Below are 241,032 nucleotides of genomic sequence, written 5' to 3' on the forward strand. Positions count from 1 at the left end.
TCCAACCCAGACAGGTTTATTAGTTAGCCATTTTAAAGGTAAGGCAGTTGGTACTTCTGAGAGTTCAACAGCAGTTGTGCTCTGTTTGTGTACAGCCTGAATGGTTGGTGACTGGTTTTTATAGCATTTTATGATATTATTCCTAGAAACATGCATTGGCCTGTATTCCTTTTCTGAGAGTGTAGGAATTTTAATGTGGGTATTCCACTGTTGTAACAGATCTCGGCCCCATAGATTTACTGCTACATTTGCTACATATGGCTTCAGCCTTCCTCTCTGTCCTTCTGGCCCTATGCATTCAACCCATCTCGAACTCTGTTTTATCTGAGATAGGGTGCCAATTCCTAAAAGTTGGACATCTACCTCTTGAAGAGGCCAATTTGGATGCCATGATTTTGGTGTAATTACAGTCACATCTGCACCTGTGTCTACCAGGCCCTCCAGAACCAAGCCATTAATTCGAATTCTAAGCTTTGGCCTTTGTTCATTTATGGAAGTCTGCCAAAATATTTGTTTTATTGTGTTCTTTGTAAACTGTGATTCATCTATCAGAGCTGTTTTATCATCCATTGCAGTATCAGTTTTTACATTAGACATTGGTTTATTCAGTTGTCCTGGAGAGGAATGTCTTCCACAGTGGCTGGGAATGTTCTTACCACATTTGATTTGGGGGCCTGCAAGAGGCCCCCTGAGCCGTTTCCCGCTACTAAAGGGTTGCCTCGTATATCTATTTTTGATCTGCACTCACTGGTCCAATGTCGGCCGTTGCCACTTCTTCTATATAATCCAGGAGGTGGTTGGGGTCTTCTGTTTAGGCTATTCCTAGAAGGAGTATTACTTCTAGGATTACCCCATGTACAGTTTTTACTTATATGACCTGGTGTACCACATTTAAAACATTTGATACCACGGGGCCTTCTTACACCTCTGGGATTTGTCTCTCCTATCCAAGCCTCATTACTGTAGTTAAGAGATTCAACACTATTAGTATACTGAATCCATTCTTCCAAAGGAGCTGATCTGATCTTTAATGGTGTAAGTATTCTTTTGCATTCTGCATTAGCACTGTCGAATGCCAAGGACTCAGTTAATACTTTTCTTAATTCTTTATCTGATACAGCTTTTGTTATAGCTGTGTTCAGCCTTTGTAAAAAATCAGTGAAGGGTTCATGTGGTCCCTGAAATATCTTTGTGTATACCTCAGTTGCTTTTCCAGGTTCTGGAATTTTTTCTCAAGCATTTAGAGCTGCTGTACAGCATAGGGATATTGTATGCTCATCATAAATGGCTTGTACATTCCTGTCAGTGAAACATCCCTCACCAAGTATTTGATCTTGGGAGATCTCAAAACCTCTGAGTTTACTTTGTTGTTCTAAATTTCTTGCCTCTTCTCTCAACCAACTTTTCCACTGTAACTGCTGGCTATATTCTAGAACAGCTGAAATTAACTGATGCCAGTCATCTGGAATGATTCTATGTGAGGTAGACCACGAATTTAACATCTGTTTTACGTATGTGGAGTGTATCCCATATGTAACTACTGCTTCCTTTATATTTTTAAAGTCCCTTGTTGAAATTGGTTGTAATGTATATGTCGAATATGGCTCAGGGTGTGTGTCATCTGCTGGCTTCTCATGGATGATAACAGGATAAGCCATTGTATGAGAGCCATTTGGAGATGTTACAACCTGTATGGTCTTGCCCTTCTGCTTATTAGGTCCCTTGCCATGTTTATTTAGAGTTTCCTCCAGGGCTTGTAAACGAGCACCTAGGGTCTGTTCCAGGGAGTAAACCTCCTCTCTTGTAAGGGATTCCAGATTTTTCATGAAATCATGGAAGTTTTTATGTTCTTCTGAAACACATGATTCCATGGACCTTATCTTATCAAGTAATGATAATTTTTCTTCCTTATATATTGTCTGAGTAGCTACAACTTCACTCTGGAGAGTTAGTGTTCTATCCATTAAATACTCATATTTATTATCAATAAAAGCAATTTTGGGTACAAGCTTGTTTTGTAAATTCTGGTTAGCAGATTCCAGAGAGAGAATCTTTTTATGTAAGTCCTGGCCAGCAGATTCCAGAGAAAGAATCTTTTTCTGTAAGCCTTCATTGCTATCTTTTAAAACCTGTAAATCCTGGTTAGCAGATTCCAGAGAGAGAATCTTTTTATATAAGCCTTCATTGCTATCTTTTAAATCCTGTAATTCCTGGTTAGCAGATTCCAGAAAGAGAATCTTTTTATGTAAGTCCTGGTCAGCAGATTCCATAGACAGAATCTTTTTCTGTAAGCCTTCATTGCTAACTTTTAAAGCCTGTAAATCCTGGTTAGCAGATTCCAGAAAGAGAATCTTTTTATGTAAGTCCTGGTCAGCAGATTCCATAGACAGAATCTTTTTCTGTAAGCCTTCATTGTTATCTTTTAAAGCCTGTATCAGTCCCAATAATGACTCATCTTTGTTCTTATTATTAAACCAGTGTTTGAACACTGTGTGAATTATTACAATGAATGTCAAAATGGTACAGGCTAGATATGTCTTAGGGAGGTCGTATATTTCCAGGAAAATGTCATTCATCATACAGGCAAAAAGGTTATTAAATTCTTGTGAGGTAATGTTGTCAGCCATATTACAAGAATTACTCAAAATTTGTTAGTCAGTTTTAAGGTGTAAAATTATCAAGTACTTTTACTTGAAAGAAGCTTACCTTTCCGTGGTTTTGGGGGGTGCAGTAGCACTTTTCAGCCAGCAGGAGGCGTTGGTATAGCTCCAAAGCAAGGCCTGCTGGCGACCTTGGCTGGCGGCAGCTGAAGGCAGGAGCCAAGATGGCGGGGAGCCGGCACTCAGGGAGGAGTGGGAATGCCTCACTCACAGCGGTTTTCGCTGGTCTGGGGGATAAGCTAGGGAACTGAGACCGGACTAGCTGCTCCCTTTTTCGGGAATGGAACCGTGTAGGCGTCCCCTGGTTAAATGGAACTTTGCAGGCGGGTTTAGGTACCCGCCAGCCGGGGAGGAGGCTGAGGGAGGGAGCCGCCTAGGCCTTTGGAATTTGCCCCACGTGAGCGCCAGATATTGGTGAAATTATTAAGGCCACTCCACGTAGTTAAAAGGGAGGTTTATTTTGTGGGGTACTTACAAATGAAGGGGTAGGTTACAGGGTCTGGCAAGGGTATAGTGCAGTCCGGCCGTGTTCTCTGGAGAACTCTGCTCGGTCTACCTCCAGCGTCCAGAGTCCGGGAACCAAGAGAGAGACCTCTTCCCGATCCTTGGTCTTCCGCTTCCTCCTCCACCCTGCCTTGTGGGCGTGACCATTACCAAAGCCTCAATGGGGGTTGGGACTTCCAGGCCAATGCTGGGATGGCTATCCACTACACACCCCTCTTGGTACCCACTAGCTATTTGTCTCTGACTCTAGTCCCTAGAAGATAATTTCCATGTAACCCTGACTCAGTGTGTCCCTACCCAAAAATATACAGCTTGTTATGATATGATGTTATGATATGACTAATTGTTCTTTTGGCTTCTGTAACTCTCTTATGCAGATACCCAAAGATTGTTTTGAGATGCCTTAACCACTCAAGTTGGCAGAACAGACCAGTTTCGACTTGTCTGTGTAGATATTGAAGGTCTTCTTGTGGTTTTCCCCTTTAAAGCCCTTCCCCATACCCCTCCTTCATGACATGCCTGAGATTTGGTTTTAAGGTGGTCATCCTGCTGGCAGCTAATCAATAAATCTTTTAATTATAATTGGATTGAGTCTATGGTCTTTTTTCAGGGGTTGTAAACTCTATAAAATAAGTGACAGCAAATGTCAGTTGCAGCTACTCCAGCCACTATAAGGTAGCAGTACTCATTCCTAAGTAGATGAGAATCAATAGACAGGAAAAGGAGCTTTCGTGCGTTGGAACTGCTTTCTTTGCTTACAAATGCACACACATCCCTTCAACACTTAGATGCTCATTTGTCTTGAGCATGTCAGTGGGGCCATGCCACAGATGTGTACCCAGAGCCAGTACAGCACTGTTATAAGTGACCGACTACAAATGACATTTTTTCCAGTGCTGGATACTTAACCCAGAGCCTCTTGCATAGTAACATATGCTCTCTTGAATTCTATCCCCTCCCCTACAAGTGATTTTATACATCCTAGGAAAATTTGTTGCCAAGATGTCCTTGGATACCTGAACCCACAGATACTGATGCCCTTTGTAGAGAATTCTTTGGTCTTTGATTTAACCTACAAACATTCTTTGATATACTTTAAATATTCTCTGGGTACTTATAGTGCCCAATGTAAATGCTATGGAAATAGTTATTATGCTGTTTTGTTTGAGAAACTGACATGTAGTCTGTAAATGTTCAATACAGCCATAGATGTTTACATTTAGTTTTAATTTTATTTAGTTTTTAAATTCTTTTAGATTTATATATTTTTATTTTTTGTCTATGAGTGTTTTTCTCAGATGTATGTTCATGTACCACATGCATGCTGTGCCCTTAAAGGTCGGAAGAGGGTGTCAAATCCCTTAGAACTGAAGTTGTGGGTAGTTTTGAGCCACCACATAAGTGCTAGAAATTGAACCCACATCCTCTGCGAGAACAACAAATGCTCTTAACCACTGAGCCATTTTTCCAGCCTCTACTTTTTGTGAATAAGTACAGGTAATGTACTTCAGTGGTAGACCTGCCTAGCATACGAGGGCCCTGGGTCTGGGTAAAAAGAAAATAAAAATTGGAGGACTACTATGAGTGCAAGGTCAGCCTGGGCTACAGGCCGCCTCAACAACAACAAACAAAACAAAGGATGGGCAGGATGCAACCCCAGTTGGTAGACTGTTGCTAATCATTCAGGAAATTGCCGTGCATTAGACCCCTAGCACCACATAAACAGATGTGAGAGCACATACCTGTAACCTTTGCAATCCAGAAGTAGAAGCAAGAGGATCGGAGAGTCGGTGCTGTTTTCAAAAGAGGATCAGAAATTTAAGGTCATCTCCAATACATATTGTGTTTGGGGTCAGCCTGGGAAAAAAGAAAAGGAAAATTTTGATTCTAGGTTGGTGAACTCTTCAGAGGTAGAGCCTTCAGAGAGAGGACTGACTGTGTGTCCAAAACATGTCTGGATTTCCAACAGTCATATTTTCTGTGTGTTTATTCTGTATGCACATCGTATTTAGGTAGTTTTCTTGTTGAAGTTTTTGATCTGCAAATGACCTTGGAAGGTCACCTACATGTGGAGTTGCAGGTGGGAATACTTACACCTAGCCATTCGAAGTCTGCCCTGTGAGGAAGAGGTACTTTGAGGGCAGAGCCTAGAGACCATTATACTGACTACCAGATGTGGTTTCATTCTAGTTGACCTGCTTCATCTCCACAGGACAAGACCAAATGGAAGGTGAAATCAAACTACATCCTTCCACATCTATGTCACTGCAAAAGACACACATAAAAAGCAAAGCCAAACTCCATAGGCCTGTTGTATATAGGTCGCTGGCCTGAAGTGCCTGGGTGTGATTCAGCTAAGGTCTCACAGGAAAACAATCATGAACATTTTAGAGTTGGAACAAACTTTTGTACTGTCTACCCTGTGAGCTCCCTATCATGGGAGGAAGTTGAGGTCAGAGAGGGCAAAGGAGTGGCCTACATCACCAACCTGACAATTAAGGTTGTTTTCTCTGGCCCATGCCTTCTCATTGAACTTAAACAAAGGCTCTCACATCAGTCCTAAAAAGCTGTTGGTAGCTCTGCAGTGGATTAGAAAAGCTATTTCACATGATCCCTTGGAACTGGGACTCATCAAATAGAATAAAGTACAGACAGCTCCCCATATCCACAGGCCCTATCTCCATGGGGTCAACCAGCCACAGAATAAAAGTATTCAGAAAAAGATTTCCAGGAATCAAAACAAATTTGAGTTTGCCAGGAAGAGTACTGAATTTGCAGGAATGAAGTGATGTACAGGAACCATGAATTAGTCATTATGAGTGTTAGGATCCTGTACATGCACAGCTCGGGGTCTTGCATCTTACATCATCAGCGAGCACAGGCAACTATGTGGTCATGCAATCTGTGCCTTAAAAAAGCTAGACTTGGACCTCCACCCTCTCTCTCTCTGTTCTCTCTCTGCTCCCTGCTCTCTGCTCTGCTTTCTTTCTCTCCAGGTCTGGCTCTCCTACCTCCTCTCCTCTCCTTCTTTCTAATAAAGCTCTTTGTAACTCTGGTAGTTGTGACTTTTCCACCCATAACCAGCGCTGCCACTAGTGCCACTTATCATAACCATCAATGAGTAACCTAGAGAACATTTACAACAGGGGAGGGCTTGAGATATAATTTAGTTGATAGATTGTCTAGTATGGTGGTTTGAAAGAAAATGGCCCCCTTGGGGAGTGGCACTATTAGGAGGTGTGGCTTTGTTGGAGTAGGTGTGGCCTTGTTGGAGGAAGTATGTCACTGTGGAGGTATGCTCAAGCTATGCTCAGTATAGAACACAGTTCACTTCTTGTTGGCTGCAGATCAAGATGTGGAACCCTCAACTCCTTCTCCAGCACCATGTCTGTCTGCATGTTGCCTTGTCCCACCATTTGACATGGACTAAACCTTTGAAACTGTAAGCTAGCCCCAATTAAATGCTTTCCTTTATAAGAGTCGTTGTGGTCATGGTGTCTCTTCACAGCAATAGAAACCCCAATAACACACCTAGATAGTGTGCACAAAACCCTCAGTTCAAATCCCAGAAAACACATGGATCTATTGGTCACAGTGGGGCACACTTGCCATGGCAGCACTCAGGAGAAAGAGGCAGGAAGATCATCATCCTGACTCCTCATGGTCCTTGACTACTATGGTGGTTTGAATGAGAAATGTGGAGTATTTGTGTCCTCTCTAGGCCATGCACACTTGGTCCCCAGCTGTTTGAGAAGGTTCTGAAACTTTTAGGAGCCTTGCTGGAGGGGATAAGTCACTGGGAGTGGGCTTTGCAAAGTTCAGTCCCTCTGCATCCTTCATGTGGTTGGAAGTATGAGCTCTCAACTTACTCTGGTCATCTGTGGCCATCCCTTCCTTGACATTATGGACTCCTACTCTGGAACTGTAAGCCAAAATGAACTCTTTCTTCTATAAGTTGCTTTTGGTCACAGTGTTTACTAAAACACTAGAAAAGTATCTTGTAAAACTATACATTTGCTATGTATCACCAGCCTGTCTAAATGAGACCCTGTCTCAAAAAATAAACAAACAAAACCCAGAGAGCTAAAAAGAAAAAGGAAGAAAGAGTGAATACAGGGAAGCAGGGTGTAACAGTTCACTCATATAATTCTAGCACTCAGGAGGATTACACGTTCAAGGCCAGATTGGTCTACACAGTAAGACTGTGTCACAAACCAACCAACAAACAAAAAATAGGAAGGACATGGGTCATCAAAGGTCACAGAAATCCTTGGAGCCACTCTTCTGCAGATATCCAGGTGTGACTTAGACATGGGCATCTGCACTTTATTTCTGAGATGATGGAAACCAAGCCCAGGATCTGTGCACACAGGGTGTTTCACCACTGAGCAAAGTCTTGCAGGGCCAGTATGAGGGAGGCTTCATGAAGCCATTCCTCAGCCCAGATATCTTGAGAGAGAGTAACCATTTCTCATGTGTCTCCCCCAACTTCATGCACGCACGTGTGTGCGTGTGTGTGTGTGTGTGTGTGTGTGTGTGTGTGTTTGTGGTTTATGCACATGTGTGCACATGTATGTTGGTGTCCTTGCCTCTGTGTGTGCTTGTGGACGTCAGAGGTAAACATCAAATATCCTTTATCTTTCTCCACCTATTTTTTAAGAGTGGGTGTCTTCCTGAGCCTGAACCTGACTGGCTGATCAATGAGTCCCCACAACCCTAAAATCTGCCTGTCTCTCTTCTCCCTTAACACCCCAGCTCTATTTACAGATAGAGCTTTTATGTGGGCACTGAGGACCTGGTCCTCATGTTTCTGCAGCAATCACTTTACACACTGAGCCATCTTGCAAGCCCCCTCAGATTCCTTTGAATCTTAGTCATCCTGCAGGTACTAAACCCAAGGATGCTTTCCACTTTCCTTATGTTACCCATTACTTCTTTTACATCCTTCTCTAACATTCTATCTGTTGCTGGGGAGGAAGTCATTTAAGAAAGTCATCCTTGAAAGAGTGGCTGAGCCTGTTTGCTCATCACCATCACTGTTTGATTGGTTTTGACTTTGAAATTCACTTAGAAATTTTGTTTTGTTTCTTCAGTCAGGGTTCTCACTCTGTAGCCCAAGCTGGCCTTAAACTCACCATGTAACCTAGGTTATTCCCAAGATAGCAGACTTCTTGTCTCTTGCCTTCATCTCTAGAATACAGGATTACAAGCATGTGTTTAAAACATATATGTAAAATTATATACATGTAACATGAATTTACTTTTTTTTTTTTTTTTTTGAGAAAGGGCCTAGATCTGTAGCCCAGGCTGGCCTCAAATTCACAATGATGCCCTCTGAGTACTGGGATTATAGGCCTGAATACCACATATGGCAAAATTGATCATCTTAACTTTTTGAAGCATGCAGTTCAGTGGTATCAAATTCATTCACAATCCCTACCATATATCATCATAATTCTTCTTGCTGTCAAATAGAGGCTCTGTGTTCATTAAACAACTCCCCTCCCCAACCCCAGGAAATTCCTTTTAGTCTTTATGAATTGAACTAAGTGTCTCATATAAATAAAATTGTTTGTCATTTTGCATCCCACTTTCATCATTTAGCATAATGCCATTAAGATCCATCCATGGCATAGCATGTGCCAGAATTCTTTCTTCTTAAGAATTAATAATATTCCACTATATGTATATACCAAATTTTGCTTATCCAGTCAGTCATCTATGGTTGTCTTAAATTTCAAAAGTAGTAAGGAAACTTTAAAGAAAAGCAATAGAAAAGATTAGAATATACCATGGAGGAACAGTGGGCCACTTGAGTGAAGATACTCAGAGGATTGTCCTACTTTTAAAATGTATTAATTATTATTGTGTGCATGCATGGTGTGTGTGTACACATACTATGTGTACACATATGTATGGTGTACTGCTTATAGGAGCCAGCTGTTTCCTTCAACCTTTATGTTGGTTTGAGGTATTTAACTTGGAGTTGCAGCTTAGTGGCAAGTGCTTCTACCCACTGTGCCATCTTACCAGCCTGGTTCTGTCTTTTGACTATTGCACATAAAGCTGCTATGAGAATGGGGTGCAGCTATCTGGGTTTCTGCTTTCAGTTCTTTTGGGGGAATAACCCAGAAGTAGAACTCCTGGAAGCCTATGATGATTTTGGCTTTTTACAAACTACTGTTTTTCACAGTGACTTAGCCTGCCTTCCCATTAGCAATGTACAGGGTTCTAATTTCTCTACATCCTCTTGATACTTTAAAAAATATGGGTAGACATCATATAGAGCTGTGTATTATTGAAGTTTTTATTTATATTTCTCTAGAAATTAGTGATGGTGAGCATCCTTTCTTGGTCAGTTGACCATTTGTGTGTGGGTATGTATGTATGTGCCAAGGTACTTATGTGGAAGCCAAGGACAACTTTCAGGAGTCAGACCTAGCCTTTCCACCTTGTCTTTGAGGCAGAATCTCTTGTTTGTATGGCTGCTTCTGCCAGGATAGCTGACCAACAAGCTTCCTGGTGATTCTATTTCCCATGGGCATGCTGGGATCACAGATTCTCACTGTGGCATCCAGCTTCTACACGGGTTTGGGTCAAACTCAGGTCATTAGGTGTGTTCATCAAGTGCTTTCACCGCTGTGCTATATCCCCAGTTTCCCAATTTACATACCTTCTTTGGAGACATCTATTCAAATCTTTTCAATCTCTTTGTTTACCTAGTATGAAGATTGAACCCAATACCTCACATATCATATTCTAGGGATAAACTCAGCTTCCATCCCCAGGCACTCACTTTAATTTTTTTTAAACATTTATTTTTATATTTTTGTGAGTCCTTGTCTATAAGTATACCATATGCATGCAGTTCCTGCGAAGACCGGAAGAATGACTTGTGAGTCACGAAAACCCAGTCTGGGTTCTCTCAGGAGCAGCCAGCTCTCCCCCCCCCCCTTTTTCCCCCACAACAGGGTTTCTCTGTGTAACAATTCTGTCTTGGAACTAGATTTGTAGACCAGGCTGGCCTTGAACTCACAGTTCATATATTGGTGAAATTATTAAGGCCACTCCGTGTAGTTAAAAGGGAGGTTTATTTTGTGGGGTAACTTACAAATGAAGAGGCATAGGTTGCAGGGTCTGGGAAAGGTGTGGCGGAGTCCCGCGGTGTTCTCTGGAGAACTCTGCTCGGTCTACCTCCAGCATCCAGGGTCCTGGAACCAAGAGATCCCTCCCATCTCTATCCGGAGTCTTCAGTGTCCTCTCTCAGCCCCGCCTTGTAGGCGTGACCATTACGAAGTCTCAATGGGGGTTGGAACTTCCAGGCCAAGGCTGGAATGGCTACCCACTACACCCCTACCTTCCAAGTGCTGGGATTAAAGGCGTATGCCACCATAGCCAGCTCTCTTAACCATTGGATCTTTCCGCCTTCCCTGTCTTTATTATTCTGAGACAGGTCACATCCAGCAGCTCAAGCTGGTCTGAACTCCCTCTGTTTGCTGGGACTTAAGGTGCTAACCACTAATTCAGCCTCATGTATTTATTTATTTATTTATTTATTTATTTATTTATTTATTTATTTATTTTTAGCTTTTGCTTTGAGACAGGGTCTCACTATATTGCTCAGGCTGGACTTGTGCTTGCAATCCTCCTGCCTTAGCCTCAGCCTCCAAAGCAATCAGGATTTCAGGCCTGTGCCTTCAGACCTGTTGAGAATTCTTTGTTGTTGTTGCTTTGCACATACTTTTTTTTTTCTTTTTTTTCTGAGACAGTGTCTCAGGCAGCCTTGAACTGGGTAGCTAAGATGACCATGAAGTTATGATCCTCCTGCCTCCACCTCTGTGAGTGCTGGTATTTCACCCAGCAAGCACTCCACTGGCTGAGCTACAACAGCTGGCCACCTCTGAACTATTGACTGCATCCTTTGGGGCACACAAGTTAACTTTTAAGTACAATTTACTGATTTTTCTCTTGTGTTACCTATGCTTTTTAGTGTTATGGTCATAACTTGAAATTTAAAAACAACTTAATTGGAAATAAATAATTGAAACCAGAGCCAAGAATCTCTTCATTTTACATCCGGAAATCAATTGAACAAAGAAGTTGATGGGCTTACCAGTCCAGCACTGGTTAGTAAACGCTAGATCAGTAGTTCTCAACCTGTTGGTAGAGATGCTTTTGGGGGTCCAACAACCCTTTCACAGGGGTTGTCTACTACCATTGGAAAACAGATACTTACAATTCATAATAGTAGCAAAATTATACTTATGAAAGTAGTAACGAAATAATTTGATGGTTGGGGGTCACTACAACATGAGGAACTGTGTATTAAAGGGTGGAAGCATCAGGAAGGTTGAGAACCGGTGCCTGACAACCCATGTCTACGGCTGCCTCCCAGATCTTCACTTGCCCTCAAGTAGACAAGGCAGATGAGATATGAGATATGGAGTGGCTTTGAGAACAGCCTTCAAAGTGTATGTGTGTTTTTTTGTTTCTTTAGTTTTTCGAGACAGGGTTTCTCTGTGTAGCTTTGCGCCTTTCCTGGAACTCGCTTTGTAGTCCAGGCTGGCCTCGAACTCACAGAAATCCTACTGGCTCTGCCTCCCGAGTGCTGGGATTAAAGGTGTGTGCCACCACCACCCGGCCAATGTGTTTCTTTTTCTTGCTTAAATGTCCAACTTTCTCCCTTATATTAAAAAAAAAAAAAAAGATTTTAGAGTGAAAAGTATGAGATATTTTGCACGTTATTTAATTTCTTGGTACCCTCTTTTACTAGAGTAAGTCTGCCCCTGCCTATAATGAACTAATCTAGAGCTACCAGGTCTAAGCAATCTAAGTCCCTTCAGTCCCTGCCCAATCAATGTTTTATTGCTTTTTAGTAAACTCGTGGATGAGAATGACAGTGTGTCATTTGAATGTCTGAGGACAGTTCCTCTGCCCCTCCCTCCCCACACACTAGGAGCTTATGTTGTTAGGTATTAAGGCAACTGTTGAAGGAACTTAGAAGTCTCTCATTCTAAGTCTCTTTTTGTGGTGCTCAAACAGGAGTAACCCCATAGTTGGGCGTGGGGACGTGGTAGGGTAACTTTTCCAGAAAAAAAAAAGCTGTTGTTTTTAGAAAAATTAAACAAAAAAAAATCCTGGAAGAGCCCATGGTTTTAATGTTGCAATCTTGTCCCGAGTTCAGTAGGGACAGTGTCTGTCTGGTAGTGATCTGGGGCTCTTAGTGAGACAGCGCTGTGGTACTTTGCAGCCAACTCCAACGTACACAGGCGTTTGCAAACTTGAATTTCTAGGACCTCGACGCTGTTTTGTCAAAGGATAGCCTTTCCCCGCTACCCCTATGGCCTCATTGCTCTCCAATTTTCCACTCAACAGATGGTCCACATTCTAGTAACAAGCCTAGCAAATAGCGTACACCACGAGGGTAAAGTGCAGGCCTCCTGGGAAAGGGGCTGTCCCAGTTTTTCCCTCGGGATGCAGTTCTGGCTAGAGGACGAGGGATCCGCCAGGGCACCGGGCAGTCCCCTATGGCTGGGAGCGCGGCCGAGGGCGGGGCAGAGGTTGCAGAGGGGCGTGGGCGCCGCCGGCCGGGCGGCCAGTGGGAGGGGCGCAAGGGGGAGCGGCGCCACCAGCCCCGGGTGAGCGGCGCACGGCGGCCTGGCGGCGGCAGAGTGAGGAGCTAAGCGCGAGGGCTGGAACGCGGACGGCTGCCATGGGCGTGCAGTGAGAGAAGTTGGTGCCACTTCTCCCGGCGGCGCATGTCCTGGGTCACCATGAAAGGTAAGGAGGCTGCGGACTTCCGGGCTCGTGGGAGGTTCCCGGAGGTGCACTTCAGGGGTGGGGGGTGGGGACGAGCGCCCTGGTTGCGCGCGGACTCGGGGGGCGCTGTGCGGCATAACCAGAGCCTTCAAGGCTGGGGTTGGGACTCGCCGCGGCGCTCGGTCTCCACAGAGTCGTTTGGAAGTCCGGAGTCCTTGTTTACGGATTTCAGTTTCCAACTTTGTAATTGAAAAAACATGCGGAGGAGAGCTAGGCATCATCATTCCTCCGGGTGGTTGGCCGCGCTTGCCACTCTCCTGGTGACTCTTCCGCGGCCACAGCAGTCGCAGTGCCACAGGCAGTTTTCCCGGGAGTCGGGATGTCCTCGGTGCGCGCGCCGCGCATCTGGCAATGATTAGGTGCCCGCGGAGTTCAGCTGGCACGGAAAGTGCGTTTGGCATCTTTCTCCATCGGATCCACTGACTGGAAAATAACTGCTCCCAGTTCCGCGTCCCTTCCCTGCGCCCGCCCTAGGGATAGTTGTCCCCGCGTGTGCCCAGTGGGTACCACAAATCTTGCTGGTATTAGTCCCTAGGTGGTATCCTCTAGGGGCGAGTTTATGGAAGTATCAGATGTTACTTTGCCTTTTAAAAGAATCTGGAGAGGACAGCCTTAGGGGGCAGCCTTCAGTGCACTGAAAACATGTGGATTTGTCAACAGAACCGTGATTTATGTGGGAGGTAAATAATTACAGTCTAGCCATCCGAGGGGGTCGTTAAAGAATGGTCGGGCGTGGTGTTTACGCAAGGCTGGGGTTCCGGGTTTGGGACTGGGGTAATACGTTTCTTTCCCAGCGTGGTTCTGGGCTGGGTGTGAAATGCCTTCGGAGTTTCCAGCTTCTCCAGGCCGCGCGCGTTGCGATCGATTGCTTTAGCTGAGGGGGGCGCTCCGGGAACCCCAGGAGCTTGGAAAGTAACTTTGCTCCGGAATGTTTCCCTGAGATGCAGTTGGTGCTGAACTACATGGAGATCCGGTCCTGTGACTTCAATCGCCTTCACTTGAGGGGACTCGGGACTCCCGCAAGGAACGGGACTGTATTCCAGGTGCTAAGAGACTTGTCCCAAGAATAGGATACTCAGAGCAGGCTACAGCTTTCTGCCTCGAGAACTTGAAAATACTGTGAACGTGCTTTCTCATCCCGCCTCCATTTTTTCTCGCCTTATTTACAACTTAGAAAATGTGCATGTTTCTTAGCTAGGGTTCCCCTACCCCCAAAAGCGGGAATTGAAATTAGATCCTCACCCACTGAATTACATCCGTTACTCCTCCCTGCTTTTTAGTTTAAGACAGGAAGACAGGATCTCACTAAATTGTTCAGACTGATCTAGAGCCGGCAAGGCAGTGAGTGAACTTGAGAACCTCCTGCCTCAGCCTCCAAGTAGCTGGGGTTACAGGTGTGCCATATGACTGACTTCCAAGACATTCTTTTTGCTCATTATTAAGTCTAGCAGTTTCTTAGCTCTTGGCAAGACAACACCCCCACCCCCCCCCCACCCCAGGCGCGCTCGGCTCGCTCTCATCAGTTCCAGCTTGGTGCAGTAATTGCAGTTTGGGTCTTAAGCAGGCTCAGCTCTGGAATGCAAAACACGACTACAGGTTTTAAACGCATTTTGGGTGAGACTTCGGAATCAGTGGAAGCCCCGGAGAAGGCACATGTTTTACCTCTTGTGGTCTGAGCCCATTAGCCCCCATCGCTTTCTGACTCTGTTAGGGAGACTGGATCCAGGGACTGGTGAATCTATATATATATATATATATATATATATATATATAGGCTAGCCATTTTGCAGGCCTGTTTTGCTTTAATTAATTGGTTAATTAATTAGGTCTAACTCTATAGCCCAAGCTGACTCTTGATCCTTTTATCTCAGCCCCTCCAGTGCTAAAATAACAGGTGTGTATGCCAGCATACCCAACTTGAAGACCTTATTTACTTAGTAGCAACAGGGTCTTATTATGTAGACCAGGCTGCTGTGGCTTCCAATCTGCCTCCCTTCACCTCCTGAATTCTGAGGTTACAGGTGCTGTGCCTGAGACACCAGGTCTGCTTAATTTTGATATTTTTCCTTACTGTATTTTTTGTCAATGCTGACGATTGAACTCAGCGCCCACGCACACCCCCCCCCCCAAATTATTCTGACACTTAGCCATAAGTAATTAACCTAACAATAGGATCCTTGGGATCTGATTATGCCATATGGTTAATTAATTTAACATCATTGGAATTTGATTTTTCTACTCGAGAGGTTGAGGAATGAGGATTGATATTAATTCCAGTGAGTACTTTGCTAGTCAGGACTGCTATTTTTTTTCTTAAATTTTCCTAAGTAATGAAAGTAGTAGGACTGTTGAATGCCTGCACTGTGATCAGTCTTCTGTAGTCACAGCTTCTACATCAGAAGTCTCAACTGAGGATTGAAAATAAATGAAAAAAATTGTGTCTGTGTTGAACATATACACACTTTTTATCTTCGTTGTTCCCTAAATGACACAGTGTAGCAACTATGTACAAAATATTGATTTTTTAAATTTTATTTTTTTATTCTTTATGTGCATTGGTGTTTGCCTGCATGTATGTCTGTGTGATGGTGTTAGATCTTGGAATTACAGACAGTTGTGAGCTGCCATGTGGATGCTGGAAACTGAACCCTGGTCCTCTGGAGGAGCTCTTAACTGCTGAGCCATCTCTCCAGCCCCACAAAATACTGATCTTGTATTAGGCATTGTAAGTCATTTAAAGTTAGTTTAAAGCATATGGAGGATGTATATTAGTTATAGAACAGTACTGTGCCTGTTTTGGTTTTTTTGTTGTTGTTTATTTGTTTTTGTTTTTTGTTTGTTTTGAGACAAGATCTCACTCTAGCACAAGTTGGCCTCATACTCAAATGATTCTCCTGCCTCAGGATTAAAGGTATGTCCCACCAATGCCTGGTGTATTTTTTTTTTTTTTTTTTATTGTGGTGTTAGGACCTGAACCCAGTACCTCCCACATTTTAAACCTGTCATTCAGCCACAACTCTGGCCTGGAGCCATTTTGTATTAGGATCATGAACACCCTGTAATTTGGTGCTCTTTGGGGTTTGATTCTTTGGAACCAGTCTCTGGCTACTGAGGAACTCATCTTTAGCATCCTTTAGTTAAAGCTGAAGCAAAGCTTTTTAGAAAATTCAGTTTTCTAATTCTGATGCTTAAACCTTGGTCATTATCTCTGCAGTAACCCCATTATGTATGGTCCCAATCTGCTAGGACCCAGAGTGCCACCTATCTGCTGCATTCAGCAAACATCTGTATCTGCTCTTGCCTCCATTCCTGAAGTAAAAGTACCAAAATAATGACATCATTCTGTATTTCCAGAAGAAAATCTCTTATTCCATGTCTGCCTTCTCCCAAGCTGAATAAAATATAGTTTGTTTTAGTTTATTTCCAATTTCATTTTCAATTATCTCATGACACCATAAATCTCATGACTTTGAATAGTCACATTCTTTAAGGAATGAATCTGACTCCTTTGGAGTTAGGTGTGTCATTACTAAATCACATTCCTGGTTCTGAATGTTCAGATATTGGTGAGTTTCAGAGCAGAATCACTGTTGCCTAAGAGACTAGTGAAAACAGCTAGCACCACATGGGACTACAGAGGTCCAAACCATGATTCTCATTTGTCAGAGGGAGGCAGTCAAAAGAGTGTTCAGGGTCTGGGATGTAGTCCAGCCAGTAAACTTTGCCTAGAATGCACAAAACTCTGGGTTTAATTTCCAGCAAAGCAAAACTGGGCATATGATGTCTCCCAAAGTAGAGGTAGAAGGATTTTTGAAAGTTCAAGGTCACCCTAAGTTACGCAGCCAGTTTGAGGCCAGCTTGGGCTACTGAAACCCTGTTGCAAAAAAAAAAAAAAAAAAGTTCAGTGGCAAATTTCTGTACATTTATTCATAAACATTTGTGAATAACTGTTTCTGCCACCCTCTGTTTTCTCCCACACCCAGTCAGCTTGCTTTCTCAGTGAATCTTGAAGGTTCTTGTACTGAGTGGGCTAAGCAAACCAGCTTGTAAGGGTAAACTTCGGGTGTTGCTACGCCAGTGACCCTGTTTTCTGCAGGGAAGTGGAAATGCATGGAAGCCTCTTTTCCTTAGCTGGTTTGGGCATCTGAGCTGCCATTCCTTTGCAGGGCTAATTTACAACTTAATTATGCATTTGACTTTTCATTAGTTTAGGGATACTTGGCATTCTTCAGCCTTGGTTTAATTATTGTTAAGTATAGATCTTCCCTGTGGTTTACCATACAATTTCCCAAGATTTCCACATTGTTCCCTGCACTAGCCCTTTATCATGGTGTGGCAGGAAAAGCTGCCACATGGTAGCTTTCCAGCTGGACTTTAACTGGGTGTCTAATTTTCTAAAAATGCTTATTCTCATTAAAATATTATTTCTAAACCTCTGATGCCAGGGTACACAGCCCTCAAAGTATTAGATTTCAGATGGGAAAACAGAGATTCAAATTTAATGACAGCTAAAGTAAGTTTAGGGCATCCCTCTTAGAGGCAGATCTGACACAAGGCTCGGGAGGAAGGGGTAAGGTCCCTGGAGAGGAAGCTTAGAGTGGTGGAAACCAGCCTTCCTGCCAGGCAGTGTGTTTCTTCACAAGACACAATCTGTCTCAGCTTCCAGAGACTTGGTGGTGGCTGTCATGTAGGAGAACAGGAAATAGGGTCTTGGGTTTGAAAATAAATGCCAAGGATAATGCCCTTTCTTATACATTTCTGGTGGGCCATGTAATATCTGCTATCCCCCAATTTTTGTTTTTGTTTTTGTTTTTTAAGTTTTTTGAGACAGAATTTCTCAGCCTTTGGCTGTCCTGGAACTTGCTCTGTAGACCAGACTGGCCTCAAACTCACACAGATCCACCTGCCTCTGTGCTGGGATTAAAGGCATTGGGCCACCAAATTTTGTTTAAACTAAATAAATAGTTTAAACAGGCTTTTCATTTTCCCTTTAGTAATACCTATCGTTTCTTGGACTCTTACCATGTCAGTAGTTGTTCTTTGTTGCTTTATTATTGTCAGGTAATTAATTATTCTCATTTATTATTTTCAGATAGGCAGACAGGCTCAGAGAGATGGCACATTGAGTCCAAGGGCCCCAGGTGGTCAGTGGAAATGAGGATTCATTCAAACTCACAGTCTGAATGCAGAATCCACACATCCTCTGTACACCTCTAGCCTAGAAATGCTATCGAAAGTATCCTCTTTCCCTTTCTGTTCACCCTCTCTTCCCCTTCAGCCTGCCTGCCTTCCTGCCTTCCTTCCTTCCTTCCTACTGCCTTCCTGCCTTTCTTCCTTTCTTCTTCTTCTTCTTTTTTTTTTTTTTAATATGGCACTGGGCATCAAACCTAGGGCTGCACATTTGTTAGCTAGTACTCTATACTCCTTTCTTCCTACTTTTTCTTTGGAGATAGAATCTTACTAAGTTGCTACACCTGTCCTTGTCCTCCTGCCTCAGCCTCCCAAGCAGCTGGGATTATAGGCCTGTGCAGTGCCAACACACCCAGCTCAAAAGTGTCCTTTTCACGGATGGATTTTAATTTTAATATTTTATTTCTTTCTTTTTTTCTTTTCTTTTTTGTTTTTTCAAGACAGGGTTTCTCTGTGTACCTCTGGCTCTCTTGAAACGTACGCTGTAGACCAACCAGGTTGGCCTTGAACTCACAGAGATCCCCCTGCCTCTGCCTCCCAAGTGCTGGGATTAAAGGCATTGGCCACCACTGCCTGGCCTTAACATTCTCTTTATTACATTTTTTATTTGTTGTGTGTGTGTCCATGTTGGAGACCACAATTCTATGTTTAAGAGTAGTGATTAAATATTTTTATGATAAATTCTTGAGCTATGAGAGTCTCCAGGACCCTGAGATCTTAAATGTGGAATTATTCATTTCTGCTTACCTTGGCTTTCAATGCTGTGTAATTAAGAATGTCCCTTAAGCAATCAGCAGAATTTTTACACGATTTTATATAGGTCAGCTCTTTGCTTCTACTTTATGGATCTTCAAGCACTGAACTCAGGTTGACAGGCTTAGTGGCCTTTACCCACTGAGCTGTCTCAGTGGCCCCTCAAAGGACAGATTTTAAAAGATTTGCAGGAGCTATGGACATTCTGTATAGAAACAGCTTCATTCTTTATTGCTGACAAAATAGTTTCACACCACACCATCTACCCAACACTTTCAATCAAGCAGTGATTTGATTTCTACTTAAACAGGTGTCATTTGAAGAGCCAAAACCAATATAGTACCCTGAAAAGACTCTTCTGATTGCTTAAGGGGCATTCATAATTACACAGCACTGAGCCAAGGTAAGTAGAAATGAGTAATTCCATATTTAAGGTCTTAGGGGTCCTAGAGACTATTGTAGCCCCAGAATTTATCATAAAAATATTTAATCACCACTCTTAAAAATAGAATTGTGGTATTCAACATGAAGGGAGGTTTTAATGAAGCACACTTACTAGAGTTGGTATTTTAATCATGACCTTTATGTTTCCTAAATGGCTTGACAGTATAACTAACTCAGTGTCTTAGGAAACAGCGCTCTTCACCTTAGAGGTTTGCCATTTGCCATCCTGTGTGAAAAGCAATTAGCACTTGGCTCTCCCTCAGTATGAGCATTTCTTTGAGCCTTCTTTCCTTAGGACAGTGCTGTTGGGAAACTGGCTTTTTATAAACAATTTATTATACAAGAGTTAAACCAACCTGTAGCTGGAGAGCTTCTCTCCAGGTCCCACCAAGCCCCTGAAGTCCCACAACCCACTGTAGATATGAGATCACTGAATCTACCCTGATAAAAAAGATAAAGAAATAATATGATAAATGGGTAGATCATTGAATCTACACTAAATAGAAAAAGGGAAAGATATAAAAATGACAAAAGGTAGATTACTGAAGCTGTTATGAAAAGAAAAAAGAGAATATGGATATGATCGGATAAAAAGGTCAATTATTGGATCTACATTTAAAAAGGAGCTACTTGTTTTACATAGGATAAGTAACAAAAATTTTTTTGCCTGAGTTTATCAAATGTTACTGGACTGGACATTGTTGTATATAATGGAGTTTTTCACCTGAATCTGTCAAATGTTAATGGACTAGGCATCATTAATGTAATCGTGACTGTATATTGTATATACTTATTGGATATGATTTTTCTTGTATTAGTTATAACCTTTTTTAAATTTTAGACAAAAAGGGGAAATGTGGTATTGTGTTCCCCACAATATTGTGCACCGAAATAAATTTATCTGGGGGGGGGGGTCAGAGAACAGACAGCCTCTAGAACAGAGCCAGAAATGGTGGCTAGAAAACGGGTCAGAGCAAGCCATAGCAGAAGTTGGGCAGTGGTGGTGCACGCCTTTAATCCCAGCACTTGGGAGGCAGAGCCAGGTGGATCTCTGTGTGTTCAAGGCCACTTTAGAAACAGCTAAGCATGGTGACCCACGCCTTTAATCCCAGGGAGTGATGCAGAAAGTAGAAAGATATATAAGGCGTGAAAACCAGGCACCAGAGTAAGTTAAGCATTTAGTTAGTTAAGCATTTGGCTGGTTTAGCATTCAGGTTTTGGAGCAGCATGGTTCAGCTGAGAACCATTGGGATGAGGACACAGAAGCTTGCAGTCTGAGGAAATAAGACCAGCTGAGGAACTGGCAAGGTGGCTTGTTCTGCTTCTCTGATCTTCCAGCATTCACCCCAATAACTGGCCTCGGGTTTGATTTCATTAATAAGAACCTTTAAGATTCATGCTACAACCCACTTATAATCACTCAGACGCTTATATTACTTATAAACTGTATGGCCATAGCAGGCTTCTTATTATCTACTTCTTCTATCTTAAATTAACCCATTTCTATTAATCTATAAGTTGCCAAGTGGCTCGTGGCTTACTGGTACCTTACATCTCGCTTGTCATGGCAGCGGCTGGCAGGTCTCTCTGCCTCAACCTTCCATTTCCCAGAATTCTCCTCTCCTTGTCCCACCTATACTTCCTATCTGGCTACTGGTCAATCAGCATTTTATTTATACAGAGCGATATCCACAGCACTAACCAACTTGAAAGTAGATAATACATGCTTTAAAAGGTTACCAGTTCACAAAATATAATTATGCTGAGTGAACCTAAGAGTTGAACCTGACAATTTTTGCATGGTCACAAGAGTGGGGACTCAGAAATCAGAGTGCCTGATGACCACAGGATAAATATTTAACCGTCTAGGGCCTCAATTTTCTTGTGAAATGAGATCAGTAATGACCGTCTGCCTGAAAGAGCTGTTTTGAAGATGAAGTGTGTCAATATAAATCAGTTGTTCAGAATAGTGTCTAGTGTTCAAAACTCAACTCTTGTAGTCACTATAATAATATAAGACTATATTATTATAATCTTCAGGCAGTTATTTAATTCCCAGTTATGAAATATTTATGTTAATTTAATCAAGTGATACAGCTAGGACCTTGAAGGCAGTCCTCAGTTTTTGCAATTAAAGTAATTTCAAATTACAAGTGTGGAAGCTGCCCTGGGGTGGGGTGAGTTGCCTGTCTTGGGGAGCTGTGTTTACTGGGCCCTGTCCGGCTGCAGCAGCTCTTTCCACTGTCATTCTGGGGTGGTGTCAGAATTGGCCCTGCCCAAATTCATGGTCACACAAGGATTTCCCTCCCTGCCAAAATAGTGGTAGGAAATACATTTAATTTACCCAAGAACCAAAGTTTTCCATGGGTCTGATGATGATGACAGAATATATTTTTTTTAAGTTTTAAATTTCCTTCCTCCCTCCCTCCCTCCCTCCCTCCCTCTCTCACTCTCTCACTCTGCCTCCCTCCCTCCCTCCCTCCCTCCCTCCCTCCCTCCCTCTCTCACTCTCTCACTCTGCCTCCCTCCCTCCCTTTCTCTCTCTCTGCCTCCCTCCCTCCCTCCCTTCCTTTGTGTGACATGCATGCCATGGCACACATGTGGAAATCAGGGCAACTTGTGGGATTCAGTTTTCTCTTTCTACAGAATGAGTAGTGCTTAGTGAACCCAAGAGTTGAACCTGACAGTTTTAGAACTCAGGTTGTCAGGCTCGGTGATAGGTGCCTTTATCCACTTAGTTGTCTCATTGGCCTGATGTCAGAATGTTTTTAAAGACATGTGTCTTAATCCAGTGTCCAGTTTTATCCCTTCTGTCTTTATTACTTTTCTACTGCAGTGACAAAGCACCATGGCAAAGGCAAATGATAAGCTTTTACTTGGGAGGTAGAGGCAGGTAGAGAGAGATCTCCGAGTTCAAGGCCAGGCTGGTCTACAGAGCTAGTGCTAGGACAGCCAAGGCTACACAGAGAAGCCTTTCTTACAAAAACCAAAAGCAAGCAAACAAACAAAAAACCCAAAAGACAAAACAAAAACAACAACAACAACAAACTCTATCTTGTTTCTGTTTATTATTTATAATGGAGCTACCATGTCTTAACTGGTTTTCAGTTTTTGTTGTTTGTTGTTGCTGGTGGTACTTGGGATCAAACTGAGGAGCTTGCAGCATGCTGGGAAAAGCTCTATCACTGAGCTACACTCCTAGTCCTCCCCCCCCCCTTTTTTTTTTTGCTTGAATATATATTTGGTGTGTGTTTTCAATGCAAGGCACAATAGAAACATCATATACTATGACTGACACTTATCTCCAAGGAACTTGCAGGCCAGTGGGCAAGATTAAGACAATGCATGAGCAACTGGAATTATGGGTAGGTAGCAGGTAGAACATGCTTAAGGTGAGGAAGAGGTAGTCAGGTTGGGGACAGGATATTTTCTTTTGAACTGATTTATTATTTTGGATTCTATTATATTTCAGGTTATTCTACTAGGGTATGTCTCTGTTGGTTGGTTTAGAACTTGACAGGATTTGGAATTATTTATAAGACATAGTTTTGGAAGAATTTGTGAGGAAGTTTCCCAAAAGGTTTAACTGAGTAGGGAGACCTACCCTGCATGTCCTGGTACTGTTGCATGGGCTAGGGAAATGAACTGAATAAAAAGAAGGAAAAAGATCTGGGCATAGTAACACACACCTTTAACCCCAGCACTGGAAGGTAGAGGCAGACAGATCTCTGTTAGTTCAAGGCCACTCTGGTTTACTAGTGAGTTCCAGGACAGCCAGGGCTACTTAGAGAGACCCAGTCTGGAAAAAACCAAACCAAACCAAAAAAATAAATAAAAAGGAGAAAGCACGCTGAGTGCCAGATTCCACCCTTTGGTGTTTCCTGCGGGTGTGTGACCAGCTGCCACAACTGGAGCAGTTCCCACTGCTGTACCTTCCCACCATGGTGGACTGCACCCTCAGACAGACCCACTGAAGTAAATGTCTGAAAAGAGAAACAGAGGGCATAACTGGACCACTGTGAAATCAAATGTGATTTCTAGGCAAAAGGAGATCAAATTCAAAGTTACCCGAGGTCCTGGTGACACAAGGATTGTGACCCCAATTCCTAGGCTGAGGGAGGAGGATCACAAGTTCAAGACCAACCTGGGCAACTTAGTCAAAAGGACTGAGCTACATCCCACTGGTAAAGTGATAATAAGAGGAATTGTGAACAGTTCCCCTCTGCCAAGAGTCTCTTTGGTCATTATTTAGAATATTGCTTTAATATAATTTTAAATAACCTAAACTTTAATTTCAAAACAAAAATAAGTACTTTTGGCAAGCAGTATTCTTTAAAAATATTTTTTGATAATTTGATACATAAATATTTATACAATTTCTACTTTACTCTTCCAGCTTCTCTCACATCCTCCTACCCCCTCTCAAATTCTTAGCATCTTCTTTAATTATTATTGTTACACACACACACACACACCATACACAATACTCCATGTAGTGCTGCTCATATGGAAATATGTGTAGGCCTGGGATAGCCTAACAGGTGACTCATCCCTGGAGAAATTGATTTTTCGTTTCTCAATAGCCATTGATTACCTGTAGCTCTTAAACTAGGGATGGGGCCCTGTGAAAATTTCCACATCTATGTCACCTGGTGTTGTCATTGTTCAGATCTTGTTTAAGCAGCCATGTTGCTGAGATTTCATGGGCGCAGCTTTCCTGCCTCGTCACAGCAGACATCCTGGTCCTCTCATCTTGCACTCTCTCCACCTCCTCTTCGGTGATGTTTCTAGTAGATGGAGGGCTGGGCCCCCAGAGTCACTTATTCTCTGTATTTTGACCAGTTGTGGATCTCTGTAATTGTACCTGTCACCATAAAAAGAAACTTCTTTGAGTGGCGAGAGCTACACTGACATGTGGGCGTAAGGATAAGTATTTAGAATATACTTAGACATTACATTGGTTTAGGAAAATGGCAGTAGTAGGTTCTCCTTCAGAGTCTTTGAACACTCCATCTATAGGTATTTGGTTAGGTTTATAGGACCAGGCATTAATTCCCTCCTACTGAGAAGACCCCAAGTCCAATTAGTCAACTGTTGGTTACCTCTGAGATAAAAATGCCAGCTTGTCACCACTGAGACTGTCTTACTGGGCCATTCTTCGTTGTGTATTGTAGGCTGCACAAGGGAGTGGGGCAACTGATTGCTTGTCTCTCTGGAATGCTTATGTAGCACCTTCAGATACTATACTAGTCAGAAATCCCTAGAGGAATAGAACTTTTAGAATATATATGGAATTTATTAGAATGGCTTATAGACTGTAAACTAGCTAGTTCAACAATGGCTGTCTACCAGGGGAAGGTCCAAGAATCCAGTAGTTCAGTGTATGAGACTAGATGTTTCAGTTGATCTTCAGTATATACCAGAATTCCAAACAAGTGGGAACTAATACCAATGAAAAAATGAACTTGCCAGCAAGAGCAAAAACAAGCAAAGAGAACAAGCTTCCTTCTCCCATGTCCTTTATATTATAGGCTGCCAGCAGAAAGTATGGCCCAGATTAGAGTGGATCTTCCTACTTCAAAAGATCAATATTAAAAGATCAATTATTAATAATAATAAAAATTATTAAAAATAATTAAAAGAAAAAAATCCTCACAGGTATACTCAGCTGCTTGTGTTTTAGTCAATTCCAGATGTAGTCAAGTTGACAACTAAGAATAGCCATCACAGATACTACTGGAGCTAGTCCTCAGGGAGGAAGCTTCCAGGTTAGTTCCAGCTCCATTCTCCCAAGTCCTGTGTCTGAAGTGTGTGGTGTCTTTAGCAATTGGGTCTTACCCCCGAGTTCTTAGACGCAACCAAAGGCAGTGGCAGTAATCTGTATTATTTTGGGAGTCTCCTGAACCTACCTGACTAACAAATCAAAGGAAGTTTCCCATGCAAAGCACTGGGGTTCTTGTCAGGTAGCCAATGGCCCCTGAGGGAAAGCATCGTCACCCTATGTAGTGTATATAACTCCCTGCATATATGGATGGATGGATGTATACACACATACACATGCACATACACAATACAGACATATATACACACATATATAAACCCATATATGTATTTCTAAGCAGAGGCTATAGCTCAGAGGTAAGAGTATTTGCTCTAGGCTCAATCCTCAGCACTGGGGGAAAAGACAGAAGCTAAGTCATGGACAGAAATTTCAGGACATAGTAATATAGCTTTTCAGTTTGTTTTTGGTGCTAAGAATCAAATCCAAGGCCTTATACATACAAAGCCTGTTTTCTAGCACTGAGCCACATCTATAGCCCATATACCTTTGATTATTGCCAACTACCTCTTTTGTTGTTGGGTTTTTTGGTGGGGGTTTTGTTTGTTTGTTTGTAGGCAGGGTCTCCTGTCACCTCTGGTGGCCTCTGACTCACTATGTTCCCAAAGATGACCTTGAATGCCCAATCCTCCTACCTCCACCTCCCAAGTTCCTTAACTATTGTCTGCCCTCAGAGCCTACTGATAAATTTTATCAGCTGCTTAGCTAGCAAATAGGGTCAAACTGGTGACTGGGTTAGGTATCTAGGAACTTTGGGAGGGGGAAGAAAATGCAAAGGCTGATGGAGCTTGTAACTGTTGGGACAAACAAGGCTAGAGTATAAAAGCCATAGGAAAGAGAATGAGTAGTTTGTACTTCTAGTAATGGGACATTCTAGAGGGCAAAAGTTAAGATGAGGTCCTAAATTACTTAAGTTTCAATTAAGATAAGTAGCCCAATTTGACCTGGTTGTACAGTCCTGTAATTCCATCTTCTTAGGACGCTGAGGCAAGAGAATCACATGTTCAAGGCCAACCTGGGCTACAGAATGAGTTCAAGGCCAGCCTGAGTACTAGTAACACCCTGTCTAAAAATAAAACGCAGAAAGCAGGAAGGGATATAGCTTAGTAGAAGAGCACTTACTTAGCACACACTGGGCTTTGGTTGGATCCCCAGGACCACAAACAGCTTATCTTATGTGCAGCATTATATTCTGTTCTCAGACCTCTCACTCACTCCTTTTGTCCTCAGTTGTCTTTGTAGTACAGAGCCCACAAAGGTGATACACAAAAGCTGGCTAATCTTTGCAGCCTAACCTCTGAAATCTTGCATGCTGTTCTCTGAAATCTACTTGTTTTATTCGCTCACTTTCTGTCCCTAGAGGAAGCAGTTTTGCATTCCCACAGACCCCACCTCCACCCCCATAACTGTGATGTGTTGCCTTGCTATCCAGGGTCAGTTAAGGACAGCCTAGAACCTATGAAACCTTGAGACCTCTGCAGCTCTGATCAGCTTGGAACTCTCTACATAGACCTGGCTGGCCTTGCATTTGCAGTGGCTTTTCTTCATTTGCTTCCTGGGTGTTGGGTACAAGTATATAGCCACATATAGCTCACCTTCTTTCTTTTTTGTTTTTAATTTATGTGTTTGTGCATCTGTGTGTGTGTTTGTGCACATGAATACAGTTCCTAATGAGGCCAGAAGAGGGCATAAGATTCTCCCACCCTGGAGTTACCAAACTCTGGTCCTCAAAAGCAAATACTTAACTTTAGCATTTGCTAAATATATTTTTTTGAGCTGGGGATCGAACCCAGGGCCTTGCGCTACTTAGCTAAATCCCCAACCCGCATTTGCTAAATATTAAAGGAGGAAAAAAGAATTCTAGAGTCAACTTTTAAAAACATGGAAGGAGACAAAGTTAAACAACCTCCTGTTTCCCAACCCCAGGCCCCAGCCTTGGGATCTAGCAAGTGCCATTTTCAAACCCCTTTCCCTCTCAAAAAACAAAAACAAACATGGAAAGACTGATTTAAGACACTTCTGTACAAAGACTTTTCTTGATAATTGCAGTTAGAAGTTATTACAGTACTTTATGGGACTTTTCATGTCTCATACTATTATTGTTAGTTATTTTGGCGCTCTTACCCTGCGAGAAAACGTCCCGAACATGACAAGACCACAGAAGAGTTTTTATTAAAAGAGGATAGAAGGCGTGACAGGCCTGTGGGAAACACGAACGTGGTCAAGAGAAAAGGAAGAGAGGAGAAGAGGAGACCGGTGAAAGAGTGGGCCACGCATATGTACAGGAACGCTTGTGGCTACTTCACGCATGCGTGAAGATTACAGGGCCGTGCGTGCTTTATGCAGCCATGCAAAGCCATGGAGTCCTAGTATGCGAGATGTTTTAACCCGGAAATGGCTATTTTGAACCGGAAATAACTAGGCGGTCCGCTGGGAAAGCCCAACCGTGTGGGCATGGTATGACTTCCTATCAATTATCTTTCAACTTTTGGAGTCGGATGAGGTAAACAGTTGTTGTAATGATAGTGAATCCTTTTAGGATGAGAGTTAAGACCAGAAGCAGAATGCCCTACTTGAGCTGAAATGTGGGTGGGTCTTTTGTTGCTTTTGTTTCCTCCAGCCCCTCACTGCATCGTGTAGCCTCTCAGTGATTCCTTTGGCCCCTCACTGGATCCTCCAGCCCCTCACCACTGCATCCCGCAACCCCTTAATTGTTCCTTCAGTCCCTGATCACGTGCTTCAGCCCCTCACTCTGTCCTTCAGCTTCTCACCATATCCTTTGGCCTCTTACTGTTCCCTTCAGCCTCTACTGCTTCTGTCAACCCCTTCATGGCTTCCTTTAGCCGCGCCTCCCCCCTCCCGCTGTGGATATCACTCTGTATAAATAAAATGCTGTTTGGCCAGTGGCCAGGCAGGAAGTATAGGCAGGACAAGAGAGAAGAGAAGTCTGGGAAGTGGAAGGCTGGGGCAGGAGAGACATTGCCAGCTGCCACCATGACAAGAAAGAGACAAGGTACTGGTAAACCACGAGCCACATGGCAAAGTATAGATTAATAGAAATGGGTTAATTTAAGATAAAAGAAGTAGATAACAAGAAGCCTGCTATGGCCATACAGTTTATAAGTAATATAAGTCTCTGTGTGCTTACTTGGTTGGGTCTGAGTGACTCTGGGACTGGCGGGTGAGAGAGATTTGTCCTGACTGTGGGCCAGGCAGGAAAACTCTAACCACACCCCCCTTCCTTCATCCCCCCACTGCTTCCTTCATCCCCTGACTGCTTCCTTCATCCCCCCACTGCTTCCTTCATCCCCCCCACTGCTTCCTTCATCCCCCGACTGGTTCCTTCATCCCCCGACTGGTTCCTTCATCCCCCCACTGCTTCCTTCATCCCCCGACTGCTTCCTTCATCCCCACCACTGCTTCCTTCATCCCCCCACTGCTTCCTTCATCCCCCGACTGCTTCCTTCATCCCCCCACTGCTACCTTCATCCCCCCACTGCTTCCTTCATCCCCCCACTGCTTCCTTCATCCCCACCACTGCTTCCTTCATCCCCACCACTGCTTCCTTCATCCCCACCACTGCTTCCTTCATCCCCTTACTGCTTCCTTCATCCCCCCACTGCTTCCTTCATCCCCCCACTGCTTCCTTCATCCCCACCACTGCTTCCTTCATCCCCACCACTGCTTTCTTCATCCTCTCCTCCCCGCTTCCTTTAGCCCCGGACTGCTTCCTTCAAGCCCTTTCTGTCTTTCAGTCCCTTACTACATTCTTTGGCCCTTCACTGTACCCAGTGTATTAACTTGAAGGAGAACTGAACACATTGATAACAAAAACTGTGAGAAATTGAGGTTCTCAGTGATATTTCAGGAAAGAGGAGTCTTGCTAAAACAGGACTGTTTCCCTGGAATGAGAAGTTTCCAACAAGGAACAGCAGACAGATAGCACGAGTAGACATGAGAAGCCGTGGTGAGAAACAAAAGGGTCCAACTGGAAGAGTGAAGCCCTTTACTGTTGGGGTAGGGGCAGTGTTAACCTGTAGTTGTGTTTTCACTGTGAAATCTTAGGTCATGTTTCTTTTTTTGTTTTTTTGTTTTGTTTTGTTTTGTTTTGTTTTTTGGTTTTTTGAGACAGGGTTTCTCTGTGTAGCTTTGCGCCTTTCCTGGAACTCACTTGGTAGACCAGGCTGGCCTCAAACTCACAGAGCTCCACCTGGCTCTGCCTCCCGAGTACTGGGATTAAAGGCATGCGCCACCACCATCCGGCTTAGTCATGTTTCTTTGCTCTACAGTGTCTGAGTGTTGATGCAGAGTGGACCTTGTGCCAGAAGGCCTGCAACTGGCTGTGGGAGCTGTGTGACATCATTACTACCTTTTTACCTAGTTGACTATGCTCTAGGCATGTGCAGTCAGCCTTTCATGGCCTTACATTCTGCATCGTTGGTTTCTACCAAGGATAGATTGAAATATCAGACAAAAGTTGCATCTGTTTGGAACAGATTCTGACCTCTCTCTTGTCACCTTTCCCTAAATTCTACAGGGAGGCAACTATGTACATAACATTTGTGTAGTATTAAGTATTAAAGTCATCTAGAGATGATTTGAAGTGTTTAAGGATGTGTGTAGGTTATATGCAAATTCTACACCATTTTATAGAATAGAGTCATATTTATAGATACCCACAGGATACCGAGAGACTTTATTTTATGATTTATTTTATTTGATGTGTATGAGTGTCTGTCTACATATATGTGCATATGTATACCATGTGTATGCCTGGTGCCTGCAAAAACCAGAAGAGAGTTCTGATTCCTTAGAACTGGAGTTGCAGATTTTTATGAGCCACCATGTGAGTGCTGACAACTGAACCAGGGTCTCTTAACTGCTGAACTATCTCTCTTCCCCTGTCCAACTGTTTGTCTGTCTTTGTTTTGAGACAGGCTATTGAGTAGTACAGGCTTTTCCCGAGTTACTAATTTTTCTGCTCCTGCCTCCCAGATTCTGGAATTACAGACATCTATCACTGCATCCAAGTACAACTTTATTGAATAAACAAATTAATGAATGGCTTTCTAAGTAGAAGCAATAGATACGGCTCCCTCTTTGAGAAGAAACCAGTGCTCAAAGGTTGATATACAAGATTACTGAGTCAAGATAGTCTTGGTCAATTAACCAGTCATGGCTCAGGGACAAAGACCCTGTACTGTTTGTTGACAGCCTGTGAGGAAAGAGCTAAAGTGATAAGCCTTGATGTAGGTAGACTCCTTTGGTTATAAATACTTGGCTCTTAGATTTCAAATAAAATTTCCTAGCCTAGGTAATAAGTGGACACAGTAACATGTTCAAATGCCATCTCACCTAGGTATCTATAAACACATCATAACAAAGCATTCCTCTGAGTTGATTCAGTGTGTTTGAATTGAGCTATATCTCAGTTCCCAGGAATTCTGCAGTACTCAGATACATTCTGGTTGTGTCCTGCTAGGGTTGAAGAAGGCTGTCATAGGAGCTTTCTCTCTTCCCTCATGAGACACCTTGAAAGCTAGTCACCATCTTGAATGAAGGACGCTGACTTATTTAGTAAGCTGGGCACTGCAACCTCTGCTGTATCAGTGCCTTGAGCTGAGCTGCCCATAGAAAATGCTCAGTGTGAGGTAATAATGTTGGCCAACTCGAGAACAAAGAGCCCCAGCTTCAGATTATTGGACTTGATAATGGTGAAAAAGAGATACGTATTCAACAGAAGCTATACTTTAAATTTATTTATTCATTTTGTGTGTACCTGCATATAAATGTGTGTGTGTGTGTGTGTGTGTGTGTGTGTGTGTATTTGGAAGCTAGAGGTCATCATGAATATTGTTCCTTGGCTTCTTTCTACCTTTTTGTGTGATGTCTCTCTCTATGCTGGAGCTCATTGAGTAGGTTGGCCAGTGAGCTCCCATCTCTTCTTCAGTAGTACTGGGATTGGGATTCCAAATATGTGTCCCCACACCTGGCTTTTTTTTGGGGGGAGGGGGGAAGGATTATTGAGACAGGGTTTCTCTGTGTAGTTTTGGTGCCTGTCCTGGATCTCATTCTATAGACCAGGCTGGCCTCGAACTCACAGAGATCTGCCTGGCTCTGCCTTGGCTTTTTTAAAATGTGAGTTCTGGGTCTTGAACTCAGATCTTCATGCTTAGGCAAGTATTTGACCAACTGAGCTATTTCTCCAGCCCCAGAAACTGCATTCTAATTTTGACTTTGGTTTTTTTTTTTTTTTTTTTTTTTTTTCTCCTAAGAAAATGTGCAGTATAGTCCTTTTGGTGATGCTGGGCATCACCATTAGCCCTATCATCACAAGGAAAACAGTCAATACAGTGTGCTGAATTATAGGACTTGTAAGCCACCAGTGTAGGTACTGGAAATTAAGCTTGGTCTTTGGTCTGATGATGTTGGGTTGTTTCCTCCTGACTATATCCAGCATAGGATATCTTTTTTTTTTTTTTTTTTTTTTAAGATTTTTTTTATTTGTTATGTATACAGCATGTATGACTGCAGGCCAGAAGAGGGCACCAGATCTCATTACAGATGGTTGTGAGCCACTATGTGGTTGCTGGGAATTGAACTCAGGCCCTCTTAACCTCTGAGCCATCTCTCCAGCTCCTAGCATAGGACATCTTAAACTTACAATAATTTTAACACATGATGAATTTAGGATATAGCCCCATTTGTTGTAAATAGAGGAGTGTGTATTTGATCAGGGCTTCTGGAAATGACCTGACCTGACACTGTCTGCACAGACCCATTGTGCATCTCTATGTGTGGTAGAAACACACAGTGAGCAGCGCTTAGTCCCTGAGTGAGAGCTCTTATCATGATTGAGTTTTCAGATGACTTGATGCCTCTTGGTACGAAGCCTGGCTGATATATTCTCTTGCCACCACTGTGATTCTGTATCTAGAAATTTCACAGACACACTGCCTATTGACAGACTGGAACCATCAGTTATCTCAGTTATCTTACAGAGAAGTGGGTTTCAAGAGCAATCCCCGGGATTCTTAGATGCTGGAGGAGCATCTAAAGTAGGAATATCTAAAGGGGACAGCTTGAACAGATAGCTTAGATTGTAGCTAGAGTTTTCCTGCCTGGCCCAGTCAGGACAAATCTCTCTTACCCACCAGTCCCACAGTCGCTCAGACCCAACCAAGAAAGCACACATAAACTTACATTGTTTACAAACTGTATGGCTGTGGCAGGCTTCTTGTTATCAACTTCTTCTATCTTAAATTAACCCATTTCTGTTAGTCTATACTTTGCCACATGGCTTGTGGCTTACCGGTGTCTTTACATGTTGCTTTTCATGGCGGCAGCTGGCGGTGTCTCTCCCCAGCCTTCTACTTCCCAGAATTCTCTTCTCTCTTGTCTCGCCTATACTTCCTGCCTGGCCACTGGCCAATCAGAACTTTATTTACACAGAGCGATATCCACAGTTGGTTAATTCTGCCATTCATTCACTAACATTAAGCCTCTGCTCTTCTACAAACCCCATTCTAAGCAATGGTGGCATATTTATGTCAGTCTAGATAGGAAGCACAATGACAACAGGGAACACACATGTGCACATATATGTACATATGTAAACAAATGAGGATGATATCAGAGAGTAATCTGAAATGAACGGGTGTGACAGAGAGAGGTTGAGTGGTCCAGGAATGCACCTTCAAGAGTCACAGTTAGCTAGGGCCTGGATTGGAAGGAATTATTAAGAAGGAAAAGCCCCTAAACAGTGCAGAGGGATAATGATCCTCCTCATAAGGCTGGGAGAAGTCCTGGAGCAGAAGGGAAGCCATTGTGATAAACATCTCAAGGGAAGGGAAGGGAACATATTGTTGGTTGGGGTCAGGTCAGTCACATCCTATCCCAACTGTGTATGCCTATGCTCCTGTCAGGGCTAACATTTTGTGTTTCCTTCTGCAGACGACTTCGCAGAGGAAGAGGAGGTGCAGTCCTTCGGTTACAAGAGGTTTGGTGAGTCCTGACAAAGCTCAGTTCCTTTTCCTCACTCAGTCTAGGACACAGTAACAGACTCTTAGTGTGCAGAAACAAAACTTTGACAAGTAAACATTTGGGACTTTGAAGTCCAATTGTGGTTCAAAATTGAGCTCCTATGTGACAGGTGGATGTAAAACTCTGAGGGTTTGTGGAACAAGAGCTGCATCCAAGCAAAGGGAAGCAATGTGACATTTATGTGTCTGCTGAATACAGACTGCAGACATCTCAGCTGCCAAATCCATTGGGAAAGGGAAATATGTGACCAGAAAGGAGCAGAGCACATGGAAAGTCCTTCTATGGTATTCACAAACCAGCTCTTCCTGTGTCTTGCCTGTTCCCAGGCCTTAGGCTCATAACTTAGTATTAGATGAATGGGAGGGGACTTCTTCCAGGGACCCAACTGTGTAAGTGTACTGTGGAAGTCGTGGCCCCCCAAGGTATCAGCATCTGCATCCCTGAAACCTGAATGGTTACATGGCAAAAAAAGACAAGCCATGATTGGACTGAAGTTTGGGATTGGGAGATTATCCTGGGTTACACACTGGCCTTAACTACCATGAAGTGTCCTTATGATAAGGAGACACATGATGAATTTGACCCTGGAGAGGTCTGTCCCACTGACTGAAGCAGGATTCTGGTAGCTTCTAGATGCTTAAGAAGGCAAGGAGGGGAATGGATTCTTCCTCCAGAGCTTCCAGAGTGAGAACAGTCTATTCGACCCCTTTATTTGAGCCAGCTGAAGCTGACTTCAGACTTTGACCCCCAGGACTGTAAGAGGGGAAATGTGTGGTGTTCAAGGCTCCCTGTTTGTAGGAATCTGTTACAGCAGCCACAGGGAATTAGCACTCACCCTCTGTCTCCCCACTGCTGCACTGTGATCTCTGCTGTGGTCACAGAGCTTGAGTTTGTGCCTCAAGCCAGGGCCAGCCACCTGTTCTCAATAAGCAATTAAGAAGAGTCAAAGCAAAAAGAGAAAGGAGTAAAGTGCAGCCACATTGAGGACAAAGAGATCTTAGAGAGCCTCCAACACCTTAAGTCCTCCTTCAGTGTCCTGAAATAGAAAGCCAAGGATATGCGCATCTAAGTAGTCCCAGCTAAAATGTGGTCCCGCCCACATTGACCTATCGTTAGGACCATATGAAATCTCTTCCTTTCCTCTGGCAGATGTCCTTTTCTTCTCCCAGCATGAGTGAGATTCCTGAGTGAATTCCCATTTCTTTGGGCTTCATTATTTTAATAGTCTGATAGATGGACAGAGAGAGACATAGACAGGGACAAGTGGATCTTTAGAATATCTTTATTTCTGCCAGGCCTGTTACAATCCCCCCACTCTTTATTTTAGCACTTCTATCTTAAGGTGGACTATGTCTGTCTGCAGCAATATAATAAACAAAATGCAAATAGAAACCAAGGTCAGAACACATTTAGTTAGTGCCAGGTGCCCATGCATAAGAACCAATTTTCATGACCTCTTGGCTTTTAGCTGCTCTGGGGAGGCTGACACAGGCATCTCCATCTTGTTTTGGGAGGGCTGACACAGGCATCTCCATCTTGTTTTGGGAGGCTGACACAGGCAACTCCATCTTGTTTTGGGAGGGCTGACACAGGCAACTCCATCTTGTTTTGGGAGGGCTGACACAGGCAACTCCATCTTGTTTTGGGAGGGCTGACACAGGCAACTCCATCTTGTTTTGGGAGGGCTGACACAGGCATCTCCATCTTGTTTTGGGAGGCTGACACAGGCAACTCCTTCTTGTTGCTGCTACGATACAGGATTTCTCCATGAAGCTTAGGCTGGCCTCAAACTTAAATCCTGCTTCTGCATCCGAAGTGCAGAGCTCCACACAGGCACTCCTGTGCCCAGCATGACCTCTTTCAGATCTGCCAGAATCTCAAGAAGAAACGTGTACTGTGTATGGTAAGCTGTTCAGCAGCCACAGGGAACGATTCCTCACCCCTCCACCTCCCCAGCTCCACTTGGACCCAGTTTCTCAGGCTCTCCAGTGTGGCTGAGAAACATCAGTAAAGCATTGCTGTTCCAACCACAGTTCAAGGGAATGAGGGGAACAGCTTGTTTTCGTGCCCTGGTCATAAGAAGTAGAGAAGGATGGGTGGGGTAGAGGCGGGGAATATGAATATAAAGAGCCTAAATCTACTTCTATTACTTGAAACATCCTGGCTGGACTTTGATTAAAGTTAACAGCCCCCAGCTGCTCTGGCTCCATAATTGTTGTAGCATTTTTTTCCATCTGGAACCAACATTCTTCTAGGTTTCTTTCTGGGGAAAGAAATAGGGCTTTAATGTGTGAATGCAGCCACATGAGGTCCATAATTCTCCATTCATGCCTTGTCAGAGCGACCTGGACTCCAGCCTTCCCCGCCTCCTCCACCTAGCAACAGATTTCTGGGTCCATTCTGTGTGCTCTGATTTCCCTTGGGGAAAGCCAAGAAAGATGGTAGTAAAATTGACAATGAAACCAAGAATTACAAAAGAACACAAACACATGGACTAGAAAACACTGGAAAATAAATATTGAGATAGCTGTATGTTTTGGAAATCAATAGACATGTGAAGAACTGAAAGAGGTTTTGAGATGTCTCCTGTAGCCCAGGCTGTCCTCATACTTGCTTAGTACATGCCTATAATTCTAATAGTCTCTGAGGGTGGACCAGGAGGATCACAAGTTCATGGCCTTCCTGGACAACTTAGTGAGACCTTGCCTCTGAGTATAAAATTTGAAAAAGGTGTAGGGATAGAGGTAAGTGTTAGAGCCCTTGACTAGTAGCGTGAAGACCTGTGTTCATTCCCTCATACTACGGAATAAATATAATAAGTAAACAAACAAAAAATTAAGGTTACAGAATTAAAAGGGTGAGGCAGAAAACATTCACTTGATTTCATGACCACATTATTAGTTCATTGGGTGGGGAGCTGGTGCAGAAATAAAAATTAGCACATTTTGAAAAGGATTTTAAGTTATGGGGTTAAAGTATACATGGGGATTGCCAACTGGTGACTCATAGTCTCCTCATGGAATGAACTGAGAAATGTCGAGAGAGCATAAACAGAGGAGGAAGAGAATGAATGGTACCAGGCATTGCAGACAGAAAATTAGGCTGACAAGAAGCTGAAAAACCTTAGGGTTCCTGAGCCTGGCATGGTGGCACACACATACTATCCCAGCACTTGGAAAGTGGAGTCAGGAGGACCAGGAGTTCAAAGGTTCATACTGAATTTTGGGCCAGCTCCATAAGACCCTGTCTCAAAACCAACCAACTAACAAAAGGAAAAGAAAGAAGAGATAATTCTGCTGTTGGGAGTTTTGGATTGTGTTTCTAAGCAAAGTGATACGGTCTTGACAGGGCCTTTACTTCTACAGCTGCAGGAAGTGAGTGTGAGTAGAATGAGTCATTGGTCAAGTGACTTAGCTGGATCTGGGGTTGGGAGATACTCTGAATTTTCTATCAGTCCAGTGTCTGGGATAGTACCTTACATTAGGGAGGTGACCTCTCAACTTTTGTGCCTGGGAAGGTCACCCTGTATCTCAGGAACACTAATGTGGGCCTAGCATCATAATCTAGGCCCTTTGAGGAGGCCTAGGCACTTTGATAGGGCTTAGAAGTCTGTCCAAATTCTTAAGAAGGTAATAGGTTTTCAGCCTGTCCCTGACTCCAACAAAGCCATAGAACCATAGGTGTGAGTAAGCTTGAACAGTCCATTTTCAGCCATTGATGGTAGTCTAAAAGGTGCAAAGTGTCTACTGGTGAAGTAACCTGATGGACTCTGCCCCTGGTGACTCTCATTACTGGGAACCAGTTGTCGATACTTGTGAGCCTTAATATCCACCTTTATCCCGTATGCTGTTAATACCAGTGAGGAAGAGTAAGTCTGATATGCTGGACTTTGGTGTCAAATAAGAGGGGTCCTAGGCAGAAAGGTGCTGGGTGGACACTGTACTGTAAAAACAGGAGCTGAATTATCACCCTCAAGAGATTTGGTGCTGCTAGCACTTGTACATTTTTGTACAGCTACTTCAGAACATCTGAGTGTGAAAAACCTCATTCCTAAGGAGTTGGAGAAGGTGTGACTTGCCTCTGAACATGGCTGTTGTGTTGGCTTTTATTTTTGCAAAAGGAAACTGAATACCATAGAGAGTTTTGTTATTGTCTAATTTTAGAGATGTCTTATTTATACAAATAGGATAGAAACAACTTGGATTTGACATACAGATGAGCCAGTGGTAATTATCCTCAGAACAAAGGGGCCATTGTTGGAGCAAACCATTACTGATTAGGCTTTTCCAAAGTTATTGATACATAGTTATTCAGAAACATTTGCTGTACAAGGTCAAGGTTATTTATATCATAATATTGGTCATTTTCCCGATTCAGCGCAATTTATAGTAAAGAAGAAAATGTCTGCTCTTTGGAAAAATAGTATATACTGTATTAATTTTTTTTTGGAACAGTCATTCCTTGGTCATTTAGAGATTCATTATTACATTTTAGTCTCAACCAGGTCGATTGTCCTTTATGTATGTCAAAGTTATTAACCCCATTCTGAAAGGTGTCTAAAAATGAGACAGGGTGAAGCCTGATGATTTTGCCACTAATTTGTTCCACAACAAAAAGCTTAAACAAGGGGAATCTTTGAAGAGTTAATTAAATGGATATTTTCAGGTTTTAATCAGGCTTTGTGGATCAGCATCTCTTGGCCTCAGTCTGCAGAGCTAATTGAGGTGTAACTCTGGTTACAGCTTGACAGAGGGCCTTTTCTGAGACATGAGGTACCAGTCTATTGTTGTGCATGTGTGCATGCATGTGTGTGTGCATGCGGTGTGTGTATGTAAACATGTATGCGTACAGAGTCTCTCTGTGTAGCCCATGTTTATTTCAAGTTTGTGGATCTTCCTGCCTTGGTCTATTAGTTGCTGGGATTACAGGAATACATTGTTACCTGTGGTTCTATTTGTATTCTCTTAGCATAGTATATGCTGTTTACTCTAATGATACCTTCCTATTTATTTCCCAGTCTCTATTTGATTAAAAAAAAAAAAAAGTCATATATGAAAGAGCTGGGGATGTAGTTCAGTGGTAGAGAACTTGCCTAAGTGTCGTTTGCCAAGTCCTAAGGTTCAGTCCCTAGTACAACCAAACAGTAATTATAGAAACAGAACTTGCCCATGGCTCTAGAATCCCTTATTATCCCACTTACTGTCACTGGATGTCATAGAGGCCTCACCCACCTACCCACTTGGCACCTGTCTGTATTAAGAGATCAATAGACCAAAGCAGTCTCATGGATTGCTTGTAGTGGGTTCATCATATTATTTTTGGATGGTGGCCTGATTTGGTAATTGGAATGGTGAAGGGGCAAGAGCTACATGGTTGGACCATGATGAGCAAGGGCAGATTTAAGGTTTATGGTGAGTAGCTGTGGACAGCTGGAAACATTTATTGTTTGTGTTTGACAACCAAACTGGTACAGAATTGCTTTTGTGGGGGAGGATGAGAGGAATGTTATTAATGACTATGAAAAAAATCTGGAAAATCACAAACTGAAATAGTAGTAAAAAAATTAAATAAATAATAGGTAGCTTGCTATGGAGAGCTAGAGGGTTTGGTGAAAATAGTCCAAAGGAACCAATGAAAATTACATAGGGGTTACAGGGATATAGTCTAAAAGAAGATAACATGAGGGATGGCCTTGAATCATTTTGCTTATCCACAATTTGATAGGTCTCTTACAGCTATAGTTTCAAAATAAGCCTGGCTTTTCCTTTCCCTTGAAAAATAATTATGAGCCAGGCAGTGATGGTGCACACTTTTAATCTTCGCACTCAGGAGGCAGAGGCAGAAGTGTGTGTGTGTGTGTGTGTGTGTGTGTGTGTGTGTGTGTGTGTGTGTATCTGTGAGTTCAAGGCCATCCTGGTCTACAGAGCTAGTTACAGAACAGCCAGGGCTATGCAGTGAAACTCTGTCCCCAAAACAAAAACAAAACAAAACAAAACAAAAATTTAAGAAGAAAAATAATTATAGATTGAACTGTTATTACTATTTTTTAATTATTATTTTAAGAGCTGAGGTCCTTGTTATATTGCTCAGGCTAACTTTTGAACTCTTAGGTTCAAGGGACCTTCCTGCCTCAGCCTCCTGGTGTAGCTAGGACTACAGATGTGTATCACCCACCACACTCCTCAGTAAGAGTCCTTTAATAGTTTAGCCCACAAAGTGAATAGCAGTTGAAGCTGCCTGAGAAGTAGGTGCTAAATTCAAATGCCCTCCTCACTTTCCTCATGGCTATCATCCCCTCCTTTGAGGGATAATATCCCCATCCTCCAAAGGGATAAACTTCAAGTTTGAGCTGCTTTTAGCTAAGAGGTTTATAGAAATGAAATGCCTTGTTTCATTTATTTCATCTCTTTATTTTTGGATAGAGTCCTACTGTGGCGCTCAAACTTATGATCCTCCTTTCCCAGCCTCCACAGTGCTGGAATCAGAGGTGCCCTTGGCTTCAGAAACTGAAGAAACATAGAGCAGGAGTTAGAAACAAGGCTCAACAGTTCAGAGTACTTGTTTCTTTTGCAGAGGACCAGGGTTTGGATCCCAGCACCCACTTAACGGCTCTCAGCCAAGCATCTAACAACCTCTTCTGGCCTTTCTGGGCATTGTATGTGTATGGTGTATAGACATGCACACAGGCAAAACACTGTTTCATAAAATAAAAATAAGTAACTTTAAAAATAAGTAGATAAAAGCATAGAAGGCCACTTAGACTTCTGGAAGATCACCACAAATTAATGCTTGGCTACATGCCTGTGTGCATGTGTGTGTGTTCCTGGGGATTGACTCTAAGGACTCTCTTGTACTAGGCCCTGTCATCAGCCACATTCTCAGTCTAGTGCAAAGAGCTCCTCTAGATTTTGCCAGGAGGACACTGAACTGTTTTTATAAAGTTGCTCAGAATGAACACTTGGGTGTCTCCACCTTTGACTGCTTGGGCTGGTTCTCCTTATCTGAGATTCTTCCTAGAAGCTTGGGTTCATTTTCGAATTTGTAGAGGGTGTTGTTTGTCATGTGCTCCCTTTACCCCACCCCCACTCCATTCCTGGGGCAGGGAGAGGGGTGGGCTGACACCAGAAGTGTTTAGCTGGGCAGTGATGGGAATGCCAGGAATCCAGGAATGTCCTCATTTCCTGTGGGGAGCATCTAAATGAGCCCAGCATGAGTTTGTCCTTTCAGCTGCACCTTTCCTAAACACACGGGGTGGAAAGCGGACAACAGGAGGAGAAAGGCTAATCCTGGGAGATGAGTAGAGGGCAAGGGAACAGGGTTTGACTTGGTGCCCTTTGAAGGGCTGCTTTGAAATGTTCAAAGCCTTTGGCAACACTTAGTGGGAGGGGGTTTTTGATTAATGTTTCTGATTTATAAGAATTTGGTATTGGATGGCTTGTGGAGAAATGAATGTCAAGTAGGTTCTTAGCCTCAATTGTCTGAAAGGAAAGGCTCTCGGGCTCCTTTTGCTCTTGGGCAGGCAGGTGGAGTTCCTAAAACTTAAGGGGCATTTTCTGACTGTTGCCTTTTTTCAAATAATTTGGGGAGATTCATAATTTTTGTACCATGAATGGTATTCACCTCATTTGCCAACAGATGTACTCCAGTACCCACTCCCCCACCCCACCCTTGCCCTCTTGCAGAGGATTCACTGGTCAGGCTAGATCCCTGCCTAGCCTTTTCTTTTTCAAGTAAATGCTGATCAATGCATTTTCATTTGATTAAGGCATAGATTCTTTTTCTTACTCTTTTTTTTTAAAGACCATTTTCACATGAAAGAAAATGGTTTTAAAAAGTCTTGCTTGACTATCTTTTTATGCTAGGCAATTTCAGCTCTTTCATTCATTGAATTCTCCCCAGTATCCTTCAAGAGAGGTTTAGGGTTTGTAAAGGAGGAATTGAAACTCATATGTTAAGTATGACAGCCGACATTTAAGTTAAAACTGATTTCAACGGGCCCAGGCTGTAGCTCGAACATAGAGTGTGTGCACTTAGCATGAAGCAGGCCCTGGGTTCAATTTCTAGTACAAAGAATCCCAAAAGGAAAGGGAACATTTGACTTCAGAACCCCATGTTCCTTCCACTGATACCTGGACTGAGAAACACTCAGACACGTCTATTCATAGAACACCTCAGGATTCTGGGGGTGAGTGATAATGGTATGTGTGTGTGGACTCAGCTACCCTTTAAACCTGGCTTTACAGGTTATGCCCACTGGCCCTGAGATTTCCAACCATTTTCAGCCTCATACCTGTACCCCTGTTTTTGTTCACTGATAAATCCCAAGGAGGGGAAGGAAAAGAAAGAGGAGGAATAATTATTTGTTTTTCCAACAATTAAGTTGAAGTTGAACATGGTTTGTTCTTATTTTTGGAAAAACTAGAGGGAAAACATCTTCTCAACTATTTTTCTACCAAGAGATCATGAAGATATTAGGTTGTTTCCAGTGTTTGGTTGTGTGTGGGGTAGGAAAGAGTTATTCTGTGGGTAGTGGCAAAGCAAATTAAAACAGAAAACTCTGAAACTTTCCTTAAAGGATTTGAGCTGATCTTTTGGAGGTCTCCTGAGCAAAGAGAGCTCTTGGCTGAAGTTTTAAGGGTAGACCATATAGCCTTCAGTGAAGTTATGAACTAGAGTGACTCTCTTTATTACTTGTCCCTGGTATCCTTGGGGTTAGGAAGCCAGGCTTTAGAGCAGAGCACCCTTCTCCACCTGCTGACTTTGCCCCTTACCAGCAGGTCATTATCTGCTCTCAGTCTTACTTTGCTCATCTGTGAAATGGGACCAATATGAGGCCTTCGTGTAGCCAGTGAGAAAACCTACCCATTATGCATGTGGTAGGTCTGCACTAACCTGCCACTGCTCTGGACACCCCTGCCTGCCTGCTGCTCTGACTATTTCTTCCTTCCATGAAAACCTCACTATCCAAACTCAGCATTCTCTACCCTGCATTGTGGCTGTGGATTGTTCACTGAGTATTAAAAATGTTTGTTTCATAGCAGTCTCTTTATTTTATTTTATTTGAACACTTGGTGGAGACATGAAGTACCGTGAAACTGCCCTCTTGTTCTGAGTCATCACTCCAACACTTTTGCAGGAAGGGGGTATGCCAACAGATTTGAACAGCTCCCTTGTTGCCTTGGAAGAGCATTCTGGCTAAGACTCAACACAGGATGGAACCCGACTGACTACCAGGAAGCAGCAAGATAGCCTTGGATGAATTAGCCCCTCTGTTGCACCATAGTGGTTGTGGTAACACTTAGAGCAGTGAGCAGTATCTGGTCTTATTGCGGGAATGGTCCCAAAGTCACTGTAACAGTTCTAGTGGGTGAGAAAGTCATTGTTTCTGTGTCTCCTTTTGGGAAAGGCCTGAGTATGCTTTCCTTTAGCTGTCTCACTGCTTTGCAGAATCATCATCCTGAATTAGGTATGAGCAAAGGTTGTACTTAGTTTGAGCTAATCTGTGGAGTGGAATACAAGGTGAGGGATTAAAGTCTCTGGCCACTATTAAAACTGTAACATGTAATATGATCATCATATTTAGAACTTAATACCACACCATACAGTGATCATTACAGAACAGTTTGATTCTAAGTGGGCACTTTACAATTTTTTTCTACTTGTAAAATTATCTTTGTTTGTTTTTAAGACAGGGTTTCGTGGAGCCCAGGCTAGCTTTAGACACTCTAAGTAGCTGAAGATGACCCTGAACTCATAATTCTCCTGTATGTATGTCCTTAGTCCTGGGGTCACAGGAGGATGTACCACTATGCCCAGCAAAAGATCATGTTTTATATAGTGCACTTAAAAATTTAGTTTATTCACAAAATAATTACAAATTGACTTGGAAATTGTAATTTTTCTAGAAATGATGCTAAAAGGTGTCCAACTCTCAAAACACAAGTGTTGTATGTAAGAAGAGAAACCTTAAAAACAAGGGCCAGGTAATGGAGGAACAAATCACTGAATGAACATTATTTTGTTTTCAGGAACTTAATATTGTCTGATGCTTTAAGTAGATATTTTTAAAGAACTTTTTTTTTTTTTTTTTCTGAAGAGGAACTTAAAAAAAAAGTCCTAAGTTGTATCAGTGCATACAACTCTTGCCACATGAAATATTGTGAAATTGTTCTTCTGAGTCATCACTTTCTGCCACTTCCAATGCTTTATTTTTATCCTTTATAGTTTTGAATACTGGTGTTTGGCCCTAGTTGATACAAGCTTCTCTTTTTTACTTGAATAGTTATTTTTTCATGAGTGCGAGTATTTTCATTGCTTTTGATTGAAACAGCAATTCTTTCCTGTGCTGTAGAGGGAGGAAGACTCTGGACTTGTCAAGAAAGTGGGAGAGACTCCCAAGTCTGTAAAAGGTCTGGCAGCAACCCCAGCTGCATTGGAGCCTGCAGAGCTTAGAGATGCCTTGCAGCCTCTGATATTGAAGATGATCTTTCTAAGCTGTCCTCTTTGTTCAACATGAAAGCAAGGTCATTGCTGCTGTTTTGTTTTTATTGACTTTTGTTTCTTTGGGCATGGAAGATGGGACCCAGGGTCTTGTGCACATTAGTATGTGCTCTGCCTCTGAACTGCACCCCAGCTGCTCATCGATGTCACTTGACGTCTTCAGTCTTCTACCTAAACTCAGAACTACAGCAGTGAAAGTGAGAGACAGACACATTCTTACTCACTGTTTGTCTTATTTTGTGCTTTTGTAATCTTGTACTTAGCTGTTTTATCTTTGTGTGTGTAGGTATGTGTATGCATGCTTATAAGTGTACAGTTGCACTTGTCTGGGGGAGTGTGTGTGTGTTTGGCCATAATATAACCACCATCTTTTCATTTTTAAGATATATTTAATTATATGTGTGTGTGTGTGTGTGTGTCTGAGTACAGATATATGCACATGCATGCAGGAGCCAGTGAAGCCCAAAGACATCTGATGCTCCTGGAGTTGGAGTTACAGCCAGGTGTGAGCTGGCCAAATCTGCAACTCAGGTTCTAGGAACCAGACTCCTGTCTTCTCTAAGAGCAGTATGTTTTCTTACCCACTGAGCCATCACTCCAGCCCCTCCCCCAGCCTCCTTTGTTTTCCAGACAGTCTTTCCCTGGCCTGGGATTCATAGATTTGGGCTAGGATTGCTGGCCAGGTAGCTGGGGGGTAGGGGGGGATATCTGTCTGTCTATCTCACTAACACTGGGACTCCACATATCTGTCGCTGTGCCTGGTTTTCTATACAAGTTCTGGAGATTGAACTCATGTCTTTGTGGCATGCATTTTACAGAGCCACCTTTCTAGATGCCAATATCTCTCATTTAGTACTTTCCCCACTTAATAAGGAATATTAGATGAAATGTATAGTGGTATTTGCTCCACCCATGACCTTGGGCTATAGGTCCCCGAAGGAGGTGGTTCTTCCTGCTGTTGTACAGGACCTCTTAAAAGGAGAGGGGGAAGGGTCACTTACCCTCCTCCCTGCTCTTACCAGTGGGGTGGAGCCTTCACTCCCAGTTAGATCAGAGGATGACTTCAGCTGTCTACTCCATTCTGTATTTGTGAATGTATTTTCTCAATTTATGTCTTAATAAAACCCTATTACCCATTAAATAGACTCACATGGATTAATCAAAATAGGAATGAGTATTATACTTGTGTTTAACAAACAAGTCATTTTGTTAACTTGTTTATGCAGATAACTGAAGAGAAGCATAAACACTTAGAATTCTGGTGCGTAGTCATTGAGCACTTTCCAAGTGCGAAAATATAGAAAACAAAGTTCTGGCTCGTTAACTGTCCAACACTGAGAGTTCCCCATGTCTAGCTGGAGGGATAGCTCAGTGGTTAAGAGCTCTGGCTGCTCTTCCGGAGGACCTGGGTTCAATTCCCAGCACACAATGGTGGTTCACAACTGTCTGTGACTCTAGGTCCATGGATCCAGTGCCACCTTCTGACTTCTAAGGGCACCACGTAGCATGTAGTACACAAACATACATGCAAGCAGAACACTCATATACATAAAATAAAAATATCCCCCTTGCCTCTATTTCTCAATACATAAAAGTTAGTTTAAAAAAAAGAAAGAAAAAAAATCTTCATAGAAACAAAACTTTTTCTTTCCTTTAGAAATAGTGTTTCACTAAATGGCACTAGCCAAGCTGGAACTTTCTTTGTAGGCCATGTTAGCCTTAAACTCACAGAGGTCTGCCTGTCTCTACCTGCCCAGTGCTGAGATTAAAGGCATGCTCCAGGGGCTGGAGAGATGGCTAAGAGCACTGGCTGTTCTTCCAGAGGACCCGAGTTTGGTTCCCAGCATCCACATGGTGCTCACAACTGTCTGTAATGCTAGTTCCAGGGGATCTGACACTCTCATACCAATGCACATAAAATAAAAATTCAAAAAACAAAACAAACAAACAAACAAACAAAAAAAAAAAAGAGGCATGCTCCACAGGGACAAAGCTTTTTGTTTTAATGTACACCCTCAGCTGAATCTGGTGCCCCATGCCTGTAATTGCAGCACCCAGGAGACAGAGACAGGAGGGTTGTGAGTTTCAGGTTAGCCTAGCTACATAGTGAGTCTGTCTCAAAAAATAAAACAAACAAAGTTGTCATAATAATGGGTCTTCAGAACCTTCCCCAGAAGGGATCTAATTATGTGGAGAGCTGGGTGCTGCCATTTCATATTAGAAATGGTAGGAACAGGAGTCAGAGGCTCACATACACATTCTACAATTGGGGTTTGAGGCAAAGTAAAATAAGAGAGGGTTGGAGGGAGTCCACTGGCTCAGGGAAGAAAGGACTGATATTTGTGGGCATGGGGAAGGGATAGGCAGGCGGGACTGGCCTTTGAAGGGTCCTTTTCTTGGGAAACATCTGCACTTACTGAAACATGAAAGCAGGCAAGATTCCTGGAGACAGTTAATTCTTAGTGAATGCAGTGTGGAAATGATGTGATGTTTATTAACCATCCGTGATGTATCAGGCATCAGGCACACGAAAGAAGGGAGACATGGCATTTTGCCTCTAGGAAAAAGAGGTTTGAAAATGTGGTGCATTTGTACAAAAGAAAAATATCAGTCACCCTACAAATTACTCCCCTCCCTCCCATAGAACCCCAGAAAGCACAATAGGAAGCGTCACATGCCAGATGAATCCCCCCTCCCTTCTGTCAGTGAGGCTTCATCTGTACAGGGAAAGAAAACATGGAGACCTGTCCTCTGCCCTATGGCTAAGGCTGGGGATAAGGTATGAGAATCTCTTTGGTGTAAGTCTGTGAAAGAAGGTTGAAAGGTAATTGGTCTCCCTATGCTGTACATGCTACAGCCACAACTTGTCACTAAATTGCTGCCATGTGGGTCCACAGCAGATGTGTTCATAAAGCAAGTCACAGTTGGATAGGAAAAGAACTTGGTTCAGAGACCCTTGCTATTTGTCAAACCTAAAAAATACTCCATTTATTTATTTATTGTGTGCATTGTGGAGAGGCAAGCCATGGTGCATGTGTAAAGGTAATAGAACAACATATATATGGGAGATGATTTGGCTCTTCCATCAAATGGGTCCTGGGGATTGACAGCAACCACCTTTACCTACTAAGCCATCTTGCCAACCTGAGGTAGACCAAAGTGTACCTCTGTAAACACTGAAGCCCACAAATAAGGGTTTCAGAATGCCTTAGGGACCTCAAGGAAGTAAAATAACAATAAGTCTTAGTGTTCTTGCTGTGGAGTGAGAGTTAGAAGGTCCAAGTAGCAGGGGCATTGTGAGGATTAATTAGTGCCTGAGGAGGATTTAGCTCAGTGCCTGGTCCTTAAAAGGGATTCCATCGATGCTCTTCATTGGTCAAGAGAGGAAAGAGAACTAGATTTTAAAAAACAACTAAAGCCTGCAGAAAAACTGAGTCTGATTCTTCGTCTTGTCAGTGCTCATCTCATGAGCACTGTGCCTTGTTTATGCAGTCCTGTGAGCTGAGTGAGCTTCCCCGTCTTAATGAGGATCTTCCCCAGCCTGCTGGAAGGAACTGTTCCATGAAATAACCTTCAGTAGGTATAAAAAATTATTTATCTTGTGCACAAGTCTTTGGCCTGATAAGAGATTGTGTTAGAAAATACACAGCAACTGCTGGGGTTGGTGGCACACGCCTTTAATCCCAGCATTTGGGAGGCAGAGCCAGGTGGATCTTTGTGAGTTTGAGGCCAGCCTGGTCTGCAGAGCAAGATCCAAGAAAGGAGCAAAGCTACACAGAGAAACCCTGTCTCGAAAAACCAAAAAAAAAAAAAAAAAAAAAGAAAAAAGAAAATACACAGCAGCATGTGCTATGCACCTGTGCATCCTGCAGATTCCTACATTGGATTTCTAAGGCATAAAACTATTCATTTTAATGTACCAATGAAATGTCTCAGTGGTAAAAGCACTTGCCAGCTAACCTAGTGGTCTGAGTTATCCCTAGGACCCAACAAGGTGGAAGGAGAGAACCCACATGCTGTCCTCTAGTTTCCACATGCATGCCATGTCATATACCCCCCACAAACACACATAAATCAATATTTAATTTTTTTAATTAAAAATTAATGGCTTTTAGGGGGACTGAGTGAGGGATTTGGGCACACCAGGCATACTCTGCCGCTGAGCTACACTAGCAACTTTCGTAGCAGCAGGGTTAACATAACTCTACTATGCTTTGAAGATTAGTGGAGACATTAGTGAAGACTTTCATTCCAAAATGAAGAGGTGGGGAGAAAGTATGAGAGGACTGTCTCAGGGAGGAGACATTAACTCTAGGACATCCCAGAGGTAGAAACAGAATGAAACTATGTGAATGGCATCAGTGACCAGTTAAGTATGCTGGGCCTCATATCTGTGAGTTATCCATCCTAATTTAACCAGTATGAATAGAAAACGTTAGAAAGAAATAGCATCTGTCCTGATCTTGTACAGATGGGCCTTTCTCCAAACCATAGAAGCATTTATCATATCAGTTATCACAAGCGATCCTAGAGATGTTTCATAGTGTGGGGAAGTGGGTGGCTAGGTTATAATGTAAACACATCCTAGTTTTGTATGAATGACTTGAGTATCTGTAGACTTTAGTATCTTCAGGGTGGCATGGAGCCCAGTCCCCATGATCACTGAGGGGCGCCCAACCTATCTTCATGGGGAATAGACTGGTGTCTGTATTTGGAAGGGAAATAATACACACCCATCTCCTGGCCAACATCATATGATAACATAGAACACCACACTTATTAGGCACCTACTCTATACTAGGTGCCATGCAGTTTAGAATAATAAATTTATTCTAAAAAATAAGCTGACGAAGTTCAGAAAACCCAGGTTACTCATATGAAACAATTTAATTTGTTGGTGGAAGTCTAAAGTGAAGATGAATTCAAACAAGAGGAAGTCAGGAAAGGTAAAGGAAGGGCTACAGCAGGCCAGCTGCTGGTTAAGCCCAAGAAGTCAGGAGTTAGCTTGGGCAGCATTCAGGGATGGAGCTGAAGGGGCCAGTGTGGGGATTGGGAAAATGGACAGAAGGATTTTGATTCCATTACATCCAGTTAAGATGATTTTAGTTGTTTGTTTTTGTTCTTTAGCTCTTTGCTCTTTGGGAGGCCCACCACACAGCTCCCAAATAAATCACACATGGAGGCTTATTTTTAATTATAAATGCCCAGTCTTAGCTTGGCTTATTTCTAGCGAGCTTTTTCTTAACTTAAATTACTATCCCATCTACCTTTTTCCTCTGGGCTTTTACCTTTTTCTTACTTCTGTATATCTTACTTTTACTCTTACTCCATTGCTGGTTGTGTGGCTGTGTGGCTAACCCCCTGTGTCCTCCTTTTCTTCTTCTATTTATTCTCTTTGCCTGCCAGCCCTGCCTATCCTTTCTCCTGCCTTGCTGTTGGCCGTTCAGCTCTTTGTTAAACCATCGGGTGTTTTAGACAGGCAAAGTAACACATCTTCACAGCATTAAACAAATGGAACATAAAAGAATACAACACATCTTTGTGTCATTAAAGGAAATATTCCACTGTAACATGAATCTTTTTTTTTTTTTTTTTTTTTTTTTAGTTTTTTGAGACAGGGTTTCTCTGTGTAGCTTTGCGCCTTTCCTAGATCTCGATCTGTAGACCAGGCTGGCCTTGAACTCAGAAAGATCCACCTGGCTCTGCCTCCCAAGTGCTGGGATTAAAGGTGTGCACCACCACCGCCCAGCTAACGAATCTTAAAAGATCTTATTAATAAAAACAAACCCGGAGCCATGTATTGGTGTGAATGCAGGAAGATCAGAGAAGCAGAATAAGCCACAGCCACCTCACCTCGCCAATTCTTCAGCTGTGATCTTGTTTCCTCAAACTAGAAGCCTCTGTGTCCTCATCTGAATGGATCTCGGCTGAACTGCTGCTAAAAGCCTAAAAGCTTAACAGGGCTTTAGTTCCTGGTCTTCACGCCTTATATACCTCTCAGCTTCCTGCCATCACTTCCTGGGATTAAAGGCGTGTGTCACCATGCCTGGCTGTTTCCAGTCTTGCTTTGAACTCACAGAGATCTGGATGGATCTCTGCCACTGGAATGCTAAGATTAGAGGGGTGTGTGTGTGTGTGTGTGTGTGTGTGTGTGTGTGTGTGTGTGTGTGTGTGGTGTATGACCATTTCCTGGCCTCTATGTCTATCTAGTGGCTCTTCTTTTCTCTGACCCCAGATAAGTTTATTAGGGTGCACAATATATTGGGGGCACAATATCACCACATTCCACAGCACAAATAAATGTAACACACCTTAAAATAATATTCTACAATTGACCTCTGAAAGGGTTTTTAGGGAATGATCTCTGTGGCATAGAAGTTTAGAGCAGCAGATATGGGGTGACTCTACCCACCAGAAGAAAGTAGAAATAGGAGCTAGTGGGAAGAGCACTGTAGCTGTCATCAGTAAACAAGCTGGTGATGAATGTGTGACAACAGAAACCAAGTGAGAGAGATGAAAGACACCTGCAGATCTGTGACTCTGTGCCTGCCTTCTCCCTGGTGACTGATAACATCTGTCCTCCAAGACCCTAGGTCCCTGCCCTGCAACGTGTGCTACATGCTACCTGTTGGTGACACACAATAGTGGACAGCATCCACCCTTCACTGAGGTGATTGTTCTCCCACATGTGGTTTATTTCTTGATTTTAATCTACATCTTTAATCTATGTCTTTTTGTTTGTTCAGTAGTTGCCAAATGTATCTTAAATGTAATAATTTACAGTTGGGTACATAAAAGAAATAGTTTTTATTTATTTTTTATGGTGCTGGAGACCTCAAACATACTGAACCAAGTATTGTACCATTGAGCGGCACCCCAAACTCTCACTTCCAACTAAGCTGCTGAAATAAATTGCTTAGCTGGCACTGAAGGCTGCTTTAAGTTGGAGACTCATTTTGGTACTCAAATCAGCTGAAGAGGATGTGGTGAAGGAGCCTTGCTGTCCAGTGAGGATGGCAGGAGCAAGGGAGTCTTAAGTTTTGAGTCTGGCTTCTGCAGGCCTTGGACCCTCTCCTCAGTGCCTAGGAGATTGGGTTTTTCATTGTTGCTTGGGTGGGGTTTCATCTGAGATAGACAGTATGGGCAGGGAGAAAATGATAGGGAGCTGTTGTGCTTTGCTCTGCATTCTAACATTAAAGAGCATGCAGGCTTCAAGATCCAAACAGTCATCTGTCATGGCCAATCTCATGGTACATAAGCCTGAGCACAGAAGGTATATGGGGGCCTCAGATGGCAGTGCAAGTCTTTGTCATTTTGTATATTTTACAGAGGAATCTAGACACCTTGCAATCCAGTCCCTTCTTGTATATTCAGATTTATGCAGTTCAGAATACTTTTTACTCTAACACCCCTCTCCCCCAATTTGGGAATCACTGAACTGGTTTCTGACTCAGTAAATTTGTCTGTCTGGGCATTGCATAGATATGCAATTGTATAATTTGTTGGCTTTGTGTCTGGTCCATTTCACCTACTTCATTATCTTTAAGGTCCACTCTTGCTGTAGTATGTATGAGAACTTCATTCTTTTTATTAATAAGTAATATTCTACTATGTGGATATACCACATTTCATTTATTATCATCTGAGAGATTTGTGGCTTGTTGCTAGGTTTTGTTTTTTTGTTTTGCTTTTTTGTTTTTTGTTTTTGGTCTTTTGGGGGTCTCTCCAACCAGCTCCCAAATAAATCACACACAAAGGCTTGTTATTACTTATAAATGCCCAGTCTTAGCTTGGCTTGTTTCTAGCTAGCTTCTCATAACTTAATTATCCCATCTGTCTTTTGCCTATGGGCTTTTCCCTCTTGCCTTTTTCCCATTCTCTTACTTCTGTAAATCTTACTCTTACTCTGTGGCTTGCTGTGTAGCTGGGTAGCTGGACCCTGAAGTCCTCCTCATTCTCTGGCTACTTCTTTTTTCTCCTCCCAGATTTCTCCTGCTATATATTCTCTCTGCCTGCCAGCCCCACCTAACCTTTCTCTTGCTGCACTATTGGCCATTTAATTTTTTCTTAGGCACAGTAACACAGCTTCACAGAGTTAAACAAATGCAACATGTACAAAGTAACACACCTTAAAATAATATTCCCCAGCACCTCTTGACTGTTATGAATAATACAGACATTTGCATATATGTTTTTGTGTGAATTTCATGTTTTTATTTCTCTTGGGTAGGTAGTACCTTAGAATCAAGTTTCGGTGTTGTATAATAACTGTGTGTTTACACTCCTGTGGAAATTCTAAAATATTTCAGAGCAGGCACAATGCTTTGTTTTTAAATTGTATGACCCATTCTCTTTACCCCAAAAGGGCTAGGGTGAGTTTAGCTTGTTATTTTGTTACAGTACAAAGATGTAAGTTAACTAAAACAGAGCCTCAGTAGAAGTTTTTGTTTGGTATTTTTTTTTTTTTTTTTTTTTTTTTTTGTGTGTGTGTGTGTGTACACCCACAGAAGCCAAAAGAGGGCATTGGAGCCCTTAGAGTTAGAGTTATACACAGTTGTAAGCCATCCAACATGGGTGCTGGCAATTGGAATCTGGTCTAATCGAGAAGAGTAGCAAGTGCGCTTTACTGAGCCATCTCTCGAGCCCCAACACTTCTATTTGAACTACGAAAAAAGAAAAAAAAATCAGTTAATATAAAATATTTTGGGGTGAAGCTCAAGATAATTGTCAGCTTTTTTTTTTTTTAATTAATCATTGAATAAAGGCCAAGAATCTGTTTGAACCCTGAGAGAGAATCCAAGGAATGCTACGTAGGGTGCTGGAGAGGTGGTAGTTAAGGGCACTGGCTGCTCTTCTAGTGGTCCTGAGTTCAACTCCTAGCACTTAATATGGTGGCTCACAACAGCTTATAATGGGATCTGATGTCCTTTTCTGGTGTGTAGACAAAGTACCTGTGCACATAAAATACAGAAATAAATTATTCTTGGAGAGAAAAAGTAACCTTTAAAAAAAAAAATAGAATGCTAGTTGGCCTTAGAGTGGCTCCCAAGCCCTTCATTCAGCCCATTCACCACCTGCTGTCATAGTCAGGTTTCTATTGCTGTGATAAATACCATAACTGTAAACAACTTAGGGAGGAAAGGATTTATTCTGGCTTACAACTCTCTACCATAGTAATCTTCAAAGGAGGCCAGGACAGAAACTCACGACAGGAACCTGGAGGCAGGAACTGATGCTGAGGCCATGGAGGGATGCTGCTTACTGGCTAGCCCCTCATGGATTGCTCAACTTGCTTTCTTATAGCACCCGGGACCACCAGTCTGGGGGTGGCACTACCACAGTGAGCTGAGTCTTCCCACATCAGTTGTCAATCAAGAAAATGTACCACAGGCTTGCCTTCAAGCCAGTCTTATGGCATCATTTTCTCAATTGAGGTTCCCTCTTCCAAAATGACTCTAGCTTTTGTCAAGATGACATAAACTAGCACACCTACCAAGCAGAATAAGAAGTTTCATCAAATAGAAATATGCCTAGCATGATGGCAAAGCAAAGTCCTGTAATGGTTGAATCCAGTTCTTCATGGGTTCTTTCCACCTAGTTGCCTATGTATCTGTTACTGTGAGAGCTGCTTGAGGCACCATCCCCTCTCTGTGGCATAACCCAGGAAGTAACAGTGGACCCAAAAGAAAACAGGACATGTCCTCATGTGGGCAGATACCAAGGAGATTGCAGGGAGTGTGTTCATTGTACCATTGTTCTGCTACTGTGTGAATACTGCTTGATTACAGGCAGCTTTGGCCCTAGGTCCCTTATCCTGCTTTTTGTTGAGGGTCCATAGTTGGCTTGTGAAAAATTAGGGTAACATCATCTATTTTCAGATTCACATTATGAGCTGGTGTATTTAATTCTAAATGTCTTGACATGCGGATTCCACTAGTGGTTGCTTGATTCAAAACAGAGCAGACACATTCTTTGTTGTTCTTTGGCAACATCCCTAGGTAAAATAATTTCGCTTGACTTAAGACCTTATAACAAGATACATCCTGAATTCTGTTCAGTTGGGAAGACTTCTTCTTGGCTGGGACTTTTTAACAAATACATAAATTGGAATTGGGATCAGGACATATGGGGGACTCTAAGGGTGAAATGGAGCTCATGAAACCCTAGGCATTATAGTAAACAAAGAATCTGCATCTCTTTCATGGCTGATCACAAGTGACCACAACCGAAAAAAATAAAAATGGAAATGAAGCTGCCAAGATTTTATTTATGGGTGACAGCAGAGGGACTCCACGCGCTTGTTAAATGACCCCTTGTCAAATGCACTCTTGCTGTGTCATTGGTGCTGGGGAGGTGTGAGACATCCCAGGCCAAATAGCAGTCTTTTTCTTCTTTGTCTAGGTGGGTTCTCGATACTTTGGCAAGCTAACCAGTCGTTGTATGTCATTTACTCATTTTAAAGGAGGAGCAAGGAAGTTCCCCTAGGGAGTCCCAAGAGGTCATCGCATGTTTAAAATGAGGTAATCAAGAGACACCACAATCTTAAACTAATGTGTGTGATAATGTTTTATTGAGTTCTCCAGGCCACCTGCAGGCCACCTTTAGGAGCAATAGTGCTTAGAGGTGAAGCAAGGAAAGTCAGGAAATTCTGTCTGGCCTTGACTCTGTGTCCATATAGAAGTTTCTGGAATATATAAAAGTGTTAGATAATAACACCCTAGCATTCAGAGGATATATTTGCTATCTTGGGTGTGCTGAGATATGATATAAACTAGGCCTTATGCAATTTGAGGTTGAGAAAATTGGCCTTGAATACATTACTGTAATCTGTCTTTCCTTCCTTCCTTCCTTCCTTCCTTCCTTCCTTCCTTCCTTCCTTCCTTCCTTTCCTATAATGAAAGACTTGAGGATGAGTGTCTTATAGAGAAAAGAGGTAGTTGGTGGTGTATAGTTATAGAAGTCTGAGGTTGAGTTATTTGTTACATGGGCAGACATGCATGCATATGTCTACTCCTCTGGTCTTTTGTAAACTTCCAGGATCCAATCCTACTCTGCCCCACCTCTGCTCCCTGCCACGAGAGTAATTAACTCTAACTATCTCCCTGCACCCTCTAACCACCAGTCAGTGTATCTCATCACAGGCAGTCTGTTTCTGTCCAAGAGTTTTAAGACAGATACTTTGACCACATAGAAACATTTTGCAAACTGTACCCCACTTGTGCTTTCCAGGCATAGAACCCTTTCCCTCCTTCAAGCTTTCCTAGTGAGGAAAGCTGTCTGGTTTTCCATATAAATTTTTCTATGAGAGTGCCAGGTTCTGTCCATGCTGACTCTCCAAAATTATCTTTGTGCACAAGTAGGACTTGCGATGGGTCAGTATTTAATTTCAAAGAACACAGGACAAATGTCTTGTACTGCTGGATGATTGACAGAGAAAGCCTGTTGGACCCTTCAGATATTTTTATTTGGTTGGTTTTGATATAGGGTCTTATATAGTACAAGCAGGCTTCAGCTTTACTGTGGAGCTCAGGTTGGGATTACAGGCTTACGCTACTACACACAGCTTGGTATTCTTCAAATTCTAAGACAAGGAGGGTTTTTCTATCCATACGTAAGAGCTATCTTGTCCTGAATCAATCAGAATACTTCCTCAGAATCTGGGAAGTCTGTTCTATCAGATGGTTACTCCATAGCAAGTAACATTTACCAGGTATGGTGGTGGGACAGTGTGGAGACCAGGAAAAAGTACTTCATCTAACAGAGAGAAGTCTTGGAGTGTGAGCAGAAGGACAGAATTGTGAGACAAAGGAGGTCCAAGATGAAGAGGCTTTAAGTGGGTAGACCTCTCCAGCAGAGGCAAAAGCTGTCTTTTGTCACCATTGCCTCATCAGGCCTGGACTGGTACTAATTCACCCAGTGAAGACCAGTCTTCAAAAAAGTGATATGCACTACCAGGAATAGCAGAGTCCCATGCCTGTGGCAAGAGAAGAGAAGGCTTTCCCATGATTCCAGGAAGCCACCCCACTTTTACCTCCCCAGCTCACCCAAGCTCAGTGGGGAAAGAATTCCTCACAATTACCAGAAACCTGTGTCTGTTCAAAGAGGTGTACTTCAGTAGCAGCAGACAAGATCATAGATTGATTCACAGGAGACATGGAACATCCTCATTGAACTGGGAAATTGCTGACAAAATTTAGTTCTTAGACTAGATTAGACTAAATCTTGCTGACACGAATTAGTAGGATCTTCCCAGAACATTCTTAAATTTAAGTGACTCAGTTGATAACAGAAACTGCAGTAAAACTACTGCAGATGGGAACAAAAACAGATCACCAACAAGCCTAATGGGTTTCTCTTTCTAACATTTGGGCTTGGGGTTACTCTAATATTCAGGGCCCTCCATTTGCCTGAATCTTTCTCTGCCAGGGCTCTCCAGTCTCTCCACCACAAAGAAAACACTATGCCTCTGGCAAACCATGGCTTTATGTAGAACTAGACATATTTATGTGAGTCAGTCAAAAGAATTTAAAAATATAAATTTTCCAGTTTTGTGAACTTAACTGTAACTAAAGAAAAAAGATCCATGTCCTGCCAACAAGATATGACATCTCCTTCATCGGAAGCAGTCAAGGATGCAGTTTTTGTTGGCAGTGATTTTCAGCAATGCTCAATGAAGAAGTCTTGGTGCTGTTCCAGGTAGAGGAGAGTACTGAGGCTATCATGAAGTAGGAGCCAGCTGAGTAGCTCGTTAATGGAGAGTCTAGGAGATGCCATTCATACCTCATTTTAAGTGAGCAAGAATAGGGCTTAGTAGAGATGTTTCTAGCCTGTTCCCTATAATGAACTCTTTTTTTTTTTTTTAAGATTTATGTATATTTTTCCGCAACTGTGTGTGTGTGTGTGTACACAAACATGAATGTGTACAAGAGACCATGGAGGCCAGAAGAGGGTATCAGATTCCTTGATCCTTTGGAGCTGGAGTTAGAGGTGGTTGTGAGCCACCTAGTGTGGGTGCTGGGAACTGAACCTAGTTCTCTGCAAGTACTGCAAGTGCTCCTAACCATTGAGACATCTCTCCTGCCCTTTCCATCCCTTTTCTTATAGAGAACTCTAACACAGTTGTGGTCCATTTTCTGAGTAAGTTTGCCTTGCTTAGATCCTGTACTTGACTTCATCCGCCCCAGCATGTGACAGGGACAGTCTTCAAGTCAGGGTTACAAACATCTGCATCCCAGGATTCAGCGAGTTCCCTGGGGAGGGTGTTAGATCCAGAGTCTGCTGATCTGTTTCCTGTCTTTGTTATGGTTTCTTCACCGTAACTGGATATCCTTCAACGTCCAGCTAGCGGGTACTGTGTGCAGCTGTGTCAGCAGGCCAAGGACTGATGGCTTTCCAGGCCACATTACCACTTACACAGACAGCTTCCAGAACTCACAGTTAGACCTGTTCATTTACAGGGTAAGCTGCTCCCTGTCTGCAGATCTGCAGGCCTCTCTGTGCCATCTACAAGGTTCTTTGTAATCTAATTAAGATGAATTAAGAGGGACAGTGGTTACCTAGCTGCACAGGGCTCTACCAAGACAAAATCTCCCAGGAATGCAAACAAATCACCATCCTAACAAATGACTATGAAAACACTGCGGGAAAGCAGCAAAAGCTCTAAGCCTTTGAAGCTGGGAAGCTCTGGTACTGAGCACTTGATCAGGGACAGGACATGTGAGTGCATGCTGTGCCTGTCAGGCTCTGTCCTAACACTTATATCAGAGATTTGCTTTGAGGGCAGATAGCTTATTGCCCTCCAAACAGCTTTTGATCCACATGTACTGTCTCCCCAGACTTAGAGCAGCAAGGAGTTCCTGTTGCCTGTAGTCCACAGCTTAGCACCCTGCTCTTTGTTGGAAGAGGAAATGCATTTTTTGGAACCTTGTAGATGACATAGTTTATTCACAAAACAGCATCAGCTGCCATTGCATTTCCTGTCAGCTTTGAGAGTGTTTAACCCAAAGTGTGAACTACTTCTTGCACAGAAGTGTTGAGGAGGCTCTATAGAGGACAGAGAGCATGCTGTTAGTAACTGAAGTAACTCTGTTGACCTGGCACAAAAGGGAGAGCCTACCAAATGTGTGATTCTCTAGAGGATGGTTCAGGGCTTTTCTCACTCCACATCAAGCTGTTCATCTGGATGTGCCTGATTTCTGATCTCAGTCAGGACCTTCTTCTGATTGGTTCAAACTCCTTCATGCTTTCTGGCACCCAACTCAGCAAGAAGTTTGGATTTTGTATGAAGTTGGAAGAATTGAGCAATATGCAGAATGGAAACTGCGTATTATATCATTTAGACTCATTTTGTTTTTTGTTTTTTCGAGACAGAATTTCTCTGCATAGCTTTGGCAGTCCTGGAACTTGCTCTGTGGACCAAACTGGCCTCAAAATCACAGTCATCTGCCTACCTTTGCCTCCAAATGCCAGGAATACAGGTGTGCACTTCTTGTTTAGATTCTTAAGAACAGCACAGTGCCAAAAACAGTTTCATTGAGAACTCCAGCATGGTGGGGAAGTACATGCCTGTGAGCCTAGCCCTTGGGAGGTAGAGGAAAGAACCAAGGAGTTCAAAGCAATTTTGAGGCTAGCTTGAACTATGTGAAACCATATCTCAAAAAAAAAAAAAAAAAAAACAGAGAGGGGAAGACCTCAGAGCAGGCTCTGCTACAGTGGGTGAGTCAGACTTTAATGCTGTCATTTGTGCCTTCCTGAGACGTCAGATGGTTCTCCTCAATTCCATGCCTATGTTCAATGCAGAAATGTAGTAAAAGGCTCCATATAATGAGTTGCAAGGCAGTCCTAAGCCAGCCAGGCCCCAACCATGTACCTGAGGACTGACATATGGTCTGATTTTACACCTGTCAGAGCTGTGCTTGATCTGCTTAAGTATTATGTCATTTAAAATGCACTGTGCTGTTTTTGTAATATTGTCACATCATGGTCCCTTTCAATTCTACTTATCTTCAGTGTGGCTTGCCAGTTAGCTATGCCACAGTCATAGAATGGGAACCAGTAATGTCTGGCTCACAAGTTCTGGCCAAAGGAAGATGTGTAGCCCATGCTTAATAAAATTATCCTCAGGGCTGGAGAGATGGCTCAGCAGTTAAGAACACTGGCTGATCTTCTAGAGGACTGGGGTTCAATTTCCATTACCCACATGGCAGCTCACAACTGTCTGTATCTCTGGCTCTGGAGGATCTGACACTCTCACACAGATAAACATGCAGAAAATACACCAATGTACATAAAAACAAATAAATCTTTTTTAAAAAAATGATCCTAATAGGGGACAGGAATGCTTGAGATAGCAATAAAGTTGGGCCTGGTTAGTACTTGGATGGGAGATAGCAATAAAGTCAGGACTATTAGTGATGGTCAATTGTGATTTACATACAATGTGCCCTTTTGTGGGGGTACTTCAAAGTGGAATTAAGGAAGCTCTTCCTGGCCTACCCCAGTAGCTCAACATTTTTTGTTCAGATACTTATTAAATAACTGTCACTTGTCAGACTGTCTAGGTTCTGGGGATATAATAAGACAGAAAGTACCTGCCATTGTGGCAAATGGGGAAGCAAGCAGTAAAATTATTTCAAAATGTAAGTCAGACTGTGATAAATACTATGGAGAGAACTCAAGACTGAGGACCAAAATGTGATAGAAAATAGCTTAGGTCTGGTTAGGAGAGGTCTCACCAAGATGGTGGTCTCAGAGAGGAAGATAGGATTGAGATGGAGCATGTCTCGATTGTCGGGGGGGGGGGGAGGAGGGAGTGATCTGCATTATAGCTTGGGATATGATCACTATAAAATCTTTGATGTGAAAACATAAAGGGGTGCTGAAGAATAGAGTGAAGCCCCATGTTGCTATAATAGAATGAAAGCAGGAATGGAAGAGGTAATATTAGGGAGTAGGAGGAGATAGAGTGCTTAGACCAAGGCATTCCTGCAGAAGACCTTGGGATCTATGAAAAGCCTTCATGGGGTCAAGTAGAGACATCACACATATGACAGGGTTAATGTATGTGAGTGACTCTACCTGCTTGTAGCTGGAAGGTTTCCTCCAGTCCTACAGCCGCTTATAAAATAATCACTCAGATTATTATTTACAAACTGTGTGGCTTATGGCTTAAGCTTCTTGCTAGCTAGCTTTTATAACTTAACCCATTTCTATTAATCTATAAGTTGCCACATAGCTGTGATGTTTCCTGTCTGCTGGCATCTTGCTGCTCCTTGGGCGGCGGCTGGCATCTCTTCTTACTCTCCTTATCTGTACTTGGATTTCCCACCAGTCTCTAAGCTGCCTTGCCATAGGCCAAAACAGCTTTATTTACTAGCCAATGGGAGCAACACATACTCATAGCATATAGAAGGACATCCCACAACACCTGCTCTGTAGAGAATGACCAGGGTGAGGAGGTTAGAGAAACAAGGAGTGAATTGTAGAACATTATACCACAAGAGTAGATGGGAAGTAATGATGTATTTGACTCAGAGAGGTCTGATGATGATGGAGAGAGATGGGATTTGGGATACATTATTTAAAGGCAGAGGTAACCCACTTGCCAATGTGAGTGTGAGGGAAAGTGGAGCAGGATCTGAACATCTTGTGAACAGTGATATGTGTGTCTACTGGTATTATGGAATCTACGTGAGTAGCAGAGTTTTAATTTTAAACACACCAGGCTTGAGATGCTTATATAATCTGTGGAATATATAGTTGAGGGTGTCTGCTGCTCAGGGAGAAGCACAATTGCTGATGACAACTGAGTCCATAGCATAGAACCCAGGGACCACTAAGACCACATAAGGGGAGAGTTTAGATGGAAAGATAAGGTCTAAGGAGTGAGCCCTGGGTCTCCTACTGTGACAGGTTCAGCCCTGATAAGCTGGAATCCTGCATGGCCATTCCCCTCACTTCTAGAACAGCCCTGTGCTGCTTTCTTTTGTTGTGGGACAAGGGAGGCAAAGGCTGGTGGCTTTTCCTTCCTCATCCTTTTACTTCCTCCATGTTTCTTCTTCCTCTTTCCTTTTCCAAAACCTTTCATGATTGATTATGAAATTCTAGAGACTCCCATGTTGGTGAAGATTGAGTCCTGTCTTGTATCTCATTTGTCCTTGCTGGTGTCTAAAGTGAGCTTAACAACATTGATCATATGGCAGCAATTCACAATTCTTGTTTCCTTTTACTAGAGGAAGTTGGGTTAGCTCAGAGTAAACCAGACCCCAGAAACCCCTTGTTGTATGGAAGTTCCATTTATCAGAAAACACATTTGACATCTAAGATGACATGATGTATTTCTTTCCCCTTCCTCTCCCCAAGGTACTTACAATTGAATGCAAGGCTTTATGCATGTCAAACAAGTGGTTGTTGTTGTTGTTGTTGTTGTTGTTGTTGTTGTTTGTACCACTGAGCTACATCTAACTCTAGGCTTCTGCCTTTGGCCACATTCTTTCATCTTGTTAACTATTAACTTGGCTTTTCCAAGTTAATGTTGTTGCCCTCAGCAGGGTATCATCACTTCTCTCTTCAGTTTCCTGAGCTCCTCTGGGACGTACATGTGGCCAAGGCTCTAGTTGCTTATGTCGAGTGGTGAACAGATGGAAAATGCAGCACCCACAGGTACTGGAACATAGAAGCTTACAAAAATAAACATACTAGTCCTAGACCAGTGGTGTTTGGGTTCTGGCTTTGACTGGAAACACTCTTGGTTCTGCTTGGATTGTATTGCTGATGTTTTATTATCAGAGTGCTACTGAAGCCAGGACCAGAAAGCAGCCCATCCAGGGTCCTCAGGAAACGTTTTTTCGATGGTGATTGTGAAGATGCTGCTGCTGCTAAGGAGGAGGCTCCCAGAAGCGAGCTGGAGTGCTGAAGGGAACGAAAACGTGATGATGACAGCCATGGTGACAGTGCGTGCCTGTACTCTGAGGACTTGGGGAATGAAGGCAGGAGGATCAGGAGTCAAGGGCAGCCTCATCTTCATAGAAAGTTTGAGGTCAACTGGGACTCCATGAGACCCCATCTTAAACAAACAAACAGTAACAAAAGGAGCTAGGGACATTGCTCAGTCAATAAAGTATTTACCACACAAATAAGAGGACCAGAATGCTGTTCTCCAGCACCCATATAGAAAGTACAGTGCTGTAGTGCATGTGAGTACCCCTGACTGGGGAAGCAGAAACAGGAGAAAAACTGAGAAAACTGAGGCAGAGAGCAATATAGACATCTGATACCGACTGTGTGTCTTCCACATACAGGTGCGCGCGCACACGCGCGCGCGCGCGCACACACACACACACACACACACACACACACACACACACACACACGATAGTGATGACAGTAGCCATTGGTTAGTGCAAGTTTAGGCATTTTGCAGTGCTCTGCCTGTTGTCTCACTGAATTCTTACTATAATCTTACAAGGGATGCTCTAATTGGGGACTGTTCCATTTGATTGATGAATAAACTGAGGTATAAAGACCTTTGTAAGTCCTCCACAGGCCAGCAGGAAGTAGAAACTAGAAAACAAAGTCTGTCTGACTTTAGAACTTAAGCTCTTATTTAATCCAAAACACAAGTATTCAACAGAACAGCAACAGTTCAAAGTTTCTTCTAACAGTTCATAAGTAACCATTGGTACTAGCAGTTATTTATTCACCACCTATTCTACTTACACTTGATCATGAAGAGCCAGGGCATTTAAAGAGACTTCAACTTTTTTTTCTCCCTCAAGCAGTTTATAATCTAGGTTGGAGATAATACCACCTTTAAAAAAAAAAAAAGTAGAGACAAGAATAAGTAAATATATAACAAAATAACTAATTGGGTGTAGTACAAATTACAAATGTTTAAATGAGGAAAAGACAACATGAGTCATAGGATCAAGGTGACACCTCTCTGTGATTTATGTAATTGTTCTTTAACTAAAGGCATGTAAAACAAAGTACCTTGTACCCAAAAGGCACTTTTGTTGCTAAAATCTAACTCTAAGAAATATTGTCAACTAGTAGACTAGGCCAGTGGGCCATTGCCTGCTTTTGCCTCCCTACCACTGCATTATGAGCCTGTACCTCCACATCTGGCTTTTTGTTCTGGGGTCACACTGAGCTCTTCATGTTCACAAGGAAAGTGCTTTATTGACTGAACTCTCACCCCAGTTATGTATGGAAAGAGAATCTTTGCATATGATGAGATTGGAATGAAGTCATGAATTTATAAAGGGGAAGATTTGGAGTGTGAGGAGATGAAGGCAGAGAGCTGGGTGGGGAAGGAAAAATCACCAAAGATTGCTACAAACCACCAGCAATCAGGGGAGGATCATGGAACAAGCTGTCTTCTTTAGGGCTCAGAAGGATCTAACCCTTGATCTTTCAGTTACAGCTACCAGAACTACAAGTAAATGGATTTCTGTTGTTTGTGGCGTTTTGTTACTGCTGTTCAAGGAAGTGAGTGCTGCACTGTATTATTTAATTGTGGCTTCTATTAAAATTCACCATAAATTCAGTAGTATAGTCTCAGTTCTGGAAACCAGAAGGACAAAATCAGTTTCATTGGGCCAAATTTATAGACAGCAGGGCTGATCTTTTGAGCATCTGGTGGCTGCTGATACCCTTAACTTCCGAGAGCCACCCACCAACAGTTCCCTTTCCACTATCATGTCCTTTCCTTTTATTATTATTTTTTTTTTGTAACCCACTGAGTCTAGTTACCTGCTGGAATGTTGATTGATCTTCTTGGCTTGATTTTATGTAGGTCTTTGTGCAGGTAGTTGGAGTGGGTTCATGAGTACAAGACTGTTATATCCAAAAGCTCCTTATCTTACATTCTTTCGGTCCTTCTGCAATGTTCCCTGAGCCTTGGGGGAATGTTGATATAGAAGTCCCACTTAGAGCTAAGCATTCAAGGGTCACTTATTCTCAGTACTTTGATCAGTTGTAATTATCTACATTAACTGCTGTCCACTAAAGAAGCATGTCTGACAAGAGTTGAGAACAGCAGTACCCTTAGATGTAAATACTTAGAAGACACTGACATTTCCATTTAGCAAAACTGCGATAGTAGGCTTCCCTCTAGAGCCTGTGACCTGAGCCATGGGGTTTTGACCAGGTTTGTAATACCAGGCATGAATTCCTTCCGGTAGAACAGCAGGCTCCAAATCCAATCAGAAAGTGGCTGGCTGCTACCATAACCTCATGTCACTGTTGCATCTGTGAGTATATTTTGCCTGGCAGGTTAGTATTGCAGCATGCAGGGCTGGCTGCCAGGATAATAATACTGATGTCTTTTCTCTTCCAGCAGCTTTCATAGCACATTCTAGCACTGTGAAAACTAGTCAACATGGAGGGAGTTTGAGTTTGATTTCTCTGTGTCCTGCAACCAAAGCATGTTGTGTCCTCAGCAGTATGGTCTTACACCATCTAACTTTGATAGGCACCCAATTACAATGGAAGTAGCCTGTGCTGTTTTTCTTTTGTGGGGGGTGGGGGTCAGTCTGGAACCTCCCTGACCAATAACTCATAGGAAGATAGCCTATGCCTATTACTGAGACATCCATGAAGGGTAACTATGTTCAAACTCCTTATTAATTATTGTTAGCTTATGAGGAGTAGGTTCTCATAAAGGTTTGTCATACATCCTTAGTTTGGGCTAGCCCACCTCCAACCCCTCCTCTCCTCTATCCCCCGGCCTAAACATTTAGCCTGCTTAAACCTTTAGCCTCTTAAACCTTTAGCCTCTTAAACCTTTAGCCTCTTAAACCTTTAGCCTGTGTATACTCTATACTCTGCTTTCACAGTCTATGTCTTCTCACCTTTTGAGGCCACTTCAGAAAATTCTTCTACTTGAATAATTTTGTTCAGTCACTGTTGTCCTTTTATGTAATCTATGTGTCTACAAATCAATGGAGAAAAGGCAGCAGCCTGTTTTTAATTGCTTTATTACTGTTCTATTACATAATTTTGTAGCATACAAAGAGAGGCACTAAAAAGGGATTCAATGAAATTATGAAATCTTTATTTCTTTTTTTTCTTTATTATTATGTGTTTTAATTTTATACATCAGCCATGGGTTCCCCTGTCCTCCCCCCTCCTGCCCCTACCCCCACCTTCCATTTGCCTGCAAGCCTCATGATGTCATTGTTTTTCTCTGCTGAGTAGTACTCCATTTTGTATATGTACCATATTGTCTTTATCCATTCTTCAGTTGAAGGGCATCTAGGTTGTTTCCTGGTTCTGGCTATTACAAACAATGCTGATATGAACATAGCTGAGCAAATGCCCTTGTGGTATGATTGAGCATTCCTTGGGTATATGATAGCTGGGTATTGGGGGAGATGGATTCCCAATTTTCTAAGAAAGTGCCATATTGATTTCCAAAGTGGCTGTACAAGCTTGAATTCCCACCAGCAGTGGAGGAGAGTTCCCCTTGTTCCACATCCTCTCCAGCATAAGCTGTCTTCTGTGCTTTTGATCTTAGCCACTCTGACAGGTGTAAGGTGGTACCTCAGGGTCATTTTGATTTGCATTTCCTGGATAATTAGGGATGTTGAGCAATTCCTTAAATGTCTTTCAGCCATTTGAACTTCCTCTGTGGAGAATTCTCTGTTTAGTTCTATAGTCCATTTCTTAATTGGACTGTTGGTCATTTTGATGTCTAATTTCTTGAGTTCTTTATATATTCTGGATATCAGCCCTCTGTCAGATGTGGGGTTGGTGAAGACCTTTTCCCATTCTGTAGGCTGTCGCTTTGTCTTCTTGACCATGCCCTTTGCTCTACAAAAGCTTCTCAGTTTCAACAGGTCCCATTGATTGATTGTTTCTCTAAGTGTCTGTGCTACTGGTGTTATATTTAGGAATGATCTCCTGTGCCAATGCATTCAAGAGTACTTCCTACTTTCTCTTCTATCAGGTTCAGAGTAGCTGGATTTATGTTGAGGTCTTTGATCCACTTGGACTTAAGTTTTGTGCATGGTGACAGATATGGATCTATTTGCAGCCTTCTACACATTGACATCCAGTTATGCCAGCACCATTTGTTGAAGATGCTTTCTTTTTTCCATTGTACATTTTTGGCTTCTTTGTCAAAAATTATATGTTCATAGGTGTGTGGGTTAATGTCTGGGTCTTCAATTCGATTCCATTGGTCCACATGCCAGTACCAAGCTGTTTTTATTATGGTAGCTCTGTAGTAGAGCTTGAGGTCAGGGATCGTGATGCCTCCAGAGGTTGTTTTATTGTACAGGATTCTTTTGGCTCTCCTGGTTTTTTGTTTTTCCATATGAAGTTGAGTATTATTCTTTCCAGATCTGTGAAGAATTGTGTTGGTAATTTGATGGGAATTGCGTTGAATCTGTAGATTGCTTTTGGTAAGATCACCATTTTTACTATGTTAATCCTGCCTATCCATGAGCATGCGAGAGCTTTCCATTTTCTGACATCTTCTTCATTTTCTTTTTTCAGAGACTTAAACTTCTTGTCATATAGGTTCTTCACATGCTTAGAGTTAACCCAAGGTATTTTATATCATTTGTGGCTATTGTAAAGGGTGATGTATCTCTGATTTCCTTCTCATCGTGTTTGTCTATTATATATAGGAGGGCTACTGATTATTTTTGAGTTGATCTTGTATCCTGCAATGTTGCTGAAGGTTTTTATTAGCTGTATCAGTTCCTTGGTTGAATTCTTGGGGTCACTCATGTATACTAACATGTCATCTGCAAATAGGGAGAGCTTGACTTTTTCCTTTCTGATTTGTATCCCCTTAATCTCCTTATGTTGTCTTATAGCTCTGGCTAGAACTTCAAGTACTATAATGAATTAAGTATGGTGAGAGGGGACAGCCTTGCCTTGTTCTTGATTTTAGTGGTATTGCTTTGAGTTTCTCTCCATTTAATTTGATGTTGGCTGTTGGCTTGCTGTAGATTGCCTTTATTACGTTTAGGTATGTTCTTGTATTCCTGATCGCTCCAAGACCTTTATAATGAAGGGGTGTTGGATTTTGTTAAATGCCTTTTCTGCATCTAGTGAGATGATCATGTGGTTTTTTTCTTTGAGTTTGTTTATATGGTGTATTACGTTGATGGATTTTCGTATGTTGAACCACCCTTGCATTCCTGGGATGAAGCCTACTTGATCATGGTGGATAATTGTTTTGATTTGTTCTTGGAGTCTGTTTGCCAGAATTTTATTGAGTATTTTTGCATCAATGTTCATGAGGGAGATCGGTCTGTAGTTCTCTTTCTTTGTTGCATCTTTGTTTGGTTTAGGAATCAGGGTAATTGTAGCCTCATAGAAGAAGTTTGGTAATATACCTTCTGCTTCTATTGTGTGGAACAATTTAAAGAGTATTGGTATTAAGTCTTCTTTGAAGGTCTGGTAGAATTCTGCAGTGAAACCATCAGGTCCAGGGCTTTTTTTGGTTGGGAGACTTTTAATGACTGATTCTATTTCCTTAGGGGTTATTGGACTATTTAAATGGTTTATCTGGTCTTGATTTAACTTAGGTATGTGGGACCTATCCAGAAAATTATCCATTTCTTTTAGATTTTCCAGTTTTGTGGAGTAGAGGTTTTTGAAGTATGACCTGATGAGTCTTTGGATTTCCTCATTGTCTGTTGTTATGTCCCCCTTTTCATTTCTGATTTTGTTAATTTGGATGCTCTCTCTCTCTGTCTTTTGGTTAGTTTGGATAAGGGCTTGTCTATCTTGTTGATCTTCTCAAAGAACCAACTCTTTGTTTCATTAATCCTTTGTATTGTTCTCTTTATTTCTATTTTATTGATTTCAGCTCTCAATTGGATAATTTCCTGGCGTCTGTTCATTCTGGGAGACTTTGCTTCTTTCTGTTCAAGGGCTTTCAGGTGTGCTGTCAAGTCACTAGCGTGAGATTTCTCAAGCTTCTTTATGTGGGCATTCAGTGCTATGAATTTCCCTCTTAGCACTGCTTTCATAGTATCCCATAAGTTTGGGTATGTGGTGTATTCATTTTCATTGATCTCTAGGAAGTCTTTCATTTCTTTCTTTTTTTCTTCCTTAACCCATTGGTGATTCAGTTGAGCATTATTCAGTTTCCATGAGATTGTAGGATTTCTGTAGTTTTTTCTGTTGTTGAAATCTAACTTTAAACCATGGTGGTCTGACAGAACACAGGAGGTTATTCCAATTGTTTTGTATCTGTTGAGATTTGCTTTGTGGCCAAGTATGTGGTCGATTTTAGAGAAGGTTCCATGGGGTGCTGAGAAGAAGGTATATTCTTTTTTGTTCGGGTGGAATGTTCTGTAGATATTGATTAAGTCCATTTGAGCCATAACATCAGTTAAGTCCATTATGTCTCTGTTAAGTTTCAATTTGGCCAATCTGTCCAGAGGTGAAAGTGGGGTGTTGAAGTCTCCCACTATTAAAGTGTGGGGTTTTATATGTGATTTAAGCTTTAGTAATGTTTCTTTTACATATGTGATTGCCCTTGTGTTTGGGGCATAAATGTTCAGCATTGAGACTTCATCTTGGTGGATCTTTCCTGCGATGAGTATGTAATGTCCTTCAGCATCTCTTTTGATTGATTTTAGTTTGAAGTCTATTTTGCTGGATATTAGGATGGCTACACCAGCTTGCTTCTTAAGACCATTTGATTGGAAAGTCTTTTCCCAGCCTTTTATTCTTAGGAGGTGTCTGTCTTTGAATCTGAGGTGTGTTTCTTGTATGCAGCAGAAAGATGGGACCTGTTTTCATATCCATTCTGTTAGTCTGTGTCTTTTTATAGGTGAATTAAGTCCATTGATATTAAGGGATATTAATGACCAGTGATTGTTCGTTCCTGTTGTTATTTTAATTTTTTGGTGGTAGTATGTGTGTACTTCTCTTCTTTGGGGTTTACTGCTGTGGTGTTATCGATTGCCTGTGTTTTCATGGGTGTATCTGCCTTCCTTAGGTTGGAATTTTCCTTCTAGTGCTTTCTTTAGGGCTGGGTTTATGGATAAGTATTGTTTACATCTGGTTTTGTCTTGGAAGGTCTTGTTCACTCCATTTATGGTGATTGAAAGTTTTGGTGGGTATTTTAGTCTAGGCTGCCATCCATGGTCTCTTAGTGTCTGCATTATATCTGTCCAGGTCCTTCTGGCTTTCAAAGTCTCCATCAAGAAATCGGGTGTTATTCTGATGGGTTTGCCTTTATAAGTCACTTGGCCTTTTTTCCTTTGCTGCCCTTAATATTCTTTCTTTATTCTGTACGTTTAGTTGTTTAATTATTATGTGGTGAGGGGACTTTTTTGGAGGGGGTCTAGTCTGTTTTGTGTTCTATAGGCTTCTTGTATCTTCATAGGCATTTCCTTCTTTAAGTTGGGAAAGTTTTCTTCTATGATCTTGTTAAATGTATTTTCTGTGCCTTCCTCTATCCCTATTATTCATAGGTTTGGTCTTTTCATGGTGTCCCAAATTTCTTGGACATTTTGGGTCATGATTTTGTTGGTTTTAGTGTTTTCTTTGACTGCTGAATCTATTTCTTCTACTGTATCTTCAACACCAGAGATCCTCTCTTCCATCTCTTGCATTCTGTTGGTTATACTTGCCTCTGAAGTTCCTGTTTGTGTACTCAGATTTTCTATTTCCAACATTCCTTCTGCTATTGTCTTCTTCATTTTTTCTATTTCCCTCTTCAGGTCTTGGATTGTCTCCCTTGCTTTTTCATGATTTTCTTTCAAGGATTTATTGTTTTCTTCTGCTTTAATTGTCCTTTCCTCTAGTTTTTTATAGCGTTCTTCCCATTTTTTGTTTGTCTGTTCCTCTACTTTATTTTTGATTTCTTCTATATAAGGCTCTAGCCTCTTCATGATGTTACTTATAAGGTTGTTTTCTTCTTCTTCCATTCCGTGATGTTCAGGTCTAACTGTTGGAGAAGGGCTAGGTTCTGGTGATGCTGTATTGCTCTTTATTTTGTTGTTTGTACTTCTGCCCATCTCCTCTTGTGTTTGTTCTTGGTCTTATCAGTGTACTTGGTCCAGAGAGAGCTGACAGATTTAGGAAGCCTCTCTCTGGGCCAGATGGAAGCTCTGGGCCAGATGGGAGCGCTGGTCCAGATGATAGTGCTGGCTGGATAGGAGCTGGGGGGCTGGACTCTGAGTCTAGGGAAGTCCCTGGGGTCTCCTTGTTTTGTCCAGATGGGAGCTCCTCTTGTCTAGATGGGAGTTCCAGGGCAGGATGGAAGCTTGGGGCTGGTCTCTGATTCTCAGGAAGTGGCTGGGGTCTCCAGCAGATGGGTGTGCGGGCAGGGTGTGGAGATTGCAGTGTCTGCCTGCAGTCTTGGAAAAGGGCAGCCTTCCTGCAGGGCCTGCCTCAGGTCCTCCCCGGGGTGGCCTGTGTCCAGAGGTGGAACCCAGGTGCAGTTGTCTCTCTAGCTATAACCCCAGGCACTCACCTCTGGTCCAGTGGGAGTTCCGGGGTGGACGGGAGCTGAGGGTTGGTCTCTGAGTCTCAGGAAGTGGCTGGGGTCTCAGGCAAATGGGTGTGGCGGCAGGGTGTGGAGACTGCAGTGTCTGCCTGCAGTCTTGGAAAAGGGGAGCCTTCCAGCAGGGCCTACAGATTGGCAGGAAACTGGGCCAAGTTTGTCAGGTCCTCCCGGGATGGCCTGTGTCCAGCGGTGGGACCCAGGCACAGTTGCCTCTCTGGCTCAAAATCTTTTTTAAATGTTAAGAACTATCTCAGGAGAAAAAATGTAAAGTAACATCATCATTAATAACAGTATTATTTCCAGAATTTTCTGTAGTATCTAAAGGTATACTTCTTCAAGAAAACTGCTTCCTGGCTAGAGATAAACCAGGGTTAGTGTCGAGGTCCTGCAACTTCTTTGCAACTGGTCAGAACAGGGGACCCAAATGGCTTTGCTAGAGTCCAGACAGTTTCATTTAAGACTTGTGAATATACTGAATGTATAATATTCCTTTCATGACAATAGCTTTTAAAATAAAGGTGTTAAATTCTCTTAGCCATGTACTTTAGTTAAAAATAATGTTGATTTTTTTTTTTTTTTTAATTGAGGCTTAGGGTACTGTAGTCAAGTAAGACATTAAAAAACATCTTTTTACCTACATAATGGAAAATCCTCCCTGCCCTTCCCAATTCCATAGCCATTTTCATTTACTCAGTTGCTTTAATTGGGGTTTATTTTGTCCACTGATTGTCTAATAGGCCCCACAGACATCTTATTCGGAGCCCACTGGTGTAGATCCTTTCAAATACCACCCTCCCTCTCTTTGGACTCCCAAGAAAGTGGACAATAACTGTGAAGTTTGTGGGGGCAGAGGTGAGCTGTCTATGTGTTATGGAAAGCATTAGGAGTTAGCAATCACTGCTGAGACTTTTACAAAGCAGACTGTCCAAGTACTTGCTCAGCACATAGAAAGGCAGTGTGCTCATACTGTCTATGTCAAGGGGCCTCCTGTGCACACAGTTTACCCCAGGAAGCCATGCTGCAGCTGTGCTCTGCCAGCACAGCAATTCGGGTTTCAGACCTGTGTATCTCTTTGCTCCCACCTCCCTAGCTTTTAGTTTGGAAACTCACACTTGTTTATTCCATGATGATGGTAAAGTGGTTAAAAAAGATTGCTACAGAAATATATATGAAGAAGGAAAGAAAATAAAGAAAAAAGCAGTCTTTTCAAGAGAGACACAGAGGCACTGACACTGACTGACTTGAGAGAAAGACAAACTTTGTGGCCACCATTTGGGTGTTGGAAAGCACCAGAATTGCAGTCTCAGGATCTCTGCATTTCTCCACAGGCCCTTTGGATGCATATTTTCATTGCCACTGTTCCCAGAATCAGACCCACTCGGCAATCAAATCAAATCACGTTACTGTTTTCTTTGATGGTTGGCTGCTTTTGAAGAGGGCTGAAAGTGTTTGACCACTACGAAAATGGCCATTGTAGTGTTTCTTTCCATATGATTACATGCTCAGTACATTTTGCTATAGGAGAAAAAAAATCCCATAGCTTCGTATTTAGTAAAATAAGAGAGGGCAGGACCTTTAGTTTAGCTTTGTCTTTATGTTTGTTGTGTAGTACTTAAAAGATCCCAACACCAAAACAGATGCTCCTTGTGATGTTGTCAAGTGTATATGAAGGAGAAGGGGGCATTTTCTATTCTGAGTTTTACAGTGCCTCACTACGAGCAGTCTAGGTTCTCTAAACATGGGTTTATGAACTGCTGTTTTTCTTGCAGTGTCTCACTGGTGGATCTGTTTTCCTTGGTCTGGCAAAGAAGTCAGATTCTATTCAATCAAGACACCCATGTGGGTGGTCTCTACTCAGCATTTCCAGAAGGGTAGATGTCTCTGCTTTCCCTCCAGCCCCTGAGAAACAGAGGAAGGCCACGATGTTGGGGGTAGTGGTGGTGGAAGGGCTGCCTGGTTGGCTCTGATGAGCTCATACCCACAGCAGAGTCTCTTCAGCATAAGCAACTCTTTGATGGTGCAACCACTTGACTTTAAATTACATATAGAAAAGGAAATTTACTAGACAGTTGAGTCCTTGTAGGTTAATGAAGGCCAAGGAGAGCATGGATGCTTGTGCCATCTGTGCAGCACAATCTTTTGCTGGAAGAGATTCAATTAATGAAATATTGTATGGAGCAGATCACAGTAGATTAAAAACAGTAATTCAGTGTGTGACTATCTCGTTTAATAGCCATATAATTTTTAGGGTGAAATCTCCAATGCTCAAACCAAAAGGAGCCTATTAGCAGAGAGGGAAAGCAATACAAATGGCCAGGAACAACCACTAAGGGGATACTAAATACCAAAAGTCATGTAAGACAGCCTTCTAGTAGTGTAACAAAATAAACTGCAACAATCAGCTTACAAAGAAGAAAGATGAGATTTCACTTCATGAGCAGTTGACCCTGTTATCTAGGGCCGGTGGTAAGACAATGCATGGCAAGGAGCACATGATTGGAGCCCTTCGTTCCCCTCATGGTAGTCTAGAAGCAGAGAGAAGTAGAGAGCAAGAAAGGGGAAAAGAGTGAAGAAGGGGAGAGAAAAAAGAAGAAAGTAAGAGGGGAGGGAGAGGAAGAAGAAATGGGGGACCAGGCTGGAGTCCCAATATTCTCTTCAAGGGAATGCACCAGTGACCTCTAGGCTCTGCCTCCTTAAGCTTCCACCACTTTGGATAGTGTCATTAGTTGGAGATCAAGCTTTTAACACACAAGCCTTCAAGAGGACATTCCACATCTAAATTATAATGCAGATAAACTGTCGAGACACAAGTGCATATGGTTTTTAAAAGCTTATTGATGGGTATATATGCCTTAGGATCCCTAAATTCCAAGGATAAATGGGAGAATTTGTGCTGATGAGGGAGAAATCATATGGAAATGTGGAAGAAATATGCCAGTCATTTCATTTTCAGGAGTGTGCAGTGTGTAAGTGAATGGCTGACAGAACATTGCAGGGCACATTAAAATCAACCATGTTTCTTCTAATGAAACAGAACCATTTATGATTTTCAAAGTATTTCATACAAATAGTGCTGGAACTTATGGAGAATGGAGTTGCTTTAGAAAACATCAGAATGGGGGCAGGGGCTGGAGAGATGGCTCAGAGGTTAAGAGCACTGACTGCTCTTCCAGAGGTCCTGAGTTCAATTTGCAGCACACACATGGCTCACAACCATCATCTGTAATGAGATCTGGTGCCCTCTTCTGTGTACATAATAAATAAATAAATCTTAAAAAAGAAAACATCAGAATATTATTTTCCCATTCTTGTTTACTTCATGAATTTGTTCACACACAAATTGTGTTTGCACAAATGGTAAGTCTCAAACTCTGATAACTGAGGTGCCCTCTACCCCCGCCCCAAACTTTCCAGCCCCCTTTCCCCAGAGGCTCTTCCCTATATAATCCAACCATTTTGGTTACCTGCCACCCCCTTTTAACCTCTTGCCCTCTTAGCTGCTGCACCTGGTTCCCCTCTCCCTCTCTCAGGGTCATGTCTACTCTGGACTCTCACAGATGTCTCTGCCTCTGGCTATATGTTCTCCCTTTTATCTACAGTAAACTCTCTCCTCCACCATGCCTAGGAGCAGTCTTGTCCTTCCTTTTTATTTCTTTTTTTCATTCAACAATTAAAAGATAAATGTCAGCGTAGTCTTGAAGTACCTTAAAGTTTAATGTAGAATTTTTGTGGTGCTGGAGATTGAATCCAGGGCCTTATATATTAGGCAAGGTGCTTTACAACTGAACCACATCCCCAACCCCTGAATACAGGATTTAGATATGACTTAGTGATTCTACTTAAAGGTGTATAAAGAGAGAAATGACAAGTTGTATTCACATAAAAAAACGTGCACATTATTCATAATAGCCCAAAGTATCAACCAACTACCCACTAACTGTAAGTGACAAATACAGTGTGTTAGAACCACACAGTGGAATTTTCCCTGGGCATAAAAAAGAATGAAGTGCTGGCATATGCTGCAGCAGTGGAAGTCTTAAAGGTATTATTGTGCTAGGGCTGGAATGTAGCCCAGTGGTGGAGTACCCGCCACTCTGGGAAAGGCCCCAGAGTTGATCCTCAGTGCCATAGAGGAAAAGACTAAGTATAAGGCTAAATGGCAAAGAACCCAGACACAAAACGTCATTTCAAATCTCTAGAAAGTAGGTTAGTGGTTGACTGAAGCACGACATCTGCTGGTGGGCACAGGATTCCACCTGGTAAGATGAGAATATTCGAAATCGATGACTGCATTAGCTGCACTACTGTGAAAATACACAGAACTTTTGTATGTAGTAAGGAGTTGTATGTTGTGTGAATTAGATATATTAAGTCAAAAGAAGATAAATTTCAGGTCTGCTACATGACTTTCATAATTCTGAATAACTGGGATCTTAAGTCATAATGTGGTTGGATTCCTCAGGCTGCTGGGAGATCAACCCAACCCTGGGGGGCACTCTGAGACCCACAATGCATGGATCATGCTGACATATGTGTTGTGCCACATGGAGAGAACAAATTATGTTATTACCCTCTTTGGAATACAGTTCGTCTCTCTCTATATGAAAACCATTGCGCTGGTCAGGTCTAATGATTTTCTGCCAAAGAGTGCTAAATGTCATACAGGAAAGCCATGTTCATAGAGTAAGTAATGAGCTATGAATGTCATAGACTGTGGAGTTAGATTTGAGCTCCATTTGAAAATAACACAAAAGAAAATATGCTTAATAAATATAAGTAGTTTAAGTTGACAGAATAAATGCAAAACTTAAAAAAAAAAAAAAAAAAAGCCTACAACGTCTGCTTCCTTCCTCCCCAGAAAAGCAGCATACAAACATGACTCCTTTTGCATGTCATACACCCTAAGAAAGCTGCAGTTCCGCCACAACTTTGAGACCTTGTGGGATGATTCAGAGATGGTGCTTCTCACAACCCTACATTTTCAGCTTTTAAGAAAATTTTGTGCCTATATGTATAGATAAAGTCCTCAAATAAAAATGTTTTCTTTTTAAGTTTTTTGTTTGTTTTTGGTTTTGTTTTGTTTTGAACTTTTGAAACAGGGTTTCTCTGTGTAGCCCTGAGGATCCTGGAACTTGCTCTGAACTAAGAGGCTCACCTGCCTCTACCTCCTGCTGGGATTAAAGGAGTATGCCATCATGCCTGGTTCCAAATTTATTTTTATATTTGAGAAAAATAGTTTCCTTTTCCTGCCCTTTTCCCTGCATCCTGTTATTCAACCAAACAGTTTGCCTCAGAAAGAGTTGAGACTCATATTATTGGAAACCATCTCTGGAAATATGTCACAAAATTAAATTTAATTTCATAAACACTTTTTAAAAGATTTTATTTTTATTTTTATCTCTGTATATGTGACTCTGAAATTACAGGCAGCATCAATGTGCATACTGGGAACCAAACACTGATCCTCTGTAAGAGCAGAAAGTGCTTTTAACTCCTAGACCATCTCTCTAGCCCCTTTACAAGGACTTCCTGTATTTTCCATTGGTGTTGTCGTGTCGACTTTTAAAACTTTATTTGCATAACTCCATTGACTCCACAGATGGCACATTATTTTTAGGTTTAACTTCAACTTTATCAGCATTTTTATCTCTGTGATTGGACCATCCTCTAGCTATGGATTCCAGATTGTGTGTCAGTGATCTTCCAAGTGCAATATAATATGTTTGTTTATCATCATCTCTGACACATTTAGTCATAATGCTGTTTACTGCACTGATCAACACAGTATTTGTGTACAACTTATAAAAATTAATACCCACACTCTGAAGGATGCCCAGTTGTTAGTTTGCTTCTTGAGAACAACCTTTGATCAAGGTTTGGAGAGCACTCTGCTTTGTTCGTTGGCTTCTTTTTCCTATTATAGCTCTATAATCTCTACATGTCTACACCGGCCCCTGTGTGGACCACCGGTTCTCCCTTTCTTCACCCTACTATTAGGCAAAGAGAATGCAGACATGCATCTGAAGCCAAGAGCACCTCAGAGCTCCTATGCAGTCACACATTCTCCTAACACAAGAGTACAACTACACATTCAGAACCTTCTTTTAACCACGATATAAATAAAAGACCCAAGAAAATATTTAAACAACAACAAAAAAGAGTGGTTTTAGTTTACTAATAAAAATATGTGAAGATGGGGACACAGGTTTGCTTTCTTTCATATTAGACCTTTTTTGTTTGTTTTTAGTTATCAGCAAATGAGTGTGTCCATCTTTCCAGATTTGAAGACTTTGATCAGTTGAACTCCAATAATGAAAGTCAGTTAGATACACAAGCACATACTTTGTTTTCACAGCAAAATAAATAAATTAAATTAAAAAAATCTGTACTTCAAGAACTTTCAAAGTATTCAGAAGAGACCATGCACAGAGTCATATACATGCACACATACAAGTATTTCCCATATTTTGGGAAGTTTGTCAACAATCAAGATTGTATGTTAGCTAACCATGTTTCATTAGTAAAAAGTGTGTACTATCAGTGGCTAGACTAAACAAACCCCTTGCAGGAACTTTTTCTTTTGAGGACTATCTCTCCAGGATTGTGTAGAGAAGCGGTTCTTAACCTGTGGGTTACAACCCCTTTCACAGGGGTCACATATCAAATAGCATGCATATTAGATATTTATGATTCATAACAGTACAAAATTATAGCTAGGAAGTAGCAGCAAAATAATTTTATGGTGGGGGGGGTCACCACAACATGAGGAACTATATTAATGGGTCACAGCATTAGCAAGGTTGAGAACCATTGTAGAGAAACTCATAGATAGGTTCCAGTCTATGAGTTTGTAGAAAGCAAAGGTCACTCTGAGCTGGAATGCTGCAAATTAACAAGCAAAATGAAACTTGAACTCAAATAGAATAGGGGTGTGTGCAAAGAGCAAAGGACAAACACAAGCTTTTAGCTCACTTCCCTTGTTGAGGGGTGAGCATGCAAATGGAGCTACATACACATGGGCATGAGGTTTCTTACTCACTTCTTCAGCAGTTCCATTAGGCCAAGCTTAGTCATTTGTCCAAGTCTCTAATGTTGGGATGGCTAGAAGGGTCACTGGAGATGGGAAACATTGGTCATTGGTCTACCCTGTCACCCAACACAGGCAAAACATCTCTAATCTAAAAATCTGGAACTCAAGATTCTTCAAAAATTGGAAACTTCTTGAGCACTGACATGTCACACATAGAAGATTCCATATGTGACCTTAAGTGAGGGGTCACCGTCCAAACACGGTGCTCTTAAACTCCCATGTATATTGCTCTTAGGCTACACATATAAGTGCATTTGAAGCATGAGTAAACTTTGTGTATGGGTTCCAACCCATCCTTAAGATAACTTGTTAAGTATCCACAAATATTCTAAAAATTTAAAAATAAATCTAATCCCAAACACTTGTTGTCCTATACATTTTAGATAGGGAGTATTCGAACTGTGTAGCTTCTGTCTGAGGAGCATTGACCCTGTTGCACTGTGAAAGGAAGAAAGGCCAGTTAGAACTGGCTGACCTGGTGACACAATTTTGCCTTGCATTGTATGGGAAACACCCATATCTGGAGCTCGTACATTTTATACAGATGCAAACAAACAAGGAAAAGCAGGTTACAAATCAGAAATTTTAAGTAAAGTGGTTCAAAGTCTGAATTTTGAACTTGGTTCAAAAATCCGAATTGTAAGCTATTCTGTTGGTATTAATGGATTTTTCAGAACCTCTCAACATAGTTACTGACTCTCAATATGCTGAAAGAGTGGTATTATATATTGAGACTGCAGAATTTATCCCTGATGAGTCAGAATTAACTATTAATTCAGTTATAAGATATAATTAGGAATAGGAAGCATCCCTTATATATAACTCACAAATATAGGATAGATGATAGAATGTTTTCTTTAATTTTGCAAAATACAAATAGACTAGATAAATGTAACTGTAATTCTTGCTTGATAACTGGTTTCCTATATTTAATTTTGCTATATTAAAATTAAAACCTTCCTTTTCAATTAGACAGAAAAGGGGAAGTGCTGTAGGATAATGCTCTTTTTACATTGGTTTAATAAAACACTGATTGGTCAGGAGTCGCCAGCCAGACACAGAGGAAGCAAGATGACAAGGCAGAACTGAGAAAAGGTATAAGCTATGTGGCTAAACATAAATAAGAATTATGGGATAAATTAAGTGTGTAAGAGCTAGTCAGTAATAAGCCTGAGCTAATGACCAAGCAGTTATAAATAATATTGAGGCTCTGAATGAATATTTTATAAGCAGGCCATGGGACTGCAGGGGCTTGGCAGGACCAGAGAAAACTTCTAGCTACAGCCTTGTGTGAGGGAAGCTAGTCAGACCTATTGCTAGGGAGGCTGAAGTGGCAACATCAGAAGGTGGGATGAGAGTTACCATGCAAACTGACTGTGAAAGGGAGAGAAAGAGGACAGAGAAAACTCTAGAAATGGATGTTTACCTTGGAACACATTTGTGGAGACAACAGTGGTACATTTTGAAAAGCAGGAGTCCATAGGGAGAAGCCTGCATTGGGAAGATGATGGACTTTTAGATGTTCAGAGGTATAGGCAAGTCATTGGTGTGGCTATCCACAAAGATTGGGTGCATCCAAGAAGAAATAAGGAGAGAAAGACTCAAATGTCCCCTACATAGATATCATAATTGCAGACTTGAAGATGACTAACTTGTAAGTAAATATTGAGAAGATGAGAAAAAGTCACAAAACCACAGTAGACAGTGGAGGAAAGAAATTGCCAACCTGTTTCAAACCTTTGTAAAATCTCTGTTTCTGACATTATATCTTGGCTCCATATCCTTAGTACAGAGGAATATAATACTAGATTCTGACTCAGAAATCTTTGTCCAAAATAGAATTCTTCTTAGTCCTCAGTGATGTTCATCAGACTCCCCTCCTCCTGCCTATTACTTTTTGAGATAGCATCTTACTATGTAGCCCAGGCTGGCTTCAAACTCACTGCTCTGCCCTCCTGCCTCCTTCTCTTGAGTGCTTTGATAGCAGGTGTGTCTGGCAGAAATGCTAGCGCATGCATGCGTACATGCTTGCATGTGTGCTTGCTTATGTGTTTGCGTGCTCTGTGTTTTCTCTTCCTTGTTCGTTCATCTTCTGATCAGTGTCAAGCACTGAAGATAATGGATCAGTTGGTACAGTTAATGGGTAATAACATGAAGGAGACAAAGAAACATTTAAGGCATTCACAGTTTTTAGGAAACACACAAGGGTCTCCATATATAGCTTAGGCTGACCTTAAACTCATGGTCTTGTTATGCCAACCTCCTGAGGTCTGGAATTACAGGTATGGTCCTTCACTTCTGGTAACACATACGATAAGGGCGGAAAGTGCTACTGTAAAAGTTTAGGCAGTGAATTCTGTGTTATGCTGTGAATGTTGTAACTTACCAACAGAGGGAAGGAGAGGCAGAAGGTGCATTTGGCTCCTCACACTATCTCCTCTAGATGAGGTAGACAAATAGCAGCCACTTTCTGCTCAGCATTAACCATTCCCAACTGCATTATGATTATTCCTTCCTTCTACTTGCAGCTTTATGGTCCTACCATTAAGGGCTTCATCCCCTGACTTCAGGTCTGGCTTGTGTTTTATCTGTGGCTCCTAAGACACTCTGAACATACATAGAAGGGGGTCATCAGGAATTTTGGAATGAGAATTTGGGAAACTCTTCTAGCTCTGTGGCCTTCTTTTAATAAAAGGAACTAAATATTTTATATATATATAGATAGATAGATAGATAGATAGATAGATAGATAGAGAGAGAGATTGAACTTAAAATGCAAATGTTCACTTTGGATTTGAGTATTTAAAAATCATGAATAGTTGGCAGAAATACAAACTGTATTAAAATTTGGAATGAATTGTAGCTCTATGATATAGTACCACTTATGTTTGAGTTCAACTCCCAACTTGGAAGAGGAGTTTTCAGAAAAGTGAATTATTAATTCATATATCAGCCTGGGCAGTAACATGATGAGTTTGTGCTGGCAATCTTACAACATCTGCAATCACTCAGGTCTGCTCTAAATAGATTTATACAATGACCAAATTTTTATTTTTATTTTTATTTTTTGAATGTGGATTTTTATGTGACAACCTAGCACATGTGTCATCTTGCCCCTTTCATAATTTTTTTTTTAAAAGGTTCAATTCAGGATATGAGCTGGAATTCAGAGCTGAATTGTAATTGACAATATACATTTAATGTGTATATACTGTAAATTTTTAAAGTTGTATTTCTTCAGAAATATGTGTGCTGTGTGTTGACAGGTCAGAGCTTTAAGCCCTGTTTCCTGAGTCTATTTTATTAGTTATTGGAGAATGTGAGAATGTTTCCCTCCCTTGGATTTGCAGCTCACAGAATCTACTAAATGAACTAATCGATGCAAAGTGTCTAGCATCTACCAAGAACGTAGTAAATGCATGTTGCTGTTGTTACTGTTATTTCTCCAAAGTCCATTCTTTTAATTCAGATGTTGCCACAGGGAGTATTAGCATTTGTGTTGACTCAAGCCACACCAGAATACAACTTTTTACCTCTGGGGTCCTTTCCTCTCCCTTTTAATCTACTTTGGAATAGTAGATACACTAAAGGGAGTTAACTCAACCAGCCACCCACAGAGCAGGTGACTACACTCACCCCATTTTCTGTGTATAGACACAAACCAGCACAGTGAAAACCAGCCTTCAAGTGAAGAAAGCAAAGAGACTACAGGAATAGACTTGGAAGAAAAAAAAACAAAAACCTAGTTTAAGTCTCAAGTTATGGGATAGGTCAGAATAGGCAGCAGACTTTCAGAGAAACGGAGGTGGTGTGCAGGTGGTCACCCTGAGGTTATAAGGGAGGTGGTGTGCAGGTGGTCACCCTGAGGCCATAAGGGAGGTGGTGTGCAGGTGGTCACCCTGAGGCTATAAGGGAGGTGGTGTGCAGGTGGTCACCCTGAGGCTATAAGGGAGGTGGTGTGCAGGTGGTCACCCTGAGGTTATAAGGGAGGTGGTGTGCAGGTGGTCACCCTGAGGCTATAAGGAAGGTGGTGTGCAGGTGGTCACCCTGAGGCTATAAGGGAGGTGGTGTGCAGGTGGTCACCCTGAGGCTATAAGGGAGGTGGTGTGCAGGTGGTCACCCTGAGTCTATAAGGAAGGTGGTGTGCAGGTGGTCACCCTGAGGCTATAAGGAAGGTGGTGTGCAGGTGGTCACCCTGAGTCTATAAGGGAGGTGGTGTGCAGGTAGTCACCCTGAGGCTATAAGGGCGGTGGTGTGCAGGTGGTCACCCTGAGGCTATAAGGGAGGTGGTGTGCAGGTGGTCACCCTGAGGCTATAAGGGAGGTGGTGTGCAGGTGGTCACCCTGAGGCTGTAAGGGAGGTGGTGTGCAGGTGGTCACTCTGAGGCTGTAAGGGAGGTGGTGTGCAGGTGGTCACCCTGAGGCTATAAGGGAGGTGGTGTGCAGGTGGTCACCCTGAGGCTATAAGGGAGGTGGTGTGCAGGTGGTCACTCTGAGGCTGTAAGGGAGGTGGTGTGCAGGTGGTCACCCTGAGGCTATAACGGCGGTGGTGTGCAGGTGGTCACCCTCAGGCTATTTTATCTTGGGTCATCTGTGATCCCTTCCAGCTTTGACTATGTCTGCTGTGGCTCAGATGAAGACTTTGATCTTTATGTTTCATAGCCTGTACAATGAATGCAGGATTAGAATTTAATCTGGCCCTTCCCTGTTTTAGCATCAATATTTAATGGAGCTGTTTCCTACAGATAGAGGGTTCTGGAAGAAGAGGCCCTGATTTGGGCCAAGGCATACTGCTTCCTCCCATGGTTTCTCCTCATGCTTGTTGCCTCTCCCTCCAGTCACTCCCACCTCTGAGTTTTGTTTTGTCAATTGCCTCTCCCTGTAGATGCTCCCATCTGGTGTGCTTTTTGTCCCGAATAATGTGCTAGAAATGTGTGAAAAACACAGATCTGTTGTCATTTATCTTTCTAATGGCAAAGTCAACTAATTGACAGGTACCTGTTGCACATGTGTTACCATAGTTCAACTGGTGACTCTCTGCCATGTGAGACACACAAAGGAAGTAGAAAACATAAACCTTCACCTCAAGACACTTCACCTGCTGTGGACAAGAGGACAATGCATACCACATCATCAGAGAGCAACACAATTATCCCCATGCTGTCTAAGGGAAGACAGCATGCATTCTTGGGATCCCCTTAAGAGTGACTTTTGGTTCACATGACTCCTAGGAAGGCTGGACATACAGCCTGCAAATACCAATTGAACAGAAATGTAATTATCTAGACCACATCTGCACTTATGTATTTAGTTTTCCTTTATTACCTACAAAATTATCAGATAACTACCTGAGGAAGCCTTCTTTCTAGTCCCCAGGCAGAGGATGGTCTATTTGAGCATACTTTTTAAAAGGGTTTTAATGTGCTTCTGTTGATTAGAATTATACATATTGTAATCCTTTCATTATATATGTAATATACAATAACATTCAAACCAAAATAATTTTCTTACAACTTCTAATATTGAACATATACTAATTCTAGTAACAATAAACACCCAAATTGCTGTTTACCTGGGATGGCTTAAATTTAGGCAATCTCGATTTGTTGATCTGAATTATCCAACTTTAAGATAACTCTCTCATTGTGGGAGTTTGCTTTGTCACTAATTTGGGACTTCCTGTTGCTTCAACTCCTTGTATATGTTGTACCTTAGAGACAAGACTTTGAATTGTCCTTAAGCTGTACTCTGGCTGATGTTCTGGAGTCAGCCTAGCTTTGTCCCTTCAGCCTAAACATACTTGCCAAAGTACATTAATTGCAGCTTTTCCAAATTTCATAATTTCCCACATCATGGTGTCCCATTCTGCTATGCTCAAACCCGCTTTATCCTCCCTGCAGTTCACCAGATCACATGGGTGATGTAGAACAGAATTTTAACCACTAAGCAGGGCTTTTTAATGGAGCCAAATAACCTGGCAAAGTAGTGTTAAGAATTGATGGCCAAGATGTTACTTGTTTTGTAGCTGACATACCATGTATATTAGTCATGGATTCTGACCCAAATTCTCTCCAGAGACAGTACAGACATATGGAAAAGGAAAGGGATGAGACGAACAGTTATTAAGAATATCTGGCTGCCAGAAATGCAGTCAGACTCTTGTGGACATTTGCTGCATACAAGATGAAGAGTCTAGATGTCACTCTAAATTTCTGTCATGTGTCTTCAGAAATGAGAATGCATTTCCAGGGCATTTTTTCGGCTGACCCATCAAAAAGAATAGTCATTATCTTTCAACACTTTTTGTGTTTTGACAAGACATAAACTTTATGCGTGGAAAGCTACTCAATGTAATGCTAAGATCCAGATGTTGAATATGCTGAGATTTTTTTTTTTAAGAAATGGGCAAAGTTCTGAATGTTTTGCTTACTTACCTCTTAATATCCAGAAAAACCCTATATATAAAAAATCTTCGTGTATGGTGTGTGTGTGTGTGAGAGAGAGGGGGGAAGGGAGGGAGGGAGGAGGAAGAGGAGGAGGAGGAGGGAGAGAGAGAAAGAGAGAGAGTGTGTGTTAGTTTTGCTTCTCATCTTTTTTCTAAATTCAATAGAATTTCATTTTAGTGGCCATTAATAGAACATGCATTATAGATAAGAGAGTGGACTTTAAATTTTTTATTTGTGTGTGTACATGTGTTTGTGTGCTTGCAGTTGTTCACAGAGGCTGGAAGGACACACTGGATCCCTTGGACCTAGAGTCACAAATGTTTGTTAACTACCCAGTATGAGTGCTGCCGCCAGAACTCCTCCTCTGACAATAGTCAGCACTTCTAACCATTGAGCCTCCTCTCCAAGAGAGTGGGCTTGGTGCTAACATCTCTAAGAAACTCAGATTCCTCAGTCAGTAAATGCTTACCTCAAAAACATGGGAACCTGAATTTAATCCCTAGAACCCATATATAAACATGCATGCACGCACAACACTCTCTCTCTCTCTCTCTCTCTCTCTCTCTCTCTCTCTCTCTCTCTCTCCTTGATGGCCCACTCATAATCACTAATCTGTGGATACAGAGACAGGAGAATCTTTGGGGCTGACTAGCCAAACAATCTAGTCTAACCTAGAAGTTCCAGGCCAATGAGAGGTCTTGTCTCAAATGAGTAAGTGCTTAGGGTTGGAGAGATGGCTCAGTGTATAAGACCACACACATATATACACATGAACTCCAACAAGGGAAGCATACGTGAAAAGAATTGTAATGTCAAGAGTAAGTACAAAATAAACATCCTAGTGCTGCTAGTCAAAATTGGAGAAGTTGTTGAGACAACAGGTAAGAATGAGAGGATTAACATCCAAGAGGAGTAAGAACATTGGTTGGCCTGGAGTAGGGCTAGGTAGGTGACTCATAGAACTTACAAGTAGATTAGCTTAAGTGGATATTCAGATAGTGATGGTGAGAAATAACAGGGGAAAAAATCCCTTACACAAAGTCATTGTATTGAAGTGGGGGCAGTGTGAGATCAGGGTAGCAGGTGTATGTTTAGCTGGTGAGAATGGGCTTCAAATATGTGCTTCGAAAGGCTGTTGTGATGGTGGTGTGGTCAGGAAAATGATTGGAGAGGGTTATTGTCTTAGGATTTCTATTACTGTGAAGAGACACTATGATCACAGCAACTATCATAAAGAAAACATTTGATTGGAGCTAGCTTACAGTTCAGAGTTAGTCCATTGTCATCATGGCAGGAAGCATGGTGGCATGCTGGCAGACATGGCACTGGAGAAGTAGCTGAGAGTTTTACATCTGGATCTGAAGGCAGCCAGGAGAGAGAGTGACATTGGACATGGCTTGAGCATCTGAAACCCCAAAGCCTACTGCCAGTAACACACTTCCTCCACAAGGCCACACCTTTTAATGGTGACACTCCCTATGGACCCAAGTGGGCCATTTTGTTTTCATACACAATAGGTATATAGAAGGGATTTGACATTAACTATTGTGTCACACCAGGCAGGGATTACATTAGGGATAGTGACAAAGGTCTTTCTTGAGGAAGTGGCTTGAAGAGAAAGAATGAACTAAACGTGGCTGCTGAGATGGTAAATGGGTAGTGTAAAATAGGCTCCAGGCTGGTTCATAGTAAATAGTTAATTATGAAAGCAAAATGTTAATCCCAGTTGTGGAGAGTTGCCATGAGAGAGTACTGCATTCATCTTTGGGATAATTATCAGCCAGCATTGAAGAGCCCTGAAATTTTGGACAGTATGTAGCTTTGTTTGCTTTTTGGGTCTTCAAATGATGCCGTGAAACACTTTTTAACCAGTAGAAAGTCTACATTTTAACAATCCCTTCTCCATTTTCACAGTGAAAATGGCTTAGTGGTTTTGGGGAGACATTTTAGTAGTGATGTATTATTAGGAACAGGAAGTCTGGCCTCATATAGTTGGATGTTTTGTTTGTTTGTTTTGTTTTGGTCTGTTGGTTTAGAAATTCCTTTTAGACTTTCACACATGAGTCTGTGTTTATATCATCTCTATCCTTACCCCCCACCCTAAAACTCCTCCTGTGTCCCCCCCACTCCCTTCAAATTCATGACCTCTTACTTTTAAATTTTTGTTACATATCTATCTGTCTGTCTGTTTATCTGTCTGTCTAGCTATCTATCATCTATCCATCCATCCACTCACACAGACGTATATAAATACAGCCTACCAAGTCCATTTATCATTGCTCGTATATTTATTTGTTTAGGCCTGACCCCTGGGCATTGGTTATCCTATCTGGGGTCTTGGCTTGTCCCTGAAAATTGACTTTCCATCTATCAACAGCCAATAATTTCCTGAAGCTCTTCATCCAGGGAAAAAGCCTTAAAAGATTTCCCCCATCCACACTGGCACGTCAACTGGTGGTATTGTTGTGCAGGTCTTGTATAGGTCACCATACTTTTGAGGCTTCATGGCTACAGCTTTCCTTTCATATATAGAAAACATTAGCTCACAGCATGTGTCCTGGTCTTGTGGCTCTTACAACCCTTCCACCTCTTCTTTCATGATGTTCCCCAAGCCTTAGGTGTAAGAGTTGTGTGTAGATTATCAATGGGATTTAGCATCCCTTGGTCAGTTAAAAATACAGAACACTTCATGAATTTTCATATCATATCATCACAAGGACTATGCTCAATTTGATTGTGTGGCTTGAATCTTTTTTTTTCCTTATAGGGAAAATAAACAAACAAAAAAAACCCTAAACTGAAATAAATACTACTTATTTTCAGCCTCCTATTGGTGTGGTTCAGTGTGTTAAATACCACTGAAAAGATACCAAAGGTAAACATTGAATCTAGGAACCGCATGTGAAGTGAGGCAGGTGAATGTTGATTGTAAATGATCTCAGAACTGTTGCAGATTCATGCGGTGAAAACCAGAGGCTAATTGGAAAAGCAGAGTAAGGGGAATAGCACTCCAAAACTTCACATTTGCCAGGTACTAAAAAAGAAAAAACTTAATTTAAAAAGTTATGGCAGGTGCTAGTGAGGTAACTCAGCGGGTGAAAGCACTCATCACCAGTCTGATGACCTGGACTCCATCCCTGAATCTCCTGCAGGCTGTCCTCTGAACTCCCTATGTGTACCATCTATCTATCATCTATCCATACATCCACCCACACAGATACATAAACACATCAATGTAATTTTTAAAAATAGCATGGTTTGCTAGGCATGGTGCCATACAGCTTTAATCCCAGCCCTTGGGAGGCAGAGCTAGGCAGATCTCTGTGAGTTTAAGGCCAGCCTGATCTACAAAGCAAGTTTTAGGACAGCTAGGGCTGTTACACAGAGAAACCCTGTCTCAAAAAAACCAAAAAAAGAAAGAAAGAAAACAGCATGGTTTTATGCAACTCAATGCTGGGGGGAAAAAAGAAAAGAAAAAGTATAAACATTACAGTAAACAGAGTACTTTAAAAACATTGTTTCCAAAGATGGGCACTAGAAGCCATGCAGCTTTTGAATTTACAGGGGTGGAGGAAGGGTTGCCTGAAGTCAGGTGGCTTGTTTAAACAGCAGATGTGGGTGGGCGTAGCTCTGACACTGCTGACCCTAGACAGCTGGTAGATGTTAAGATGCCTGTGTGTGCTTCTTGTGTTTTTCAGCCTGGCCAAGTTCAACAAGCTTCCTGTGGAAAAAAGGGCAAACTTCATACATACTTAAACTGTCTTTAATATATCAGTTGTGTTGGAACAAATTTGTGTTTTCAAAATAAGAGGTATAGCAGAACTGATTGTAATCTTATCCTTCAGTTTTAATGTGTGGATGTTGAGACTAAGCCACAGCACATGTGGCGTGGTGGCCAGGTTAGTGGCTGAGCTGATCATAATTCCTAAGCCTCAGCCTTTTTCCTCAGCAGCCTTGAATTCTACTCTGTTTCCCCTTTTAGCATATTGTATAAATATCTCTCACTGAAAACAAAATCCTGGCCCAGCATTGGCATGCACACCGAGCACTTGTGGTGCATGCCTTAAATCCTGGGACTTGGGAGGCAGAGGCAGGTGGATCTCCATGAGTTCAAGGCTAACCTAATCTACAGAGTGAGTTCCAGGACAGCCAGGGATACACAGAAAAAAAAAAAAGAAAGAGAGAGAGAGAGAGAGAGGGGGGGGGGGGGGGGGGACATTAACAAAAACAAATAACAGCAAATTTAGGATCAACTAGCCCTTTAATTAGATTCTAACTGCCATGTGCAGGCACAGATCTTATTGTTTGCGTTGTTATTAAATTTTATTTTTATTTTATCATTGTATGTACAATGTATATGTAGGAATGTGTCCTAAGGTGCATGTGGAGGTCGGGGGACAACTCTGTGGAGTCTCTTCTCAACTTGCGTTCTTATATGGGTCTTTAGGATCAAACTTAGGTCATAGAGGTTGCACCATTGGGTAGATGCACCTCTATCCACTGAGCCATCTCACTGGACCAGGTTAGTATTTTAATGCTTCTGCCATGATGATAATGGACTAACCTCTTGACCCAAATAAATACTTCCTTTTATAAGTGCTTCCTTGGTCATGGTGTCTCTTCACAGCAATAGACAAACTCCAAGGAAAAATAGTGATTGCCTCAGGCAGAGTGGAGAGAGAGGTGGTCCTTGGGTAAGACAAGACATTCTTACATTCTATCTTCTCATCTACAAAATGTCAGCGATAGCAGAACAAATGAAACACATGTAAACCTCTTGCAAGCCATTTATACTAGGTGTTCAATTAATGCTAGCTGTTATCAAAAGGTTACTTTCAAAAGATAAAATCATTGTTGTTATAGGAATATCATACAAGCTTATATCAAGGAATCCTATGCATTAATCAGTGAGGAGATCAGTAAGATACTGTAAGCAATTAAAGGAACATTCCAAAGCAGGTATATAGAAGCAGTGTCAGGAATGCTGAAATAAATTTGCTTAATAGATGCCAAAGAGAATAGAGCAGTCAGTACCACTGGCCTAAGTTCATTTGCATATGTAAGGCAGAGAATCATTGTTCTCAGTGAGCTAAGACTTAGAAAATTGTGAAGTCAGAAATGTCCAAAGTGCAAGACCCCAAAGAATAAGTACTTGGAAAGGTAGGTATAAAAGGGGACAGCTGCTTCCCTGTCCCTAACACTCCATAACCACCCTGGCCACACCATGTTAAAAATGTTTTCATAGCTATTCCTAGGCAATGTGTATTATTGCTAGTTCTTTAATTATATCCTAGAATATTTTGAGAGCCAATAAAATAATGGGCAGATGTGGCTCTTTTTCCAGTGCCATTCCATCTGGATAAGCCCATCATAAATTGAAGATGCAGCTGGACGGTGGTGGCACACACCTTTAATCACAACACTTGGGAGGCAGAGGTAGGCGGATCTCTGTGAGTTTGAGGACAGCCTAGTCTACAAAGTGAGTTCCAGGACAGGCTCCAAAGCTACACAGAGAAACCCTGTCTCAAAAAAACAAAAACATAAAAACAACCAATAAATAAATAAATAAAAATAAATTGAAGATGCATTTAATCCTCCTAACAAACAGCACACTTCACCCCACCCACTGCAAATGTGCACAGAATCTTATATTAGCCTACAGTTGAGTAAAACCATTTACCACAAAGCCCATTCTATAACAAAATGCTGAGGCTCATGTAACCTATTGGGTACTGGACCAAAAGTGTAAAACAAAATGGCTGGAAGGACACCATTATGAAGCTGACAAATCCTAGATTGAACTACTGGCAAGCCAGGGACTATCTGTGTATAAATCATACTATAGCAGCCAAGGTGTATTTCGCAAAGAGCAGTGACAGTATCCAAGGAAGAGGTGAGGCAGGCCACACTGGGTCCTCTTCTTTCTATGTGACGTTGGACAAGTGACCTGGTAGCTTTGTGCCTTTCTTTGCCTAATCACCAGCCTGGGTGTTAAAAGTTATGACAACTAGATGAGGAAATCTGTGGAGAAGTGCCCTGGAAAGTGAAATCTGCTGCTCCTGTAGTGACTGTGCTGTTTTCGGTTTGTGCTCATTTCTCTTTAAGAATAGGAACCTATAGAATAAGAAGTTAGGTAGTGATCTTCTGAATGCATACACAAGGCCATATAATTACAGTAAATTGTAAATCACATGAAAAAGTCTGTAAGTCTGTGATATATGGCCCCATTGTTAGTCCTGAAGTACATCTTCACTGCTCACCCACATGTCCTGATGGCCCCAGAGAGGTTAGTGGTCAGGAATGGGAATTTCACTGACTACGGAGGCCATGTGTCCCTAGTTAAATGTGTATAGACTGTATCTCACTCTCTACAACCTCTCCCAGCAGAGCTGCCACTCAGTGTCTCCTGCTTGTCTTGGAGGAGGTTCAAGATTCCTAAGAATTGGGGAGGAAAATCTTTGGACCACATACTCCTTGAGAGATAGAGGAAGAGGGAGGGAGAGAGGGAAGGGAAGGAAGAGGGAGGGAGAGAGGGAAGGGAGGAGAAGGAGGAGAGGGAAGGGAGGAGAGGGAAGGGAGGAAGAGGGAGGGAGAGAGGGGAAGGGAGGAAGAGGGAGGGAGAGAGGGAAGGGGAGGAAGAGGGAGGGAGAGAGGGAAGGGGAGGAAGAGGGAGGGAGAGAGGGAAGGGGAGGAAGAGGGAGGGAGAGAGAGAGGAGAGGAAGAAGGAGGGAGAGGGAGGGAGAGAGGGAGGGGAAGAAGAGGGAGGAGAGGGAGGGAGAGAGGGAGGGGAAGAAGAGGGAGGAGAGGAAGGGAGAGAGGGAAGGGAGGAGAGGGAGGGAGAGAGGGAAGGGAGAAGAAGGAGGACAGGGAAGGGGAGGAAGAGGGAGGGAGAGAGGGAAGGGAAGAAGAGGGAGGAGAGGGAGGGAGAGAGGGAAGGAGAGGAAGAGGGAGCACAAATGAGAGCAAGAACCCCAATTGGAGAGTGCCTAGGACTGCTATGGCTGGAAAGAAAAAGGTTTTGTGTCAGACATGATGGCCAGTTACCACCAAGACCTGCACCAGGGAACAGAATGTCTGCCTTGGCCGAAGGGTTTGGGCTGTGGAAACATCGGGTTTTCTGGGTTCACAGTACTCACCATACTTAAGGCTTCACTAAGGTCTTTGGAGATGTTGAAGAACAAGGGCAGTTCTCTCTTCACTTGAGTGAACGAGGGTGAGTCTCTCTTTACCTGAGAGATACAGACAAGCCTCTCCTGAGGCAGAAAAGGAAAACCTATACGCTGTCTAACCCCTGCCGTTCATTATGAGGAGGATATCATGTAGTGGAGGGAGTGAGGATGCTGGCCTGACTGCCTCTTCCTCCTCTTGCCCCAGTGAGGTGAGTCTCCGCACACCTTGTTCAGCTGTGGCATGACATTTCCCAGACTGCCCTCTGGCAGTTGGTAGACCCATTGCCTCTCTTTAACTGATCAACGGAAATCTCAATACCCAAGACACTAGGAGAAACCCCAGTCACAACAGTTTAGCAGGCCAACTCTGGGGCCTGACTCCGTCACACTGTTCACCATAAAATAGAGAGGCTTGAGCCCAAATTTCAGTGTTCATAGTGAGCCTATTTTCAGCTTTCTCAGAAACAGCATCTGTAAATAATCAGGCAGAAGCCTTTTATAAAACAACATAGGAAAAACCTCAAATCTATTCTAAGGCTGCAACATTTAAACAAGATTTTTAACCCATGGGGATGCCAAGATCAACATGGAGCTTCCTGCACATAAAAGCTGGAATTTCATAGCAGTGTGGGGCAAGAACTATGGTCACATTCCCCCCTTCCAAAATTATATACTGCTTAGTGTTAATATGAACAGAGGGCTGGATGGAGATGGCCCTGTGGCTGATGTAAGACCAATTACAAACTCTGCTCCTCTGTGATTCATTGTCTGTGGTGATGGGGGCTGGGAGAGCCATCAGGCTGGCTGGGCTGTATAAGGTAAAAAGGTCACTTGTGGGTCATGCCATGATTTAGGTCTTCCATGAATTTAGCATGGGACTTTCATTTTGCATAGAAAAATGATCAAGGACATTACATAATATGTTTTTATGAGAAGTTGGTATTCTGAACATTGGTTTAGTGGCAGCTATAAATGCCATTCCAAAGTCCCTTATTTTTTCATCCCCGATGGATGGAGAAAGAAGCAGTTTTCTATGAGATGGTGTGAAACTTGACTTTGAATACTCTTCTTGTCTGGGTATGTAGCTCGGTGCTGCTACCCACAGGTCCCTGTATTCCACCCCCGCCCCCCCACGCACACATGTATACACCACTGACAAAAGACAAGGGCAGCAGCAACAAAGCTTTTCATCTCTCCTAGCTGCATATATTTCTCCCAAGGAAGAGAGATTATGTATGTCTGGAAGACTGCAATGCTCTGTCCTCTTGGACTAGTAACATCAGTTGCAAATGAGTGCCAAAGCAATGACCCAAAGCTGACTTTACCTTTAGGGTCACCCTGGCCAGGGCAGAGCTGCCATGGGTGCCTTCTCTTCCCCTAAAGTCTCACCTGTGGGCTTCTTAAGTTACTTTGGATTTGTATTAGGAAAAGTCACTTCTTAAAGCTCTTCTAGAAAGACTTCTTCATGTGAGGAAGGCTAATTCCTGAACAGCAGTCATGACACTGAGCTATTTTAACTGGAATTTATTTTTGAGGGTATTTTAAAAGAAAAAGAGGGTGGGGGTGGCTTGGTGGGAAAGCTCTTGCTGTGCAGATATGAGGACAGAGTTCTAGTCCCCAGAAAACCATGGAAATGCCAGCTGGGGGTGATGGCTCAGATTGTGGAGACTTGATTTCCAGAGCAAGGTAGCTCAAAAACAAAAAACAAGCAAAACCACAAAACCTAGCCATATGGGCAAGCTCTGGGTTTGAGAGATTCTGCCTCGATGAAGAATCCAGGCAGAGCTATTGAGAATGAGTCTGACCATTAACTTCATGCCTCCACATGTATTTGCACACATGTGAACACTCACACAAAAACATGTACCCAGACATATGCAGAAACATGCATGTGCACATATACATGTATACCATACACATGATGGAAAAAGAAAAAGGTGAAAATCAGCAGATCTATCAGTTTTAACCCTGTGTATTCTGGATTTGAGGGGAAGGTCCATCTTCATTGTTACATTTATAGATAGTGTTGTGTGTGCCGTATGTTGTAGGCTCAGTAAATACTGTTTCAACAACTGAGCAACAGGAATATTTACAGGGCAGAGCTTTTGAGCTGGTTGGCTGTGGAGCTGGTAGTGCCTTCTTTATGCAAACTCCATGAAATTTATATAAATAAAACTGCATGAGAATTGAAAAAGAACATTAAATTCAATTCTAGTAATTCATACCTTTTGTTTCAAGGGTGAATGAGAATGAGGACATGACCTCTCCTAGTTACGGTTGAAGAGAAGATTTTTACTGTAGACATCAGAGGGTGAACAGCCAGAGTCCAGGGAAGAGTCCAGACTGAACATGGCTAGCCAACTAGACCAGGCCATGAGGTGGGGGAGGGGTATGAGAAAGGAGAAAAAGAAAGAGGGACAGGAGAGGGAGAAGAACCAAGAGAACATGGGGCCAAATGGCTGGGTTATATAGGAAAAGAGAAGCTGGGGCAAGGGAAGGGAAGCTCGTGGGCTGGAGAGGTTTACAGTAAGGGGCAGGAGTGAGAAGTGCTGAGAGGAGACAAGACTCTGTGACAGGACTTGGGATGCTGGGAGATGCGGGGAGACCTGGTGGCCAGCATCCACTTCGATGTGTTAATAGGCACCTCAGCCATTTGTAAATGAGCACACTTCACCTAGCTTTTTCATGTATGCGTATATAGAATGTAATGCAGAAAGTCTCTTCATGCATACATATATTTTGTTTAGCTGTATAAAATAGCTGTGTAGCCCCAGCTGGCCAGGAACTCACAGAGGTCAGCCTGCCTCGGCCTCCCAAGTGCTAGGATTAAACACTCTGTCTGGATAAATGAGATAGTTGATTGACTTGAACTGTTTGGGAGGCCCCCAGGCAGTGGGACCGGCACCTGGCCTAGGTGCATGGGCTGGCTTTTTGGAGCCTGGGGCCTATGCTGGGATACTTTGATCAGCCTTGGTGTAGGGAGGAGGGTACTGGACCTGCCTGGCTGAGTCTACCAGGCTGGACTGAATCCCCAGGGGAGACTTGCCTTGGAGGAGGAGGGAATGTGGGGTGGATGGGGGGGGAAGGCTGGGTGGTGGGAAGAGGGAGGTCGGGGGAATCTGTGGCTGATATGTGAAATTAAGTTAATTATGAAATAAAAATATTATTTAAAAAAAGAAAACAGATTTTTTTAAAATTATATTTGTGTTTTAATTTTATATATCAGCTATGGGTTCCCCTGTCCAACCCCCTCCTCCCCACCCCCCCGCTCTCTCCCCAGCCCCTCGCCTCCATTCCCATTACCCCAGGGCAAAAACTCCCCTGGGGATTCAGCTAAACCTAGTAGATTCAGTACAGGCAGGTCCAGTCCCCTCCTTCTAGCCTGAGCAAAGTGTTCCTGCATATGCCCCATGCTCCAAACAGCCAGCTAAGGACAGGTCCGGGTCCCACTGCCTGGGTGCCTCTCAAACAGTTCAAGCTATTCATTTGGCTCACTTATCCAGAGGGCCTGATCCAGTTGGGGGCCCCACAGCTTTTGGTTCGTAATTCATGTGTTTCCATTACTTTGGCTATTTGTCCCTGTGCTTTTCCAATCTTGGTCTCAACAATTCACACTCTTACAGTCCCTCCTCTTTCTCGACAACTGGACTCCTGGAGCTCCACCTGGGGTCTGGCCGAGGATCTCTACATCCACTTCCATCAGTTATTGGATGAGAGTTCCAGCACCACAGTTAGGGTGTTTGGCCATTAGGTCAGATCAGGCTTTCTCTCGACCATTGCCAGAAGTCTACAGAGGATGTATCATTGTGGATTTCTGAGGACCTCTCCAGCATTCTGCCTATTCCTGTTCTCATGTGGTCATCATTTATCATGGTCTGTTATTCCTTGTTCTCCTTTTCTGTTCTTGATCCAGCTGGGATCTCCTGCTGCCCTAAGCTTTCTTTCCCTCAAACATTGCCCTTCATTACTCCCACTGTCGTCTAGGTTGTTCATGTAGATCTCATCCATTTCTCTGTCATTGGGCGATCCTTGGGTCTTTCTTAGGGTCCTGTTTTCTAGGTAGCCTCCCTGGAGTTGTGTAGCAGTCTAGTCATCTTTGTTTTACATCTAGTATCCTACTATGCGTGAATACATACCATGTTTGTCATTCTGAGTCTGGGTTACCTCACTCAGGATGATTTTTTTCTAGATACATCCATTTGCCTGCAAACCTCATGATGTCATTGTTTTTCTCTGCTGAGTAGTACTCCATTGTGTATATGTACCATATTTTCTTTATCCATTCTTCAGTTGAAGGGCATCTAGGTTGTTTCCAGGTTCTGGCTATTACAAACAATGCTGAAATGAACATAGGTGAGCAAATGCCCTTGTGGTATGATTGAGCATTCCTTGGGTATATGACCAAGAGTGCTATAGCTGGGTCTTAGGGGAGATGGATTCCCAATTTTCTAAGGAAGCGCCATATTGATTTCCAAAGTGGCTGTACAAGTTCGCATTCCCACCAGCAGTGGAGGAGAGTTCCCCTTGTTCCACATCCTCTCCAGCATAAGCTGTCTTCTATGCTTTTGATCTTAGCCACTCTGACAGGTGTGAGGTGGTATCTCAGAGTCGTTTTTGATTTGCATTTCCTGGATAATTAGGGATGTTGAGCAATTCCTTAAATGTCTTTCAGCCATTTGAACTTCCTCTGTGGAGAATTCTCTGTTTAGTTCTATAGTCCATTTCTTAATTGGACTGTTGGTCATTTTGATGTCTAATTTCTTGAGTTCTTTATATATTCTGGATATCAGCCCTCTGTCAGATGTGGGGTTGGTGAAGACCTTTTCCCATTCTGTAGGCTGTCGCTTTGTCTTCTTGACCATGCCCTTTGCTCTACAAAAGCTTCTCAGTTTCAACAGGTCCCATTGATTGATTGTTTCTCTAAGTGTCTGTGCTACTGGTGTTATATTTAGGAATGAACTCCTGTGCCAATGCGTTCAAGAGTACTTCCTACTTTCTCTTCTACCAGGTTCAGAGTAGCTGGATTTATGTTGAGGTCTTTGATCCACTTGGATTTAAGTTTTGTGCATGGTGACAGATATGGATCTATTTGCAGCCTTCTACACATTGACATCCAGTTATGCCAGCACCATTTGTTGAAGATGCTTTCTTTTTTCCATTGTACATTTTTGGCTTCTTTGTCAAAAATTATATGTTCATAGGTGTGCGGGTTAATGTCTGGGTCTTCAATTCGATTCAATTGGTCCACATGTCGGTTTTTATGCCAGTACCAAGCTGTTTTTATTACTGTAGCTCTATGGTAGTGCTTGAGGTCGGGGATCGTGATGCCTCCAGAGGTTGTTTTATTGTACAGGATTCTTTTGGCTCTCCTGGTTTTTTTGTTTTTCCATATGAAGTTGAGTATTATTTTTTTCAGATCTGTGAAGAATTGTGTTGGTAATTTGATGGGAATTGCATTGAATCTGTAGATTGCTTTTGGTAAGATCACCATTTTTACTATGTTAATCCTGCCTATCCATGAGCATGCGAGATCTTTCCATTTTCTGACATCTTCTTCAATTTCTTTTTTCAGAGACTTAAACTTCTTGTCATATAGGTCCTTCACATGCTTAGTTAGAGTAAGCCCAAGGTAAAGGGTGATGTATCTCTGATTTCCTTCTCATCCTGTTTGTCTATTGCATATAGGAGGGCTACTGATTTTTTTGAGTTGATCTTGTATCCTGCTATGTTGCTGAAGGTGTTCATAAGCTATATCAGTCCCTTGGTTGAATTATTGGAGTCACTCATATATACTATCATGTCATCTACAAATAGGGAAAGCTTGATTCTTCCTTTCCAATTTGTATGCCCTTAATCTCCTTATGTTGTCTTATTGCTTTGGCTAGAACTTCAAGTACTATATTGAATAAGTAGGGGGAGAAGGGACAGCCTTGCCTTGTTCCTGATTTTGGTGGTATTGCTTTGAGTTTCTCTCCATTTAATTTGATGTTGACTGTTGGCATGCTGTAAATTGCCTTTATTATGTTTAGGTATGTTCCCTGCATTCCTGATTGCTCTAGGACCTTTATCATGAAGGGGTGTTGGATTTTGTCACATGCCTTTTCTGCATCTAGTGAGATGATCATGTGGTTTTTTTCTTTGAGTTTGTTTATATGGTGTATTACATTGACAGACTTTCGTATGTTGAACCACCCTTGCATCCCTGGGATGAAGCCTACTTGATCAAGGTGGATAATTGTTTTGATGTGTTCTTGGAGTCTGTTTGCCAGTATTTTATTGAGTATTTTTGCATCAGTGTTCATGAGGGAGATCGGTCTGAAGTTATCATTCTTTGTTGCATCTTCGTTTGGTTTAGGAATCAGGGTAGTTGTAGCCTTATAGAAGGAGTTTGGTAATATTCCTTCTGCTTCTATTGTGTGGAACAATTTAAAGAGTATTGGTATTAAGTCTTCTTTGAAGATCTGGTAGAATTCTGCACTGAAACCATCTGGTCCTGGGATTTTTTTGGTTGGAAGACTTTTAATGACTGATTCTATTTCCTTAGGGATTATTGGACTATTTAAATGGTTTATCTGGTCTTGATTTAACTTAGGTATGTGGGACCTATCCAGAAAATTATCCATTTCTTTTAGATTTTCCAGTTTTGTGGAGTAGAGGTTTTTGAAGTATGACCTGATGAGTCTTTGGATTTCCTCATTGTCTGTTGTTATGTCCCCCTTTTCATTTCTGATTTTGTTAATTTGGATGCTCTCTCTCTCTCTGTCTTTTGGTTAGTTTGGATAAGGGCTTGATTTTTCTCAAAGAACCAACCCTTTGTTTCATTAATCCTTTGTATTGTTCTCTTTATTTCTATTTTATTGATTTCAGCTCTCAATTTGATATTTTCCTGGCGTCTCTTCTTCCTGGGAGATTTTGCTTCTTCTTGTTTTAGAGCTTTCAGGTGTGCTGTCAAGTCACTAGCGTGAGATTTCTCCAGCTTCTTTATGTGGGCATTCAGTGCAATGAATTTCCCTCTTAGCACTGCTTTCATAGTATCCCATAAGTTTGGGTATATGGTGTATTCATTTTCATTGATCTCTAGGAAGTCTTTCATTTCTTTCTTTATTTCTTCCATATCCCATTGGTGGTTCAGTTGAGCATTATTCCGTTTCCATGAGATTGTAGGTTTTCCGTAGTTTTTTGTTGTTGTTGAAATCTAACTTTAAACCATGGTGGTCTGATAGAACACAGGAGGTTATTCCAATTGTTTTGTATCTGTTGAGATTTGCTTTGTGGCCAAGTATGTGGTCGATTTTAGAGAAGGTTCCATGGGATGCTGAGAAGAAGGTATATTCTTTTTTGTTCGGGTGGAATGTTCTGTAGATATCGATTAAGTCCATTTGAGCCATAACATCAGTTAAGTCCATTATGTCTCTGTTAAGTTTCAATTTGGCAGATTTGTACAGAGGTGAAAGTGGGGTGTTGAAGTCTCCCGCTATTAAAGTGTGGGGTTTTATATGTGATTTAAGCTTTAGTAATGTTTCTTTAACATATGTGATTGCCCTTGTGTTTGGGGCATAAATGTTCATAATTTAAACTTGGTGGATCTTTCCTGCAATGAGTATGTGATGTCCTTCATGATCTCTTTTGATTGATTTTAGTTTGAAGTCTATTTTGCTTGATATTAGGATGGCTACACCAGCTTGCTTCTTAAGACCATTTGATTGGAAAGTCTTTTCCCAGCCTTTTATTCTTAGGAGGTGTCTGTCTTTGAATTTGAGGTGTCTTTCTTGTATGCAGCAGAAAGATGGGTCCTGTTTTTGTAACCATTCTGTTAGTCTCTGTCTTTTTTATAGGTGAATTAAGTCCATTGATATTAAGGGATATTAATGACCAGTGATTGTTCGTTCCTGTTATTTTTATTTTTTGGTGGTAGTGTGTGTGTACTTCTCTTCTTTGAGGTTTACTGCTGTGGTATTATCTATAGCCTGTGTTTTCGAGGGTGTATCTGCCTTCCTTAGGTTGGAATTTTCCTTCTAGTGCTTTCTGTAGGGCTGAGTGTGTGGATAAATATTATTTAAATCTGGCTTTGACTTGGAATGTCTTGTTCATTCCATCTATGATGATTGAAAGTGTTGGTGGGTATATTAGTCTAGGCTGCCATAATGGTCTCTTAGTGTCTGCGTTATATCTGTCCAGGTCCTTTTGGCTTTCAATGTCTCCATTGAGAAATCGGGTGTTATTCTGATGGGTTTGGCCTTTTTCCTTTGGTGCTCTTAATATTCTTTCTTTATTCTGTACATTTAGTTGTTTAATTATTATGTGGCGAGGGGACTTTTTTGGGGGGTCTAGTCTGTTTGGTGTTCTATAGGCTTCTTGTATCTTCATAGGCATTTCCTTCTTTAAGTTTGGAAAGTTTTCTTCTATGATCTTGTTAAATATATTTTCTGTGCCTTTGAGTTGGTATTCTTCTCCTTCCTCTATCCCTATTATTTGTAGGTTTGGTCTTTTCATGGTATCCCAAATTTCTTGGACATTTTGGGTCATGATTTTGTTGGCTTCAGTGTTTGCTTTGACTGATGAATCTATTTCTTCTACCGTATCTTCAACACCAGAGATCCTCTCTTCCATCTCTTGCATTCTGTTGGTTATACTTGCATTTGAAGTTCCTGTTTGTTTACTCTGATTTTCTATTTCCAGCATTCCTTCTGCTAGTGTCTTCTTCATTTTTTCTATTTCCCTCTTTTGGTCTTGGACTATTTCCCTCATCTGTTTCATTGCTTTTTCATGATTTTCTTTTCATGTTTTCTTCTGCTTTATTTGTCCTTTCCTCTAGTTTTTTATAGTGTTCTTCCCATGTTTTTGTCTGTCTGTTCCTCCACTTCATTTTTGATTTCTTCTATATAAGGCTCTAGTCTCTTCATGATGTTTTTTATAAAGTTGTTTTCTTCTGCTTCTCCCATTCTGTGATTTTCAGGTCTAGCTGTTGGAGAAGGGCTAGGTTCTGGTGATGCTGTATTGATCTTTATTTTGTTGTATGTACTTCTGCTTTGACATCTGCCCATCTCCTCTTGGTTTCGTTCCTGGTCTTATCAGTGCACTTGGTCCAGACAGAGCTGACAGATTTAGGGAGCTTCTCTCTGGTCCAGATGGAAGCTCTGGGCCGGATGGGAACTCTGGTTCAGGGAGTGCTGGCTAGATGGGAGCTGGGGGATGGTCTCTTAGTCTCAGGAAGTCCCTGGGGTCTCCTTATCTTGTCCAGATGGGAGCTCCGGGACGGGATAGGAGCTGGGGGCTCCAGTACAGATGGGAGTTCTGGGGCAGGATGGAAGCTCAGGGCTGGTTTCTAAGTCTCAGGAAGTGGCTGGGGTCTCAGTATCTAGTCCAGATGGGAGCTCTGGGGCAAGATGGAAGCTCTGGTCCAGATGGGAGCTAGGGGCTGGTCTTTGAGTCTCAGGAAGTGGCTCGGATCTCCATATCTTGTCCAGATGGGAGCTCCGGGGCGGGATGGGAACTGGGGGCTGGTCTCTGAATCTCAGGAAGTAGCTGGGGTCTCGGGCAGATGGGTGTGGGGGCAGGATGTGGAGATGTGTCTGCCTGCAGTCTTGGAAAAGGGGAACCTTCTGGCAGGGCCCACTGAATGGCCAGAAACTGGGGCCAAGTTGGGCAGGTCTTCCCTGGATGGCTGGTGCCCAGAGATGAGACCTAGAGGCGGGGGCCTCTCTGACTATAACCCCAGGTACTCACCTCTGGTCCAGATGGGAGTTCCAGGGCAGGATGGAAGCTGGGGGCTGGTTTCTAAGTCTCTGGAAGTGGCTGGGGTCTCAGGCAGATATGTGTGGGGGCAGGGCATGGAGGTTGTAGGGTCCACCAGAGGGTCTTGGAGAGGGGGAACCTTCCCGGTGGGCCAAGTTGGGCAGGTCTTCCCTGGAATGGCTGGTGCCCAGGACTGGGACCTAGGTTCGGGCCTCTCTGGGTGTGAGGCCAGGCACTCACCTCGGGTACAGGTGGGAGTTCCAGGGCGGATGGGAGCTGGGGGCTGGTCTCTGAGTCTCAGGAAGTGGCTGGGGTCTCTGGTAGATGAGTGTAGGGACAGGGTGTGGAGATTACAGGGTCTGCTTGCAGTCTTGGAAAAGGGGAACCTTCCCGCAGGGCCTACTGAATGGCCAGAAACTGGGACCAAGTTGGGCAGGTCTTCCCCTGGATGGCTGGTGCCCAGGGGTGGTACCTAGATGTGGGGGTCTCTCTCACTATAATCCCAGGCACCCTCTGGTCCAGATGGGAGTTCCAGGACAGGATCAAGAAAACAGATTTTTAACAATAGTTATTTCCCAGGAAGAGAGTAAAATTGGAAAAAGTAAAGAGAAATTTTGTGTTTTCATCACTGATTTCTCCTTGTTTGAATTCCTCATAAAGAACATACAGTTGTTTATCTCTGATTCTTGGCACATGGCCTGGCAACTAATGAAGCAATTCATTGTTAAATTGGTGACTCCTCCCACAGAGGATCACACATCTGACTTTATGAGGGTTAAGAGATGGATGAGGAGGAGGAAATTGAACTAAGGCTTAGGAAGAAGAGTAGCAACTGTGTCTGTTGCTGAAAGAGGCCCTTGGAAATCAAGGAAGAGTTTTGGTTTCTGCTGTTAAGCTTAATATTTTGTCTTAGAAATTGTCCAAGGATCAGAGAGATGGTACAAAGGTGATTGCTGCCAAGCCAGCCCATCTGCAAGTTTCAATACCCAGGATCCACAAGGTGAAAGGAGAGGATACACTCTACATGTGTACCAGGCCATACATATCCCCCAAATGAATTAGTACATTAATACATAATAAAATTTTAAAATGACAACAAAAACCTGTCCCAAGGGCTATATGCATGACTGAATTGGTAAAGTGCTTCCCTATTCCCACCCCTTTAACCATGAGGACATGAGTTTGAATCACTGTACCCATGTGAAAGTCAGTTACAAAGGGGGGGCATGCATCTATAATCGCATTACTGGAGGTGAATACAGGGAGATCCTTGGAGCTCATTGGCCAGCCAGCCAGCTTAGTCAAATTGATAAGCTCCAGGTTCAGAGAGGCCTTGTCTTAAAAAAATAAGGTAGAGAGTGATCAAGGAAGACAGCAGCACCAGTGTTTGGTCTCTGCACACCCCCACCACACGTATTCCCACCTGCACACATGTATATACACTCACACCAAAGTGTGCAAATACTGTACTACACACACAACAAAACAAAACCTGCCCTAAAATTAGCTACCAAGCTACTGTTGACAAAGAGTATAGTCCTAGCAATAATCATCTCCATCCCCAGGGATTTGTCTGTGGACAACTTAGCAAAAAGTCTACTGAAACTGTTCACTTGCTTACCTGGTAGGGATAGATTAGCCCGTGTGTATCAGAAATTCATTGTGGGGCTGGAAAGATGGCTCAGCGGTTAAGAGCACTCACTGTTATTCCAGAGGACCCAGGTTTGAGTCTCAGCACCCACAAGGCAGCTCACAAGAGTATATATGTAATTCCAGCACCAAGGGATCTGACAACCCTCTTCTGGCCTCCAAGGGCACTGAATACATATGATGCACAGACTTATATGCAGGCCAAACATGCACACACATAAAAATAATAAGTAATAACCAAAAAAAGTGCCTTGTGTTCACAAGCCAAGTGCAGGGAACTGAATGGTTTTCTGGGCTGTGTTGGAATGGGGACAACTGTATCACCTGTAGTATGCCTGGGAAAGCTAGCTCAATCTGCCCTGTGGATTGCTTGCTAGAGTGCTGAGAACTCTGCCTCCACAAATTTGGCAAAACCCAAACATGGAACCCATTTTTGGCTCCTCATCTTGGCAAGGGGTTGGAGACATGTACACATGCTTTGTGGCAGCTGGGAGTTGATTTTTAGAGGGGCAGGAATGTCTATATGAGACTTCAGTCAGCAGTCAGTCATTGGAGTCACTTATGCTTCTGACCAAATGAAGACTTGCCTCGATCTGGGTGGCAGAGTCCATGGGACACAGATGTGTGTGTTATACTGGGAAGAAGCTGACTGAAGTCTCTGACTTTCTAAATTAAAGGCACAGAAGGCTCCCATGTAATTCTGCTAATTACACATCCCTTTTCTCCCTGCATTCCTTTGATTCCTTCACATTCACCTCTGTCTCATCAACTATAAGACCTTGTGCTGAAAACAGGCTATAGTGAAAAGATCTAAGAAGGACCCACTGGCCTCAAAGAAAAACAAAAGCACCTTGTTTGAAAATTCAAAAAGCTTCAATATCTAGTTTTCTGACAGTCATAGGAAATAGTAACACATTTCAGGAGAGCAACGAATACCTTTGATTGTGTTTCCCATCTACTCTCTACTAAGATGGGCTGTTAATAAAACATCCTTGGTTTTTATTACTAGGCAGAAAGAATATGTTTGTGGTCTTATGGTGGAGTTTTCATAATTCAGCTCTAGAGACAAGCTCCATTTTCACAATATACAGAGTCTAACACAACTCTGAGTTGTGGTTTTCACAGAAAGGAAGATATGCAAGGCAGAGCAAGCAATGGAGGATTAACTGTCTGAGTGATTGCTACAAAACCAAAATGTGGGTCTGGTGTGTGGTTGCCTGGTACCTGATGGTGGTGTGAGTAAAGACAGGATTATTACTTCCTGGGTCACAAGGGCCAGATAGAGGAGATCTGGCTCTTGGGTGGTTAGTTTGCCTATCAAAGGATTCCTGCCAGTGGTGACCTTTGCAATCTTTAAGAATTGATTATCCCCAGCTAGAAGGGTTAAACATGTCAAACATACAGAAGGTAAGAATTACATGCTGTACAAATGAGGGGAAGGTGCTTCACTCTTCTCTCTGTCACCTCTGAAGGAATTGCTATTTGCTAAATTATACCATCTACAAAGAATTATCTAATATATTTAACGTTTACCTCTGGAGGCAATCCAGAACTATTACTACTTCTCCTTTCACGCCTTCATTGCTCAAAGCTTTGTTTGGTTTGGGTCCCCACCTTGAGACACCTTCTTATTCTCTAGCTTAGGCTGGCCTGGAACTCACGATATAGCCTACATTGGCTGTGAAATCCAGGCAATCCTGCTTCTGCACCACACCTAACCCCCCACCCCACCCCCACACACGCCTTTCTTCTTAAAGACTTTTAAGGAGGTTTTAGAATGGTTTCTTCCTCTCCTCTGTATTTTTGTAGTTGATGTATAGCCTTCGTGTATTCTATTAATTTATACAACTTGGTGAGGCTTTTGTCCTTTATTGACCTTGGCAATACTGAGGAATATTATTGTCTTCGTGGCTCACATACCTACAAAGTCTTTTCACACCTACCATCTCCTATGTTCTGCATGCTGTGCAAGAGAGAGATAGTTGTCAACACTGTGTTTCAAGTGGGGAAACAGGTACAGAGAGGTTAAGCAAACCTGGGTCCTGTGGCAGGCAGAAACCCTGGGGCCAACCCAGGGTTTAATTGAACACTGGCATTTCTAACTCTGGTCTCCACCTCTCCCTTCCCTGCTGTCATGGCTTTGAGTAGCACAAACATGGTGCGGGACAGGGCCATCCTCCTCAGGGACAAAAATGGTAGGCTTCTGAAGACTGACTCACTTGGGTTGTTAAAGAAAGATAAAAGGATAGAGGTGCCCCAGCATCACTAGAGGAAGTTTTAATTTTTTCTGTCTCCATGGCAATCTAACACTGCTAGGTTTTCTCCTGATGCAAGAAAAATCAGTTGCTACAGCAATGACCAGTGTTTCTTGGAACTTGCTGATGACAGGGTGCCCCCAGAATAAAGTTGCTTCTCTGCTAACAATGTTTCTGGTGCTCCGCCCCCCCCCCCCAATTTTAGCATCTCTGCCATATCTACTTTTCACTCAAGTTACTAAATTGCCTAGTAATATGGGAATAGCAGTGATCTTTAGGATGTTGCACAGCTGTGGTCCATGAGGGCAGGAACCTTTCCATTGGTTAACAGTGTAACTTTTGAGTGATGTCTGGCTCAAGCTAGCATGTGTTCAGTATTTCCCTGGGCTTTTCTAGTTTTGTCTTTACTGTTTTCAGTTTGCTTTTATGTTTGATGAAATAATCCCTACAATTAAGCCTTTAGGGGAGGAAGACATGTGTGTAAAAGGCCAGTTTTTGCTTTTAAACCATAGGAATTCTATTTTTTCTGAGACAAAAAAGTAGTGACAGGAGATCTCAGAAAGAGACAGATCTGTGTATATGTGTGTGGAAGAATGGACGAGTCCTATTTTCTGAGTTCTTTATTTCTGCTGTGCTTCTCTGCACAGCCCTGTGTAAGCTGGACCCTCTGCATGGAAGGCCTTCCCTTTCTTGCTCTTTGTCTACCTCCTTTCGATAAGCCTGTCTTTGCCATCTAGAGTGTAAATCCCTTGGTTTAATTGACTTTTAAAGTACAGAAACCTATCAGAACTCAGTCTTCTCTAGAATTGGGCCAATGTTTTATGTCCATTGCTGGAACTAGGAGTCCACAGAACCACAGAGGACTGTCAGAACTTCAGTGTGACCAGAAACTTGAAGTTTTACATCCCTGTACCTAACAGAACATTTCTTTGTTAGATAAGGGCTGCTGAAGGCATTTTTAGTGAATTGTGGATTTCTTTTAAGATACAGGAACAAGACATTTAGTTAAAATGTAAAGAAAGCAGGTAGAGACTCCTACCTACACCCATATATTATATGTGATTGATGTGTGTATGTCAGTGTGGGAATTGTGTCATGGGACAAGTGGTGCTCAGAAACTAACACTTGGGAGTTGGTTCTCCACAGCATTTCCCCCTTTTTGTCTAATTTAAAGGAAGGCTTTAACCTTAATATAGTAGAACTATTTACAACAAAAACAAGTTGTTAAGTAAGAATTACATTAACAATAGCCAATCCATTTACATTTGGCAAAATTAGAGAAAATACTTAATTATCTATCTTATCTTGGTGAGTCTAAAGATTTGTATCTAATTTACTTTTTATTATAACTAAGGAAAACTATAATTATAACTATTTAATCTTCAACTCTATCAAAGACCCTAGAAGGATGAAATGTTACCTAATGACAGGGAGGCGGCTGACTGGACAGCCTCCCCTTCCTAAGTGTTGAATCACAGGCACGGCCACAACACTGGATTTTATGTGCTACTGGAAATCAAACCCAGGGCCTGTACACACTAGGCAAGTACTCTACCAGTTTAGCTACATTCTCAGCCCCTAGATTAAAGGTTATGTATTTATTTTAAACATTTTTAAAATATTTATTTTAAATATAATGCTGTATGGGTGCTAGGAACTGAACTCAGGTTGTCTGGACCAGCAACCAGTGCTCTTAACTGTTGGTCCATTTCTCCAGCACCCCCCCTTTTTTAATTAAAAACATTTTACTTGATCATTGTCTTACACTGTAGGTTAGTATAATGGCTAATAAAACATTTATTGAGATCTTATGGAAACATGCATACCATTTACTCATCTGTTTATATATATTTATATAAATTATATTTTATTTCCTTTCTCCCCTAGTTTCCATATATAAAGGGGAAATGTGCTACTCTGTGTGTGTGTGTGGGGGGGGGTGATTTCTATCACTTAACATAGTGATGCAGGTGGAAAGTCATAACATGTTTTTTCTATTTTAATTGGCTTATTTCACTTAGCGTAATGATTTCAAGATTCATCCATGTAATAGCATGTCAGAGTTTTGTTTTTTTTTTTAATAAAGGCTGAATAATATTCCATAATATGCACACAACTGCATTTTATATCAGTGGGTAGATTATTTCCTCTTTGGACAGTTTTTAAATGACAAATTTATCTTATTTCATAGTGAGTGAGCTGTAGTAGTTATGTTTTTGAGGAATTTGTTAATTTTGTTTAGGTTTTCAAAGTCTTCATATTGAGTTATTCTATTACCTCTTCCCTGTACTACTTACTGGGTGTAGAACCCAGTCCTTACAAATTCAAGGCCATCACTCTGCCCCTGAACCATACCCTCCAGCCTGTGGTAATCCTTTATGTAAACTGGTATAGTGACATCATGTCTTATTACTGATATTAGTAACTTGTGTCTTTTTTCCTTTAAAGAAAGTAAAAGTGTGTGTGTTGCCAGCAGTAGTGCATTGTATAGGCCACAAAACAACTTTCGGGAGTCAGTGCCCACGTTCACTGTTGAGGCAGTGTCTGTCTTGTTCTGTCACTGTGTAATATATTGGCCCATGAGCTTCTAGCTTGTCCTGTCTCTGCCCCTCATCTTGCCATAGGAACGCTGGGTTATAGGTGCACACAACCACACCAGACTGCTGAGCTTGTGTGGCCTTTTACCCCCACTTCCCTGTCCCCTCTTCTTCTCTCTTGTTGGTATTGCTGAAGGTTTGTCTGTCTCATTATCTTTGGAAAGGACCAAGTTCTCTAACTCTGTTTTCTTTGTTTTCACCATGTCTGCTCTTTGCTGTGTCCCCTCAAATGCTTGCTTTGGCTTTATTTGTTTCTTTTTTTCTTGGTTCTTGAGGTAAGAGCTTAGATTTGTGGTTTGTCTTTTCTATTGTATACACTTAGTACTTTCTGTAAACAGTGAGTTTATTGGGTTTATTTACAGAGCATGAGTGAGAAGGATGAGAGGTTACTTACAGGAATGTGGGTAGCCCCCAAGCACCTGTACCAGCATAAAGTCCTACACCATCATGGATGATAAGTTCATGGAAGCCACACTCCTCTTTTCTTTTTATTCAGTCTGTGACCTCAGTCCATGGGATGGTGCTACCAACACTCAGGGTGAGTCCTAACTCCTCAATTAAACCTTTTTTGAAAACACCATCACAGGCATATCCACAAGTGTGTCTCCTAGGTGATGCCACCAAGTAAACAGACCTTTACATCAGCCTTTTCTGTCATTTATTATATTTGGAAGTTCTAAATTTTCAGTTGGCTCTTCCTTAGGTCATTTATTCTCTGAGGTTTTTTGTTAAAGTATTCTACTTTTTGTATTTGTTGGAAACATTTATACCTGCTCATTAAAGGGATCTCTCATAGTTGCTTCAGTCTGTACAGGTAATCCCAAAAATCTCTGTGATATCTGATGGGCAGCTTTAGTGTCACTTTTCATTAAGTATGAGATCTTTCTGTTTCATCTATGATATCTTATTTAATTGAAACCTGAATTTATTTTATTTTGAGACAGGATCTCACTATGCAGCCCTGGCTAGTCTAGAATTCACTACATAGATCAGGTTGGCCTAGAATTTACAAAAATCTGCCTGCCTCTGCCTCCCAAGTTTTGGAATTAAGCGTGCACCACCATGCACAACCCTAAAATGGAATAATTTTGTATTATGATTTGAAATCTTCAATGTGGCATCCCTCTTTTCATGTGACTTCATTAGAGGAGAGAGAAGCAGAACTTCATTACTACATAGGTGGAGGTAAAGGGCTAGGGTCTCCTGGGTGTCCATTGGTACCTGCCTGAGGCCTATTTGTTGTGGGGTATTATTGATGAGCAGATGTGAAAGGTCTATCTCTCCCTAGTCTCCTTTGGCAGCAAGGTGGGCATGGTGTTGTTATGGCAGCACTGAAGATCCTGATTCTCTTCTGGCCTTTCTCTGCCACTCCTCAGTGGCCTCCTCATCATAGCACCTAGCTGAGCTCTGCTGACAGGGGTGAAGGTGAAGCCACAGTTTGTTCATGGTGTTTAGCTGATTGAGAGTATTTGTAGAGAGCAAGTGAGCAGCAAAAGGAATCTGGGAGGGAAGACAGAGGAGAGCACTGCAAGACTGTGCGTGCGTGCGTGTGTGTGTGTGTGTGTGTGTGTGTGTGTGTGTGTGTGTGTGTGTGTTTGTGTGCGTAAGTGTAACGAAACTCTGTCACTTTGAGTACTAATTAAATTAATAAAAGAAATACAGTAAACAGAATGGAGTGTCACTTTAGGGTGTTTGATATGATATCTATGAGGCATTTAAAAGCAAGTCAAATTTTCTTTACATCACTGCTAAGGAGTTAAATTCTGGATGAGTGGTGAATTAGTTCCCATCATCTCTGAAATGAAAGCATACTATATAAAAATGTATAATGTGGTCATCCTAAAAGTAATCCATTTACTTCTAAGTGTCAATATTTTTCCTTTAGTTGCTAGGCTGCCCCTAAAGAAAGCACACTTGTTGGTTGCTCTTTCTGTTCTTTCTTCCTGTGCTCCTTAGTGTTCCTAGCTTGCTAGTTCCTTCAGCTGCAAGTCTGGGATAGATGAGGCAGCAAACATGAGAACAATTCAGCAATGCATTGTTCTCAGAGTCTTGATGTCTCTGGCTGCCTTCTTTCCTCCTCTCTGTCTTCTTTTTTTTTTTTCTGTCTATACTTAGCAACTTTATTCACTTGTCTCCTTGTAATAGTTGAGTTTGCAGTCCTAATCAACTCAATTTTTCAAGTGTTTTAAGCACGCTGCTCCACTTAACAAACTGGAATAACCCAAGTTCAGAGAAATGAAAGAGCTTGCTCAGGCCACACAGCTAGCACCGGCAGAGCAGGACATGAAGCCCACACAAGAGCAGAGGTAATCACTCCTGGTGCTTCTGTGTGCCAGAGCCTGAGAAATGTGTGCAAATGCAAGGCAGCTTTTTAAGTAAGACATGATAGATGTGTGGTTATGTGTATATGTGCAGGCATAACTGCATAGTTACTAAGTCTCAGTAGGCAACTAATAAATATATGTCAAATTTGTGAATCACCATGCAATACATATTCTAGTATTGCTATGTAAGCTGTTCTAATAGTAGAGTACACTAATTCTATAAATGAGTAAATACACACAAAATTCTGAGCTGAGTATTTATTTTAGAGCCTGAAATATTTCATACAAATTATCCAGTTAATTTTCTCTGAGTTGTGAAAAACCACTGATTGTTTGAAATACATAAGATGATGTTCATTATATAATCATCCTTCCCCCCCCCCTTTTTTTTTGTGAGTAGTTTGCCTACATGTATGTATGCATACTATGTGTGTGCCTGGTTTGTAGTTGGACTTTCTTTGGACTGACAGTTTCCAAATAATGACACACAGACTTTTTATTAATCATTAATGTTTGGCTTCAGTTTAGACTTGTTTCCAACTAGCTCTTATAACTTAAATTAAGTTTATATTAACCTATGTTCTGCCACATAGATTGTTACCTCTCCTCCATACTGTACATTCGACTCCCTCTGTGGCTTAAATCCCTCAGATTCTTCCCCAGTTCCTCTCTTCCCAGAAGTCCCATCTATCCTCTCCTGCCTACCTATTGGCCATTCAACTCTTCATTAAACCAATCAGAAGGTGCCTTAGGCAGAGACAGATCTTCACAGTGTACAAAAAGACTATCCCACAACACTGGTGCCTGTAGAGTCAGCAGAGGAAGTGGAGCCCCTGGAACTAATTATGGGTGGTTGTAGCTATCATGTGGGTGATTTGAATGGAACCTAGGTCCTCTGGAAGAGTGACAAGTGATCTTAACAGTAGCTGGTTTTGTTGTTGTTGTTGTTTTGTTTTGTTTTATTTTAACTCTTTGGGGATTCACCACCCAGCTTCCAAATAAATATAAGGAGACCTATTCTTACTAATGACTGGCCTTAGCTTAGCTTGTTTCTAGCCAGCTTTTCTAACTTAAATTATGCCATTTATCTTTAACTATGTTTTGCCTCTGGGCTTTTTACTTTTCTTTTTTCTATGTTTCTTTATTTCCTTCTTACTCTATGGCTGTCTGTGTAGCTGGGTGGCTGGCCCCTGGCATCCTCCTCTCCTCCTTTTCTTGCTCCTCACTCTTCCCTAGATTTCTCTTCCTATTTATTCTCTTTGCATGCCAGCCCACCTATCCTTTCTCCTGCTGAGCTAATTGGCTGTTCAGTTCTTTGTTAGATCAATCAGGTCTAACAGGCTAAGTAACATAGCTTTATAGAGTTAAACAAATGTAACATAAAAGAATGCAATGCATTAATAGATATTAATTATTGCTTTAGATATTAAACAAATATTCTAAAGCATAATCGAATGTTACACATCTTAAACTAATATTCCATAACACTTAATAACTGAGCCATCTCTCCAGCCCCCCCCCCCTTTTTTTTGGACAGGGTCTCACTTTGGAATCCTGGCTAGTCTGGAACTTTGATCCATCTGCTTCTGCCTCCTGAGTGCTGGGATTAAAGGCATGCACCACCATGCCCAGCTTCTTTTATTTTAAGATAGCAGCCTCACTTTATAGTTCTGGCTAGTGTTGAACTATGTAGTGCTGCTGGGTCTCAAACTCAGAGCAACCCACCCAGCTCCACTTCCCAAGTGCTGGGATTGCAGGTGTGAGCCTCCACACTCAGCTGCGATCATTTCTGCATTGTGTATTTTAACACCTGTTTCAGTGTGAAGTATCTTATGCGTTAAAATTTCTTCCTCAAAGTCTCTATATACATTAATGAATATAGACCTATTTCCTTTCACTGAAATTTGACAACTCCAGGGAGGCTACCTAGAAAATGGGACCCTAAGAAAGACACAGGGATGGCCCAATGACAGAGAAATGGATGAGATCTACATGAACAACCTGGACGACAGTGGGAGTAATGAAGGGCAAGATTTGAGGGAAAGAGAGCTTAGGGGAGCAGGAGATCCCAGCTGGATCAAGAACAGAAAGGGAGAACAAGGAATAACAGACCATGATAAATGAGGACCACATGAGAACAGGAATAGGCAGAGTGCTGGAGATGTCCCCAGAAATCCACAATGACAGATCCTCTGTAGACTGCTGGCAATGGTCGAGAGGAAGCCTAAACTGACCTAGTCTGGTGATCAGATGGCCAAACACCCTAACTGTGGTGCTGGAACTCTCATCCAATAACTGATGGAAGTGGATGCAGAGATCCTCAGCCAGACCCCAGGTGGAGCTCCAGGAGTCCAATTGTCGAGAAAGAGGAGGGCACTGTAAGAGTGTGAATTGTTGAGACCAAGATTGGAAAAGCACAGGGACAAATAGCCAAAGTAATGGAAACACATGAATTATGAACCAAAGGCTGTGGAGCCCCCAGCTGGATCAGGACCTCTGGATAAGTGAGACAATTGAATAAGCTTGAACTGTCTGGGAGGCACCCAGGCTGTGGGACCCGGACCTGTCCTTAGTGCATGAGCTGGCTGTTTGGAACCTTGAGCTTACACAGGGACACTTTGCTCAGCCTGGAAGGAGGCGACTGGACCTGCCTGTACTGAATCCACCAGGTTTAAATGAATCCCCAGGGGAGTCTTGGCCCTGGAGGAGATGGGAATGGAGGGGAGGGGATGGGGGGAAGGTGGGGCTGGGGGCGGGAGGTGGGAGGACAGGGGATCCCATGGCTGATGTGTAAAATTAAAACACAAATATAATAAATAACAAAAAAAAGTAATCTTACATCTCTCCCTCTTTCCCCATCATCATCCTTTTCTTTCTTTTCTCAATATTTGTCAATACTTGAATTTCCTGGAGTGTTTCAATATTTTGGACAACTATGAATTAACTCAAACATAATCTTCCAAGTTCAAAGCATGACCTCCCCCGCACTGTGTGTGTGTGTGTGTGTGTGTGTGTGTGTGTGTGTGTGTGTGTAGAACCATAGGAGGTTTTGCTATAGGCTAACAATCACAAAGAATACTAAAGGAAAAGGAAAAGATGATGTATAATTTATGAAACTTGGTGGAATCCCAAGTGTGGTGAATGTTTCTGACCCAGGTTTTACTCATGCCTGGCTGCTGAGTCAGGAGGGAGAGACAGGCATTGCCAGTATCTTATCAAGAACCATGGTCTTTTAATAATATTTATAAGGCATCGATGTGCCAAGTTTCCTGACTAGGAAACTAGAGTTCATAGAGGCTAAGGAAGTATTATAATAAAGCTGCATTCTCCCCAGGATACTGCCTCACATCTTGTCAAAGGCCAAAGATGTTGATTTATCCATTGGCATTCTAAGCAAGAGTTACTAAAAGTTCATTTCTTATGTTAGTTCCATCTGAATTCCTTCTGTTCATGAGACAGTCATCATTCATCCAGCTATTAATTGTGTTCCTTACATTTAGAGTTTTACAATTCTGATTGCATATGAGAGTTACCCAGAGCCGTCAAAAAATGCAAAGAGAAATGTCAGGCCCCACCCCCCAGAGATGTGGTAATTGTCTTTAGGTAGGGCTGTAGCCAGATAATTTGGTCAACCATTATTCTGGAATTTGATAAAGGATTTATGTATGAGATTTGAATTTGAATGCAGTAAAGATGCAGTAAAGCAGACTGTCTTCCCTTGTATGGATGAACCCCCTGCAATCCATTGAAAACATTTTCTCCTTGCTAAGTAAGAATGACTCTACATGGGTAACAGTCCTCTCACCCCCGCCCCACCTACCAGCCTGGCTGACTGAAACATTGAACATTGGCTCTTTTAAGGTCTTGAGTCCATTGGCCTTTAGGCTGGACCTTGAACTAACAACTGTCCCAGTCTTCAACTTATCAAATGTAGATCTTGGGACTCTGTAAGTGCATGAGCCAATCCTCATAGTAAATGTCATTTTGTATAGATGTGTAGTCTATTGATTTTGTTTCATCAGATAATCCTGACATTGTTAAAAGTGTTCAAGACATCTTTGCTGTCCTTATGGATTTTTATACTTTATATCCTTTAGGGTATTATCATATAAAGCTCCTTTAAAACAGTTTGGATCGGCATCTCACTCAGGCTCCCATCTCAACTCTCAGACAGGGTAGGTATAGCTCAACCTCAAGGAGTTCAAGTCCCCATCCATGCTTCCATTTGTAAGTTTGAACCTGACTGAAATCACATCTTACTACAAAGTCACAGCCTTACTGCAGTGTTCCCAGCCCATGAGTATTAGCATAATTGGTATAGTTGACCAGTGTTCTCTCACCCTGTCCAGTCATCCCTCACAGTGCCTGGGGTTTATTCATTGTGCACGCCTAAAGAAGCTTTGGGGTCTGGGGCCCAGTAATGAGTAAGAAGCTAATTATGTACAAGACAAGAGAAAGAGGAACCAGAATGGGGGAGGGGCTCAGGTGCATTCCTGATGACAGTTCAGGGACAAGCATGCAACAAGAAAAGGGGCAAAGTCAAAGGACCAGAAGCCTCATGGACTTTTATAGAAGAAAACTGGATAGGCTGAGGTGAGATGGAGCTGAGGAGGCAAATCAGAACTTTCTACACTGCATATTTGTGACTCATTCTATGGATGCCAGCCCAGTGATCATAATAGAGCATCCTAGTTGGACAGCCGTGCACTTAAATGACTAATTTTTCATTTAACTGTTTTTAGCCCTACTTAAAATGCATGTGTGGCTCCATCTTTTGTTTTAAATATTTACATGGTACTATAGGCAAAAAAATGCTTTGTAGAAAAAGCCTTGCTTTATGATCTCCTGAACTAAATTGCTACCACATTGTTTATATCTTTAGTCATAGGAAACAGCCCTTGGGAATTTCGTACTGTGAATTTCAATTCCTTCTACTATCTTATACATAGACACAGGAACGATATTCCTGATTCACCATTTTGTTTGTGCTCCATCTTTCCAAAAGTGGTTTCTCCTAAACAAACAAAGCCACAGGAACCAGTTCACTTGAAGATATTTCAAGGGAATCAAAAGATGTTGTGGCAGTTTCTGAAGCAATCCTTTAATCACTGGATCACACTCACATGTTGATGGTATCGTGGTTGAAGATAAAAACATCAGGGATTCTATTTCATGCCTCACTTTCTGATGATTTTAGTGATCTTAATTTTGCCTAAAAAATTAGGTTAAACAAAACAGGAATACAGTTGAGAAAAAAAGGAAGATGTCTTGGCTTGGATGTAGGAGTTTGTCCAGTTCCCAAGCAGCCAAAGAAAATCTTTCCCAGCCTCTTTTCTAAATAACTCAATACATGAGAATGAGCAAACAGGCAGCCCCCATCCATATTCACTTGGCTGCAGGAGCTTCAGAGGCTGCCTAATGACCTGGCAAACTTGGCCGTGCACATAGTATTGACTTTATACAGTCAATACTGTAAAGGATAGTTTTGAGGAAGGATAATTTTTCTTTTACTTTTGCCTAAATAATTTCCTCAGTTTGGCTTGGTAATGAAGTTACAACTTCAATACTATTTTAATAATGCACAGCTCCATTCATTTATTTTTTTATTATTTATTTGCTTATTTCATTCATATGGAAATTCACTCAAAGAAATTAGATTGGATAAAATTTTAGTCAAAGCCGTTTTTTCAGAAAGCTGGATAGTAAGGAGTCACTGAAAGCAAATGCTCCCAACAGACACATTTTTGCTTCATGCACTGTTGTAAAGTTGTGTAAGGTTAACTTTTCTCTTCTGGGATCAATGTAGTCTGTGATGAGAGGGTTAATGGATGCTGCTCACCCCAGCTTTCCCACTTTTGCCATGAGAGTTTTGTTTGTCATAGTTGCCAGTGTTCACTAGAGATAAACCAAAGTGAGGTACAAGCAAGTCTTAGCACCATAGCTAGATGCTTGCCGTGATCAAGGGGGCAAAGTCAGAATCAGAGCCTATTGATATCCTAGAAGAGAGTAGGGGGTGGTGCTGGGGATTGTGCCTAGGATCTTGCACTTGCTAGGCAAGAGGTCTGATGCTGAGCTTATGTCCCAAGCCCTGTTTGTTTCACCATATAGTTCAAGCCGGGTACCAGGTTTTTACTGTGTAGCACAAGCTTGCCTTAAATTACCAATCCTCCTGTCCCAGCCTCCTGAGAGCTAGGGTTATAGGCATATGCCACAAGTATCTTAAACAGTTTGTATTCACAAGGACATACAGCAAGCCACAAAGCAGTTAACATGCTTCGGACGTTAGGTGCCATCTCCATCTAAGGACTTACTGAGTCCATTGTGAGTGCTGTCCATCATGAGTGCATCCCACTGGAAGTGGTTCACACTTCCCTCTTCAGGATCTTTAATAAGTTGACCATTCAAAGCTCCTCTTCTTCATTTCTTAACATCCTTTAGAACCAAGTGTGGAAAGGTCTTATCAGTGGGATTAGCAACCTTCTGAGTCCTGAGACTACACTGAAGAGTTAAACCTTCGTTTTTTGCAGGACATAGTGATTTAACTCCTGATTGAGAGGTTACTGTGGAAAATTCATTGCCAGAAACTTGTGGTGACTGCACTAAAGCATCAGAGAGGCCATGACTACTCACTTTTTTTTAGACCCTGTTTCCTACACCTCCTGTTCATCTGTGTACACCGAGCCCTCTGTCATGCTTCAGAGAACACACCTGAAGTCAGTGAATAAACACTCACTGCTGAGTGGGGCCAGGGATGCTGTACACTGCAGCAGGTGTAAGGGGGAGACTGGCCATGGAGACAGCTCCATTTCAGCTACTGCTAAGACATGCTGTTACATGAAGATCAAACACCTCACAAGCCAGGATGCCTTCACTTTTCGGATCTCCCAGGAGGAGACAATGGAAGGCACCTCTCCACATGGTTGGCATGTCTGTCAGGAGTACCTTCCTTCATACTGTTGGATGGTCGTTGTCCTCTGTCATGGTTCTTCTGGATATAATTTGGAGTAAAATAAACTTACGGGGATCAGGCACAAAAGAGCTGGGAGGGGTTTTGAAAGTTATTGACTATTTCCATTTCCCTTTACAGGTGAGGGAACATAAGCCATTGCTATGTCATAGTCACACCCAGAGCCCATCATTTCTGCCCCATCTTGGTCTTTCTTCTGTCTTAGAACAGTTTTTGCCAAGTATAAACTCCTCCATAAGCCATGTTCCTCTCAGGCTCTCAACAATCTTCATGTAACCCAGCTGTATTTTTAACTTTTCTGTTCCTACATCTTGAAGCAAAAGGGTGGAAGTGTGCTGCAAGCCATACTTAATATGGGTTCTTCAGTGCAATGTCATAAGACAAGCTTTTCAGCATATTCCCCTAAGGTATTGCTTCCAGTGTCTCTTAAGAGGCGGTAGCTCATCTTTGGAATCAAGAATGCTGAGAGGCTGGAAGGATGGATGGTAAACCTAAAGCTGTTGCTGCTGGCAGACTTTCACATAATACTGAGCACTAAATACTGTGATGCAAATAAAAGTCTTAGATTACACTCATGGATAATTAATTTTAGATACCTAAATCCCAAAAAGGTTGCAGTTTGCCTCTGGGAACAGATAGTATAAAACAAGAGCATATGGTGTTCTGAGGTAAGAATTAGTGGATCTTGATCAGGAGCTACTCAAGTGAAAGGCAAAGTCTACCTGTCCTATGGCTTTTGACTTTGATGCTGTAATGGGATTCCACTGAATGAGATGCATAAGGGAGACTGGTGTTCTTGTAGAGATGAGTCACAATTTTGGGAGAAGTAGACTGTCCATTAGTTAGTCTGGACTTGTTTTCACTAGGGATAAAGAATGCATCCTAACAAAATAAGGACAGACAGTTTATTGTTCAGGAAGCTGGACCATGTGTTCCCAGATGCTGCTTTCCCCCAAAACCCAGAGAAGAGGTTAGGCCACTTCTTGAAAAAAAGGAAAAACAAAATATACACTCAAATTGTTATTTCTTAAAACAGAAAAACCAAACCTCCAAAATAGTAAATGTTACCAGAACAATAATAAATAGTGGCAAACATTCCCATCTTAAAAAGCCACAGTCAGTCATTTTTTAATGTTGCATAACCTACAGCCATGTGCTTAGGCGTTTCTATGATGACTGAAGACAAATTCCAACTGTTGTAAGCATCCATCACAGATTCAAGTCTGCATTGCAGGGTTCAGCACCATAGGTTGCTAGTTGTTGACTGCTGGCAACACAGAAAGTATCCCTGAGAACTCTATTGTCCCCCAGGTTTGAATAATACAGCTGAAATAGTACTCTGGCTTAGAAACTACCTGGGGTGAAATAACCCTTCAGGAAACCTAATTTAAAAAGAAAGGAAATGTGCCATTTAAAGTTGAAATTTCCTGAAGCATAGTCAAATCATACATGAAATACAACAGCCTTTCCATGCCAAAGGAGTAATAGCTCATTTCCCCTGCATACCCCAGGACCTTTTGCCCTTACATTTTATTACATGTTTAAGTATATGTCGTTGGTTATTCTAGTGTATGAACTTCTGACAGCCTAGAAGGGCCTGTTCACCCTGTGCACTGTTGACTATGCCACTGGCAGCAATTGGGCTGTCCTGCTTCATTTTTTAGAGCACACTAGTGCTTTGTTACACAGTCCCCAGAGGTTATCCAGGTCAGAATTACCTAGCCCCTCACTTTCCTAGATACCTATTAACCCCTGGCATCTTGCTTCATTGCTCCCTTGCTATACTAGCTGGGTGGCACTGGGGACAGATGGAGAAAAAGGATCAATCATTTATATACTATATATTCTTTACTGCCTTCAGTCACCACCCACACCCCAGCTCCATCCTCTGGCCCAGGGTATCCTGAACACTGAGCCAAATACTAGGGCTGTTGTAGGTTGGGTTTTTGCCAAGCACTCTGAAGCAGATGAAATGGATTTCCAAATGTTCCATCATAGTCTTCACCCCTACATCTGTCCCAAGACCCCCGAACTTATTTATCCTAAGCATTCAACATTGACTCAGAATTAATAGCCCTGCTAAGTTAACAGCTAATAACACCACAAAGTACAGTTCTTCCCTCCACTATAGCCCAAATTAAAATTCTTGCAAACAACCTCCCAAGGGAGACTTGGATAGAAAGCTTCAAGAAATGGTGGAGACCACATATATTTCATTTCCCTGGTCTGACACTTAAAAGGAAGTCAATAAATATTCGCTAAATGGGTAAGTTAGTGAATGACATGATGTAGAAAGGCAAAGTATAGACTCATATTAGATTGATTTGACAAGCAAAGATGCCCACTAGCTAGAACAGTGGGGCTGCTTGGGAGAGATGAAGAGAGAGTATCCAATATGGTAGATTATCTGGTCTTCATGCAGCAAGCCTGCCATTAGGCACCTATGCCTTTTAGACTGGTAATCCATTTTGTCCTATATAGTAGTCAAGACCAATGAGATAAAAAGCTTCCCCCACCCCAGCCTCAGAAGCAACTGTGCCTTTTCCAGATAGTGCTTTAGGTTTGGGCTTTTTCATGTTGTCTTTTGGTAGATTTTGCTTTTTAAACAGTGATGTTAGCTGCTGATGGAGTAGCCTGGTATACTTGGGTGGCCCCAAAATGCTTTGGACCTTTGCTGCTGTATCAGATGGGTAACAAGATCAGAGAAACTTGCATGTGTTTAGATTAGGATTTGGGTCTGGATTGTGGCATATGGACCATTACTTCTTTTCTTTTTGTGCTGTTTAAGTCCATGGATGTTTAGAATCGATATATAAACATCTCCAGTAAGCTGAATCATCACGCTGACCTTTCTCTTCCTTTTGAAAACTGTTCTAAGTCCAGAATAGTGGTGGCACATACCTTTAATTACAGTACTTGGGAAGCAGAGACAAATGGATCTCTGTGAGTTCAAAGCCATCCTGTTCTACACAGAGTTCAGATCAGCCAGGGCTGTATAGTGAGACCCTGTGACCCCACAACCACCAAATTAATTCCAAAGCAGAAAAGATACGGGTATATATTTGCTATGATACTATTGTTTCCTGAAAACCCCGACACTGTGCTTTTTCCTGGTTGGTTGGAATGGTATTATTGCTGTTTGCATGGACAAATCTTCACTCATCTTTAACTTCTAAAGTTCCGGGGTATGAAGTATACTGTCTGGTTAAATGAATTGAATAACCTAAGCCGAAAAAGGGCATGTGACTTTAAAAGACTTCCATGAAGTCAGTGTGGTAGCATATGCCTGTAATCCCAGTATATGAGAGGTGGAGGCAGGAGGGTCATGAGTTTGAGGACAGTTTGGGCTGCATGGTGAGACGCTGTTTCACCCCACCCTGACCTTCAGGAAAAAAAAAAAAAAAAGGAGAAGGAAGGAAGGAAGGAAGGAAGGAAGGAAGGAAGGAAGGAAGGAAGGAAGGAAGGGGAGGAGGAGGAGGAGAAGAACAAGAACAAGAACAAGAACAAGAACAAGAAGAAGAAGAAGAAGAAGACTACTAAGTAGCAGGTGCTAGCAAATCAAACAGATAAAATGGCAGAGTTGGTACATCCACTACTCGCCCCAAACTCTGTGCCACCTATCATGGCAATACAGAAATAGCGCATTTTAATTTGTTGAACAACTGGCAAAACAAAAATAATCCAACCTTCAGAACTCTTAAAAATTATAGTTGGAAAGAAGGATGAGAATTTATATCTAAAACTGGTTAATAAATTCCACTCAGAAGTATTCTTTATGCAGTGATATTGGCTATACAGCTAATTTTTGTTTAAAAGTTAGTAAATAAAATAATTTAGAAATATGCAGTCAGACCTCCGTTTCCATAGTTTCTCAATTTGTGGATTCATCCAACCCTAGATTACAAAAACAAGAAGGCAGAAAATGTTCTGTTTTCTTAGTGGTGCACAGAATTAAGTAAGGCCCTAGTAGGGGTGATGGACACAACCTCACCACAGTCTGAAGTTCTGTTTCATAGATGGCATAGAGGCAGCTGAGCAGGGTAACCCTCCTCACATTCAGGGACCATGTTCTAAGAGCCACAGTGAACCTCAGAAACTGGACTTCACTGAATCCTATATATACTATATTTTTATATATGTACATAAAACTTTCATGTTTTCACTTAAAAGAGGTATATAGTTGCTTCTCTTTAGGTTGTAAGAATTGCCAGCTGTCCTTGTTTGTTTACTTTTTATTACCCAGATTAGCACTATGACCAAAAGCAAATTGGAGAAGAAAGGGTTTATTGCACCTTACAGTTTGCAATCCATCGTGAAGAGAATTCAGGAAAGAAGCTCAAGGCAGGAGACTGGAGTTAGAAACTTAAAACAGAATGATGGAGAAATGAAGGTTACCCACCTGCTTTCCGTGGTTTGCTCAGGTTGCTTTCTTATACAACTCAGGGCCACTTCCCTAGGGTGGCACCACATCTCAATCATTAATCAAGAAAATACTCACATACTTTATATATAAATATATATATATATATATATATATATATACTTTATCTGACAGTCTTACAGATATATTTTTTTCAATTGTGATTCCCTCTTCCCAGATGACCCAAGCTTCTGTCAAGTGGACAAAAACAAAGAACAAAAACCTGCCCACCAGCCTCTGTTCTTATACTTTGAGGCCATTATTAAATCATGAGGACAGCACCTGCCATGATGTGACAGATGATCAATAACAAAGTGATTATTAAATGACTGAGGAACCAATGGCATATCAGTGCAGACACAGAGAACAAAGGATAACCAGGTCTTAGGCACAACTAAGTAGGAAATGCAATGTTTATCTCATTGCTTAAAATAGTACATAATTTGAAACATTTATTTCTAGAATTTTCCATGTCATACTTTTGGACTGCAGGAAACTGAAATGCGGAACAAGAAACCTGTATCACACGCATGGCAGTAGAGTCCATGTGGCATAAGTCATTCTTCTACTCTCTGTGCTATCCAACATTCTAACTAAACTCTTGGCCTTACTCACTCAAGTGTGGCCCTGTCCAGTGAAGGTGTACCTTAGTGTTCCTGTCCCTCTGAAAAGTTATAAGAAAGGAAAGGCCTGTGGGTGTTGCTAGAATGGGTGCCTTTATTTGTGTATTTGTCTTGCCATGTGGAAAGGCTCTGTAATGGGCTAATACAACGGAAGGGTATACCTTTCCCTATCTACGCAGAGACATCTACTGTGACGGGCCTTGGCCTCAGTGAACTTGTCATAAATTTAGGCAGAGTAGAGTCAAAACAAACAAAATAGAAAGTTATGATTGATGACTTTTCTCCTTCCAACCTGGAACTTAGCTGTTTAGGCCTTAATAAACTAGCTTTGCATCATTAAATCAGTAGTCTACATCAGTAGGTCATGTAGGCCCAGGTTAGCACTGTTGTTAGAGGAGCCCAGTAAGGGGGGAAAAATTTAAGCCAGGCCCATACCTGAGACTGCAGGCACTGGAGAGAGGGACATGCTGGTTTGGTGGTATGACCAGGACTTGTTGAGTTGTTGCCCAGATGCCATTTGTTTCCAAAAGGCAATGAACTTGTGTTTCTTATTCTATACCTGTTGCCTTCCCCTCCCAAACACATGGGCTTTGTGACATCTCACTTTCCCAGACTCAGGTAGAGAGAGGTTTGGTTGTGATTTGGGTGGCAGGTGGCAAGAGACATCATTGGAGGCTGAAGAGATGCTTTCTCCTTTGACAACACTGATAGAAAAGTAATCCAACCCAGCCACACTGCCACAAACACTCCTTGGCGGCTCTCTGTAGTCACATCATGAGCTATGGAACTCAGAGGGCCTGTAAATTGCATAGTAATGGCTGGCTCCTCAGTGGGGATAACCATGTGCTTTGAGTTTTCCAAGTGAGCCAGACTCACGCTGCGAGATAAATGCTGATAGCAAGCAGATGTGACATGTGCTTTTCAAGAGTGACGGGAGGGGCAGGAGAGGAGCAACTGGGGGATTGGCATCTCCCACATGCTTTGAGGGTGCGGGCTGACACTGAAGGGGCCTGCTCCCTTAACAAGAAACATTGGGTGGTGGGTGATTCCCTCCCTCCCTTCTTTCTTTCCATAAGTGGAATCTACATTTTAAGTCTTAAATGTAAACGTGTTCTGGCTCCAGTTTGCCGGCCAACTCTAATCGCTCCAAAACTTAATATAAACTCAAGGTGAGTAATTTCCCCAAGTACAGTACCCTTTTGGAATGCATGTGCCATGAACTCAGATTAAACTTTTAACCTCACATTTTTCCGGGAAGGATTATTGCCTATGTTTTATTGTTCAAAAAGGCAATTATAAACCCAAGAATATTGAGTGCTCTCCAGTGACTGAGCCTGGTACACTGTCTCCTTGTGTTGTGCATGTCTGGGAACCATGGATATACTTGACTTCCTAAAGAAAAGAATGCTCAGGCCCAATGTTTGAGAACTAAAACTGCAGGGCACTGACACTCTTGTCTTCCTTATGACACTCCCAACTAGTGAACTGTTTGGAGGGCTTTGTACCTTCCCCAGTCAACTACAAAAATACGAGTGTCTCCCATTCAAGTACTAAGCAGCCATATACAAAACTCTGAATGTCTATTTGCTGATGCACACCACATGCCAGTTGCTAAATAATATATATTATTATTATATTCTTCCTCAGCAGAGTCTGAGTTCTGGCTCCAAGATTGCTTCTGTGTTGTTCTAGACTTGGCTTTCATTCACTCCATCCCCTTCCTCTAGGCACATGATAAAGGGGAGTTACGCTCTCCCGTCAGGTTGGGCAGAGCAAATACCAGATGCCATGCTTAAAGATGGAGATCCTCTTTGCAAGCCTGGTGACTTTCTCTCTGTCCCCATTACCTAGCTGCTTGGACCTTTGTGAAATTAGTTAGGCCTTTAGTATGTGGTATAGCTGGAGAGCTTTTCTCCAGGCCCCACTAAGCCCCAGCAGTCTGGTAACCCACTTATAAAATGAACACACAGATGCTTATATTATTTAAACTGCTTGGCCATTAGCTCAGGCCTACCATTGTCTAGCTCTTACTCTTATATTCAGCCCATTAATAAATCTATACTTTGCCACGTGGTTCCTGGCTTACCAGTACCTTACATCTCATTTGTCATGGCGGCGGCTGGCAGCTCTCTCTACCTCAGCCTTCCATTTCCCAGACTTCTCTTCTCTGCTTGTCCCGCCTATACTTCCTGCCTGGCTACTGGCCAATCAGTGTTTTATTTTAACCAATTAGAGCAACACATTTGACATACTTGAACATCCCACAGCACTCCCCCCCCCCTTTTCTTTCAAAAAGCAAGGTTATAACTTTTATATAGTACAATTACAGATAACAAAACAATTATCAAGCAAGAATTATAGTTACAATATTAAAGAAGATATCCTATCTATCTTATATTTGTGAGTCTAAGGTCTTATATCTAACTTATCTTTTATCAGAACTGAGGAAATTATAACTATCTAGTCTTCAACCACATCAAAGACCTCAGAAGGATATAATATTACCTGAGATCCAGAAGGACACAAGCAACTTAGGGGAGTCTTGCAGGGTAGACCGAGACAGCTGGCAGTCTGGATAGTCACCTAATGTTCCTTTATAAAGTTGGGGCATCTGTCTTCAGCCTACAGGGCTCGAGTCTCTCAGTCATTTTTCTCTGTGTCCTGTAGAATGTCTGGCAGTTTCCTCTGTGAAGCAGGAACCTGAAGGACCATTTTGCCAAGCAAAGTTCAGTGGTCACCTTTCTATGGGTCCTGCATGTCCAGTTGATCAAGCAATCCAGGCAAGAACAGTTTCTTGCCCAAATGGCTATTTTGCCAAGGTGAAGATAAACTCTATATGAAGTGTCTTTAATGCCCATCCTCCTCTCTGAAGTAAATCAGTGCTGCCAGGAGCAGACAAGTCTCACTGTCCAGAAAGTCTACATTTTTAAAATATTTTAAATGCCATATTCTGTAGGTCTTTGAAGTGTTTGAAGATTACCTATCTATCGGAAATATATCTATATATACCTAGAAGACTTAACTAACATAGCTACAAGTATGATTATCATAGATGACTAATTATTAATCTATTTTTTAATTATCCATTACAATTTTAAATGAGCTGTACAAACATAATACCTTAAACAAGAGTAGAAATATACACACAGTATAACAAAATTAACTTTAAGTTTGTATCAATAGACTAAAATCTATACCAATGTAAAACATTTTTCTTTTGTTTTGTTTTGTTTTTCGAGACAGGGTTTCTCTGTGCGCTTTGCGCCTTTCCTGGAACTCACTCTGTAGACCAGGCTGGCCTCAAACTCACAGAGATCCACCTGCCTCTGCCTCCCGAGTGCTGGGATTACAGGCATGCGCCACCACCGCCACCACCACCTGACCTGTAAAACATTTTGAACAAGTTGTTGCTCTTTAAAAGTAAGTTCAGGGGTTGGGGATTTAGCTCAGTGGTAGAGCGCTCACATAGCAAGCGCAAGGCCCTGGGTTCAATCCTCTGCTATAAATAAATAAATAAATAAATAAATAAATAAATAAATAAGTAAGTAAGTAAGTAAGTAAGTAAATAAATAAATAAATAATAGATTTTAAAAAAAACCAAAAACAAAACAAAACAAACAAAAAAAAAAACCACAAAGGAGTTGGAGATTTAGCTCAGTGGTAGAGCGCTTGCCTTGCAAGCACAAGGCCCTAGGTTTGGTCCTCGGCTCTGGCAAAAAAAAAAAAAAAAAGCAGAACAAAAACAAAATAATATTGTTTTTTTAGCCGGGCGGTAGTGGCACATGCCTTTAATCCCAGCACTCGGGAGGCAGAGCCAGGCGGATCTCTGTGAGTTCGAGGCCAGCCTGTTTACCAAGTGAGTTCCAAGAAAGGTGCAAAGCTATACAGAGAAACCCTGTCTTGAAAAACACCAAAAAAAAAAAAAAAAAGTAAGTTCACTAATCTCCCCTTTCATCCTATATCATATCCCCTTTTCTTCTTTAGAAAGAGATTACATTTATAATCAACCTGTTTTAAATAAAAATATTGGTTTTTCTCTGTCCCACACCAGAGAGCTCTTCTGATTTGGGACACAAGAATCTTTTAACCTTTTTTTAAATCGGTATGCCTGGGTTTAGAGATGGAGTGAGCCAATTCCATCTCCAAAGCCAGCTTGATATATTTGGGAATTTGGGTATAGTTTTTCTTACTACTTCCTACTGGAGGGGGGCGCTGTATCTTATGGGGACATAAAGAAAATTTTAGGATTATGGAGTAGTCCATGAGGGTGTATCGTTTGAGCCAGTTGCCTTGAAACTGTTTTGGATGTTGGATCATCTGGGCCATGGTGTCATCAGAGACCTTTCAAGTGGTCTTGGCTGGTCAAACCTGATGTATCTTAATCTGGAACAAATCCATTAGCCTCTGGCTTTCTGTGGAAACAAAAGCAGAGCCTCCTTTCCAAAGCAACATTTCCTTATTTCCAAATTTTGAAGTCAAGGTGTCTTTAAAATATACGGATTGGCTTAACTCCACTACCTTTACAATCAAATATCTTTCTTCAGTTAAAAATTCCAAAGACAACATTATCCAGACTCTCTGTGTAATATCCATCTTTAGGTGGTTTATTTTTCATACTACCTTTATTGTCTCTTTAAAGACTTTATTTTAAAAAACTATCTATTTAAAGACACTTATTGAGTACTTACCATGGACCTGGAACTGAAGACCTAAAAAGTAAACATAATTGGTATTTCCTAAAAGGAGTTCATTATCTAGGAAGGACATATGTATACATGAACTCTATAGAACAGGACAAAGGTGTGTGTGTGATGATATTGTGTTTCCCAAAATATATCTTGCACCCTAATAAATTTATCTGGGGTCAGAGAACAGAACAGCCACTAGACAGACATAGAAGCCAAAAAATGGTGGCACTCACAGCTTTAATCCTAGCATTCCAGAGGCAGAGATCCATCTGGATCTCTATGAGTTCAAAGCCACACTGGAAACAGCCAGGCATGGTGACTCCCAGAAAGTGAGCCTTTAATGCCAGGAAGTGACGGCAGAAAGGTGTGTAAGGCATGAAAACGAGGAACTAGGCTGGTTAAGCTTTTAGGCTTTTGAGCAGCACAGTTTAGCTGAGATCCATTTGGATGAGGATTTAGAAGCTTCCAGTCTGAGGAAACAGGATCAGCTGAGGAATTGGCAAGGTGAGGTGGCTGTGGCTTGTTCTGTTTCTCTGATCTTCTAGCATTTACCTCAATACCTGGCTTCAGGTTTGTTTTCTTAATAAGACCATTTAAGATTCATGCTAAAGGTATACATATAATGTAAGAACTGGGACACAGGCATGGATATAGTCTATAAGATTTAAGACACAGGTGTACATGTAGACTATAGAACAAGACACAGGCATGCATCTAGTCTATAGACTGGAACACATGCATGGATATAGTCTACAAAATATAGGACACAGGTGTGCATATAATCTATAGAACAGGACACTAGTCTATAGAAGAAGACATAGGCATACATATAGTCCATAGACTAGGACACAGGTACGTATATAATGTATAGACTGGGATAGAGAAGTTCATGTAGTCTATAGAAGAGGACATAGGTTACATATAGCATATAGATTAGGACACAGGTGTGCATATAGTCCATATAACAGAACATAGGTATGCACGTAGTCTGTAGACTAGGACATGTAGCATATAGACTAGGACACAGGTGTACATATAGCTTATAAACTGGGACACAGGTATACATATAGTCCATAGACTGAGACACAAGTGTGCATGTAGTCTATAGCATATAGTAAGTGTGACATTACATCAGTAGTACAGATACAAAGTAAGGCATAGACTCAGGCTCTCAGTCCTGCTATGATTTTCCTTGGCTAAAATGGCAGGTTAACCAGTATTGCAGGCAGAGAACATTTCATAGACAGTCACAGAACAGCATGAAAGTACTTGATGCATCCTTTTGATTTAGTCTAGGAATTGTGAAAGTCACTGTGATGGGATCACAGATCCATGAGACACAGTGGCAAAGACAGGGCTGGAAAAGCAGACTGAAGGATCTGCAAAAGCATTCTGCAAGCTCAACAATTAAATAAGTAAGTTTTCAAAAGATCCCAGGGCATTTATAGAAATACACACTACATGAAGAAATTTGTGTGTTGTATACCTAATGGCAGTTTTAAAAAGACATTTGAAGTATAGGAAACAGAGAGATGAAACATATGTAAAACCACGAATGCCTATTCATATATGATACACATTCAGTTGTTAGAAATGAGAAGACACTTAGGTCCTGAGCTTCCCGGACACCAAAACCAAAAGAGTAATAGGAAGTTCACTGCACTTCTGTGATGAAAGCCAATTGTTCCAGGAAAACTGGCTTCTTCTAGAAGGAAGAGTCGAGGGAGATTTCTCCTGGTTTTCATCAGTCTCCATGTGGGATACAGTGGAAATGTCTTCAACAGTATCCCCACACTAGCAATTTTTATAAGACTGCTCCCTGTAATGTCCTTTAGCACAAGCCAATGGCACTCTGCCAGAGTGTAATTCAGTAAAAACATCTCTGTTCAAGCCAGAGCAGTTCAGCCCATGCCTGCCACTTGGACTGGTTTGGCTTGATGTGGGATATGACTGAGGGTAGGAGAGGAAAAGGTGTCCTTCCCATCTCTCAGGCAGTGGTCGCTGAGTATTGCTCCTCACAACAGGACGCTTAAATGTATTAGCAGGAACTGACCTTAAGCCCTCTTTTCATTGGCAGAGATCTCAGGAATAAAGGGAATCTTGGGTTATATAACAAAGTATATTTTCCAAAGATGTTTAATCTTGGAAAAGAAGTAATTGACCAAGTTGAACTAGCAGTGTAACCCACAGCTGAGTACAGACTGGCCTGGCATTAGGGCCCAGCTGTTACTGAAAACTGACCTGGCAGTATGCATCTGGCTGTGAACTCTCAACAGAAGGTGGGCATACAAAAACTCCTCAGATTTTTTAAAGGAAAGCAGTGGGCTGATTATACTTTGTAATCTGGCCCTTTTTCTATGAGCTAAAGCATTATGTGAGCAGGAACTTAGATGCATGAAGCTGATGTGTGTATGTGTTACAGTGTTTTGCTTTGTTTTTATTCAAAAGCTATGGCAGTCACTGAAAAGATAAAGTACATTTGGCCAGGCACAAATAACATGTCCTATATATCGTATCAGATTATATTATAGTGCAGTTTATAAACTACATTCTGGTCACTTTTATCCAGGGTGTGTGTGCATGCGTGTGTGTGTTCATGCATGCCTGCCTGCCTGTCATACACACATATGCACTTGGGCAGGGGTGTGTGGTTATATGTATAGGTCTGAGGATGACTTTTGAGTGTTAGTTCCTTCCACTGTGGATTCTGAGAATTGAATTATGGTAGTCAGGCTTGTGCAGCAAGCATTCCTAACCTCTTACTGTCTTACTGGCACGCCAGTATGTCATGGAGATGGAAAACTGTAGCTTGAGCTAATTGTGGATATTTGAAAACCAGGATTGTCACATTTTGATTGTAGTACAACCCAATACAAAGATGGTGATTTTTGAAAGTCTTTATAAACATGCTCAGCAGCTGCTAGGCTGTTGAAAAATTCTGAGCATTGTAGGTAGGGATGCTCCCTGTAGCTGATTGACAAGAAACATCTACACCATAGGCAGCAATGCTCCAGCAGTGCTGTGCTCATGGGAAATCGAGTACATTCTGGTTCCTAGACCCCATGAAAGGCTCCAAATGTGTTCTGGCCAGAGGTGGCACTAAACTTTGTTCTTCACACCTTGCTTCTGTCAGGTGTTAGCAATTTTGTTTCCATATATGTCTGTGTATGTGGTCTCCTAATGATACAAAGTTAGCTTTACTCATATTGTATAAACAGTAAATGATCCTACCTGTTGATACACAGTTGCAGAATCTTGTCCCAAAGGACTTACTCAATAAAAACTCAAGGATAAGATTGGACTATTGATGAAATTATTAAGGCCACTCCACCTAGTTTATTTTGTGGGGTAACTTACAAATGAAGGGATAGGTTGCAGGGTCTGGGAAAGGTATGGCGCAGTCCAGCGGTGTTCTCTGGAGAACTCTGCTCGGTCTACCTCCAGCATCCAGGGTCCTGGAACCAAGAGAAGCCTCTCCCCTCCATCCTGGGTCTTCAGCCTCCTCCCTCAGACCCGCCTTGTGGGCATGACCATTACAGAAGCCTCAGTGGGGGTTGGAACTTCCAGGCCAAGGCTGGAATGGCTACACTACATTGAACTCTGCATGTTAAGACAGAGAATAAACCTGGCCATCTCCAAGTACCTACATTTTCATTACTTGGAAAGGTCTAAAACCTTTGTCTAGTTTCTTTGGCCAGTTGGGAAATTCATGGGACAGTGCAAAGATAGAGGTTAAACACAGGCATTCTTGCCTCTGACTTCACAGTGTGCTAATTTGTAAATGTCCCCAAAGACAGGCTGCTTCTTCCAGTCAACAGAGTACATGTCACTGGGGATCACCTGGTACTTAGTATGGTACATCCCACCCCTAATCCATATCTTGGAAAGGGGTCCAAAGCCTTTGTACAGTAGGCATACCTAGCAAGAAAACATATTGTGTGCTGGAGAGATGGGTCCACTGTTAAAAGTACTTGTTGCTCTTCCAGAGGACCTGCATTCAGTTCCCAGCACCCACATGGCAGCTCACAACCATCTATAACTACAGTTCCAGGGGGTCTAATGTCCTCTTCTGACTTCCACAAGTACCATGCACATATGGTACACATAATTATATACAGGCAAACACTCTTAAATATAAATAAATATTTTAAAAATGCATGTTGAATCTTCACTAAAGAAGTGGTCCAGCTACTTGGGAAGATGGGGCAGTTTATAGTAAATAAGACCATGTCTTTAAACAAAGTCAAAGTAAAATGAGCAGAGCTATTACCACTGTACACACAGCTGCCTACAGCTGTGTACTTCCTGGCAGACAGCCATTTTTTCTCCCACCAGTGTGTCCCAGTGCCTTCTGTGACCTGTTACTAGATAAGTGAGAACATTAGAAAAACAGGGTATAAACACGAATTTTAAAAGGTCTTATTAATAAAAAAAAAAAAAAGAGCCAGATATTGGTGTGAAAACTGAAAGATCAGAGAACAAGCCACAGCCAAACTCACCTCGCCAACTCCTCAGCTGATCTTATTTCCTCAGATTGAAAGCCTCTGAGTCCTCACCCCTGAGAGTCTCAGTTGAACTGCTGCTAAAAGCCTCTAGTTCCTGGTCTTTTCACCTTATATACCTTTCTGCTTCCTACCATCACTTCCTGAGACTAAAGGCATGTGTCCTTCCCAAGCAAAGGCATGAGATCTCAAGTGCTGGTATTAAAGGCCTGTGCCACCATGCCTGGCTCTGTTCCCATTGTGTCCTTGAACTCACAGAGATCCATATGGATCTCTGCCTCCAGAGTGATGGGATTAAAGGAGTGTGTGCCACCACTGTCTGGCCTCTATGTCTAATCTAGTGGCTGGCTCTGTCCTCTGATCCCCAGATAAGTTTTATTTGTTGGAACATGAGTAAAATATCACCACAACAGGGCAGTCCAAGTGTCATCAGAGGGATGTTATCCAGGAACTGATGGTAGCAAATACAGCCAAACACTAGGCAAAGCAGAGGAACCATGCAGAAGAAGGAAAGAAGGGTTGTAGAGGCTGGAGGGGTAAAGGAAAAGAACTAGGAGAACATGGATCACAGAGACTGAAGCCACAAACATGGACCACAAACCTCAGACTCATTTGAGCTAGGTCCACTGCATATATCTATGGTTGTATAGCTCGATGTTCTTGTGGGATTCTGTAGGGGTTGTCTCTGACTTTTTTGCCTACACTTGGAACCCTTTCCTCCCACTGGATTGCCTCATCCAGTCTTGATATGAGATGTACCAAGTCTTACTGTAACTTGTTGGGTCATGTTTGGTGGATACCACTGGGAGGCCTGCTCTGCTTTTTTTTTTTTCTTTTTCTTTTTCTTTTTTTTTTTTAAAGGGAAACAGAGGAGGAGTGGATCTGGGAGGGGGGAGGGACTGGGAGGACTGGAGAAAGGAGAAATGTGGACATACAGTGTATGAGAGAATAAAAGAAAAAAATGGAAAGCGAGTATAAGAAAATAACAGAAAAAGAAAGAAAACAGGGCAGTCACCACAGGAGTCACTTCAGCTATTACTCATTGCTGAATGATCATTGTGCATTGAAATGGTTAATGGAACATTATAAAAAAATAATCTGAGTCCCAACAATTAGTTTCTGCTTTGAAAGATTTAATTCAGGTTGAGCATTGCGCTTCCTTTTCAGAGGAGGAAGAGAGGTCCAGGCCCATGTTGTGCCAGAGTAAAGCAACTGTGGGCAGCAAGCAGAGAGCATCCAATGAGGAGATAAGTTCCTGGAAATAACCCAACAGTGTGTTTATTTAATGCTTTGCTCGGCTTACTTGTGATTTCTTAAAATTAGCATGATTTCTGATGTGATTTTTAGTATTAAAAATTCCCAGAAAGATCTTATGTGGGGCCCTAAATTGGGACAGAAATGAAAACAAAGTCCAGTCATTCAAAAGCTGTAGGTGAGGTTTTGGGGTTGGTGTTTGTGAGTCGATCTGGGAGTATGCTTTGACCATGGGTGAAAGGCCCATATTCACGGACCTTTTCAGAAGTCTTGTACTGAGTATCCAGCCCTCCTCCTTGGTTTTTAGTCTCTAGCTATCACTGGCCAGGCCTGATTCTCAGGGGTGGGGGTGGGGAAAACAGGAGGTGGGGAGTTGTTCTGAGTTAGTGGAAGACTAGGCATCACTTTTTGGATTTGTAAGTGGAGGATGCTATTACAGTACCTGAAGTTTCCATTTTTGTGTATTTAGCCCTTTTAACAATTCTTCATAGTATTCTATATCATGATGAATGAGTGTGTGTGTGTGAGAGAGAGAGAGATACATGGTTGCCCTTTGATATCCACAAGAGATTGTTTTCAAGACCCCCTCACAGGGTCCCAAATCTGACTGTTCAAGTCCCTTATATAGAATAACATAACCTTTGCATAAAACCTACACACGTCCCATGTATGATTCAAATTTCTGTAAAATGCTTATAATACCTACTGCAATGTAAAACAATCTAAATATTGTGTAGCGAATAATGACAGAGAAAGTCTGGATATGTTCAGGACAGGTGCTTTTTTTTTCAAATATTTTTCAGTCTGCAATTGATTGATTCATTGGATGCAAATCTAGCAAATATGGGGGCTGACTCTGTACTTTCTTCTGCTTTTTCCTCTAATTCTGCCTGAAAATCACACATTCTTTTCTGATCCTGCCTGAAATAACTTCTTTTTCAAAGTTACACTGGCTGAAAGTTTATTGTTATCGCACCCATAGTACTCATGAGCTCATCTTCCAGTCCTCTGGGAAACTTGTAGTGAGTGGTCACACCTTCAAGCTGAATTGTGAACAGTGCAACCAGATCGTTTCACTTCCTCTCCTGTCTTAGGTACTCTGGGTAGGAGTGTTGTTTAAAGAGGTGAGTTGGACCAAGAGCTATTTCAAGCATGAGTATAATGTGGAGTGCTTTAGTTGGCTGTCAGGAACATGAGCCCTCTCGGAACAGGAGAATTAGTCCAGGAAGTGAAGAACAGTGTAGAGATGGACACGGGACCACAGAGATAAACTCGTTCCCTTGTTGAAAATGTAACTAAGCTGACACTGGCTGGGGGAGGGCAGACATGTTCTCTGCTAGCTGTTCCTTGCCCTGAAATGAAGAGATGGTAGGTGAGAACTTAACATTGTTCTTGCTGTGTGTGTCCCTCTTGGTATGACAATTTTTGAGTAAAGTCTTCCTTAAGTGTCACATTCATTAGTTGGCATCTAGTCATTTCTACAGCATGAACTCTGTGTTACCTTTTCTGAGACAATTATTGGCTGAACTGAATCTTTCTTGATAGCATAAGAAGTAATGCCAGAAGCCAGCAGTGATACACAACACTTGTAACCCTGGCACTTAGGAGGCTGATGTGGAAGGACTATGACTTTAACACTAGCCTAAGTTGCATAGTGAAGTTGCCTCGAAAACAGACAGGAGCAGTTGTCCAGCACAAAATGAACTCAATGATATTTTTGTAGACTTTTTGTCTTATTTTGCTTTGTTTGGGTATTTTTTCTTTATTGGTCTTATTGAAGCATAATGTGTATGTTTCTTGTTTTTGTTTTTTAAAGGGAGAGAAAGAGAAAAGAGCGTAAAGTTGGGTAGGTAGGGATGTGGGGAGGATCTGGAAAGAACTGGAGGAGGTGAAAGCATGATAAGAATATATTATATAAACTTTTTTTTCAATAAGAAGCAAACCAAACAATATCATACAAAGGATTCTGCTTTAAGTGGTGTAGGTTTTGTCAGCGGTAAGGAAAGCCACTCTGATAAAACAAGTTACACTCAGGGTTTCAGAGATTATATTTATCAAAATTATTTTGACAGAGTCTCAATTCTATTGACAAGGTATATGGACTTTCTTGCAACATAATGTTTTTAATAGCTGTGAAAATAAGAGCCATACATGGTTTTATATCAGCCAACAGCATGTGAAAGATTGGTTGGTTCTCAAAATTGCATAGGAAGGAGAAAAGGGCTACACTGTCCACAGCATTGAAGCCTTGGGAAAATCACAGTATTTTACCGGCAGAAGGTTGATTGAGAGACTTAGCCTACAAGTAGATAATTCCCTTTTTTAAGAAAACTAATATCTTTGCCTCTAAGATGGATTTGGGAGGAGAGGAGGGAGGGGAATAGGGTGGTTACTGAACAAAGAAAAACAGCAGCCTCAGTGGAACGCTGCTGCTTTGGTGAGCCACTCCTTTAGTTACTGCTATGTGACGGATGCCTCAACAACTTTAGTTCCTCCCTGATGCGAGAGACATGTTGTGAAAAGCAGGTCACTCTTTAGCGCCTTTGGAAAAAAGAAATAACAAATAATTAAGGCCAAGATGCTTAAGGGGCTGAAATTTATTGGCAGTAAAAGGCAGCTAGGCTGACAGCTCTACCAGTTAACCTGCTCGGAATGAGCATGTCACTGTGTGAGCAAACAGGACTGTAAACACCCAGGGACCCATAAAAGCATAGACAATCCTGGAGAATGTGGGCAGCTGTGTGTTATCCCACCCTTCAGTGGATATGATTATGCCCTCTCTCCCCAGCTCACTGTGTAGAGAACTCTTCTGGCTCCATAAGGTATATACCTGGCCCCTCTGGAACCTATATGCACCTAGAAGTTACTATGTGGAATGTATAAAAATGTGGGAGATTAAATTTGGGGGACATTTCTGGCATTTTACATGCATGTTGAAATGGCACAATTATACTGTTGGGGAAATACAAGCATCCATATTTCCACACCTTATTTCCTGAAGAAATGGAGGGAATATCCAAATTTAATCTCCTTGGTTTCCATGTCTGTTGCTTTTCTATGACATGAAATGTCTGCTTCTGATGTGGCTGTTAAGAAATCAATGTAGCCGGGTGGTGGTGGTGCACACCTTTAATCCCAGCACTTAGGAGGCAGAGCCAGGCGGATCTCTGTGAGTTCGAGGCCAGCCTTGTCTACAGAGCAAGATCCAGGACAGGCACCAAAACTACACAGAGAAACCCTATCTCGGAAAAAAAAAAAAAAATCAGTGTTTGACTTCTCCAAGCCTCAATTTTGTATTTGAAAAATGAGAGGTTAGAGACTTGAAGGCCTCTTATCCTCCTGAATCTTTGGCATTCAGAGGTGGGTTTAGCTGAAGTAGAGATCCAGAAGCAGCAGGTCTCGGGAGGGACCTGAGTTTGAGCATCTCACCAGAGTCTAGTGACTACAGATGGTGCTGGTCTACAGACAGCCTGTAAGTAGTGAGACTGTACCAATCCCATTTTGGCTTCCAAGATGGCAGTGAGTGTATCTTAGTCTTCTGGTCATACCCTTATACCTGTATTTATTTAGGTGACTGACATGTTTAGCCCTCAGTAATGGTACACACCTTGGACCTAGTTCGCCTAGAGCAGTGGTTCTCAACCTGTGGATCGCAACCCCTTTGGGGTTGAACAGCCCTTTCTCAGGGTCTCCTAAGACTATTGGAAAACACAAATATTTACATTACAATTCACAACAATGGCAAAATTGCAGGTATGAAGTAGCAATCAAAATAATTTTATGGTTGGAAGTCAGCACTACATGAAGAACTGTGTTAAAGGGTTGCAGCATTAGGAAGGTTGACAATGCTAGGCTAGGGGGAGACAGCCTCAGGAAGGCATGTACTGCCCAGTGCTTGTGATCACACACTTTTGCATGAGTTCTATTTCTCAAGGGCCAAATCCTGACTTTTCCCTGTCTGGTTTCTTGTTAATTCTTCTCTCCTGTACCCTATCTCCAGCTCACTCAGACTGACTTGATCAAAATAAGATTGACTAGGAAGGACATCTGGAAAACGCTGTGAGGGTGTTCCTTACTGTCTGCAAGATTTTATTTTCCAGATGAAATCCCATCTGCCCTCTTCAGACACTGTTACTTATACCTTTCTCCCTCTACTCTGATAGCCCTCTGTGTGGTAGTAGCAGTAGTTGTTCCCTGCCGTTTTCCAGTGGTAGCCCTTCCTCTTTTTAGGAAGCCCTACCTCTTTCTGTGGGGAAAATTCCATATTCGAGAAAGAACACCATGAAACAAGAAATAGCCACTAAAATTTCTTCTCTTTTTCTGTGTCATAAAAATGCTATGTTAAACCATGTGTTTAGAGTTGGGTCTAATTAAAATGCTTTAGAAATAAAGGTGTATTACTATGCTGTGACTATAAAGAAGGGGGTACCATTTTTTAATGTGACCGTAGCTTATAGTGCCCCAAAGGACAACACTATATATTTTCATATGACTGTCAAGGGACAGAGTTAGCTCCAAGTATCTGACTTAGATATATAGAACACCGTGTCCTTCATCCAAGAAAGTATGGGGATAATTAACTCAGAGTCTCCTCACGAGTGCCAGCCTCTTAAATCAGCAGATAGCCTCCTGGGGAACCTCCACAGCCCAACTATTGACTGGAATCCCCTTTACCTCTCCATTTTGAATTTTTGTAATGAACTGGACAGTGCTGTGGAGGCAACAGACATTTCTGTTTTCTTGGTTTCTTCCTGTGGCCTAACCTATCATGTTCATCCATTTGGTAAGATTTATTGTGGATTTGTTTTTCTGAGTTAAACAGAGTCTCTCCCTTCACTCTACAAATTTGGTAATTAGCCTATTAGTAGCCGTTAAGACACTCTGGAATCAAAGACATCCAGAATCATAATTACATGGAACCCTAGAGGTCACTCTGCCTGATTACCTGTGTCCAGTGCCTGCGCTCTTACAGAATTTCTGCCCAGTGAGGCTTCTTTCTATTAATACTTGCAAAATTCAGTGATGAATTTCTGGTTCTCTCAACCCCACCTCGTGTCTCTGAATGATGATCTTCTAAGAAAGTTCTTCAGTAGGGGCAGGGTCTTTGCTAACCAAGGCAGGCAACTTAAAGGCTGCCCAGATCCTAACTAGCTGCTGCTCATTAGCCTGGTCCAGGCCATTTTCCATGGTGCTGCATAGCCCCTATCTACAAGTGCTACCTGAGGAATTCTGCCTTTTTCTAGGGAAGGTGAGGGGGCGGGGAGTTAAGAAATTTGTATTTGAATTGTTTAGGATTTGATGAGCTCAAAGTCAACTAAATCCTGGAGAAATTCTCAGAGGTCCAAAAAAGTATTAGAACATTGAAGCAACCAGACTTATTCAAGATATGTGGAAGAGGTTGGAGTTGCTGAAATAAAGGTGCCCATGACTCCTACTCACCTATACAAACATACATACATACATACATACATACATACATACATACATACATACATACTGAATACGTGTGTGTGTGTGTGTGTGTGTGTGTGTGTGTGTGTGTGTGTGTGTGTTGAACATGTATGGACCAAGCTGAAATCCAATCACCTCTAGTGTCTACCATGTGACACCAATAGAAAGAGAAGAAAGGAACTTTCTCACCAGGTGTAATGGCACCTGCATGGACTCCTGACACTGGAGGGACTGAGGCAGGAGTATCAAGTTTGAGGTCAGCCTAGGCAACAGCAAGACCCTGTGTCCTAAGAGCCAAAGGAAAACAGACACTTTTCTCCTACACAGACTGTAGGGAAGCAGCTACATGCCTCTAAACCTTTGTTGGTTACCCTTATGGCGGATAATCAGACATCTGGCTCTCTGGTCACCCAACTCTGGAGGACCTTCTCTCTCTCTCTCTCTCTCTCTCTCTCTCTCTCTCTCTCTCTCTCTCTCTCTCTCTCCCCCCCCCTCCCTCCCTCCCTCTCTCTCTCCCTCTCCCTTTCCCTCTCCCTCTCCCTTTCCCTCTCCCTCCAACCTTCCTCAAGTTTGGGTTCCAGATGTAAGCCTAGGGACCCAATCTTAGCTCTGCCAGGAGCATGACTCCAGTCTCACAACATGCAAAAAAGAGCATCTCGTGTGACCAGGGTGAAGAAGCACTGCCTGGATCCATTGCCACAGATGCTGGTGGCTGCACAAATGGAATGTGGACATGAGGGGTAGAGGTGACGTGACAGTGTCAGAGAAGCCACAGCCAGGCACTTTGGGTACATCTGTCTCTTGGTTTTTAGTTTCTGTCTTGACTTTCTTTAACATAGAATATAATATAACTTTAGTTACATGGCTGGGATAGCTGAGCCCATGTTTTTAGGTTTGCATTTCATCAAGGTTGGTTTTTTTGTATTTGTTCGTTTGTTTGTTTTTGAGACAGGATTTCATGTAGCCCAGGCTGATCTTGAACTCATGATCATCTCAAGTTTTTTGTTAGTTTATTTTGTTTTTTGGTTGTTTGATTGGATCTCATTCTGTGTCCCTGGCTGACCTCAAATTCTGGTAATCCTGACTCTCAGCCTTTCAAATGCTTAGATTACAGGCATGAGGCACTGCACTAGCTCACAGCTGTGTTAAGCACACCACTTCTCCAGCTGATACTGCTGTAGTATGGCTTCTTTCTCACTAACACTGCCCCCATCTTATATTGTGGCAGCTACTTGTTTATTTAAAATGTTAACTTTTAATACTGAGTAAATGTCAGGCTAACAGCTTAGGTGTGCTCTAACAATGAGCTTCCTGATCCTGGACTTGAGGACTAGCCAGGTTATAACCACAGTGTGAGGACTGCCTTCATGAAGCAGATAGACAGATCGGAATGTGTGTTCTGTTTGCAGGCACCCTCCCCACCAAAGGATCTGCCCTTAAAAGGAAAGTAGAGCAAACTGTTCTCCACTGGGCCAACAGAGGCCCCCTAGGGTAAACCTATCTACCCTATTTGATAATATTATCACAGGATTGTAATGGTATCTGCATCACAAGAGATCGGGGCTCAAAGGAGATGAAATGTGGGGTTGGAAACTGGAGCCACATTCTTTCTGCCGTGTCATTGTTCATGTTAAGGAGGGTGTCATCTCTGTTGGATCTCCTTATATGAAGGTTACTTGAGAGTTCCAGCCTTTCCACCTGTTCAAATCCTTCATCTGTGTGCTTCCATGCCTTCTATTTACTAGGTTAGAGAAAATTCCTCTGTGTGATGAGATGCAGAACACTTAGAATACAGTTGTTCCATCTTGAAATAATTTACTATATTAAGTAGCAGGTCAGACACACACACACACACACCAGAGGCCAGTTGATCCTGTGCCCCTGGTTTTATGCACTAGAAATGGAGAAAGTGGCTTCAGTGTATCTAACAAATATTCACTCATGTAGGAGAGACATAAGGGCAACTTTAAATTTAAAGATACATTTTCACTAGAAACAATATTTTTTTTTAACCTGATAACCAGATCTTCTGGTCATCTGTAATGCCAGCCTCAGCCACAGGGCCCGTGGTCTGTGATTATAAAGATACTGTTCTTACTTGATCTGGGACATTTTACAGGTGACCGTGGGTTCCTAAGTGTCGGTTTCTCCATAGTGGAAGAGTGTTTGTTTGGTTGGTTTTAGGCAATCACAGACCTGTAATGAGTCCTTGGCATTTGTAAATCAAGCCATTATTTTCATGAATGAAGATGAACTTTTTCAGTTCAATAGAGACTGTACAAACTGTTCAGAACCACAGAAAACTTGACATTTGGATATCCCTCTCCTCTCTGTGAGTTTTACTCCAGACTTTGGGAAGTTACATCTCAGTAAAAATTGTAATGAATACTCTCCCTCCCTTTTCCTGTACCTACTATGAAGGGAGTCCTTCATGCACTCACCGAGGACTTAACTTTGCTGACTTTGCTACTTACAAAAGGCTCCACTTCTTATGCCAGTACCTGAAGAATGCCTTTCTTTAGACAGAGCCACCTGGCAAAGCAGGGAGTTGGCAAGGACGTGGTGGGTGCTCCTCTCCTCCTACAGCCACTCACTGTTATCTCCTGCATTCTCTTGTGCCTACATATATTCCTGCCTGAATGGAAAGCTGATGTGACTATGAGTGAGGTCTGTAAGTACTTAAAGCCATTTCTGAGTTGTAAAATTTAATTCTGGACTAACGGTCACTCATTTTATTGCATTTACTCTGGTCATGTTGAGAAACTTTGTGGCAAGGGACCAAACTAGAACTTACAACCCGATAGTCTGCAAGTGTTGGTCATGGTGGTGGCAGCAGCAGGGGTGGTAATGTGTGTTGTTATGCATGTAAACATTTTATTTATTGATTGATTGATTATTTTTATTTACATGCATTGGTATTTTATCTACAAGTATGTCTGTGTGAGGGTGTTGGATTCCCTAGTACTGGAGTTACAGATAGCTGTGAGCTGCCATGTGGGTGCTGTTATGATATGTTACGAGGGGACCCCTGAGGGTGCAGGGTGCACGTGCAGGGAAACATGCCAGGCAGATGCAGCAGAGGCAGTGGCTCATGGAAAGTCATTCACATCCAGGTGTTGCATCCGTGTGGAAATGGTTTATTATAATAAGAGATAAAGAGACAGAAAAGACAGAAAGGAGAGAGAGAGAGAAATGTACGCACCTGATGGCAGGAAGGAAGACCGCAGAAGAAAGGGGGGAAGGGACAGAGTTTTTCCTTAAAATGAGGCTTTTACGTCAGGACACAAGGCGCTGCCAAGGGAGTGGAATTTCAAGGGGTGGGTCAGAATATTCATAGGTGCTAGGAATTGAACCTAGGTCCTTTGGAAGAACAGCCAGTGCTTCTTAACCACTGAGCCATCTCTCCAGCCTCAAAATTTTACTGAATGCTTATGAATGCTAGCATACATTTGGATCACTTCTGTTAGGTGCTAGTGACAAATGAAACTACACCTTTCAAGTTTCTATTTCCCATGAGAGATAAGTAGCTTGATGGGGAGGGTGTTCAGGTGTAGTGGATTATAGGAGAGGGAGACCTCACAGGGGAATAAGGGTTTTGAGAGAAGCTCTAGAGGATGGGTACAGTTTGTTTAAGCAATCAGGTATTGGAGACAACATTGACAGGACAGCACAAGGCAGCAGCATGTTCCCTGGCAGCCAAGAATCTCTAAGTTGACCTGAGGCACCTATGAAGAGAGTGAAGGTATACAGTTGGGGTGGGTGAGATTAGGAAGGCATCTGTGCCCTCTTTTCTTACCGTAAACACCCAGGAACTATCAGAAATATTCAGGCTGGAGAAGGACATGGCCAAATGTATCAGACATCAATTCTAAAGCATATTGCTAAAAATAACATAAATCAAAGGAAAGTAGGATTCCTTCTTCATTTTTTAAATACATCTCCGTAGGGAAAAGCAGAGATTTCTGCCCAAATCTGAGGCAAGAGTTTTATTAACAATATATTGTATGAAAAAAGAACCTATTTTCTGTGAGCCTGAATATTTAGGCTGGAGAAAGAGAGCCGGTTAGTCAGACAGACATATATATGTTCAGGTGCCTGAAGAGGCCATCATATTCCCCTGGAGCTGGAGTTTCAGGCCATTGTGAACTGTCTGACATGGGTCCTCGAAAATTATCTCTCAGGTCCTCTGCAAAAGTAGCAAGTGCTCCTAACTGCTGAGCCATCTCTCCAACTCCCCTTCCCTAGTTAGTATACCTTTTGACAGATTTTCTCTCTGGAAAGAGGTGCAAACTGTGCATAAGATTTGACTTCGGCTTATAATAATTGCTAGGAAATCAGTCGCAAAGACATTTTCAGCTGCCCAGAGGACAGGAACTGGGTGCTCCTTTGCTTCCTTCCTTCCCTCCTGCTCTGTGCCCTGTACGACTTTGGTCAGTTAACTAAAAGTCCAGTGGCAACTGCAAGCGACTCTGGTTTACCAAGTAAAATGCTTGGGCATTTTCTACCACCTCTAGGGAGTGGCAAGAGTGTTCTCTAAACTATTTTCCCTAAATAGTGGAACAACTTTAAATGGCTATGTATCTATCTACTTTTATTTACGACTTTTTTGTTTTTAATTAATTATTTGGCTTAAAGGCTATATTCTGATGAACCATCAATTTAGTGCAGCCTGGTCCAAATAGAGCAGGGTGCCCTCTGGAGAAATCACCAGTGAAAGCTCTGATCCCACCAACTGACAGTGGTGCTGTGTGTTTACTGTCTTTTGGGGCACACATGGCCTATACTCAGCTAGTGAGTGCTATGAGGTATCCCTTTGGATTAGCCAGTGTTATACAAGATCATTTTAGATTTGGGGGATAGTCCTTCCAGACCCAGAGCAGAAGACATACACAATTCCCTTTGGCTGAGTTGGCCTTTAGAATCTGGATTGTGTTAGACCTGAATTAAACCACAGCCCTCCCCATGGGGCAGTAGTACACCCATCTCCTACTCACCTATTCTACTCCTCCCCAGGCTCAGCCCAGGGGTGTTGCTGTTTACCAGTTGGCTGGTGGCTACCCTTTGAATCATGTCCTAGATTTCTTAGGCCACATGCCAGCTTCCTTGTCTCTGGTTGTAAGGCAAGTGCTCCAGACACCAGCTCTGAAGAAACAGAGAATTAAAAGCTTTTCAGACCGAAAAAAAGTCTTCAAAGCTGCCAGCAGTGGTTTGGGATTACCTCCACTTGGGTCCAAAACCCCAGCAGTGCTCCATGAAGTTCCTCTCCTCTGTGCTTCAGGCTCCTGCTGAGCTCAGACCTGGATACCAAGGAGCAAGAATAGCTGGACGGTCAGAGAGCAGCTTCTGGGACTCACATTCCTGCCATAACCCACTTCCTGCTATTAGGTCTAGTCAGGAGTGGGAGGGGGTTGGAAATTTGCAGGTGTTCCAGTTCGCATTCACAGGGGCTCTGAATTGGGGCAGTAGCCTGGCTGATGGCACCAGCCTTTTGGACTTGCACATGTCAGTTGTATCCTACACATCCTGTTCAGGTTGCTCTTCTGCCATCTGGAATCCATTAGCAATGAAATGGTTTCAAGTGCTTGCTGAGCCCTGGTTTTCCAGGAGGCTTAACCTGGCACTGCCAGGTCTCAGCAGCCAAGGGCCTTTCAGTTTTTATAGGATTTCCAGTTAAAGCCCAGCAAAGCTCTGTCCTCTGGACCCCAACCCAGTCCTCTTCTCTTATTGGACCCAAGAGCAATGACATGTGCATGAAGACACTGGCACCTGTCCTTGATCCATATCTTACCCACTTTATGGGTTTGAAGAGAAGTCACAACTTGAAAGCTACTCTATGGAGAGTACCCTTTGTGTCCTCTGCTGTGTGCATTTAGGACCGTGAATTAGCCTGTGAAAGTCAGAGAGGACTGATGCTTTTGGGATCTCTAAATTTATTGCAATGAGCATGTCATCACCTTGGCTACATGCTGTACCTGACATTGCTGTGTCCTTGCTGTGTGTCTTCCTCTGGTCCTTACGATAAGTAGCCCTGGAGATGCAGGCTCTGAGTTCTAACTGAGGTCTTTGTGATTCCAGACCTCTTTCTGCTCTCCAAACCCATGTCTGTACTGAAACCTGGATAAGGTAGACAACCCAGGAGAACAGAGGAGCAGCCGAGGAACCAGCATTTGCACACTAGGTAGCAAGCCTGCTTTTTTTTTTCTTTCTTTCTTTCTTTCCTTCCTTCCTCTCCTCTCCTCTCCTCTCCTCTCCTCTCCTCTCCTCTCCTCTCCTCTCCTCTCCTCTCCTCTCCTCTCCTCTCCTTTCTTCTTCTTCTTCTTCTTCTTCTTCTTCTTCTTCTTCTTCTTCTTCTTCTTCTTCTTCTTCTTCTCTCTCTCTCTCTCTCTCTCTCTCTCTCTCTCTCTCTCTGTTTTTGTTTTTAGAAGCAAAATGGTCATTTTAAAAGGAAACTCACGCAGTCTGTCAGCTTCTTGCCAACTCTTACTAAGTGCAACTGGCCAAAAACAGCCAAACCTTGTTTGGGGCATGAAAGCAGCTGTTAAAATAACCCCTACTCTGCTTCTTTCCTGTTATGATGGAATGACTGTTTCAAGTAAATGTCTCCAATCCACAGATTTTCTGGGGTGAAGAAAACACTTTTTTAATTGGCAGGCTTGATCAGATTTTTTTGAACAAGTTAGGAGGTAAACAGAATGCCTCCATCATTTCAGATTCATGCATGTCTATAAGTGCTGTCTCCATCCTGGGCACCTGAATTCCTACCTCCCTCTCCTTTGGCTGGACTTGGCTCTGTTCTGTTCCAGGACTTGCAGTGAAGAGTCAGGAGAATGAGAACACAGATCATGGAATCAGATCTGGGTTGGGATCCTGGCACTACCAACCTTGAATGTGGACTTTCAGACAACTTACTGGGGGCCTCAGTCTCCTAATCTATCAGATGGATGGAGTAATAACTACCCATTGGGCTTAACACAAAGTTTAAAACAAAATCAAAATAAGAAGAAACATTACAAGCAGGAAAGATGGATCAGTAGTTGAGAGAGCATGATGCTCTTCCAGAGGACCCCACTGAGTATCAGTACCCATGCTAGGCTGACCACAACCGCCTGTGTCCTCAGTTCCAGGAAATCTGAAGCCCTCTTTTTGCTTCCATGGGCACCCCAACCTCCAGCATACGCACATACAAATAAATACATTAATAAGTAAATGAAGAAGAAACATCCCACGGTGCTTAGGGATACCTTGTGTTTTGTTTTTGATTGGGATATATGTGTGTGTGTGTGTGTGTGTGTGTGTGTGTGTGTGTGTGTGTGTGTGTATATACTCTTTTAATCTTCTCAACAGCCCTGTGGAAACTTTCTAACCACACACTAAGTTCTCTCTAGTTGTATGTGAGTGAGCACACACCAAGAATTCCTGACTGTACAGACCTTCTGCTGTCAGGAAGACTAATAGATAAAATAGCCAGTATGTTAAACAGAGGTAAGAGCTATGGAGAAAACTAACATGGGAGCGGAAGATGGAAAACAGTCATAGGGTTGCTGCCTTCAAAAGAGTAACCAGGGAATGCCTGTCTGAGAAGTTGTCATTGGAAGAAAGCCTAAAAAAAAAAAAAAAAAAAAAAGCTGGGGCAGAACTGTATATAGTTCCAACCTAGGAAGTGTATAGGAACTAAAAGAGCATATAGATGCAAGGGTCCCATGGTCACTGGCCTGGTGTGTTCAAGGTGCAGCAAGGAAGCTGATATTGCTGGAATAGATGAGCTGAGCAGATGAGGTCAGGATTGTGGCAGACAGTTCAGAGCCTTCTAGACCTCAGCCTTTTCTCTCTGAGATGAAAAGGTCCTAGAAAGAGGGACACAATCCAGAGAATGCCAGATGTGAGAAGAGAGACTACTCAATTCTTCTGTTCCTGCTGTTGGTTCCCACAAGAATGGTTGTCAACTCTTTGAGATGATTTAAGTAGGACATCTCTTAAGGGGCCATCTGGGCCTCCATTAGCAAATTATACTTTCTGATTTTAACAATAGATGGACTTTCCCCAATTTCTGCTCTATATCTAGACTCTTCCCTTTCTTTGGCTAGTTCTATCCTTGACTGGTAGTTTCTGAGGTGCTCCTTAACTGGCATTGTAGGTAATATGGTGTACACCTGCCATGCCTAAGGTACTGCTGTTTTGATCTAGTTACTGGTACCAGGGACTCGCAGATATGTATTACTTAGCCCAGGCAATTGTGAGGAAGAAAGGAGGGAAGAAGAAATGCTTATGAATGGAATTACCCCTGACTGTGAGATGTCAAGAGTGTCAGTGCAACCATCCAATCTCCTAGGACCTATAAATATTGATGAGAAAAAATTTGGATATTCCCCCAACTTCCGTGAGAAGTCAGTTCTCACCCTTGAGTCTTGGGTGGCTTCTGGCACCTATGAATGTTCTGAAATTGAATCTAAATGTATATGTGTGGGTTTTTTTTTCTAAGATGAGGTCCTAGCTACCATGTGACTAGTGTTTTAGATCACTTTAGTAACAGTCAGTCACAGGCTGTACTTGTAATGTCAGACACACTAGCAAGTTAGCCTCTGTTCAAAGCTAGGGGAAGGTGCTAGTTTGAAAATGGAGTTTAAAGAGATCATTCAGTTGCCTAACATTGAGCAGTCATGATCTCCAAATATTGTGTATAGTATTCCCAAGATAGATACTTCTAAAGTTATGCAGTGTATGTTTGCAGATGCCAATGTGTGTACTGTCAGGCAAGGTCTGTGTAGCCTCTTTGATCAGTGGCTGTAAGTCACCAAGAATCCACCCTCTGTGTTACGGTCTTCATTGCCTTTAAAACACCTACCCCCAATTCCTGTGATTCACAGGAACACATATAAGCCAAGTGGTTTCAGACAATAACCTAGGCCTTAGGTATTTAGAATCCCCAACCCTCCCATGACCCCATGGCCCACATGCAAGAGGCAGTCCAAGTTCTAAGGAAGACCAGAGAAGAATTTAACAGGGACATCCAAAAACCTCATAGCAACACCATGAACAAAAATTTATGCCAAACACCTCTCTTCTAAAAACCTGAAATCCTAAATACTCCAAATTCTGAAACTTTGAGCACTGACATGATGTCACAAGTAGGACATTCCACATCTAACTTCATGTTGAGCCAAACACAGATGTGCTAAAAAATAGTGTAGGAAAGTATATAAATGAATTTTGTATTTAGATGGGACATATCCCTAATATATCTCATTAATTATATGCAGATAGTCCAAAATCTGAAAAGGAAAATTGAAATATTTCTGATTTCAAGCATTTCAGATAAGCAGTGATCAACCTGTGTGTTGGCACATGTTGGCATCTTGTGGTAGGAGTCATAATAACCATTCTACTGAGGTTCAGATAAGCCTCCAAGGGGCTACTCATCTGGAGTTACAGATATCAACAGAAGGATTTTCTGAGAATGACTGGTCCCATGCCCTGGAATGCAAACACACACAGTTGCAGTGCATAATTATATACAGTAAACTATAACAGATGCACAGTGGGCCTCTATATTAGGCTCCCCATTAAAGAACTAACTGGCAGAAACTCATCATTAGTGTAGCCAGGAACTGCCTCTGTCCCCATCCAGTCAGGTCCCTAGTACCTACACTAGTCTGCAGATGTCTGCTCTTCACATCAGAGGCAGAAGCAAGGATCAGGATGCCACATTATGTCCCTGACATTGAGAATCTGTCATCGAGTGGAGGTGAAGAATATGAACATCAGGAACATTAAACACAGCTTTCATTTGATAAGTAGCATGGGCTCGGATGACAAGTATGGCATAAGAATTTGTATTTATTCAACTGCACAAAAATTTCTCCTTTTTCATCAAAATGGAAACTTAAAGTGAGGGAAACTATGAGTGTTCTCCTCCCAGGAGAGCTACTGTGGCAGTTCCTCTCCAGTCCATGGGGAGGCATGGTACTGAAGCGTCACAACACTAAATATCCCCAAGCCAAAAAATTCTAGGTATGCCCTTGAATCAGCAAATGCTGTGTTTTGGATGGATTGTATTATCCAGTGTCAGTAAATAGCCTTTCAGGAACATCCTCCAACATGTTACCTCCACTTCACCAATTTAGAAGATTTAGATGATCTATTCCTAGCTTTGGCTAAATGAATTCCAGATGGTGGTGAGTGACACAATTAAAGTTATTGTACAATACAGTATACTACAACAGTAATTAGGGACATCAGGACTGGGAGTGTGGCTTAGTGGTTGAATTTTCACCTAGCATATCTGAAGCCCAGGGTGGAGGTGATCCCCTGTACTGCCAATAAGTAAATGAGTAAATGAATTGGTTGATGGCATCTGTTTGGTTTCTTCATTCATTGTTTTTTCCGGGTGTTTGTTTTTGAAGGCAAGTAAAGGGAGGGGAGTGACTGTAGGTGACTTGGGACATGCCTTTTTCATAAATGAATACTGTTGTGTCCAAACTCAGCTCCTGAATAGAAATACAAACAGAAGGGCACTATGTAAGGCTTCTAATGGGTAGTACCTGGCTGAGAGGACAGTGAGAGAGGAAAGCTACCCTGTTGGCCAACCAGGTGTAATAGATATAAAATCTTGGTGTTGAGCTGGGACTTCAGCTCAGTGGTAGAGTACTTGCCCAACATACACAAGGCAATTGGGTTCAATCCCCAGCAGATATGTTTGCACCTGCACTCATACACACACACACACACACACACACACACACACACACACACACACACACCCTTAGTATCAGGATTCTCCATGGGATACTTGGGCACATTTCTTTCCTTTCCTCTTTACTCTCTAAAACTGGCTTTAAAATTGCAGGCATCATTTCTAGGTACCAGTAAACAAAATATAAATCCTTATCTTCTTAGGATAAAAGTTACTGATAGAGACTAGGGAGAATGCTCAGTGGATAAAGTGCTTGTTACACAAGATGAGGACCTGAAGTCCAATCTCCAGAACCCATGTAAAAGCTGTGCATCAATGGCATGTGTCTGCACTGAAGGCGCCATGGTGAGGGAGACAGGAAGATCCTGGGGCTAGCTAACCAAGCAGTACAACCAAGTTGATAAGTGCCAAGTGAGAAGTCTGTCTCAAAAAAATGAAACAGGGTGGTGGTGGTGCATGCCTTTAATCCCAGCACTCGGGAGGCCGATGCAGATGGATCTCTGTGAGTTCAAGGCCAGCTTGGCCTACAGAGTGTGTTCCTGGACAGCCAGGACTACCCAGAGAAACCCTGTCTTGAAAAACCAAACAAATAATAATAAACAGGCAGTAAAGAGCACTTGCTGATCTTCCAAAGACCTAGAGTTGAGTTTCCAGTGGCTCACACCTGTAACTGTCTCCAGGATATCCAACACCCTCTTCTAGCCTCTGGGGGCACTGCTTATATGTGGTACACGCACAAGCAGGCACATATATATATATATATATATATACACATATATATATAAATAAAATATTTAAAGTATTAAAACTGAAGAATGACAGGGAGACACACAACATTGACCTCTGCATGTGTGTACCTATACACATGTGTAACACCAAAAAGTGAATAGATGTATGAATTGATGAATGACAGTGTGTTAACAGCTAGAGGAAATATTCCAAAGTTTCTGTGATCCTGTTTCTCTTTCTCGTTGTCACAGCTCTCCTTTACTCCTATTCTGTCTAGATAATCACAACACTGCTCTCTTCCCAAAGAAGAAACATTTTACTCTCCACTCTGTAGCCTCTTTCATCTTATTCTGGACCCTTATAGCAGAAGGAGCCCTCCCTAAACAAAGGGCCCCCTAGAGCCTGGCTTTCCCAGCAGTGCCTGGATAAACATTTCTCCTAAATGATTTGTGCCTAGCTGTGCTGTGTTCCTAGGAAGTAAGCAAGAGTGGAAGGAGGTCGTCCCCCAAGCTCACAGCCACAAAGTTCAACTTGTGTGTATTAGTCCTGCAGCTAAAATGTAGTAAATGTGTCATCACACAGGGCCAGTGGATCATAGTAAATTAGCACTTGAATTGTATAAGCACTGTCATAATAACAGTGGTGATAATGTATGGTTTTCACTAGGTGTTGTTTATTGGGTGCTGTCCTCCCCTCCCGTGTCTGTGTTGGAGGTGACAGACAGCTACAGGACAACCAGTGGTTTGTGTTTCTACATGCCGGTTGTCTTGACCAGCCTTCACTTCAACACAACTGCCTTGCAAAGGGAAGGAACATTGCATGGGAGCAAGAGCTGTAAAGTCCAGTCTTAACTTCAGCCCTTGCCTAGGAGTAGAAACGTTGGGAATTACTGAGCCCTTCTCTTTCAGTCCCTCTTCAGGGCTGGGTACAGAGTGTTGGTGCAGGAGGTTAAAATGTGCTGTCTTGACTTTGTTGACTACCATGGGAGGCCTCACACACTCTGAGGAGTGGATGGGGGCAGAGTGGGAGGGAGGTGAGGAGGCGGGAGAAGGAGAGGGAGGGGGAACTGGAATTGGTATGTAAAATAAAAAATATTTTAATAAATAAATATATTTTTTAAAATGTGCTGTCTTTGTATTTGTAAAAAGTATACTACTGGCCCAACATCAGTAGGACTTAAGCTTGAGTCACTTTTCCAACTAGGGTTGGGTGGCTGGGCTTCCCCAAAGTACTCTAGGCCACACCACATTTTAGAAGGTCTATCCATGATCTGCCAAGCCAAGCCCACCCCTGGGATCCTATTGTCAATGGCCCCTCAGAAAAAGTACTTCTTCAGAGGGACTCTGTGTGTGTGTGTGTGTGTGTGTGTGTGTGTGTGTGTGTGTGTACATACATGCATGTGGAGGCCAGAATCAGACTCAGGCATCATTAGGTAAGATTAGATGGTTCACACACTCTAGGGATCTGCCTCCCCCGCACTGAGATCACAAGCAGACACTATCACACTTCTTTATGTTGGTTCTGAGGATCAAGCTCAAGTCCTCATGCTCCTGTGGCAAGCACTTTACCAAATGTGCTGCCACCCAGTACCATTGGAGGGACTCTTCACTACACTGAGTAGTATGCTGACAAATGTTTATTGACCAGCTCTCCAGGAAGCAAAATCTCTGATATGAGTTGTAAGTCCATTTCTAAGGTAGAAACAGGTTCAGTGAGGCCAGTTTCAAGGTATGTATGTATAGTTCGGGACCATAGAGCTGTAAAAACATAAACGGTAGGTTCTCACCAGTTGGTATCATGTAGTTCTTGCCACACCCCTAAGAAGTCTATGGGAAATTGTACATTTAAATTGTATTTCTAGCTGAAGAAAGTCATTTGTGTATATACAAAAGTGTGTTTTTATTTATTTAATTTTTCAGTACATTTCTGAATTTTAGCTGTGTTAGGAAGGAATTCTTTGGTGTGGAAAATTTAGTAAGTCAAGATGTTCCCGCTTACTTGACATACAGTTGTAATTAGCTATGTGTCATCTAGTGTTTCTGTTGAGTGACTTTTTGTTTAATTTCAAGTTTCATTCTTTTGTCTTAGAAATCATAGTTGTCTGTCCATGGAAAGCTTCTTCCTGTAGATGTAACCATCTTGTTAAATAAGAAACACAGCCAATTGCAGAGTTAAATGTAGATGTAACCGGCTTGTTAAATAAGAAACACAGAACCGATTGCAGAGTTAAAAACCACAAGGTCAGAGCAAGAGCGGAAAACCTTACCCTTCACTGCTTCTGCTGTTCTTCCTCTCCGCAAGAGACCTACTTCTGTGCGTCCTGTCTATTTAAAGACTTTCTGTTCTGTTTTCTCATTGGTCGTAAACCCAGCCACATGACCTCCTTGTCACTGCCTGTTTGTACAGACCTCCAGGTCTTCTATGGTTGGTATTGAGATTAAAGGCGTGTGTCTGCCATGCTGGCTGTGTCCTTGAACACACAGTGATCCGCCTAGCTCTGCCTCCCAAGTGCTAGGATTAAAGGCGTGCCCCACTACTGCTCAGCTTCTGCTCTGGCTTGCTCTGACCTCAAGGCAACTTTATTGACATACAAATAAAATCACATTTCAATACAAATAAAATATCACTATAGTTAAAAGCCAAGAGGTCAGAGCAATAGCTGAGAGCTGAAAACCTTACCCTTCACTGCTTCTGCTGTCTTTCCTCTCTGCAAGAGAGCTACTTCTGTGTGTTTTTTTCTTTTTTATAGACTTTCTGTTCTGCTTTCTCATTTGTTGTAAACCCAGCCACATGACCTCCTTGTCACTGCCTGTCTGTACAGACCTCCAGGTCTTCTGTGGTTGGTATTGAGATTAAAGGAGTGTGTCGCCATGCTGGCTGTATCCTTGAACACACAGAGATCCGCCTAGCTCTTCCTCCCAAGTGCTGGGATTAAAGGCGTGCACCACCACCATCCAGCTTCTGCCATGGCTTGCCCTGACCCCAAGGCAACTTTATTGATATACAAATAAAATCACATTTTACAAATAAAGTATCACCACATCTTCCCTCTTTCTGCCCTTTGTTCAGCTTTAATAACAAGTATGTACCTGAACCCGACTGACATCTTCTGGGAATCATAGCTGGACTTTCCCCATTGTTTATTAGCCAACCTTGCCTCACTTAGATATTTTAAGTTGGCTAACTTGTTTCCCATTAAGGTTCTGGACCGAGAAATGTCTAGTGCAGGATAGAATGGACACCAGCTGTAGAGTCTGTCATTGTCTTGGCTCCTTTTCTCTGAATTCTAAGTGTCCTTTCTCTTGAAGAAAGAAAGAAAAACTTATTTATAGAATAATGAGAAATGTCTGTCAGGCTCATTGTTATTTTCATTCACTTTGAAGCCCCCCCCCCTTCATCAAATACTAATTTCCTTGATCTACAAAGAAAAAAGTGTAAGGCTGGAGAAATGGCTCAGTTGGGAAGAGTATTTGCTGTTCAAACAAAGACAGGCATGGCTGCCTGTACCAGTAACCCAACACTGTAGGGTGAAGACAGGTGGATTCCAGCAGCTCACTGGCCAGCTGAAGCTGAGCTCGAGGATCAGTGAGAAAACCCTGTCTTAAAGGTGTAAGGGAGAGATGGATTGAGGAAGATGCTCAGTGTCTTCCTGTGATCTCTTTGTGCATACACCTTCACACTTATAACACACACACACACACACACACACACACACACACACACACACGACAGAAAAGAAAGTAAGAGTACATGTGAGAGAGCAGGTTCAGGCTTTGATGTGAATACCTGTACCTACCTACCCATAATCTTCCCACCCAACACTGTTTCTACCACCAGCAGCAGACAACCTGTCATTAACTAAGATTGATCCTGCTCAGTTGTGTGCCCTGTCATCATTTTGTTAGTCCTTCAGCTGCCCAAAATGACACTTTTTAAAGTACCAACACTAGAAACAAGTGGGGGACCATGGTCTTCATGTTGCCCTCTCTGCTTGGTCAGGTTGAACTTTGTTAATGCCAAATGCTGAATGTAGAAAACTAACTCGCAGTGGGATGTTGCCATTGACACTGTCTGGAAAAGGTCTCAAGGCCTATTTCACATTCCTTCCCCCACCCCACCACCACTCTCCCTCCTCCACCACAGAGCCAACTTCTGGTGGAGCAGCTGAGCTGTGTGGGAAGCTTGTACACATGGGATGTCTTAATGTTGCCTTTCATACACCTCTCGGATGCAACACCCTGGCCTACAGTGAAGTCACCCTGTCACTCCTCACCTGGAAGGGCAGGCACAAAGATAGGACAGAAAATTATGAAATCCCCTGTACCTGAGAGCTGTTTCCAGTCAATGTGAAGGAGATTGACAAGGAACCATCTTTCTTTCCCTGCGTCCCTCTCTCCACTCCAGTCTTACTCAGTTCAGTAATTAAATCCCCATTCCTGTCAGAGGAGGTGTCCTGAAGATGGAATTTAAATCACTTGAGAGACACACATGAGTCTGGATGTGCACAGTGCAGCCTATGGTGAGGGATCAGGCACAGCTGGGCTGGATGCAAAGTGAGTTAGGAAGGGATTCATTGAGGAGGAAGTTGGCTAGTCAGAAGGAAATTATTTGACAGATAGAAAGGTACTTTAAGAAGACAAGGGTAAATATCAAAGTTCAGAGATTAAATGAACAGCCCATTGTTGAGGGAGGACACAGGCTTAGGGAACCCAAGCTCTTCCACTCTTATACCTGGTGCATGGTACATAGCATGTGCCCTGTTCTTATTTTTTCAAGTAGAACGTCTTCTATTTTCATCTCATCATAATGACCTTAGTGAGAAATAAGCACAATGACATGGTAGCATTTAGAGTCTGAAAAGCTCTGTGGGGAGTCAGGAAACTTGGACCCTAAAGCCAGCCCCAATAATCATGGAATCTTCTTACACTAGAGAAATAGATACATTAACTTTAGAATTTATTGGGATCATGGTGACTTTTATAGCCCCCCCCTCCCCAATCATTTGGCAATGTATTCCAGCTAGATTTTTGGTTTTTCGTTTTTCAGGAGATTAAGAGACTAGAGGCAGTTTGTCTTTTAATCACCATTGGTAAGCCCTCTCTTTACCTTTTTACTAACTGTACATGTTTTGTTCTTGCGAGCTTGAACCATTAGCATGTGTTCAGCACTATAGATAAAGGACTCTGGAGCTGGTCTTTGAGATTCCTATTTCAGTGTAGTATATCTTTAAAAGAAAACATGCTAGAGGCAATTGACTTGATCTGGTTTCTAGGCTAAATTTCTGGAGGCCCCTAGATGCCTCATAGTTTGCCTTGAAATTACAGTTACCTTCTCACCCCAGTCCACCCTTTTCCCAGAACACTACCTCCCTTGGAGGAGGCCTTGTTCTGTATGAGAAGTCAACAAGCCTTCTTGACCATAGACCTTTATAGCTGATCCTGACCTCTCGTGGAACAATGAGCATTGATTTAGGATGGAATCATCTTGCTTGCTGCTCAGGTATGTCGACATAGAAAGAATTACAGCCTGCAGAAGCCTGGGCCCTGTCATAGTTAATGGAGACTAAATTTTATTGCTCACGTCTGAGAAAGCTTCTCTCTCAACACATAAAATGTTCTATGCTGCCCTTTTTCTGACAGGATGCTTGTCATGCACGTTTAACCTGCCAGCTCCCTGCAATTTAGCTCCTTAGGTGTCCTTCTTCCTGCCCCCCCCCTTTTTTTCTAGACATAAATAAGCTTGAAGAATGTGTGAGAGAGCTGTGCCCATGTCCCAGCTCTGTGACATGTTTGGGAAACTCAACTTGTTTGCTGATCCAGTTTTCTAAAATCTGTAAAGTAAGGGTGGACCTCCTGCTCTGTGGGGTTATTAGAGGAACTGTAAGCAGCAAGGAGAGTTTGGCCCACCTCGGGTCCTGAGAAATAGCAATCATTCTTAGCAGTTCCTGTTTGTGTTTGTACCAGTCATGAACTCTGCACCAAGCAAGAAAATATCTGGCAGCCTCTTTCCAAGTATGTGCATGGTGTATGTCTGTCTTAATTGTGTGGCAGACTCTCAAGGCCCAAACTAGAGCCGAATCACCATGAGTTCTTTTCATGCAAAGATTCAGGGCTTAGTCACAGAAAGACACTGCATAGCAGTGCCAGATAATGAAGCTGTCAGGACTGCTGGAATCCATCGTCCATTCACTCTGTGCTGTAGAATGAAACAAGGAGGAATGCAGCTAAGAGGGAGGGCCAGCCAGGAGGAGTGTGTGGCAGAGATGATGTTTGACCTCTGCAGCCAACAGAGAGTCTTCTGCTCAGAATTGAAAACATTTGTGGACAGCTCATCTGATAAAGGATTCTTATATTAAAAAAAACACAAAGAGAAAAGAATGGTGGTGTTTTGAGACCCTGTACATTCTGGAAGACACTCCATATTCTGAGTGGGACCATTGCATCTGGCTTCTGCCTTTAGGACTTCTTTACAAAAAGGCAAGGTATAAATTATAAATCTTAAATAATACTTACTCTTAAACAATTAGAGTCAAACCAGAACCACTGCCTTTTTTATATATATGAAAAAATAGAAAGAAACTATTCTATTATTGGTAAATGCATAGGCTATTACAGTAAATTCACAATGAAAGTGAAAAGGTTTACTCATAAAATTATCTTCTAATCTTTTTTTTCTGATCTGGATACACTTTCATGAATAGAATTGCTGAAGGTTTGTACAGAAAGTGACTTCACTGCCACTTCTTGTCCCATTTTCGTGATTCCTCATGTCACTTAGGAAGCTTGGCATGCTAAGGTGTCCAACACTAGGATTTATATTTAGGATAGTAAATCACTTTGTAATAAAAATAAATTATACCAACAAAATCCATATTGTACCACATACTAAGTGGCCTGTGTGATGAGGACAAGTTACTTGTTTATGGGATGAAAGAGTTTGGGATGTAACCTTTTGTGATTTCATGACATTTGAGCAGCTAGCCGGACTGTTTTGTTGCTGTAGAAGACAATTATAATAGGTTAAGTTATATTTGACTCATCAGTTTTACTATTAAAACCAAGTTATTCTCCTAGACTTAGGGGAGCATATGCCACCAGGCAATAGATTAGTAACTATGGAAAACCACATCACTTCAAATCTTGGATCAAAACTGTGGTCTTTAAGATTTTGAAGTCTGCCAGCTTTGTGATACTCCTTTTTAGCCATGTGGTCTTAATGATAACACTATCCAGCAGTAGACAAGTGATGTGATTAAGATGACCCAGAGTGTTCCACTATACCCATGGTGCCAACCTCCATCTACTGAGGGAAAGACTCAATCAATATGTATCCCTCTTAATGAACAAACCCATCTTTGGTGATACACATGGCAGACAATAGTGAAAAGAATGTTTCTTTTCTTCCCTTCTAAAAAAAAAATTGGGCTGGGCGGTGGTGACACACGCCTGTAATCCCAGCACTCAGGAGGCAGAGCCAGGCGGATCTCTGTGAGTTCGAGGCCAGCCTGGTCTACAGAGTGAGTTTCAGGACAGGCACCAAAACTACACAGAGAAACCCTGTCTCGAAAAACCAAAAATAAAATAAAATAAAATAAATTTTAAAAATTGGAAAAACAGACTGGATTGGAGCCTGGACCACCACAACACTTGGGAGGGCTCTTTATGGAGAACCACAGCCGAAAGGAATTCTCTTACTGATGAATTCCTCTAGCCCTTTGTACTGGCATTCTTGGGGCATGTGAGTTATTCACCAGCTAACCACCCCCTGCTCGGTGGCCCCATCCCATCTCATTCTTACATGAAATGTGTTATTAGAAACAGGGCAACAGAGAGAACTTTTGAATGTGGACACTGGAGAGCAAATTGTCAGCCTATTCTTAACTTCAGTGGGCTATTCAAGTTCACCAGACTGATTCTGGCTTCATAGGGTCCCAAAGGTTTTTGAATAATAAAAACTTGAACACTGCAAAATGTATTCGAACCATTAGCCAAGAATGGACTAGTGTGGGAGGTAGTTCAAGAGGCTAGCCAATGGGAAAGCGTGGACCCTGAAGGCCCTTTTTTTCCTGTGGGCAGCTGCATTTCAAATGTGCTCTTTGGGCCAGGTTTTTCATGAAGCCAGATCACTTTGTGGTAAGGGGCAATGTTGCTCCACTTCCTGAACTGAAATCTCTAATGCACAGTATTCTGTAGATTGGTCCCCCTTGCTCTCCTCCAACCTCCCACAGTCCCCATGGGAACAAAATCCTGAGTTCTCTGGGAAGTAATGCTAAGAAAACAAACACTACAAAGGCTGGTAACAGGGGGATAACTCTCTCAAATGTTTGGGGTTTTTGTTTGTTTGTTTGTTTGTTTGTTTTGGACTATCTACGTTCAAGGAGGAAGGGGTCCCCCAGCTCCAGGAGTCAGCAGGGCCTCTTTGTAGTAGGCATCTATGTGTTTAGCCAGATGTCGTCCAAAGGGAAGGCAGAGAAGGAAAGATAAAACAGAATTCTTATTAAAAATAAGTCTCCTGAGGGAGAAAAAACAAGCCAAAGAAAGTGTGTCAAGTGGAAAGGGAGGCCAGGCAGTGCCATCTGATATTGATTAATGCTGATAGTCAGCAGTGAGAAATGCACACTGCCAGGAAGTGCCCCTGCTCTTTGGAATGTGGTCCTGTGGCAGCTGTCCCACATGCAAAGATCCCCAGTGACAACCCAGTGCTAGCATACAGAGGAGGACAGGAGGGACAAATGCCTGTAGAGTCACGACATGGGTCTTTTGATCTTGCTTCACCTCACTGGCCTTCATCTTCCTATCAATAACACAGTGAGTGACACTTGACCAGATGACCTCTGTACTACCTTCAGGCTCCCAGATTCCACTGTTCATCATACTCTCTCCAACCAAATCTCCCAAGGGTCTTCTTTAGAGGGTAAGAAATCATCCTAGTGAAGAGTGAAGAGCATTACACACCACAAGCCCCCAACCCAAAGGAATAGCACCCTAGCAGTCTCAGGAGCATCCAGTCCCTCTACAGGAGATTCGTCTGTGTCAGTCCTTGTGTTACACTTGCCACCAAACCAGTGTGTTCTTTCTCAACATGGAATGCATGCTCACTAGTGGGTCTCCTACCATGTGGCCCCTGAGAGGTCAAAGTCAGGTCCATCTGCAGTTACCTTTACCTACTGAGCCATCTCAATAGCCTGATTTTACTTAAACCACCAGATTATGGAGACTTTGAGCTAGACTTTGTATGTTTGTATGGGTCATTAAAAGTTGTTTTTATCTTTTACTTCTTGGCAAATGTCATGAAGACAGCAGTATTTTAGTAGAGGTGAGGCAGGATTCCATTGGGAATGGAAGACAAAGCTTCCATTGAGGGTGAAGATCTCACACTAAGACAGTCGCAGTGGAAATGGAAAGGATAAGCAGAGCATCCTAACTAGAATATCTAACTAGATATTCCTGGAAACTTGTCTCCAAGATGACTCCAGGTTCTGTCAAGTTGACAGCACTAACTAGGACAATGAGTTTGGATTTAAATAACTTAAGTAAGAGGAGTTTTATCATATGCCTTCCTATGCCATGAAAACATTTCAAAATTAAACTCTCCACTGCAGCAATACAAGCCCATCCAATATTATATTACATGGTCACAGTTACAACCAATACGATTTTAAAATAACATACAACTTCAAATCATATTCCACTATGATAATCAACCATTTTTCCTTTTTTCTTTTTATTTATTCTTCTCTCATACAACAGATCCAAACTGCAGCCCCTCCTCCCAGCTTTCTCTCCCCACCTCCTCTCTCCCCAGGATCCACTGCTCCTCCATTTCCCTTCAGAAAAGAGCAGATCTCCCAGTGATATCAACTGAACATGGCCTAACAAGTTAAATAAGACTAGGCACAAACCCTCATATCAAGGCTGGATGAGGTGACCCAGTAGGAGAAAAGGAGTCCCAAGAGCAGGCAAAAGAGCCAGAGATGTCTCTACTCCCACTGTTAAGGAGTCCCACAAACACCCCAAGCTAAACAATCACAGCATGTACGCAAAGGACCTGGTGCAGAACCATGCAGGCTCTGTGATTGCAGCTTCAGTCTCTGTGAGGCCCTAGGAGTCCTGCTTAGTTGATTCTGTAGGTTGTGTTCTCCTGGTGTCCTTGACCTCTCTGGCTCCTAAAATCCTTCCTTACCCTCTTCTGCAGGGTGCCCCAAGTTCCACCTTATGTTTGGGTGTGGGTCTCTGTATCTGCTGCCATCAGCTGCAGGGAGAAGCCTCTCTGATGATAATCAACCATTTTTAAAATTACTTTTGATTTACTTATTTGTGTGTGTATGGGCACACATGTGCCACTTCATGTGTGTAGAGGTCAGTAATCAACGACCTGTAGAAGTTGGTTCTCTCCTCCTGCCTGCCATGTGAGTTCTGAGGACTGCACTCAGGTTATCAGTAAGTGCCTTTACCTGCTGAGCCATTTAGCTGGCCTTATAGCTATGATTTTGATAAGCATCTCTATTATACAAAAAGACTTAAAACACCCACATCTTCTTGTTTCTGACATTATTTCAAATGACAGCTAGTCCTCAAACTTATGCCTCAGTACTCCTCTTGGTGGTGTGCTGGAACTCATTTCTACTTCTGAGAGTCAAATGTGAAACTGTACTCTTTATTTTTCAAAGGTTAAATTTGAATTTTGGCTGTTAAATGATATTAACATAACATAAAATCAGCCCTAAAGGAAGTGTTTACACCCTAGAAATGAGCATTCTACAAATTAGTTCCTTTACCACCTACTACAAAAACTCCTGGTTTACTCACCTCCCCTTGACTCACCTGCCCTTGACTATAACAAACTAGAATCTAATGATTCTATCATCAAATGTTCAATATAAAAATACTCTATGTATCACAGATATACAACAACAGATAATAAGCCTTATTTAAGTCACCACAGTATTCTGAAAAACCACTACAGAACAATTTTTTTATGAAAATAAAGTTTTCATAAATAATTTTAATGAAAAGAGGTAAATTTTTATTGCTTACAGTTCAACTCTTTTAAGAAACAGTCTAGTTTAAGTGGAAAAACCAGCATCCATGCTGCATGCAAGAGACTCCAGAAACTAACCCATGAAGAGGGAACTTGCCATCTGACTGATTAGAAATGCAGAAGACAAGACTGAGGGTGTTTTAATGTGAAATTCACATTGCACAGTCCTCCCTAGCTGGCCCCACTTCCCTGTGGGTTGTACTAATAGTGCCCCACCCCCCAAGTGACAGCACATAAAGCACTGATCTAGAACTGCACTCTTAAGTTTTGATGGGTCAGTCAAGAGGACTAAGCCATAGCTGAAATTTCTTTCCTTTGGTTTGTTTTTTGCACAGTGCCTCTCTCCAGTGAAAAGAGTTCTTCAGCTGTGTTTCATACAAAATGAGGATGAATGCAGCATGTTAACAATGGCTGAAGCTTAGGCCTCAGGGTTCATTTAGTCCCTTCAGCATTCTGTGGCATAGCCACAAGGGAGGGGGAACATGCTCTACCTTTCCACAGCTTACAGCAGGCTTCTCATACTTTGGCAGTGGTGGGGCACCACAATCACTTGAAAGGCTCATGACTTGGGAATCTGAGAAAGGCTTGAGGGTGTCAATGTCTAACATCTCAGGAGATCAATTTCTCAAACTTGAAAGGGCTTCCCATATCACATTTTCAAAATGCAGATTTCAATCAAGTAAGATTGAGGTAGGAGCCACATTCATCAAGGTCTAGGTGATACTTCACCTAAGGCCCACAGTTTGAGGGACAGGAATTTCATTCAGCTGATCATGACTGTAAGCTATCGATTTGTTGATGGCTTTTAGATGAAACTGTAACAACAAACTCAGAGACAGGGTCTCTCAGTAATCCAGAAGTTCACCATATAGCATGCCTGTGAGACATTATATTGAGTTCACTGAAATGGGAAGACCCATCCTCAAAGTGGATGGTGATTCCCTAGGCAGGGATCCTGGAGTGTGTTAAGAGGAGAAAATTAGCTGAATATGAGCATTCATTGTTTTCTGCTTCCTGACTGGATGCAGTGAGACCAACTACCTCTGTGACTCCATTGCCCTGAGCTGCAAGTCAAAATATACCTTTTCTTCTTTAGCTTTCTTTTTTTCAAGGTATAGACTCATAGCATCAAGAAAAATACCTAAAATGTGCTTTAGTGAAGATTCAGTTTGAAATGATGTTTTTGTTTACTAGTATTAATTTCTGACTTCTCTTACAGGTATTCAGGAAGGAACACAGTGTACCAAATGTAAAAATAACTGGGCACTGAAGTTTTCAATCATATTATTATACATTTTGTGTGCCTTGCTAACCATCACAGTAGCCATTTTGGCATATAAAGGTAAGCACTCTTTCTATTTTCTTTCCAAATAGCAAAGGGGGTTGAAATTTAAATGCAGAAAAATCGCCTTTGGAAGTATGAAGTACAGTTGATCCTAGTATACATAGAGAATTTATTTTAGGCTCTTTGACCCCTCCAAGGATCTCAAAATCTTTGGATACTATTATCCCTTAGTGCAGGGCTTGCATATGTCATTCTAGATGACTTACAATGCCTAATACAAGATAAATGCTGTGTAGATGGTTTCTATACAAATACATTTTTTCCCCAAGAATTTCCAAATGAGAGGTTGGTTGAATCCAAGGAGCTGGAGCCTGGGAAGGATAATTGAATTATACTTATGTGTAAAAATTATACTCTAGTGTAAAATTCGCTAACCTTATGAGCTCCATCTTTGTGTTCTGAGAGCTTAGCTGTGGATGGGACGGTTTTGATTCACTTAATAATCGTGGCAGCCCTTTATGGGTTGGGAAGATTTTTTTCCTTCTTTGTTGCTTTTTCCTGATTTCCCCCAGCCATTCCCTCTTCCTTGGCTTTTTTTTTTTTTTTTTTTTTTTCATCTTATCTGTCTCTAAGAGGCTCTGTGGAAGCCTGCAGTCATCACTCAGGAAAACACTGCTGACAGAGGAGAACAAGAAACACACAGGCAAAAACAAAGAAAAAGAAAAAGGGTTGGGGATTTAGATCAGTGGTAGAGCGCTCACCTAGCAAGCACAAGGCCCTGGGTTCAATCCTCAGCTCAAAAAAGAAAGAAAGAAAGAAAGAAAGAAAGAAAGAAAGAAAGAAAGAAGGAAGGAAGGAAGGAAGGAAGGAAGGAAGGAAGGAAGGAAGGAAGGAAGGAAAGAAACAAACAAACAAACAAACAAACAAACACACACACACAGGCTCTGCAGGGCCATGACTCACCCACCAGGGATTGACCAACTGATGAGATTTTTTTTTCTCTAAAGCAAGTTTAATTCAGTAAACAAAGCAAAACAGAACAAAAACAAAAACCTTCCCCTATAGAAATTAAACTTACAGGCAGCAGCACCACCTCCATCTGCTTAATAAAATGTTAGGCATGCCATGTCTGATTAAGGTAGAGGAGATTTTCCTCTGAATCCTCCAGACTTGCTAAACTTGGCCACACACACACACACACACACACACACACACACACACACGCACACACACACGCACACACACACACGCACGCACGCACACCACTGCCGCCAATCCCCTCTCAGAGACCATGGATAGAAGTTGTCATGAATCAGAACCACAAACTATACAAACCCTAGTACAGAAAGCAGACACAGAAGCATGCCCTGTCACAATCACATGAGACAGACATGGTATCTGGTTTTTGAACAGAGGCAGATGAGGGTTACATCTTCTAACCATTGTCTCAACAGTTACCTCAGCTGCTGTCGGACTGACAGATTACCAAGCAAAATTACTGAATCTTCACTGTCCTAGTCCATAACTTGTGGTGCCATTATAGGAAAATGAAAGTCTGAGAGTGACTTCCTTCCCACTGTGAATCCTCCAACCCCTTCCCAGTGGCTTCTGAGGGGGCAGGAATGAGTACAGTGCATCTGAATGAGAATTGACATAGGAAACAGTCCAAGTTCATCATGATCATACCTATTTTTTAATACAATTATAAAGCCCAGTAAGTGTCTGCCACTAAGTGTTATGTTAGCCCTATCCTCTTTAGTGCTACAACCTAGATGTGAATCATCACCTCCTGAGATTGTGTGATTTTGTAAAGCAATAACCATTGCGCCACCCTGGGATGAGCAAAGATGTTGGTCTGGAACCAAGCTACAGCATCTCTCTATTCATTCTTCCTTGGTTGCTTACTGTATTTGTTCATCTCTATAGAAAATAAAATGTATCATACAGAGTGCATTGATTGATGAGTTGGGGTGATGAGACTTTAGAAATTTGCCTAGTCATTGTATGATGAACTTATTTCAACTGTAGAGCCCTAAATTTATTCATGAAGGAACAAACAGACTGTGGTAAAGAAAGGCTATTGAATCATAATGAGGGATGGGCAGAAGAACAAGGTCAGAACCTAATGGTGTGTTTTATTCAAAGTGTCCCCTTCTTTCCTGGACCATGGTTTTTCCTACTGGGCTGAAAGATGACCAAAAAACAGTCATTCAATAAAGAATGTCAGGACTCAATATGGAGTAATAGCATGGAGTAATTTACTGCTTGAAGAGAGAATAGAGGGGACTAGTGGATACATTTTATGAAATTTTGGTTTTTTTGAGACAGGGTTTCTCTGTGTAGTTTTGGAGCCTGTCCTGGATCTCGCTCTATAGACCAGGCTGGCCTTGAACTCACAGAGATCCGCCTAGCTCTGCCTCCCCAAGTGCTGGGATTAAAGGCGTGTGCCACTACCGCCTGGCTCATTTTGTGAATTTTACCTCTGCTAGAAAGGCTAATATTTGTGGCTTCGGAGTTATACAGAAAGCCCAAGAATCCAGCTATCTTCTCCTCACTCTGCCTCCCCACCACACTGGAATAGCTCTAGCATATCCATGTGGTGGACCACTGGCCTGTGGTCCCTGTACTGGGTTGTACTTAAATGGCTTCTCCTTAGCTCTTACGCCTCTGATACATGTCTCACCTGAAGTCCCTGAATGGAGCCTCCTATTTGTTCCCACAGTGAGCTTTCTTCACTTTAGGCTCTTTTAAACTGTACCATTATGGCTAGTGTGTCTGGCTTATTTGGTTTAACACCCAAAGTACAGAATTCTACTAAAACTGTCTTTTATTTATGAACTCTCCTACTAGTACCTGCAACTCAGGGCTTATTTATTAGATACCCAGGGAATCTGGCTACATGAGTGGTTGGCTAGATGGAATGATGGATGGACAAATGGTAGATTGGAGCTGGTTTCTATGAAGATAAAGAAACTTCTGAGCCAATCTCTGTGTAGGGTTGTTGTTCTTCAAAGCACTACCCTAAAACCTAACATTCTGGAGACCAGCTTGGCCTGTTCTGTGGGTGAAGGGAGAAGAGGTCTGGGGAGAAAGATGACATCTTGCCGCTCTTTTCCCTCCTTTAGTGCGTCCATTCCTCTGGCTTCTGCTCACAAAAGAAGATAGTACAATATGTACTTCTGGTCACCAAAGCCAGCCTTAATGAACTCAAAGTTGACATTTTCCAGATCTACTTTCTCTTCACATAATGTGGCTCCTCTCTCTCTCTCACTGATAAGATTCTGGTGACCCCAGTGTTGTAGGAGGCAGAAAGATAAGCCCCACCCAGTCCTCCCTTCACAGACATCCCTTTGATGGCTAGAAAAGCACGTCTCCATTAAATAAAAGAAGAAATATGCAGTAAGAGTAGTCAGACACATCTCTCTTAAGACATGAAAGGAAGTGAAACTCCCTTATCAGGATTGACAAAGGCTGTGTCTGCACTGTTTTCCTCAAAATTGCTCTTCTGTTCCCCTTTTATGTTACTTCCATAGCTACGTGTTAGGATCTATTGAAGTTTCATCTAGAGAATTTGCTGAGCAAGCTGAACGATTGCTTAGTCACTCAGATATGGTCTGTACAGTGGCCGGGACCATGAAACACGTTGGTCATGTTGTGGAAACATGATTTTGAACAGTTGCAACTTGATACATCCTCTATCCTAGATTCTTTATTATTATTCATGGGCCTTCATGAAAGGCATCCTCCCCACACCCCTCTCTCTCTGGTTTTTCAAGACAAGGTTTCTCTGTGTAATAGCTCTGGCTGGCCTCAAACTCACAGAGATCTGAGTGCCACTGCCTCCTGAGTGCTAGGATTCAATCATCTCTTAAACTTTTCAGTTAGTCATATTCCTTCCAAAATATTCCCTTAGCATGAAAATACTATCCCATTGCCTGCCCAGCAGGCTCTTCTTAAGATGCTTAGAATGAAGAAAGGCACAAATCTGAATCAGCAAGTTTCCATTCCCTCAGAGTTCTTGACATTGGTTTGTCTGACACGTGGCTATTAAACTTCGCCAGCATAGAGAGGACAACAGGGGATGTACAAACACTTCAAACTATACTGCAGTGCCCCTTAGAACTTGGGGTGCTGCCCTCCAGACTTTGTATTTCTCAGTAATGAATCCCGAGGTAGTGTTAGTGGTACAAATGTCTTTGATGAGTTCCAAGGCTGTGTAAGTACTGACACTAGAATTCCTAGGCGTTTTCTAGCTGCAGGTGGGGAGCTCTGTGCTCTGTTCTTATTCCTGGCCCTCCAAAAGGGACCAAGACCTGACTCTTTATCTTTAATATTTAGCACCATGACAGATGCATAATAAATGTCTGTTGACAATAACTTTAAAGAAAGTAGAATGAAGCCATGATTGCTTCCCTCTTTAGGGGTTTTCCTTAATTAGAGGAAATCAGGCTGAATAAGAAAAATATTAAAGAAAAATCTGTGTGGAGTTGAAGAGGACATGGATTTTAGAGTTCCATCTCCTAGCCTGAAGTCTCATTTAGTCTCTCATTTAGCTGTGTGATTCTGGGATGTTCTTGAATATCTCTAAAACTCAATTTCCTCATCTGTAAAATAAGAATAATAGGAACTAACTACAATGATGGTACAGTATATATAGCACAAACTAGAAATTTTTCTTATTACTTCATATCATAAAAACGAAGAGGCTAATGTTATCGTCGTTCAAAGAGTCAGTTGATGTGTTCCAGACTCAAGTGAGAGACAAAGCTTAGTATCCTGTGGTAGACCTTAGGAAATGAGTGGAAACAAGACAGGCAAAAAGGTTGGTGTCCAGGCAAAGAGATGTACTAAAGCGCAGAGGTATTCCCATCCAACAGCTCCTAGGGGGATGTGCTATGAGCGCTTGCAGAGTGGTGGATCTTCAGGCATGTTAACTAAAACCCCACTAATTAAAATTAAAATTCCACACAGAAGACAGTTCCCGTGGAAGCTGGGGTGCTGGTAACCCTCTGTGATCCATCTTTCATTGTAGAATGATCTGTGTAGACTTGGAATTTCTAGGATGAGACAGGAAGCTCAGCCATTATGCTTCTGGTTGAAAATTTGTGCTGTAAATTAGGGGGAAAGCAGAGGAGATGTTGTGTGCTAGTGCAGTGTTAGTTGATTCCTGTCAGCCTGGGGTTTGTATACACACATGCTGCCAGCCTTGCAGCCCTACAGTGTACAGCTTTATACCAGGGTGCTATTTTTAAACACAGACCCACACACATTGGGATGGTTCATTAATACCTGTGGGCAGGACATATCATTTCCTTTCCTCACTGAAAGCAAAACTAACAGTTGCTTTGTTGTATACTTGAATTATCTGTCCCCAATAGTTCTGTATTTTTATAAACTAAAATGGAAGAAAAATTAAGGAGGGTAGAAAACAACTAGCTGTCAGCATAGTTCAGATTTCTTTGGCTTCCAGGAAAGAGGCAGGACTTGAGATCCTGTGTGTGGTTTGAGGACAGAATGAGGCATATGTTTTCATCTGAGAGTCAAAACTGAGTCTAAGCTTGTAAACATTTTTTTTTTAATTTAGCTTTGATAAAATGTATTTTGTTCTACAAAAGTTCCAAGGATTCAGAAGCACGTATGCCTATCACACAACCCCAGGGTCCCACATTAGAACTGGACCTCTGTGTCCACATAGTAGTTTTTGTTTTTGTTTTTGTTTTTTAATTATTTGTACATATGTGGGGGTGGGTGGCTATGTGCACATTTGTGCAGTTCCCATGGAGATCAGAAGAGGGTGTCAGATCCCCTGGAGCTGGAGCTACAGGCAGTTGTGTGTCACTTAACATGGGTACTGGGATCTGAATTCTGGTCCTCTGCAGGAGTACTCAGTCCTAACCACTGAACCATCTCTCCAGCTCCTCTGTGGCAATTTTAGAAACAATAATTCAACAAAATGTCATACTGAGCCAATACTGAGGCCTCTGTGGTTAGTTGATTTGTATGTTGGCCTCTATAATCTAATTCAGCTAAATTTCCTAGACCTTAGCAAATTCTTGCTTATTTAAATAAATGGCACAGTAACTATTAAGTACTACATGCTGAGCTAAGCGCTGGAGATATAGCTGCAGATGGTCCTCAATTTACCATAGTTTGTCAGTGTTATAATCGTGTGAGGCAATACACACTCAGTAGAAACCATGCTAGTGATGTGTGTTATGCTGGAATGGCTGGAGCCACAGCTCTGCCACTCATGAATATGAGGCTTAAATGATCGATACTCTGCCATGTTGGGTCACTCAACTAAGGTATTTTGGATATCTTCAACTTACAGTGGGTTTATCAGACATAATTCTGTAATAACAAGGACCTGTCAACAATCATAGTAAACAGTGTATGAGTCCTGAAGTAAGGAATGGACTAGAGAAGTCCATATGGTGCTGCTCAGCAGCGGTTTCCCAAAGAGCTAACAAGACTAAGTTAACAAAAAGAGACTCAGTTTAAAAACAAAAACAAAAAAACAGGAGAAAACTGTAGGTGGAAGAAGCGCTCAAATGTGAAACAACACCTAGCTAAGCCAGTTCTTTGTCAGTGGAGTTCCCACCAGCAGGGAACATCAGGGAGGCTTACAAGTCATAGAATAATTATAGTGTTGTATGTCTCCACATGTAGAAACTAACAGAAGTGTTACAATGGGAGATTCAGTGTATGACAGAGCACATCAAAAATTTAGAAACTAGTCCAAACATTTTATGCTTCCAAAGAACAGTTACAGATATGTGGTCTTTCCACCAGTAAGTTATTTCACTGGGTTTTGGGCTAATTATTTTTCTAAAGAACAGCCTGTCTTAGTTAGGATTTCTATTGCTGTGAAGACACCGTGACCATGGCAACTCTTATAAAAGAAGACATTTAATTGGGTAGCTTATAGTTTCAGAGGTTTAGTCCATTATGTTCATGGCAGAACATGGCAACATGTAGGCAAACATGGTGCCGGAAAAGGACCTAAGTTAATACATCTTGATCTGTAGACAACAGGAAGTGAACTGAAACACTGGTCATGGCTTGAGCACAGAACTCAAAGCCTAACCCCACAGTAACATACTTCCCCAACAAGGCCACACCCACTCCAACAAAGCCTCACCTCCTAATAGTGTCACCCCTATGAGCTTATGGGGACCATTTATTCAAACTACCACACAGTCTCTTCCATATTTGATTTCAGCTTCTTATTTCAAATCTGCTTTCTTCTATAATGAAAATGTCTTGTCTTAGAACTGAAAAAACAAACATAAGCAGATAAGTCAACTAATTGTTCTTTTTCCAAATCTTAGTTGTAGAGAAAATGGACAATGTTACAGGTGGCTTGGAGATATCCCGCCAGACTTACAACGACAAGCTCACTGCAGTGGAAAGTGACCTGAAAAAATTAGGTAAACTGCAGCAAGAGAGAGCCATTGAGAGGAGGGGGTCCTCTGTATGAGTGATGGCAGTTTTTAGAATGGTAATGCATTTACAGTTTTTGTTGCTGCATGCTGTGTCTTTCCTTGCCATTTAATTCTAATATTTCCATTTTTAAAGGTAAGGACTCCCATCTTGAAAATTTTATGAATCATATAAAATCTGTACCCTAATCTCGACTGAAAAGAACCATTAAGTAACCCCTACCAAAGGCTCTTTGGTCAACTGCTCAGTAAATACTAATTTGAATTATTTTAAACTATATTGTTGGGCATTAATTCCCTGTGTAGATCAGGCAAGCCTCAAACTCAGAGATTCTTCTGCCTCTGCTTCCAGAAAACTAGCAGAATTCATTTTTCATATAAAAGATTCTAACCTGTTTGGTCTCTTGATGTTTGTTTTCACTTATTAAAAAATGAATTTTGGTTCAAATGAGGTATAAAACTTTATGAATATGATTCTGCTTTTGAAAATTTAAACTCAGCAAAGTTCATCATTTTTATTGACAGTTAAAAAAAAAAGGAATTTGGTAAATTTTTAAGATTATTTTCTTATAAATACACCCTGCCTGCTATCCTAGTATCTGGTAAATCCCACTCTGTCTTTGAAAAAAAGTGTCCACTCAAGTTTGTAAGTCCTATGCTAAATACCTTTGCTGATTCTGTAGCACCCATTTTAAGTAGATACCAATTCTTAGTAATACAGCCTAGCCTACAGTACCACAAATTTCACATCTAAAATATAGTACTACCAGTTAAGTATATGGGATCTTTCTTAAAAATTGCATGTATTCATTTGTTTGTTTATTTGGTGGGGAGGCATACACATGCCACAGCATGTATGTAGTAGTCAAAAGACAAATTACTTGTAGGAATCTGTTCTCTTCCTCCACCATGCAGGCTCAGGGGTTGAACTTCGGTTGTCAGGTCTGGCAGTAAATGCCTTTACCCACTAAGCCATCTCTTTGGCCCATATCTGAGTCTCTAGCCTCAATTGAACATCCTTATACCACCAGGCTAAGTAACAAACCTCTCTTATTTCAGGGGACCAAACTGGGAAGAAAGCTATAAGCACCAACTCAGAACTTTCTACCTTCAGATCAGATATTCTGGATCTCCGTCAACAACTTCAGGAGATCACAGAAAAAACCAGCAAGAACAAAGATACACTGGAGAAGTTACAGGCAAGTGGAGATTCATTGGTGGACAGGCAGAGTCAACTGAAAGAAACTCTGCAGAATAATTCTTTCCTCATTACCACTGTCAACAAAACCCTCCAGGCATATAATGGCTATGTCACAAATCTGCAACAAGACACCAGTGTGCTCCAGGGCAATCTGCAGAACCAAATGTATTCTCAGAACGTGGTTATCATGAACCTCAACAACCTGAACTTGACCCAGGTACAGCAGAGGAACCTTATCACAAATCTGCAGCGATCTGTGGATGACACAAGCCAGGCCATCCAGCGAATTAAGAATGACTTCCAAAATCTGCAGCAAGTTTTCCTTCAAGCCAAGAAGGACACCGATTGGCTAAAGGAGAAAGTGCAGAGCTTGCAGACATTGGCTGCCAACAACTCTGCCCTGGCCAAAGCCAACAATGACACCCTGGAAGATATGAACAGCCAGCTTAGCTCATTCACGGGTCAGATGGACAACATCACCACTATCTCACAGGCCAATGAGCAGAGCCTGAAAGACCTTCAGGACTTACACAAGGGTGCAGAGAACAGGACAGCCATCAAGTTTAGTCAACTAGAGGAACGCTTCCAGGTCTTTGAGACAGATATTGTGAACATCATTAGCAACATCAGCTACACAGCCCATCACCTGCGGACGCTGACCAGCAACCTGAATGAAGTCAGGACCACTTGCACAGATACCTTAACCAGACACACTGATGACCTGACCTCTTTGAATAACACACTGGTCAATATCCGTTTGGATTCTGTTTCTCTCAGGATGCAGCAAGATTTGATGAGAGCAAGGTTAGACACTGAAGTGGCCAACTTATCAGTGATTATGGAAGAGATGAAGCTGGTTGACTCCAAGCATGGTCAGCTCATCAAGAATTTTACAATTCTACAAGGTAAGTGTTCTGTATTTGGATTTGTGTCAGTTATCTATTGCAGTAAAACAAATTATTCTAAAATATGGTCATTTAAAACAAATATGTGTTATATAATAGGTTTTATGGGTTGAGAATTCAGAAGCAGCTTTGTAGGTTGATCCTGATTGATAGCTTTGTTTTGGGGAGTGTGTGTGTGTGTGTGTGTGTGTGTGTGTGTGTGTGTGTGTTTTATTCAAAAGGGGAATAAAAGGTGGACTTTGCACACTGTATTTAGTGGGGGTTTTCTTTCAAGGCCGAGAAAAGTTTAAGAAGGAAATAGAGGAAGATAATTGGTGAGCTTTGGGAAAGTTATTGTCACAATGAGTTTACTAAAAAGGAGGCAGGTGAACTAATCTTACTCCCTTACACTAACAGAGCTCCTAGATTAGTTAAACTTGGAGAATGAAAATGACATGTCTGGATTTATCAAGGCATTTGGCATTGATACCATTAAGAACAACGTAGAAAAACAGGTGGACTGCAGAACCTGAGAGCTGGGAATAATAGCACGATGTCAGCCCAATGGAATAGAGCCTGTTCTGTTCAGATCCTGTTCAGTGGTAGACAAGACCCAGCAGATCCCCATTCTTTTGTGGGAAACAGGCTCTAACTCTATAGCTCAGGTAGGTCTCAAAGACTAACCCTCCTTTCTCAGCTTCTTGAATAACACTCACAAAACTAGCTATATTCAGTTGCCCTCCAGAACATCAGTCCCAAAAAGGTACTTCAAGATAATAAGAGGTTGAGAAAGCACCCCAATTCTGGATATACATGCTTCCTTCTACACATGCTAATCCCATCCTCTTCCTCTTTCCATAAACATGGAGAAGCTGATAAGTTGGTTTATGTGGTTTATGTGAGCCCTGCCTCTGGTACTTTCCAAGAAGGTCTTGTTAACATGCATTTAATGAGCCCATGTGCTGGCATCTCAGCCACCCGAGGCATCCTCATCAAGATGCAGAAACTAAAGTGGTATAAGTCTGTAATCCCAGCATTCAGGAGGCCAGGGTAGTAGGACTGCAAGCTCAAGGCCAGTTTAGGCCACATGGGAGACCCTGTGTCAAAAAATAACACAATAAAAGGGAACTAGATAGGTAGTCATATATTGGCCTCTGGGAACAGCTATCTGTTCACCCAGCAACCAAAACTGCTGTTAAGGAGCCTTTTCTTTTCTTTGGTTACAAATAACATGACGATTTTTAACCCAGGTTATGCACACAGAGGGCCTGCATGCACACTGTCATGCTGGAGGTTCCTGCTCTGTCCAGAGCTGCTCCTTGGCAAGCTGACTCCTGCCTATAGCCTTGTGCCCTGTACATAGTCTGATGTTTTCCTCTTAGTGATTCTGAGAAAATAGTAAGGTTTCATGAGAATGAAGTGAGACACATTTGAATGCCAAATTGTTCCTCTAGGAACATTCCCTCTCATCTGTGTTTACCTTTCAGACTTTTGAGGGCTCCGTTGAGGTAAGAGCAAATACAGAATGAGGTGCCTAGCGTGGGTTAGTGTTGTGAGATGGTCTTTCTGTAGGCTGTGAATATGTGTTGCTACCATTGGTTAATAAAGAAGCTGCTCTGGCCTATGGCAAGACAGGTTATAGCCAGGCGGGAAATCCAAGCAAAGACACGGGGATAAGAAAGGCAGAAGCTGGTGTGGGGAAGGGGGAACATTGTGGGCTGCCAGGGAAGCAAGATGTAATGGAACATAGGTAAAGCCACAAGACACGTGGTGATACATAGATTAATAGAAATGGGTTAATAAAAGAGCTAGTTAGCAATAAGCCTGAGTTATAAACCAAACTGTTTATAATTAATATGAGCCTCTATATGTTTATTTGGGGCCAAGCAGCTGTAAGACACAGGAAAACTTCTGGTTACAAGTTAGAATAGCACCTGTGTGATGGTGAATTCAGTTCCTAGAAAAGATTTCCCTTGTGCTCCTACAGCCAACATATTTCAGTGGCAACAAAACAGAGCATCTTTGTGCATAAGTAGTCTTACAGCACACAGGGTTAAGCTGCCTTTGAGTCCATGAGTCCTGCTGTCTTCTGGAGCCTTACCTGGAGGTACATCATGCTCAGGTACTGTCCACATCTATCAGTTTCAGCCCAGTCACAAATGTGTGACATGCTGGTCATGCTACTGAGCCCTCAAATAAATGGTCCAACATTCATCGTTTTATCTCCTTAAGGTAGGAAACATTAGCATTCTCCTTCTGCAGGGGAGAGATCTAAAACATAGATAGCCCAAGTAACTGTTGTAAGTTCAAACAGCTGTCAAGTGACAGCAGTGCTAGTTCCCAGGCCCAGGCTTCCCCCATGGTACCCTGGTACCTATGCTGACTTCAGAGAGCAGCACGTTTGGCAAGGTTGAAAAGACAATGAATTTACTTTTAGGAGTTGGTTCTTGGGTAAAGGATTGACCCTTGAACTAAGCTCTGCAGGATATGTAGCAAGGCTGGAAGAGTAGGGAACAATGCCAAGTACAGGGCAGATAAGCTATGAGGCCTTAGATTCTCTCATGGAGTTCCTGTTCTCTCCCTCATGCTACACTACCTCAAGACAGAACGTGTCTTTGGGCATCCTTGAGGGCAGCCAAGTCCATAAAGTCCATAAAGCAGATGTGGTCATTTGGTGAGAAACAGTGGGTTAAATATACCCTTCTCTATGAACAAGGAGTTAACATGAACTAGAAGTCAACTCTCAAGTTCAGGATCAAGAATGAAACTATTCTTCAAAATGATTGTCAAATACTATCTATTGCTTTTTTATTATTTTATTTTGGGGATTGTCATTTGTGGTAGTTTTGTTTTGTTTTGAGATAGGGCCTTGCTACATACTAGAACTTACTATGTAGACCAAGCTGGCCTTTAACTCACAGACACCTGCCTGCCTTTGCCTCCTAAGTGCAAGTGCTGGGATTAAAGACAGGTGCCACCATGCCAGAGTATCTGTTGTTTTGTTTTGTTTTTAATTTGCACTTTCCTTTTCACCTTGGTGAAGCAAAGTTAACAGTTGCTTATTACACATTACTGTAGTTTAGATCTGGAATGTTCCCCAATTACCTGTGTATTGAAGGCTTAGTCCTTAGCTTACTGTTACTGGAAAGTGGTAGAACATTGAAGAGATAGGGCCTGGCAGGAAGTATCTGGTTCACTGGAGACATACCCTTGATCTTGAAGGGGTTTTGTTGTAAGATGCCAGTTTCTTTTTTAATCTCAGCCATAAGGTAAATAGTTTGCTCCACCAGGTGCTCCCGACCTTGATGTGCTACCATGCCACAGGCCCAAAAGCAAGATACCCAGTCAATCATGGACCAAACCCTCTAAAACCATAAGCTAACATAAACATTTCCTCTTTTTAAGTTGATTATCTCAGGCATTTTGCTATCGTAACAGAAAGTTAACACATAGGTGATGAATAAGTTTAGTTATAGATTTTTTTTTAATGAGAAGAAAGCTGAATTATTTTGTATCTTTTTTATTTCTACCCAGTCTATCTTCCAGTCTTATACTAGGGTTGTTGTTGTTGTTTTTGTTGTTACAGAATTTTATACTGTATCCTAGGATGAAAGCCTAGGACTGCCTCAAATTCATGACAGGCCTCCTGCTTCAGCCCGCACAAAGTTCTTAACATCATGTCTCCAAGAATTTGGATAAATTTGAATTTGAATTTGGATGTCTCTACTTTATGTCACACAAAAGTTTTGTTAGAAATCATGTTTAAAACTGTCTAGAGTTGAATCCAGGAGGAGTTGCTGGCACTTCTCAAGTCTGTTGTTCATATGCCAAAGCAGAGAAGGGACAGTGATGAAAGTCTACCGCCTGAGGATTCAGTATCTTAAAGCCCCTAAGTCTCTGACATCTGGGAGCTACAAGGTGACAGAGCTAATGCAGGGTTTCTCAGAGCCCTGCTGTTAGTTTTCTGAATGCATTTGGGGAGCTTGTGACAGCTTTACCAGCCACATGGGTTCCCTGACAATTCAACATCTCCAGTCAGAGATCTACCCCCTCAGCCTTGTTATTTAATTACATTCCAGTCCATCTGAAAGCAAATTGCATTTCTGCTTGGCAATCCACACAATATGACTCTTGACTCGAAATCCCAAGTTGTTGAATACATACTCATAAATATTTTCCCATTTTATGTGGGGGGTAGGAATAGGTAACATTTAATTTTTATTTATTTATATGTGTATATGTGTGCCTGCATATAGGTGCATTTGTGGCACAGCTTACACAAGGAGTCTATTCTTGCTCTCCATCCTGTTGAGGAAGGTTCTCTTTTGTCTGCGACTGTGCCATGACTGACTAGTGTGATTGTGGGCCTCTGGGTGATGCGCCTACCTCTCTGCCACTGACCTCGCTACATGAAAGCTGTAACTACAGATGCAAGCCACTGCACCTGCCTCTTTACATGGGTTCCAGGGGTCAAACTCGGGTTGTCAGACTTGCACAGCTAGCCATTTTTAGCCATCTCCCCAGTCCTTTGTTTCATTTTATTTTTATTTCAACAGCCATCCAATAAAAGACTCAAGTAAAACCAGAAGCCCTGAGATTACCCAGACTTAACTACTAACGCTAGCCTCTCACAAAAGATCATTTCCTAGGCCAATGCTAGGCTTTAAAAATACCATTGGCTTTTTTTTTTTATCAATTTTTAAATAACAAGAAAATAAACATCTAATTTGTCTAGTGAGCAAAGTACATCATAAGAATCCCCTTATCCATGAAGCACACATCTTCTTGTAACACAGCATCTTGGGGGAGTACTTGCTTCTAGGCAGTTTTTGCAAGGTGAAGGCAGCTATGAGTGAGGACATCACTATTATGTGCCTTCCAGTTTATGAATAGTCATGGATATTAAGCTTAATCATATTGTAAAACTGTTTACAGTGGATAAGTGCAGTGCTTTACAAGGAAAGACTTGGTTTTATATTATCCTAGCTGGGAATCCCCATATCCACTCCTTTATATTGTGTGATTTTAGAAATTAGCATCTTCTAGTGTTTTGTGCTGACTCTGGAACCCATGTTTGATGCCTTCTGGAAAAAAGCCAGTGCCTATGTGTGCACTAGATGAGGACATTCAGCCATTTCCAGTTGGGGAATGGGGGTCATCTAAACCCTACAAATTACCCTACCCAGAAATAGTAATCAATAAAAAGCTGCTACCCCACATGAGGGAGATCTAGGTATGAGAAGGAGATCTGTGTGCCTTTGGGGCTGGGGAGGTCTGCAGAAAGAAGTCTAACTGAGCTGAGAGACAAGCCCCGAAGAGCCACTGTTCATCTTGCAGATATACTCATTTCCTAAAGCTTGCAGTTGAGCCATCAACCCCTAGTGTGAGGAGTTGAGAAACTCATCACTGGCTGAAAGTTTAGAAAGTAAGGATAAAGCATTACTAAAGTGACTGGATTTTCCAACAGATCTTCAGATTTCCTGAGGTTCAACATATAATCTGAATGAAAACACAGTTGAGAAGTTATATGATATTATGTGCCTATTACATTGGAACTTTGCATAATAATACTCATTTCAGGGAACTCTCTGGCACCTTCCCCAGTATGAGCCTCTATGACACCATTTTGCACTGACAGACACTAACTTACCTTAAGGAGATTACAGATGGCCTTCCCAGTCATCCCTCAGTTACATGACTTGGATAACATTCTCCCTCAAATTAATTAGAAGAAAACTCAGATTGCAGAAGACACCAATGGACCCATTCTTAAATGTCATTAGAGTCAGGAAGGACAGGTCTCTATGGCCATTCCAGGATGGACCCAGAATCCACATAACACACAAGTTGGGAAGGGAGCATTACGCAGAAGCCTCTTCCTTCTGATGTCTTCTGGCACAGAATGCAGATATTAGGATGCTGGGCTTCAACAGTGAAGTACATGCATCTGGTAAACAGTCCTAAATAAAGCTGCCAGACAAGGTAAGTTCTGGGTGGGCTCAGCAAGCCAAACAAAAACTAAATTCATAGGAATGAAGGGAAATGCATGACTTTTCTGTTGGTGACAAGCACTCTGGTGCTGGCACCAGCACGGATCTTATCAGTGAACACCATTGAGCTCCACCCTAAATGCTGTGGACAGGAAGGAGAGGCTTATTACAAAGAAAAATAAACCAGTACTTCATTGTATTGCTTTGCATAGACTTAAGCTGGCTGAAACAACAGATTGCTCTCCTCAAAGCTCTGGAGTTTAGAGGTCAAGGTGTTGGTGAGGTTGGTTTCTTCCAAGGCCTCTCCGCTTAGGTTACAGATGGCCATCTCCTCCTTGTGTCTTCACTTTGTTCTCCCTCTGTGTCTTAATCTTTTTGTTTTTGTAGGCATGTGGGTGGTGTGTGTGTGTTGTATTCACATGTTTGGGGGGGGGTGTATATGCACAGCCATGCACACACATGGAGGCCAGAGGAAAATGTTGGGTGAACTGCTTCTCAGTCTATCTTATTCTTTGAAGCTAACAATACATTATAAATAGTAAGTACTCCTGAATGTCTGTGTTTGTGTATTAGATTTTTTTTTAATTGTGGGCTATATAAGCAGATACACCCTCACAACAGACTTTATATATATGTTTTTATGTTTTAGGTCCTCCTGGACCCAGGGGTCCAAAAGGTGACAGAGGATCTCAGGGACCACCTGGTCCATCTGGCAACAAGGGACAGAAAGGAGAGAAGGGAGAGCCTGGTCCACCTGGCCCTGCGGGTGAGAGAGGCCCAATTGGACCAGTAGGCCCCCCTGGAGAGCGTGGAAGCAAAGGATCCAAAGGCTCACAGGGCCCCAAAGGATCCCGTGGGTCCCCAGGGAAGCCTGGCCCTCAAGGGCCTAATGGGGACCCAGGTCCACCAGGCCCACCAGGCAAGGATGGACTCCCTGGCCCCCAGGGCCCTCCTGGCTTCCAAGGACTACAGGGTACCGTGGGTGAGCCTGGCGTACCTGGACCTCGGGGGCTACCAGGCTTGCCAGGGGTGCCAGGCATGCCTGGGCCCAAGGGGCTACCTGGCCCCCCAGGCCCTTCAGGAGCAATGGAGCCCTTGGCTCTGCAGAACGAGCCATCAGAGACCAATGGTAAGTCCAAATGGCCCTTTTCAGCCAGACTTGGGGAGAAACAGGGCAATGTGTACACTTGGCTAAACGAACCTCCATGAGTACCCTAGTTATACTTAGCATCAGGGGCTCTGTGTGTCCCCCCTTGATGGCTCACTGCTATCACTTGGACCCCTGTGTTTCTGCCCAAACATATCAGGTCTCTAGTCATTTAGGTGAGCCAGGCCCTCAGAAGACACATGCACCCCAAACCCTTCCTTCCAGTATCCTGTACTAACTGCTCTCTGACCATCTTTCCTCATCTTTCTCCTTTCTCCCTAGAAACAGACTGTCCATTAGTTCACTCCCCCAGTGTGCACGATGTTTCTGTGACAATGTCTACAATCAGATTTGCTTAAGAAGGTGCTGTGGTGCCTTTGCATCTCTTTGACAATTAGTCTTTTGCAAAACTCTGCAGTAGTTAAGAACCATGCCATGTGGGTTACCCATGCTTGTCCCTGAGTCGAACTTTGGTTATGAACACTTGTGTGCACTAGTTTACAGGTTTCCACTGATCCAAGAGTGACAGTGACTATCAGGGCCCATTCCACTTCATTCTGTCCTTCTAAAGTCTGATCCAGGTACAGAAAAACAAAGACCCAGTCACTCTTTTCCAAGTTGTGTGGTTTTTACAACTGTGTACTCTATAGCCCACATTTGTGAACATCTACCCAGGTTCCACCCAGAGACACCAGGCTTCCATTGACATGCAGGTAGCATGACGCTGTCCCTTTGGAATTTTAAACACAGCTGAGGAAATGCAGAGTGCTTTGTGTTTTTTAAATCAACATTTGAAAACTTTGCATTCCTAGGCTGTCCACCTCACTGGAAGAACTTCACAGACAAATGCTACTATTTCTCAGTGGAGAAAGAAATTTTTGAGGATGCTAAGCTTTTCTGTGAAGATAAATCGTCACATCTCGTTTTCATAAACTCAAGAGAGGAACAGGTATGGTATGTCAGCTGCACACTTGGTTGGAGAAAACTATAATTTAGAGATCAGTTATACCTGGAAATTGCATGCTTCCCAGGGAGTCAAAGAGATCAAAAATTCATGGTCTCATAAACAAGGAAGGCTGCAGTTTGCAGGCATGGACTTTATCCAGGGACTAGAGCATGTGGATCATCATGATACTTAAACCTACAGATGTATAGCTCCTCCTGGTGGTTCTTTGGAGAATTGCAGCACAGCAAAGATGTGAGGAGGGAGGTTACCACTAGACACATGTAGAGAGAGAGGCATGAACACAGTAGGTTTGGGATGGGATGCCATATACCAGGTTTGTTTGTTCAAAAGGAGTTGGTAAGGGCCCATGTGTGACAATAATAGTGGCCCCTTATTAAGCCCCTGTTGTGTGTAAGGCCCTCTTTTAAAAACCTTATAACAACCCTGCAATATAAACTTTATAATTGTCATCCTCCCCCTTGGTTTTTTAAACAAAGCCTTGCTCTGTAATCCTAGCTGGTCTGGAATTTGCAGTGTAAGCAAGACTGGCCTAGAACCTATTGCTATCTCCCTGTATCTACTTCTCAGTGGCATGTGCCACTACTTTTGGTTCCCCCATTTCACAGGTAAGATACACTGAGGCCCCACAACGTTTAAATGATTTCTTCTCACAATGAAAAGGTAAAAGCAGAGCTGAGACCCAGCTGGCAACAATGTTCATTTGTTGCCACTCACTAACCATCTCCATCAGACACAACCCTGGAATCTGATCTTGTAGTAACTGAGGAAGCATATGAAAAGCAACAGTCAGAGGCCTGGGCCCAATGACTTGTCTTTGGTACCTCAGTTGTGGTAGAGGCTCATGGATGGGTAGTTGCTGGGAAACAGGACACAGAGCAGTTATCTTAGGGACTCCGAGGAAGAACATTACTGTCACTTGTTAACTTGGCCAAGAAGGTCAAAGACCCTGAAACAGTGCCCGTAACAAACTCAATACAAAATGGGTGGCAAGGGCCATTAAAAACTCTGAGAAATGTGTTTTGTCAATTTTACCAAACAAACAAGACCTCCTTTGTGTGGGCTAATAATTAGCAAACCTCCCTGGCTTCCTTTTCAGCAATGGATAAAAAAGCAGACAGTGGGAAGAGATAGCCACTGGATTGGTCTCACAGACTCTGAGCAAGAAAATGAGTGGAGATGGCTGGATGGGACGCCTGTTGACTACAAGTGAGTTCTCGAAATTTCTAGACCATGTTCATTCTTTCCTGATTTCCTACAACTTTAACCTTAATGACCTTATATCCTAGTTCATCCTCTCAAGGGCTAGGCTCCTGGGACTAGTTGCCTGTTTCCAGTAGGGAAGCATGGTGGGCGTCACTATGCTGTCAAGTAGGGCACTTCTGACCAAAGTGTTACTTTGAGTACTATGAGAAAGGATAACAAAGCCACCCAAACACATTTCTGAAGACTGGGACAGTCCTATCCTAGCCTTGATTAGGCTTCTGAACCAAATGTGATTATACACTCCAAGGTTGTAAATCTCTTCTATACAGGAAGACCAAGTGTGCCGCACAGAGGATCCAAGAGTAACCATCCTCTACAGATTCAAAGATGTCTAAGTTCTTCCAACTCAAATTTTACCTTTTTTCTTAAATCTTGCCTTACTTCTTCTGGAGAAAAAGTGGAAAACCTATGAATAGCCATCTCTGAGGGACCTTCAGTTTGCTGGAGACAAAGAAGATAAGCAAATAGCAGCATATCACAGGAAACTGCTGTGCCATGGGGGAGGGGTGCTTCCAGTCCGAGGTAGTCTCTAGGCCCTGAAGTAAGACTTTAGGTAGCTGAAGTTGCATGGGGGCTGAGGTGGTGGACAGAGAGTCTCAAATATGTACAGGAACAGCCAGGTCTGAGCAGGTTTTCGCTACATATATGATCCACACTGGCCTGGAACTTAAAATCTTCTGCCTTCAGCACCCAAGTGCTAGGTCAGACCTGCATCACTACACCTTACAGTTCTGTACTTTTAAACTCTCCACATGATGAGAGAAAGTAGGTAAAATCAGAAGGCCATTTCCAGAGGTGGGAAATGTGGACAAACTCTGAAGTGGAGCACTTAGGGATTTTAGGTGTGCCCCAAAGCTGAGTAGGTACACTTGCCTGCCAAGTACTCTATCTGCTCTCTTGTGCCTGCCTCTGGGAGACACTGGGACTCAGGGAAGCACCCAGCATGGCAGGGATACTCTCTGCAGGACTCCATACATCTGTGGGTGTTGATGTGTGTGTAAATCAGGAGCTGTGATGGCTTGAAGGAAGAATGAGAGGCAGAGGTTAATAAAGAAAAAGGCAAAGCTCTTTCTTTGGCAGTCAAGAGAGCCAGGATGTCTTTTTAAAGGAGTTGAGAGATAAGAAGAAGAAAAATCCATCCCCCCACTTTTCTCATAAATAGAAAGAAAGGTTTGCGCTTGACTAAGGACTCCGTCTTAAACTTTGTTGGCTCACGTGGGATTTACTGAGCTGGCATATTGCTAAGTGCTCCAGCTCCCAAAGGTGACACTTTGCTGCTTTCTCGGGGATCCAGAAAGAGTTATGTGCCTGGGGAAGAAAGCACCTGCTATTGGTCACTGGTCCCTGGGGGGTGACATCACATACAGTACTGGGATTTTTGTCACCAGTCACAGCCACCTAGGAGCCTCCTGGAAGCTTAGGCTCCTGCACTAGCCACCACTTAGACTGTGTGTCTCGTTTTTCTACCCAAAGGAATATATATACATAGAAAACTCCCCAGGATCAAATTCTAAAAGGAAGAATAAATTAGGCAGACATTATATGAGAGCTCAATGACTGAAGACTTAGTTTGACATATAATAATAAACACTGCACAAACTAGAGAAAGAGGTACCATCCAGGGGCAGGAGTACAGAGTGAGCACTGGGTTCAGGCCTGGACCTGACACCCTATGAGTTACCTCAGTCACATGAAATCTCCATGTCCCCATGTGTAAAATGAACTTGACAAAGGGGCTATGTTAATACTTCTTAAGTGTGGTTTCCTAACACACACACACACACACACACACACACACACACACACACACACGCAGAGAGAGAGTAGATTTGATATAGAGCTTGACACCTGGGAGCACTAGAGAAATACTGCCTGTGGATGTTGGTGTTATTGCTACTGTTGTCATAATCACGATTGCTACCACAGTGAAATGCTACTGAGTTGGGGAATATTACTCCCTAGAATTTGTACAGTGTGCAGGATCTTAGTTAGAGATCCACACATAGCATCTTACGAGAATATTCCCTGTCATAGCTTAGGAATAGAAACAGGCTTGCCAGATGGTGGTGGCGCACACCTTTAATCTTAGCACTCAGGAGGCAGAGGCAAGTGGATCTCTGTGAGTTCAAGACCAACCTGGTCTACAAATCGAGTTCCAGGACAGCCAGAGCTGTTACACAGAGAAACCATGTCTCAAAAAAAAAAAAAAAAAAGGCAGGGGGTGGGAGGTGAATGGAAACAGGCTTCAGCATCTCAGGGTCTCCTAGCTTTATATAAATGCTTTTCCAGATGCTCAGATTCCCTTTGCCCTCCTCTTCTTTGATTCTGAGGCCTTCAAGCATGGGACCATCCATCCCACTTCCCCTTCCTCCCACCAGCAGTGGTTTCCAGATCCACAGTCACCAGAGACCATTGTGAACAGTTAGTATGAACAACTATACACCAATAAACCAAAAGCCGAAGAATGAACACATGTCTAGAAACAAACAAGTTGCTAAGACTTAAGAAGAAATGGGTAAACTGAGCAGACTAACAAATGGAGGTTCACGTGGCCATCATAGCTTCCCAGCAGAGAACAGCCCAGGACCAGATGAAGGAAGGATTCCTGCTAGTCATCTAAACCTTTCCAGTACCAAAAGCCAGTGGCTCTGGTGCCATCCCAGGCCTTGCCCAACCACAGGAATTAGTGCACAGCTCTCCTTTTATCCTTTTCCTCCAAAGCACATGGACATGTCCCTTTGAAATTATTCAAGGATTATGTGATTATTGTAAAAGAGGAACCAGTGTTCAAGGAGAGACCTCTCCTCTCCTCTGCTTCACTCTGTTCAGGGAGACAGGGCTGGAACTCATGCATGAAAAGCAGCACTAACAGAGAAGAGATGCCAGGTGCTGAGGGCACATTGAGACCTGAACTCAGGTTTATTGTCCTTGGAGCCTTTCACGGTTACTATACTGAAGGAGATCAGGACCAGCTAGAAGAAAAGAGCTCGTAAAATGTCCTAGGATGGGGCTATGGCCAGGTCCTTGTTGCCATAAGTCTACCTACACACCAATGTGATTTCACACAAATACTGGAGGACAGTGTAGATTGCCGAGATTTTACATGATAACAGTCTCTACATTATCCTGAGGTGTCCACAGGGAAGTGGTGGCTGGAGCATGGAGTATGAATGAGAGGTGTTATCCTTGTGATAAACTACACGGTGGGCCACAAAATAATATCAATAAGTTCAAGAGAACTGGGGTTGTAGAGACTATGTTCTGTAGCCCCAAACAAGTAGATAACAAAAGGTCTATAAAGTATTTGGAAATTAAATGAAATAGAGCAATAAAGAGACTACACTGACCATGCTTGATATTATCCATAGACCAAAGAGAAAATAATTACAAAGAAAATCTAAAAATGTTTTTAAACAATAAGAACATATCAAAATTTATGAGCTGCAGCTAAAGTAGTATTTTGGACATTTACAACCTTCAAACATTTGCTTTTTGTTGTTTTTTTATTTTGAGACAGTGTCTCTTGATGTAGCTCTGGCTGTTCCAGAACTTTATATGTAGACCAGCCTGGCCTCAAATGCACAGAGATCCATCTGCTTCTATCTCCCAAGTGTTGGGATTAAAGGTGTGTGCCACCACGCTTGACCCTACATTTTCTTAAGGATAGGAAAGCGGTGACCTAAGCTTCCACTTTACGTGGGTACAAAAAGAAGAAGAAATTAATCTGAAAATAAATAGCAGGGTGTGTACAAAACCCTAAGCGGGCCCTTCAGCTCCACACATGGCTAAGTTAAAGGAAAGGAACAGAAAAAATAGGAAGGGAGCAACATAGGAATCAACAAAAATGATTAGTGAGACCAGGGGCTTTAATTCTTAGTGGAGTGATTGCAGGCATGCCACTTGGCCAGCTGTCACTGTTAACAAGCTGAGGCTCTGCCCATCTTAGAACAGTAAGCCCTCATGCCCACTCTGCTCACAGTTGCCTCGTAAGTCTGCCAAAAACCACTGTCTTTCCTTTTCCTCTCTCTCCTCTACCAAATGCCATTTGGTAGAAATGTGATAACATTTTCAAGTAATTGCTTTTATTTTTATGTTACAAAGATAAAATGGGCTACTGTCCTATCCAGTTATATAACTCCATGTTGTAGTTTTATAGTAGTAAGCCATAGAGCAGTGGGTGTCAGAAGGGACTCTTCAGTTTCTACTTCTTCAGCAACAGCTCATGCTAGTCAACACTTCGTGTTCCTGCCAGGGTGGCACTGGCCCAGGCCACAAGAGAGGAATCTTCCACATCAGGGGCCCTTATAGTAGGAGAACATCTTGCTGCAAGAGACATTTCCTGTTTGGAAGCCTGTCCCTCACAAGCAGGCACTTCTTGGCTGCAGTCTTGGTTAATCTTGGAAGGAGCTTTTCCCAAGACAGAACATTCACTCTGATGTCATTAGGACAAGCCCCAAATCCTGGGATGCTCTACTCCCCAAATTCATAATTTGTGTGTGTGCAAATCACTACAGCTGTCTGTGCAAGTATTCCCAAGATCCCAAGGGTGCTTAGAAGCATCTGTGTTAATGTGTCATATGTGTTATAATATGGCCAAGCTCAAGTTATTACTTCCAGAGTCTACCTGTGAATGCAATCAAGGCACTGTTTAAACTAGCATTCCAGAATATTACATATACGTTCTGATTATCTGACATGCTTTGTTCTCTGTAACAAACATACAAACTGAGGGTTTTGCCATAGCTTGCTCCATGGGATTTGAGCTTCTCCAGAGAAGCTTTGAGACCCAGGCTCTCATTCTACAGGCCTGCCTCCCACCTATGCTGGCTATCTCAGGTGCCTTTACACTGCAGAATTTGTGCTGCCTTTAGTCATAATGAAATCCTTGAGAACTCTATATAAAGAATTCTGGTGATTTGAGGAACCCAACTGAGAAAGGCTCTCTTTCTGTTTAATTATGACTTTAAATTACTTAAAAGAAAGTACAAGAAAATCATATTAAGCTGGTCCTCTGAATCCAAATAAACCATACACATATATATGTGGGTGTGGATGTATGTGTAGATGTGTGTACACATACAGTTTTTACAATTAACTGAAAAATCAAGAATATCAAATACATTTTACATTTGGGAATCAGATCAAATTATATAAATACAAATCAGAATCGTTCCCTTTCACCATTACTGGTAGACATGAACAAAATGTATGTTAAAGAGAACAAACTACTTGGGTATCACTGACCTTTACAGAGGTGGCCTACAAGGTAGACAGGAACATATAAGAAAGCATCCATGAAAGGAAGCTCCTTTTCTTCCCAATCCATCTTTCTGGGCACCACTGATAGTGTGAAAGTTTTAATTCATCTTCAAGTCTGTTATGTAAGTTCCATGAGAACTGGGACTTTGTTCTGTGCTTCTGTGTTACCATGGCTTAACTTATACCTAACCCATAGTACATTCTATGTGAGTATCAGGGAAGTGAGTGAATGTTTTCTAATTCTTACTTGTACTTTCCCCTCATGGGTAGATGGTTCCTTCTAATTTATCTTTGCATCATTAGATTTAACTGGGGTCACTATTTTTTCAAACCCCCAAATACACATTTAGGATTAGTTGAGTATCACTCTGTTTTGCTGCCCTAGTATTTGACTATAATTATCTCTTCTTTCTCACTGCTTTCTGACTTTGATGATCTCTTTCTCAAAAGATGGAAGGCTATATGAGCTCTCACCTCCAGTTGCCCTCAGATACTCTACGTCTAGTGGGTTATGAGTAGTTGCTGGAAGTACTGTCACTACAGATGTTTCAGGGGACCCTTTCTAAGAAGTCACTTTGTCTCAAGCAGAAACCACAAGCCTTTATGCATGAATTTGCCTCTTAAAAAGAGCCTTCTGGAAAAGTGGAGTCGGTTTCTTGTGGGAGCACACACGCACACGCGCTGTCTTTACCTTTCTCCTTCCCCCTTCCCTCCCCTCCCCCTCTCTCCCCTCTCCCCCTTCTCTCCCCTCCCCCTCTATCTCCCCCTTCTCCTCCCCCTCTTTCCCCCTTCCTCTCTCTTCCCCTCCACCTCTCTTCCTCCTTCCCTCCCCTCCTCCTCTCTTCCCCCTCCCCCTCTCTCTCCCCTTTCCCTCCCCTCCCCCTTTCTTCCCCCCCTTCCCCTCTCTTCCCCCTCTCCCTTCTCCCTCTCTCTAATGACTTTTCATGGGTTACATGAGACCCTGTATCAAAGGAAAAAAGAACCTTTCCTTAAATAGTCTTGGGCAGTGATACATGCTGCAAAAGGGCAGAAGGTCCGATTCCAGTACCCATCCTCAGTTCCAGAGCTTCTCCAGCTGCTAGCCTCTGCCCACGAGGCCCCAGGGCCTGCGCCATCCCTTCTGCTGTTGGACGGCCTGGAAGAATACCTAACAGAGGATTCGGGGGCCCAGGAGGCCGCCTACGTGGCTGCATTGCTTCTGGATACTGCTGCCCACTTTAGCCGCCGTCTTGGAGCCAGTGGCAGCTGTGGGCTTGTGGTGGCCCTTGAGACCCAAAAAGGAGACGGTGATGCACCATATCTGACATTGCTTCAGCGGTATTTTCCTGCACGGTGCTGGCTGCAGCCAGATGCCCCAGGCTTGGGACGGCAGCACTGCCTTCGAGCCAGCCTGGAGTCGGGCCAGCTGAGTCCCAGGATGGAGTGGTCAGTGACCTTCTTACCCAATGGAGAGATGACGATCACCCCCTGGCCTACACAGGCTTCTAAGCCCAGCCCAGATAAAAAAAGGTCCAAGTACTGGAAGCCAGTCATTAACTTTGGTGTGTGACAACCTCTCTGGTCCTCAGTTCCCCTTGAATAGCATACTTACTTCAGGGACAGGGACAGATTCAAAGACCTGAGAACTGCAGGTTTTCTCTTTATAAACTTTCTAAACAGTTGGGGGCTGGCAAGGTGACTCAGAGGTTAAGGGGCCTTATGATGGCCTGGCTTTGATTCCCGGGATCCACGTGGTAGAAATCCAGACCTGACTCCTGCAAGTTGTTTTCTGACCTCCACACATGCCTTCTGTGCTAATAATAATAATAATAAATAATAAAACCTTTAAAATAAAATTTATAAAAAAAAGAGCCTTCTGGAGTAGTCTGGAGTCATAACTAATTCACTGCATGGAAACAGGCAGCAGCACCCAAGTTAAGGGGCCTCAAGTGAATTCACCCTAAAGAAAATTTGCTCAAGCTTGGAATCCCAGCTGTCCAGGAGGCTGAGGCAGGATGACCACAAGTTAAAGGCTAGCCTGACCTACAGAATGAATTCAAGGCCAGCCTGGGCAATTTAGTGAAAACTTGTCTCAAAATAAAAAAGTAAAAAAGAGGGCTTGGTGTGGACATAGGCAGTGGTGGAGCGCTCACCTAGCATGCACAAATGTCTTAGTTCAATTCTCAGGACTGCCTGACCCCTCCACACACACCCTGGGAGGGGGGACCTCGCAAAACTTGTTTTTAAGAATCCTCTTTCCAGCTGGGCATGGTGGCACTTTTAGGAGGCAGAGGCAGATGGATCTCTATGAGTTTGAGGACAGCCTGATCTACATAGTGAGCTCCAGGACTAAATAGAGAGACTCTGTCTTTAATAATAAAATAATAATAATAATAATAATAATAATAATAATAATAATAATAATAATTAATAATAATAAGAAGAAGTAGTAGTAGTAGCAGCAGCAGCAGCAGTAGTAGTATCCTCTTCTAGTCAGGCATGGTGGTACACACCTTTAACCACAGCATTTAAGAGGAAAGGCAGGCAGAGTTCTGTGAATTGAAGACAGCCAGGACTAATCACTGTCTCAAAATAAATAAAAATCCTTTTTCCTGGGCTAGAGAGATGGCTCAGTGAGTAAAGGCATCAGCCACCAAGCCTGATGACCTGAGTTTGATTCTAGGACCTACATGTTGGAAGAAGAGAATTGATTATCTCAAGTTGTCCTCTGACCTCCACACATACAATAGCACACGTGTATGCTCTCTCATGTATTCCCTCTCTGTCTCTCTCACTCTTGCTCTCTCATAAATAAAAATAAAAGCTCTTTCCCAAAAGAAGTAGAGAAATGTTTGTGTCGTTTCAGTAATATTAAATTACTGTTTTCTGAAGCTGTCAGCCAAGTGCAGGTGGACCAGAGCCACAGCCAGTTGTTTGTGATTGTGGGTTTCTGTAAATGTGCATTAAGGTGCTCTCACTCTCTCTTCCTGACCTTTTGACATGTTAGAGACAAGACAAGCCAGTGCCCATGGATCCTTGTATATTCTCATAAGAACATATGTGTGTGTATATATATATATATATATATATATATATTTGTGTGAGATATCCCAAGAGTGCATATTATCATGCACAACTAGTCCACATTGCTAGACACAGTTGAAAGCCATTCACCCAACTGTGTCAAAGGACTTATCCCTTCCACAATGTAATAATGAGGTTGACCTCATTACAGCAGAGATAATGAGCCTGCAAGGACAGGCTGCTCTTTATATTACTCTGCAAACAGCTAAGTGAAAGTGTGCACTGCTTTCCAAATGATGCATCTTCACTCCACAACAAGTAGCATGCTTGAGTTTTGTGTTTTTATAATCCTCTGGTGTTCTTGAGCAAAGAAAACCTCTGCATACTGTGCAGATAACACTCCTTTTCTGTTTTGTTAAAAGAAACTGGAAAGCTGGACAGCCAGATAACTGGGGCAACGGCCATGGTCCAGGAGAAGACTGTGCTGGGCTGATTTATGCCGGGCAGTGGAATGACTTCCAGTGTGATGAAATCAATAACTTCATTTGTGAGAAAGAAAGGGAGGCAGGTAAGCAGATTCACAGCTTACAGAGGAACTGAAGGGCTCTGGTCTTGTAAAAGGGAGAGGTGGCAAGAAGTCTGCTCTGAATGCAGGCTCTCAGGACTGATCTTCCAAGCCACTTCTTATACTTAGCAGCAGGGTAGGTTATCACCCTTGGTGGAAAAACAATGACTCATCAGTTTATAATATTGTCAGTTAATTATTCTTTAACATATGGTTCCACTGTATGTTTTGAGGGGCATGTGGACATCCACATCCTGCCAATTCAGCCAAATAGTCAATCTGCATGTACTTAACTGAGTACTTAGTACAGGCCAGGCTTTGTGCTACTATAGTGGAAGGTCATAGTCTACATATCTTAAACATGCTATGTCAAAGAATTCTGTAGAGATTCTCCTTGGCTTCATTTACTGTATGACCTCTTTAAAACAGAGTGGCAGATGGAAGACATGGGGAAGGAATACTGAGAGTGTAGGGTTTCTTTTGGAGATGATGGCAGTCTTTAGACCTTGTGAAAATATACTAAGGGAATTGTAGAGATGGCTCAACAGTTAAGAGGACTGGCTGCTCTTGCAAAAGGATCCTGGTTTGGTTCCCACACCCATGTTGGCTCATAAGCATCTGTAACTTCAGTTCCAGTGGACCTGACACCCTCTTCTGGCTTTGGCAGGCACCAGGCCTGTGGTGCACAGACATACATGCTGGCAAAACACTCATACTCATTATATAAATAAAATTAAAATTGAAAAGAAAGAAATATACTAAGGCCCACCAAAGCAAAAATTTTCATCAATAATCTGCATGATTTGTGAATTCGAATTCAATAAAACTACTTTTGTTAGTGATAAAGAAAAATCTAACTAGACTTTGTTCACATTATTTTTGGAAGTACTGGGACACAAATTCACATACACATTCAAGATAGTGACTGAGTACTTTTGATGTGTCAAATAGTAGTGTAATGCTAAGGATCTCAATCAAATAAGGAGCACTCAGTCTGGTTAGCTGAGGGCAGAAGCAGATCGCTAAACGTGAAATTACAATTGATGGTGGCAACCAGGCATTGTATATTTGCCTTGTTTGCTCATGAAGGAGTTAAGTAGGGAACAGGATTCCCTAGAATTGGCCCATCAAATGAAATGTAATTTTACTTAATCTGAAGAAAAACTTCCCAGCATTCTTCTTTGAATGATGTCTTTTGTACTCTTTCCTAAAGATTCCTCCTGTTGTAAGTTCTAAAAAAACTTTATTCCTCATCAAAACTAATGCCCATCCTTATTTTTCTCTCCTAGTACCATCATCTACATTATAACACAGTGTGACTTAATGGCAGGAACGTGTTTTCAGATGCCTCTGACATCTTTCTTTCTCACCAGATTGGATGGGGAAAGCATTGAAAACAAATGGACACACTACTGCACTGTGACCCAAGGATTAGGGAGCGAAAATGCTCCCCCACGTTGATATATTGATTTCCAATGTGCAAATGGACTGAATCACATAGATTTTCTCAGCCATTAACCATACATTTTATGAAAATTGTACCTTCCTGAATGTGGAATGCTCCAATCAGAAAAGGACTATCATTGGTTGTTGAGTTACAGGCTCTGTGTAAACAGTACATTTCTAAATTCCAAATGTAGGAAGAATATGCAAACGTACAGATATATAGACCACCTATTAGTAATAATATGAAATATACTTAAAGAGCTTTTAAAATGCTGTATTTTTGTACAAAATATTTGCCTTTTACAATCATTTTCCTTTTTTAATTTTGCCTATATAATAATACATAAAGCCAAAGAATACAATAATGGTACTAATAAAATTTCATGAAGTTTCTCTTCAGATTTCATCTGTCCAGCTGTGTGTATGTGTCATTTCTTTAGAACAGTGAATCACATGAAGCATCTAGAAATACCTTTGCACATTTTGGTGCTAGAGCTCAAGCCTGAGAACATCATGATGGCTCATTCAAATGGGCTGTGCTGTGAGCCCAGCACCAGCCACTGCCTGTGACGTGTTGACTCAGGATGTGCTTTTGTTCTTTTTTTGTGGAGCAGGGGTGATGGAAAAACATCTGTCAGGAAGGACAGAGCACCTGAATCTGGACATCTGGAAGGTCCTGGTTTATGGCTTATGTGTGAACAGGCTCAGTGTCAGACCCACCTTATGAGCAGGCATAAGGTTATGGCACCACCTCAGTCAAAGGCAGTGATGTTTACAAGACAGAAACCAGCTATATGCCACTTGCAGAGTCTGTTTTTCTTATGTTGGGTTATGTTCCAAAAATATAACTAATATATATGCTGAATGAAATGCAAAAATAAACTTACCGCAGTTTGTTGAACCTGGCAAAGAAGCTTCCCCTGTGAACATGAAACTTCTCGCTCCCCTTGTCTTGCCACTCCAGAGTCCATTGTGGAGATGCTTGAGTGGGAACTGGAACCCCATCCAACTACTATCATTCTCACCTCCCGCAGGTCTTCCTAGGTGCTATTCCTACAAACCCAGGTAAATGGTAGAACATACACAGAGTATAATTTCACACCCATGGCCCCATGCCTAATACTAATGTTGTATACCTAAAACCATTCAGTTTTCATGGCCTGGGAAAACACCTTAAGTACCTGTCTGTGTGCCTTGCTATCCTCTCTGTGTGGGTTAGACAAGCTGCCAGCCCCCAGTGTTACCTAAGCCTAAATTGCTGAGGTCTGAGATGGAAGACAGGCACTGGACTCTAAGAAGTCTTCATATTCACAAATATTTACAGACTAAACTCTATGCACTTCCTGTTTTTCAGGTGTTAATTAAGGTTTGTCTACTGGAGCAGGGATGTAGCTCTAATGGCAGATAGCCTACACAAGACTCACTTCATCCCCAGCACTGCAAGGAGGAAAATGCCATTGTTAGGAAAGCCCTGATAGCATCTGTAACTCATGACTCTGAGCTGTTACAACCACATTGACCCATAAGAATACCTGAAATAGGGCAGTGGGGCGTGCACGCCTTTAATCCCAGCACTTGGGAGGCAGAGGCGGGCGGATCTTTGTGAGTTCGAGGCCAGCCGGGTCTACTGAGCGAGATCCAGGAAAGGTGCAAAACTACACAGAGAAACCCTGTCTCAGAAAAAAAAAAAAAAAAAAAAAAAAAAAAAAAACATGAAATAAAAAAGCAAAAAAAGCAAACTGGAGAAAATAATCAGCAGAGTGAAGAGATGGCCTGCAGAGTGAAGGAAAATCTCTAGTCATGCTTCAGACAGGGTCTGAAATCTAGAATACTTAAAAACTGCAAAAGGTAAATACAAAACAAACGGAACTTCAAATCTTCCCATCAGTAAATGGGCTGATGAACTGAACAGTCAGCTCTCAAAAAAAAAAAAAAAAAAAAAAAAAAAAACCACAAATGATCAATAAACATTTTTTTTAAAGTATTCAACATCCTTAGTCATCAGAAAAATGAAAACAAAAATCACTGAGATTCTATCCCAAGCTGAATGGCCAACATCAAGGAAACAGATGATAGCAAATGTTGGTGAGGATGAGGAAGTCAGCCATATGACCCAGCTGTACCACTCCTGAGTAAATATCTAAAAGCCCCCAAGTCCTGCCACAAAAATACTTGCACAACCATGTTTAGTGCTAGGCTATTCACAATAAAATAAAATAAAATAAAAGACCCAACCTAGATGCCCATCAACCAATAAATGGCTAAGAAAAATATTATATGCACAGCCATAAATAAGATGACATTTGCAGGAAAATGGAAAAATTATGTTAAACAAAGTAGCCCAGAGTCAGGCAGAAATAGTATGTGCTTAACACGCTGTATTAGTTACTGTTCCTGTTGCTATTGCAGAATATCCAACAAGATGCATTCAAGGAAGGGTTGACTTTGGCTCACAGTTTTAGGGACTACAGTTTCTCATGAAGAGGAAGACATGACATCAGGAATATGAGGCAGCTGGTCCCAATGTACCTACAGTCAAAGTTCTCAGTCATCCACATCCTCCAGTGAGGCTCCAACTCCCAAAGGTTTGAGAACCTTCTAAAACAGCAATATCAAAAGGGAACCAAACATTCAAACAGACAAGCTTGTAGGAAAATCTTTACATGTAAACCACAACACAATGGATCCTCAACTTTAATTTGTGTGTGTGTGTGTGTGTGTGTGTGTGTGTAGGCCATTAAACTAGGAAGGGACTAAGGAGGAGGGATAAGTCTTAAAGGAGGGTTGAGGAGAAGGGAAAAGGGTAATAGAATACATGACAAGAAGCGAAGGGGCTGGGGAAGGAAGGATGCAGGAAAGTAGAAGAGGACCAAAAAGAAATATGTAAGAAAATGCTGCAATGAAACCATTGCTTTGTATATTGGTTTTTAAAAAGCCAACAATGGTATTTTAAAATAGTAAAATACTAGTTGGGCGGTGGTGGTGCACGCCTTTAATCCCAGCACTCGGGAAGCAGAGGCAGGTGGATCTTTGTGAGATCGAGGCCAGCCTGGTCTACCGAGCGAGATCCAGGAAAGGTGCAAAGCTACACAGAGAAACCCTGTCCCGTGGGGAAAAAAAGGTAAAATACTAAAAATATTAAAAGCAATAATGGCAGTTGTGTCCCACTTGCACATACATTAGCTCTTCTGTCATGCTGACTTAGAAATGGATTCAAGTTAAAGACCTACTCATCAAACACGATCTTATCACAGCTCTTTTCAAAACTGAATCTGACTAGGTTCTCTGTCCTTGAGTATCTAAACCAAAGTTCAGGTATCAGATGAATTGTCCTCCAGTTTCAAAATATCTCATGGATCCAAGATACCTGTAGGGCACATGTGCAGGGGCCCTCTGTGCAACCTGGTTCCCAACTCTACAGTGTTTCTTTGTCTACAACCCAGTCTCCCTCACATAAAACTGAACAGTTGACCCATAACCCTTCTGCCCTATACCATGCTGCTTTACTTCCATGTTCTACCTCGCTGTGTTTTACTACAAAGTTCTGCCTCCAAGACTGGACTCAAGAATATTTCCTAGCCAAAATCCTTCCTGCCCCAAGGGTAGGACAATTCATATCCATGCCAAAAGTTTGCACTGTCTGCTCTGGGTACAAAAGAAGACACCATCACTAATGAAAAGTCTAAAAGAGTCATCAAGTAAAAAGGAAGGTAAATATGACTGTGAAGTTATGCAATCTTAAAAGATCCAAAGGGTGAGCAAAGACAAGCAAAAGAAATGAAGAAACTCGTGTTACCAATAGTCAGTTTTATATGTAAAGTCATCCCTCAGTATCCATAGAGTATTGGCTCCAAAGCACCTCCCCCTACCCCATGGATTTCAAAATCATAGGGTACTCTAGTTTTATAAGATAGCAGAGTGTTTGTGTACAATTTATGCATAGCCTTTTGTATATTTTCAGTCATTTCTAAATTGCTTATAAAACCTAATGCTATTTAAATCATTGCTATACTGTTTGGAGAGTAATTTTAAGTCTGAATATGTTAAGAAGATAAACTCTTTTTCTCAAATTGTGTTTCCATTTATGGTTGGTTAAATCCAGATATGAATCCTGTTGATTTGTAGGGCTAATCAAGATATGTCAAAATCAAAGCCATACTGCATTTAAAAAAAAAAAATCAGAGGGCATACTAGTTACTTTTCTGCTGCTGTAATTGTGTCACAGCTCTGGGAAGAAAGGTATCACAAAGTCACATCACACAACAAACCTCACACAGGAGAGTTATTGAGAGAGAAGAACCCAGGAGGATCAATGCCTCTGCTCAGGCGAGAAGCAGCAGAGAACTGAGCAGAAGACAGAGTTTATATAGCATTTATTGTGGGGAGGGGGGAGTCAAGGGTGGGGATTGGTGGGATTTCAAGTCCTGAGCTTGGTCTTTTTACTCTGTAGGGTGGTGGCTGGGTCCAGCCATTAGGGCAGTTAGGGTGTTCTGTGGGTGGAGCCTGGTGATTGGAGGTCCTCAGGGGAAGGGCCTATGAATTGTCCTACCCTTGGGGCAGGAAGGATTTTGGCTAGGAAATATTCTTGAGTCCAGTCTTGGAGGCAGAACTTTGTAGTAAAACACAGCGAGGTAGAACATGGAAGTAAAGCACCCTCGAGGGGCTTACATTCCCCTCTTTTTTGTTTACTATTGATAAATGATCAGGGGTCAGGAAAGGAGGTGATGTTATCATTTATCTACTTCCTACTGAATAGGGATGTTGAAGTCCTTGGGACAAAGTTGAACTTCACCATCAGAGTATAATCTAGAGTTGTAGGCCTCTGCAATCATAGCTAGGGTCTAGTAATCCTATAATAGCAACTCATGAAAAGTCTTTATAACTCTAGACTGAAGAAATCTAGACAAGAAGTTTATAAGGCATGGTGTGATTTTTTTTTTCCAGAGCTGAGAATTAAACCCAGGGTCTTGTGCTTGCTACGCAAGCGCTCTACCACTGAGCTAAATCCCCAACCCCTGTATTTTTTTAAAGACTTATTTATTTATTATGCATACAGAAGAGGGTGCCAGATCTCATTACAGATGGTTGTGAGCCACCATGTTGTTGCTGGGAATTGAACTCAGGACCTCTGGAAGAGCAGCCAGTGCTCTTAACCTCTGAGTCATCTCTCCAGCCCAGGCCTGGTGTGATTTTAACAGGATTAAGAAAAGGAGAAGGGTGGTTAAGAAGGGTAGTATCAACTTCCATATTGGACTGTCAGTGATCCACTGGCCAGAGGCACTGAACTGTTTCTTCAGTTTTTTTGGAGATCCAGCTGGAGTTGTTAGATCTTGTCTTTTATTATACCTGACTGTTTGACCTAGAAGCAACATTCCTCCCTGAGGAATAGACAAAGACCACCCTTCTCTGCTGTTAGTAAATCTAATCCTCACCCATTTTGTAGCACTATGACAACCAGTAAGTCTATTTGGCCCTGGAGGGTAAGGATGGTCTGAGCCACCCATTGGAGATCCTGGATGAACTTAGATGAAAACTGAAGTAAACAGCTAGAGAAATAGTCAGTCCTGCCACTCCAATGGCAACATCAGCAGCTCTGACCAGAACTGTGAGAAACGGTAGGAACTGAACCACTCATTTGTCATGCCTTGTCACTATAAACCCTGTGATGGGAATCAGCACGGGTTCTTCACTAGATATCACTCCTAATTTTGGAAAGAGGAATATCATGGCACAAGTCCCAGACCACCTAGCAGGTAGGCAACAGTAAACCTGAGTGCCACAGAGGATGGAGGTGTTGTGTTTGAACATGAGCTGGGTAGCAGTGCTAAAAGTATTATTACAGTCTAAGGGATCCAGTATGCCCATGAAGTATGTCCCTGAGGAGTTAAAGCAGTCTGCCATACCAAAGAGATGGGAGAGAAAAAGGTTTGGAGTGATATTTGATTCAGAGCAGTTAATGAGAGGCAAGGCTCTGAGAGTCTAGTAGTCCAATGGTTGAAGCTATGAATGGTGGTCATGAATTTGACTTGGGAGGGACACACAATCGGCATTCTACAAAGTGGCCAGGCAGAGTGTTATTCGGTAGTTGAAATTCAATTAAGATGGCCTAGATTTGTCTCATGGTATTTGAGGACCAATGAGAGTGACCTCTTTAAGTTTCTGGCCATTTTTTAACAGTAATTTTTCTTTTGGTCATGGAGAAAACAGGCATGGGGGTAAGCCCTGGAGAAGGAGAGAAGGATAAGGGAGTTGTAGGAGACTGAATTGACATTGACAGTTTGATATAGAGCAATTTCCTAACCCTATTCAGACTGTTAGTTAGAGGCAGGGGTTTCTTGGACATAAAACATCCATATATAAGAGCTACCCCAGACAGGTATAGAAAGGGAGAAATAGAGGAGGAGAACTCAAGTTTAGATGTCAAGTTAGCAACTTGAGTCAGTTTGAAATGTTGAGACATGGCATGGCTGAAAGGTAAGTGTGGCATCATCTACCAATGCTACCTGAAGAGAGAGAACTTGGAAAGTTTGAAGAACCTTGTGTGTTGAAGGTTGAAAAAGTGGTGAAGAGAGAAAACAGTAATAGGTGACCCAAAAGTTAGCTTCTTCGATTGGCATATAAGAATTTTGGCTGAGGTACATTCTTGTATATGAATGCATCGAGGTGTAGCTTTAATACCTTATTAAACAAGCATTGCTCTTAAATCCTGTCTTTCATAAACTGAATCCAGTGACCAGAAAGCCCAGAGATAAGTTCTGAGCTCTGGCCATCAAAGCAGCCATAGCAAGCAATGTTAGCTGTGATGGCTGGCAGTTGGCAGCATCAGAGAAAGCAAAAACGAAACCAATAAGCACAGAACACAAAAAGCTCACACACTCAAAGACCAGTCAGAAACAAAATACAGAGTGGCCACCATCATTCATACATTCAGCTGAGTCTGAACCCATTTCCATCTCAGTTCCCATGTTTTCAATGAAACTTGTGGATATACCAAAAAACAGACCCATCTGCACACAGAAAACAGACCGACAAAACTTTCCAAACAACCAGGTTTTGTAATTGAATAAGAGGGGGAATGTGTTTGGCTATAGAGGGGTTTTAGATTTCCCATCCTTGGGGATCCACCTGAGAAGCTGGTAAGAGAAAAGGTGTGTCAGATTGTGTGGTTTGGAGAAAAGGAAGGAAATGACTGGCAAATGGATGAAGGAGCAAAAGAAATTGAGGCTCCTACTTTAGCTAGGAGGTCCCTTCCCAGCAAGGAGATGGGGAAAGGTTGGTTCCACTAGGAAGGAATGGGTGAAGGGAATACCCCTAAAAGTACAGCTAAGTGGTAGGGGTTAGTGAGGTTTGAGGCTGTCCCCCTACTCTGACAATGAGGAGAGGTGGGTCCCCAAAACTCTATCAGGACCAAAAAAACTGGCCCTGGTGTCCAGAAGGAAGGAGATCACCCTGATACTGTGATGACTACTCAAGGATCCCTGTTGATTGGATAGGGAGTAGAAGTTGGGCCAAGGGAGCCCAGGCCCCCTCAGTCATTCATGGCCAGACTTAGGAGGTCAACTGAAACTTGATGTCCTCAAGCCACAAGGGTCATGAGGATAGTCAGTGGTCCAGTGTCCCTCTTGATGGAAGCATGGGCATGGTCAGAATGTTTGCAAGGGTTTGGACAGACCTAGGCTCAATGATCCTTCTGGCCTAGAGGTTCTCAGGCTTTGGCAGCGTGGGAAGTTAAAAGGCCTTAGCTAACGTCAGGTACTTTCGTTTTCAGGTTTTTTTCATCTCTCCCATGGTACACCTTGAAGGCCATGGCTAAGACTTCTGCCTATGGAGTCAAGGGTCCTTTCTCTAGGCATTTAAGTTTTGTCCTAATATCAGGGAAATTCTTGGAGAAGTAGGTCATAAGGAGTTTTTCAACTGGGGTCTCAGGATCCAGATTGGTATAAGAAGGCCTTTGTAAGGCATTCTAAGAATTGAGACAGGTTTTCACATTTGTCCTGGATGCCCTCTTGGATTTTTTCATAATTTACCACTTTAAGGACACCTTGTGGAGACCAGCCATTCAAAGGCATGTTATAAACTGATCCCTAATGTGATGGCTATTCTTGGGTATCAGCTATATCTGGAATGAACTACAATCCAGAAATGGAGGCAGGAAGACAGACCTTTAATTTGGCCACACCTCGTACTGGAAGCCCATATAAGGACAATGGAAGAAGGAAGGGTTCATTTCATTCTTCGCCTACTTGCCCTCACCTTGTCAGCACATCCATTCCTTCACTGGCACTGGAGTCTACTTCTTCAGGATTCCAGCATATACAGAAGATCAGCTCAGACACCCAACCTCATAGCACTGAGCAACTACTAGATTCTTGGAGTTTCCACTCACAAGAATGGAGTTTTCACTCCATTATTGACTGCAGCCTGTCAGCCACTCCAATAAGTTCCCGAATGTATGTATGTATGTATGTATGTATGATACATAGAGAGAGAGAGGGGGGTTATTCCATAAGCTCTGTGGCTCTAAAGAACACTGACTAATGCACCTAGCAAGGATGCCCCATGTGGTTTTGTAATTCCATTCAGGGTCCTTGTAACGGACTGCCTCAGCCCCAGCTGAGGGGGTGGTGCGAATTTCATCTTCATGTGCCCTAACCTGGTCCCAGATGTACCTGTGCTCCTTGGGGGAAAATTGTTGATGAGAATCATAGAAATATCTGGAAAGATGAGGTTGTAAGATTGAGTAATATACTGAAATTCTTTAATAAATGTGGAAGAATTAGCAGTATAAGACCCCAATCTCTTTTCTATTTGAAAGTGTTCACTTAATGAGAAGGGGACATGTACCCTGACAAAGCCCTCCACCCCAGCAACCTCCCACAAAGGGAAATTTGTGGCCAGTTTAGGCCAGGTAAAGAGAAGTAAAGGGGGTCCCAAGGCAGAGCAGAGCGAGCAGCAGGAGGACTAAGGGCTGCCAGTGGGCTGAAAATGAGTGCCTAAGAGGGTTGGTTTGGACAGTTAGTAAGAAGGGAGAAAGAGAGACCAAAGGGACTGGAGAGGGAAAGAAGGGACTGTAGGTTGAGGCTGATAAGGGGAGGCTCATTAACGTGATCAAAAAAAGAGTAAGAATCATCTGGTTTGAGATGGTAACCCACAGCTTTGGGGAGATTAGCTAGCAGGGAAGACCCTAAAAGGGATGCATAAATCACCCAGCGAAGGAGAAATAGATGAGATCTACATGAGGAAACTGTGGGGGTGGAGGGTGGGGTAATGGAGGGCAAGGGAAGGGGGATGAGAACATAGGAGAATGGAAGGTTTGAGCTGGAACAGGCACATAGTGGAAGAGCAAAGAAAGAGATACCATGATAAATGAATACATCATGGGAATAGGGAGAAACAGGGTGCTAGGGAAGTTCCCAGGAATCCACAAGGATGACCCCACCTTAGACTACCAGCAATAGTCGAGAGGGTGCCTGAACTGGCCTTCTCCACTAATCAGATTAGTGAATATCCTAACTGTCATCATAGAGTCTTCATCTAGTGACTGATGGAAGCAGATGCAGAGTTCCACAGCAGGGTATCAGACCAAGCTCCAGGAGTCCAATTGATGACAGAGACATTGAGATCATGATGGAAAAATGTACAGAGAAGGCCAGTCAAATTAGTGGAAATGAATGAACTGTGGACCAAATGCATAGCTGTGAGCCCCCATGGTACTGGACTAGGCCCTCTGGATAGGCGAGACAGTTGTTTAGATTGAACTGGTCCAGTTCAATCTAAACAAGTGATCCTAGGCGATTATAGTGATATTTTATTTGTATTGAAATGTGATTTTATTTGTATGTTAATAAAGTTGCCTTGAGGTCAGAGCAAGCCAGAGCAGAAGCTGAGCAGTAGTGGTGCATGCCTTTAATCCCAGCACTTGGGAGGCAGAGCTAGGTAGATTTCTGTATGTTCAAGGACACAGCCAGCATGGCAGACACACACCTTTAATCTCAATACCAACCATAGAAGACCTGGAGGTCTGTACAAACAGGCAGTGACGAGGAGGTCATGTGGCTGGGTTTACAACCAATGAGAAAACAGAACAGAAAGTCTATAAATAGACAGGTCACACAGAAGTAGGTCCTTGTGGAGATGAAGGACAGCAGAAGCAGTGAAGGGTAAGGTTTTCTGCTCTTGCTCTGACCTTGTGGCTTTTAACTCTGTAATTGGTTCTGTGTTTCTTATTTAACAAGCCGGTTACATCTACAGGTGATGGGATCGGGATCTGACTCTGGTGCATGAGCTGGCTATTTGGAGCCTAGTGCCTATGGTGGGACACCTTGCACAACCTTGGTGCAGGGAGGAGGAGCTTGGATCTGCCTGAAATGAATGTACCAGGCTCTGCTGACTCCCCATGGAAGACCCTGCCTTGGAGGAGGTTGGAATGGGAAGTGGGTTGTGGGGGAAGGCTGGGGGCAGGAGGAGGGAGGAGAGGGGGATCTGTGGTTGGAATGTAAAATGAACAGAATTTTTTTTTTTTTTTGAGACAGGGTTTCTCTGTGTAGCTTTGCGCCTTTCCTGGAACTCGCTTTGAAGACCAGGCTGGCCTCAAACTCACAAAGATCCACCTGCCTCTGCCTCCTGAGTGTTGGGATTAAAGGTGTTTGAGATACCACCTTACACCTGTCAGAATGGCTGTGATCAAAAACACTAAGGACAGTCAATGTTGGAGAGGATGCGGAGCAAAAGGAACACTCCTCCACTGTTGGTGGGAATGCAAACTTGTACAACCACTGTGGAAGTCAGTATGGCAGTTTCTCAGAAAATTGGGAATCGAACTACCTCAAGACCCAGCCATACCACTCTTAGGCATATACCCAAGGAATGCTCAACCATACCACAAAGATACATGCTCAACTATGTTCATAGCAGCATTATTTGTAATAGCCAGAACCTGGAAACAACCTAGATGCCCATCAACTGAGGAATGGATTAAGAAGATGTGGTACATATACACAATGGAGTACTACTCAGCAGAGAAAAACAATGACAGCATGAAATTTGCAGGGAAATGGATGGAACTAGAAAAAATCATCCTGAGTGAGGTAACCCAAACCCAGAAGGACAAACATGGTATGTACTCACTCATAAGTGGATTCTAGATAGAAAGCAAAGAACAAAATATAGTGATATTTTATTTGTATTGAAATGTGATTTTATTTGTATGTCATTAAAGTTGCCTTGAGGTCAGAGCAAGCCAGAGCAGAAGCTGAGCAGTAGTGGGGCACGCCTTTAATCCCAGCACTTGGGAGACAGAGCTAGGAGGATCTCTGTGTGTTCAAGGGCACAGCCAGCATGGCAGACACACGACTTTAATCTCAATACCAACCATAGAAGACCTGGAGGTCTGTACAAACAGGCAGTGACAAGGAGGTCATGTGGCTGGGTTTACAACTAATGAGAGAGGAGAACAGAAAGTTTTTAAATAGACAGGACGCACAGAAGTAGGTCTCTTGCAGAGAGGAAGAACAGCAGAAGCAGTGAAGGGTAAGGTTTTCCGCTCTTGCTCTGACCTTGTGGTTTTTAACTCTGCAATCGGTTCTGTGTTTCTTATTTAACAAGCTGGTTACATCTACATTTGGCGCCCAACGTGGCAAGAATTCATTAAAAAACTGCTTGCCTTGGCAGTGGGTCTGGCTTCCCACCTGGGCTGGCCCAGCTCCCTCACTCGGGCCTAGCTTGGGCCTAACCCGGGCCTAGCTCAGCTTAGGACTCAGGCCCAACCTACCTTAGCCACAAGCGGTTACCGCCGCAGCTGGAGTTACTTACTTAAAAAGCCGGTGCTAGGAACAACCCAGGCCTGCAGGAGCTACCGCTAATTGCAGGAGCTACACGCAACTGCAGATAGGCTGCTTTTGGCTGAAACGCCAGCACACGTGGTCGGTCGGAGCTTAAAGAAGCCAGAGCCCAGGCTCGACTAGGCTCAGACCGGAACATTGAAGCGGTTGGATTCAAGCTTTTAGCCAGAATGTGGCTACGCTTTCTTGCTTTCTCAATCTCTCTCCTCTCTCTCTCTCTCTCTCTCTCTCTCTCTCTCTCTCTCTCTCTCTCTGCATTAATATTCCTGTAGGAGAATGCCTAGAAGGTAAAATAACCAAAATGCAATCCAGCTTTGGATCAATACGATCTACATGTCCTTCATGTACTTTTTTTTTCTACCAAGGCCAATTCTTTCTCAGCCTCAGGTGATAATTCTCTTGGACTATTTAAGTCCTTGTCACCTTCTAAGGTTTTGAGCAAATTATTCAGTTCATCATTTTTTACCCCAACAATAGTTCATAGATGAGAAATGTCCCCAAATAATCTTTGAAAGTCATTAAGAGTCTGTAGGCGATCTCTCCTAATTTGTTCTAAAGTATCTGCATTTGAGTCAGCTAGTAAAATATCATCCATATAATGATAAATTATAGATTTAGGAAATTTTTTACGTATCACTTCCAAGGGCTGTTGTACAAAATATTGGCACAGGGTTGGACTATTCAACATTCCCTGTGGGAGGACTCTCCATTGAAATCTTCTAACCGGTTGAGAATTATTGTAAGTAGGCACCGTGAAAGCAAATCTTTCTGTGTCTTTTTCTTGTAGGGGTATTGAAAAGAAACAGTCTTTTAAATCAATAACTATGAGAGGCCATCCTTTAGGTAACAGAGTAGGCAAAGAAATTCCAGATTGTAGCGAGCCCATTGGCTGAATTACTTTGTTAATTGCTCTAAGGTCTGTTACCATTCTCCATTTACCAGATTTCTTTTTAATAACAAATACAGGAGAATTCCATGGGCTAGTAGATTCTTCAATATGGTGAGCATTTAACTGTTCTTCTAAGGCCTGGTGTTTCTCTGTTGTTAAAGGCCATTGATGAACCCATACAGGCTTGTCTGTTAACCATTTTAAAGGTAGAGCTGTTGGTGTCTTTGAAAGATCATCAGTTTTTCTGCCCTGTTCTTGTATAATATGGATGGCTGGTGACCACTCATTAGAATAATACCTTCTAATATTTCTCTCAGAAACATGTGCTAGTTTATGATTTATTTCTGAGGTTGAAGGGATGTTAATCTGAGTATTCCATTGTTGTAACAGGTCTTGACCCCACAGGTTCATGGCTATGTTAGCCACAGACTGCAACCCACAGAACCATAAGGATATATATATATAATGGAGGACCCTAGGATGACTGTCACTTATAATAAGATCTGGTATTACTCAATTACTAAGCAACCCTCAATGAAACATTACACTATTAAGGACAATGAAATTCCTCATAGGGTTTCTGAGCTCTGAGTGTGCCATATGGTTACAGCGGAAGCCCAACATGGCAGAAACCTATTGGGCCTTCATGAAAAACTCTCCCCTTCTGATGTCAATGGGGATTGAAAGCCCAATAAGGCCAGCTTTGACAAGCATTAACATAAGCCTAGGAACTGCAGCCATGTGGTTGGATTCTCCAGAAGGTAATGTATGGTGACTGCTTTTTCTTTTCATGGGAGGTTGATTGAGAGGAGGGGAGAGAAAGGGCAGGGAAGGGAATAGAGACTGGTACCTGGAGATGAGATCAAAGGAAGAGAAAGAGACGGGAGGTGTACAAGGCCCCCTTTTATAAGGAAACATAGCGAATGCCCAGGGGGTGGGTGCTCTTAGTGGCTGCAGGTGAGGATATATCCTGACAGGACCCCAAGGGCAGGCCACTACAGATGCCTAAATGCCAACATTCCTCCCTTCTGTTAATTATAAAAAGGTGAGGAGTTAGAAAGAGGTAGCAAGTGAGGCTGAGGTGAGGGTGAGGGTGCCGTGTTCTCGAGACTGCTTCCTGCTGGTCTGGAGGACATCAATCATCTTTGGTGGACTTGAGAAATCTGGGGTGCTGGTCATGTCCTGAGGTAGCTAGCTGGACACTTCACTGTCCAGACTCTGTGGAACCGTCAGGCTGTTTGAGGTGGATCCAAGTCAACTCCCTGGAGCTCACAAAAACAATCGTCAGTGTTGGATGGAGAGCCCCAGCAATTTGTTAGGTGGGAATAAAGTAGGGTTGTCATTGGTGGGCCAGGTGCAGGGTCCCAAGCATGTCTCAGACTGAATCTAAACCTCGGCACCAAATGTAATTTTAAACCATCAGGGAAAGAGTCACACCATACATCAGGGCTCATGTGGGAGGTTTATTGAGGGGATGGGAGAGAAGGGGCAAGGGGCATAGAAGAGAGCAGAGACCAGTCCCTGGAAACAAGAGTGAAGGAAGAGAAAGAGAGGTAACTGCTTTTTCAAGTTGTTTGAGAACATGTCACCCAGACACCTAGGAGATTAAGGAAAACACTGAAGATCACTGGCCTCCATTTAGTAACAATAGTATGACAGCTAAGAATTTTCAAGCTCACAATCCTATTCAAGCTGGAGCAGTACCTACTTCTCAGGAGTGGCTCTGCACAACATTTTTTTGGGGGGGGCTCCTGAAATTCATTTAGCCCCCTTTGAAGATACCTTAATATTTGTGAGTCTGAATGTAGCCATTATGAGACCATTAGTTCTGTTCCTTGTGAGCTGCCTATTTTTCTTTTATGGTTCTTAGTTGTTCTTTTGCAGAGCTGCCGGCTTAAGTTGTGTTGGAATCAAGAATAAGGGGCCTTGGCGGTTCGTGTTCCTGGAGTTGTGTCCATGCCAATGGATACCCACACGCTCCAGAAGAGAATTTGACATCACTGCTGCTGTTGTTGCTGTTATATACTACTACTGTTTCTGGGATTGCCATTTCATAACTGGTTACTACAGCTAGCACAGTGGAGACCCTGGCAGCAAAAGTAGCTACCACAGTTAACTAATTTTTCATTCTATTGGGCATGACAAATTTAAATCAATAGCTATATACATTTCGATTGGCTTTGAAAGTTGTAAATTTACAAACTCAAGTTGCATTTGCTCTCGGGATACCATCTTACAAGGACTCCAGTTTGCAGTAAAGCTCATTAAGGAAGGGAATGGCTCAGCTGCCTTTAGCCTACTGGCTATGGGTGGGTTAAGACTTCTATTGGTCTTTTCTGTGTAGAACACACAGATTGCAAGCCCAGCACCACTTAGAGATCTTTGGCAACAGTTAACTCTGCAGCTCTCACACGATTGAGCCTGTGTGGTAATGAGTATTCAGAGACAGGTAATGCCTGGGGGGCGCTCACCAACCTAAGACAGAATGCCTGTGTGGCCTGGACAGGTGTCTCCATGACGGGTAAGGTGACCTGCTGACGTCCCACACAACCTAAGTCAGAAGCTCATTTTTTTAGTAAAAGGGGGGGGGGGACCTGTAGGTCCCTGGCCCCCGTTTTGGGTAACTGTTGCCTTGCTTGCCGACCTTGACCTTGATATCTTCCCTATGCTAATTCCCTGAGAGATTCCACCCTTCTGAATACTTAAGGGAAGCTCCTTGTCTGTGTATCCAGCATATTGGGTGTTAACAGCTTAGATACAAGATTGTAAAACATCAGGAGTGGGAGTGGGAATTTAGCTCAATGGTAGAGCAGTTGCCTAGCAAGCACAAGGCCCGAGGTTCAATCCTCAGCTTAAAAAAAAAAAAAAAAAAAAAAAAAAAAAGCATCAGAAGCGAACTTCTGCCCTCCAGGGTTCTCCCACTGTGTGGTAAGCCTGTATTTAAGACCTCCCTTTTTCAATAAACAGCATTTGGCATTAAAGAAGGAGGAGGAGGAGAAGGGATCAAGATCATGATGGGGAAACCCACAGAGACAGCTGACTGGTGCTAGTTGGAGCTCACTGACTCTGGACTGACAGCTCAGGAACTTGCATGGGACTAAACTAGGCCCGTTAAATGTGGATGACAGTTGTGTGGCTTGATCTGTTTGTGGGGTCCCTGGCAGCAGTATCAGGACTTATCCCAGGTGCATGAACTGACTTTTTGGAACCCATTCCCTGTGGTGGGATACCTTGCTCAGCCTTGATACAATGGGGAGGGGCTAGGCTCTCCTTTAACTTGGTATCCCAGACTTTGTTGACTACCATGGGAGGCCTTACCCACTCTGAGGAGTGGATGGGGCTAGAGTGTGAGAGAGGGGTAACTGGGGTTGATATGTAAAATGAAAAAAAAATTAATAAATATATTTAAATACAAAAAATGTAAATCATCTGGTTTGGGCTTCATAGCTGGGAGGAGTTGTTTTTTCTTGGTTGCCTTATGCCATGTGGACACTCAAGATGGGAGTGAAGTCACATGGCAAAACCCATCCTTTCCAGTGCTAGCTAGCAAAAATGGCTGTCAGTCACATCTACCTCCATCCCTATGATGGCAGCAAGCCACACATTTCCTTTAAAATTACCTATGTGTAGATTTTTAACTATCAACCCCAGTGTTACCAGTCTTAGGTTAACCTTTTTGTTACAGATTTTACAGGTTTTTTATCATACTCAATATGCTTACAAATCTTGAGATAAGGTTTATACCTTAGCAAAATTTTTAGAAAATCAAATCAAATCCAAAAGAGCATGATAAGTAGCAATAGTCCCCACTAGGAATAGTCTGTCCCCCACCCTTTTTTTTTTGTTTTCCTTTCTCTGCCACATAGTCAGGTGGCTGACCTGATATGCAGCAAAGATTTTGGAAGAACCTTTAAACAAGCATGCTTGTGTCTAGAGGAGGGAAAGCCATACCCCAACTCCAGAGCCAGCTTTTAATTAAAGCAGGACAGCATAAAACAGCATTCTAATGCTGCTCATACCTAAAAGATACCTAAATCCCTGTAAAACCAAATCCAGTAAGCTGAGAACAAGAGAGCTTAGAGATAGATTTTTGAGCCCTTGATATAAACAGAGGATGGTGCCAGAGGGAACTGAGAGATGCACCACCCAGAAAGACAGAGGGGGGAGGGGGTAATGTGCATGCTGCAGCGTGTGTGTTTGCGGAGCAGGAAACACCAGACAAAAACAGGGCTTGGAGCAGAGAAAGGAGAAATAGGAAATGGAGGATCTCTTCGCTTCCCCCATTAGCTAGCAGTATTTGTAAAGGTCCCATATCAGGGGATCTAAGGTGCCATTAGGTGGCCCTTTGGATTGATTATCTAAGGGGTATTGATACCAAACTCAATTGAAAAAGCAAATAAATTTGGAGCCCTTCAGATTGGGTGCCCAGTGGAGAGGCTGGAGGTTTTCTAAGAGGCATCCCAAGGGGAATGAGAGGGGATTGGAAGACACTGTTCCCATGGATGACAGAAGGAAAATGTCATTGCAGCCTTTAGTCACAGGTGACTCCCAGACTCAAGAAGGACTGGAAGAAGACACAAACCATTCAGTAGGTTGTCACCATACTCAACAGGGGTCAGGGACTTAGCCTGGATAGGCCAGAGGAGAGACTTGGAGCCTGGTACCAGGGCTTTCATAAAGGTCAGGATGAAAACTTAACTCTAGGAACTCTATCTACAGGAAAGTTCTGGGGAACAGAGTCACAAAAGCCAGAGGGACTAAAGGAGCTATGGGATTATAGGCAGCACTGAAGGGAAGGTGGAAGAAGAGAGCAGGAAGGGGGCATAGCCCCTTTGGGCCAAGGAAACTGCAGGATTGCAGCTCCAAGGGTGTGGGGGGGATGTGGTTCAGTGAAGAGAGCTAGCCATACCCTTAAAGACCATGGCTAAGTAGACCTTCACCTTCCAGAGGTGCCAGATGTTCAACAGTCACTTCCTTGGTCTCTGGGAAATGTTTACACCAACCAAAGGGGAAACATCAAATTGCCACTGGTAGATGAGGTGCCAAGTGATCTGTGAGCAAAAAGGTGAGTCTATTGCAAATGGACTGGAGATGAGGGATATGGTCACAGGGAAGCTTAGTCCCCAAGGGAGAGCACAAGCACCAGGACAGCCTATCTGATCATGGCACCAATGCAAGTATTACAGCTTTGAGGGGAAAGATATCCTAGCAATCAAGAGTCAAGGTATACCACAAAGTCATACCTCATAACAAACCTCACAGGAGAGATTTACTGGGAGGGAAGAACCCAGGAGGGCAGCTGCCTCTGCTTGGGAGAAAAGCATCAGAGAACTGAGTAGAAGACATGGTTTATATAGCATTTCAGGGGTGAGGCTTTCCAGGGAGGAGACTGGTGACCTTTCAAATCCAGAGCTTGGTGTGAGCTCAGGGATTGGTGGGATTTCAAGTCCTGAGCTTGGGTTTTTCACTCTGTAGGGCAGGGGGCTGGGTCCAGTCATTAGGGCAGTTAGAGTATTCTGTGGGTGGAGCCTGGCATTTGGAGTTCCTCAGAGGAGGAGCCTGGTCACTCATGCACCTCAAGGGGCTTACAGGATAAAGGAGAAAGGATGTACTTCTATCACTTACTGGATGATTCTATGACAATTAGGGTAGTCACCAATCTGATTATAGGAGATGGCCAGTTCAGGCACCCTCTCCACTATTGCTAGGAGTCTTAACTGGGGTCTGTGGATTCTTGGGAGTTTTCCCAGTATCAGGTTTCTCCATAATCTCATAATGGCCTCTGCTATCAAGACATCTCTTTCATTGCTCTCTCTCTCTCTCTCTCTCTCTCTCTCTCTCTCTCTCTCTCTCTGTGTGTGTGTGTGTGTGTGTGTGTGTGTGTGTGTCCCTTCCTCAGTTTTTCCACCCAGATCCCTCATCTTCCCATCCCTATCCTCTCTCCTCTCCTCCCCCCCACCAGTTTACCCAGGAGATCTCATCTATTTCCCCTTCCAAGGGTGATCCATGCCTCCCTCTTAGGGTCCTCTTTGTTACCTAGCTTCTCTGGAACTATGGATTGTAGTCTGGTTATCCTTTCTTTGCATTTAATATCCACTTCTGAGTCAGTATGTACTGTGTCTTTCTGGATCTGTGTTACCTCACTCAGGATGTTTTTTTTTTCCTAGTTCCATCCATTTGCCTGTAAATTTCATGATGCAATTGTTTTCTTACTGCTGAGTAATACTCCATTGTGTAGGTGTACCACATCTTCTTTATCCATTCTTCAGTTGAGGGGCATGTAGGTTGTTCCAGGTTCTGGCTATTATGAATAATGCTGCTATGAGTATAGTTGAGCAAGTGTCCTTATGGTGTGATTGAGCATCATTTGGATATATGACCAAGAGTTGCATCACTGGGTCTTGGGGTAGGTTGATTCCTAGTTTTCTGAGAAAACACCATACTGATTCCAAAGTGACTGTACATGTTTGCACTCCCACTAACAGTGGAGGACTGTTCCCCTTACTCCACATCCTCTCCAACATAAGCTGTCATCAATGATTTGATCTTAGCCATTCTGACAGGTGTAAGATGGTATCTCAGAGTTATTTTGATTTGCATTTCCCTGATGACTAAGGATTTTGAGCAATTCCTTAAATGTCTTTTGGCCATTTGAGATTCTTCTGTTGAGAATTCTGTTTAGCTCTGTATCCCACTTTAAATTGGATTATTTGATGTCTAGTTTGTTGAGTTCTTTATACAGACCTCTGTCAGATGTGGGGTTGGTGAAGATCTTTTCCCATCCTGAAGGCTGCTGTTTTATCTCATTTACTGTGTCCATTGCCTTACAGAGATTTTCAATTTCAAGAAGTCCCATTGATCTCATTGTCTATGCTACTAGTGTTCTATTCAGGAAGTAGTCTCCTGTGCCAATGCGTTCAAGGCTGTATCCCACTCTCTCTTCTATCAGGTTCAGTGCAACTGGGTTTATGTTGAGGTCTTGAATCTATTTGGACTTGTTTTGTGCATGGCAATAGATGTGGATCTATATGCATCCAATTACACCAGCACCATTTATTAAAGATGTTTCCTTTTTTGTATTGTATGATTTTGGCATCTTTGTCAAAAATCAGGTGTTCATCAGGTGACAGATTTATGTCAGGGCCTTCTATTCAATTCCATTGATCCACATGTCTGTTTTTATGCCAATATCAAGCTGTTTTTATTGCTATAGTTCTATATTAGAGCTTGAAGTCAGGGACAGTGATGCCTCTAGAAGTTCTTTTATTGTACAGGATTGTTATATCTATCCTGGGTTTTTTGTTTTTCCATATGAAGTTGAGTATGTTTCTTTTGAGGACTGTGAAGAATTGTGTTGGGATTTTGATGGGGATTGCATTGAATCTGTAGATTGCTTTTGCTAAAATAGCCATTTTTTACTATGTTAATCCTACCTATCCAAGAGCATGGGAGATCTTTTCATTTTCTGATATCTTCTTCAATTTCTTTCTTCAAAGACTTAAGTTCTTGTCATACAGGTCTTTAACTTGTTTGGTTAGAGCCCAAAATATTTTATATTACTTGTGGCTATTGTAAAGGATGTTGTTTCTCTGATTTCTTTTTCAGCCCATTTATCATTTGTATATAGGAGGGTTACTGATTTTTTGAGTTAATCTTTTATCCTGCCTCATGACTGAAGGTGTTTATCACCTGTAGGAGTTCCCTGGTAGAATTTTTTGGGTTACTTATGTATACTATCATATCATCAGCAAACAGCAAAAGTTTGACTTCTTCCTTTCTAATTTGTATCCCCCCCACCTTGATCTCTTTTTGTTGTCTCATTGCTCTAGCTAGAACTTCTAGTACTATATTGAATGGACATGGAGAGAGTGGACAGCCTTATTTTCCTCCTGATTGTCATGGAATCGCTTTGAGTTTCTATTTAATTTGATATTGGCTCTCGGCTTGCTGTATATTGCTTTTATTGTGTCTATGTATGTTCCTTGCACCCCTGATCTCTCCAAGATCTTTTATCATGAAGGGGTGTTGGATTTTGTGAAAGACCTTTTTCAGTATCTAATGAGATGATCATGTGTATTTTTCTTTCAGTTTGTTTATATGATGGATTACATTACAGATTCCGTATCCTGAACCATCCCTGCATCTCTGGGATGAAGGCTACTTGCTCATGGTAGATGAATTTTTGATGTGTTCTTGGATTTTGTTTGTCAGTATTTTGTAAGTATTTTTGCATCAATGTTCATGAGGGAGATTGGTCTGTAATCCTCTTTTTTTGTTGTTGAGTCTTTGGGTATTAGGGTAACTGTGGCCTCAGGGTAACTGTGGCCTCATAAAAAGAGTTTGGCAATGTTCCTTCTGTTTCTATTGTATGGAACGATTTAAGGAGTATTGCTATTAGCTCTTCTTTGAAATTATGGTAGAATTCTGCACTGAAACCATCTGGCCTTGGACTTTTGGCAGGGGAGACTTTTAATGACTGCTTCAATTTTCTTAGGGGTTGTAGGTCTATTTAACTTGTTTATCTGATCTTGTATTGTTGGTCGTTTTTACTCTTTTGGGGAGCCCATCACCCAGCTCCCAAATAAATTACACACAGAAGCTTATTCTTAATTATAAATGCCTGGTCTTAGCTTGGCTTGTTTCTTGCCAGCTTTTCTTAACTTTAATTATCCCATCTACCTTTTGCCTCTGGGCTTTTTCCTTACTTCTGTATATCTTACTTCACTCTTATTCCATAGCTGGCTGGCTGGCTGGGTGGGTAGCCACTAGCATCCTCCTCTCCTTGCTCTTTCTTCTTTTTCTCCCAGATTTCTCCTCCTATTTATTCTCTCTGTCAGCCCTGTTATCCTTTCCCCTGCCTTACTATTGGCTGCTCAGTTCTTTATTAGACCATCAGGTGTTTTAGACAAGCAAAGTAACACAGCTTCACAGAGTTAAACAAATGTAACATAAAAGAATGCAACACATCTTTCCCTCATTAAACAAATGTTCCACAGTATAAACAAATATAACACATCTTAAAATAGTATTCTACAACAGTTTTGAGTTAATTTTGGTATGTAGTACCTATCCAGAAAATTGTCCATTTCTTTCAGATGTTTCAATTTTGTCAAGTACAGGTTTTTGAAATACAATCTAATGATTCTTTGGATTTCCTTGGTGTCTGTTAGGCCCCCCTTTTCATTTCTGATTTTGTTAATTTGGATAATATCTCTGTCTTTTGATCAGTTTGGTTAAGAGTTTATCTATCTTATTGATTTTCTCAAAGAACCAACTCTTTGTTTCATTGATTCTTTGTATTGGTCTTTTTTATTTTATTGACTTCAGCCTTCAGCTTATTTCCTGCCATCTACCCCTCCTGGGTGAGTTTGCTTCTTTTTGTTTTCAGCTTTCATGTGTGCTGTTAATTCACTAGTGAGATTTCTCCAAATACTTTATGTAGGCAATCAGCACTATGAGCTTTCCTCTTAGCATTACTTTCTTAATGTCCCATAAGTTTGGGTAGGTTGTACATTCATTTTCATTGAATTCTAGGACATCTTTGATTTCTTTCTATTTCTTCCTTGACCCAGTGGTGATTCAGTTGAATATTGTTCAGTTTTGATGAGGTTGTAGGCTTTCTATAATTTATGTTGTTGAATTCTAACTTTAAGCCATGATAATCTGATAAGATACAGGGGTTACTCCAAATTTCTTGTATCTGTTGAGATTTGCTTTGTGGCTGAGTATGTGGTCAATTTTAGAGGTTTCATGAGGTGCTGAGAAAAAGGTATATTCTTTTGTGTATTTCTGTAGATGTCTGTTAAGTCCAATTGAGTCATAAAATCTGTTAGTTCCCTTATTTCTCTATTTAGTTTCTGTCTGGGTGATCTGTCCACTGGTGAGAGTGAGGTGTCATAGTGGTATTTGCTCCACCCATGACCTTGGGCTATATGGCCCAAAATCTTGCCCTCATGCAAGAACTCTTAAAAGGAAAGAGAGAGGGGTCATGAGGCCCCTTCTGCCTGGTTCCTGTGTCCTGGCATGAGTGGACTCAGGTGGATTCACTCCCAGTCAGAATAGAGGACAACTTCAGCTATTTACTTGGTTCTGTATTTATGAATATATTTCCTCAATTTATACCTTAATAAATTCCCTAATACTCCTTAAGCAGACTCCCATGAATTTCTCACTTAAGAGAGAAAACTAGGACATTCTGTCTCATACCAGAGGAGCCAACTGGTGTGGGACAGAAGAAAATCAATAATCTAGGGACCATTGTTGTCAAGATTCTATTTCTCTCCATGCTTATTCTTGATTTCTCAGAATCCTTCCTCACATCATGTCATATTAAGATCCAAACCTTCCATTTTGACATTAATAATGTTCAAGTTTTCCACAGTGAAACAGCAATCTCTGAAGTCTCCAGAAGAAAGATGGGGCCCCACAACGACTCTACCCAGTCCATAATGATGCCACTGAACCAAAAAACACTACTCAATGATCAGCTTTGGACTGCAAACTCTTCAGAACAGTTCCAAGATGAGATGGTCCATCATATTACACTTCTAGCCAGAACCTCAGATAACCTTACCCATTACTCTGAGACTGGCTACAAACATTACAACTAGTCCTATTGAGATTTAACCATTTGGCTTTCTTATAGGATCCCACAAGATACGATCACCCCTTAAACAGCAGAAAGTAATTTGTTAAAAAATGACACCCCCTCTCCCAAAAATTTTTATTTTCTCAGGGTTGTGGATAAGTTGTTATAGGGTTGGTGTGGGGGATGATAAAACTTAGACTCAGGATTCTTTTTTGGACAAGAAAAAGAGGGAATGATTAGGTATAGTATATTAAGGTAGATTATTGTATCTACTAGTAAACTAATTTAGCAAACTACTAGCCTTAGATAATTTGCACTAATATGGATTCTTGTATATTGCTACAAACTATTTTTCTACTCCTATTAAGATAATTTGTATATTGATATAAATTCAAAATAAATGTCATATTGTACACATGTTCCTACTCCTATTTGAAATATTTTTTATAGTGATACAAATATAAAATTATATTTCTCATACTGTATTATGTTCTACCTCTGTTTAGGATATTTTGTATATTGATACATATTAAGGATATTGTATCATATTGCACTATACATTTCCACCTCCATTTAAGATATTTTGTGTATTGTCACAAATTTGAGGTTATGGTACATTTGTTTACAGACTGTTTAATGTGAAGCCTTAGACCTTAGGTTATTTAGACAAGAATTACAGAACTATTGTCACCCATGATTGTCATATTTATAGTTGTTAGGTTTTCCAGATTAACAGAAACACATCAGATGAATAGGTAATCTTCAAATACTTCATAGACCTAGAGAATACGGCATTTGAATGTTTTGATAACTTAGAATTCTGTTGACATGAGACATGATTGCTCCTGGCAGCATCAATCTACTCCTGAGAGAATGTTGGGCTTCTAGGACACTCTGTTTGGAAGTTTGTCTTCTTCTTGGCACAAAATGGCCTGCTGGGCAAAGAATTGCCCTTGCCTTGACTGCTGACAGTATGAACACTGTCCTTTCTGGATGAACAGGACAGGAGAAAAAGTGACTACTTAACCTTGCCAAGACAGGGTAAGATGGTCTTTCAAAATTCCTGCTTCTGAAAATGGTCTATCAAATATTCTAGGCCTGTAGCCAAAATGAATGCCCCAATGGTGTTGAGAATCTTTAGGTGACTGTCCAGGCTGCCAGCTGTCTCTGTCTATTCTCATTTTTTAAAGAAATTGCTTGCTTGCTCATCCTGTTTTCTTAAGTAATATTTGTTATTTTCCTTCTCAAGTCTTTGATGGGGTTGAACACTAGATAGTTACAGTTACAATCTTCTCTTATCTTAGCTAAGAACATATTAGGTATAGAGTTAGATTCTTCAGGATAGGACAGCTATTGGAGTAATCTCTGTAATTTGCCATTTACCTATGATCTGGACATTTCTGGACATTTACCATGTCTTTCTTGTTTTTAATGTTCTTGTTGATTGTAGTTCCATTTTTGTTTATGTTATTACCCTTTGTTTCTCCTGGACAATACTTGATAATCATTATTATTGTATATAGTTTGCATTAGGTTTAGAACCATCTTAGACAAAAAGGGTAGTGGTATTTTCCCCACCCATGACCTTGGGCTATATGGCCTGAAGGAGGCAGTGCTTCTTGCCTTCATACATGACCTCTTAAAAGGAAAGGGAGAGGGGTCATATGGCCCCTTCTCTCTGGTTCCTGGTTCCTGGGTTGGACATACTGCCAGGTGGATTCACTCCCAGTCAGAACAGAGGACAACTTCAGCTGTTTACTCAGTTCTGTACTTATGAGTATTATTTCCTCAATTTATACCCTAATAAATTCCCTAATACTCCTTAAGCAGACGCCCATGGATTTCTTGCTTTAGGTGTTGAAATCTCTCACTCTTAGTGTGTGGGGTTTCATGTATGATTTAAGCTTTAGTAATGTTTCTTTTACAAATGTGGGTGTTCTATATTTGGGGCATAAATGTTCAAAATTGAGACTTTATCTTGATGGATTTTCCTGTGATGAATACAAAATGTACTTCTCCATCCCCTTTGATTAATTTTAGTTTGAAGTCTCTTTTGCTAGATATTAGGATAGCTACAATAGCTTGTTTCTTAGGTCCATTTGATTGGAAAATCTTTTCCCAACCCTTTACTCTAAGGCAATGTCTATCTTTGATGTTGAGGTGTGTTTCTTATATGCAGCAGGACAGATCCTGTTTTTCTATCCATTCTGTTAGCCTGTGTCTTTTTATAGGTGAATTCAGTCTACTGATATTAAGAGATTAATGACCAGTGATTGTTAATTCCTGTTATTTTTGGTTTTGGTGGTGGTGGTGATAGTGTGTGTGTGTGTGTTTACCTTCTGTGAGATTTGCTGGTGTGAGATTATCTATTGCCTATGTTTTTGTGGGTGCAGCTAACTTTCTTGAGCTGGAATTTTCCTTCTAGTACTTTCTGTAGGGCTGGATTTGTGGATAGGTATTATTTAAATCTGGTTTTGTCATGTAATATTTTGTTTTCTCTGTCTATGGTAATGAAAGTTTTTCTGGGTATAGTAGTCTGGACTGGCATCCATGGTCTCTTTGTCTGCAAAATGTATTTTCAGGACCTTCTGACTTTCAGTCTCCATTGAAAAGTTGGATGTAATTCTGATAGGTCTGCCTTTATATGATTCTTGGTCTTTTTCCTTTGCAGCTCTTAATATTCTTTCTTTATTCTGTATGTTTACTATTTTGATTATTATGTGTTGAGGGGATTTTTTTTGGTCCAGTCTATTTGGTGTTCTGTAAGCTTCTTGTACCTTCATAGACATGTCCGGCTTTAGGTTGGGAAAGTTTTTGCTATGGGATGATCCTTCTGAATGCTGTGAATGTGTATTACTCTCATTGATTAATAATAAAGCTGTTTGGCCAATAGCAAGGCAGGATAGAGTTAGATGGGACAATCAAACCTAGGACTTGGATGAAGGAGTTGGGTAAGATGCAAGCCAGCCACCCAAGAAGCAAGATGCCAGAGAACTGGGAAAGCCACAGCAACATGGAAATACTTAAATAAATAGAAATGGGTTAATTTAAAATTAAGAGTTAGTTAATAATAAGCCTGAGCTAGTGGCCAAACATTTTGTAATTAATACAAGCTTTTGCGTGATTATTTGGGAACGATGGTGGGGATAGAAAACTTTGCCTCCATTTACAAGTTTTCTTCTATGATTTTGTTGAATATATTTTCTGTGTCTTTGAGCTGGGATTCTTCTTCTATCCATATTATTCTTAGGTTTTCATAGTGTCTCCTATTTCCTAGCTGTTTTGTGTTAAGAATTTGTTGAATTTGGGGCTGGAGAGATGGCTCAGTGGTTAAGAGCACTGGCTGCTCTTCCTGAGGTCCTGAGTTCAATTCCCAGCAACCACATGGTGGCTCACGACCATCTGTAATGAGATCTGGTGCCCTCTTCTGGCATGCAGACAGAACACTGTATATATAATAAATAAATCTAAAAAAAAAAAGAATTTGTTGGATTTAACATTTTCTTTGACCAATTAATCTATTTCCTCTATCATATCTTCAGCACCTAATATTCTTTCTTCTACCTCTTGTATTCTGTTGGTTATGCTTGCATCTGTAATTCCTGTTCATTTATCCAGATTTTCCATTTCCAGAATTTCCTCAGTTTGTGTTTTCTTTATTGCCTCTATGTGGGTATGCCAAGCACTTGTTGGCCTGCAAAAGCCAAAGATGGTGCTGAGAGGAAATGAGCTGGGTGGGGACCTAACTTGCTTACCAAAAATTGTGATTGGGATCAGAAGAGAAGATGTAGGTACATGGCCTCCTTGTGATCGTCGTGCTGAACTATGCCTGGAGAGAGACTCATAGATATGTGACCTTTGTTGTGATTGGTAGAAGGAAAGCTGTTTTGTGGTTTGGTGCTTTATAAAGGTTGTGCTGATGCTTAATAAACAAGTTCCTGCTTGACATGGCTCCCCACTTTGTCTGATTGTTTCCGAGGCTGAGTGACCGGCCAGTGGCACACTACCGCTCCTCAGTCAAAGTCTGCTGCAGGCGGTGGGCCTAATTCTTGGTGGGGTCAGGGGAACCCCATACCTCTATTTTAATTTTTAAGTCTTGAACTGTTTCCTTCACCTATTTGATAGTTTTTTCTTGGCTTCTTTAAGGGGTTTATTGATTTCTTCTAATTTTTGTATTGAAAAATTGTATTTTCCTCTATTTCTTTAAGGGAATTTTTAATTTACTCTTTAAGGGCCTCTATCATCTTCATAAAGTTATTTTTAAGGTTGTTTTTTTTTTTTTTTCCTGCTTCATCTGTGATGGGATGTTCAGGTCTTGCTGTTATAGAACCACTAGGTTCAGGCAGTGCCATATTGTTCTTTATGTTGTTGATGTATTCTTGCACTGCCATTTACTCATCTGGATTTAGCATAATTATAGGTACAGGTGTTGCTTCTTGTGATGCCTTTGTTGGGTCGGTCCTTTGTTCCTTTATGGTCTGTTTCCTTTATTGTCTTTTGGCCTTAATGACCAGGGGTTCTGGTGATTGGCTGGTTATCAGGTTTAGAAGGGTTGTCTCAGCTGAGGTCTGTGGGGGTTTGGGTGCCTAGATCCAGGTTATCGTCCACTTCTTCTGGCTGGTGTGGGCTTTACTTGTGTCTATTGGATCTGTCCTTCCAACTGGTGTGGGTTGTGCCTGTGCCTGTTCTTCCAGTTGGTGTGTAGAGTGCTTGTGCCTCTAGGGGCTTCTGATATTGTGGGAGATGTCTGGCCAGGGTGAGGATGATGGGTTCAGTGGGTTTGAGCAGTGGAGTGGGTCTTGTAGGTTACAGAGTCCAATGGATGGCAGCGGTGGTGGAGCGGCCTGCACACACAACCAAAAAAAAGATATTTTAAATACAATTGAATCAACTCTGACTAATGCATTCTTGCATGTGGAAAAATAATTTGTAGTCACTTTAGGAATAAGTTCCACAACAAACAAATTGCAGCATTTATTCAATAATGACTACTAAAATAATTTAAATTAGAAAATAAAGTAACTTCAGTCAGATAAAATTTACATTATATCAGATATCATGTACATATTACAAATCTCTCAGAATTTAAGTTGGAAATGTACACATAGAACATCTATTTAAAGTATATTTTAGGAAAATTGATCAAAAATTATCTTCATTAAAAGGAATGTGTATACATATCCACATTTGTTTGACCTGCATGCACAAATTTAATAAAATATGAAATGTTAGGATTTCAAAAGTTTATGGGATATAGCATTAGTACTTAAGTCAAAGCACTTACCTGCTAAATAAGAACAGCTTGAGACATTCCAGTGCCGAAGCAGTCATCTTGACACCACAAAAGTGAAAACAGCCTCTTTCTAACCTTGGCATCGGATTTCAGTTGAGACAGAAGATGAGGGTTTGCCAAGCAGCTGCCCAGCTCACCCGTATTCTTTCTCCCTTACAAAGTGAAAACTCCAGAGAAATGATCAAAATAAACATTTCAAGTGAGCTTGGAATCCAGAATGCAACATTTTGGCCAAAATAAAAGGAATTTAAAATTCTAAGACCTACTTAACCTCTTTAGCTATTAATTTCTATGCTGGACAAGGTATGTCCTCTGAAATCAAAGCTGTACCTTACTTAACAACAACAAAAAACTGTAATGGAGAAACTGAACATGTGACCCACCTCAACCAAGAGATGGTTATGCCTCTACCCATGACATGCAAAAATGATAAAATGTTTTATTTATATTTAGTCATTCTTTAATCTTAACTGTAACCAAATCTCAAAGGTTTACTGTAGCTGAAGTTTTCTCCAGTCCTGCCTGGCCCACAGTCAGGACAAATCTCTCTCACCTGCCAGACCCATGGACGCTCAGAACCAACCAAGTAAACACACAGAAACTTACATTGTTTACAAACTGTATGGCCGTGGCAGGATTCTTGTTATCTCCTTCTTCTATCTTAAATTAACCTATTTCTATTAATCTATACTTTGCCACGTGGCTTGTGGCTTACTGGTGTCTTTACATGTTGTTTGTCATGGTGGCGGCTGGCAGTGTCTCTCTATGCCCCAGCCTTCACTTCCCAGAATTCTCCTCTCTCTTGTCCCACCTATACTTCCTGCCTGGCCACTGGCCATACAGCATTTTATTTATATAGAGCGATATCCACAGCAACTGGCCAATCAGTGTTTTACTTATTAACCAATCAGAGCAACACATTTAACATACAGAACATTCCACAGCAGTTTACTGCTCTTACAGAGGATCTGAGTTCAGTTCTCAACACCCATGTTGTGGAGCTCTCAACCACCTGTAACTCCAGATCTAGGCAATCCAAATGCCCTCTTTTAGCCTCCATGAACACCTACACATGCCAAGCACCCACACAGACACACATATACACATAAGTAAAAATTAAATTAAATTGTTTTTTAAAAGAGTTTGTGCCTAGTCTTTTTATATATTGTTATGCCATGTTTATTCCTGGCAGGCCTACTCTTTTCTGAAAAGAAACAGAGCAGTGGGTCTGGGGGGAAGGCCAAGCAGGGAATAGGAGGAGTAAAGGGAGAAACTGTTTAGGATGTATTGAAAACAAAAAGGTTTTAAATTTTAAAAGAACAAAAACAAAACAGAAAAAAGCAAATGTATTAACTATGGTATTGAATACACCAAATGTACACTGGATATACTAATGCCTCTCTCACAAAATTATTGCAAGCTTCAATGAGAAGATATGCAGAAATTATCTACTACAGTGTCTGGCTCCAAAGATACATGTCATGATCCTAGCCCCTTCCTTTCTTTGTAAATCTTTCAAGTACCTGGTTCAGCTAAGGAAATAACAGGTTTTAAGTCATTCCAGACACCTAATGACATGGCCCAGGTAAGTGGGTTAGCAGTTTTATAGACATAAAGTAGGTAGGGTTCCATGACAAGAAAAGATGGGACCTTGAGTAGAGAGCAAGGAAGTAATTTTGCTCTTTCAAAGCCAGGCTGGCAATCATGTCTTGAACCCCACCTAAGGACTTTCCATTCTGTTAATTAATACTCTGAGAAAATCAATAAATGCCTTCCCAGGTACTCACAAGGTTGTAAGAGAAAGACCATAGTAAGTTGTTTACCTTATATGTGCCCACACTAAGCTAGAAATCTGCAAATATGGCCCACAATCTGCTTTTATAAACAAAATATTATTAAAGCCCAGTTTCATTGGTGTATTTACTTTCTGCTTATATTATAGTTCCCACAAGGCCACACACCAAACATTTGATCTCTTGCCTATGACATTACTGGGAGGAGTGAGGGGAAATTTTGTCACTGGGAAAATGTCTGAGGGAGGTATTGAGAATTTAGTTCTTTCCTGTCTGTTCCTTTCCTTATGGCCACCATTAACATAGATAGGCCTTTGCTACCGCACTGTTCCCACTGTGATGGTCGAGATGTCACAAGCCCAAGGCAACAGGAGCAAGGGGCCTCCAAACCCTCTAAAAGTGTCATCTAGAAAGTCATTTCCTTCTATGTTGATCCCCTTGAGCCTGCTGTCACAGTGATGGAGATTTGAACGGGGCCTGTGGTGGCTGCTTCTGAACTGTGACAGCAGAGTTGAGATGCAATAATGGACCATGGCCTACAAAGCTGACAATAGTCACAATCTGTCCCTTTACTGAAGAAGTTTGCCAAATTCAGTATCAATTTATAACCTACTCCTCTATAGTGCTCAGAAAAGGACACCTTGCTGGGTGGTGGCGGCACACGCCTTTAATCCCAGCACTCAGAAGGCAGAGGCAGGCAGATCTCTGTGAATTCAAGGCCAGCCTGGTCTATAGAGTGAGTTCCAGGACAGGCATTAAAAAATAAATAAATAAAAAAAAATAAAAAAAACTACATGGTGAAACCCTGTCTCAAAAAAAAAAAAAAGAAAGGAAGGAAGGAAGGAAGAAAGAAAGAAGGAAAAGGCACCTAATTTCATTCATTTCTGACTGTGCATTTCTATACAGATAAAGATATTAATTATGTAGATAAAGATAATAAATAGTATTAACATGTGGCTATCATGGTTCATCCTTTATGAAATGAGGTAGCTGAAGCTCCTGGTGTTCACAGACTTGATGCTGAGTAGCAAGACCCTCAACCTTAAGCCCTGTTTCCACTCCACTGTTCTGACAAAATCTCCTTATAATAATGCTTATAATGATGACATCACCTTACAACAATAATTAGGAATCAATGTGATCTGATAATTCTTCAAGGCACCGAGAATCACCTTACGAGTCTTTAAAAATAAAGTAGTCTTCTCCACAAGCACTCTTGTGAGATCACCATCCATTGTAACATGAATCCTAATTGGTCTTAATAACAAAAACCCAGAGTCAAATATAGGGGTACATGCTGAAAGATCAGAGAGACAATGAAGCTAGCCACTTCTTACCTCTACCAAATCCTCAGACCAAAAGAGGCTGAGCTCCTATCTCCAACCTGCCTTATCACTTCCTCTCTCCACCTAGCCATATCACTTCTGGTTTCCTCCTCCCAAGTGCTGGGATTAAAGGTATGTATCACCACTGCCTAATATCTAGTGGCTAGCTCTGCACTCTGATCTACAGGAAAGATTTATTTGTTAGAACACAAATAAAACATCACCACAGTCCATAACAACATTGGCCAGTAATGTCGCCTTGGCTCTCTTAGAAGTGCTCACCCAACCCAAGGTCCACACCTATAGAAAAGAGTACGGTAGTAATGCAGTCTTGAGGTCAAGAGACATGTACACTGAACCACAAAAGGAGTGTTTATATCATCCCAGAGGCATTTCATAAAAATTGTATATCAGTGTATGGTTACAAAAGGTTAAAACAGGGCTGCTGGCCAGGCGGTGGTGGTGCACGCCTTTAATCCCAGCACTTGGAAGGCAGAGGCAGGAGGATCCCTGTAAGTTCAAGGCCAGGAAAGTGAGATCCAGGAAAGGTACAAAGCTACACAGAGAGACCCTGTCTCAAAAATCCAAAACAAACAAACAAAAACAGGGCTGCCAATGTAGCTTAGCAGTAGAGTGCTTGCCTAGCATGCAGAAGACATTAGAGTCTATCCTCACTGAAAAATAAATATGTAATCTATAATGGGTGTGTGTTAGCAGGGTACCACCAGGATGGAAACTCTATCTCCAAGTGCACAGGACATAACTATGCCTTATATACATTAAGTAGGAAAAGCATCACTGCCATGAATATGCATGGACCAACATAAGATGATATTTGCATGGATGGATCAAATTCTTTACCCAAGTTCAGAAGTTGTCATCTTAAAAAACAAATCTCATAACTGTTCTACCTTTTTCATAGCCATCATGATGAGCAGATCTTTGAGTTCTTAGATAGCAGGCACATATTCTTCTGTGGTACCTCATATAGGCATCACCAACATGCTGTCCAGTATCAACAGAGGACTAAAATTTACCTTTGTACAGATAGAATACTTGCTACTAAAGACATTCAATAGGTGAGACATCTGGGAAAGGTGACACAGGGCAATGAATAACTTTCTGTAATTGAGGGATAAAATGTGCATTTTTTACATAAAAGGAAATTTTGTGCTCATTTAAACAGGTGTATGAATTAGAAAGCAGTAGAGGGTTCTTCTGAAATAACATGAACCTAAAAACAACAAAACAAACAAGTGGCTAGAGAGAGGCTCTTCAGTCAGCACTTCCAGCTTTTACAGAAGAACAAAGTCTGGTTCCTGGCACCCATGTGGCAGCTCACTACTGCCTGTAACTCAGGGACCTACCTAATGCCCTCTTCTGAGCTTTGCACTCTCCCAAATGCCCATGGTACACAAACATTCATGTAGGCAAATTACCCATAAAATATTTTTTAAAGAAAATAAAAAAAAATCCACCAGGTGAATGAAAGTGTTTGCAGTCCCCCACAAGGAAGCAGTACACCACCATGGGGACTGCATAGTGACCTCTGCTACTTTGTTACTATGATTTTGAGTTCTTTGCTCTCTTCAAGTATGTACTCAAACTAATGCCATTCAAGAACAAGGGCTGGGCATGGTGGTACATGTCTATAATCCCAGCACTTGGGAGGAAGAGGCAGGCAGGTCAATAGTTCAAGAGCAGCCTGGAGAAACAAAAATGAAGAAGAGCATGAAAGGCTGAAACAGCCAGCTCTATCTGTAATGCTTCCACAGTCATGGTTCTGCACTAGACTAAAGCACTTCCAAGCCCATTTTACTTACTACTCCATTTGAACAGCAAGGTCACATGCTGAGCTCCAACACACCCAGCTCAGGAGAGAAATAAAGGATGGAGGGAAAACAAAATTTCACTTTGACGAACTTTAGACAACTGTCAACACTGTAATTATATGATGCTTGCTGCTTTAATCTGGTAATTGGTCAGAATAAAGCACATGGGACAATTTTTAAATGAAATTCATTCAGTAAGTTACAAAAACATTCAACTGGCTTGTGTCTGAACAATAAAGTGTGAACATAACACTGCATCTAAATTGTGGTCATGTGTGTGACTTGGCTGTCTGAGATTAAGAAAATGGTTAAGCGTTAAGGATTCTATTTCTCCCCATCTCTTCACTTGAAGGAATATGGGTTTCTGCTGGTGACACAGTGGCTTATGGAGGAGGCAGGGATGTGGCTTGGTGACTTTCCAAAGTTATATGTGAGCCTTTACCACAAGGGCCCTGGATCTGTGAAAAGAGCCACATGCCAACTCAGGTTCCTGAGGTTCCCAAGCACTTCTCTAATAAGCATTAACATAAGCACCTTTACTACAGAGCTCAGTACATTGTTAGTTTTCCTTAGTTAATTTCTTCCTCAAAGGCTTCTATAGTCAAAACCAGAGGGTCTCCATATTGGGTTCCTGTACTCATATCTAATTCCTGAGAAAGAATGTCCAAAGTCAAGTACTGAATTCCCCCTTTACTACCAATAACTTCCTCAGGCCCCCTGCATTATGGGCAGAACCTTAGCCCGGAGTCCGTTATTGACATGGCTCATAGACCTTGTGCTCCATTAGAACAACTCCAGCTCCTTAGTTTGAGAGCTACTTCTATCATTGTATATCTTCTCTTTTTTTTTTTTTTTGAAACAGATCCTCGCTATATAGCCAAAACTGGCCTCAAAACTTATGATTCTTCTACTTCAATGTCCCAAGAGCTAATCACAAGCTTGCACCACCATGCCTAGTTTATAGTTGATTTTTCTTTGCTACCTTGTCCACTGACATAATAGATGATGCTGGCTACTTTTACAGTAACTTGATACAAGCTAGATTCATAGGAGAGAAGGGAGCCTCAAGGGAGGAAATGCCTCCATAAGATTGAGCTGTAAATAAGTCTGTAGCCTTTTTCTTAATTAAAACAAGAATTCAGGGTGTATTGGAGTTATTGCCTTGTAGTTGGAGAGCTTCTCTCCAGGTGCCACCACGCCCCCGCAGTCCCATAACCCACTTATAAAATAATCATAGGGACACTTATATTATTTAAACTGCGTGGCCATTAGCTCAGGCCTAACATTGTCTAGCTCTTACTCTTATATTTAGCCCATTTCTATTAATCTATACTTTGGCACGTGGCTTGTGGCTTACCAGTACCTTACATCTTGTCTTGGCCGCGGCTGGCAGTCTATCCCCTCAGCCTTCCTGTCCCAGCCTTCTCTTCTTCCTTGTCCCGCCTACCTTATCCTTCCTGCCTGGCTACTGGCCAATCAATACTTTATTTTAACCAATCAGAGCAACACATTTGACATACAGAACATCCCACAGCATTGCCTTTTGAAGGATTGGCTATTTCCTGCTGTAGATGTCTTATATGAAGCCGTAAGCTCTCCCCTCTTTGAGTGGGACCCGTCCCAAGAAAGATCCAGCAGTGTATGGATTACTGGGCACAATTTCTCCCATGTGCTACTTCACCCAACTCCATGGGATCTCCAGTGAGAGAATTCAGTCACATAGTCAATAATCTTGGTTCCCACAGCCTAATCTCTGCTCTGTTCCCAACCTTGGTCCTCACAGTCTAATCTCCGCTTTGTTCCCTGAGACAAACATTAGAAGCCAGCTCCCTGCAATTGTCTCCCATTTGCTAGGACATATAGTCAGGAAAGGAGTCTTTCAAATAGATCACATTAGGGATCTTCAGAGATAAAGGGATGTCCAAACCCATTTGATTCTGGTCCCTCCTGATTAGGGAGAGTGAGTGCCCTAAATTCTCCTGCAGCTGACTTGGGAAAGTGCTAACCTCAGCTGACCCCTAGCTCCAATCCTAGGAAGGTATAAATCCTCTACACCTACTCTCACTTTGGTTTACTGGATATAGAAATATACCTAGAAAATGTACTGCTTGTGTCCTAACCCTGAGAGATAACAGAAAAAGTCATTGCTTATTTAGTCAGTGCAAGAGTAAGATAGTTCCCTTCATGTGGGTGGTATTTAGAGACAAGCCCCACCGTTTGGTTTGGGTGACTAGAATTTGTCAGGCCCTGGACCTTGTACCAAATGCCTTAAATCCACCTGGTTCTAACCACTTAGGTAACAGATGAAAACTGTAGATCTGAAGAAGCACCTTTTAGTTAGCTACCCTGGTGAAAGTGCTGGCACAAACCAGACTCCACAGTTTTCTTCTGCAGGTATGCTGGTCACCATAGCAACCCTGATGCTGTTTGCAGATGTCGAGGCCCAGCAGGAAGAGAAAGACTGCCAACCACTGTGTCCTTACTCATTTTTCTTTTACATTTATTTATTGTAGGAAGATAAGGCTCAAACCAGTTGCCAAGGCATGCACATAACATACTTCCTTATGAGCCAATCTGGAGTCTGCCTGAGGGCCTAGCAACAGGCGCTGTCAGAGGTCCTGATCATGCCTAGGCAATGAGTGGTGACCATGTAATGTCACCAAATTAGGATGTAGCCTGGGTGCTGGGAGAAGGGTATATAAGGCTTTCTCCATTACTAAATAAATGAGTCTGCTGTTTGCCTTTCACCTGACTCCTGGTGTCTGTGCCATTGATGCTGTGCCTTCTCACCCCCTCCCCCAAGGGAGCCCAGACAGGTTCTGGTCATGTCCTTCCCCTTATTCGTGGTGCCAGACAACATTCCCAAGACGGTGTGTTTTGGTGAGAAAGCCCCTCAATGTTGTATGTTTTTGGTCACTTCAGCAGGTAAGCATTAGGAACCCCCTTTCTTTCCTTCTTCTGTATTGTCTGTCATGTGTGTCTGCCTGTCCTGTTAGGAAGGCACATTTTTTTCTGTTTTGGTTCACTTGGTGCCTCCACATAAGGGCTGACTCCCCAGGAGATGGGACCAAGGCTCGGCTCCCAAACACTGTCCCTCATCTGGAGACACTGTGTGGGCATATGGCTGTGGCATAGGAAAGCATAGGAGTCCCCCACTATGTATTGAACATAAATGGTCTGACACAATTTTACACCTCTGTTGACTGCCATCTTTTCTCTGACTGTTGCTTGTCTGCTGCCTCCCTCTACAAAATGGGTAGCCTCTCCATCACCTCTACCCTTTCCATGTCTGATCTCTCTACGGCATCCACTGAGGAGGAGGCAGACAGTTTAGGCCCCGAAAAACCTTCTGAGGAGAGCATGGCCACAGTTAAGACTGTATGTGCTGCCTCCCCATCAGCCTCACTCCCACCTCAGGAGGCTGCATCTCCTCTGAAGTACCCTAGGAGTGGAGTGCAATGTTCACCTGTCCCTGAAGGTGGACATTCCCTCATGCTGTAGTATACCCCTCAGCCACTGCAGCCCCCCTCCCCCATCTCAGGCCTCAAAGGCCAGTGGAAGCCTTTCTGGTCAACCTGGGACAAAATGCCACTAGCCAGCCCTGGATTCCTACCCTCATAGCTGAACTCTCCCTTATCTGGAAAGCAGCTAATGAGGCGGGCCCAGATTCACCTTACTTCAAACAGGTCCTCACTCAATGGGTAATGCAACTACTATAGACTTACTTTGATTGGTATAGTCTGCTCAAAGCTGTGCTGGACTCAGCCACCTTTCTCAGCTGGAAATCAAGCAGAAGCTCAAGCACAAATGAACCTCTTAATTAGCATTCCAGTAACTCTTGGCATGCTCACTGGACAAGGTAACTTTGTCCATCATGTCCATCAGGCACAGACTGGCCATCAAGCCTACCACCAACAGGTTTCTGACCTGGCCTTCAAGGCTCATAAGGCATGTACCCCACAGTGCCCTTCAGCTTACTTCCACAATCTTATTCAACAGCCAGGGGTATTTTTTTTTTTAAACTGGTTTTCTTATACATGTCAATGAGGCAGTGGAGCAGAGAGTAGACCCAGATCCCATTAAGGAAATGTTAATCAAATAGTTTGGTTTGGGAAGGGCTTAATGCCCCCACCTGCAGTGCGGTCACAGTGGTCTGCAATGAGGACACTCACAAGTGGGTCCTGGCCACAGGAGAGCTTGACCCCAGTAATGGTCCCATTGCTGACCTCACTGCTGCCCTGGATGCCCTCCTTGTGGATAGGCAGTGTGACAATGACACACCCAAGGGCCCCCAAGTAGGCAGATCTTGATAAGGACATGGCAAACCAAACCATTTGTGGTGTGACTGTCCCCAGGCAAAATCTAGGACCCAATGCCCCAGATACAATAAGGGATTTTATTGGGCAAGGGATTTCAGATCATAACCTGCTGAAGCACTAGCCCCTTTAAACTCTAGGTGGGACACTCCTCAGCTCTGCCAGTAAGAGAAGGCTCTGGTAATAATAATAAAAAAAATCTATTGGACAATACACCATTTTTCTGCACTCCCCAATGCAGAGAGGGAGCAAGAAGAATTTTTCAGAGAGAAGTAAAAGAGAAAGTTGCCATCAGAAAGTGTTTCCTTATTTTCCCCTCAGAAAAAGTCTAGCCCTCACTTTATTCTTAGATTTTTTTTTTCCACATAACATGGTACTACCTGGAGGCTGATCCTCCAGCTAGCAATACACTACAAACTGAAACTAATCATAAGAGATGGGGAAAGATACTATATACTCATCAAAGGAAAAATCCACCAAGAGGAAATTGCAGTTCTAAACACTAGGATCAAACAAAAGAGCCACTGAGTTCATAAAAGAAACACTACTATAGCTAAAATCACTACTGATCCTCACACAGTGGTAGTGGAAGACTTCAATAGCCACTCTGACCAATAGACTAGTCATTCAGTCAAAAATTAAACAGAGAAATTCTGTAGCTAACTATGTCATAAACCAAATGGATCTGACAGAAACATATTATAGAAGCAGAAATTAAGTCTTTCAACAAAAGAAAGAGCCTAAGGCCAGAAGGTTTTAGTGCAGAATTCTACCAGATTTACAAAGAATAATTAATATCAGTAGTCCTTAAATTATTATACAAAACAGAAGGAACATTGCCCATTTCTTTTTATGAGACCACAATACTGACACCTACACCACATAAAGACTCAACTAAGAAAAAGAATCAATCTCTCTTGTGAACACAGATGCAAAAATTCTCAATAAAATATGCAAACCAAATATAAGTACACATCATAAAGATTATGCACCATTATCAAGTAGGCTTCATCCCAGAGAAGCAAGGATATTTCAACATACGTAAATCAGTAAGTGTGATCCACCATATAAACAGACTGAAAGACAAAAACTACATGACATCTCATTTGATGCAGAAAAGGCCTTGACAAAATCCAATACACCTTCATGCTAAAAGTCCTGAAGGAGCAACAGCTCTGTATCATGCCATGTGGCTGGAGTGAGCAGGAATCAACCAAACCCAAGGTTTCTAGCCCCCGGCCCATGAGAGGACAACAGTGACAGGTCCATACTGGGCAGTTGGACACCATTATGATGAGCAAGTACAGGGTAGGAAGGTGGAAGAGAGAGAGGAAGAACAGTTCATGGACTGGAGAGAGAGGCGATCTGAACAGGTGAGGGTGCTGAGGAACAGGCCAACATGAATGGCCTGCTTGACACCCAAATCCAAGGTGATGCCCAGGCCTGGGCTATAGCCAAGAACCAAGTCTTGGTCTGAGGCCCTGTAGCAGTTGAGAAGGCTTGAGTTAATGTCTGTGGCTCCTGTTGCCACTGAGGGAAGTGCAGAGGCCTGTAGTTCAGGCCACCACCTGAGGCCATGTTGGTGTCTAATGGCCACACTGCCATAGGGGCCATCTGAGTGACCTGCACTGCTACCTGGATCATGATAACATCCCAGTCCAGGCCGCTGCTGAGAGCCATGTCTGGGTACATGGTCCTACCACAACCAGGGTCTGTATCAATGACCATGTTGCCACCAAAGGTCACACAGATGCCCAGGGTCTAGGATGCAACCAGTGACCATGTTGGTGTCTGAGGGCTGTGCCACCACTGGTACCATGTTGATTTGAGTGACCAGCTCTGTCACCTGGGGCCATGGCATCATCTGGACAAGGGCTGCTGCTGAGGGCCATGTCTGGGTCTGTGGCCCTACCACAGCCAGGGTTGGTATTGATGTCTGTAATCATTGAATTCCTGATATCATTGAATTCCATGCCAATTCCAGGGGTCTGAGCTGCCTCCTGGTCCACGTTGGTGCCAGAGGGCCACACTACCATGGGAGCCATGCCAGTCCCAGTGGCCTGCACTACACTGCCACCTAGGGCCATGGTGACATCTGAGCACTGGATACTTCCTAAGACCACGTCTGTCTGGGTCCATGATCCTACCACAGATGGGGTCTGTATTGATGTCTATAGCCCATGTTGCCACCAAAGGCCACATGGATGCTAGAGGTCTAGGCCACAACCTGTGGCCAGGGGGTGTCTGAGAGTCATGCTGCCACCAGGGCCATACTGAACTGAATGGTCTGCACTGTCACCCAGGGCCATGGTGTTGTCTGGACCAGGGCTGCTGCTGAGGGCCATTTTGGGTCTATAGCCCTACAGCAGCCAGGGTCTGAGTTTATGTCTGTGGATCCTATTACCACAGAGGACCATGTGGATGACCAGGGTCCAGTCAGCCACCTGAAACCATGTTGGTGTCCAAGGTCATACTAACCTGGGGGGAGCCTGTACTGCCACCTGGGGGCCATGGAGATATCCAGGCCTGGGCTGATATCAAGGGTCATATCTGGGTCTGTGGCCCTGCAGTGGCCAGGATCTGGGGTGCTATCTATAGCTTCTTTTACCACCAAGGGTTCTGTGGATGCCTAGGGTCTGGTCAGCCACCTGAGACCATGTTGGTGTCCAAGGGTCATGTTGCCATCAGGGCCATACTGATCTGGGTGGCCTGTGCTGCCAACAGGGCCATAGTGGCACTCAGGCCCAAGATGCTGCTGAGAAATATGTCTGGGTTCATGGTCCTGCTGCAGCTGGGGTCTGTGTTGATATCAATGGCCAGTATTACCATAATGGATCATAGAAACCATGTGTATTGAAGTCCAAGGTCTGTGCTGGGCTGGCCATGGCCCCCACTGGCCCTAGCTTTCCCTGCCCCTCACTGGAAACTGCAGCAGGAGGGCTGCCTTCCCCCCCCCCCCGCCCACTCAGGCCTCACCTGTTACCACAGGCTTGCACCTCACCTGGGCAGCACACTAGAACTGACCCTGTTGTTAGGATGCAGGTGAGTGGGCCCTGAAGGCATGAGAGCAGCAGAGCTGACACCACCCCCTTGTCTGCCATGTGGTAGCATGAATGAAGGAAAGATGCCCTCCCCCATCCCCAGACCCCTTGCTACTCACAGTGGGTAAAAGAGCTGGCACCAGGATAAGAATTGGAGAACTAGCCCTGTTCCTCATCAGCTGCAGCATATGGGAGAGAGGATGCCTGGCCAGCACACTAGAGCTAACACTGTTGTTGGGCTTGAGAGCAGAATTGATAACCCTCCCTTGCATGCCCCCTTAAGCAACCGGGAGAGAGGGTTCTGTACCTCGCCTGGGCAAGACAGTGGCGCTGTCCCTGGTGGTGTATGAGAGAGTTGGACCTGAAGGCTTGAGAGCAGAACTGGCCTAGCTCCTTGCTGCAGGATGCATTGGGTGGGCTGGCCAACACAATGCTGGAGAGCTTACCTGAGTAGTGATGATGAGGAAAAGCTGGAAGGCTGACCAACCCAGCTACCACCCAGGCCCAGAACCAGTTCTATGAGTTGGCCCACCCTAACATCCACCTCATCTATGAAGTATTCAAGCATGAAAAGGAGATGAACCTACAGATCCAAAACTGCAGGACCTCCATGACACAGGACAACAAGAGGAGATCAAGAGCAGCCCCATTTAAAGCCCATTATTGATGGTGTAACCTTGAACCAGACCAATGACTCATGACAACTGAGTGAAGATAAAAGCACTAAAGGGTGAAATGTGACTCACCGGGCCACACCACAGCTTACACAATGAGATTCTTCTTCTTTTTTTTCTTTTTGCTTTGCTTTGCTTTGTTTGGTTTGGTTTTTTGTTTTTCTTTTAAATTTTGTTCTGTTTTTGCAGGGGAGGTTACAAGGGCAGAGGCCATGAGTGGAATTGTGATTCATAATGTGAAATCTGCAAAGAATCAATAAATTTTTTTTAAAAACACAACAAAAAACCACATTTGGAGCAACTACAATGAATATTCTATTTGGAAGACTTGACAATAAAGAGACTGAAAAACAAAGCAAGTCCTAGAGAAACTAGGAATACAAGGGACATACCTCAACATAATAAAGACAGTTTACAGCAAGCCCACAGCCCACATCAACCTAAATTGAGAGTATTTCTACTAAAATCAGAAACAAGACAAGGTTGTCCATTCTCTATATACATATCCAATATAGTACTTGAAGTCTTTGGTAGAGCAATAAGAACAAGATGAAGGGGATAAAAAGAGGAAGGGAAGAAGTTAAAGTATCTTTATTTTCTGATGACATGATGGTATATATAAATGACCCTAAAAATCCCACTAGGAAATTCCCACAGCTGATAAACACTTTCAAAAAGTTACAGGATATAAAATTAATACTCAAAAGTCAGTAGCCTTCTTGTATACAAATTGGCAATAGACAGAGAAAGAAATCAAGGAAACAACAGCCTCAAAAAATAAAATTAATAACTTGGGGTAACTATAATCAAGCAAGTTGTATAATAAAAACATTAAGACACTGAAGAAAGAAATTGATGAAGATATGAGAAGATGAAAAGATCTCTCATGCTAATGGATCAGTAGGATTAATATAGTAAAAAATGGCCATCCTACCAAAAGAAATCTACTGATTCAATGCAATCCCCATCAAAATTTCTACATAATTCTTCACAGAACTTGAAAGAACAACTTTCAGCTGCATATAGAAACACAAAAACCCAGGATAGCTGAAACAATCCTGAATAATAAAAGAACTATTGGAGGTATCACCATCCCCAATCTCAACTTGTAAAACAGGACTATAATAATAAGAACATGTTATTGGTATAAAAACAGACAAGTTGGTCAACAGAATCAAATTGAAGACACAGACATAAGTTCACATACCTACAGACACCTGAATTTTTATAAAGAAGCCAAAATTCCACACTGAAAAAAAGAAAGCATCTTCAACAAATAGTCAAACTGGATGGCTGCATATAGAAGAATGCAAATAGATTCATACTTATCACCCTGCAAAAAAAATTGAACTCCAAATGGAACAAAGACCTCAATAAGGTCAGATACACTGAACCTGAAAGAAGGAAAAATAGAGAATAGTCTTGAACTCATTGTCACAGACTTTCTGAATGGCACAGGCACTAAGATCTACAATTAATAAATGGGACCTTATGAAACTGAAAAGCTTCTGTATGGCAAAGGACACCATCATTTGAACAAAAGGGCTGGCTACCAAATGGGAAAAGATTTTTTTACAACTACACATCTGATAAAGAGCTAATATCTAAAATATACAAAGAACTAAAACAATTGGACATCCCTCCACTCTAGACTATTGGCAATTGTTGAGGGAGTGCCTAAGCTGACCTACTCTGATGATCAGATGACTGAAGACCCTAATTGTCATAATAGAACTCACATCCAGTAACTGATGGAAGCAGAGGCAGAGATCCATGGCCAAGCCCCAGGTAGAGCTCCAGGAGTCCAACCGGCGAGAGAGAGAGGAGGGATCATATGAGCAAGAGTTATTGAGACCATGATTGGAAAAAGCACAGGGACAAATAGCCAAACTAGCAGAAACACATGACCTGTGAACCAATAGCTGAGGAGCTCCCATGGAACTGGACCAGGCCCTCTGGATAAGTGAGATAGTTGATTAGCTTGAACTGTTTAGGAGGCCCCCAGGCAGTGGGACTGGGACCTGGCCTTGGTGTATGAGCTGGCTTTTTGGAACCTAGGGCCTATGCTGAGACACTTTGCTCAGCCTTGGTGCACGGAGGAGGGGACTAGACCTGCCTCAACTGAATCTACCAGGCCAGGCTGACTCCCCAGGGGAGACCTTGCCTTGGAGGAGGTGGGAATGGGGGGGGGGCAAGGCTGGGGGGGGGGAGGAAGGAGGACAGGGGAATTCGTGGCTGATATATAAAATTAAATTAATTATAAAATAAAATTTTTTTAAAAAACAACTAGACATCAAAAAATAACCCAATTTTAAAATGGCATACATATCTAAACAAAGAATTCTCAAAAGATGAAATATGGGGCTGGAGAGATGGCTCAGAGGTTAAGAGCACTGGCTGCTCTTCCAGAGGTCCTGAGTTCAATTCCCAGCAACCACGTGGTGGCTCAAAAGCACCTGTAATGAGATCTGGTGCCCTCTTCTGGCCTGCAGTCATGCATGCTGTGTATACATAATAAATAAATAAATCTTAAAAAAAAAAAGATGAAATACAAATGGCTGAGAAACAAAGATTGTTCAACATCCTTAGTCATCAAGGAAATTCAAATAAAAACTGCTTTGAGATTTCATCTTACACCTGTCAGAATGGCCAAGATCAATAAAACAAATGACAGCTCATGCTGGCAAGGATGTGGAGTAAGGAGAACACTTACCTATTGCTGGTGGGAATGCAAACTTGTATAGCCACTATGTAAAACAGGGTGTGGTGATTCCTCTGGAATCTGGAAATATATCTACCTCAAGATTCAGCTATATTACTCAAGTACATGAACAAAGGATTCTACAGCCTACAACAGAGACATTTACTCAACCATGTTCATTGCTGCTCTGTTCATAAGAGCCAGCAATTGAAAACAGATTTGATGTCTGTCAGTGGAAGAATGAGTAAAGAAAATGTGGTACAATTATACAATGGAGTATTGCCCAGCTATTCAAAAATGAAATCATGACATTCTCAAGTAAATGGATGGAGCTAAAAAAAAATCTCAAGTGAGGTAACCCAGACTCCAAAAAATAAAAATGGTATGTATTCACTTATATGTGGATGTTAGCTGTTAAGTCTTCAATAAGCAGACTACAATCCAGATAATCACAGAAGTTAGGCATAGAGTAAGGGATCTGGCAAGGGGTAGAGCAGGGATGTATCTTCTTAGAAAGGAGAAATAGAACAGATAATTGTGGATAGTTAGGGGTGGTGCATAGAGCAGGAGAATGAAATGGGGAGGAGAAGGGAAAAGGAAGGGAAGGAAAGGAATATGTAAAGGACAGCTAAACTAAATGTCATTTGAAGAGTTGTACAAAAACTCAATACAGTAGACTCTTCTTAAAATATATACATATATGAAAGAAACATACATGGAATCACCAAATATTGGGGAAAATAAAGCCTCAACTAGATATCTCTTATCAACAAATGAAACTTCCAGTTCAGGGGATGGGTTACATTTAATCAAATTTTTGGCCAGAGTCCCCAGGCACACCCCTAAGCAACCTAGGATATTGCCAAGATTATTAGTATCTCTCCACAAACTGATGGAAAGGCCTTATTACTAAAGACAACACCTATACAACACATTGAACACAGAGAAGTTGAACTGGGACCCCTACTAACTAGTGCTCATTGTACTGGAAGGTACTCTCCATACTACCAGGGCAGAAAGATAAACACCAACCCAGCTACAAACCCTTTGATCTACAATGGTGACCTGCCTGCAAGATACACTGGTCCAATATTGGTACAAAGCTGATGGGAGTAACCAACTACTATCTGACTGGATTTAAGGCCCAATCCATGAGATGGAATCCATTCCTGACACTACTAGGGTAGCTAAGAACCTGAGACTAGATAGGCCAGGCACCTTGGGGAAAATCAAATACTACTGTCTGCTAAATGAACATAATAAAGTGACTCCTAATGACATTCTGCTATACTCACAGACCAGTGTCTTGCAGAGGCATCGTCAGAGAAGCTTCCTTCTGCATTGAATGGGAACGAATACAGAAACCAACAGATAGACAATGTACAGAGAGTGAGAGACCTTGGAGCACTCAGCCTGAAAAGGGATGTCTCAATTAAACCCCTCCCTTCAGGACTCAAGGAGCTATACAGAGGAGGAGGAGGAAAGCTTGTAAGAGCCAGAGGGCATGAAGGACATCTACCTAGACAATCTAAGCAGAAGCCAAAAAGCAAGAGAGTCCATGATACAATTTATAAAGATGAGGGTAGAAAAGAAAAGAGTACATGTAGATGCAGGAATCAATGATCATCAATCAACTGAGGACTGGCATACTCTCAAGTAACTGTACCATCTGGAGACTGAGGGAACACAGACAAAGAAGATGGACTAGTTGTTTCTGACAGCAATAGAAATGTAAATAATAGGGTTGATGGGTTATTATTTTTAAAAAAGATATTAAGTTGGGGGTTGGGTAAGAAGAGTTCGGAAAGTATATGGGAGAATATCATCAGAATACATTGTATGAAATAAAGAATAAAAATAATTTCAAAGTTTATATCTCAATATATAAGATGATTTGGGGAACCTCAGGGTAATGGGATTTGACTTGGTGTCATTCAACACCCATCTTCCCTAGAAGTCTCCACTTCTTTCTGTAGAACGTGGGCACTCTTGGCACAACACAGGCATAGGAATGGGGCGGCACATGTGAACAAGGCACCTGACACTGAGCACATCCCCTTAGCACACCCTAGATCCCATCCCTCCCTGCTCATTTTGAAATTAGTCCTAGAAGGAAATACTTGAAATGGGAAATAAAGGCTATCTCTTTTTCTTCTTAGGAAAATGGAACCATAATTTAGCCTGGAAATTTCTAGTCTCAGCAATGGGAAAATTGGTTACCATGCAATTATAGAAAAAACAGAAAGAAGCCATAGCTGAACAGGACCGTAAGGCTCATGACACAGATACAAGGGAAAGTCTGGAGCACTTGTAATAGAAGTAAAATAGACATACAGCTACAAAAACTTCTCTCTTTTTTTTCTTTCTTTCTTTTGAGACAGGGTTTCTCTGTGTAGCTTTGCACCTTTCCTGGAACTCACTTGGTAGCCCAGGCTGGCCTCGAACTCACAGAGATCTGCCTGGCTCTGCCTTCCGAGTGCTGCCCGGCAAACTTCTCTTATTAAACAGAAAAAAGCCATTTTAAAAAGGAAATTCTGGGGCTGGAGAGATGGCTCAGAGGTTAAGAGCACCCACTGCTCTTCCACAGGTCCTGAGTTCAATTCCCAGCAACCACATGGTGGCTCACAACCATCTGTAATAAGGTCTGGTGTCCTCTTCTGGTCATACATGCTGTATACATAATAAATAAATAAATAGATAGATAGATAGATAGATAGATAGATAGATAGATAAATAAATAAATAAATAAATAAACAACCATCTGTAATAAGGTCTGGTGTCCTCTTCTGGTCATACATGCTGCATACATAATAAATAAATAAATAAATAAATAAATAAATAAATAAATAGATAGATAGATAGATAGATAAATAAATAAATAAATAAATAAATAAACAACCATCTGTAATAAGGTCTGGTGTCCTCTTCTGGTCATACATGCTGCATACATAATAAATAAATAAATAAATAGATAGATAAATAAATAAATAAATAAATCTTTTTTTTTTTTAAAAAAAAGGAAATTCTGAGAAAGGGATGCTTCGTGTCTGTTTGCACATTCTAGGAAGCCAGCCTTCTTGCAGTAGTTGGACCAGGCATGGCTGCCCTTATTTGCAAGGTACGTTTGCAAAGGCTTCGAGTTCAAGCACAGTTTTTAAGAACATCCTGTCTGACTTGTCAAGAGAATGTCTTTGTTTTCCGCTCCACACCATGTCCTCTAACTTAGGTTACTGCCTAATAAGTGGTTACCGCCTCAATTTGTACTTTGCTAGTGACTCTATCCTGGAGTTAAAGGACAAACTTATTTTGTTCCCTTTGAGCAGAAGAACTACTTCTTCACTGAGGCTCAAACTAAAAATGGATTTCTGGGCAGACAAGATGGCTCAATTGATAAAGGCACTTGTTGCCAACCCTGATCATCTGAGTTTCATCCCTGAGACATGTATTGGAAAGACAGCCAACTCCTGCAAGTTGTCCTCTGACTTCCCCACACAGATACACACACACACAAATAAAAATGTAAAAATGCATTTCTGAATTGCACAGAGCAATAGTTCCTCCCTGTAATCACAGTTAGTTCCTCAGTTCCCTGGCTCTACACTGCAGGAAAACTTCTCAGTTTTATGACTGATTTAGGACAAGGACTATGAAAACCATGGAATGGATCTGGTGGCGAATATGTTAGATTGGATCTTTAGAATGAGAAGAAAAAAGATTTGTGTGTGTGTATGTATGTGTGCATATATCTAAATATACATGCATTTATAGTATGGAAGATAATTTTGCCATATGATATATGCTGAGCATGTAGTAATGCATTAATATGAATAAATTAATTAATATTTAAGTCTGAAAGGCCATATAGATCCAGATTATAAACAATTTCGAATGCAGAGTCAGTTGCATAGCTCAGGCTGGCCTAGAACTCTTTGTGTAACCTAGGCTGCCCTCAAACTTGCAATTGTCCTGATTCAGCTTCCCATGCACTGAGACTACGGTGTGTCCCTGGCTCTGGAGTTAACTTATTTTTAAGAGGGAGTGATGTACACCTTTTATCCCAGCACTTGGGAAATAGAGAGTGGATCTCTTTGAGTTCCAGGCTAGCTTGGTCTACATAGTGAGTTTGAGGATATCCAGGACTATGTACATAGATCATGTCTCAAAAAAAAAATGTGTTTGTGTTGGATCCCCCTGGAGCTGGAATCACAGGCAGGTGTAAGCCACATATATATATATATATATATGTTGGGAACTGAATCCTGGTCCTTTGTAAGAGCAGTACACACTCTTACCACTGATGTGTCTTCAACTTTTGAAAACAACTGGGGGCCAATGAAAGAACCTCAGCTGGCAAATGTATTAAGCTTATTTTCATCATAAGAAAATGCTCAAGTATCAGGTCATACGCTAAACACTGTGGGGAAGACACTTGAATCAAAATTGTAGCTTAAGTTGTCACTGGTAATTTTTTGCTATCAAACCTGACAACTTAGCATGTGTCTAGTCCTAACTTCAAAACAGGAAATTATTTTCCACTTTCCCCCTTAAAACTGGGTGGAATCTGGAGTTCAGTCAAGAAAGTTTCTTGTGGTGAAAGTCGACCAGTGCATAGCAGCAAGGATCTCTTTCTGAAAGCAGGATACTTACTTTTCCTCTAAAAAAATAATTAACTATTAGAGTAAAGTTGGAAACCCCCCATTAAATAATCAGAACTTAGTAATTTCCCTTTGTTGATGAGTATTACTAGTTTTTAAAAATTGATGTAAACAGCCATTAATGAACTTCCCTGAAAGAAAACTATCAAAATGAGTTCCCCATGTCTGTCACTAAGCTTCAGAGTTCTCGAAACTAATCAAGTACTCTAGCACAATACTGCAGAAACTATTTTCTTTCTTCCTTTTCTTTTTAGGGTGTGACTTTCTCTTAGAAAAATATTTTAAAATTATAATTAGTGTGTACTCATGCATATAATACATGTGTGCATGTCATGCATGTGAAGATCAGTAGACAACTTGCAGCAGTCAGCTCACTCCTTCCGCCAGATGGGTTAAAAGATCTCTGTGAATTAGAGGCCAGCCTGATCTACAAATCTAGTTCTAGCACAGTCAAGGCTTGTGGTGATATTGTGTTCCCCAAAATATTGTGCACCCTAATAAACTTATCTAGGGTCAGAGAACAGAACAGCCACAATATTAAACATAGAGGTTAGGCAGTGGTAGCACACGCCTTTAATCCTAGCATTCCAGAGGCAGAGATCTGGATCTCTGTGAGTTCAAGGCCACACGGGAAAGAGTAATGCATGGTGACTCACGCCTTTAATCCCAGGAAGTGATGGCAGAAAGCAGAAAGGTTTTTAAGGTGTGAGGACCAGGAACTAGAGCTGGTTAGGCTTTTAGGCTTTTGAGCATAAGTTCAACTGAGATTCATTCTGGATGAGGACTCAGAGGCTTCCAGTCTGAGGAAACAGGATCAGTTGAGAAATTGGCAAGGTGAGGTGGCTATGGCTTGTTCTGCTTCTCTGATCTTCCAGCATTCACCCCAATACCTGGCTCCAGGTTTTATTTTCATTAATAAGAACTTTTAAGATTCATGCTACAAAGGCTGTTACACAATGAAATCTTGTCGCAAAAAATCAATAAACAAACAAAAAGAAAGGAAAAGAAACACATGTCCACATTAAATGAATTAAACCTATTTTTAAAATTAAAATATAAAATAAAATAAGATTAGCAAACCAGTGGTGCTAAATGTATTTACCAAGGTAGTTAAGATTAGCATTTGGAGAGGCTGGAGAGATAGTTCAGCAGTTAAGAGCACTGGCTGCTCTTCCAGAAGACCCAAATTCAATTCCCAGCACCCACATGGCAGCTCATAACAGTCTGTAACTCCAGTTCCAGCTAATCCGACACCCTCACACCGATATGCATGCAGTCAAAACACCAATGCACATTAATTAAATACCTTTTTAAAAAAGATTAGCAAGTGGCACATGCCTTTAATCCCAGCACTTGGGAGGCAGAGGCAGGTAGAACTCTGAGTTCGAGGACAGCTTCGTCTACACAGCAAGTTCCAGGACATTCGGGGCTACACAGAGAAACCCTGTCTCAAAAAAAAAAAAAAAAATGATTAGCACAGAATCCACACTAGGTAGGGATTATTGAAAAATAATTTCTGTGTGTGCATGTTTTGTGCACTTACTTTTCTCAGCATTTTTTAACATATTTCCAAGGAGGTATTTCCATGCCAATGCTGTCCTCTAGTAGTAAGAACAAGTTACTTCAAAGAAAACACCATTCCAGTGGAGAAGGCCAAGCTAAGTGATATATATATATGTATATATATATATATATAATAGAAAAAAACTCCTTATCCACAAAAATGTTTTCTCAGCAATCCTCAGAACTTCCTGTTTTTCATCTGTAGTT

The 241,032-nt window shown here is 42.2% G+C and overlaps 1 protein-coding gene and 1 pseudogene across 2 annotated transcripts; both read left to right on the forward strand.

Annotated features, from left to right (window-relative positions):
• Nucleotides 1–12,778: 12,778 nt before the first annotated feature.
• Nucleotides 12,779–190,729, forward strand: Colec12 (collectin subfamily member 12). Of its 2 annotated transcripts, none has more exons than XM_036205027.1 (10): nt 12,779–12,944; nt 33,163–33,213; nt 161,083–161,205; nt 168,480–168,578; nt 169,650–170,696; nt 177,315–177,794; nt 178,625–178,761; nt 179,876–179,985; nt 188,727–188,872; nt 190,159–190,729. In XM_036205027.1, exons 1-10 carry the CDS (start codon nt 12,923–12,925, stop codon nt 190,176–190,178), a joined length of 2,235 nt encoding a protein of 744 aa, XP_036060920.1. In that variant the 5' UTR covers nt 12,779–12,922; the 3' UTR covers nt 190,179–190,729. The 2 variants fall into 2 exon arrangements, with proteins under 2 accessions (XP_036060920.1, XP_036060919.1); XM_036205026.1 differs by having other exon boundaries at nt 190,243–190,729.
• Nucleotides 185,752–187,088, forward strand: LOC118594630 (annotated as a pseudogene).
• Nucleotides 190,730–241,032: the final 50,303 nt, after the last annotated feature.

The sequence above is a fragment of the Onychomys torridus genome, chromosome 13, assembly GCF_903995425.1.
Source record: "Onychomys torridus chromosome 13, mOncTor1.1, whole genome shotgun sequence".
Taxonomy (NCBI): Eukaryota; Metazoa; Chordata; class Mammalia; order Rodentia; family Cricetidae; genus Onychomys; species Onychomys torridus.

Bases quoted from the DNA above. Each gene is read 5' to 3' on its own strand.
- Colec12 (XM_036205026.1), top strand. From the start codon at position 12,923: ATGTCCTGGGTCACCATGAAAG. The intron at 33,214-161,082 runs GTGAGTCCTGAC...CTTCTCTTACAG, and splicing joins CTTCGGTTACAAGAGGTTTG to GTATTCAGGAAGGAACACAG. The intron at 188,873-190,242 runs GTAAGCAGATTC...CTTTCTCACCAG, and splicing joins TGAGAAAGAAAGGGAGGCAG to ATTGGATGGGGAAAGCATTG.